The following is a 284,002-nucleotide window of genomic DNA, read 5'->3' on the forward strand; positions in this document are numbered from 1 at the left end:
CTCGTGCTTCTACATGCCCAGGGGGTGCTGGGGCACACTCTCTCAGGCTGCAGAGTAACAGGTTGAATGCTAATAATGTGACCTTAACATCAGAACCGGAATGAATCCACAGCGCTGATTTTTACCACTGCTGTTTAAATTACTAGCTAGTCCTTTCTCTCCTCCTCAGCCAGAGGCAAGGTGAAATCTGTGGAGCCTTGGGCTGATAAAAGATGGCCAGTGGCCTGTTTTCTGGGACCTTGGCTGCTTCATGACTCCCTGAGCACAGGGTGAGTCTCTGGGAAAGATGCTGAATTACGTCACAGGTGGGAGACATCCCAGAGGTGCTCAGCTTTATGAAGTTTTTAATAGCAATTGCGTACTCAAGAAAAATAATAGGTTGTACACTAATAAACATGACCTCAAAACTGTGACCAGAGAGAATTTGTAACATCAATTTTTACTACCATTGTTTAAATCACCCATTGTTTAAATCGGTGTTATCTAAATACTCACTCCAGAATGTCCCATATACAGGATATCCTGCTCACTAAATCAGGAATAAGGTTATTCTTAAACAAGTTGAGCTAAAAATAGCTCATGATAGTTCTGGGGGAGATTTGCAGAGGCAAAATAAAGCAGTGGGTCAGAGCATCCATTGAAGTTTCTCCACAGTTGGCAGTATTTCATACATCTGTGTGATTGATCTGTTCATGCTACAGTCCACTGTCAGAGACGTAGGCAGAGCACACCACCTGAGGAGATAGAAGGAAGTGGTAAAAGGACAGAAGGCACAAACAGGTGGTGATATTTGTCAGATGCTTTTATGATCTAGCTGAGGCACAAGGCTGTGATTTCCTCCCAGCTATCCCAGGTCAGTGTGTGTCCTGCAGACCCAGAGCTGCACTGTCTGCTGCAGGTGCAGGAGGAAGTCTCTGGGGATCCCTTCCTGCACCAGTGCTGTACAGCTGCTTTTCTACAGCAACTGGGTTCTACCTCCATCTTCTCATAATGCACTATTAAACAGTCTACAGCAGAAAAGTACAATAATTGATTGCAAAAAAATACAAGTCTGAGTGGTCAGTCATTTGGCTTCATGTCCCAGTAATTACTCTTCTAATTATTTCCTCTGAAAGCAAAGCTACCAGCATATCTCTCCCACAGCTCACTGGATGGTCCAGCCAAGGAGATGCTATGATCAAAATAAACATTTTTTGCCTGCCATTCCTCTGACTCCCAGACTTGATGGGATACTATTAACTATGATACAAACCAACAGCATCAGACAGACATAAATCCATTTTTTATTGTGGACTAATGAATCTCTGCCAGTCACAGCAGCAGGGGATGAGAAAACAGGAGAAAGTGTCTCACTACCACAAATAGCTGAGGAAGCCAAACCTGCAGAGCAGTACATGGACATGAAGGAGTTTGGGGAGTAGGGGTGTTACTGCACATCTCTCTTAAAATATTTCTGTTTACTAAGTCGGATGTGCTTCCACCTCTGCCAATCTGTTTGCTCACTATCAGCAGGGTGTAGCACTTCTTAATCTGAGAGCCTGTAAACCACACGCAGCCCAATACAGGATTTCCTTTCTGTAGAAGGATGGCTTCCTGAGTAACTCATACAACAATCTCTTGTCCAAGCCTGTCCTTGTCACAAACAGAGATACCCTGGCTCTGTGCTGGTGATCAGTACCAGCATCAGCTGGTTCATTTCCAGCTTATCCCATATCCTTTGAAAACCCTCAAAGACGACTTTTTTGCATAGAAACTTGTTTGAGCAGGGCATTTATACTTACCCATTAGATGCCATTCAGGAAGATATGCCCATGTGTTTCCAGCTAAGCAATGAACCAGGAATGAAACCCCAGCTCATCTGCATCAGTGCCATTGCACGCTGAGTTCTGTCTGACGAGCTGTGAGTGGGGCACTCTGCTGTCCCATGGTCTCCATGAAGCTGAAGGGGCTCATGTTGTGAAGAACTCCAACTACAGCATCACAAAAAGCAGCAAGGAGTGTGCAAGTACACAACCATCATACAGAAGGGTTATCAGCAGTAATGGGGAATGTTTCTTACATTGAAAATGGAAACATGAAAACTGTCCAGGTCAAGACTATAAGCCTTGCACTCGCTCTTTAAGTTCAGTTTTTGATGTAATCCACATTTGCATGACAACAGCCACAGCTTCCAGTGCTGTACCTAAACACTCCAGCCAGCAAGCCCTGCTAACGCTGTGCTGGTGACAAGGCTGCAGTGTGTCACCTTCCATGCATGAGGAGCCTCCTCAGCCTTTTCCTTTCCCTGCCACCCCCAGGACTCAGCAGATGTTGTGGGTCTGAGGATCCCCACTATGGAATCCCCATGTTTAAAAAGCATCAGATAGAGCCAAACCTTGCATGTGCTTGTGTTAAAACAGTTCAACAAAAAAAAAACATTTAATACCGATCTAATTAAACTTGGAGGCATTTGTGTGTGTTCAAATGTAAATTTAACCGACTGAAACAGTTTAGTTTAATTAGTGGTAAGTCACTGAAATGTGTATTTGCACCATAACTTGCTTAACTAATAAAAAGTGATTGCATAGCTGAGCCCTAATTTATTGATTAAAGCAGGGTATTTTAAAGGAGGATCATAGCAGTTTCATTATACCAGTTTGGGGCTGTTGTGCCATTTCTGTTTTTCACAACCAGAGCAAGGGAGCTGGAGAAGAGACAACAGGCTTGTCCCTCAGCTCTGTGCTGGTTTCAGCAGGGCTGTGTCACTGTCACTGGTGGCTTTCAAAGCAGCAGCAGCTGCCTGTCCCCTCCAGTGACTGTCATTGCTGGGTCTTACTGTTTTGGGTTTATGTACCCCTAAGCTTGCCATGAACGTTTTAACAAGGGGTTTTGTGCCTGACAAACACCCTGCAGCAGCCAGCTACAAAGATGGAGTTTAGGCACAAAGTGATGAGATACAGCTCAGAGAATCAAAGCGGAGCACACAACAGGGAGCAAGCTCTGCTATCGGCTTACAGCCCCACATAATGAGATGATCCTGGCTCAGCTGACACTCTCCTGATGAGCCTGAGGTGGATCACCCACCCAGGGAAAAGGAGGGGAAATACAGCGTGGGAGGAAACCTGAGTGAGGATCTGTCTGGGGAAACTGGCTTATCAGCCCTCAGCAATTAGGGTGGCTAAAGCTGATGCTCTGGCTCACAGCACCTGTTCTGCAGGGCTGGGAGACTCTGGCAGCTCTAGGAAGCCCTGTCCTATACCCTCACCTCATTCTGCCAAGGACAGAGAGAGGTAAAACTAGTGGCTTAAAAGGAAAATGACCCGCAGAGAAGGCAAAGCAACCCCAAACTATCAAAGGACCCAAGCCAGCACTGTTTCTCACTGCATTCCCAGAGGGATAGGAGCAGAGCTCCGTGGGCTCAGGGAGGTTTCACACCACACCCAAACCCACACAGGGAGCCTGGCAGGAATCCCCAGCTGGATTATCTCCATCGGGAAACATCACCCCAGTGACACCAGCCCACACAGGGCAGTGTCCTGTGCACTGCTCTGGCCCACCTGGTTTGGGTGGAAAGATGCTGGGGGGAAGCTGTAAGCACTGCCCAGCCTTGGTTGAAATTAAAACCTTGCACAGTGCCTAGGAGATGTCTGCACACGGAGTTGTTGAAATCATGGCTAAAAATCAGCCCAGTCATTTAATATTCCTGGGTCAAAGTAAATTCTTTACCTGCTTGGCTGCACTGTGACAGGATGAGCATTACAGTGATAGAGCCTGAAATCTCATCAGGAGGACTAAATTTGATCTCTTCCCAGTATCTCTCCTCAGCCTGATTTCTCAGGCTGCATCCCTTCAACTAAAATTAAACTTTCCACAGATCGATGCAAAGCAACACAATTACTTCATTTACAAGGCAGCAAGGGCAGCATATTCCTATCTTTAAGGCCATTCAGATGAGCTCATTTAATGACAGCTATTTTTACATCTGGTGTCATAGGTTTCATTATTACAGCCTCAACCACTTGAACAGAGGTGGGAGCATCTTTCATGTTCTACCTAATTCAATTTAAATCTCTTTTTAAAAATTTATTATACAGAAGGCATCATATTTACTCCCTGGAACTGGAAAAGACAAGTTTCTCACATAGATACAAATGCAAAGCGAGCCCACTGAAACAACAGGAACGGCCCAGGCTCCCCTAAGGGAAACTGAGGTCAAGCACAAACTGCATTTCCAACAAGCTGGTTCATGTTTGAATGTCATTTCTTTACTTCCAAAACACATTCTGTCTTCTGTTCCCTTTGCTATCCCTATCTCCTAAGGTAGAGAACAGGGGAGGAGAATGGTGAATGCAAAAGGTTCACTTTGCCCATCTCTGCATTTGTGTGGACACATCCATGACCTGGCTGAGGTCCTACCAGTGCAAGGGAGTGGATCTCTCACTGGGGGCTTTACAAACATCTCATCACCATTGGGTTCATGTTGCAGAGCCCAGAACCAGCCCCTTCCCTAGCCAGAGGGTCACCAGTGCCCATGGGACCTTTACAGCTGAATGGAAAAGAATGTGCTTGCAACTGAAGGAGGACATAAACGTTAACGAGAGCGTAGAGCAGTAAAATCTCTTTAAATGACACAACACTGTCCTCATATTAATGTGTTTTCCCTCCATCTCTCTGCTCTGCCTGCTGCCACAGCATGACAGATGACAGAGGCTTGGGGAGAGCTGCCTCAGGCTGCACGAATTTCAAGCTCTCTCTGAGAGCACTTTGATAATGGAAGTTATACACTTGAAATTTCCATACCTTGTGCTCTGCTGTGGTTACAGCTTTTCTGGGATCTGCTCTGAGGGGAGCTTGAAGAGCTCATCTCTGTGGGAAGATTTTTTGTCATTTAAGAAGTATGAAATACTAAAGGTTGAATCTGAACTTGCTAAAATATTTCAGTTCACACAATTTCAGCACTTTAGCCTTTGGCTCTGGAATAAATAATAAACCCTCTTTCTAGATCAATCTCCTCTGCAAAATTCTTCTCTGAGTTTTATGCAGTTTTCACAACCCATGCAGGTCATGTGTGGAATTTGTTCTATTAGTTTCTCTTGGCTGTGATAATAAGGCTGTTTGGGGTTAGGTTTTTTTAGGAAATCAGAAAGACAAATGTGTTAAGAGTTCTGCTGATTATTTCTAACTCACTGCAGGTCAGTACGAGATGACACATGGAAGGTGTGTCAAAACACATCATCTAAAAACAAAGGCTGTAGCAGTATCACATGTATTTTAGAAAGTGTAGGGAGATAAAAAGAGGGAAGAATATAACCATGAATTTTCTGGTTAGTTGGAAAACTACAAACAGACAAAACAACATACAGAGCTTTCACCACTGGGTTTGGTGAGTTATTTCTGTTTGAATACCAGGTCTATGGAGAATGATGGAAAGAAAGAATGAACTATCAGGTCACTCCAAAGCAGTAGCTTCATGTAAATATTTTTATCCCAGGAGTTTGGAACATCATATCCAAGCAATGTATTGATGCCTTAAATTTTAGCTTCCCTGTATTTCAGATTCTGTGCTGCCTAGGGGGACAGTTCTGAGCCTCACATTGCCAGTAAGCTCTCGTCACAGAGTAGGTAGACAAAACAAATCCTTTTCCAGATGGAGACCAAGGACAACTGTTACAAGTGTTCAGGCCCAAAAGCACAAACAACAGTGGGCTGAAGAGAGAAGACAAGAAGGATGGGACTTCGTAATCTGAAGTTGTAATTAGACAATTAAACCCCAATATGCAAATGAACCAAAACTTATAAAAGTGTGAGAGTTTGTGACTGATCATCCATTTTGTGACCATTCTAAGTCTACTTTGAGTGTAGCCCTGGCCAGGCTCTTGTCCTGCCCAAGGTATATCCTTTAAGGCCTTTTAATAAATATGTAATTTATTCTCCAGCTCTGTCCAGTCTCTGTTCCAGGTCAGCCTTCCCAGGGCATCAGATTCAGATGAGTCCAGGGAGCTGCTTCAGCATCTGTGAACTGCCATTAACACAAGCTGAAAACCAGGCTGGGCTTGTTCTGCCCTATCCATGGAAAAAATCCCAAATGGAGCAGCAATCCACAGGAAAGCTTCAAGAACACTCACACCAGCTTACCAGGATAAATCCTCTTGCTGGTCATCAGCCTGAAACATCCAATGAGCATTGGAATTCATGTCACATCTGCTGGAGAGGACCATATGTTCCAGCTTATGCTGAACTAGTGCTCTGTGCTGTCTCTGCATTTATGACAAACGATAAGCAAACACAGCCAGCTCTAGAGTCTGTATATAAACACATGTATCTGTCATCTTCCTCTGCAAGGCTTGGCTCCCCAAGAAGGCAGAAGTGATTCTCATGCATTATCCCTCTAAGCATATGCCCCATGTCTTACATCTTACAAGATTCTCACATTTTGTGTAAACAATAGCACTTGTGTCACTTAAAACTGAGACATAATTAATTCTCATTAGCAAGTACTGCTGTGATATTTGGGTAGGAGGAATTGAAAAGCGGACAGTTATTAATTTAAAAAATCACATTTCAACCATGTCTAAAGTCTTCTTTCAACCACCTTTGAAGTACTCAAGTAAACAGCATTTTTCCTGCCAAAGTCAGAACAATGAGAGCTGACAAGATGAGATGTGGAAGACAGCTCTTCATCTGTCACTAGCAGTTACCTTTCCAGGCCAGGGCTGGAATCAAGCCATGAAGAACCTGCAGAATAATCTCACCAGTGATTCCAAATCCTGCTGCTGTTCTTTTGCTGGATAAAACCCAACTTAGAAGAAGCAAAGTCAGCACATTTTCACATACCAGGAGTGCTGGATGGTTAGGACAATAATACAGCCAGAAGGGAGATTTAGCTCCTTTCAAACTGTATTTCCTGCCACAGACCTGTTAGGACCATGGCTGCGCCCCACAGGAGGGAGGAAACAATCTATCATCAGCAAGATGGGACACAGCCCTAAATTAGACATAGGCTACTGACTAAAAAGGAAGCTCACTTTAATGCAGAGACAGCAACAAAGATCAACAGGACTGCGTCATCTGCCTTGACACTGCATGTCTGTCTGCACCTATAAGCAAAGGCTTTTCACTCTACTAAATATTTTATCCATTTACATACAGTTAGCAGCCTCTAACAGAACAACACTTTTAGTGCCAGAAATAATATTTTTATTACAGTCCAGGAAAGGTATTGTAAATGTGTTCTCCAACACAAGCTAAGGTTCTGCCACTCTGGAAGCACAACTGCTAAGCTGCTGTCATTCTCCTAAATCCATTCAGATTTTTCATGTCAGATACAATAAAAACTGAAGTAACATAGAAAAATGGTAGTACCTTTAAACAATCTCTTCCCTTGTAACACACATTCCTCCTTTAAATTGGCCAGTATTTCTGCCTTAGCCCTTTAAGCCTGCCAAGCTAAAAAATATGTGCAGAATTCAATGCAAGTGACATGCCACAACTTCAAAGCTAGTGACAAAAAATGACTGCCATTTGAAATTATGTCTTCCCTAAAGTCAAGTTACAAGGCAGATGTGTATAGATTAAATAACTCCTGTAATACCAAGAACAAATAGAGATGTACAATCCATGTCATCCCCAGCACAGGGACTGGATGGCACATCCTCAGCTGATCACAAGCCTAGCTCTGTGTGCTCAAGTAAACCACACAGATTGACTCCAGACAAAAATGAAGCCCAGCCCAGACAATGATTTAGCTCTCAGCTAAACAATCCTATGAGTCTCATAATTACATCATAAATCACACAATCATAGAGTGGTTTGGGTTGGAGAGGAGCTCAAAGCTCACCTCATTCTACAGCCCTCTGCCATGGGCAGGGACACCTTCCACTAGCCCTGTCCAACCTGGCCTTGGACACTCCCAGGGATGGGGCAGCCACAGCTCTGGGGAAACCTGTGCCAGGGCCTCACCACCCTCACAATTTCTTTCTTCTATCTAATCTAAACTTGCCCTCTATGATCATAAAGCCATAAACCCTTGTCCTATCACTACATGCCCTTGACAAAAGTCCATTCAGCTTGTGTCAGCATCACCTCGTTAATCCCAGCCACGGGGATTTGATTTCTGCCTGGCTGCTGCTGAAACGTGTCCTGGCACAGCCAGAGCTGCACGTCTAAGGCATCACACGTGCCTTCTGCAGTGCCCACAGAGATCCTGCTCCAGAAACAGCCCCAGTGCTCAGCACAGGGACTGCACCATCTGACCGTGTCACTGCTCTCCAAGCACCAGCTTACCTTCATCTCTGACTCAGAGCAGCTTTGCACGATAGGGGCCAGGTCACCCCCAGCACTGACTGCAGAAGAAACCAGCAAGAGGTGAGATGCTGTTCAAAGAGCAGGTAACAGCCCTACAGCCCTGCACAAACACAGATGGGTACCTGCTGCTCCTCCTCACTGAGAAATCCAATTGCTTCTGCAGGAGAAAATTTGGATCAAGGCCTGGCTTATCACAAGAGCTACAAAAGACCTATGAGGGGAAGGATTGCATCCCACGGTGTATTATAAAACCCAAATTATGTGTGTATTTTATCATTTACAGGGAAGCCACAAAACTCAAAAGCACAGTGAAGACCCTGTCATCTCCTCTACTCCCTGTTCTGAAAATGCAGCATTTCACAGCCTTTCTCTGATCCAAGCTCCCCTTCCTCTGTCAACATGACCAGAGTTCATTGAGGATCACTATGATAACAAACTTGTATAAGCTACATACTTTGGCTTCTGCCTGCCATTAACCCCTGCTGGGATGGCTCCTATTACTCAGCTTAGTTCTGCCTCAACATAAAAAAGCAACAGCCTTGCAACAGCTGTACAATAGAATTGCTTAGCACTAAGCACCTCTTGTTCTTTTGTAACCTTTTACCACTTTTTTTAGTCTTTCAAAATCTGAAACAGGTTTTTAAACAAAAAAAGAGTCCATTTTCCATGAGAAAAATGAAAAGCAACTCCATTGTCTATGTAAAACAACAACCAAAAAAGAGTAAACTGCCAGTGAGCAGGAAAATGCACAAGCTTTGGAAGTGGCAGAACAGCCCACCCACACTTTAATGGATGGGTAGAAATCTGCTGCTCCCTTACAAAATGAACAAATCCTGCTCAGGAGCACAAAGCAGATTGGATCTCCCAGTTCACATTTCATGCTTGCAGCTGGAGACAGTGTTATTGTCTGACACCATTCTCAAATATGCAGGATGTGTTCAGCTGGTGAGGACAAAGAACTCTCTATGAGCACTTTCAATTACAGCAGATATGACCAAACGCAGGCATCACATGGCAATTTCTTGGTATTTGATGTTCCCAGCCCCTGGCCAAACGAAATACATTTAACATGAGATTTGTCTCTTAAAAGCTGTTGCCCCGAGTGAGAGGTGTGTGATGGTTTCAGGGCCCACTCACATCTTGGACAATCACATGAGCATGTCTGTCTGTCTGTCACTAGCTGAACACCACCACAGACATCTTCAGAGAACCTCTGCAACCACAGCCTGGGAGAATGCAAGGCTTCAGCTGAGTACCAGCTCTCTAGAAAACTCCCCCAGATGCCTTGTCCAGCTTTCAATCCTGATGTAATGGCTAAAAAAGACCAGGAACTGTCTGGCTCAGTTTGCAGTTTATCTCACAAGACCATTGTATGTATGGGCATGCAGTGTGCAGCTCTGAGTCAGAGTACACCACGCCATGCCCTCCCTCCCCTGCAATAATGGGCTTATAAAAGATGCCATCCCATACTGCCCCTGGTATGAAAAACTTCACTATGGACTATCCATCAAGCAATCTTTTTTCCTTCTTTTACTCAATTATTAAAGCCCATGACTTACACAACTGCACTGCACAGGCTTCCAGCACCACTTGTTACCCCTCTAACCACTTCAGTTAATCATTCTTTTGTGCTGATTCCTCTCTCCTCCAAATTACCCATGAATTTTCCACATGCACATTGAATACTTCAGAGAAAAAGGCAAGAAATCTCCTAGATGTAAGTTTTGTTCAGAGAATTGGTCAAATTAGGGAATATATTGCATTAGTGTAATAGGATGGACCTTTAGTAAACTTGAGTTTTCACACACAGTGCTCACAATTGTCTGGGGCTGAGACTCCATTAGAGTTACCTTCTGATTATGCAGTCCCTGAGAATCTGTGATTTAGCTTTGAGTTCCTCGAGTCAAGTTATTCCAGTGGGTGTACAAACCAGTCAGACAGAGAACCAAATGCTAATTTGATTGAAAAAAATAAATAACATCTGTAGTCTGAGTCTAACAAAGTGACACTTGCAACGGTTTGAGAGATAATTTTAAAGAACATACGAAGTGACAGTCATAAAAAAATCACACAGGATAGGAATTTCTCTATATTAAGATTTAACCTTCTGCTTAATCTCCTTCACCAAAAAAAGGGTAAATAATCCACTTTAAGAAGCCTTTAATGTAAAATTACACACCAATCAGCACCTACAAAAACTAACAGAGCTACTAAAAAAGGCAAGCTCAGATGCATCTGGATTAAATGCTGCCTGAAGATAAGCTTGAAAGCTCTAACAGAATATTGAATGCAATTCCACAGTGTTTTAAGTTGTTCTCTCTACCTGCTTTATGGCAGGGATCAATTCCTTACATGCTCAGGTGAAAAAAAAAAAAGCAAACCAAACAAACCCAAGAAAATACCAAACAACACCAAAAAATTCCCACCATAACAAAAAAAACCAAAAAACAAACAAACAAAAAAACCCAAAAAACCACCACAAAACCACCACCACAACCAAAAAAAACCCCAAAAACCACAAACCACCAAAACTATAGTAAGTAAAATTCTACTCAAAGAATTCAGAACTGTACCTGAAAAAAGCCCACCCCAAAACACAGTCTTTAAAAAAACCTGGTCTTATAATACCAATTTTTATTCAAGATGGACTGAAAATAAATATTTACTATTACTTCAGTCACCCTGAAAATACCTTCTTTGTCAGTATCAACTATTTTAAAATGAGCTGCTCCAGCTTATTTCAAGTACACATTAATTTGAAGGCAACAAAGAATGTATTTATCATTTTTATGTGTGTACATCCATACACAAATATTGCATATATAAACCATGTATATACATATTTTGCTGCCACCTTGTGAACAGTCTCTGAATAGGGAGGTTTAGTTCGCTCAGTTCTGCCACCTTTACTCACATTTAGCTCAACTGACTTTAATACAGATACTTTTTAAATGGGGACTCAATGTGGCAAAGGATGGCTGAATCAAGTGCTTAGTGCAGAAAAATTTAAAAGGCTGAATAAAATAGCTGAGTCTTCCACAATTTCCATACACTTTTTTGTCACAGTTTATTGCCACAACTATTATGGAAAATATAACTAAATTCTTTCTGATAAAAATATTGCAGCTTTGCATCCAAGTTGTATGGCTGTCTTCAAAACAGAATAAGCTGGTGTCTGTAAAAAGAATAAAAGATTAAATACATCTACTGAAGTGTATTGCTTGAACCAAATTGTGATAAAGAATAGTAAGCATTATTAAAAAAAAAATCAAAGTAAAAACACACACACGCCAAGAAAACCCCACCTGTATTTGCAATCCAATTTATACTACAGAAAACTAAATTAAAATTTATCAACTTTTCAGAATATTTCCATTTCTCCACAAGTGTAAGTCAAGTGAAAAAATAGGAGAGAATTCACACATTGCCTATAGAGCATCCAAGAGAGCAAAGAATTTCGTTCTGTATTTCACACTTCCTAATAAGATGATGCTTCCAGTTCCCAGCAATATATGGATAGCACTTATTAGCCTTACCTTCAAAAATATTTAATTTAAACTGAAATTAAAAGAAAATCTAAAAATTTGCAGAGGACACCTCTTAGAAAAAAAATTAAAACACTTTAACACTTGACATGAATATCAACAGATTCAGTTCTGTTCTAGAAAAATGGAAGTTATAACATGCAGGACATTCTTATATGTATCTTTGGGAAATAGTATCAAGACTTATTTTCTGCTTTTTAAAGAACCACATCCCAATCTCTAAGGAAGGAAGGCAAGAGCAGCACATCCTCACTGACAGCATGAATTAATCAACATTCTACTCACAGCTTCTGCATCGTGCTCAAGCCCAATGTCGTGGTGCTCCTGCTCTTCATCCCGGAATTGCTTTATTACCTTTAAAAACAGCAGTCACTGAGCCTACTTTGCAGAGAAATCAAGGCAGCCAGTACACAAAACTAGATGCTGTTGTCCATTGTGTGCACCACGGCAAGCCAGGGTCTCTCAAAAACTTCTTAAAGATCTGAACCTCCAATTCAGCAAGAAGGGAATTATTTATAGCATTCCCCTAACCTGAAGTTCTTTTAGTCTCTAAAGGAGTCTTTAAGTTCAAACTGTTGTTTAATTAACATATTAATATCTGTTTAAAAAATACTATAATAGTAACTTTTAACACTTTCACACCCTCACATTATTTTGACAATTTGAATAAAGGAATTAAGGACACAGCTACTGTGCAATCAATATTTCCTCCTTTTGTTTCCCCTCTAGACCCTTCCTTTCAGTTAAAATTAATCATACTTAAAGCATAATTCTCCCACTTGAAAAGGAAACACTGCATTATTGAAAGCATGCTGAAGATAATCCAACATATGTTTTAATTTTGGTGCTTAATCAATTTAGTGCTGCTGAAGGAAAAAGCATCCTTTAATAGTTTCTATTGACTTCAGCATTCTAAGTGGCAGAACAAAAAGATTCACTGTAAATTCTAAAAGCATATTTAAACTACTTTTAAGTCATGGTTCAATACCTGCAATAGTTCTTTGTACTTTTCTGGATCCTCTTCTATCAGAGTTCGGATCTGGTTGTTGTAGTGCTCTGATATACTCTCTTCCACAGCTACTGTGCAAGCCATTGCACCCTTCTTCCCAAGTAAAGCACTTCCAGCCCCTGGGATTGGGGTACCAGACACATGAATACAATGAAATCTGAAGCAAAACAAATAATTTAACACAACCAAAGACTTCACAAAGCAACAATAATAGTAATTATACAAACTCACCCAAAACAAAACCTGCTACGTTCCAGAAAGGCAATAAAACAGTAGGTCGAACTCTATATGCAACCATGAGCTCATTGAACTTTTTCAGGTGGTCTTTTTCTTGATTCCACATTTGCTGCAAAAGAGTCATTTCACAGAGAAGCGTAAAACCACAAGAGAGAAATATTTCCAGTAAAACTAATAAAAATCAAAGCAGCTCAGGCCACACATGCTGTGACAGCTGAGGCAATAACAGTACAGTGAAGAAATGGTGCAGAAAGGCAGGAGCAGAGCGTAATGAAAAGGACAGACGAGGATAGTTACAAGAAGGTAACATTTGCAAAATGGGACAACACTACAGTAACTGTAGCATTGCTGACTCCCTTACCAAGTGTTCCCACCGCTCTATAAACCCGCACGTTTGGAAGTGCATAGAAAAAACTGGGCAATAATCTTGCCATGAAGGCTACGATCTTTGGCCGTCCCCCGGGCGCTGTTAGCCGAACGCAAATGAAGCAAAGCACGGGGCTGGCTCCTGGGCTCACCTGGATGACGGGCCCCACGCTGGACCTGCCCAGCACGGCCATCTGCCCCGCGTAGATGCGGTTCGCGCCGTACTCCCCGGCGTGGTCCACGCGGATGATGCGGTCTATGACGGGCTTGTTGATGCCGTCCTGCGCCACCCGCGCGCTGCACAGCCTGAGGGACGCCCCTCCGCCGGGCACAGGCCGCAGCAGACCTGCCGGAGACACAAAGGTGACGCCAGCTCCGCCGCCGCACGCTCCCCGCCCGGGACGGGCAGCAGGACGCTGCCACCCGCGCAGCCGAGCGGCCCCGAGCGGCGGGCAGGGAGCGGAGCCGAGCCCGTACCCGAGCCCGTACCCGAGCCCGTACCCGAGCCCGTACCCGAGCCCGTACCCGAGCCCGTAGCCGGCCCGCAGAGGAGCGGCCGGCGCCGCAGCAGCGAGCACCGCCCCGCCGGGCCCGCGGCCGCCGCCATGGCCCTGGGCGCGCGTCATCACCCGCGGACGGCGAGGGGCGGTAGCGGCTCCCGGGGAGCAGCGCCCGGCGCTTCTTGGAGTGGGGTTGCTTGGAAATGCAGCGTGGTAAACTCCATCTAAGGGTAAACACTGTTTAGCCTAGACAAGAGAAGACGCAGAGGAGACCTTTTCACTCTCTACAGCTTCCTGAAAGGTGGTTGTAGTCAGGTGGGAGTTGGTCTCTTTCTTCAGGCAGCAACTGACAGAACAAGAGCACACCGTCTTAAGCTGCGCCAAGGGAAATATAGGCTGGATATTAGGAAGAAGTTTTTTACAGAAAGGGTGATAAAGTATTGGAATGCTCTGCCTGGGGAGGTGGTGGCTTCACCATCTTTGGATGTGTTTAAGGAAAGACTGGATGTGGCACTGAGTGTCATGGTTTAGTTGAGGTTACGTTTAGGTTAGACTTGATGATGCTGGAGATCTCTTCCAAACTAAAGATTCTGTGATTCTGGATCACCGCGCCGCCCTCCCGCCCTGTCATGATTCCGATTGACCCCGCGCCGCCGCCGCACTGGGCAGCGCAGCTGTCAATCAAAGCCCGCGTCCTGGTTGCCATGGGAACGAGGGGCCCTGGTGTGAGGGGCGGGGCGCGCTGAGGGCGGGGCCGGGCGCGCTGAGGGCGGGGCCGGGCGCGCTGAGGGCGGGGCCGGGCGCGCTGAGGGCGGGGCCGGGCGCGCTGAGGGCGGGGCCGGGCGCGCTGAGGGCGGGGCCGGGCGCGCTGAGGGCGGGGCCGGGCGCGCTGAGGGCGGGGCCGGGCGCGCTGAGGGCGGGGCCGGGCGCGCTGAGGGCGGGGCCGGGCGCGCTGAGGGCGGGGCCGGGCGCGCTGAGGGCGGGGCCGGGCGCGCTGAGGGCGGGGCCGGGCGCGCTGAGGGCGGGGCCGGGCGCGCTGAGGGCGGGGCCGGGCGCGCTGAGGGCGGGGCCGGGCGCGCTGAGGGCGGGGCCGGGCGCGCTGAGGGCGGGGCCGGGGCGCGCTGAGGGCGGGCGCAGGCGGCGCCAGGCCGGTCCCCACAGCCACAGCGACCGGACAGCGACGGGGCGGTACGGTAAAAAAAATAGCGTTTATTGTATGATCATTTCTTTTCAGTGAGCACAGAAAATATCCCAAAACATTATACAGAAGGAATATTGTCTCACATTAACTAAGAGCGGACGAATACGGATTTCAAACAATAAACGCAGTTTTGTACAGAAAATCCTCAACCACAATCTTTAAATAAAGGACTGGGTTAGCAGCCTACAGCGACACACGGTTCTCTGAGACGCATGGTGCCAGCAGTTCAGGTAAGAGAGGAAATGTGAAATCAAGGGGTACTGACACACAGTACTGCAAACCAATAATTTAACTCTGAAATATTCACATTTTAGAACACACAGAACAGTAGTCAAGCTGTTCATACAAGAATTAAACACAAATAATAATGACTTCAAACATTAAAAAAAAAAAAAAAGAAGAAGAAAAGGAAAAGGGCCCCCCACAGCAGCAAGGCTGGTGTCCCAGCAGTGCTGTGCCTGCCGGATTCTTCCTACCTCGAGTGTTAATTCAGAGCTTTTTTGTCAGCTTGTTTTCTCTGAAATATTTTGTGACCAGTTTTCCAGTGTTCAACTGCTCTTGCTGCTTCAGAGCAGCATAAGTAGCAAGCCCTCACCTCTAAAAATATTTAGATAACTGATTTCAAACCCATGCCGTATTTTCTTTTCCTACGCACTCAAAGTCAAAACACTTTCATACATCTTTTTTAAAACCAAAGCAAATGAAAGGCATTGAAAGCATGTAAAACCATACCTTTCCCCTCTCTCATGATTCTTATAGCATAATTCGTAAAAACAGTACAAAAGAGTGTCAGTTCTGATCATATTTTACCCAAACTCCCTGAAAAAATAGGGATGTAACAAATCCCAACAACCCTGAAGCTGTATCAGCATTAAAGTATCCTTTTTTGAACAGCTCTAACACAGTATAAATCAGCTCAATTCCCAAGTTTTGGAAACCTTAAGCCTCACTGGCTTAATCAAGACTCAGACCACAAGCACTCATTACACAGACCCCAGTCCCAGGGTGCCAGTCAGCTGCTCAGTTTTTAGAAGCTGCAAATGCTTCTGCTGCTATCTTGTTGTTCTGGGGGTTTCAGGAAGTCAAGTTCTTTTGGCTTGTGTGGTTTTCAAGGATACCTCTGAGCTTCTGCTATCTTTCTGATCAGGAACATCTTGTCACGACTCTCCTGGAAAGACAAAATAACAAGTGTGCTCCACACGAACAGTGTTAATGCAAGTCATCTACAACAGCTCATTCCTTCATTGGAAATAGGTGCACACACCACATTGTACTCCCCCAGCACACTCTCAACTGCCTGAACAATTTCAATTTTACAGTGGCCTTGATTTAATTTATCTCACCTCAGGTCACACAGGAACAGTTCTGAATTGAGCCTAGTAAAAGGCTTCAAAATTTAAAACAATTCAAAATTTCAAGCCATGCTTCCAGGAAGTCCAACAAGAGCAGGCAAACAAAAATAAAAAGCACAGAAGAATTTTCAGAATTCCCAGCTGATTTGTGAACCCTGTGAACCCTTCAAAAAGCAGGAAGGCTTTTGTTCCTAAATTCCTCACTCCTCAAAAATCTCCCTGCAGTAATGTTTTTCTGCACAGAGGTGGTTAAATGCCGTATCTAAAAGAAGCACATATCAAGAAATGGATATTTCATAAGAAAGTGAGAAGTCTCACCACTGAGGCTGAGTTGTGACTCCAGCAGTTTGTCAGATCACAGCACACGAATGCTGCCCAACCTGGCAGTGGCTTTTGGTGGCCACAAAGCAGCATTTCTGCTCTGGCACCCTTCTCCAAAGGGCTGATTAGTGGTGACTTATTCCACTTTCAGTACCTGCTCAAGCAGTTCTGGGCCCACACCCAAGAACAAGACCAGAAAAGATGCAGTAGAAATACAGGCCTGGAGGAAAGGTAGGGAGGTGGGTGCCTGTTTGTGAGGGCAGAGAAGGAAACAGAAGCTGAGGTTGTGCAAGATGGTGGAGGAGACAGGAAAGACAGGATTCAGGTTCTTCACTGGCAGAAAAAAAACATGCAGATAAGTGGATTTCAACAAGGCAACAGATGAAAAACAGGGACACAGCTTCTCAGGGGCATTATCTCCTGCATGATATAACCAGACCTTGTCATAGTTGCAACTGGTACCCAAAAAAATCAACCCCACTGAGAAATACCACAATGCTTTGGTTATTTTTCCTGGGCAATTTGTAAAACATTCTTCACTGCCTGTAGCAAATACCAGTTTTCAAGTATCCAGGAGACTGTGAAAACCATTTCTGTACCCTTAAAGTTCTCTTTGTTGTGTCAGTAAAGTGTTGGGTCAGATCTTACCAAAACCAGTTGTTCTCTCAGCTGTTCAACCACTCGTTTGTGTGCTCGAGCCAAGGCAATAACATAGAACATAATGATGCTGTAAACAACAAACAGAAAGGGAGGACTTGAGATTTCCAATGTATGTAATTACAAGTTCAGCTCAGGAGAACACATAAATATGTGCTACAAAGAAAAACCCAGGTGGAGTCCAAAATAAGCCACATGGTTTTTCAGGCACAGAAGTTTTAGAAAGCATCAGGTAATAAGGCTCCAAATTTTGCAGTTTAGTTAAACTGAAATGCAAAAAACTCCATTTAAACTTAAGAAAACAACCCCCTTTTTATTGGAACACTGTCCAGACTCTGGAACAGAGGGTTGTGGAGTCTCCATATCTTCGGAGATACCAAAATCCTAACTGGGTATGGTTCCTGCTCTACTTGGCCCTGTTTTGAATAGGAGAGTTGGGTTAGATTCTCTCTACAGGTGACATCCAACCTTAAAAATTCTATGATTCTACATTGAATTTCATCTTACAGAATGTTTTGGGAGCTTTATTTGGTTTTTCAGACTAGGGGTTGTGGTTAGGAATTGCAATCATAGGGCTTACAGTACTAATTTGCAGAGGATTCACAGTTAACATTTTTGAGGACAGTGTTGAATATGGGACGTGCAAGAGGAAATGGAACAAAGCTGATGAGTGTGAACACATGGGCAAAGACATAAGGGGTGAGGATTCATATGGGTTTTGATGCTTTTGACTGCAAATGGAAAATCTGGTCTAGTAGAACCTTGGTATAAGTTCAGTAAGAAAGGAAATGAAGCTCCGTAAGTGAATGAAGTCTCCACAGTACTCACCAAAGGATCACAAAAAAAGGCACTGCAAAGGCTTCTGATGCCATGCTAAAAAGGACCTTCTGCAGACCTGTTGGAAACTGAAGTATTGTATCTGGAATTACTTCCCATGAAGTGTTAAAATTCCTGAATGGCCCACATGCCTTGGAAGAGGGGATACTGTCAAAGAAGCAGAATAGAAAGATGTTACACCAAAATGTAAAAATAGAATAATCCAGCACAAGCCCAGCCAGTTTGGTGATGCAGTACAAGTGTCCTATGTCTACCAACCTGTAATTTTTGTTTACATGAACTAAGCTATAAGTTTATGTGTTATATCCTATGTATTTTATTAATCATTCTAAAGTTGTGTGTCTGCTTTTACAGAACTGACAACCTTAGAACAAGTGTCAACTTCACAGAACTTAAAATTGTCACTTACCGTGCTATGCTGACTCCCAGGGGGATAAAAGCCAAGAGGAGCCCAATCAACAGCACCACCAGGAAGAAAAAGTTGGAACTTGATGCCCTTATAGGCCTGGCTGCAGGTTTGCGTGTGTGTATCAGAACAATCTGAAGAGGAAGGTGAGCAAAACCAGTACATCTATATAAATATACATCCACATATACTTCCCCCAGCAACTGAATTTTCCATTCTCAAACGTGCCACCAGCTACCACACAACCACCTCCTTTGATTTGCATGGGCTGAGAAGGGCTAAGACAAGATTGCCTCACATCTTGGTATAAGTCAAAATCTCCTAATTTGTGTAAGAATTGGATCCAGAGGACCTCACACACTGGCACAGAGTCAATGGAGACAGCCATTTGCACTGCTGTTGGCTTTGTTCTGCCACATCTTCACTGGATACATCCCCTCTTGCAAGACCTAAAGTATCAGCAAGAACTGGATGCACAGAAGGAGCTGTGTGGTCACTGAGCAAAACTTCTGATAGTCAGAAATCACATGAACATCCAACCCAGCTTGGATTTTCCATTTTGCTCCCAAATTTTTAGCAGTTTTGCAAAATTTTGTCCAAGTTCTAAGCTGTGTTGCTAGTAAATAGATTATAATGTTATAAACTAGCTTTTTTACATAGAAAGGTTTTCTTTTAAAAAAAGACAAATAGTTTGAGAAGTAGTAATTGAAATGTGGCTTTGATTGATTTCAAAACAAAATTCTACCTTCTGTTAAAAGCACAAAACCTTACTGAAAATGGAATATCATTGGCTCGTTCCATCCACAGGTGGTTTTAGGGTTTTTTGTTGGTTTTAGATCACCTGCTTATCTATATGCCTGCATTACAAAAACCACAGAGATGTACTCAGTCCTTTATCAACCACATGCCTTCATTACCTTTTTAACGTAGAAGATGATGAAGTATTTTATAGTTGCTATCGCAGGGAGAAGTGGTGAAAAGAAGGTTCCAATCCAGCAAATAGTCTGCCCATAAATGATTTCCAGGACATTGTCAGAAATTTCAAATTCCTTATGTCCAAACCACTGAACTAGCTTGCAGGAGCAATGAGTAACTAACAGTCTAAAACCAAAGAATATTGTTAGTTCTAAACTGAAGTTGTAGAGTTTAAATGCATTCTAACACATTTGAAACACACAGAACTTAGCATTTAAGCATTAGACTACATAACAGAAAATGTCTGAAGAAAAAAGCTCTCAAATATCAAAACCTATGCAGCCATCTGAGTAGCAAACAGGTGCTCAAGCCACTAGAAATATGTTTATGCTTTATTTTAAAACTAGTAATTTGGTTAGAAATATGGGGAATTTAAAGCAGAAAAAAGAAAATGTGTTTCATATGTCATTTGTAAAAATATGCTTAAAAAGCTGAGATACATACTTTCTGGGGAAGTCCACAAACAGGGCCAGAGCAAGAATTACAATAAAATCAAATATCATCAGTTTGTACATTTCTTGCCCAACATCAGATTCCCAGCACTATAAAAACAAATCAGGAAAAACAAGATTAGCAGTCTAAATAAACAAGTGAAAAATCTTCTATCACTAAAGCAATAACTGTCTCAGTTAACACCATGAAGTTCAAATGCTATTAACTCCAGTTTCCAAAATATTCAAGTGTTTCAAAGTTCCTGTGCCAAGTTTTCCCCTTTTTTTTGTTTGTTTGTTTTGATTTTGGGGTTTTTCTGTGAGGTGGTGTGGGGGGATGGCTGGGTGTGTTTGGTTTGGTGGTTGGGGTTTTTTGGGTTGTTTTGGGGGGGGGCATTTTTGGTTGTTTTTTTTTTCTTCTTTTGAGGAAAATCCATTTGCCTTAATGCCACAAAAGGCAGTAGCACATCTCCAAAATGCTCAGACAATCCTCATCGTGGACAGAAAGTCTGTGCTAATGAATCATCTGCTGCTGGACTAATTCTAATCAGAGTTTTAGACAAACACAGGATTTATCTGTAACAACTGTACTGGTTTGCACTGCGCAGTGGGAATCAACACCAGGTATAGCATGAACAGCAACCCCAGGGCTGATACTGAACACCTCTAGACAAGCAACTCTCATGGAAAACAAATCCCTGTTCACAAGCTCAGATGATTAAAGAGCAAGAGAAATCTGCTTACAGGATAGAGTTTGTAATTGTATCCACAGGGCTTACACTTGTCACTGCCACAGTCCGAGATCTGACTCCACAGTGAGAACAACAGGACTCCAATATTGGCCAACCGCACGAAGACACACCTGGAACGAAGGCAAAACCTAACTCCAAACATGCCAAAAAATAGCCATGTTAACACCTGGCTCACCTTGTACAGGAGTCCAAGGAAGCCTTAAAACACAACGGGGTCATGCTGACCTTAACAGGGCAGCCAGCCAGATAATAAACACATTGCTTTCCTTAGTAGTAAGTTAAAATTGCTTTTGACCTTCCCAGCTTTAGGCTACTTGTTTCTTTTAGCCCTTGTTTCTTTTCTCAGTAGTATTCTTAGATCAGTCATTTCAGCTGTACATCTTGATGCTGCAGTTCCCTCAGGTACAGTTCTGTGTGCAGCATTTCCATTTCATGTAGCTTCAGGCCTTCTGAGGCACTTGGCCAAATCAGAAATACAAAGCATGGACTTGCAGAGTTCAGGTGCTTCAACCCAGATCTTACTGCCAAACACCAGCTCTTACACTGAAGTATCTTTTACCCCAAAACTTTTAACTTTTGCCTTGAGCAAAGCTGTGCTTCAGTCACAGCTGTACACACATATTTCATTCAGGGAACTGCTGCATGCAAAGCAGTGAATCCACAGCTCTGTGCCCACAAGTTCTCCACTGACTATTTATTCAGGTTGAAGTTGTCCAGACCACACAGCTAAATAGGACCAAGAGAAAAATTAGGCCACTGAGATGATTGTACTGCACTGTCATCAAAACACATTGTTCCCAGATATAAAGTTTCCAACTAAACATTGGCCAAATAATGCCTCCTTGGTTTCAGTGCCAGCTTCTCTGCTTCTTGATGTTTCAATGTTTACAATATATATAGCCTACCAAGAACAAGTTGTTGAACCATCCAAGGCCACAGTAAAAACAGCTTTACCTCAAGAGTGTCAGCTTGATTTCAAAGGCTGGCGTATAGTCTTCAAATCCAATCAGAAATGAGAAGATCAGAGGAGCAATGAAGTTGGCCAGAGTGATCACTATGGAAGGCAAATACTGCACTAAGAGATTAACCTGCGAGTTTGCATTGTCAATGTCCTGCAGAAGAAGAGATGAGAGAAACAATGCTTAGTTACATAACACACCTTCCTTAGCATGTGTCTCCAGCTACACACCGGCCTGCCTTGTCCGGGATTCAGGCAGCATCTTTTACTCCTTCTTCATCTTCCACCAACATTTGCACCAGGCAATAGGAATCAACACCAGGTGTAACATGAATGGCAAGTCAGGGCTGATTCTGAATACCTCTAGACAAGCAAGTTTTATGGAAAACAAACTTCTATTCTTTATACAAGCCTGATCACTGCTATCTCTGCAGTTTGCTGATACACACCCTTGCTTTCTCCTGCTCCCTTCACCAGGAACTCCCTCCCCCTCCAGGTAAGAGTATTTCTGTGTTTCCTCAAAGCTTCTGTTTAAAGAGGTTCAACTCACCAAGGTTTGTGTCTGGCTGTTGCTAACCAGCACCAAGGCTACCAGGTTTTACAACTATTCCAAGTGCAGACACTTTTCAATTTACTCTTACTGGTGCCAAGCAGTTCCCCTGACTTTTCTGCCATCCTGGCAAGCTCCTCTAACTGCTCATTAAGACATGGGCAAGACATCAACCCTTCTACTTAAAGCCTACAGTGAGTGCTTGAAGTTGCTCAGTGTTGTATGGTCCTCTTCTCTGCCCTCAAATAATACCTCTGACACATAAACTCATTTAGCCCCCATTTCCTGCTTCTGTCTGCAATACTGGCGTTTACAGAAGTTCAGTTAGGTCCAGCATGAGCACAACTTTCCTTGTGAACAGCTAAGTCCATCCCAACAGCAACTTACACAGGGGAGAGAAAAATTATGGTCCCCGTTTCTACCAGACTAATCAAACCCTGCGGTCCTACAGAGAAGTCAATTACTTTTGTGAAGTTGTCACAACCAGAAGCTTGTCTGCTTTTTTTCTGCTTCTGAAGCACTCCTTCCATCTGCTTGTCCTGCTGGGGGTGAAACCCACCCAACCTGATTCTTTCTGCTAGTGATGCAAGAACCTTGGCTTCTGAAAACTGCTCTGTGTTCAAAGCCTTCCTGTTTCCTCAAGCAGCGGTAACTCAAGCCACAAGACAGATCCCAATCTTCACTCTGCCTTCCCCTGAAGTGCATTTTTGCAGTTGACAGCAAACCAGATCACATGAAACTGATCCTGATGAAGTTTGATTTAACCAGTTCAGTTCTCCCAGCCAGTTCACTGCCCAGACCCAGCAGATCACAGTGAGGTGAGCACAGTTACAAGGGAAGGGTAGTGAGGGCTGCTCTTCTTGTCAGCTCCAAGGCACTCAACACTGAAGCCTCTGCAGCAATGGGGAGGCTTTTTTGGCACATGGTTCTTGATCTTTCCTGCTCCCATCTACTAAAAGTTTTTAAGTCTGTAGAAAGCATTTTCAGATCCCTGCATGAAAGGTGCTATATTAAGATACTTGACTCTTTCACAATAGTTCCTCTTGCTGTAATCACCAGCCTTTACCAAATCTGTCCTAGTGTAATTTCTTATACTCACATTGGAGTTTTCTTGAGAGAAGACAGTTACTCTATAAATAGAGTAAAAACATCCTGATAAAATGGCAATGACAATTATATTTATAAATGTTCTCAGAGAGTAGATGCGTAGCCTTTCTTCCACGCTCCTCTCAGCTATTTTTTGCTTCAGTTTTTCTTCCTGCAAGTCCATCTACAAAGAAAAGGAAAAAGAGATGCAGTTTTTTGGTGCAGCATACAATAACTAACACCATGTCTTCTACCCCTGAGAAGTGCAAATCTGGAGCCTGTTCTAGGAGAGTCACTCCAGTGCTCAGGCACACAGAACTGAGTGTCTTTGACAAAACAGGTCCATGCAGGAATAGAAGCCCCTGTGCCTCCTCAAGCTGAGGGCTCTGTAGCCAAAGGCAAGTGACCTGCAATCCTCTTATCTCTATCATATCAGTAACACATTTCCTTGAGGGCAGACAATTTGCCTGTTTCTTGAGAGGGACTGATCCCAGCTTGATCCTAAACTCTGAAATGGGTAAACCAGTCACTCATCTCATTACTTCTGCAGGTAAGTGACCAGTCCTCACCACTACGGCTCAAAATTCCTTCTGCTCTTTGTGAAGGAAAATTGTGAGATGGCACTGAAAGAAGGAAATACAGTCTTGAGCAGCTTGTCATATAAACTTGGTGTATTTCACCTTAACTGACAAGAAAATACAGTATCTCCCGGGAAGGCAATTTAACCTGGGCAGACCCATGTAACACCCATATGAGTGTATTTTCTGAGGACTTATGTCTATCAAACAGTACTACTGAGGGGCTAGTTCTTCTAAGATGGGTGTTCTGGAGGCAAAAGTCTATCAAGTGATGGAGGTTCTGGTTCTGTGATGGAAAATGATGGCTGTGAACTTCACTAGAGCAGAAAGCAACTCACTGTAATTTGTAATTACCGCATTGTGGTTTGAAGTGGAAGCATCTTCTCAAAGGCAATTTTTTCACTTCAAAAATCTCTGCTTCCAGTGTACAGACAGCAAAAAGAAGGTCTTTGTTTTACCAAAACAGCCTTTCAGACTTTTTTTCAGAGCTTTATGATCTGGGAAATCTATAGCTGCATCAGCATTTTGTATGCACATGTGTGCCAAAGACACCTGGTGAAAAATCTTTCAGTATCTTCTTACTGCAACAACACTCTCAAAGAGTACAAAGAGCACCACCTGAATTTTATTTCTCCCCAAACTACTGCTTACTGCACTTCACACTTAAACCCCAGAACACTCAAACTGATCCCTGCAGGGGTTTGCCTGCAGCTGGGACAGCTTTTCCTGTCGGATTATGCAGAAACTAACACAGGAAACAGGACTGGAGTGTGAGGAAGAGGCAGATAAGACAAGCAGCCAACAGGCTGGGTCGGCCCCCAGTGGATGGGGGAAGGGCCAGCGCCATCCCTGCCAATCCTTCTCACGTTACACCACGACTCCAGCTACCTAGAAAGCTGCAAGAGGATGTGGGCTACACCCCCAAAACAAGCTACTTCAGTCTTCCTTAACTTTATTCCCTTATCTGCAAAATTACACACGTCTCTTTTTATAGCCATCTTTGCTGTCTGAAATCATAACCACAAAAAGACAGAAGTTACTCACCTGGAGCTCATATTGCAAGCTGCGATGTTTCAGCCGGGCTGCATTTGGATCTGTAATGCAGAAGTCCCAGCCTGCAAAGACTTTGTTACAGTAACTCTGAAAGGGATCTGCATCATGCACTAAGTTATGCTTAAAGCCTTCCACAGACCTAGAGAAAAAATCATGAGATGTCTTTTATGCACAGGAGAAACACACAAAAGCAACCTGGCTGATCAAAGACTAAATGACCCCCTCTGTGAGCAAACTGTCACCTTTGCTTAGTACCAGGCAGTGTCTGGGACACTTTCAGTGTGAGATTCTGCAGCAGCTGACCCTGACTGATACGGGTTACTGCCCCCTGCACTTCACCAGTCACCCCTTCTCACTTCACCCAGACACAGCAAAAGAAACTGAGATGGCAAATAAAGCTCAACCAAAACCCCCTAAAGAAAAACCTCCAACAAATTCAGTATAGTTGAGGGGCTTTTACTTATAGGTATGCATACATAGGAGAAACTGATATTTCAAATTGTTTTCTTTTTCCCCAGCACACCAAAGGTTACTGTGGCATTGCATTCTCAGACAAAAGATTCCCCATTTCCACATAAACAGCTCTAGAACACAGTATGTTCCCTTCAAGCAGGAATATAATGTAAACTGTGCAACAAGTAACAGTAAATAAACAACACCAACATCTTTACCTCTTTATTATCCAGAGGAAACTTAGGGCAAGGTAGGCAAATGTAGCCAGCAGGTATGCCAGCGGCAAGTTGTACCTCATGATACTGATCCATACAGCATCTATTGAGTAATAGCCATAAAACAAACTTGTCACTTCAAGGAATCCCTGTGAAAATGAAGTTGAAAAATTGTAACAGCAGCAACAATTGCCTCATTAAATCAACCTGGCATTAAGCAATCATTTTGTAAATTTAAAGTTAGGGCCCCCAGCAAGCTACAAGTCTGTAGCTTCTAAATACTGCCTATACCAAACTGTAATGCAGGCTCTGTGTGCTTAAAATCCCTGCCCTCTCCAATCAAAGAGCTGTGGGACACAGACACTGGGACCTTACACAGAGAGCACAATAGGCAGTGTGCTCGGGAATAATAAGGGGTAGCAGCTGGGGAGGAGAGCACAGGCTGCAGCATGTGGCCAGCCAGGCCTTGTGGTCACTCAGTAAAAGTCACTTTGAAAACTGCCCTTCTCAGAGATAACACACCCCAGTGACACATACGCCTTACCATTTTTCAAAATTATCAAAGCTTCATTCCAAAAGTAATTTTTTTTTACATTTTACATGCTACATGAGACACTTAAAAAAAAAAAACAACAGCAACAACTAATTACTTACAGTGCCACTGAGCAAATCTTTGAGGTAAGTATAGAAGTAAACAAGTCCCTTATTACCACTAGGTTCATAAATTGTGCAGATAGCCTCTGTGAAAAGAAAGGCATGAAAAGTCACTCAAATGGTAATGTCCACTGAACTGCAGATCATGTTGATTCAAACATGCCACACTCTTATAAAAAGGCTTTCCTTTTTTTTCTGGGAGATGGAAAAGAAGCTGATGGAAAGGGGGAATGTTACAACAGCTGTAACAGAGAAGATGTTTACCTATGTTTTTTGGAGAAATGTAAGCAATGGTACTGTTGAATATTCCATATTTAGAAATTATGGTGGGAAGAGTAACAAAACTGAACATCAGGATAAAAATTATAATGTTCAGCAGGACCAGAAAGCGCAGGAAGGAGAAGTAGGACTGGATGCCAGTACCAAATTTCCCTGGGAATAAAAGAAACATGTGCCAATAATTAAAATGTTAAAACCATTAAAAATACAGAGAGAGCAGATTATAAAATCAGTTTCACTGAGCTGAAGAAACATTGTTAAAGCTAGTTTTAAGTACTACAGACTTTTAGCAATATAACTGACATGTAGGTTGGACCTGTTAATTTTTTTCCAATATATTTCCTTCTACCATATTATGGACTTTACATTCAGCAGTAATAAGGGAAGAAAGTAACTTCTTAAGCACATGTAGTTATATCTGAAACTATGCTCACACAGGTAAAACTACTAATAACAGAAGCAACTTTCCAGAGGAGAAATGGACATCAGACAAGAAATACCTTCTATGCTGTGAATATCCTGTCGCCAAAGCACCAGGTAAGATGACAAGCCCTTGACTTCATTGAGTGCTTTTTTCAATGATTTACTGCTAGTTCTTCTCCACTTCTTCCATCTGGATAAACGTTCTGTATCAGCCTGCTGAAAGTCCCTAAGAATCCAGAAATACAGTAACTGAGCACAAGAAGTAATTTTTCACTCCATGTAACAGGGCTTAGCAGGATGGAGCCTGCCCGCAGCCTTCAGGGATAGCTACAGTAACACACACAAGCTCTCCCCATCCTGGTAATGGCAACATCAACTTAATTCAAATAGGGCAAGCTCTCTCATGAAAAATACTCACCTCTCTTGGGGAAGAAAAACCTCCAACAATTGAAAACAAAACGTTTTTGAAAAATTTGCTGTAAAGTGCCAATTCAGCAAATTTGAGAAAATGTTTTTTGCCAATACCTCTAGGGATGCACTGTTCTAATAAATAGCTGCAATCAAACACTGAGAACGTGCCACTGTCTGTAATTTTTAACCACTCACTTACAGATTTTCATATTCTATGAATACATTTACATTTAAAAATTGCTGCCTGGTCAGCAATAGCATCAAAGAGAATTCTGAGTGGCTCAGAGTTTTCATTTTGTTGGGTTTTTTTTTTAAGAGACCTTAAAAGCAGATAAAACTTCACAGAAACATAGCCTGAAAATGGATTTGTAAGCAGCAAATTCCATTCCAGCCTCTGATGCCACTGAAGAAGGACAGCAGTTAAGCAAGGTTTCAGTTTTAAAAGACTTGCTCTCATGTACCCAAGGCATGCACTGCTATGTGTGCTCTGTGTTGCCTGTTTCCTCATCCTTCCAGCATTTTGGCAGGAAGCCAAATTAAACCTATACAAACAATCAAACAGGCAGCAGATGACATCAGCTTTAAGAGCCCATATAGATCCTCTCAAGAGATTTTGTTCTGTGGAAACTACAGGCTGCAGTTTGCAATGTTTCAAACTCTGCAGAACTGTCTGGCCTGTGTACAGTTTGCATTTTAAACAGAAGTGTGGGCTGCATATTCAACTGAGTTACAGAAGTTGAGTGTTCAGCTCTCAGGACGTTTATGCCAAGCACTTTGTGTTGGCAGCTGCTGCACAAATGCAGATCACCGATCTGCAGAAGTGCCAAGAAGCCCCACCAGAATCTCCCAGTGCTAACATGTGTAAACAAGCCTGGGACATTGCAACTCCACTCCTTCCAGTTCCTTTTTCTTGAAGAACTGAACTGTAGATACCCAACTTCAGATAAAAATTCAAGGTATCAAGCACTTTACCATGACCTAGATCTTCTACTGTTTCTGGTCTACAGGCTATAGGGTTAAACTCCAGCGTCACGCTGTTTGCCACTGCTCTTGCAATAGAGTAGCTCTTGTTCTCTCTGGAGTACCAGACATTATTTGTACTTCCACCTCTCTCTTGCTTCATAACTAGAACTTCAATGTACCTGATTTAAAGGTACAGCTGTTCTCTGAGAATGCAAAACCACATCCTGTATGCTCTGTCCTCAAAGCAGCTTGCAACCCAGCAGTGAGACATGAGACAACGAGCACTGAAATTTAGGCGGGGCAAAGTACGGTCCTTGGAATCCTCCCTCCGGGGGGTTACCACCAGGGGGGCAGGAACAGCGCACAGGAAAGAGTCATTCAAAAAGGAATGGGGCGGGAGGAAAAGATAAAAAGAAGCAAAGGTCCTGGGAAGCTTCCTATCAACTGTTCAGAGCCACAGCTGAGAGAGCACATTACACTGTGTAAGAGCAGCTAAGCGGATTCAAGAGCAGCAGCACTCGCATAGCAGCGGGGGTGTTCATGCAGGTAACTCCCAGTGACCCTTGAAAGCACAAAACCCTGCGGGGAAAACAAACAAACAAAAGCCCCAAACAGCGGAAAATAGTGAGGAACACGTTTGTTTGCTACAGGTAATGCCCAGTTTTGACTAATTCCTTCCAATTCAACCTACTTCTGGCCCCAGTCAGCGACTCCCTCGTGCCAGCCAAGAGCACTCGGGCACCTTCTTGTCAGAATCACATGCCACAGGGTGACACAGACACAGCCAAACCCAGTCCTGCTTCAGCCTTCCAGCGCACCTGGCTTGTGTTTAGGAAAGTCATTAAAAAACAACAAACCAAGGAAGAAACGCGTGAAGATTAACCTTGCTCTCCTCTTGTCCGCCATGCACTTCGGGTGCTCTCGGACAGGGCGATCAGCCAGTTCGCCTCCCTCCTGCGGCAGCGCCCGGGCCGCGGCCCCGCGGCCGCCGCCGGTGCCCAGCAGGGCCGGCCGGCGCTCCTGGGTGCCCCCGCGGCGCCTCCGCGCCGACTGGCAGCTGGGCAGCTCCTGCAGGAAATCCACAGGTGCGGCGCCGTGCGGCTCCTCGGCAAGCACAGAGAGCCCTGCGAGGGAGAGACAGGGGCTGCGGGTCGGGGGTCGCCGCGCCGGGGCAGCCGGGAGCTCGCAGCGCCGAGGCGGGGGCAGCTCCGCTCCGCTCCCGTCCCGTCCCTCCATCCCCCCGCCACCTGCGGGGGCCGCCGGTGCTGCCGCCGCCCCGCCGGCCCCGCGCCCTCACCGCCGCTGTCCCGCTGCCAGCCCGGCCCCGCGGCAGCCCCCAGCCCGCTCATGTCTGCGGGGGAAGCCGGAGCCCCGCGCCGGTGCCGCCGTTTCCGGGCGCGGCGGGGCCGTGGGGCGGCGGCTGCCGGGAGCGGGGCTGGCGGGCGGGGTGAGGCTGCCCCGGGGCCGCCTTCCCCCGGCCCACGCCCGCCGGGGGCGCCCGCAGCCAACAAGATCGCGTTTTGGGACACCAGAGTCTTTCTGTTCCTCTTAGCCCGGGCTTGTTTTAAACTTTCCGTGAAGATACACGGCAGGGTGTAAAGCAGCCCGCCCTCTCCGCTAGAAGGGGCTCACGCACCCCAGGTGCGGGGCTGGGGGTGTTCTGGCTGCTGGGCATCTCTCACCGACCTTTGGCTTGGAAATAAGTTTTGTTTCAGTGTTTTCCGTCAATATTAACTGCCCGTGCCCGTGCTGGGTGCTGTAAAAACTTATAAACTCCTTGGTCAACTCTCATTCGGTCACAAGCCCCGACTCCCAGCTTGTTCTGTGACTGGATCCAGTGGCGCAGGCTGCGGTGGAAACCACACGGCTTTACTCTTGAATGAAAACTTGGTGTGAACTTGGTGTGAAGCAAGTAAAGTCAGTAGATGCTGAATCTTTTTTTCCGATCTGAGAGCGAGGGTGGGTTTTGTGTGAACTTGTAGTAAACGTCTCAGAGAGACATATTTCTTGGAACAATTCTTGCCTTTTGGGTCAAAAACCCAGCATGTGTGACAAGTACGGAAATTATACCTCCAGAAGTCTCAAAAGCCTTACGTGGTGGGGGAAAAAAAAAAGTTCTAGCCTTTCTTACTTTATTCTACTGATAGATAAAAGATAGCCAGATTTTTCTGAACATTCTTCATGCACTTTCTGCAGTAGTTTTAAAAGTAAGTCATTCTTAGGCTTCAGAATGCTGAATCAGACACAAATGGGCATGTTTCTTCTGTCACCTGTGTGTCATCAGCTCAGGTATGCGATTTTCAAATTGCTTTGCTAGCAGTATCTATGTGGGTAATCTGTTTTCATAATAAAACCATAAAATGTTATTGATAGAAATAGAAGTTCTCAAAGTAATTTAGATATACATGTTTGTAATCTGTGTTACCAGCAGAGGTGAAAGGTATATCTTAAGGGGAATTGTTGTGAAATAGATAGACATGGAATTAAAGCACAGTAACTTCCTTATTGCACTGAGTGACTTAAAAAAACAAACGAAGGAACACGCTGTGGAGGTGTTCTTGCCTTCATGCTGGCAGGTTTGTCTTTGACAGCTGGACTTGATGATCTCAAAGGTTTCTTCCAGCCTTGATGGTTCTATGATTATACAACTAATATGGATTTTTAGCTATTTTTTGATGAAAACAAGTTATAGCTTGCCCTCATCCTTCTTTAAGTCACTCTGGGTGCCTATTACTTTGTTACCTTCTCCTTTTCACAGATCTCCAGGATGGTTTTTGCCAGGTGGGATTTTTTGTATAACAAAAGCTGATGCTGTGAGAGTTTCGGTAGGATCGGGGTATTGGTAACAGAGCTGGACACCTCAGTGATACACATTTGCACAGGTGATTGTGGTTGTTGTTCCTTGGTTGAGTGCCACATCTCATGGGATCCATTTGATCAACTCCCAGTTGATCATTCTGAATAACTCGAGGGATGGAAAGTAAAATCGCTCAGCAGCATTTCTGAAAAATCATTTAGTGCTGTTGAGCATTCGTGCTGAGCATCTGATTCATGTACTGGAGAAGAATGTGCATTTGTACCCACTCTTACTGGTGCCTTGAAGCCACCCAAGCATGGGCTGTCTTTGTGTGGCCCTAAATAGGAATATTTATGGGGTAAAGCTGCCCTGGGGTGTCATCTGGGGTGGCAGTTTCACTTTTTATTTATGTTTCTTTTTTTTTGCCACGAAGAATACAAAGAGGAAAGGTGAATAATACACTTGAGGTTAATTAGACTCTTTCTGAAACTCTGTGTTCTGGAGAAGGTATTATGTTAATGATCCCTTGAGAACAAATTTAAATAAAGATTGGAGAAATTGAAACAAGATTGACTTCCCCAGGAATTTTGTGAGAACATTCTCTAACATTATTTTTTTTCAGTTGAGAAAGCTTTATGACACTTGGAAATGTTTCAATGAATTTTATGGATCACAGCAGTCCCAGGTGGAAAAAACAGGAAGACAGACACACTGAGGAGGAGAGAATGGATGATTCTACCAGAGCAGAGTAGTCACATGCAGGGAGTGCAGTAAGTTCCACTTGTAGGTCATTTGTGCAGTGTTCCTTATCCACAGAAGCAGCAGCTCTCAGTCTGTGCTGAGCATGGAGCCCAGTGCCATATTCTGTTTCTGGGATGCTGGAGATCTGTCTGTCACTTTTAGCAACACCGTCCCTTTCCAGGACAATTTTTCTTTTGTATGGTTCCTCTTCCTAATGCCAAAGCTCAGAAATTGAGGGAAGTTCTGAGTGATTGCTTTAATTTTGAGAAGTCTCACGTTTGACTGCCCTGGTACCTTGTGCTGTGGTGCAGCCAGCTTGTGCAGTTTGCAGGGAGCTCTGGGTCAGTACAGGAGCTCTGCAGACAGGTTCTCTGCAGCCATGCCAGGAATGTTGCTTTGGGCAAAACGTAATCTTAAAGTAGTGTTAGAAAACTTAAGTCTATGTAGAATGCATCTGGTACAGGATAAACATGTTTTACCAAGTTTAGGAGCTGGAAAAGCACTGGTCATTTGGTAAAAGTGATTGTCAGCAGTTACACCAGGACAGTTTCTGAACACAGAGCAAACTGATTTATTACCAGTTCCCTGCTGGCGTTGATCCAAAGGCTGACAGGGATATTTTTCATTTGTTTGTATTTTTAGTCTTGCTGACCGGAGAGGTTACTTAGAAATAGTTGATAGAAGTTTTTAAGATGGTTTTCTGGGCAGATAAAATATGCCAAAATGGTGTAACAAGCTATGTCAACACTAAAGCAGCTGGAGGTCTATATACAGTATTAGCAAAAAGGAAAAAGGCAGTGGCCAGGCCATGGGTCTGGGACAGGAGAGCCAGTCTTTTCCTTACCCTGTTTCCTCCTTTGTCTGTGCCCACCCCAGTGGCCGATGTTTGGCCCCTCATTCTGTTTGAGGATGCTCCTGCTCCCAGAGGAGAGCCTTGGCCTTTGGGAAGGGCCCTGGGAACACCCCAAGACTGACTGTGGTGTGCTGGGGTATCCCTGAGCCCAACTGCAGTGGAGTGAGTGAAGGTGATGCAGGCATCCCTGCTAAGCTGCTTTGGGATAGAAATTCCTGTAAGAGGCACTACCCCAACACTTCGCTGGCTTCTGTGTGTTGCACCCTGCCTGGTGCTGAGCTGGAGCTTTGTCCAATCTGTAGTTTTTCATACCTCTGCATGAAATGAGAAGAAGAAGGGAAAGGAGAAAGGCAAGAAAAATCAGTATCTCTGTGTCAGACTGAAGGAGTAGTTCCTTCTCGTCCATGCAGAGTATAGGAGGGGCTGGTATTAAACTCCCTGTCCAGGAGCTGTGGATTATGCTCTCTACTGGAGTGAGCTAATTTTTCTACTAATTTTTCACCCTTAGAAATGCCTTTCTTTAATTCTAGTAAAAATTTGTGAGGAAAGATCGTTGCTTATCTCAGCTCAACAAATTATTAATCCAGCGATAAAGGTAATGCATTCTGTGTCTGAAAACTGCTTCTCTCTGTCTTTTTACTGCAGTGCTGTTGCTTTCTCAGGCCACAAGAACAAAAGCATATTTAAATTCATGTGATATGGACAGTGGATGTCTTGGAGCTCAAACAGAAACATAACAACTTGTTCCACGGTAGGTAACAACAAAGAACTTCGCGGGGTTGTTCTTGTGTCTCCTGAGCTGAACGAGCAGGACCTCAGCTCCCCTTTCCGGGGGAGCGTTTCCGTGCATAGCCCGTTCGGGGGAAGGGAAGGAAGGAAAGCCGGCGGCCACAGCGGGTCTCCCGCCGCGGTTATGGAAGGCGGCCCCGGGCGGCGGGAGGGGCGGGGCGGGGCGGCTCCCGGGCACCTGGAGCGGGAGAGCCGGAGCCGGGCAGCCTGTCCCGGCCAGGTGGGGAGCCAGGTAAGCGATGGGCAGCGCCGGGCTCTGCGTGCCGGAGGGGCTGGGCAGGGCCGGGGCTGCAGCGGGCAGCGCTGGCGGCGGGGTCCGAGCGGGGCTGCCCCACGGCGAGGCTGCGGGGAGGATCCTCCGTGCCCCGGGGCAGTGCCTGCCGCTTATAGACGGCTGCTGCTCGTTTAGAATGATGGAACCCTAAGGGTCGGACTGCGGGCACGTCAGGGATGTACTCGGCTTCTGCTCGCTGAAAGGTGGAAAACCACCCAGTGCGGTGCCCTTCCAGAGCTCGGTGTCAGCCGTGCTGCGCGAACGGCGCCTCGCAGCTTTATCGCCCCGTTAGTCACATCCGAGCTTCCACTGCCTTCAGCTGGAAGGGCTGGTCCCGTGGGAGAACAAGCCACGCTCCCCTGGGGTGTTTAGCCAGTGTGTCACTCTTCCCTCTTGCCCTGAGGTGTGGCACCGGCCGGGCTGGGATCACAGCCTAGAGCGAGACATTTCACTTTGGTGCAGGTTGCATGTTGGTGTCTGCTAGCCAGCCAGTGGATGTGGCACTGTGTTTTCCAAGCAGCAGGCCGTGAGTTTTTTGTGTTACAACAGGTAACGGGAATTTGTATTAAATAGGTGGGGAAAATCTTGGGCTTCAGTATTCGTGTTCTTTGTGGTCCTTCACTCTGTCACTCTCTCAAAACACACAGACTTACTATTTAACCCACAAAGGCTGAAACATTTCTGTGCAGAATATTTGATGTACAGCTAAAAGCTAAATCTTCATGTCCTGGATTTTATTGCTAAGCCACTGTCATCAGTAATGCTCTGTTAGTAAAGCAAACCTGCAAGCAGTGGCACTGAAGGGGAGTGTGCTGACTTCTGCTTCCCCTGCCTGTCACCACTGTCTCCTCTGCCAGCCCTGCGACCCTGATCCTGCTCTGTGTGGCAGAAGCAGCGGTCAGTGGCTCCAGAGCCACGGTCAAGGTGAGATCGTTCAGGTGTGGGTGCTTCAGTCCCTGTGCGACACAGCCCTAGTGCAGGATCAGGGTAACAGCAGGCTGCAGCTGCTAGGGAATGGAGTTGAAACGTCACCTCTGCTGGGCTATGTCAGTACTCCATCCAGAGCAACTGATCTCTAATTTTTTTTGAGGTTTGTTTGTTTGTTTGTTTTGGTGGGGTTTTTTTTTTCTTTTTTGTAGTTTTGGGTTTAGTCTTTTGGTTGTTTTTTTCCCACAAAGTAAGTTTGTCAGAAGGACTTTTACCCTGGAAAGTGATAAAGTTCTGAGGTGGTGTGGTATGGTTATACGGGCAGGCATAAGAGGAACTGGAACTTTACAGTGGTGTCCTCCTCACGTGTGGGTGAAAAAGTCTCTAATAGCCACTTATGTCCATAGGTTGTGTATGTTCATGGTAGAATAGACCTTTAACATGCTAATAGCCTACATTGGATTTTAATGGAGCTGCATTTTGTCTGGAAAAAAAAAAAAAAGTATTCAGTTTATGTGAAATTATTTGTCAAACAATTTGAAAACTGTATATAAGGATTTTGACAAAACCAGTTCTCTTCTTTTGACTGGTTCTCCCAGCAATGTTCTGGTTTCTTGGTATTCCCAATATTCTGACAGATAAACATTTTGTTTTCCCTCAGGATCCTGTTAATTGCTGCTAGTGCAAATAGTAACAGGACAACAATATCCTTAACAGGAAGTTAAGGCAGAAATTACCAACAGAACAATGCCCCTTTTCAGTCCAAGATCCTTGAATGTATGTAAACCCCTGTTTATTATCCAAGATGATTATATCTGTAATCTTCATAAGCTTTTCCACATGAACTGGTGAATGATACTCCTGTAACTGATACTGCTCATTAAAGTACAATTTGCAGGTTGTAAGTGGAGAGGTATCCATTGCAAATGCAGAATAAACAGAGCTTTCTTTAAGGCCTTTTTTAAAGTCAGAACTGCTCTAGTAAGTAGTATCTTCTAATAGACCTGGTGTTGGTGGCTGCCTTTCCACTGGAAGCAGAAAATTAATTCCAACCAAATACTCAAAACCCACTTCCTTCTCTTTTTTTGTAAGCAGTTATCTCCTTCAAATACAAGTACCTGGTAATGTTGGTTAATAGACTTAAAAAACTTGTTTTGCAAAGCAAGACCTAGTCCTGCTAAATGCAGAGAATGTCTGTGGTTTGGCAATTTAGTCACAAGACTGACTTGCACTGATATGAAATGATTCTTGCTTCAGCCCTTTTTTCCCCATAAGGGTCAGACTATGAGCTAGGTAATGTTTCTCAAGGGTTAAAGTAATAATGTAGAGTTCTGTTTCTTATTCTTGCTAACCTTGCCTCTCTCTGCTAGGTATACTGTTCTTGCTCTTCAGTTCCCTTTTTCTAATTTTAGTAGTTATATATCCCAGTGCTTATGATTTTCCCAGTGAATTAAGTTTGTCCTTGTGGTCAGAGTCAGAATAAAAGCAACAAAGCAGCAAACACAGAGAGTTGTTCTCAAAGGAGCTTTCAGGGAAAGGATTAGATCATTCAAAGTCATTGTCATATGTAGTTCAGTCCACAGGAATTAGATCTGTGGGGCCTTTTGGGTGGAGAAGCAGGGATGTGTGTGGTAGATTAGGGAGAGTACTATGAATTTCACAGAATTAATGAGGTATCTGAACTTTCACCCACTCCCTCTATACAAAAACTGTGTGGTCCTCCACTTAATAACACTTTACTGGACTCTAAAATTTAACTACATATTGTAATGATTTTTAGATGTTTCTGGGGCAGGTTTATAATGCAGGCTTCTAAACTCAGGTGAAGAAGTAGAAGCCTGTCTGAGACACCGCAAACACAAAGTAGCTGGCAAAAACTTATCTAAGCAACCACAGGTGATACAAAGTATTTAACTTGTAAAAAAAGTGAACACGATGAAAATACTGTACTCTTACTATACTGTGGGGGAATTACAAGAGGAATGATAAATGGAAGGGATAAGGCAAAAAAGTGAGTAGATGCAAAAAAAATGGACAAAGAGTAAATAAGGACCAGAGCCCATGATGCTGAAGAGGAGCTGGAGGCAAACAGACACTTTTCTGCTTCCTTCTGCCTGGCTGCTCTCTGGACACCACTCGGGAACAGCTGAGGGATAGGGAGAGAGGGATCTGGATTCTGGTAGGTGCCATTGCACCACAGGAGTAGGAAGTAAATCCATTTGGGCTCCAGATCCAACAAGCTATTGGGAGAGACAGCAGCACGGTGGCTGTGAGGTGGGGCTGTCACTCTCCCTTCCCAGTTTGTTTATCTCTCCCTATGCAATAGTAACCACATGAGTCTTTGGTGCTGCTGCATGTCATCTGTCACTGGGAAGATCTCTTGTAGCAGAGGCACAATTTAGATTGCTTGAATTGAAGGTCTAAAATAGCCAGAGTTGATGTTGGTTCCTGCAATTGACCCTGCTGACATCAATAAAACCACAATGGGATTTCTGTAAGAGGCATTTGTTGGTGCTGGTTGGGTACTTTGGCACGATGCAGTGAAGATAAGTGGCTTTTGCTTCCGTGTATGATTCACGCTGGTTCCATTGCTAAAACATCAATCAGGGATGGGATTTTCTCCAGTGTAGTGTTTGATTAGTGTCAATTCACAGGCCCTTTAGATTTTCTGAGAGGCTTTCCTGGTCTGTTAGAAAAGTGCTGAAACTGTTAAGACTGAGACAGTGGAAGAGTAGGGATCAGTGCTGGAATCCAGCTGCTGATGCAGAATGTAAAACTCCAGCTTGTCTCTCACACTTACTTTTGGCTTCCAGAAATAAGTCTGGGGTTTGTTTGTTTGTTTGTTTTCATCGTGAAGATGTGTGGAACACATTAAATAGGACAGGGATTAATGAATAAAACTTAGGTAACAGTGAAACCCTGTGTAGCAATACCCTACAAAACTAAACTATCTTTATGGAAATTGAGCACATTCAGCCTTCTGAATCACTTCTTCCATGAGTTCTATTCCCTTCATTCACCATTATTAAGTTGTCTATGATGTAGTTCTGGAATTCCCTGTTTTCATTTCACTTCAGGATGTGTGCAAATAGGGTTTACTTCATGACATCTTTTTTACTGAGGGATTACAGGTAAGGCGCTTGAAGGTCTAAGTGGCTTTCCTGAAACTTGATGCCAGGACAAAGTGCTATTCTGGCAAGACATTCATGTTTGTTTTGTTATATTCTACATGAGGATTAGTGTCTATAGCAGAACATTACCTGCACAGGAAGGGATGAAACTATCCTGCAATATTTTGTCAAGGTTGTTGATCTGTGACTTGAAGGCAGTTATTTTTGTGGGAAATGATCCAGAAGTGTGAGTTTGCACTGCTTGGAGTTTCCTGGTCTGTATCGTTACAGGCTTGAATGTTTTAAGCAGAAAGCACCCACCCTCCACAGATCTTCTAACTTATTTACATATCAGTCATCATTAAATGCACTAATCCCAGACACTTCTCTACTCCAGAGAATGTGCACAGCATTTCTTTGTTTCAGCAAGATAAGTTGCTTGCTGAAATCCAAGTTTGTAACCCACAAGTGAATGCCACTCTAAAGGGAAGATTTGTCAAGGTCCTGCTTTCTGTCTTTCACAAATAACCTCTGTCCTCCGGCTGATTTTTTTCCTTCTAAATATTTTTTTAAAGGGAAAACTAAGTCTAAGTCGAAGTGTCCTATCTTTTCCTGGAGTTATGGTTTGCTGCATTCCATCATAGGCTGAACAGAGGAAAGAGATGGTTTACCAAGTTACTACCTGCTTTAGGTTCTTTCCAGTGAGCTATGACTGGTCAGAAATGTATAAACTGCCAGATTTGAACTTGCCTCAGCATACATGGAAAATTTATTTCAAGTCATTTACACTTTGTGAGTGGAGGGAAAAAAAGGTATTTTCAGTTACTGGATTCAGTGTTGGACTGTAAATGTCTCTGTGGATTTTAATAGTAATCCTGGCATGCAATGCATCATAAGACTCAAAGAAAATAAAGTGGATAATGACAGAGCTAACAGAGAATCTATCTTGGGCTTTTTTGAGTTTCTGAGGAAGCCTTTATGGGTACACCTTGAGGTCTCTGAAATGAGTAAGAGCAAGAAATGCTGGATGTACTTTCCAGCCAGGCTGATCTGTTTCTTCTGACTGGTTGATGTCAGCAAGTTGGTTGATAGGGATGGCTGATGCTTCCTGCCAGTTTGCTTCTGGGTAATGCTGAGTCTGCACAACCCGTGCACTTCCATCAAAATGTCTGTGCTCCCTACAGCTCCAGTGAAGGCCAGGCAAGTTGGCAAAGTGTTTAGATCAGTGCTCAGCTTTCCAGCTGCCTTGCTGGCAAGCTTCCCACCTTTTGGATAGCTGAGTCCAAGAGACTTGGGTTCCTGGGAAACCAGTTAAAAAAAAACCCCAGAATAATGTAATTTTGCATACTCTTCAAAGGGAATTGTCTTAGAATTTTCTTCCCCTGAGAAAATTATTTTTGCCTCTTTAGCTTTTCATTGCACTTTGAAATATAAACCACGTTTATGGGGGATGTTTAGTTTTCCAAGCAAGTCTTTGCGGAAGACCATGATCATATTTTTCAAGAATCATTTCCATGCTTTTTAATAGAGTATAGGGACAGAATGTACTAATTCCTGAAGGGTTAGTGCCAAGTTCAGATGTATTCTGAGCTAGTTCTCAAAAGATCACCAAGAGCTAAGTGGTTCCTGTGAAAGGAAATTTACCTCTTCAAGAGATTTAAGCTTCTCATGAGTTTTAAGTAAGAGCCTTGAATTTCTTTTATGTAAGAGCCTTGGATTCAGGGAGCATTAGTTAGCATTTATTAGTTTTTTTGAGATAGGAAAGAGGGCTCTACTAATTACTCTTCTGCTACAATGAAATTCCCACTCTGTCTCTAGGTGTGAAATTGTTGCCTGAAGAAACACTAGTGTCACTTAGGAGAGGCTGTTTAGGGTTTCTTTTTGGCAGCAACCACACCCCGTTGTTTGCAGAAGCGGGGGTGATGCACTGTGTGCTCCCATGGCCTGGTGTGCTTTTACTGGATGTCTGAATACCTGGGCCTGGTGCTGTAATCAAAGTGTAGTCAGGGCTCTGATTGCAATGTAGGACTTCAAATTCAGTCAATCCCTCATGTTTATAAAGCATAACTCTTCAAGTCAGGCTGCAAAACCTGGGCAATGTTTTACAACTCTGTCACACTGCAAGATTTCAGACAGTGTTCCAAGCTCTTAAGGTGTGACACATAAATAAATGACACAATAGTAATTTAAGAGCTTCTTTTGGCAGAAGAAGATTTTGAAATACCCTCAGAAACTAGACACAGTATAATTATCCATTTTGAAGATACTTTTCATATAATACTTCCTTTGCTGAAGTAAATATCACAAATAAAATCCACTGCAAATGAAAAAGTTTGTTGAGACTCTACTGTTAAATGAGATTCAGCTCTGCTTTTCTAGGAATGGGGCCGAAATAAAAATAGGGTCTGATGGGTTTTGCCAGCTGTGCCCTTTATCGTTTATTTTTCCCTTCCCTGCTGTGGAATAGCTTGCCAGTTTAGGAAACTTGCATAGTGCCTTTAAGAACAAATGCTAAAAATGGTTTCCTTTTTTATTTTGAGTATGGTTTTTGATTAATTGCAAGAACTGCCTGTTTAATTTGAATTCTGTTTTTCTAATGTAACATTCCCTTTTTACTGACTCATGAGGACTCCCATTCAATAAATTCTTACTAAGTCTGGCTTGTTTAATATTAAAATGGAGCACTCTGTGGGAAATCTAAAACCAGGCCTATCTAAAGGATTGAGACATTAAGCCATTAGAAGAGCCCTCATTAAGAATGAGTCTCTAGATATTGTCAGGTCTGTACAAAGCCATGGTCCCACATGTCCCTTATTCACAACTGAGGCTCAGAGATGCACTGCTAGCAAGGGACAGGGCAGGCTTCACCTCCTCCTTAGTTTTGGAAAAGCAGCGATTTTTTTTTTGAGAAAATTATTGCATTTGGCTTTTGCTGTTTAAGGAGGAGAGAGAGAACTTTTTTTTCTTAATGTTTTGACATGCTTCTAAAGCTTGTCCTCATTAGTGCTGGGAAAACTTCTGTGGCACTGCAGTTCCATAGGTTTGGAGAGACCTCACTAGAGAGAAATATGAGTTCCCATCGGTCTTGCAACTTCTGGTGGACCCCAATTTCCCAATGGTGATGAAGTTACAACCACTGCTGATTTATAGTGTTTCATGTTATTTGTTAGTAGAATAGCAGAATCTTCCAAGTTGCTAAAATGGAGTTCCTTCCTTTTATTTTTATGTACCTGCATCTATTTTGTAATCAGGTCTGTAATCAGTCTTCTCCTTAACATATTAATGAGGCAGTAGAGACAAAAATAAGGAAGATTTCATCCTTCAAACCAAGGACTTGTGATGTCTTATCATTACAATGAAGCCTTTGAAAATCCAGACTACCACTTCTCAGAGACATTGGAAATTGATAGAAGGTGAGCTTATTTCATTTTACTGTGACTGTGCCATAAGAAATAAAGTCATTTATATGCAGAAGATACTTCTTCTCTGCAGGTTTAATTTGTGGGTTTATTTTAATCCCTCCTTTATGCTTTCATTCTCAGACAAATTTTTCAAACTCTTACCAGGAAGGCAGCATTCAAGGGAAATAGTGTGTTTACTTTTTACATGTTGGATGAATTTCAGTTAAATGTATTTATGGAATAATGTTGCATATATTTTTAGTTCCAGTAATTTTCACAATGGGCTATGACCTTGGATTTCTTTGTTTTCCAAGCAGATATTCCTGTTTAGTTAGAGTCTAAGCTAACTTCAGGTGGAGAAAATTTTAGCCTTCATTTGATGACCAAATCAGAATTACAGTGTTGAAGTTCTAAATATCAAATACTTCTCAGTATCAGAATTTGTTTTATAACACACTCAAATTTGATGATAATAGCTAGTGAATTATTCAGGATTTAAAGAAAAAGACAACCTATTGAGGGTTTTTATGACAGTCAGGGTTTTCTTTTTTATTGCTTACATAGGGGGAGTTCTCAAAGGAATCCATTCTCTCACCAAACTCCTTATGATTCATCTCTGCACCGTTCCTATGGAGAACACAGAGGGAGGGAGCAGAACTACCCTGTGGCCATCCCAATGGCCTCGCTGGGACCTGGCTCTGAGCACAGCCAGGATTTACCCAGCACAAGTCCATATGGAAATTTCACAGGTATGTAGTTCCTCATGTGACCAGCTTAGAGAATCCCTGGAACAAATAACAATTGGCTTTGTCCCGAGGGAGTCCTGCAGCTCTGCAAAGCTCAACTCTGTAAATACATGTATTTTTTAAGCAGTTCAGGTGTTTTATTAGACAAATCCATGGATTGTCTGTTGTATTATCAAATCAATAAATATTGTCTTGTAGGGACGGAGCAAGCTGTTGAGTGCTAGGATGTATATTGCAGTGGAATATGGGAGTTTTGTTGAGGGAATAGGTTGCTGTGTTGGCAGTAGATCTGGATTTTGTCACAGGATTGGCATTCTGTGTCTGTAAATAGCCCATAGCAGTTTGCAACTTTGTGTAACTCTGATTCCCTTCTACAGACAATCTTTCCTTTGAGCCTGAGCCAGAACTGACTTACACCCCACATTCTACCTTCTATCTGCTGGATTATCCCTATACCCATGGCATTTCCAGTGGATCAGAAGGTAAAGACTGTGGTGCATCACAATATTGCTCTCGCCCTCCATAAAATAATACTAATAAATATTTTAAAACCTCCTTGTTTAGGTATACATATCTTCACATAATAAAAGGAGCTATAAACAGGGTCCTCCCAGAGAGAGCTGAGCTCCACCCTGGGATGTGCCCCTGGGACTGGCCATCAGCTTGCTGGGAAGGCCAGGCAAGGAAGGCTGTGGCTAAACTCATCTGTGTCATGGCTGGAAGGCAGATGCTTTTAAGGAGTGTAGTCACCTGTGTTTGAATGAGTGGATGAAAAGAGGTGGAGAGAGCAGCTGCATTTTGGCCCCAGGGAAATGGGAGTTCAGCACATTTAACATACTCAGCATGATAGAGTGTGATTCTAAAATGATCCCCTGAAGGCAAGGGAAGGATTTTTAAAGAAAGGCCTTGTCTTCTAGGAAGAAAGTTTTGAATAATGAATGTGTGCATTTGTGAATGGGTTAGATGGAGCTCTCCATGACAACTGAAGACTGGGCTCAGTTCCTCTTTTCCAGCGTTTATCTGAAAAAGTGCTTGCAGTTGTCAAAGACAACCAGGAAAGAAGTGAGAGTGGGAGTGTGTTTGCATGAAGTTAGTGAGATTGAAGGGTAGACTTTTAACCTGTTCTTGTGAAAGTGAAATTTGAATTTCTTAAGTTGTCAGGACTATCTTGGCTTCCTAAAGAATGTATGTTGTTTAGACAGTTTCATTCGGAGACGCCACCGAAGACCACCTGATGAGACCTTCCTGACTCCTTCCAGCATGTTTGAAACAGATCCAGTGTGCAGTGAAGGTAGGGTTTAGCTAAGTGGTTCAATATTTGAATGTCTTGTGTGAGGATGGTATGGTTGAGGCTGCTCTTAGTTTCTCACCAGAACTGCGTGTACAACACTGCTGTCGTTATGGGGGCAACTTAGGTTTGTGTTATGGTAGTGATTAATCTTTTATGCTCTCCTAACACACTCAAATCCCATGACAAATGAAATGCCGTGGAGTATGAAGGTGTTAAATTGTGGAAAGAAATGCTAAGCTCTCTATTGGAATTTGTTTGACCAGCTAATAGATTGCTTTCAGCCATTGTGTCTGGAATTAGCATCAAATTCCATCTATGCAGAAGCAGCCTGATTGTCAGGTCATAGAGGTGCATCTGTGGCATGGGTAGTGCTAAGTATGGGCACTAACATCAACTAAAATTACAGAAGAAATAAAGCAAAAGTTTAGCTTTCAAGTCAATATGTAACATCATAGAAGTGTAACTATCAAACAGTGATCAAGCAGTGGACCAGAATCTTGGAGTCTTGTCAGTATTTTATTTTCCTTTCTATTGCAGCTCTTTCTGTGAACATTATTGGACTGCTTACTTGCATCTGATTTAGAGTTCTGAGGGAGCTGAAGATATTCTGGGCAATATTATTAAGTCTCAGCTTGCACACCTTGGTAGCAGTGTAAATAAGGGATGTTGTTATATCCATTTCAAGTTGTGTATAAAAATTACTGAATTCTTATCCCCAAATTTTGTTTTTTGCATGGGTTTGATGCAGAGGAAGATTTAGTTGGAAGTCTTGCATGTATGTCCACCAAAGAAAGGATTAAAGCAATCCAGAAGATGCCAGAGACCATGAGAAAAAAGAGAGAGATCAGGTAAAAAATAAATGTTTATCTGTTTAGTTTTAAAGACATTTACTTCTAGCAACATCTAGCTAGCAATTATGGGGGTTTGCCATTTGCTGAGCTTTGGTTTGTCACTTTACGAAAAAGTACTTTTTAATGCACTTTTTAAAAGTTAATGTCTTGCAAGAGAAAGTAATTTAATGATGGAGATAAGAAGAATCTCTCATGGTAATATGGAACAGAATATCAAGGTCCTGAGATTTGATTATAAATGATGACCTGAGATTTATTTTCAAAGGAAACTTGGATGTTGGTCATTGAAAATGGAGAAGAGACCACATGATCTCAACCATCCTTTTGTCTCCTCACAAAATATATTTCAATTCTGCTGCCAGTGTGAGTTAGTGGTGGGGTTAGAACATGCTATCTTAGCAGGGACAGGAGCCAAGGTATCAGCTAACATAAAATGAGCCAGTAAGAACATCTGTGTTATACTAATTCTGTTCATGTGCACAGGGGTGAAACTGTATTTGCAGCATCTTCTTTGGCTTCTTGATTCATTTACAACTCATACTGTAATGCCTGTCACCCCTGCCCTGCTTTTCCACAGAAATAAAGTCCTTAAAGAAATATCAAAAAAATCAAGGCACCGTGGTGCTCGACCTTCCTGCTGTACCCAGTGTCTGCAGGGAGCAGCAGTGGTAAGTGCCAGAAACTTCTCAATCACAACAGAGCAAACCACTCTAGCTGCAATGTTATCACTGTCTCCAGAGGAATCTGGTGTCTTGCTTCATGTTGCTTACCAAAGATCCATTAATTGCTGCAGTGTTCATTAATAATGACTTGCACTGTGGTAGCACTTAGGAGCTCCAGTTAACCATCTTGTGGTGCATGAGGTGGGGCAAATCCATCTTTAACATCAGAATGACACTGTAGCATTAAAATGTGAAGCTTTGTTATGTGCAATTGAGTTCTGTTTGCTTGCTGAGGTTCATCTCTCTCCTCTCTTTCCCTTCAGTCATTTCGGCGTTTTGGAAATGCCCTTTCAGAATATTTTCACCAACTGCAGGTGTGGCACAAGACTCTGAAGATCATTGGTGCTGAGTTTGGAACAAGTGTTCTCTCTTACTTCGTTTTCTTGAAGTGGCTGCTAAATTTTAACATCTTCTCATTCCTCATAAACTTCAGTTTCATCACAATTCCTCAGTTTCTTGCAGCAGAACCAAATAACCTTTCATTCACGGGCCTGGAGCTGTTGACTGGAGCTGTAAGTATTTAAATTTAATTACACCTATGATTTCATAATAAGGAATAGGACAGCTCCCATCTCCACTAATTGGTCTTCAGATGATGATGCTTTCCACCATGGAGGTGATAGCAAATATTCTGAATGATGTCCTTGTCTTTTCAGGGTTATTTTCAACAAACAGTGCTCTACTATGGCTTTTACACCAATGCTACAATCAGTACAATGGAGAATGGTCCATCTTACAACATGCAGCTGGCCTACATTTTCACTGTTGGAGTATATTTTGTCATCTGTTTTCTTATCTTGTTGTTCAGGTAAACTGACTGTGAATTACTATTTCTCTTATAATAAGTGGAAAATAGACACACAATAAAAACCCCCATCCTGTCAACAGTTAGAAGTAATAATTGCTTAAGTATGTTTCTGTAAATCCTTATTTACAAGTGTAGAGTTTATGTAGAAATTTCTGCTCAAAAGACAGTCTCCAGGAATCAAACCTTTATTATAGAAATTAAAAATAACTGCAAAATAGTAAGGGACATACAGAAAATCCCACTTCAGACTGGGAATACTGTGATCCCCTTTTGTAAGCTGTTGCTCCTAACATTGCTTCTTATTGATGTGGCCTTTCAGAGGTAAAGATTGTCGGCAACAATCTTAAGATGGAAATGCTAGGGTTTCTTACATTAAAGTTTATTTTCCACATTGTTGTATGTGACATGTTCTGACATAGGCCCAATAAACTTGTGATGGGATGGAAAAGCTGACAAATCTCCCTCCTTGCCCTGCTGTACAGACTTGATGAATTTCCGTGTTACACATCTGACCAATTTAACTTTCATTGCAGCATGGCAAAATTCTTCTCCAGGAACTTTGTTAACCCTCAGGCATTCTCTGTGAATGCCAGCAGGCTGCTCTGCACTTGGGACTTCAATATAACTAATGAAAAAGCTGTGAGGCTGAAACAAAAGAATCTCCACACACAAATAAAGGTACAAACCACAGGAGGTACAAAACTAATGTGCGTGAGTCATTCTTTTTAGAGACTTAGTTGTGCATACAAATTTGTGTGTCTCTGGCAGAGTGACACAAGTGTGTTAATCCTGGGCCTGAGATTTAAATCTTCCTGACTTCCTGCATTTCATCTGGTCTGAGCTCCTGGCATTGGCTTAGCTACTTGTTTTACTTTTCTCTTTAAGCTACATATAAATATTTATATGCTCCTGTTCTATTGAGTGAGTCTCTGTGACTATTAAATATTTGCCATACAGAGTATTTCTTCTGTTTTTTTTACTTCCTACTATTTGAATGTTTTATAAACAGAAGGCAGGCTGGAAATATTATCTGTGAAACCTGACTTCTAGAAAAGGAACACAAGGTTGCCCAGTAAATGTTCCTAGGATATTATTCTGCCCATCTTCTAGAGCAATATTCTTTCATTCAGTTTCTCAGATCGTTCATTGAAACAAGTTTTGCCTTATGCTATTGACTAAGAACTTCTTCATCAGGAATTGTTTTTTTACAGGAAGACCTCACTGAAGTAAACAAAGAAGTTCTAAATTTTTCTGTGATGGAGAGAGTCTATCGTGTTGCTGTTCACCTTACTGCTTGGGCTGCTTCCCTGGGAACAGCAGTAGCTGCTTGTGCTGGTGTTTACTTCCTCTCCGTCAATAACCTGGAGGTGAGGCCGGGATCTGCATTTTTCCACACAAATACTTCACACTGAGCACCAGCACTGGTCTCTCACTACGAGGAGCTCAGGGAAGCAGAGCTGTTGTTGCTGCCAGAGCACACACAAATTCTGCTGGACCCAAAGAGCTGCTTTGCAAGGCCTGCCCCACAGGGGACTATGGCAAGAGTGGCGACCTGAGGGGTCTGAGCACATCTCCCTCCTCTCTCCAGCAGCTGCTTGCCCGGGCCCAGGGTCAGCTTAGGGACAGTGCATCTGGTGACCTGGGGAGAAGCAGCCCCAGCAAGACCTGCCCCTTCTTCCCCAGGGCTGCATTTGAGCTGGGGCTGCCACTCTTGGTCCCACTAATTTAGGGGGAGGGAAGAGGGTAACTGTGCTGCTGCTCATGGGCCCATGAAACATGGCAATCTCTAATCTGAGAACATACAGGGAGGTGAGCCAGGGAGCTTCCCTGTGGACACACCTCAAGGCAGCATTTTGGTTAAGGCTCCAAATTTGGGTTGTCTGATTATGGTTTTTTTTTCTCTCTAAGCTGTTTATGAAAGGGCATAGAAATGATCTAGAGAGCCAAGCTGCCATGTTGGTGCTACCTGTGGTTGTATCTCTCCTCAACACATTGATCCCATTCTTCTTCTCCTGGCTTGGGCACCTGGAGAAGTTCCAGACTCCTGGACAGCACATATATGTCACTATTACCAGGTATTTCTTGCTGCCAACTCTTAGTGCTTTTGGCCTGAAGTTGTCTGAGTTCTTCCTGATACAAAGCTGTGTCTGGGTGCTGTGGGGGGAATAGGGAGCCATGGAGGAGAATTCATTTTCTCCAAAGTCTTCTGTAAACTCTTGTCTTTGTGACCTTTTGTCTTCCATGAGCTTCTGGGGTGTTATGTGTCTGCATGAAGATGAGGAGTTCCCTCCCAGCTGGGTGCACTGTGACCCTGGGCTTGTAGCATTCCTTGATGGCCTGTCCCCAGGAAAGGAAGGGAAGCAGAGGGAGGACTGAGGTCCTCTCACTTAAAAACAGATGCCTGGAATTTACACTGCCTAACCCCTGGTGTCCCTCAGCCCTCCCTCCCCTGAGGAGCCCCCACACCCAGCCAGCAGCCTGTTAAGCAGATGTTGTGCCAAGGTTGCCATGCCCAGCTCCCCTCTGGCAGGACAATAGAACAATGCCACACCTGACCTCCAGGAGAGCTCCTGTTAGTCCTGGCACTCTGCGGTGCCAAGAGGAGGTAAAAAAGTGTAACCAGTGGTCAACCTGCCGTCACTCCCTCTGGGTATGGATCAGCTGTTGGTGCAGTTACTGTTACTTCTTCTTTCTAGAAATATCATCCTGAAAATGTCAATTGTTGGAATACTGTGCTACTACTGGCTTAACATTGTGGCTGCCTCAGAATCACAGGTAAAGTTTCAAAAACACAAATCTCTGACTTACATTGCCAAGTTAGGAACCACTTGGATAAGGGACTTGCTGTAGCAAAGAGAAGCTCATGTGGTGTCTTGGGAAGCTGAGTTTCCCTCACAGTTTTTATTAGCAACTTGAAAGAAATCAACCACAGAAAAAAATGAATGGCCCAGCTCAAGTCTCAGCTGGATGGCAGCATTGTTCACTGAGAAGTCAACTATGATTTGCCAGGCTGCTAGAATATATTTGATCAAGATTTCAGATCTTTGATCAAGTTTCAGATGCCCGAGCGTTTGGTAACAATGTTTACATCACATTATTTTTAACTCCTAGTACGATTTTTTTTTTCTTATGTTTCTTAAAGTGCTGGGAAACTTTGATTGGCCAAGATATCTATCGTCTTGTTCTAGTTGACTTCATATTTTGTTTGCTTGGCTCTTTCTTCGGAGAGTTTTTACGAAGGTGAGTACTACTTTTCCAATTTTGTTTTCAAACATTCATTAATCAAAGATATGATCTGTTTTTCCATGTGAGAAAAGTCCAGCAGAAGCATGGCTGTGGCACCACTGAAGGTTCGTTGATTTTCCCTGCCAGGCAGGGTCTATGTACATGCCTTGTGTATATTGCTGTTCACCCTTAGAAGGAGGTCAGTGTGTGCTTTCTCTCTCTGGAGATGGAAACACATGCAGGGAGGAAGCCACATTCTACTCTCATGGATTTCCTGAGAGTGAGGTGACAGCCACTTGTCTCAAGCACAAACCCATCTTTTCTGCATAAGCATGGGCACACTGCTGCCTTTCCTTGGTGTACCCCACTGTGACTTTGTCCCTCTTAGGTATGTCACTATAGTGTCCACAAGTTTTAAATCTGATTTTATCAGTCTTATTAAGCATATAATGAGCCTGTAGCATGATTAATGAGAAAGTATTGTGGACTGGATGTCAATACAGCTCCGTATGTAAGGAAGAAGTCATATACTTCTGACATCTGCTGTGTGAACCTTCCTAGAGCCAAACATTGCTTTTGGCTCAGGCAGTATTTAAGTGCTTTCCAGCTCTACAGAGCATTTAGATCCCTGGCCATATTTTCATGTAAGAGATCCATTGTTTCCTCTCTGCCCATGATTTGAACAAGACTGGTTTACAAAGTAGGGCTTTGTTAACCTGTAGTTAAATTAATACAAAACAATATTGAGAAGCTGTTGAAGACTTTTCCTCCACGGCTCTTGCCAGTATACTTTAATCCTGCTGTTCTCGTTGTGTTCAGTAGGAAACCACCTCCCAGCAAAAGGTCACAGAACTAAAACTGCAATGTCAGCTGTGATGAATGACCTCCCCTAAGCTGGGCAAAGGCACCTGACGTAGGCCTGTGAAAGGTTAAAAGTACAATTGCTTTTATTTAATATTTTGAGCTCAGAGTGATCTCCTGAAAGCCCTGCTCTGTTGATGATGCAGTTGATAAAGTGGTATCAAGATGTGATAGTTACCAAAAGCTTTATTTCTTTTGTTACAACAAGCAAAAATCTGAGTCTTCTCAGCTTAGGAAAAATGAGGTGGCTAAAAGGGATTGTTGGTCCTCAGTAGGAATCCTCTCAGTATTTGCATATCTGTCTGTTTCAGCTCCTTGCAGCCTCAGTTAGTTTGAAGTAAGATGTATTTGAAGGTACATTAGGAGTATCAGTGTACAAATTTTATTCTTTTTTTATTGAGCCTGAAAATTCTCAGGACCCGAAAAGACTGTTACAGTTTTATACCAAGGGCCCTTGACATTTCAGCTGCTTAAGCACAAGGGTACTTGAGCTTAAAATAACAAGTAGTTACTGTAGTATAGATATGTACTGATACAGCAAGAAATCCTTGCTGGTTTTCTGTTTCAGTTGTGTGAAATATATACTAGGTCTTATTTCAACCCTGCTTTGCTTTACAGGATTTTTTTCCCCAAAATAGTTTCATTTTTGCTGTGCTGTCTAATGAATGAGCTGTGGCTGCTTTGCGTGACACTTACACAGCCTCTAAATAATTTGTTACTGATGCTTGTACTTGGAAGGTCATTTACAGGAAATTCTACAGAGGACTTTATCATTTAGCAAATGCTATTGTGCTATAGTTTTTTGTTTTCCCCCCAGAATTATTGGAACTACAGTCTGCGTGAGCCTGGGCCTGCCAGAATTTGATATTGGACGAAATGTTTTAGATTTGATCTATGCACAGACTTTGACCTGGTAAGTGTTAAATTTACAGCCAAAACTTCATTTGCACACAGAACTATCATGGAAAAATTCTTATTCTGAAGTTTGTGGGTGCTTCCCAGAAAGAACAGGATAAATGACCAGGAGATGAGCTGTTCAGTGCCTTTGGTAAGGATTGTGACTTGCCAAAGTAATTATGTGGGCAGTAACAATAACTTCAGTCAGTAGTTTACCCAGTGGCCACCTGGGAGAAACCTGATAAGTTCCTGCAGAAATATCCTGGAGTTTTGTTTACTTCCCCACTGGGATGTTGTTCTTGTTGAAATAGCCTCTGTATTAAATGCTGGAAAAGATGCCTTATTGCCAAGAATGAGTATGTTATTCCAGTTATAAGAGGGTTCTGCAGATCTGTACACAGATAGGTGTGTTTGAAATTGCATATTTTTCAAGGTGGACTTACTGCTAGAGGATCAAGGGTACCAAAATCGCATTTACAAATAAACCCACACTATCTGTATGTGGTATTTTTCTGCTTTCAATGCACTGAGAACTGAATGGTGAATAGTGAAAATGTAACTTTTTTCTCCTATAAATCCTTTCTTGTAGGATTGGTATCCTGTTCTCTCCTCTGTTGCCTGGTATCCAGATGATAGCATTTTTTATAGTATTTTTTGTGAAAAAGGTAACAATCTTTATGTGTTTTCACCATAAATAATAAAGTAGTGAAATTAAAGGCTGGAGAACTAACAGTGGACAAGTGCATATGTCAATATAGACACTCTGCCTGTGACTTTGGCCTCCCAGTCACTCCCCAGCAACTCTCCCCCTGTGAAATTATTTAGGTGTAAGCAGGGTGATTCAGCTAAAGGTCATGGTGGAAATGTCCTCTTTTCAGAATTCCTTGTCTCAGTAGTATGACCAGATGATAAGTTGTTTGTTGGCTCATGAAGCAGTTTGTAGTGTTGAATGTAGAAGAACAAAGCTGTAGGTAGAAAGATGGATTCAAATTTCCCTGAACCATGAGTTTGCATATGCTACAAAAGCAAACTCTACCCAACAGACTTCTGAAGAACCCATCAGAACCTCATTTTGCCTCTTACTGTTTTAAGACTATATTCCTCAAGTTTTTAAAAACTACACTACATCTATCAAATCCACATAACAGTTGTTTTCGGGAACTTCTGATAGATGCTCTTTCAGTAATTTCAATGGAATTGACTTAAACCAAGTTGAAGTGGCAAGTAACAACATTCCAGAGTACCTTCATCTCTTTAAAGGTCAGTCTGATGAGGAATTGCCAGCCCCCTTGCAAAGTCTGGAGAACTGCTCAAATGATGACATCCTTCATTCTCCTGCTGTTTTGTCCTTCCTTCCTTGGAGTCCTGTCTGTCATTGGAGTCACTGTCTGGAGGTATGGAAGATCACTGGCACTCAGGCCTACTAAATGATGCTGTGTAACCTGATACTGGGCAGAAGAGTCTGCATTTCTCTATAAAAGAAATTATATTAATTGCTGGTGGAAGGTTTCAGGTGTTCATGAGATGTTCTGTATTTTGAAAACAAGACTTGCTCCGTGAGCTTGGGAGAATGTGGCTCACTGAGTAACTTGTTTCACGAGAAAGTGGGAGGAGAAACAAGTTGCATTGAAGTTTTGGATTCCTATTTAAATGCATCAAATTCTAATTTTCCTCCTCCTAAAAATGTTTCTGTGACCAAGTCCTAGTTCCTAGCTTACTTATACTATAGGTGATTTTGGGTCTGCAGCAGGGAAACACCTGGGAAAACTCAGTTGAGGTCAGCTTCTGGATTATTTATGAACTCCAGAGGCTCTTTCTGCAGGCAGTGCTGACCCTGTAATAATGTATCTGGGTTGTTACCGGTATTTGAAAGCTGCTTTGGTTTTGTGTGTGTTCCTCTGGTCACAGGAAGGAGGGCAGCATGGATACACCTTTCTCTTGACAATAGTCAGCAACATGATTTCGATATTTAGTGAGACACTTGACTACACATGAAGCCAGATGGGATGAAAGCTATCAGAGCTATCATTTCCAGATGGCAAGTGGGAATTTCAGACTGTCTGGAGTGGTTCAGTTTCAAAGCAAACACTTTCCTATTTCAGCCTACCTGAAAACGTTAATTCTTAAAATGAGCTGTCTCATTTTACCACATTGTGTTGTTACTGAAGTGTCATCTGCAGTGACTTGTAATGCCCTGAAGGCAAGGTGAAATGATGGCTCCTTGTGGTGAAATGTTAAAAAAATCCAGTTTTTCAATTTCCTGTAGCACGTGCTACAGTGATTGACATGTTCTATGTGTGTGAAGACTGTGCTTACAGGGCTTGGTGCTGATCCATTGCAGCAAGGACTGGGAGTCCAAAGACAGGAGACAGCTATAGAAAACTGAGGAGCATCTTGATGTACAAAATCACAATATTAACTAATTCACTGGTTAACTTAGGAAGCTTTAAGTAGCTGTTTTTTCACACTCTCAGGTTAAAACCCTCGGAAGAATGTGGTCCTTTCAGAGGTCTGTCTTCGATGTTTGCTGCAGTTGCTGAGTGGATACAAATACTGGAAGGTTACACTGCCTCGAAATGGGTAGTGTGGATCTACCATAACTTAATTACAAGTGAACTTTTCTTCTTCATCCTCTCTAGTTTTGTACTGTAAGTATCTGCTAAAGAAAAGAACCAGAAAAAGGCCTTAAGTGGAAAACACTGGCAATGACAGAGTCATTCTGTGTTATTTTGTTATCTGAAATGCATCTTTTATTGTTGACTCACTTAAATGTACCTCTCTTCTTGAATACAAGTCCATAAATTTTTTGGGTCTTTTCCAAAAGAATGTTCTAAGCAATTTCATGCATTTGCCATGTTTTAAGCAAATCCATGTGTTGCCATTCCTTGTGTAATTGTATACATCTATTTTATGTGTGGGTGTGTGTGTACAGAGAGATGTGTATATGTCTTTTCATGGGTTAAAATGAACAAGATACATTTCTATCTAGACACTGACTAGAATAAAGAGCTCATGTCGGACTTTTTTTGTTTTGTTTTGTTTAGAATTGTTACTTATCTTTACTGGCAAATAATACAAGGAAGAAAGACCATGACTGAACTCTTACATAAGCAAATTACTAATGTAAGTTTGGCTTTCAGCTATAACTTTTGTATCATTTGGCTTCTATGTTGATTGTCTCATGCAGCTTTGTGGGGCTGTAACCTGTTTTTCCTATAACTGTGCAAAGGAGGGTGGGAGCCCTTCCCCATGGGAGTTGCAGGGAAATTTAACTCACAAATAGAGTTTGTGAGTAGCAAAAGAATTTTATCTTCAAGATGTACTGCTGCAGCTCCCTCTGTAGACAGATTATTTTAGAATAGAAGGAATTATTTTGGTCACTGCTTACTTACAGGCCTTGAGCCTCTCAAGGATAATTAGTGCCTTCCAACTAATGATCAAATGTCTTGACTACAGGCAGGAAAAGATAAGATGCTTCTACTCAAAAAGCTACGGGCACAGCAAAGGGCAAAACAAAGCTCATCCACGCTGGGAGGAAGAGGCCAGCAGGTCAGTGTGACTGCTCAGCTTCTGCTGTTTAATTAAACTTGGTTCAGTTCCACGGGGCTCCTCCAGCTGTGCAAACAGCCTGCTGCTTTGGGAAAGGTCTGTACTTCAGACTTCATCTAAATGTTTACTGCTTCATTCCAGACAGCAAAAGGATGCTGTGAAAGCTCCCTAACTATTTGTTCCAAGCTGAAATTCAACCTGATAAAGATATAGAAAAGTCCTTGCCCTCACCAGACATAATTTATGGTTATGAAACTTCAAGAAAACGTTCCTAATGTTCATGTGCAGTGGTGGTCACCAAAGGGTTTGGTCACACTTGAGCCTTGCCCAGGCTGAGAAGGAGGCTGCCTTCCTCCCTAGCTATGGATTTCCTCAGGGGGTGGTAATTTTCAGCTGAGGTAAAACTGAGAGTTTAATGATTTTCTATCATTAAAATTATTAGATAAATAATAAACCAAACATGGATAGAGATTATATATATATATATATATATATATATAAACATGGATAATAACTGATATTGATCTGTTAACTATAAATATATGTGTGATAGTACAAATAAATATTGACTGTAAAGAGGTAAGCTGAATATGAATGGGCACTTTCTGTGTGCTGGGGAATTTAAAAAGAACTGTGCCCATGTCGAGTGTCACAAGTGGGACTCCTGAGAGGGAGATTTGGTCACCTACCAAGTGTGGATGTTCTTGTAGTTGTTAAGGTCAGCTTTCAGCAGGAGATGCCAGAATGATCTCGTGGATTTAGTTGAAATCCACATCTCCTTGAGACAAAGGGATGAGCAGTGCTGACCATACAGTCACAGCTGGAAGTTAGAACACAGACTGCTGATGGCAAATACTGTTTTTCAGAGAAGCTCCTCTTCACACCACCCATCCAGACAACCTGCCCAGGAGGTGCCAGGCTACCCAGGAAGGGCATCTGACAGAAACCAAAACACATCCTACAATGAGGTGAGATGGTTGAAAGAGGGAAATATAGATTACCCTATATAGAATCTGGGCCATGACATAGGTGATGGCTGTATGTGTAGCAAAGTACTGTATGCACAGAAATAACTTTAAAGATTAACTTGTACAGATATAAAAATGTGATCAGAATAGCTGTTGAACACTCATAATCACAAACCTGCTCAAGACCTGGAGAGTATGGTTTTGTTACAGATAACTGGTATCTTTTCAAATACAAGATAACACACACAGGAAGGAAATCATGACCTAAACCTGCTTGTGAATTTTGTTTTCAGCATCCCTTTTCTGCCGAGATCTCAAGCAGCAGTGACCTTCTACCAGGTAAGCAACTAAGATGAAACACAGAAAGCTCTTAAAAATTCAGCTCAGGTACAGACATAGTGTGTGACACTGCATGTCAGGGACACAGCATTTTAGCATCTTGCGTAAAGAGAGAACAAAATGACTGGGCTTGTGGGGTGAACATTTTCTATAGGTTGTGCTTTTGGTAGCTTGTTCTGGTGTTGGTGGTGGCTTCTAAAGACTGACCACCAGCTTCTGTGTACTAGAGAGCAAAACTCCTGGGTAAAAGAGGTGTTTTGTGTTATGGGAGCACCAACAGACAGGCAAGAACTTTAAATCACGTTAGAAACAGCCTTCGCACCTTGGCGTGAATCTCAGGAGCGGTTACTAATGCTGTAGAGTCCCTAGAACACCATCATGCTCAGAATAAAATAAAGCTATGGGATCTTGCGTGGTAGTTTGAACTCCCATACAACCTCATCCCCAAAACTGGACGGATGGGCTCCCTGAGGAGCGCGGGGCGTTCCTTAGGTGGGGTGGCTGTCCCCGGCAGCGCAGCTGACGCCGTGTGCCTTGTGCCGAGCAGGCGGCGAGCCCGGCCCGCCCAGCCGCAGCCCCGTGGCGCTCGCCCTGCGCGCCCGGGCGGCCGCGCTGGGGGAGGACGGCGGCGAGCGCGGGGGATTCCAGCCCTGAGACCGCACGGCCGGCACCGAGCGAGGGCACTGCCCGCGGAAAGCGCTCCTCCTCGTACCAAGGGCTAAGAGTCACCCAAACGTCTATGTCTAATGTTCTACGGCTAAATGGAAGAAAAATAGAAGCACAGAGGGTTTTTCCCTCTGATGGGGAATTCCCACCCGTTGGGGTTGTTTTGCAGCAGTGGCCTTTGGTGATGGCCTTCCCCCAGGACTGGCATCACCTCCGTGCACTAAGGTCCCTCCATGTGTTGTTGACTAAATATACGGAAACTTGTGCTTAACTGTAAATAAAAGTTCTGTTTTTAAAATACTTTTCTAACAGTTATATTGTTTAAACGGCTTTTATCTGATCTAAACTAAACCTGAAGTATTGGTCAAATAAACAGAAATATATCAAAGTGCAGTTGTTTTTAATGACTGAGACACTGTTATAGCTGTAAAATAACTTGTGTGAGCTTGGTTCATTTTTCTGAGCCATTGTTACAGTTTATTAGTTTATTATTTAAAAGCAACTTTGATTAAGCCATCAGAATTAAGAGTGACTACTTATCAAATTCTCATCTGTGTAAAACTATTGCTTGTAAACTGCGAGTTTATTTATTTTACACCTCTTTTCCTATAATGGATTGGTTGGAAGTTACACAACTAAGATTAATTTTATCATACCTGATGTGAGATTGGATGCAGCTTTTTATTCAAGGCCACAACTTTGCCACCACCATGATAATTTTTAGTTTTGTTTAGCTCATTTTCTACTGGTGCCTGGTTTCTTCCTCCCTTGTTGCTCTGGAAAGAGGCACATCTTTTCCTCTTGCTCATAATTTAAGCTACAGACAACCTAAACCCAGCCACCACAGGCACAGAAAAAAGGACAAACTTTACACACAGTGCAAGAGGAGAGATTCAGTTTTATTGTTTGCCTGCACCTACAGCTGTGGAGCCTGGCTGTGGGCATTGGACATGGACCTGGTGTTTGCACGGAGGATGGTGACTCAGCAGTGCCAGAAACTCAAGCAGCAGCAACAGTTGAACCTTTGGAGCAAGGGCACTTCCAGGAGGAGTCATTTGCCCTCCAGTGGCCACAGGGGGAGCCCTGTCAGGCTCGGCGGTAACAGCAGAGGCCACAGGAATCAGGAAGGGGCAGGACAAGATCTAGACATAAACCTACACAGTCTGTAGGATGTGCACCACGAGGCTGAGATTGCTTCTGCAGTGCAGGGGATCAGTGAACAAATGGAAGAAGCTCTTGTCATTCTGACAGGGAAAAGCACCTCCTCTGTGCTTCTTTGTGCCTGGATGAAGCTCAGGATACAAACAAAAAATCCATTCCCCCACCCAGCAGCTCATAGCACGAATCTGTGGTATTCCAGAAGTTTGGATTTACCCTAATGGGGACAATCTGCACTAATTCTGACATTTTACATCAATGCCCTTCTGCACAGCTGATGAAGAACACTTCCCCATGAATTCTCAGAGACTTGTTTATTGTAACTGCAGACTCTTTGGAGTTCAAGTTAAATCTGGACTACAGTTTCCATATCCCTCTGAGTGCCCTTCAACCATGCAACCAAAGGCAAACTAAAAAGACACTTCATCTCCATTTGATCTATTTCCTTACCAGCACTCAACATACAGCTTTCTCTTAAAGTAAATACATTCATGTGCTGTGTCATTTCTTCATTAGAAGAAACAATTTCCTATCCTCTCTTGGTTCTCTTAAAAGGTTTGGAAGATAAAAAGCTACTCAAGTTTCATTTGTTAATTCTCATAACCTTCACATCACACATGGAAAGCTGGCTTTTTCTTCCTTGTCAGGATTCTGCACAGCCATCTTTCCATGCAGGGCAGGGAAATATACTAATCTTCTATTTTGGCACCATTATTTCCAGTTTCTCTTTTAAGAACAGTGATGGAAGTGATTTTAAGCTGCTATAAATCAACGTCAAATTAGTATACACTTGCAGAATATGCTGTTAAAATTACTAACATCAAGTTATGATTTGAAATTTCGACACCAAAATTGCTGATATTAATTTAGAACCAAAATTTAAATAAAGCCAAGGAACAGCCAGAGAATTCTAAAGCCACCTGCTGAGACAAGGTATGGCCCAACAGGGTTATCAAATCTGATTATTTCACATTTGAATGATTTCCTCAGACCGTGTGTGGCTGCACCACAGCTTTGGCCAGTGCACCAGAGGACTGCTGCATTTGAGATGTGAGCAGAGGCAGAAGGCAGCTGCTGCTGTGCCCTCCCAGAGCTCTCCTCAGCAGCCTGGGTGCCCTCGTGGCTGCAGGCCTGCCCAGGGCAGGGCTCAGTAGTGAGGGTCACAGTCCTCCACCAAGCTGTCGGTGATGTAGCTGCAGTTCAGGACACTTTCGTAGTAGCTTTTCTCTGCAAACGTGTTCACTGTCCAGGCAATCACTGCAACTCCCCTGGAAGACCAGTACCTCACATAGTCCCTGCAAGGAACAGACACAGCCTGAGAGGAGCCCGGCACTGCACAGAGCTGAGGCAGTCAGTGCTGAGGCTACAGCTGAGTTTTGGTCTTGCATCAGCATCACATCAAGGAGCAACAGTGTGTCACCTTCTGCAACATCATCTTTTTGTGTTTTCTTATTGTAAACAGGCAAAAGCAACGAACACTTTTTGAGATTAAATGTAGGGTCTAACAGAAGGTAAAAATTCAGATTAAAAAATAGAAGCTAAAAATCATAAAACAGTGCAGAGTAAAAATAATATCAAGACATTTTATCCAGGACTAAATAAGCACATACTGTGTTAATCCCACCCTATATACTAACGGAAGAGAATATCTCCTGATATATGAGCAAACTAACACTTACTCAGAAATAAAATTTTTCTGTATGAGGAAGGCTGAAACCCCACACAGTCGCCACAAGAAACAGTGTAGGCCCCAGTCCAGAACGACATCCATCACCATGTACAAGAAATGCTTCCAGAAGGAACTGAAGCGGGGTGTCCCATCTCCCAGGTGACTCAGATGCCAGGGCCTGTGTGTCAGTGCTGTCACAACATTTCTGTCAGCTTGTCTCATCTGGGGGACCAAGGAGAAAAGACTGTAATTCATCCAAAAGCCCAGCTGGTTTAAATAGAATTTTTGAGAGATTAGATACAAAGTCCTAGCTTGCATTTACAACTCTACCAGAATCCTCCTGCTCTTCCCCTCCATCTCCTTTTGTAACTCTTTTAGAAAGAAGCTGATGATATTTTATAGGGTTTTTCCTTCAAATTATACTGAATAAATCAGCTCTTATGTTAAAGAAATTAAATAGCAATCATGCAACCTATAGAATGGAAAAAAAAAGTAAGTAGACTTGGCAAGAATGAGGAAAGAGTTTAGAAGAGTAATGTAGAATAAGAGGTTTATTTAGCAGGTACCTTGCACATATCTGGCCAGACACCAATGCACATTTGTCTGCACTGCTTTCAGAAGGGAGGGAATTGCTGTAGATTCCTATTTGCATTTAATGAGTAGAGTGATCTAGTAAGGCTATGCATTATGCTTCACTTGTTTTTAGAAAAAACAAATGGTTTTTTTTGTTTTAGAAGCCTTAGGAATTTGAACAACCCAAAAGTAACCTGGAACTGGGAGTTTAATACCATACAGAAATTCCCAGACAGGACTAAAAAAAACCACAAACAAACTTTTAGGAAACCTCACCTTATAAACAACGTCTGGCATAAAAGAACAGACTATGCTGCTGTTATACAACTGTGGAAATTCCTGGTAGAGTTGTTTCAGGATATCAACTGCCTGCAATTAGAGACACACAGAGATGTTATACATACAATCATATTTAATTTACACTGCAAAGTCGTTTTAGAACAATCTTAAAAACACTTCCCTGTTGTGTTGCAAGATTGAAATAGAAAGGGAAAAGAAGAAAAACAGCATCTTCTTTATAGCATTAACACAGAAATGACATTTTGGTTTTTTGCAAAAGAATTTCTGTTCATTACTCTATTTACAAAAATGAGTAGGATTCTCAGTGTTTGAAATACCCTTAGATATGTTGTGGATATAATTTTTTAGTACTACCTAGGCTTTAGTTCAAGAGGAAAATTATTTATTCCTATATTTTGCTAGGCTAAAGAAAAAAATATTCTAATTTATATAAAATGTTAGTGATGGATCATTTGCATCTGCTTTTAGTAATGCAAATTATAGATCCCTCGGAGGGAGGGATCTATGAAGATGAGGTTGTGACTCCCCTCAGCACAGCAGGGAATTCCCTTTGCTGTGTTTCTCAGCAGTGCTGTGAGCTGAGTGCAAACTTGCACAAGCCTTGTGCCAATTTGAAGCTGCAGCTTCCCAGGACAACTTTGGGTGGCACAGGCAGCAGACCTGGGCTTGCTCAGGTTAAAGAAGGGACTGCACCACAGGGACCAGCTTGGGACCAACACAACAGCAGGTCAGAAACATAAAGAAGGGCTGAGGGGAGGTGTCATGCTGCAGTGAGCAGGACCTGATTTGCATGGCCTTTGACATCAAAGTAGATTGTAAGATTGTGATGCATAGACTCCACAACAGCTTCTTTCAGAGTTGGTACCTTTTCATCTTGGAATTGGCTCCTGTAGAAACAGAGAACTCATTGGAATGCAGTCCACATACATGTGCACACACACGGGCCTGCATATCACCAACCACACAGGGCTGGGTCAGTTTGCTGCTGCACTGGTGCTGGAGGTGGGATCCAGTGCTCACTGGCCGTGTCCCACCCCAAAACACCGAGCCCAGCTCTTCACCTCCTTCCCCAGCTCCCACAGACAAGCTTCAGTCCCACTGCTGCCTTCCTCCTGCTCCTCCTGCACTGCCCAGCCCTGAGCCAGAAATGCAGATCCTGGCAGAACAGGCAACACAAACTGAGGATTCGACACAAGCAGCTTCACCCATCAATAAATCCCTCCTGATGGGGTGACAGTTCATTCACTGGTGACAGTGAGCAGCAGCTGCTCAGCAGTCACTCCTGTGGAAATTCCTGCTGGTGGCCCAGGTGATCGCCTTTCCAGTGAGACAGGGAAGGTACTCCTTGTGCCACACACTCACAGGTGGCACCAAGAGTTCTTCCTCTGAAATGGACCCACTTATGATAGTGCAGAAGTTGCATTGTTATCAAATTCATAGTAATGTATAAAAATACTTTCCCCTGCATACCCCTAAGAAGGACCTAATCAGCCACTAGGGTCACAGTGAGGCCACCCATAATCTGTCTAGCTACTCTTCAACAGTATCAACCTGATGTAGAATCCCCAAAACACAATTAATCAAGAAATACATGTGAATAAAATTAATCTTAGAAGTAATTCCTCTAGCCAATTCTGACATATCATGAAGGTCCCAGCACCTTTAGTGTCTTGCAGTCAATTTAGGACAAGCTTATGTAGACATTGACCTGTTTCACATTAGATGCCTGTGGATTTTGTCCTCGAAAGCTGGTTTATCTTGACTCTGTTTCACTGTTCCTAATGTAGTGATGGGTAAGGAGGTATAGTCTCATAATGGCTCTAAAATCAAATTAGAAGTAGCATAAAAGACTAAGTTTTAAATTTAAAAAAAAAATCATCAGTGACAGATCAAATCAGTAATTTTGTTCAAGAAATATTTTTCCACTATTGAAAGAGAAATTTCAGAATAGTTCATTTACCGTAGCCTGTGTTTTGCAGAGGGATTAAGCTTCCTGATTTCCTCAAAAGTCAGGTCCCGCAGTCTCCCAGCCCCATTAGTTGTCCTTTCAACTGTGTCATCATGCATGAGAATGGGGACACCATCTGCACTAAATTCAAGATCCAGCTCCACACCCGTTGCTCCATTCTCAGCTGCCTTAAAAAAAATTTTAAAAATCACATACACAACAGAAGAGACAGCTTTATAGATTTGATACAGGTACAGCTATAATTAGCTTGTATTTTGGTAAAAAAATAATGAAATATTAATGTACTTTTCACTTGTCTTCATCTGCAGAACAAATCAAGTTTTATCTAAGTCATTACTAGAGCATTCATAGATCAACTGAACCATCTAATCTATTTTACAGCTGAAGCCATAATGATTTCACCTCAGTCTTGGGACTGGAAATATTTGAGGATAAAAGGATCCTGCTCTCTCTTTCTGATGTAATAACGCAGGAGTCCTTAAGTTACATTATTTTCCAAAAGACAAGAGAAGCAAATGCCTACAGTTTACATAACTTACACTTTAACACTTAGTCAACTCTGTTTACCCTGTGTGCACCAAGCAGTAGGATGGATGCAGGCTATCCCTGCTCCTCCCTGAGGAATGGCCTTATCAGAGAGCAAGAAGCAGCCAGGCTGCCTTAGAACATTTCATACCCTCTGTTCCTGCCCTGGATGTGTCCCAAGAACCCTTCAGAAAAACACTTGAGTGAAGTGCTTACAAGACCAATTGCTCTGAAAAACAAATGCCCTCCTGGGAATAGGGACAGTGCACCAGAAAGACAAAACCTGGGTATGCACTAGAGGTTACCTACAGGTGTCTGCTACGTAAGGATTGTGCAGCTTCAGAATTTATCAGGCCTAAGCGTCCTGCCTCATGGAAACGTAAGAGATCCTCAGAGCACCAATGTCTCAACCTCACGGAAACACTAAATTCCAGAGACTAATAATCACTATTTCAAATTCTTAGAAAGAGACTGTGAACCCTGGCTGTGCATTGATGCCTTGCAGATGGGGCAGCAGTAAGTCACGGCAGGGCTGCACACAGTGAAGTTCTGGTACCAGATTTTCCCTCTAACTGTGGATTCTCATCACAGATCCTCAAGGTTTAGAAAAACAAACAACCTGTTACTGAGTTGCTGTCCGCTCTCCGTGTGCTGTGGCTATATCAACGTAATACAGTATTTCATTATCGCTGCACTATTGAAATATCCATCAGCACCAAGGCCATAACAGCTCCCACAAGATTCAGATCTGAGCTGAAGTTTCCTTTGGGATGAAGGCTCAGCCAGCCACACAGCTTCCAGCAGCTACCGGAAGGGCAGCCGGAGTTACTCCCGGTGAGGAGGGCTAGGTGCGGGAAGGATTATCAGACACAACCCAGCGGGCCCTCCCGGCTGGGCCCGTGCCCGCCAGCCCCGGGGCCCGTGCTGACCTGTCGGATGGCCGCCAGCGTGTTCTCGGGCGCGTCGTGCGCCCCGCCGCGGTGCGCCACGCGGGCGGGGGCGCCGTGGGGCCGCAGGACGCGCTGCGCGCTCTGGGGCGCCGCGGGCTCCAGCGACAAGAGCTGCAGCACCAGGTAGATCGCGACCGGCAGCAGGCAGGCCAGCGCCGGGCTGCGGATCAGCGCCAGCAGCAGCAGCACCGTCAGGAAGTTCAGCAGGCACTCCCCGTGGCACAGCATGGCGGGGCCGGGGCCGGGATCGGGATCGGGATCGGGATCGGGATCGGGGTCAGAGCCGATGCCGGGCCCGAACCGCGACCGCGCCTCTCCTCGGCCAAGGGCGACGGCAGCGCCATCAGCCAGCCAATCAGCACTCGACTGTCACCGCAGCAGCCAATCAGCGCCCGCAGCGTCCTCCCGGCCCGGCCGGCCTCTCTGAGGGCGGGCCCGGGCTCTAAGCACGCCCTCAGGTAGCGCCGGGAGGGGCAGTAAGGGAAATAAGGGCTATTCCTGATAGAACATGGGGCACTGAGGGAAATAGGAGCTGTTCCTGATAGAACATGGGGCACTGAGGGGAACAGGGGCTGTTCCTGATAGAACATGGGGCACCGAGGGAAATAGGAGCTGTTCCTGATAGAACATGGGGCACTGAGGGGAACAGGGGCTGTTCCTGATAGAACATGGGGCACTGAGGGAAATAGGGGCTGTTCCTGGTAGAACATGGTGAGGATAAAAATAAAGGGTGAAAATGGAAGGAAAGGTAACGCTGTCCAGGGAGTTGCAGAACACCCGTGTGTATGGAGAGTGTTGAGGGCTTTCCGCAGCTATGCCAGCAAGCTAATTAGAAATGTAACATCCACAGTGATTATTTGCCATTTAATTGCTGGGTTCGTTATATACAACATTATATACTGCACGTTTTGTGTAGCTGACTCTGCAGCCGTGCCTGCCCGCAGGCCGGGCCCAGGGGCCGTGGGAGGAGCAGGCGGTGCCTCCTGCCCGGACAGGGGCGGGGGCTGCTGGACAGGGACCGGCTCTGGGCCCCTGACAGCTGCGTGAAGCACCCGGAGAGACGGGCAACAAACAACCAGTTAAGGGAAGATTGGAGAAACTGGGCATGTCTAGTCTAGAAGTGGAATAGCAAAGCCGAGGAACTAGCAGTTCGTGTTAACGTAAGTGGTGGGTTTGACCCTCTTTTTGGTCTCTGTATCTGTGGGAAGGATGGGAGGCAACTCACTTTCCAGTGAGGAGCTCTGACCGACTAGAAGCAGAACAGGCATGAGGCAATCTTCTAAACTGTTGGGGTGGGTTATTTGGTGTTTTCTTTTTTTTTTTTTTTTTTAATTGCTGAGATGAATATTTGTCACATAGTGTCCTAGCTGGTTCTGAGCATCTCAGATACTCTGTCAGTGGTTTTGTGTTTCTGACAGGTAGCTAAAGAAAAATCAGAGATTTATATGGAGATGCACAACAAATAATGAACTAATTCGATGCTGAACACATTTTAAAAAAATCTTTTGATAAACAACAGCATTTGTTAAGATTAAAGATGAAGATTTTAAAAAAAACCCCTTTAAATATTGTTGAAGAGGTAACAGATGACAAAGTTGTTTTTTGAAACAAGAATGATCTCTTTAACAGCTCTAAGTACTAGGAATTAGATGCTTCCATATATTTAAATTAATTATGCCTGGGCCAAGGGCTGGCAAACAAGTGTGGATTTTCCTTCCACATGAGCTGCCTGCCAGGTGAGTGTTACCTGCTCCTGGACTGGCTGGACGGGCAGTGGCTGCCGCCCGGGGGAGGGATAAGGTGTCTGGGTGCTGCCCTCACGGCTGCTGTCCTTGTGGATGCTGTCCTCACAGAGCATGGGGACAGGTGCTCATATTTATCTTTCTTATCACGGCGCGCTCGCTGAAACTGATACCTGCGGCTGCACATTTGTGGGCCTGACTACACAATGACTGCACAGCCGTGCGGTATGTAATAGGATGAAGCAGAACGGACGATACCCGTGCTAACAGGGGAACTTGTCTGGGAGAGCTGTGGGTGGAAAAGGCTGGAAATCGGAGCACCGGCACGGCGCTCCATTCCCTCTTGCCGAGCTGGGCCTGCCTTTGCTGGGCGCTCGCCTAGACGCGGCAGAGCTGTCCCGCGGTGGCGTGCAGAGATGGTGACAGGCCACCCCCGGAGTCTGTCCGCGGCTCCGGGCGCAGGGGAGGCGGCGGGGGCGGAGCGGCGCGGGGCGGAGCGGGCGGCGCGGGGCGCGCTGGGGGCCGTAGTGCGGCGGCCCGGCCGTTGTGGCGGCGGTTGCCGGGGAGCGCGGGCAGCGCCGAGCCCCGCAGGTACCGAGCTGTTGGACGGGGCCCGGGGCCGTGCCGGGGCCCGGGTACCGAGGGGGGAGCGCCGGGGCCCCGGAGGGAGGCGATGCATCGGCCCCGGCCTGGGGCGGGCTCGGTGCCCCGGAGCAGGCGGGTAGGAATGGGCCGAAGCGGCGTGCCAGGGAACAAAGCGCTGTCAGGCCTTGCCAAGTGGTGCAGGGCTCGCTCCGGTGACGATTGGCAGTGACAGATATTTCAGCTATTTGGGCGCTTTTAAGAAGACAAGCCTGTAAATTTTTTTTTTTTTTTTTTTTTTTTTGTGGTGGTGTAAGTATTGGCGTCTGTTCATACAGGGATGTATCGACACGGAGGCTCACGGGAGTGAGACACGAATTCCTCTCAGTCCCCTAAATATGTAAAGGCTTTTTTTTTTTCTTTTTTTCTTTTTTTTTTCTTTTTTTTTCCCCTTCTTTTTCTTTTTTAAATCCAAGTGGGCTGCAATTTTTCTTTGGGCTGTTTTTTTTTTAATAGTTGATAAGGTCTCGTTGTGGAAGATCTCAAGGGTTTAGTCTGATGGAAATTAAGATTATCTATAGCAGGTGCAGTTTTATAAATTCTGATTATCTCAATGCTTGCTTTCTTCTCTGTGTACTTGTGGTCATCGTGTTTGCTCATATATGCAGATTCTCCTTTCATAGGGGAAAATAAAGAAGAGTTTTACAGGCTTTGTTAATGACAGGAAGAAGAGAAACGTAATTCAGTTTTCTAATGTAGAATTTGCTTCCCAAAACATAGTGACACAGAATTAATGGTGATGTTTTCCCTTCAAGGTCTTGGAAGTACATGGAAGAATAATGTTATTATTCTTTGCAGCTTAGATAACATGAAGATGGAGGACTATGAGGTATTCTGTAGGAAGCATCTTTCTAGAATCCAGGCAGAGGCAATAAAAGGAGAAACCTCTTTGACTGTTCAGAACAAAAGTATCTCCCCCGTTCAATTCTACAGAGTCCCTGTGCTTCCCCCTCTGGTAAGGCCTTTTTTCTCTTTTCCTCCCTGGTGTGCTAACTGTGCTGTTTGCACTGGCTTTGATGTGCACATGTATGATTCTACTGAAGGTGTCTGTGAGCTGTCATCTGACCTGCTGCTTAGTGTATTCAAGCATTCCTAGCCTTAATCTTACTAAGTAAGGGGTAAAATACACTTTTTTCCCTCATCGACTGCATTTCCGTTAATTTTTTAGAAGTTATCTTCCTAAGGGGAGTACAAATGTTGGTGGATTTCAGTAACGTTACTGCTGGGCTTCATGTCAAATCATATTGACATTTCAAATACTGGACATGTGAGTTAGTTTATTGGTGTAAAAAATGTAGATAAGATATACCAAAATAGTTAAAAGCTTTTAAGGAAATTTTTCTGCATGTGTTTGCATCTTTGTCTAATGTATTCCACAGGCTCATCAATTATGTTAAGTCATTCTGTGCTAATGCAAACAGAGCTAAGTGAAGATTGTTTGTAGTTCCTGCAATACGGCAGCTGACTTCCTTGTTTTAGTGATGGGAAGAAATGGGAGTCTCTAATAACAGTGTCCAAAAATAATGATACAGATGCAAATTGCTGTGTTGATATATTGTCATATTCTTCATTTTAAAATGCATAGATACTGTAACAGTTTTTAGAAAAAATGTCTGAATCCTGCATCAGATTGATACTGTACCATGTAATGTTCATGGAAAATTTTATAAACGCTGTTTTAAATTCATGTTCGTCTGCATGTGTGCCAAGAAGGCATTTTGTAGACCTTCCCTTAAAAAATTGGTTGAGAAGAAGCTGGCATTTAACATGCACACAAAATTTCAGGTGATTTCTGTTCTTCTAATTGTTTTGTTCTGTTGTTTTTCTTTTGAATTTATTTCTGTAATTTTGTATTGAAATTTACATTTAGTGATATAAACCGTGTTTCTTACGCTCTGTTTTGCAGCTTAGCCTTGAAAAGAAAAAGGAATTACAGCAGTATAAGGAGAAAGCACTGGACCTAGAGACCAGGAGACGAGAGTCCCGGCAAAAAGCTTTATTGAATCGAGTTCAGGAGATTGTAGAAAATGTCCAGGTAATGTTAGTCCAAAGCTGCCTCATAGATTTACAGAAAGTCACTGCTTATAGGCATTTTGAGAAAGTTTTGAGGTTTAATATAAATTAATTATATATCCCAAATATAAACATGAAATGAATAGCAGCTAACTCTCCAGAACCAGCATTTGCTAGTATTTCATGCTACGTGTCCTGATAAGTGATTATTTACTGATACTTACTGTAGTGTATGGGACTTGCTTTTCACTGCTTCTTTTGCTATATGCAAAAGACAGAGCTCACTGCTTCTTTTGTAAGATTGTTGGAAACAATTAAATTGTTAAAACAGGTGAACAACTCCCCTGTGTTAGAACTGATTTATTTTCAAGCTTATAGCTTAATCATAAAATAATCTACATTCAACTTCATGATTACAATATTAAAATTACCTTCACAACAACTTGAAATTCTCTTGTGTGCTTTAAACTTTTAAACAACTATTTTTTTCTTTACGGCTTCAATGATGAATTTTGTAGAAGTTTTAATTTAAACAACTATTAAATGCATCTAATCAAGGAGTTATTATATGTCTTTGAAGCAGCTGTGATACAGCCTTTAGATTAAACTGTTGCTTAAACAGTTAATACTGAGTTTGTTGAGTTACCAAGGTGGCAAACAACACTTTGTAGTTTGCATTATTTACTGAGTGTGTGTGGCAACAGTCAGCTGGCTTGGGGTTTGGCCAGCAGACCAGGAAAGTACGTTTAATACAAAAATAATGGAAGTTTTCTGTTGTATTTTTTTTCCAAATGTGTCCTTTTAATAACTGAGACGCAGCACGTAGGATAATTCTAGTGTGAAAATCCATTTAAACAAATGCTGGCTGGAAGTAATGTGTAATTCTCACTGAAATAACATTGGTTTTAAAAATTTCTTTTTAAGTTCAAGTGAAGTTTGCAGGAATCTGAGATTCCGATATTTCATTGAAAATATGTAATTTTTTAAAATCTTAATTTGCAGATGAGGAAAGGACCTAGCATGAGCGACATGAGCACATCAGAGGCTGAGAGTTCTTGCCCTGATTTGGATTCAAAGGCTTTGACTGACTTCACAGCTCTATCAGGTATCAATTCAGCATGTTCTCCTGAAAGGCACGGTGCCATGGACCTGGAAAAGACACCAGAACTTAGACCATCAAATGCTGCAGGGCAAATGACATCAAATGTGACAGAAGCAGTTAAAGCAGCAGAAGAAAATGTTTCTTCAAAGCCAAGTGGGAGCCGCAGCTCGGGAGCCGCGCCGTGTGCGAGGGCTGCCTCTCCTGACAAGGTGTGGAACAGGCTCCCGTCTCACGCTCTGCAGAAGCAGGAGGGACGAGTGGGGTCTCCATCAGATGAGGATGTCCAAGATCCCTGTGTAATGAGTCTTCAGAACCTGATAAAGAAATCTAGGGAGTACATAGAGAAAGAGCAAAGCAAGCGTACCTCAAAAAGTAATTCAAAGAGGAGTACGAGTGACAGTCATTCGGATAAAGAAAATGATGGTGTTAAAACAACTGACTCTGGGAAAGAGAGGGCAAAGTTTACAGGCAGAGGTTGCACTGCTCAGGCTCTTGATAAACCCAGTCTTAATAAATCAAATACCCTTCTTCAAGGTGCCCCTGCTCATACAAATAACACAAGTATGTCCACTTTATCCAGTTTTTCTAAAGTAGACATACCTATGAGGGTTGGAACGCCCCCTTTGGTGGATTCAGATTCAGATGAGGAATTGAAAAAGAATTCTATGTTTGAGCGTGACAGTAGCATTGTCAGGAGCCTCTCAGGCTCCTATGCCAAATTGCCAAGCCCAGAGCCAAGCATGAGCCCTAAAATGCACCGACGGCGCCCCAGACCTTTATCCATGGGACACATCATTATAAACAGCCCTGTGAATGCTTATGAGTTAAGTCCTAAAGGTAAGGGTAGAGCAATGGATTTGATCATGCAAGATCTTGCAGATAAAAACAATGTGTCTGAATCGGTGCCAAAGTTCATGGTAGACTTCACTACGGTTTGCCCTGGCAGAGTTCCTGGTGTGAGCAGGAATTCTTCAGGCCCTAGTGATGGGTTGGGGGTTGGCAAAGCAAATCGCCATTCCTTTGGGCTCTTTGAAAGCAGGGGGACAGTGTCTGCTATGGTGGAAGGACAGGTGGTGGTGGACAGCAGAGGCCCCTATAAAGCAGAGAACAGCACTAGCATGGCACCTCCAAAGGTGAATGAGCCCTTTGCCATCAGCCAGTCTGCAGCGACACAGAAGATCCTGGCTGTCAGTGAAGTGAAACCAGCTGCTTTGCCAGAAAACACGAAATGCAGTTCTCCAGTGGAGCTCAACAGATCTTATGATGTGGAAAATCCATCTCTGCTATTAATGCAGAGCAAGAATGTGCAACAGCACATGGATAATACTCCAAGTGTTTCCTCAGCAAATGAGCAGTTCCCAGAGAACCTTGAAAAGGTGAAACGTAGACTTGATTTGGACACTGACACCTTCCAAAAAGAAAACAGTTCCTGTGCTCTAGGAGTTGAAATGGAAGAAATGCAGAAGCAGTGGTTGCAAGAACAGAAATACCCTGTGGGATCAGTTTACATTACCAAGAATGCAGTCCTTGAAAATATGGCAAAAGGTAAAAGATTTTCTATGTTTGAGGGTTACTTCTCAGTTTATAAGTCTTTTAGATGATCTTTAGTTATTAATGTTTCTTTCTAGAAGCCTCATTTCCAATTGAATTTGACTACACAATACTGATTTCCCATTTCAATCTAGAAGTTGAAATTTAGTTTTACTAAGAAAATTGTCTTATGCCACGAGGTCCAAATAAGACTACTAGAAGAAAAGGTAGCCCATGTAAATTAAAAGAAAACCATATAGGTATTTTCTTCAAATTCAGGACTGTATTACTTCTGCATGTGTCTCTACTAAATGAGGCTGAAGTGGCATAAATAACGTTAATTTACTCCAGCAAGTGTAACAATTCTTAGAGCTGTATTTTCCATGTCCCTGTTTTAATACAAGCTTTTGGTGTTACTGCTTTTCCATGCACAAGTTCAGTTCACAATTATGAGCATGCAAATGTTTTGAAGGACTAGTGAATGATGGGGCTCTGTGCAATACTTGATATCAAAGACATCTTTTTTACTTTTTTACTTTTTACTGATGGTGCAAATTACCTCTGATAAAGGATGGGTGTCTCTGGCAAAGATCACATGGAAGGTATTTAATATTTGATTCTCTGTTACATATTTTCTCAGAAGATATTTTAAAAACTAAAATGCTGGCCTTTGAAGAAATGAGAAAGAGACTTGAAGAACAGCATGCACAACAACTGTCAATTCTGATGGCTGAACAAGAGAGAGAACAGGAGAAATTGCAGAAGGTAAGGTCAACAGGAGAAATTCTAAGCAAAGGTTTTGTGTTGTATGGAAGTTTGTCAGGAAGGAAATGGGTTTGAATGTCTATTCTGTTCCTTAGCAGAGTTAGAAAAATAGCCTCATGGTTGAATCTTCCTTTTGTAGGAACTGGAAGAGCGGGACAGAAAGTTGAAAGGAAAGAAGGTTACTACAACGGAAATAGAAATTTCCAAAGTGAATATTAACAGTAGGATGGAGTTGGAGTGGAGGAAAAAAAGTGAAAGTGGCTTGCTGGAAAGTGTGCAGTCTCAGCTGGAGACAGTCCATAACACAAACTCCACCAGCATTGGTAAAACTGGGAGGGAAGAATATAGATGAAGTGTTGTGATGTAATTTGTTCTACAGTGCTCGTCTGGACCATCCTCACTGTGTGGATAAGAGCAGTGTTCTTGCTCAGGGTACACAGAAGGCTGCTGCCCTCAGCTGGGGACAGCGCTTGTGAAAAGAAGTCAGTTCCATCTTTGTGTCACTGCCATTTAGCACAGGTTCAGCCATCCTTCAACTGTTCCGTGTACTGCATTTGTTATGTAACTGTTTTAGGGCACATCCAAGGAAAACAAGCTAAGAATAACCTCCTTTGATCAAGGATGAGGATGTGGATTTGCATCATGTCCCAGAAGGATTATCCTCGTGCCATGTAGCTCACAGCAGTAGGCCAGGTGGTCACATTTGTGTAGAAGGTTTTGAGGAGCTCTGCCAAGGGTTCCCAACAGCAAGACAATACAGCTGTAGCTGATGGAACACCTCTCACCTGTTCCTGCACATTGTGAAATGTTTTGTTGTGTCTTCTGTTTAGCAAATGTTGCATGGAAATCAATCAGAAATATTCAGCTTGCTTCTTGCATATAATTGACCTTGTAGACAAGGCTGTGACCCCGAGCTGAGTGTATCCACTGACACAGGCATTACTTCATTGGCAGAGTGTGCTGAACTGTGTGTTCTGCTTTCTGTGCAGGTTTTGCTCATACAACACCCAACACCTTTTCTTCGACAAGTGAAACTTCATTCTATCTCTGGGGACCATCAGGTAGTGGAGTTATAAAAACCTCAGTGTGCAGGCCAAGTAGTAGGATCAAAACTAGGTGGACTCAGGTAAGGGAAAAAGAATATTCATTTTTATCTTAAAAGGCCCTCTTGTTTTTGTAAGGTGCTGGTAACAGAAAATTTTAGTATCCATTCCTGTTTCAACTTTGATTACATAAGAGAACTGTGTAGGTTATTTTTCTTATTCATATATGCAAAATAATCATATAGCAGTATATTGCTTCTGTTAAATTATGGTGGGTACTTTGAGCCCACCCAGTCAAAGCTTTATCAACAGCTTTTTTCTTACTTGAAAACTTACGTCACTTGATGGATGTTATTTGATAAATAATTCACAATTCTTGCTTTTTTATAAAAAGTTTTGAATTTTTTTGAAGGTTTTCAGTCCAGAGGTACAAATGAAGTTCGACAAGGTCACTGCAGTGGCAAAGGGATTTCTCACTCGTAGACTCCTGCAGACAGAGAAACTGAAACATCTTAAGCAAACTGTAAAAGTAAGATCAGATTTTTTGTAATAGGCAGCTTCTTCTCCTGTTTGTTTTTGTTCCTACCTTCCACTGACAAATGATTATCCTGCATTTCTGCTCTCAGAAGATTGTGGGGCAGCACATGAACATGTTTGAGTGTTGCATTGCTTAGTGTCATAAGGTCCAAGCCAAACAAAGAATCTGTTTACTGTGTGTACTGTTTGTAATGATTGCTCTGTTATGAGGGATTATGCCTGGTGCTTACTCTTACTTTCCCATCTTTCCCAGGATACTCTGGAATTCATAAAAAATTTTCAGTCTGAAGCCCCATTGAAAAGAGGAAGTGTGTCAGCACAAGATGCATGTCTTCATGAAAGAGTACTGGCTCAGGTGACACAATTTAAACCTTCTTTTTTTTGGTCTTTCTTAGCTATTCTGCTTTTGTAGCATAAATACATAAAACCTTGAGAGTGGCTTTGCTTAGAGTAAAACATTTAAAGAAGATTCCATTTTTTTGCTTGACACAAAACTATTTGATTTCAAAAAATGGTTTTCAAAATTATGAAGTGTGTTGTTTAGACTGGAAGCAAAAAAGGCTTGATGTTCAAAACCATGGGCATGTAAACTTGATTGAATATTTAATTTGCATTTTAATGATTGTTTCCAGCTGCGAGCTGCTCTCTATGACATCCATGACATCTTTTTCACCATGGAGGCGTCGGAGAGGATGAATATTCTGCGTCACGACCGTGAAGTTCGTAAAGAGAAGATGCTCAGGCAAATGGTGGGTTATATTCCAGGGAATGAACTGTTTCAGGACTTTAAGTACTGAGTCATTTTGCATTTGAAAGATTCTTCCTCACCCTGTACAATGTTTCTTAAACCAAAGTTTCTAATTATGCTTCTGTAGGTAACTTTCTTCTGTATTCTCTCTTTTTTTAGGATAAAGTAAAGAGCCCAAGAGAGCGAGTGACGCTTTCAACTGCTACACAGAAAACTCTGGACAGGAAAAAGTACATGAAGTATGTGCAGCTCTCGCTTGGGTGGGGAGGGTTGGTGGAAGGGGTTCAAGAGAAGGAGTAGGAGGCACAGGAAATAGAAGTTTATGGAGTAACAGTTTCTTTGCTGGCATCTCTGCTAGGAAGAATGAGTAAAAAGCTTTCCAGGCGTGTGGTGTCTTGCTAATTGTATTTTGCTCTTACTTCTAAGAGACTTCTTGTTCATAAGGAGAAAAATGTTCTAAGTTGTGCATTTACACTTCAATGCAGTGGTGGATGCTTGCTTTATGGTTGATTTTGCAAACTGTAAAGGGTGCCCCAAGTGATTTTATCTGTCTAAAGTGCCTAGCTATAGAGACACTTGATAGAATATCCCTGGCAAAGTTTTTCTGGGAATGGTAGCAGATATTATGTTGCAACACACTGGACAGTTGTTACACTTGCCTGTGAGTAAAGAAGTGATAATCTGTAGCACTGCTCTGGCAGTATTATGTGTAGGTGTAATTCCTCTTGTAGGCTTTCTCTGAGTGTTTTTGTTTTAGATCTGGATGATGATTTGCTAATTGAAATATGTTTCAATACTTTTGTTTCTCTAGGGCTTCAGAAATGGGAATACCAAGTAAAAAAATAATCATCAAACAAAAAGCTCCTGAAAACCGGTGGGTGATGGTTACTTGTATTAAAATGCTTTTAAGAAACTGTCTTACAGTGATGGATTCTGTGATCTGTATTGTTGATTTGCCATCAATCAGCTCAATTCCTGCTACTATTACCGTGAAAATTAATGAAATTTGATTTACCATGGCCCAAGAAAAGGGTTTATTAGCTCATTATAAGTTAGGAAAAAATTTCTGTTGTGAGGAAACTTTTGTTCCCTGACTGTGTGATTGTTTGCTCAGATCACAGAAGTTGCAGTGTTCAATATGTGTTGTTCAGGCAGACAACAGCTGCTCTCTTATGAGGCCTGTCTGCACATTTATCTCGTATTAGAACTCAGACACCTGGCATCCCTGAAATACAGTTTTTATCCCATGTTTACCCAAAAGCTTTGAAGACATGCTGTCTACTCATACAGTGCAGCCTTCAAGGACTGCTGTAAGCAATTCAGCCCTTTTTTCTCTGTGTTCTCCTCAATGACTGGGAGCCCAAGGCACTGTTGAGGGATATCCATCTATGGGCTTTTTTTTTCTTTGTTTTAAATAGTGGAAGTAGTAATCCTGTTCTGGAATTTGAATTCCAGCCACTTTGCCTACATGTCATTTGCATTACAAAACCTGTTAGCCTTTCTGAAATTTGTTCTATGAAAGATGATGCATAATTTGGTATTTCTTGAGAGACTTCTATTTTTAGAAGAAAAAGCACTAATAAAAGTTTGTCTTTTAACAGCATTCTTCAACCAAACCAAGGACAGAATGCCCCGGTTCATAGACTGCTTTGCAGACAGGGGTAAGAGCACAGCATGTTTCTAGCCTAAAGGTGAAACTAAATGCAAAGTGCAACAACAGTGATTGATGAATGTTTACACACAACAGTACAACTGTTGTTCAGAGTAAAAATAATTACTTCTTTCACTATTTTGAGAGAGTGATGAAGCTTTGTTTTACCTTACACTACAGGAAAATATTTATTGTTGTCATCCTCTTGTGTATTGTCTTCATTTACACTGTTCCAACATTTCTATTTGTAACATTCATTCCATGAAGCTTTGCTTCCACTTAATGAAATATGTGTATTTTGATATGTAGACTGTAATGCCATGGTATCTAAACTAAATCAGTTTCTTGAATAGAGTTTTTCAATCTGTTCATCAGGAGATGTTCTCCTAATTAATGTATCTATGTAAGCCATAATAATCAATGGGAACTACACAGGTGCTCAGGAGGAGGCTCTGTGGGACATTGTAAAAATGTTTTCATGCCAAACACATTTTGATAGTTTCTATATTTTTGTATACAGCCTTTCAACTTCCTTGCAAGTGACTTATTAACTCTTTTATATTTAATTAGAACCCCTAAGACCACAGTGAATGGGGTTGAGCAAAATAGAAGGAAGTCCTCAGGGAGCAGAGTGTCTAACAAGCCTGTTCCAGGTGTGTAGAAAACTGGTGCTTGGATCCTACAATAAATAAGTTAATAGTATCTAGAAAAAATAAATTGGCAATATATTGTTTTCCTTTCCTTGTGCACCTGCTTTGCTATGCCTTTAGTCTAACCTATCTCTTCAAACAAACCTGCGCTGGTAACTGAACCATCCACTTTCAGATTCTATAAACACAGTATATAGAATGTGCTGCACAGCTCATTTGCTTTCACTCACCAGATGCCCAGTCATAAAAAAGATTGCCAGATATTCACTGGAACTGTTGAGAAATCGATAGTGGTCAAAAGAGACTTGGATTAGAATCTTCAATTCATTTAATTCTTAGTTCTCTACACACATCTTCAGCATGGAGCGTGTTGAAAGCACAGGAGGGACAGTTTCAGACTCCTCAGTGGGTGTTCATTCATCATACAGTCCCAATTTATATATATATATGTATATATATATATATATATATATATATTCCTCTACTGTCTTACAACATGTTTGAGTCTTAATGACCCAAGTTTTAAAAGTGGAGTATTTCTGTTCTGCCATACTGATTGAGAGATTACTGATTGGTTACTTTTTATATGAAAGGTTTGATTATAGTGCTGAACCTCTAGTAAATCACTATGAATGATCTTACACAATTTATATTTTTTAATTGGATTTTAAATTACTTGTGATAAACCTAGATTTATCCAAAGGTAAAGTGGTTAATAGGTTTTAAAACTATTTAAGATCTGAATTACACTTCATTCTCAAAGGCGAGTTCCACAAGTTAAGTATAAAAATTGGGAATTTGGGGGCTTAATAAGGGAAATGTGTAATGTGGTAGCATTTCAAGTGTTTTCCATAATGTTTTAAATAATCTGTATGTATTAAGGATAAAACCCTTCCTCTAAGGGAAATGCTTATTTGTTGCTGACCCAGAGCAGTGCTGGCAGGGAGTATCTGGGTGTTTGAAGGCAGTGTGTTTTACACTGTTTAAGTGGGATATTTTCCCAGATTCTACCTCATGAAGTCAAGGAAAGTGGCCACAGAAGGATGTATAGTGAGGCAATTTGCATAGATAACGTTGCAGTATCAGAGGGGGAAATAAAAGGCAGCTGATGAGATCACAACCAGAGTGTGTTCGTTTATTTTTCTGTTGTTAGTTCTCTTGACAGTGCTGTCATCACCAAAGCAGAGCAAGGCAATTGTTTGTTGGACTCAGTGGCACTACAGAAAAATTAACAAAGACAACAAATAATCTTCCTGAAATATAAAGCAGAAAATAAAGTAAATAATATAATTTTAGCAAGGTAGCCATTAAGGCAAGTGTTCATCTGCAGGTTTGCTACTGACTAATAAATGAGTGTGCTGAAGAACAGGGGCAACAAAACAATCAAAACCACTACGAGTTACAGAGTTAAAGGGGTTGTAAAAGAGTAGTAGTGTTAGGGTGGTGTCAGGGTCAGGTTTGGCACTGATTCCAGGTTTGGATGCCATTCCCAAACTCCTGTGATTCATACTGAGCTCATAATGAACCACAGTGGTGTTTACCTTGTGTCTGGTACCAGACATGCAATTAAGCATTCAGCACTCTTCTGTGTTGGCAGTGTGTGCTGCTCTCCTAAGGCAGTCGCCCTGTTTATCTTAGTCATAATTAGCAGAGTTGTGACAGCTCACACTTGGCAATGAAAAAAATCCTTTGGGACAGATGTTCAGATTTCTCTTTGCCTTGTTGCTGTTTGTCAAATATCTGGAAAGTCACTGACTGCATTCTGCAGTGGCCTCCTTGGAACTTCAGGCAGATGTGGCTAACCAGTTGTGTGCTGGTTGGTTCTGGTTGCTCAGTGTAACCTCGTGTAGAGCTTGGACACCACACATGTTCCTGTGGTGCAACACTTCCATGTGCTCCTTCAGAAATAGGCTAGACCTCTACTAAATGAATAGAAATGCATTCTGAAATGATTACGTGGGCATGAAAGAAACAATCTGCATAATTTTGCAATAATGAAAAAACTTAATTTGAATACATTTAAATAGAATATAGTTTTCTTTATATGGATGAAATGTGAATAGTGAAAAGTCTGGCAGTATGTTAAACAGGGTCTTGATTTAATTTCTTGTCTTCGTCCATTCCTGACTACCAATTAAATTGTGCTTATTAGAGGGGCAAAAAGGGAAGGAGGGCTAGTAAAATACAGCTATTACAAATATATTCATATAAAAACATTATAAATACATATGAGACAAACCCTCAGAAGTAAATGATAACATACTTCTCCAACATTTTTTTCTTTTGTTCTCCTGAATGTTGTTTTAAATTCTGTCTGCAAAGTAGCTTTAATGCTACTCAGACTGTTTGTTGTCTTTTTCTGGCAAGAAGACATTTTGTTTAGGGACCAAGTGTCAATCCTAAACTTAGTTTTTGTTGGTTTTTACTCCTTCAATTCAATGTTCTGTGCTTAAGAGAAAAGTACAGACTCATAAATCAGTATATTTTTTTTAAGTTCAATTGGTTTAAATCAGACCGAGATGTTTGTCGGTAGCCTGCAAGTGGGGCCAGGCAGGGCAGTGGGATTTTTGAACCCTCGTGCTATTACAGTAATATCCTGTTACTTGTGTGTGATTTTTATGTCACTTGGAGGACCCTTGAGGTGAGTTAAGGGGTAGTGTTAATCACTAAAAAAGCACGAGGTCTGTCAGCCTGGTTGTCTGTCCTGCGAGACCCCAGGTGATCTGAGGAGCCCAGCACTGAGGTGGGCTGGGCCGGGGAGAACGCCTTTTGTGTAGTGGGAGCCTGTTGAGATGTGGGGGCTCTGGGCAATCCAAAGCTGCTTTGGCTTGTACTGATCATAGCCCCAGATGCCTGTAAGCACTGCAGCCCTGACCAAGAGTAACTAAGAGCCTAAAAAGGACTGGCACTTCCTCTGTCACATTCATTTACTGCCTGGTAGTCATTCCTTTTCCATGGCTGTCTTCCATTCCCACTGCTCTGCACCCTGTGATATGTTTTTCACTGCTTTGTGGAAATGTTTGCTCACACTGCTGCACTTTCTTGGTAACTGCTTGAACCTAAAGAATTCTGAGTTGTGCTACTTCTTAGCAGCCTGCAGTGCTGAACCCTCATTACTGGAAGATACTTGTGCTATGCATAGTATAATACAGATTTTTAAATGTATGTGTGTATGTATATACTTGCTCCCTCTGAAAGACTTTGTTTGTATATTTATTTATTTTTACTTAAGCATCCTTCGTTTTATAAGGGCTCTGCCTGATAATTTTAATACTACACTTCTAATTCTGATTGTCTTATTGACATATGGGAGCCTAGAGCTGTCTCTTGTTTTAATTAATCTGACAGAAGGAAAGAGTTGTCTAAGTATTCAACTTGTATAATATTTTTAAATTGATAATTTGTTTAAAAGTAATACATGGCATAGTTAAACTTATCAGCCATTTCATTTATCTTGGTTATGCAATAGTTCTTTTAAAATTTTGTGAATTGTGGCTGTAGTTGTTTTAGAGTACCAGAAAAGAAGATAGAATAGTTATCAAGTAGGGCAATAAAATGTCATTACTTCTAAACCTACAGGTAGTTTTCATAAGGCTTTTGAGGTGTAGCATTATGAAAACTGTCATTTTAAAAGTAGTCACTGAATGCATAATACTACTTTAAAAAAATTGTCCTCATTTTTTTCAGCTATTTTTGTTGGATAATCCTGTTTCAAAACACATTACTATTAATTGTAAAACTGTAATGTTTCTACTTATTTTTAGGAGCATATGCAGGAAGAACCCAAAGAAAGAAGCCAAATGTTGTGACAATTTGAGGAGACAGCATTCACTGGGATAAAATGGCTGTGTTTTAATGATGGCATTCTCAGCACTGTTTTTTAATATTGCATCTTCTTTACATATGTGTATATTTAGACATTATAAACTTACTTTGTCATTTTCAGATGACACATTAACACAATCAAATTGAAGCTGCTTTGAAGCTCTGATGCTTGTGGGAAAATTGCATGTTAGAACTTGTGTACAGACTAGTATTAATATATAAAAGTATCATAATTTTGTTTATTTAAAGACTACCACAGGGCAACATGAAGGTTATTTGCAACTTTTTCACATTTTCTAATTCTGCTGTCTGACATAGCTTTTTGCATTACTTATATTTTAATTTCTGTGTATGAGTGCCACCACAAGTAAGTCATGGGTATATATTTAGTTTCGTATCATAAAGTTAAAGCAGCTAAATGTGAAAAAACCCCCCAAACTTAATTTAAACAAAAGTGAGTTTTCAAGTCAGTGAATTTGTCAGCAGCGGTTTTGAATGTACTTCTGCAGGAATGAGATTAGCTCGATTTCAGTACTAAAGACCTTGTACCAAATGTTTTGTGTTTCTGCTGAGCTGGATAGACGAGGTCCAGATCCACTGCTGGGCTGGTGGACATATTTATACTGACCAAATCAAAAATGTGCATTTATATGTGTGGTAGATCAAACCACTCTACTGAAAGAGCCCTGGGTTTTTATTGCCCTGCTGTCTACTGCATTTTCTTATGGTAACAGCATCTGCCCAATATGGAGATGTGTATGTTCTACAAAAACTTCAGAAGATTAACTGTGTTACCATTTCAGACTTAAATAGTTATTTCAGTCTGTAATAGTAATTCAGATATGCTGCATTTAATTGACGACAGTTGCAGTTTTTCTGAGCAGTTTATCTTCTGCTGTGATCTGACAGACCCTTGTACTGAAGTCATGATTTCTGCAGGTGGGAATTCCTACCAAATCCCAACACTTCCATATTCATGAATATCTAACATTAAAAGATCATGGTTCTATTTTACCTTAGTCTTCCAACTGATGGATATTGTCCATCCACTTGAGGACAGCATAATTCTCCACCTTTTAATGAACTTGAGACATGATATTAGCAAAGTTCTAGAGAGAAAGCCTTGGCTGTGTGATCTTTGCAGTAGAGAACTGATTACCAGAATGTAAATTAGGTTATATTTTGTTATTTTCCCAGTGTCAATACAATACAACACATTAAACTTTTGAGGCTTCATAATGTGTTGACATGAATGTAAGAGAACAATGGCTAACTGAAAATTTCATTGTGGTAAATCACATAAAAGAGGAACATTAATAATGGATGAGGACAGTACCTTCATGGGCAGTGATGAGTGGATTGGCTTGACTGGCACCAGCTTGTGGCTTTTATCTGCCACCAAGTCTGTCCCCTGCAGCTCATGATGCTGTTCCAAACAGGTGTTACACCAGGCACTAGCTTACCCAAATACATGCTTGGAAAATGGAAAAACACTGCCCAAGCACCTGGAAGAATGACACTGCTCGGTTTGTTTGAAAGCCTGGGGCCAGGGGGCTCTGCTAATGGTGTAAACGTAAGAGTTAACACCAGTGGAAGGCCTGCCTCTTTCATACAAATGCTGTGGTGCTTTAAACTTTCAGTTGTCACACAGAAAATGCCTGAGGCAAGTTTCCCGCTCACCCAGTGGGCATCAAAGTTTTAGTTCCCAGCTTTCCTTAGGAGTGGAAAACATCCCAAGAGGGGAAGAATTTACAGTGACAGGAGTAACCCGTGTCACAGACGACAAAAGGTGCTGTTGATATAGCAGCACTAAAGATGGATGTTTTTATTGGATGTTTTATGTGCTGTACTTATTATTAGCATAGGCAATATGTTGATGCACAGATAGGTTTAGTGTGTTAGCAGAAATGAATGTTTCTCTTCTCTTAGGGTTTCACATCTAAACCTCTTGTTCTTCAAGCATGTTTCCAGTGTGTAATAAAGCATTATAGCACAAGGTTATTTTTTTTTTTTAACTTTCATGAGGCCTTTCTCTTGACAAGTGCCAGAATTTGATTTTGTACTTGCTGTTTTGTATTTATACATATTTATCTTTTTATTTTGTGTGGAATTGTGATACCATTGCAAAAGTCTATTTATTTTTGTACTTTATTTCATTTTCACCGGTCTCGCTTTTTACTTGGAGCATTCTGCACAATAAACTCCAACCCTTTGCCAAGCGCTGCGTGTCTGCTTTGTGCGGGCCCTGCCCGCCCTCAGGCGTTTCCCGCGCTACGGCGGGGGGCGGGGCTGCCGGCGGGGGGCGGGGCTGAGGGCGGGGCTGCCGACAGGGGGCGTGGCTTCAAATGGGGGCGGGGCTGCCGACAGGGCGCGGGGCCGGCGCGCGCTGTCATGTGACGGGGCGCAAGATGGCCGCGTTTCCCTGGTGAGGCGGCGGGCACCGGGAGCTGCCGGTTCTCCCCGGCCGGCTCTGGGGGGCTGTGGGCTCCCGCGGCTGGGCGGGGGCTGCCCTCATGCTCGGCCACCCTCACACCCGGGGGGCTAAGGGGTGGCGGCCACAGGGGAAAGTGCGGGGCCTCTCCGCCCGCGGGGTTCGGGGCAGTCCGGCCTGGGCGGACTGGGACCCCCGCGAGTGGCGGGGGCAGCGGGGGCGCCGCGGCTTCGCTGCCGTGGGACCGCAGCCCGGCGCTGCTGTCTGAGAAACGCGAGGGTACAGATCGTGTTCTTAACACCCTGGCGTTACACCGCGCTCCGCGGGTGCCGGGCCGGCGCACAGCTCTGCGGAGGGCCGGAGCCGCAGCTGTGAGCCGGGTGCTCCCGTTATTTCCCCTCAAACAGGCGGGAGCTCCCCGAGCGCCGCCGGCTGTCCCCGGGGTGCTGCCATGGAGCGTGTCCTGCTCGGAGCGAAGGGCCGGGCGGGTCCCTGCTGCCCCGCCCGCCTCGCCGCTCCCCGGGCGGATGGAGCTCTCATTCTCTGTTACCAGCACGGTTTAACCTCTGTTAGTTGTCTTTCACAGGCTCTTTAGGAGTAGACAGGGGCTACAGAGAGGGGCAGAGTCAGCTTCTAGCAACGTGCATTTACAGGAAAATGGGTACATCTGCGTAGGACATGGAATTAATCTAGTATTTGGTAAAGGGAGGATAAAATAGGCACTCCTTTAACAAAAGCAGTTGTGAAATAGAGCGAAACAAAGCAGAGCAGCAGAGATGCTAAAATATTGATTTTTACATAGTGCAGCAATGAGGTAACAGCCTAATAAATAAGTCTAGTAACACTGAGATAGAAGTTGCCATGGGGAATAACCAGACCTTTACCACAGTAAGATGTTTCCATCGTGCTGTTCTCTAATACTGAAGATATTTTCATGCTATGGGGTTTAGCAGAACCCTAGCTATTTTTAAGCAGTATTAATGCTAAAAAGCTGTTTTGCAGATTTATTGTCTGCATAGTCATCAGTCTGCATATGAGGGGAAAAATAGCACCTGTTGGTGCTGAAGAGTTGTATTAATGTAATGTTCAAATTAAGCAAATTTTTAAAAATTACATATGTTAAAATAGTATATAAAACAATTTAAAACATAGGGCTACAATGCATTTTTATAATTCATTCAGCTGAGATAGTAGTGTGTGCTATAAACATTCCCAGGATCTTGAATGAAACAGAAAAGAACAATTAGCACCTCTGCATGTTTCAAAGATTATAAAAGAGTACAACTAAATGGCTGAAAGTAAAATTCCTCCAGTTTTAGTTTTATGTTATCTCAGTAGAGAGAAATTTGGATCTTCATGTATACTTATTTTTCAATATGCTTTTTTTTTGTAAATAAGCATCTGTATAGATATAGGATATGCTTCTCTCTTAGTATGTGGTTATTTATGTGCATGTATACTTTCACTCTTTAAGGCATGCAAGATCAAGGAACTATGTGTCAGAATCTGAAGTGTGCAAACTGGAATCTGTACCCTTGGATTTTGGCGATTACCATCCACTGAAACCCATTACAGTGAGTTTTTTTGTGCTTTTGGAAAATGAATCTGAATTCAGACTGATTGTGTTCCTCTTTTTATGGCTGTTCCTTTATAATTAAAAGGCTTTGAGGTTGGTGGTGGTACTTGTGAAGTTGCTTTCTTTGTTATTGGCCTGTTTTAGAGACATCAAGGTTTATTCTGTTTGCCCTTTCCAGAAGTTTGCTGGTGCTGTTAAGTGTCAGAAACAGTCTCCTGGCAAACAGAGCACCTCCAGCTTGTAGGTTTTCTTGGTTGCATTAAGTGCCAAATAATGGATAAATTTAAAATCAAATTGTTGCATTACAAATGACCTGCATAATTGCTTGATGTAAGGTTTGGTTTTGGGTTAGCTTCCAGGCAGCTGCGTACTTTAAAACATTTATAATTTCTTTGATGTGTAAGTGGCTTTTAAAGCTGTACAGAAAAAGCCCAGCTTCAAAGAGGTGAGTTATCCACTAATGAATGATAAATGGGCAGCACCTTCTGCTCAGGAAGGTCAGTAGGGAGAGAAGACAGTGGCCTGAGGAATGGATTTGATGTTCCAGGCTTGAGTGTCATAGAAGAAAAGATGAAACTGGCAGAGGGAATTAAAGAGCAAGGAAGAGTTTGGAGGACAGGCACAAACCTAATAAAATAGAGGAAGGGTGCTAGAAGGATATTCAGAGTGCTTGTTCTTACAATTTTGTACACCTGGAATTGTAAGCAAAAAAAAAGCAGCAGTGGAAATGCTACTGAAGAGTGAATGCCTCCAGATTCAGGGAAAAGGGAGCCCTCAATTTAAATGCTGGCGCTCACTCTGGAGCGTTTGTTTGATGTCTCCTTGCTTTCATTGCAACAGCACAATTTATGGAGCATGTATTTCAATGGTTTATAAAAGAAAAGTGAGGGAAGAGAAAGCCCTTTTGTTGAATAGTTCTGAACCTTTTCTTCAGGTTACTGAATCCAAGACGAAGAAGATGAACCGCAAGGGAAGCACTTCCTCCACCTCCTCCTCCTCCTCCAGTTCCCTGCTGGACCCTCTGAGCAGCGTCCTGGACGGCACCGATCCCCTGTCCCTGTTTGCAGCAGCTGCAGATCCTGGGGCTCCTGCTCCTCCCACGGTAACTCTGGGGCAGTTATCTCACCAAGTAAAATAAAACCGAAAAGCCAACCCTGGATAAAATGTATTGTCTCACCAGTGAAGAGGTTAATATAGGAAATACACCAGGTTAATAGAATATGCTTTTTTATCTGCCCGCATTTATCTGGTGTGTGTTGACATTTTTATTTAAATATGGAATTTTTTTAATATTGTAACTTTTGAAAGGATCAGCTAGCACGCGGAACATTAAGTTGACCTTTATCAGCCTTCCCTTCTGTTTCCAGATCTGTCTTTAACTCTGCACTTGTACCCCTGTCATAGGATGGTGCACGAAGGAAACGGGATAAGGATGAGAGCTCAGCAGTGGGAAGTGACTTTGAGCCATGGTCAAGCAAACGTGGTGAAATCCTTGCTAGATACACAACAACAGAGAAGCTTTCTATTGTAAGTGGTGGCTGCCATGGTTTTTTATTTGTACTAGACCTTTCATGGATTTTAGATGTTGCTGTTTTACAATTCTTTCATGGGTAAATACTAGTCCTCTAGATTTCAGTTTTAATTTTGTAGAAAGCTGAATCACAAGCTCTCACTTGTCAAGATTGTTTTAAAGCTGAGTCCAAGTCTTTTGTTATTTAGAAGCCATCACTTTGTCTTTTTGTAACAATGCAAATAACTTCTGGTCTTGTGTCTACTTCTAGATGATTAGAGGGTTAATTAGCAGTGTAATTACCCAAGGCATTCTTGGAATGCTAATGAGTACATGTTTTCTAACAGTCTGCTTTTTCTGCTTGCTTGCAGAATCTGTACATGGGATCTGAAAAAGGTGAGCACGTTCTTTACCAATAACAGGGTTGGCTTGAGGCAGGGTGCAGCGACAGGTTGTGGTCAAGAATAGTTGAAATGTGTTTTCCTGCCTCCCCTATTCTGACATCATGTGCCTTGCTTTTTGTGTGGATAAGATGTCTGGATGTTGGTTTAAAATAATTAGTGAAAATAAGTCACTCAACCACCTTGTCTTTTACTCCTGTGGGCTAAAGAATTTGTGATTATTTCACTGCACTGCCTTCCACTGTCTTCCTTCCATTTAAAATGAGCAATGATGTTTTGAGGATCATGTTTATCAACTCTTCTGCTAGCTGGAAGGAAAGCAAACAAGTCCTTTGGGAACTTGTTCAGTTATTCTCTTTACAAGAAAGTGAAGTGATTTCAGTTGTGTGCTGGGTGTTTAAAAAAGAACCAAATATTAAATATTTTATCATGTTTTCTAGCAAAGAGAATCTGGGCTAAGTAATCATAGCATAGTAAATCAAGATTTTTATATATGAATAAACATGCAGCATTTCAGCATCTCCAAAAATACAAAATATTTTTTCGTAATAAGAATGGTCAAACACTGAAACTGGATGTTCAGGTAGACATATATATCCTTAGGTATTGTTAAATTGACTGGATATAACCCTGTGCAACTGTTACAGCTTCTGTTACAGAATAGTTATAGAACTGTTACAAGAGTTGGACCTGCTTTGAGGGGGAGAGTTGGACACAGACTTCCACAGAGCTTTTCTATCCTTAATTATCCTATGATTTATGTGGTGATTCTTTTCTTCCCAGTAAACTTGCAGGAAAATCCACTTGTATTCTGTTCTGCTTAGTTGTCATTGCCCTTGTTCAAAGTGAGTGCACTGTAGGTACGTTTAGATTTGTGTCTTCAGGAGTAGTCACTGAATGAATCAAACCTTCTGTCACAACTGACTGGTCCATGTCAGGCTCCTTCAGGTTTGTTTCTCTTTAGATGTGCCAGTGTTGAGATGTTAAAGAAACTTAAATCTGTAATTCTTTGCAGGAAAAGCCACAACTACTGGTTCAGCAGTTTCTGAAAAAGTGAGGACAAGGTTAGAAGAACTGGATGATCTGGAAGAGGTCAGAAAGTTTTCTGATTAAATTAGAGCATCATTATAAAAGTGAAAGGAATTTGTGAAATAAAAACCTTTTGTGAAACCTTTTAAAAGGTCTTGATTCTGCAAGTGCAGTATTTCAATAACTATGTACTTTCAGTGGGAAATCTCTAGTAATTTTAACACTTGTTGTTACAGAATCTGGGCAGAATCATATTTTTGTATCATTAGAAATTGTGATTTGAAAATTTACCTGATCTATTGCTGTTGATTTAGTTTCTTAGTGCTGTAAAACTCTGTGGAGCCCCATTGTCTAAACATCTCATAATTCTGGTTGCCCTGTTGCAGAAGCTGCATGTGTCTACCTGAGTTTAATTAAAGTTACAACTAGGAGCTTGATAGAAATACTGAGTACTTATTTCTCAGGCTGCAGTATTTTACTGTGCAAAGGTGAGATGTTTCATAATCTACTTTCCTAAGACCTGAAGGAAAGTTGTAATAAATGTTGTAGGATTCTCCCCCACAACGTGGTGATTTGAGTCTATAACAACAGCACTCTCCTTCCTTCCCTCCTGCTCTTATTGAGTTTGTGTTTTCTTGCCAGGGATCACAGAAGGAGCTGTTAAATTTGACTCAGCAGGATTACATGAACCGAATTGAAGAACTGAACCAGTCTTTAAAGGATGCATGGTCCTCTGATCAGAAAGTAAAAGCTCTGAAAATAGTCATCCAGGTCAGTTATGTTTTTGTTCTATGCAGTACCAGGGAGTTTGCTGATGTAACTTGTCCAGTTTCCTTCTTGGGAAAAGAAAGATTTCTACTGTTTTTCTATTATTTTCTTTTGTTCTTCTCTGAAACAGATTTCTTCCAGAGTTTTATGACTTCTGACAATAGCTGGATTTTCAGTTTTGTTGTTACATATTGATTTTGACTAGGTTATGTGGGATGGAATTCTCAATGAGTCACCAAATAAGGGTAGTTAGAACAAGTGGCATGTAGAGATAATCAGCTTTTTGTAGGACATGTAATTTCCTTTCCTGTCCTCTTCCCCTTCAGCCCCTTGCTCCCTGCAAACAATACCAGAATGCCTTTTTGAACATCAGCATTTTATCCAAACTTAGTAGGGCAATTAAATAAAGGGATTTAGGACCTTAGCAAGATACCAAAACCAGCTCCAGATTTGTAAAATTGTGTGTATGGGGTTTGTTTTTGTTTGTTTGTTTGAGAACTTGTCCACAGCCTTCCTTTGGGTCATTTGGTTTGATGTGCTTTGAGGAGGGCATGGGGAAATAGGACAGTTAAATGCTCTTTTGTTTGGCTTGGCCTTTAGAAAAGGCCAGAGGCAGAGTGCAGCAGAGGACAGATGAGATAATGACATCCTTAAAAGCTGTAAAACTGATGTAATGCTCAGAGTCACCCAGAAGGGTTATGTAAAGTCAGGATTTTTTTTTTTTTGGTCATTCTGGATACTCTTGTGAAAACTGCTTGAAGTAATTTCATCTTAAATTGTGGTAAGGACAAAAAAGGAAATGAAACATTAATGAAGTGAGATCAAACAATTATATGTGACCTAGGGTGACTAATGCACTATTGTAATACTATGAAATCAGCACTGTTATTGCTATTTAAAAAAAAATCCATATATAGGATTGTGAAGTGTGAATATTGTCTTTGGATGGGAAGAAAAGCAGCAGGGATGTACTGTACTTACAGTGCTCTGTGTGTAAATATATAAATACATATATATATGTGTGTGTGTGATAATGCAGCAATAATCTATGCATTGGTATTTCCATATGTTCTTTTGCACCTAGTTCACAAACAAGTTTGAAATAATACAGTTTCTAACCTGGGATCCAGTGCTTCCTTTGTGTTTATCTCTGCTAAAGTGTTGTTCACTTAGCACTTAGTGCTGCAGATGCTCATCACTAACTGCAAGAGTGGCTAAGAATGAAATAGGTACTGGTGTAATTCATGAATTTAAAAGTTTCACAAAGGTTAATAATGCCATAGTTATAAAGCAGGATAGGGTAGAACCCTCACTGAACTTGTGCTTGTTCCTGCAGAGTTCTGTATCCTCTGGAAGAGCTGGGCAGTTCTCCTGGCATCAGACTGTGGTTATATACACAGTCTGGCAGTATTGTTACAGAGTAATAATAGAGTATCACAGTAGCAGGAGTGAGTTTGGCTTCTGGTTAGGAACATTTCTGCACCAAAAGGTTCTCAGTCACTGGGCTGGTCTGCCCAGGGCAGTGGTGGCATCACCATCCTTGGAGGTATTTAAAAGATGTGTGGATGTGGCTCTTGGGGATAGTTTCTATTGATGATCTTGGCAGTGAAGGATTAAAGGTTGGACTCAACAGTCTTGAAGGTCTTTTCCAGCCTAAGCAATTCTGTGATTCTGTGATTCCTCAAGTGCCTTTTTGCAAGATGCTTTACTTGGCAAGATGGAGTATGCTAAGCTGCTTAGAGTAAGCTGAAGTAAGTTGATTATGTGTGTGAGCTCCAAGAAAAGTGGTAATGGTGAAGGAGAGAGAAAGGATGGAGCTCACAGAAAATATTGTCAGTCTTAGAGACCAGAGAAGACTCAGGGCCAGAGGTCACATTTGGCTTAAGCAAGGAAGAGGTGGAAATCTCTCCCCAGTCAGTCATTCACCTCTTTTCTTTTGGTAGAAGCTGCCTTTTTTTTTTGTGAGTAACCTTCTGCCAAAGTTTTTGACTCCAGTTTGATCTTGGAAAACAAAATATAGCTTAATTAAATGCCTTAGAAATATCTTAATTCCTCAGTGTGTATTTTGAATTCATACAATCAATGGACTTGTTCCTTCCTGGCCTGAACATCCAATGAGAGTAGAACTAAGTGGGTAATACATTTTCAAATGTGACTTTGTACCAGCCATCATTCCAGTCCAAATGCCACGATCAGGTTGTGTCCCAGTGGGTGGTGATGGATTCCAGAGTCCTCCCTGGAGCTGGCTGTGGCTCAGTCTGTTTCCAGAACATTTGAACCAGTTATGTGAACTGCAAAAATGCGTTGGGAAGCTCATTAACTACACTTCTAAAATGGTTTCTTAATTTAATCTATACCATGTTTTGTGTTTGATATGGATGCTTAGAGAGATGGTGAAAAACTGAACAGCATCCTTAAAAAGTGTGATTTTAGAGAAGAAGGGGCTTTTAATGCTTTGTCTGGGAGAGAGTTTGTCTTGTCTGAACAAATGCACAGATCTTCATGGTCAGCAGAAACTCTGCATTGTAGATTACCCTGCATAGAGGAAAACCAGCTCTGTGTAGCTCTGGAAATGAAGAATAACCTGAAAATTCCAGCAAACACCATGGTCTGTTATGTTAGATGTCCTTGTTCTTTTGGCTTCATAGTTCATATTGGCCCTTTCCATCTGTGAATATTCATCCATTCCAGTTTTTCTGGAGTAAAAACAAAAACCCGTGTTGGCTTCTAAAAATGTTTCTTTGTTTTTTCTTCTCTCATTCTAGTGTTCTAAGCTTCTTTCAGACACAACAGTAATCCAGTTTTATCCAAGTAAATTTGTTTTAATTACAGATATTCTTGATACTTTTGGTAAGTATCTACTATGCCAGACTTACTACACAATTGTTAATAAGATAACTTTTTTATAATGTTAACTTGGAAAGCATCAAAGTTATCAAAAAAGGGCTGAAATGACTTTTAGTTTTAACATGGAATATTTCCAACATAAACATTTGGACACCGGTGGTAAACATGGTATGTAATTGTAAAAAATCTCCAAAAAACAGAGTCCTTAAGATAAAAATATTTCATTTTGTGGCTCTGTGCTTTATGTATCAGTACAAAATGTTAGGAAAAATCATGATCTCTGCATTTTGAAATTTAAAACACAATGTCATTATAAAAATATTTTGGATTTTGGCAGCCTTTTGACTCAAATATTTAATTATTTTTGTAGCTGAAGAATAGAAGTCAGAAAGTTTTCTTTGGTTGAATAGAGACTATGAAATGATCAGAATATAGTTACTGATTTTTAAAATATATTTATAAACTTGTAAGTGAAATTGTCATCCACTTGAAGTGACTCTTATTTTTCTGCCATGTTATGGAAAAGATTTACAATAGTATTCAAAGTTGAAGGATATTTTGGTGCCAGCAGGATATGCTACGACAGAGATCCAATTGTTTTTTCAGGTTGTGCTTCCTCTTTGTGCTCCTTCCTTGCTGAAAGCTGCTGGAGATAACACAATATCCAAACTCAGCAGAGTCAGGACACCAGCTGTCCTTTCCTGGCCTGGGGGAAATCTGACCTGTGTGTTACCTCTGCACTTAAGGGAGCCAGAGAATGTTTGTGTAGAGTGAGAAATGCTAAATCACACTGAACATTTCAGCCTCACTAGAGGGCAGCAAAATGTCAGTGTTCAGGAAGCTTTTTCCATCTAATTTCATTGAGTGTTGGAAAGGGAACCTTTGTACCAATATTTTGTGTTTTATAGTTTGTTAATTTTTTAGATTTTTTTTAATATTTTTTTTTTTAACCAGGGAAACTGGTGTATGAAAGAATTCTGTCAATGTGCATGGATAACCGAGTCTCTCTGCCAGGTAACTTTGTGTTTGTTTCCGTTGTGCTCCAGAAAAAAGTCATGTCCAGCCTTGAGGAGGGTGAAACAGGACCATTGCTACTCTATCTGCAATAGAAAAGGTTCTGATTTGAATCTAGTAGCTTTTAGTTTTTAACAAAGTAAAATCCATTTCAGCTTCCACTAATCACTGTTCATGCAAGATTACATTTTAATGATGAAGGATATACCTTAGATACAATAAAGTGTGCTTGTGGCTCTGCTGTTACTAAATGTAAACCGGATCTTCCTGAGACTTGAAATCACAAAGAATTGTGTAAGTTCTCTAATACAGAGTTTATTAGGGGGAGGGAGACTTAAACAGCAATAGCCAAATTAGATGAAGACTTTTTTTTTCCTTTTTTTTGTCTTAGCATATGCTCTCTTCTGAAAGTACAACAGTTTAGTAGCTTAAAGTTAATGGTAGAAATGTAATAAAGAGAGTTTCACTTTTGGTAAATAGATGTTTTGTTGCTACACTGGAAGCTTGATAGCTTTGCTGTAATAAAAGAAGACTTTTGGAAGTTGCAGCAGCCTGCTTCTAGCATAATCTTTCTAACTTGGGCCCTTTTTTGTTTTTCAGTTTAAATTCCAACACAATGTAAAAATCTAATTTGACATTTCAGGTGAAAGGACCTCTTTAGCAAGCCATTGAAACATTCCATGGAAAATACAGGCATTTCCTTGCAGTTTGGAGTGCATTAAGTGCACATCATTGCAAGATTAGCCTTTTAAAATAAAGAATTTGAGTTCTTAAATCTCTTTTGTATGTTCTCTAATCATTGTAGATTTATATACAAGTGTTTGTTTCAGATTGTCTATATATTTTCTTTTTTTTACAATTTCTGATTTTGGAAGAGCAGAGGCAGAGATTGGATTGCTCAGTAGCACCTCTGAGATGAGCTCCAAGTGCTTGAATTCAGGTTCTGAAATGTTATTTACTATAAGATTGTTACCTTTTCTTGTTATGTACTGAGCTCTGACTGCTGCTCAAGAGAGCTGAGAAGCAAATGTAATGCACATTTATATTGTGCATTCATTTCTTGAGGAATGGCAAGAGAATACAGTTTTAAACCTAACATGAAAAGTAACTTGTTTCCAGAAAGAATGTAACTATTTCTAGGTTGTTTTTTTTCCCAGATAACTTTTCTCCAGAGAGTGTTAATGATACTGCTAAAGAAACTTGCTTAAACTGGTTTTTCAAGATTGCTTCAATCAGAGAACTCATTCCCAGATTGTATCCTTGTCAAATGAAGCCCTCAGAGTGTGTCTGCAGGTTTTCTGTAGATTTTCCAGACGTGAACATGTTTGTTTCAATAAAACCCACAGGATCTGATGTTTATACTGGCTTTGTTTTGTTTGTTTCAGGCTGTATGTTTTGAATGTACTTTTGAGTCATGTTGTGTAGTAAACCGAATGCTGAATTATTGGCTCTGAGCAGTTTGGCAGTGACAAAGTAGAGATGATGTATGAAAAATTCTGAAACAAAATCTTGTAGATAAATTGTAAAAATCAGCAAAGTGTAGTGACATTAATTACAGAAGGCCTTAAAATAGTTTGGACAATATCCATTTGGTGTGTGTTTGCTTCAGGTTTTTCAGTGCTGTGAATCTGAGTTCTGGTCCTTAACTTGGCTTCAATTTAGCTACGTGGAAGCAGCAATACTGAAGTGCAATAAGTTCCTGTCCAAAACGTAAGAATAATGTAAAGTATGGGAAGGAAGTGAGTGGGCAGACTTAGGAACTAATTCAGTGAATTAAGCCTGAGGGGTCTGTGATTAATGGTGGGTAGGGTTTTAGTAGAACTGAGAAGAAGCAGAGATGTTTTGGAATTTTTAATGAGAATACCATGAAAAAATTAAAGGTGAACTGGCATACACTTTGAAATACAATAGTGCTCTCAATTTTCAAATTTGTGTGCAAATGTGCTATCAGGTGTCACAAATCCCAGTGCAAACTGAAGACCAGTGGCTTCTGATGGTGGAGGGGGGGAAGGGAGGTTGTTGACATGAGAAATGTGGGGAAAAGGATAGAAAACTGAAAGGAAAATATTGATGTCATACTGGGAAAGACAGAGTAGGAGAAATAATTTAGGAGCAATGAACGACTATCTATTGAAAACTTTGGTGTAAATTTAATGTGTTGCCAAACAGTGCCAGCTGCTTAGCAGAAAATGTTCCTTCCCTTGTAATTGTCCTTCTTCCTTTATATATTGAAATGAGTGTTGGAAGCCAAATTGCTGCTATGCTGACAACTTTATTATCCCTAAAAAGCAGTTCTTTTACTGGAATTAGTGGGCCTCATATCCAGGCAGTAGTACACCTCTGTCAAAAAGGACCTGTGGGAAAATGAGACATGGAAGGAGTTCTGCTTTAAGCATCTGCTTTCCTTACACTGAGTTACAGCTTTTCCATAGCTCTGCTGTTCTCCAGGCTAGAGGAGTTCTTTGATTTTATTTGTCTTGCTCTGAATAGCAAATACTGCAGTTTGAATATAGGCTGTGTATTACTGTACACATAAAATTTTACTTATGACATTTTTGTGCTGATATCCTTTGATAGATATTTCTATAAGTCATGCTCAGTTGTTAGTCTACAAGGCAGCTACAGAAGTTATCTGTAGGTGATATAATTCTGTTATTGACTGTTGAAGCTCATTTTCATTTCTGATAACAACAGGGGCATTTCGGAATGTCTGCCACGGTTGACAGCAATGATTAGAGGGATTGGAGACCCGCTGGTTGCAGTCTATGCCAGAGCATACCTTTGCAGGGTAGGCTGTCATTCACCTCCTCTGATCTGTATCAAACCTTTACTGCAGCCAGTGCTGCCACTGCTTCAAGGAACTACTGCTATTATCTCAAGTAGTCAGCAGCCTGTCTCTTCCTTTCAACAAACAAACAAAAAATCATTTCACTTCTGTTTTACCAACAGCAAATCTCTCTTTAAGTCTTTGTATTAAGTAAGAATAATTTTATGTGCTGCTGTAGGCTGTTGCAGTGCACTGGAGTAGACACTGGTTTCCTCAGTGCTTACAGATACTTGGATGTTAGGATGGTGTTTAAAAACAGCTGTAATTGCCTCAGGGTAGTTGTAAGTGGACATGGCTATAATAGTAAGCAAGGAAATAATCAGTCAAAAGCATGTGATTCAATGCTGTTGGTTGATTTGATATGTGTGGCTTGGGTGTATTCCTTCAGCAAATGCATTTTTATCTCACTCTGAAGGAGAATTGATAGATGCCAATAAAATCTTTTTCTTTCAATGCAGGTTGGGATGGAAGTGGCACCACAACTCAAAGAAAGCCTGAACAAAAATTTTTTTGACTTTCTCCTAACATTTAAACAAGTAAGCAAATAAGTGTTTTATTTGTAAAATCAGATAAATACACTCCTTAATCAAACTGCCACATACTTTAAAAAAATCTTAGAAGTTCTCCATTCTAGATTTAGAGGTGTTCCTGTATCCAGATACAGTATGGGAAATTTTACATACTTTCTGATAAGTTGAACCTGCTCTATTCAGGATGTTTCCAGACTTGAATAATATATGTTAGGAGCTTGATTTTTTTTCCCCAGCTTGCAAGGAATGCTTCAGAATATCTGTACCTTTGTGCTGCAGTCTGTTGTTGTTTCCATTCATATACAAACTTTGACCAGTTTATCATATCTCCCATTAAATACCTTTTCACAGCAACATATTTTTGTCTCTTATTTCAACAGATACATGGAGATACAGTTCAGAACCAGCTGGTGGTGCAATGTGTGGAGATCCCTTTGTACTTGACCCTATATTCTCCTGCTATAGACTGGATTTTACAGTGTATTGCATACCATGCTCCAGATGTAAGTGACTGTGATAATGCTCAATACCAAAGGAAGTGTTGTGGGGAAGAGTTAGTTTTGCTACTTAAGAAAAACCCTCTCAGTCAATTCTTTCATGAGTGTGAAGGCAAATAAAAAGAGCCTACACAGGACTGATGCTTTCTTCTGTACAGGAAGAATGTTTGCATCCACAAAGCTCAAGTGTGACCTCTTCCAAAGATGTGTTTTATGTTGTGCTACACCATTGTTTTCTTGTGCTGTAAATATAGGGTAAAATAGGACTACTGGAATGTATTGGAGAGGTAATTAAAACAGGGTTTAGTAGATTTCAGTACAGTAATTACAGCTGAATATATTTGCAGAGTCTCTATTCACTAATTTTAATAAGTAATTTTTCCAGGTTCTGCTAACTGAGATGATGGAAAGATGCAAGAAGTTGGGGAACAAGTAAGTGTTGCAGAGTGTGGAAGACAGGAGTCTGTAATGAGTACCCCTGAGTCCCTGGAATAATGTTCTCTCTCTCTTTTGGAAACAGTTATGCATAGTGCAGCTTTCATTCTCCCAGCAGCTTAGTAAATCATGATTATGAACATCTGTTTTCCAGAGATGAATTCTAAAATATGGTAGATTACTTGTCAAGCCAAAGTTAATTAGATTTACTTGGTTGCTGCATTCTGGCTCCTGAGCCAAAATTTAGGACATATAGTGTGTTCCCCCTTAGCCATGTCTCAGATTCCCGGTTTTGCTTCACTTTTCTGGGTTTTCCTCCCTTTCCTTTCCCCTGTCCTCCACTGGCTACTGTCAGGTCATACTTGCATTCAGCAAGGGAAGTTGTAAAGCTGCTGGCAACCTTTGGAAGATGGTAATACTTAGGGATTTACTTTTTTCAACATCCTCTGATGTACACATTATTTTCTATAGGTGTCAATTGGTTTTGTGGAACTTACTTTCAAATCAAATTCAAGCATTTTCCACTGTAGTGATGGGCTAGGTTCCTCTTCTTTGCTCCTGTTTGCTCTTTGAAGGAAGGATAAAATGTTGAGTATAATGAGGTTTTTTTCTGAAAGAAATGGGTTTAGGACATGTCTTTTTTATTGGGAAGTTGAGTAATCCAATTAAAACAGTAGTCTTCTTTCAAAGTGGAGTGCTGTGTTCTGTGCTTTCTCATGACTGGCAAGATACTACAAAGCAAGAGGCATCAGTGTATAAATCTTTAAATAATCTCAGTATGTTCCATGAGCTACTTTGCAGCCATCTAAGTGAAAAGTGGCAGCCTGCTCTCTGTATTGCAAGCACAGACCTAGTGAACTGGAAGTGCTTGTCTAAGGATAAAATGCAAAAATTCCAGTCAAATTGTGATGGGACCACTAAAGCTCAGGCAGAAACACAGACACTGCTGGGTTATCTTAAGCACTGCACAGAATTTTCCTCAAGGTAAACTGCCCTGTATTCAAACTGTGTGTTTGAGACTAGTGAAGACCACAGTGTTTTATGAGGCAGCTTGTTGAGCTAACTCATGGCTGAGTAAACTGGATGTTACAGTGATGCAGGGAGTTCAATCTTCCATTGTGGTTTGTCGTGATAGTAACACAAACACCTGTCTGAATGGTTAATCAGAAATGGCTAAATATGGCATTGCCAGTTATCACATGACCATGACTTGGATTTATGTTAATCCTAACAATGCAGCTATTAGAAATGTGGCTTTTTATGATGCATATATAATTAGTTAGGAAAAATTTCAATAGGGATTTGCCCACCCAAAGAATTCTTCTGAACTGTAGTTAAACAGAGAGTGAGTTTCTAAATGTCAGCTCCTCCTGGTTTGCTTGATATTTCTAGTAAACCCCTGCTAAATGATGGCTTCAAAAACAGCTGTGGGGAAGAAGTATTTTACAGGCTGGGTTACCTTTTCCTTATCTGGTACCTTAATGCTTTCTTGTTTTGCTTATGCATTATTAATCCTCATCAAAGCAAGCTCAATTTGCATGAGAGCTTTTTCTGTCTTTATTCTCATTCTTTTTTAATTTATGATAGATGCTGGACAGTTGTTAGTCTAAGAAGTTCAGATTAATGTCAATGCAGGTACACTGAATGTGAGTTGTTGCTGAGCTGTATTGATCTGTGTGGTGTCCACTGCAGTGCTTTGCTGCTGAATTCAGTGATGTCGGCGTTCAGAGCGGAGTTCATCGCTGCGAGATCGATGGACTTCATTGGCATGATTAAAGAGTGTGATGAGTCTGGGTTCCCAAAGGTAACAGTTCCTTTTCTATGACAAAGGTCTTTATGCTTTTAGCTGCCTCCATAACTTGTGTGTCACTTGAATAAAATTATTCAAGTGGTTTGATGTGAAAATCTTTCTGCACGCTGTACCTGCCAGGCCAGTCTTGGATGGACATGCATTATCTGCTTTTAATTAAAAATTTCTCATTAACTTTCAGCATCTCCTCTTTCGCTCCCTGGGATTAAATTTGGCATTGGCTGATCCTCCTGAAAATGATCGCCTTCAAATCTTAAATGAGGCCTGGAAGGTTATAACAAAGCTGAAGAACCCACAGGTGAGTGAGTCACTGTCCATTCTGTTTCACTGCTGAGTCTGTGTCTGGAGCAGAGTTGTAGCCAGTTGTTCAGTAAGCATGTGCTGAGCATGGCATTGTTTACCTTTTCTAAATACACACAGCTGCAAAAAAAAAGTGATGGCTGTAATATCTTTGGATCATCCCTGCTTTTCTTAGCTCTGCTGAAGCTTAATTAATAATTAAGTAATTAAATTAATAATTACATAATTGAACAACCTAATTTTACATCACATTATTACACAAATGCAGCTTCTGAGTTCTAGGTGTTTAGGTCTGCATGAACCATACCTCAGGAGTTAATTCTTTGAAGTGTAATTTTTGCAAGTGTATTTCTCACAGCCTCCTGCAAATACTGGTAATCATAAGACACGTGTATTTCTAGGATTATATCAACTGTGCTGAAGTGTGGGTGGAGTATACGTGCAGACATTTTACGGTAGGTGAAAATTACTTTGTTTCCTTTGAATTTTTCTGATACAGACTAAGTGGCTGTTTTAGCAGTCTGGAATTAAAGATGGAAAAGCCTTGAATATTCTGTATAAATGTATAGGAATGAAAAAATGCGTTTTCTTTCATGAAAGGTGAATGGGGACAAAAGATGCAGCTTTGAAGCTTTACTACCCCACAGCACTGAAGGTTTCTTTTGTTTTAATGGCAGAGGGACCAGTTTAAGTAAGGATTTACTGGAGCTATGGTTAAAGTTCCTGGCTTAGCTGGAGCTCTGTAAAAAGCTGATGCTTTGGCAAATGGAAATAAATCATCCTACTCAACTGGTGTTCAGTCACTTGATTTATGTGCCAATTTCATTTTGTAACCTTGTTTTTTGCTACACAGAAGCGGGAGGTCAATACAGTTCTGGCTGATGTTATCAAACACATGACTCCTGATCGAGCATTTGAAGATGCTTACCCACAGGTAAAGAGTTTATTTTGCCAAATCTGCAAAAATCTGATATGCATTTTCTTAAATGGATTTAATGATTAAATGTTACTGATAACTCTTATAACAAAATAATTATTTTTAAACACTAGCTATAATTTGGGAAGCCTGTTGGAACATTGTAATGTGTGATTTATTTCACCTTTTTTTCCATGCACATCAGTCTTTTAATTCTGAGAAATGCTAAACCTGAATGTATTTAGAAGTAGTAAGCTTATGTATTTAGAAGTAGCAATAGTGAACTCCTGCATCAACAGTGGTGTTTGCTGAAGGAAATTAGCAATCATGGGAGGCTGTTTAAAAAGAAGTAAACCATAAAACATTCTATCCCTACTTGGCATTGTTAAGGCTTCAGTGAATTATTGTGTCCAGTTCTTGAGACTAAATGCTAAATGAGATATGGATTAGTTAAGAAGGTTTTTGTGGTTACTTGGAGGGCAGAAAAAGTGCCTACAAAAGAATATTTTAAAAAATGGTTTGGGTTTTTTTCATTGTTTATTTGGCTGAGTTTTTTAGTGCAGAGAGCTGGAGGATATGGAGATTCTAGATTGAAAACAATGTGCCTAACTGGAATTGAAGAGCAGATAAAGCCTGGGCAGGCTGGTCAGCTTCAATTCAATCTGGGTTCTGAAGGGGATGTTGGAAATGTGTCAGAACAGCATAGCTATAGTTTGTCCTGCTTTGGGGAAAGAAATTATATTGAAGAATGCTTGAAGCATCTTTCAAAAGAGTTTTCTATGAATAACTAGGGAAGAACAATCTCTGGTGTGGACAGTCTTAATTTAACTCATATTACAATAATTTTCCCTTTTTTTTGACTTTTACTTTTCCTCCCCTTTAGCTGCAGTCAATTATTCAGAAAGTTATTACCTATATCTATGACTTTGCTCTGCTTTTTTCAGTGGTAAGTGATATTCTGTTTAATAAATTTTTTAGAAGAACTGTCTGGCAGTTTTTCCTCAAGAGAATTTACCTTGACTGAGATATTTAGATTGTTTACAAGTTCACAGAATGCAAGGACTTTTTGTCAAGCAGCTAAGTGCAGGAATATTTTCTGAGCTTTCTGCTGCTTACTACTTAAATACTTATTATTCCAATTCCAGTTTTCTATACTTTTTTCATTAGGCTGTTAAATTCCCTAAGTTTGTTTGTTACTGTGGTGTAAATGACAATCAATGGAAGATGAAATACCATTTATTTGTGTGTGTGTTAATGTAGTTGCTGGTAGCTGTTTCTGTGTTAAGATACATCATATAACCCTCACAGCACTTACACTTGGCATTGAAACAAAGTGGAACTCAGAGAGGTCAGAGACTGCATATGAGGTAGAAAAATAGAAACAAAGGCTGAAAATTCTGAAAACCTTACCCTCACTGTATTCTTGAGATGATACAGAAACTTAAGTATTTTCGTATGTTAAACAACCTAGACCTTTGTTTTTTGAAGGAAATTTTAATGCCTTAGACCTTAACTTGCTCTGGATAGATGTGAAGTTGTTCATGACGTGTAGACTATTTTAATTGTTTATAATATCTTACCTTTTTTCCCAGAGACGTCTGAATTTGTCATGATTTTAAGCTGTTTGAAGCATATGATTGCTTTTAAAAATAAAGTGCAACATTTGATTTAAACAGTTCTGCATTTTGTGTTCCCTTCTGGATCTCTGCAATCAATAAATTGATACATCTTTCAGCCATCAGTCCTTTTCCATTAGTTCCACTTATTCATCCTTTGAGATGAATTATTGGTTTCATAAAAGATGAAAATAGTTTTACCTAAATAGCTGTGCTTATGAAACGTATCCAAAATATTTATTGTTTTAGTGTGTTGTTTGTAACATACCTAATTTTACTTGTTGATGTCTTTGTACTTTCAGGAGAAATTCTTGCCATTTTTGGACATGTTCCAGAAGGAAAGTGTGAGAGTCGAGGTTTGCAAGTGCATTATGGAATCTTTTATTAAGTAAGTGGAGACTGTCAAAGTGAAATGCACTCTGAAGGCTCTGAGAAACTTACTGAAAGATGGCCAGGCAAGAGGAGTCAGTACATTGGCTATTTAATTTTTGAAGGTGTTCCAGACTATGGGAAAGAAAAAAGAAAATGTGTCAGTTTTGTTAATCTATTGATGGACTGTTTGTTCACAAACAGAGTTGAAGTTATTATAATGATGCTGACTTGCTGTGGGTTAACAGAATAGTTGATCTCTCAGAATATTTTTTGTGCTGCCTTTTTTGGTTTATGAAATTTATTTCACATTCCAGTTGCTGTGACAGCATAGAATAGAGAGTACTGCTACAGTGGAAAATTAACTTAGAAAACAAAAATATACTCGACTGTTGTAAAAATCCAGTAGTCCTTTTCTTTTCAAATAATTAACAGGTTTCTTGAAACATTATTTCATTTTCACGTTCACTTCAGGTATTTAAATTCACTGCTGAGCCCTCCAAGCCTTCTCTCCCCTAGGGCACACAGGGCCAGCTCTCCTGGCTTTGCTCCTATGAGAGAGGCTGTGGCCCCTTAATCCTTAGTGGAGCTGCACTGCACATGTGCCTCTGTGCCTAAACCTGACACTGATCCTTCCTGTCTGTCCCTGAGTAGCTGAGAAATTATATTATATCTTGGTAAATCCAGGATTGTTCTGATGTTCTTAGATTGCCTCAATGTATCACATGTCCACCTTGCTGTGTCCCTTAAGGAGTCACAGTCTGGCTTGGCAATGCAGCTGTTATTAAGAATATTAAGAAATATTAAGATAATATTTCTTGGCTGGCATTTGTTGGAATTGTACACATATTAACCATGTGATCATTGGTGTTCCTGTGGTTCACAAATGAACTTGAACTTGTGCATTAACAGGGTGTTATTCTAATCATTGATTTCCATTTTGTCAGAGCAGGATTTTTCATCACTTTTTCTAAAACTCTTTCTAGGCATCAGCAGGAGTCGACAAAGGATCCTGTTATACTCAATGCTCTCCTGCACATCTGTAAGACGATGCACGATTCTGTGAAGTAAGATGGACTTCTAAGAGCTCTCCTTTCTGCAAAGTTGGGCTGCCTGATGTTGGTTTCGTGTTTCTGAGGCTGTTTGTTTCAAGGTGGATTAAGACATGAATCCAATTAGTGCTGAGGGAAGAGCTGTGCACTGAAGTGGCAGCACGTACCATTTGCTCTTTAATTACTGCTGTATTTTGAATACTGAAGCAGAATTTTAAAAGGGAAGTAGCAGTGGTTTTGTAGTTTTCCAGTGAAGCAGAGACACTGTACAATCCAGTCTTCAGAACACTTTGAGAGTGAAACCAATGTAATCTTTGAGTTATAGTGAATAATGAGCTATTTCTGAGATTCGAGTGAACGTGTAGCTACTAAAACACAGATTGCCATATTCACTTATACCTCTTTGTGGGTCACTGTTTTCAGCCATTACAAAAGGGTGTGACATCTTAAAAAGGATATCTGGAAGATCTCTAGGAACTTCAATAGGGGAAGCTAGAACTGAGAAGCTGATGAACCATTTATATCTTTCCCCTAATTCATCCTCTTCTATTTTACCCTTGACTTTGAGGGCTGAGTTGTTTGGGATCCCCTGTGCCCTGTTGCACCCTCCCATTGTTTCAATAGCAGTTGTGCAGTGTAGAAAGCATTGTGGTTTGTAGGGAACTTGCAAAAATCACACTGAAATCTGTGTCTGGTTGAAAACAGAGCCAGGATCACAATGCTGCAAATTCGAGCTCTCAGGAGGACAAACTTTCTTTCTTTTCTTCTGGTTTGGGTTGAATTGTAAGGGCACAATCTCTTTTGCCACTCTGAACCCAGAATCTCTTAGTATGACAGAAGCTGCAAAGGAACTTAAAACTTTCTCATCCTTGATAGGCCATGAATGCAAGATTTATTGTCAGTAAGGAGCTCAGATTTAGCATGTAATTCAAATTTATACCAGCTACAGTGCTTTATTTTGGGTTAGAGTACCTTATTTGGCTGTATGTTACACTAAAAGCCACTTCAGCCTTTAAATAGAACAATATATTGTACCTAAACCAGCTTCTTTAAAAAAGTGAAGCAGTTTATAGCAATCTGTATTTGGTGCTTGCTCTGACACCTTGCCAAGACAATTTGCCAGTTTACTGGGGCCTTTAAAATCCCTTAAACCAGCAGTTCCCTGAGCTAAGTTGGTTGTACATCTCTTGGTAAATCATCATAAATTTCAGTTATTTTTAAGTAACTCCTGCATCTGTTTTTGCATCCTGGTTCAGGAAGCTCCCAGCCCCTGTAACAGCTGGTGGGGGATAACAGCCTTTAGACTGGTAGGGGTCTGATTCACAATTGAACTGGAAACCCATTACTGACCTGGAGATCTCATTACAAGCCTTCTGAGCCTTGCAGAGGCCATCAGTTGACTCTTTTGATTGGCAATGCACTAATGAGCTAATCATGCTGAGGTTTTCTTTCCTCCCTTGCTGAATTTGTATAGTAAAACTATTGTTCTCTTCCCATCTGGTGTCTGAGTTGGAAATTGGTAACTGATACACCAAAGGTCAAAGCTGGAGCCAAGCATATAATAGTAAAGGGATTAAATTGTATTAGTTAATTGTAATTTAACTTTCTGTTCATCCATTTTTACTGAAACAGGTTTGACTGACTGGGTTTTTATGTGATGTAAATTTGTTTCAAATCGGATTTTGGACTCTTGGTGTAGAATAGGTATCTGTGATAGTTTGCAAAAGAAACTCCTTTTTCCATATCAGTTTAGTTCAGTTCTTAGTAAAACACAAAGAAAACCAGCACTGAAGCAAGGTGAAGCTAATTATTTTTTAAATTCTGAGTCAAGATTAGTTAAAACAAAAAACCTTAAACAAAACAAGCCACAAACTAAACAAGAAACTAATGTTATACATTGTATAATTTTAAAGGGTATTTAAGCTTTACTCCTTAAATAGGATAACTTCCTTCTAAGAATAGACTTAATAATTTCTTTATTTTTTTAGACTTAGTTCCTTCTCAAGTTCTCATGTTGCAACAAAAGACTAAAGCCATGTGTTTGCTACAGTAAAAAACATTACTGTAGCTTCCTTCTCATGCCAAAGTCTGAGTTTTCTAGAGAATCTAAAGACATTGAGCAATTTTTATTTTTTTAATCTATAATTTACTTTGGTTCATAGCTGACTTGCTGATATTCACATTAAAATTTGTTTTATATAGAAAAAATTATAAAATATTATGTATTATTTGAACTTTTATAGGTAAATGGGATAAACAATATTCTAAAATTTACCAAATAATTTTTTTGTAGTGCACTAACGCTTGAGGATGAGAAAAGAATGCTAGCAGCTCTGATAAATGGATTCATAAAAATGGTGAGTGACAATTCACAGGCAGTGAAATAAGTGTGTCTGTGTTCAGAGAAATGTCACACAGTGCTGGAGCTGATACGGTGCAAGATGAGAGTTTAAGGTACACATGTTGTTTATTTAATCGTATTTTCTGCTAGTTTTGTAAATCTCCTGTAAAACAGAGCACATATTTAAATGTTAAACAGCAGCTAAAGCATCAGAGAGGTCACTGGTTTATGTGAAGCAAGTTCCACTATTTAGCTCTTACTGGAACCAATACCAGCTTTCAAAAATACAAAATAACTGTAACTTTATTGTTATTCTATCTCTGTTTATCCTTATTTAGAAATAAGATAATTTGTATCATTAAATTAATAGTCCCAGGAGAACCTCAGGTGCTTTGTCTTGAAATGAGTTTTTAACCCATCTGTCACTCTTATTCCAATAAATCTTTTGTTGATCTCTGTTGGTTTTGAGGTGCCAGGGTGTTTTAGGGAGACTCTCTCAAGCTTTTTATATTCTCTAACCATGTACTCTCTCAATGCCTGATTTTTCTTTCACACAGACCTGACAGGCTCTGTGTCTACTTGTCCTCTTTGTTCTTTGTTGCAGTTCTATGGATTTATTCTGTTTTTTCTTCAGCTATAATAATTTGCTAATTAATGTTCTAATATAGTTTTGCTTTGTTAAGTTTTACACACAGTAGAATATAGTATAATTTCCTTTAGGAGGATTTCTTGCATTGAACAAAATTTGATGTGTCTTGATAGTCCTGGTTTAGGGGGAAAAAATCCCAGAGCAGCAAAATGACTAGTTATGAATTTAAACAAGTACACATTAAAATGTGGAGGGAAAAGCAATTGTAACAGTCGTCCTTACAATCAGTCTTTTTGGGGGAAAAAATTATATTTTTGGGTAAGTTTTCTTGAGACTAGGACTCAAGAATCAGCAGTTGTGCAAATAGAGGAAAAGCAAAGACAGTTGTCTGTAATGTGAGAAGAAATCCTTTGTTTTCTGGTGCAGTTCCTTTGATCTTCATGGTATGCATTAAATGTAAATTTTATTCTAATTTTGTAAAAAATTCTTTTGCATGTGTCTTGAGAAATAATAAATAATACAACCTTTACTTCTATTAGAAAAAAAAAATTGCAATAGAATACATAAACCAGACTGCCTGGAGACTGTTCCTAATGCTCTGCTTTTAATTGACAGCTGAGACCACTCCAGCTGACAGCACTTGGGTTTTTTTAAATCTACAGGGTTGGAAAAGGGTTGTTCTCACACAAAGGTTGTTTTTTGACTTCTTTCCTGCCAGAATGCAAGGTTACAGGTTTTTACTGTATTGTATAAGCCTTTATTTATTAACCAAACTCAAGGAAAACCCGCTTTTCTTACTGGTATATCTAAACAGGAAAAATCCTATTTTCTATTGGAGTCCCTTTATCAACTAGAAATTAGAGGAATCTGAATACAGATTCACAGATCTATTTCTGTTTTTCTGAGGCTTTTCTTGCTTTCTAAGTATGATCAAAACCAAGCCTTTGTCTCTCCCATAAAGAATCAAGAGTTCTGCTAGTTTTGAAAACACTTCCCAAACCTGGGATTTCAATTTTGTTTTCTTGAAAAATTCCTGATCTCTAAAGTAGACCATCATGTGGAGTATAGACAAAAAAACCCAACAAAACAACACAAAACCAAAACAGTAAAACTTTCATGTTTCCCTGAAGCTCAAGTATTGCAGACAGTTAAAAGGACAGAGATTCTCTGTTCTCACTGCTGGGTTTTCTCCTTAGCAATATATAGGGATTTTGACTTTTGAGTATCTGTGGTTTATCTGCATGCAGTTTTACATATATTTAAGGCCTATAGTGGTAAAGTCTAGGAGCCTTTTTTCTTTTATAGGTTTCATTTGGCCGTGACTTTGAACAGCAGCTGAGTTTCTATGTTGAAGCCAGGTCAATGTTTTGCAATCTGGAGCCTGTTCTAGTCCAGCTGATTCATGTAAGCCACAATTTATCTACATTTCCTTAATAAATGGAGATATATTTGCAGTTCTCCCATTCCCTGCACAGATTATTGATGTGTGGCAAAATAAGTCTGAAGTATTTTAATCAGGTGTTTATAAAGTGAACTTTGATCTCATCTCTGGTTTTATCCCCTAAACACTCTGAAGTTCTTGCTTGACCAGCATGCATGGTGTCATTGCAACAAAGAAAACGAGCTATCTTGCAAGAGATTTCATGTAAAATAAAATAAATGGCACTTCTGTGCATTCAGAATTTGGGTTGCCTCTTCTGTAATCCTCCATCTAGGAAAGATTAGACTGTGTCTGGCTGCAGCTCCAGGCACAGTCCTGCTGTGATTGGGAAGGTTAATCTCTTTTCTGTATTGAGTCACAGGTGAGCATTAACTGCATCTGATTCCTTAACAACATTGTATCTTCCCTTAAATCCTTTTGTTATTTTGGTTTATGGTTTTTTAATCTGTGTTAGCTAGAAATCATGATTGTTATGGTAGCAAGGAGGTGACAGCACTGTAGCTGGGGAGGAAAGGACAAGCTAAAGGCTTGAATAAAACAAGTCTAGTTTTACAAATTGAGTCATATTTGCTTTAAGGAACAGTCACTAAAATTCTCCCAGTAAAAAATAAATAGTAAGTGGGGACACACTGTGTCAGGGTTCCTTTGGACACTGGCTCTTCTCTAAATGCATGCAGTAAAACGTGCAGGTTGTTATTTTGTGCATTTTTCTTAATGGTTTGCTTTTGTTTTGTGTGTGTAGTCTGTGAACCAGCTAGCAATGGAAACCAGAAGGGTGATGAAAGGAAATCATTCCAGAAAGACTGCTGCTTTTGTCAGGGTAGGTCTGCCTAATAAACTCTGAGCCTGCTTTCTTTGCAGGTAATACTGCCTGCTGCCACCTAAGTTCATAATTTTGCAAAACCAGTCTTAGTATTTTTGACATTGTTTGTAGTCCCATTTTCTCTTGTTATGAGCAGTCTTTCCTCTCTAAAGCCAAGTGTTGCTGTTTAAGAAAAAAAAAAAAGACACAAACCATCTAATAGCAGCTTTGTGTTGAAAAAGAGGAGCAAGATTTGGCTTCCTCTCCAAAGGAAAGTTTGCCAGAGAGGTGTTTGTGTGAATTCTGGAAAGCTCAGCTTTTCAAATTATATTTGAAATAAAATACCAAATTTCTATGTAACTCAGTCACAGAGAGAATGGGAGATGGGATATAAAATATATTCCAACTTCTGTCTCGTAGTATCAGTGCTGATCTGCTGAAGTCAGGATTTGAATTTCAAATAAGGTGCTCCTTTCAGCTTTAGTGCCTCTGAGTCTGTACAGAAACGGTCAAATGTGCTTTGAACTGTGCACAGGCCATCCCAGGATATCCAGGTTGCTCATGTTCCCTTCTCCTACCCTGAAATGTGGCAGCCCAGAGGTGTGGGAAGCTGTTTGTGTGTGCAGGGCACCCCGGCCATGGCACCTTTGTCATGTCCTGGGCAGAGGTGGCTGGGCTGCCCCTGCCCCTCCTCCCAGCCTGGGGCTCCTTGCAGGGCCTGGGGCTGTGCCCAGGGTGTGCAGCCCTGGGCTGCCTCTGCTCCCCCCAGGGCACACAGGGCACCTGCTCTCACCACTCTGGCACAGGGTTTCTCCCCGAGGACACTAAGCTGCTTTTCTAGTTAGCTTCTGGTGTTGAGCAGGGTGGTTACCTGAGGAGAGAGGAACTCTTTAAGCTACAGACATACAGAGTCAGTTTTGAGCTTATCTAGTCATATTAACAATTTAAAAAAATATATAATTATTTAAATACTCATTAGAAATTTAAAATTGCTGATTTTGTGCTTCACCTAATACTTGCTTTGTATTGAAAATCTTCCCCAAAACTGATTTACAGATTTTGATTCCTAATTGTGTATTAAATCAGTAAAGATTGTTACTCATTTTTTTTACATTTACTTTAGGCTTGTGTTGCCTTCTGCTTCATTACAATTCCATCTCTGAGCAGTATCTTCACACGTCTTAATCTCTATCTACACTCTGGACAGGTTGCTCTGGCAAATCAGTGCCTTTCACAAGGTAAGGCATGAATTTGTCTACTTATGGCTCACTTATTTCTGAAATATTTCTAACTGTGAATAATAACTTGGCTGATATCCTAAGTCATATGTATATTTAGGATGCAATTAAAATACAGCTGTGTTTCAAACACTTTTAAAACAAAACCGTGTCATATTAAAGCAGCTCTTCAATGTGATCTCAAGAGCCAAGACAGCTGACTGTAGTTGACATAGTCCTGGTTAGGAATTATGGAAAGCATGGAAAGTTTTCCTCCTTCATAATTATGCAAGCACTCTAATCACAAATTATGTACTTTATTATCATTCAAAAAAAATATGAAAGCATCCATGTAGTATTTCACAGACTGACAAAATTCACTAACGAGCTGGAAAAGAATTCCAGGCTAGGTCAGGGACAGCAGAAACTTGCTATCAGAGCACCTGCATGATAAATGCTTAGCCAAGAAAATGTGCCACTATATCAGAGTGAAACAACAGCATAATATCAGATCATATGAAGACTGAAAAATATTTTTTCTTTTTTTGGAGCTAAATTATTGATTGAAATGTGCCTGAGCACATTTGCAGTCATCCTGTTAGTTCAGTGTTAAGTAATAGGAGATTCTGACAAAAAGTGATTTGGGGAAAATAACGGGAACTATTCTGGCATCAGAATGACCATTAAGTCTGTATCACCATTTCATAAGATCTCATTCACCTTACAAATGGAAATCAGTCCAGTCCAGATGTCTTCATATACTTTTAACTTGCAGTATTTTTCTTTTCCTTTTTCAAGTGATGTCATTCTACTTTGTTCTGCAATTTTAATCCTGAGTTTAAATGTCTGCTCTCCAACAGTAAATGCTTTTCCTCTACATGTTTTCAGAGTAATAAATTGGATTACTTTGCACCATCTTTTGTGGTGGCTATTAATTCTTTGTGTTAGCTCTGCTTCTTCGTGAGAGCTTGTTTTTCAAGCTCTGCATTTACCAGCAAGTTCCAGCTGCACAAACAAGCTGACTTAGGATGCTGATTTAGACTTTTTGTGCACAGTGACTGTTGTATTTCTTTGTTTTGAATCTGATGTTGCCCATACAGCAAAGCAGAGGATTTAGAGTAAAGCTGACTGTTGTGTCCAAGTTTGTTGTGTAGATAAAGGATGTGCAAAATCTGTTGTTGTGCAGTTAGCATTGTGCAGTTTCTTTCAGAGTTTACATAAAATGGAATCACTTTTTCTCCCTATGGTGTTTTATTTAATTGACCAGCTTACCTTGTCCTGTGTGTCAATTTTTGTTATTGTTGCTGTGTTGCAGAGCTTCTCTTATTGGAAGCAAATCCAAAGCAGTTTTTAGAATTATTCCCTGACCATGTTGGGACCCACTCTATGATTTAATATCTTTCAACTTATAAACTGCCTTTCCTATTTTTGTGATCCAGTTCTTCTCTGAGTGAGACTCCTGAGCCCCAACAATTGTCCAGATTTTTCAGTGTGAGGGTTTACAAATGTGCACAGCTGTTGTTTGACACATGAATACAGTGCACTCACTAAACAATTACCAGAATCCCCATCCTGAAATCTTTTAAGGTAGCAGATATATGCAAAGTATTATGAACTCAGTCTCTGAAATGTGTTTCTTAACCACACTCTCCTGAATTTTAGACTCACAAGCTAGAGAGAGGAGCATTTAGTCCATCTCTGCTTTTGTTAAAATGAAGCAAGAGCAAAACTGATGTTCAGTAACTCACTTCATTTACCAAGGTTTTATAGTTATTCACTTTTTTGCTCCCCTAGCAGAGCTATTTTGGGTATAATTTGTACTCAGAGACATGTTGTCACTTGCATGAGTAATTTAGCATGTGTTAAACAGTTAGGCACTGTCTTGGGACATTTTTTGTGAACTATCTTTCCATATGTTGATGCACTGAAGTCTCATAATGTGTCCTTGAAAGTTACTTTTCACACAGTTTAATCTATATCTCAACTGAATGAGTAAGAAGTAAGAAGTACTGATTAATTCATAGCAGCAAATTTCACTCCAGTCAGTTAACTGAGTTAACTGGTGCCAATTAGACACTGATCTACTAAAACCAATGCAGCATGAAGATTTAAGAGTGTGCCATTAATGATAGCATTAGGCCAGGAAGGGAAACTGTGCCTCTTCTGTAACTTTTATTTCATGCTGATTTGAATTAGCTTAATTGGTTTAAAATTGTGAAGAGAAATAAAGCTGAAAGGTAATGTACCTGATCCAATAGCTCAGTCAGCAGTGCTGCGTGCATCAGTTTTGTGCATGCACTTCCTCCTGGAAGGTTCCAGCAAGATAAAGCCGTGGATTTTTCTGAATTTTAAGTTTCTATGGGGAGCCCAGCTGTTTCAGTGATGAAACTTGACTTTTCACTTAAACACGTAACAAAATGGAGTTCCACTACTTCTGTTGGCAATAGGAAGATTTCTCTAAATTGCCAATGTATCTATCTTGAAAAAGGAAGATGTGCAGGTCATAACAATAAATGAATTTATGAGTCTGAGGATTGCACTGATAAATTATCAGCAACTGGAGAGCTACAGCTTATCTGCTTACAGCTGGGAAAGTTTGGGGTTTGCCTCATTCCCAGTTTCAAGGGGCAGCACTGGTAACCATCAGTCCTTGTGTCTTGCTGCTCCCATTTCCTCTATCCCAGCCTTGTTTGCTTGGATTTGCCACACTTTTAATCAAATCTAGTGTTTAAATTCATCCAAATACTTCAGTATTAGAACATTGTAATTTTTTATGGAATAGATTTTCTTTCAGACAATGAAGTTGGGTCAGAACTGTGAATTTATAGGCTTATGAAACTCCAGCATTAATACTCTGATGGATGTCTGTCTGGGAACGTTCAGAATGTATTAAAAATGACTGCTGTCTCTTTTGTCTCCAGATCCCAAGACCTGTTTTAAATGAAATGAATCTGTAATTATGTTTAAAATGTTTTAGGTGAATTTGGATGCATATTGGATGCATTTGTATCTCTGGAGAGCCTATTAATATCCCACCTTTGAAAGGAAGAGGTTGTATTTTGCAGAGATGAGCTTTTCATTTTTCTTAACTGAGCCACTGAGCACTGCATGCTGCCAGCAGAGAATAATAAATTCTCATTGGTCATGCTTTCTGTCATGGGGGTGTTGGACTAAATTGAGATTAAATGCGTGCTCCATTGTGTCACCTATCTGGACTTCTGAGGTGTAGGTATGATTTTCATTGCACACATTTCCTCCCTGTGGAAATGCTACTTTTGTCTGTCAAAAAAGAGACAGCAGGAGTTTCTAATGTTTGGTCACAGCATTCAGCAGGAGGGTAGAGATGACATAACTTTCTGCTAACATGTGTTAAGCAGCATTTTTGTTTTAAAGGCTCTGAAATCTTTGCCTCACTTGAAATAACATGCTGAGTAATAAGGTAATTCAGCTGATTCTGTCTGACTAATTTCACTGGGATATTGTCAAACATTAAATTTTATAAAAATGGAGAGCCTGTCCCCCAGATCAGGAACTGCTGCAGATCTTTTTGATTAGGATATGCAGATTTTAATTCTGAAGCATACAGTGCTGAATGCACTTCTAGGTATTTGTTTTGTTTTCCGGTTGTGGCTGAAACACATTTACACCAGATTGCAAAGAAAATTTCTTTTCTACTGTAGAAAGTGTTATTTTTTCATGAGTGTTCTCTAAAGGCTTCAGTCACGATCTGGAGAAAGTATGGTATGGAATATCTAATAAGTAATTTTAAATCATAGTCTCAACATGGTTCAGAGTATTTTCTCAGTATCATGAGATAACAATTCTTACTATTTCCTCTTAATCTCCTGAAATCTTTATAGATCTGAAGAATATAAATAGAGAGAATTTGAGATAAAGAATTTAGAGAAATAGGAACATGAAGAGATTTTCCTAATTACAGGTACTAGGACTTCTTTTGGCTCATGTTTCTCTGCTGAGAATGGTATATGGTGACTGTTATCTTTTTGAATTCTGTTTTCCTTGAAGGCAGTAAAAGAGCTTTGGGAAAAGGATGATGTCATACTGCTCTCCTTACTGCAATGCTAAATGTTGCTTCATTTGGACAGAACTGTGACCTCTTCTGTTACCTGAGATTTCCAGAGCTGGAGACTTCTCCCATTCCCTGAGCTTTTTCTTGTTCCTCTCTTTATCCCAGCCAATCACTTTTATGATGTGAGAGAGGTGACATCTCTGTCTCTGTAAGCTTTTCAGACTAGTACTTTATATCACTTTGTCAGTTCTTCAAGTCTGTCTAGCCCATGACCTGTTTTTGAAAGTGTCTTGTAGCATCTACTAAGGAAACAATAATGTAGAATGATGCTTCTTGGCTTTCAGGTGCAGGTCATTTAGTACATCCTTCAACAAAGCTTTTGTATGGACCAGACCATGGTATTTAATAAAATAGATGGACCAGTTCTCGGGAATTTAATATTTTTAATCGATTTTTACATTTTGGCCTTTGTGACTTCATATGATAGTGAGTTCCACAGTTATCTGCTACTTGGAAGTCTAATGTTTAGGGATTAATATATGTTAAATGTTAGGTGAGTGGCTCAGAGCTTGCAGCTGATCTGCTGGAGCAGAATTCAATCATTCCAGATTAATTTTCTTTTTGCTGTCTAGGAGATATTGTAGTCTGTAAGTTCCTGAAGACTCTGCTGTCAGTATTGACTTTCCTAATAAGGAAACAGTTCCATGCCCTAGCATCTTTTTTATCTTTTTGTGCTTTTGGAAATGGGAAGATTAGGAGTAGAATAGATTATTCCAGGTATAAATGGCCAACAGCAATATAAATGATAGAAGGACACCTCAGTTTTCCATTACTCTCCTCGTGATTCTAATAATTGCCTCGCCTTTTCAACAGCTGTTTAGGATGTAGTTTTCAGGAAACCATCTATAATGATTCCAAACTCTTTCATGAATGTAAATAGCCTATTTAGAGCCTCTCTTTCTATAGTTATAGCAGGGGCTGTTTCTTTCCCCACATGCCATACTAATATTAGAGTTCATCTGCTGCTTTATTGCTCAGAATAAGGAGCTCCATGTGCGATGCTCTGCAGTCACGTTCCAGACCAGTCTGCAGACATTGTCACCTCCCAGCTCCTCCTAAGGACATGTCTCTGCAAAACCTTAAGGAATGCACTTGTTATTTCACTCCACTTCAAAACATTTTATTCCCTCTCCTCTCTCCATCCACTCCATCCTTTTTTAAGTTATGTACTCTCATGAGGACCTTTTTCCTTATCTTCTTTCAGCTTAGTTGTTTGAAAAGCCATAAGCCTATAAAGATGAATATTAAAAGGGTTTTTTTTAAGTCTGAGTAATTATTAGCAGAATTACTTTTAAACACAATCTCAGCGGTTCTTTGAAAGACTTGAGAGATTTCTCTCTGTAGAAAACATATAAACTTTCCAGCCTTGTATCATTTTTTTTGTATGTCTGCTCATTTGATTTTTTTTCTGCCTCTTAGTAACAGTAGAAACTACAATATTTAACTGCAGCATTTATTATTTCAAAATTTTCAGTATTACTGGTGGAGCTTTCTTTAGAGACTGCTGCTGATGTGGTACCTCACAGTCTTTAGGGACTATGTAGAATTTAGAGAGGCAGGCTGTAATTTGTATTTGGTTTTTGGGGTTGTTTTTTTTCTGTGTGGAAGGGGAGGCAGAGGGTGGGGTGTGTGTTGCATTTACTGATTACACCTTAAGAATAAAATCTCTTGTGTCCAGTGTCCTTGCTGATACTGACTGATGACCCTGTATGAACCTTCCACTTACTCCTCTGTATGCCTTTGTCTTGAAGTACTAATGCCTTTAACAATCTTCAATCAAGCTGTGCCTAAAATTGGCTCTACTGAGCTCATCCACATAATTACCTTTTTATCTGAAGCTAATTCATAATATGAAATAGTATGAATTAACATAGTACATTGCAGCTCACCAAGCTGCAGTGCATTCATTTCCTAATTTCAAGTTTCTTCCTTCAAAGAATTCTTGGTTGTTTCTGGATTGGAAGTGATGTGTAGAGATCTTTAAGATGGAGAACAATTTACCGTAGTTCAAGGGAAAACCACATTTCAACAATGTGGCAGAACTCTCACAGTGACCTCACCAATGTGAGAAGGAGGAGATTCAAATGTTTACAATACTTGGTTGTCAAAACAGTAATGGATTAATTTATTTACCAGAAAAAATAGGGTAACAAAACCCCCAAGCTTGCTTCCCAATAGTTTTTTGCACTGGAGTACAAGCTTCATTAAATTTCCAACATCTGTTGGATGTGGAAGCAAAATCTTCAGAGTATTAAATTAGGTTTGACAGTGTTGTAAGACAGGAAGGTGGTGTGGAATGCAGAAGATGTGCTTGGTCCCTGGTTTTGTCCTTTGGGTGGACTTAGCCTGGTGTAATCGTAGCCGTGACTAAAAATACTTTGGGTAGGTATGTTAAACTCGCTCCCTTTTGCTCTTTGAAGGTGGACTTAAGGAGTTTAATTGTTTTCTCATCTCTGACTTTGTTCCTGCCTGAAATTTTGAATTCATACAGTTTAATTGGCTGTCAGAAACACAGAAAACACAGTGCAAGCTGAATTTTTATATATAGAGAGATTGATACATAAAAATATATGGAGATACATGTAGTTGTGTGTAGGTGTAATTAAATGTGAACATTGTCAATAGCAGAACATTCAACACCAATTTCACTTGTTTTTTCTCCAGCTATTTCTGGAAGTGCTGACTTGGATATCCAAGACTGTTAGTTTTTGTAGCCTGAAGGTCAACATGTATGCTTGGGGGAAAGATTTCTGGGATTATGGTCAACCAAAATGAAGGAGCTGCTGTGAAAGGATGAACTTAGTGAAGCATGAAGTGTGTTAGGTTCAGAGCACTGCACAAGATATTAACAGCAGTCGGGGAAGCTTCATCATGGTGATTTGTTGTAATGTACAGGCTGCTCTCCCCTTATCCAGTTTAACAGTGGTTCACTTCAGAAGCAGTATTGTACTTTAGGCAGATAAGAAAACAGCATCCTTCATCAAAAGAAGCCTTTTTTAATCTTCTTTTTGGTTTTTTAGTCAAGAACATAAGATTGTTGTGGCTTTCAGTGCTTTTTAAGTGGTTCCTTATATCTTTTGGAAGCCAGAAAAAGCAATGTATGGTTTTGGTTTAAAACATCTCTACAGTAATAGTATTAAAAATTGACTTTTAAAGATACAGAGAAACCATCATTGCATAACCTCATAATTAATGTAATTCAGAATTAAACAGTGATGCTCATTTCATACTTGAAAAAACAGCATGTCTGTGACAACCTTTTTAGTGAGCCTTCTCTCCAAACTCAGAGCATGTAATGCATACTCTGACACCTCCCTGCCAGGATGGTAGTGTTTAGAGGACAGGTCATTTTCTGCAGTCTGTAATAAAAACCTTTACATTGATATGCATTTATTTGTGCTTCTTATGGAGCACATATATCTTGGATAAATGTGCTTTTAGTGTTCCAGCACAAAACCATTTCACAGTTAGCACAGATTGACAGGACTTACTGCAAAATGAACATATTCTCCTTTGCCAGTTCTTCTGGATGTACCAAAGTGAAATACAACTGTTGTGTGCTGTGTTGCTTTTTTGGCTTGCCTTGCTGCACTGAGCAGGGGAAGCAGGGAGAAAAAGGCAAGGAACGAGGATGAAAAGTGTGGGGCAAGAGCCTGAGTGTCCCCACTGTGCTGGGACAGTGACAGTGTGGGGTCTGCAGGGTGACCCTGTGGTGGCAGCAGCCACACGGGACAGCGCAGGAGCAGCAGCTGTGTGGGTGCCGTGGGTAGGGGAGGCACAGATGGGGGCTCAGGAGTTTGTGGCAGCAGGGGCAGGTCCATGGTGTGGGCAGGACCTGTGGGGCAGCCGGGCAGGGCTCTCAGCAGCCCAGGAACGACAGAGCCCGGGGCTCTGAAGCTGCTCTGCCAGATGGAGGCAGCTCGTGTTCACAGCAACGGCAAGAAGATAAATTGAATCAAATTCAGGTTTTCAAATTGGAGAGAAGAGGCTTTGGGTTTGCACTGTGGCAGAAGTTTAGAGGAGAACGTGAAGGATTGTGATTGCTGAGAGAGCAGGCAGTAAATTTGGGTGAGGGACTTTGCAGCTCTTTTTCACCATGGATGCCGATTGCTGCACAGGTCATTCTTGTCCTGTTATGAAATAACTTCACAAGGCAGGAGCATTCCCTGCACAGACATGGCTACTTTGGTATGCAGACTATTCTCTAAGGCAGATTTTTTCATTTGTCTGGTCACATGTTTTCATTGTATGGTGATGTGGGACATGCACTTTTATTTTTTTTCTGAGGAGACAACTGTGGAAGTGACAGCGATTCATTTACTTGTGCTAGAATGAACATCTGCTGCTGCCTTCCTTCCTCAAATAAAGCTCACAGAAAGATTACTTACCTTCCATTGGGCTGGCTGTCTAAACTCATAAGTTGGAAATAAACATTCTTTCACCTCAAAACAAATGTGCAGAATAAAAGGAAGGACAAAGTTTGATGGAAGGTGTCTGCGTTCTAAGCACTCAAAAGTCCAGAAGTGCTTGAGCACTTACGTGCTGAAAAAACAAGAGTGAGAAGAACTACAGTTTTTCCAAAGCACATGTTTCTCTGGTATTCCTCCTAAGCTTAAATTAGATATCAGTTGGTACTATATTTAGCAAATTTGCTTGGAGTCTCAAATGAATTTTTCCAGAGCAAGCTGTGCTCCTGGAAATGCCCATGCCTGCCTGTCAGTGGTATCTCCATCCCAGCCATGTTACACCTCTTGGCTCTCATCAACAATTCCCCTTTTGCCTTTGATAAAAGCTGATTACATGGCCTGGGTCTCTGTTCCTGTAAAATAAAGATATGGTATTAATTCTGAAGGATGCTTTGGAGTATATGGCTCAACAACTTGAGTGGGATACTTGGATATTCTGAAATGTTGCCAAGAAAGTGCAAAACAATGTTGCTGTCAGAAGTTTTTTTGTGAACTCAGCCTATATGGGAGGTCTTCCAGTGTGAGAGGGAAAATATTATTACTTTTAATTTGTGAATATCAATAAACCGAGGAATAGATGTTCTGTGTTTGGAATTTATGTTTTTGTAAGGTTAGGGACATCATAAATAGTTATGAAAAACCTCTTAATGGCTATTTTGCCAAGGCTGTAATGGTGGATGGTTTCTCTAATTCCTGTACTGTGATTCTTGGAAAAAGTCCTTTAATCTAGGTAACCAGCAATAGGCCAGGTTTGTGTACTATATTAATATTTTACTTTTAGGGATTATAAATAATTAGAAATATGGAATTGTTGGTACTTTCTTAGAACTTTAACAGCCTTTTGTGAATGAATTGCTGAACAAGACAGCATGAACCTTTTCTCCCCCTTGGATTCTCCATTCTCCTGTCATAAGCATTTCTTTGATAAGTCAATTTTGAATCGTGTGCTAATTTCTTATTGTATATGCAATGCATACGAATGATGGTGTCTCCTTGTTATGCAAAGGAGGAGACTTACAACTTCAGAAGTTTTGAGTTATGTGGGAAATTCCTTTGCATAAACAGCATAATTTGAGTTAACACAGATTTCTCAAGAATCAGACCATTGCTGAGTCTTGGGTTTCTCTGCAGTTAAGCACATTCATTTTCTGTAATCTATTTGAAACAAATTCAAAGCAACCACTGGGTCACAGGCGTGGCTGCCATCACAGCTGGAGTGATATAACAGCAACTCTATTTTTATTTTGTAGCTGATGCTTTTTTCAAAGCTGCAGTGAGCCTTGTTCCTGAAGTGCCAAAAATGATCAGCGTAGATGGAAAGATGCGACCTTCTGATGCCTTCCTCCTGGAATTCCTTTGTAATTTCTTTTCCACATTGTTAGTTGTTCCGGTAAGTTGGGTGTGTATCAATAGCACATAAGTTAGTATAGACTATTTTGACTTTCCTGTTTAAAAATTTAGGGACATTGGTCTTCTGGAGTGGGAGGTGCAAGGATTAGTTTTGTGTGAAAAGATAAACTGTTCTGCTCATTGGCTGCAAAATCACTCATCCCAGTGCAAAATGGGGAGGCAGAACAATTGTGGGCAGGTGGAGGTACAGCATTGCCACTCTCAGTAACACCTTTCATAGAGGTGGATTTGGGTAGAGTGAAATCTCATCATCCTTTAATTGTGTAAACATAATTTACTGGTTTATTAGCTAAGTATTCAAAAAACTCTAATACATGAGGAGGGGAAAAATATAGAGCTCTAGTTCCTATTAGTTTCAGTTACTTTGGTATAGGTTGCCTAATCATTTGAATGAAAACAATAATTAGAAGATATGTTTTGGCATGATCTTCCTCTTCTGATGAATATTTCACAAAGTACTACCATTCTACGCCCTTCCAGTTTTTAACTAACTGTCAAGTTTAGAGAGAGATGTAATTTTCCCTCTGAAATATTTTCAGTTATATCTAAAAGATGAGGGGAAATTGTAAATTAAGAAGTTTGAAGAATATTCATTTGTTCTTGGAGAGAGTGAGTTTTTCCTGCTCACTGAAACCTCCCTGATGGTTTTCTCCTTCCTTTGTCCTTTGCCTGTTTGGTGAAGCAGCACAGTGTGGTGTTGTTCAGTCCTTGGCAGAGCTGTGGATTCCCCCTGTTCCAGGGGCAGGGTCTCCCAAGCTGTGCATGTTCAGAAATTCAGGAGGTGCTGTGTTGTTGGAAGGGAAGGGGAGCTGCCCCCTGGGATGTCACTGCTGCCCCCTGGGATGTCACTGCTGGCCCCTGGGATGTCACTGCTGGCCCCCGGGATGTCACTGCTGCCCCCCGGGATGTCACTGCTGCCCCCCGGGATGTCACTGCTGCCCCCCGGGATGTCACTGCTGCCCCCCGGGATGTCACTGCTGCCCCCTGGGATGTCACTGCTGCCCCCTGGGATGTCACTGCTGCCCCTGGGATGTCATTGCTGTGAGGGGAGGCTGTGCAGTGACTGGGGCCTTGAACAGGTCACTGAAGGGAGATTCAACCTCTCAGATTCAGTCATGAAAAATAACTTGCAACCAGATGCCAGGATTCAGAGACTTCCTTAACTTTGTTCCCTGTTTACAGAAGATCAAAAGGAGGTGTCCCCAGTGGACTGTGATTTGTCCTGTGTGTCTTGGTGCTGCTGATCCAATTGCCAGCTGGAATTAGCTGGGTGCAGAATTAAAGCTGCTTGTAAAAACTCCCAGCTTATGTAAAGCAGAGTCTTCCTTTTCATTTCATGTGAAAAGATTGTTGATTGTCTAACTGACTTCCCAGTGTAGGTGTTCTTCTGAAAGTCATAATTATATGAGTAATACACTACAGCTTACTGATATGATTTTAATAACAAAATCTACCCAGTGTTTAATTTTAGAGGCTTAGCTGTTGAGAAGCTGACAATTAATTTTGTACTGCTCCCCCATGACTACAAAACAAAGCATTCCAAAGTTTGTCTGTGGAGGCTGCCTGGATCATGTTCTGATTATGGGTCAAATGGGCATTTTAGATGGAAACTGGAAAAAATTTTCAAAGGATTTGTAGGAAGCACACTTAAGTAGCTGTCAGCTTTAATTATATTGTAGTTCTGCTTTTATGGAGCTCAAACTGTGACTCTACACCACTGAATGACTGCAAATAATCCTATTTTTGCTCCAGGGTTGTGGTGTAGTTTTGACCTATCTGTTTTCCTCTCTGTAGGACCATCCAGAACAAGGAGTGTTGTTCCTGGTGCGAGGATTACTGAATGTGATCCAGGATTATACTTGGGAGGATAACAGCGATGACAAAGTCAGGATTTATACTAATGTTTTGCATCTGCTGTCTGCAATGACTCAAGAAGCATTTATCTACCATGTAGATAAAGGTAATATCTAGGGGGGCTCTGGCTCCTTGCACTCCACCAGGACATTTGTAGTACTGTCTTATCATCATAGCCAGTTCATGAAGACTGGTGCTAATCAGTCCTACAGAATGGATTATTTTTATATCCAGTTCCAGGTATTGTAATTTAGAGTAATCCTAAATATTTAGGAGTTGGCTTCTGAACATGTGCAGTCTGTTCTTTAAAAGTGAATCTGTGCAGAGTGGGTTACTTAGTTTGCTTCTGGTGGTATTGGTGCAGATGCTTATAAATGTGAACTTTTCAAGTAAAGATTATGCATATGAAGGGCTTAAAGCATCAACTTGATTTATACATACCATTGGTATTTCATCCACATTTATTATCAACTCCAGCTTTCAGAATGTAAAGCCTAGTCTTCATTATTTAAATTATGTATTTGCTGCTTTGAAGGCAGGCCTTCAGTTTTGGAAATTGCAGTAGCTTACAAAAATATTCAGACTAGCTAGAAAATTCTAAAGATTTTAATTTTGTAAAATAGCTGCTATCTTTTTTGTAATAATTTTTGGAATATTTTGATATGCTCTAAAATTTGAATATTTGTCTTCTGATTATAGATTACTAAATTAGGGTAGGGAATAAAAAAATCTTTTAAAGCATCCTAGAAGATTAATCAGTTAGAGAGGCCAAGATGGTTTGATTTTTTTTCTTTCAGTTGCACAGGACTTTCACAGAGGGGCAGGCTGGAGTGTGTTCTGCAGTTCTTCTGGTGAATAGTCTGTCAGATTTACCACCCATGACAAGATAGCTCTTGCAGTTAGCAGCACAGAAAATAGCTGTCAGTGGAAGTGCTGCTCTGTAGTAAATCTGCTGTTCAAATTCTATAAGGAAGTGTGCTTTAGATTTTTCTTTCACTCAGTTTATTTGACCAAAATAGCTCATCTCAAGATGAGAAATCTAAATTAATTAAATTTTAATGGAGACAGGCATGGAAATATAAATTAGTAATTTTTTCCCCGTAGTAGGGCAATGGGGTTTTTTTTGTAGGTGGACCTTGTACCTTAGCTTCTTAAAATGAAGTTTACTTGAAAACAGAGTATTATCTTTTATCTTTTGTGCTTTCTGATTTACCTAGAATACATTTAAACCTAAAAATTTATTTACCCTACTTCTTAATAGAAAATAAATAAATTAGGGCAAAAGACATGTTTAAAATCACAATTATATAAGCTGTAAAAACTTGAAGAGATCTCTCCCTCCCAAAGATCCTTTAAGGTCTTTGAAATTGAAAATACACTTTTTGAATTTCTATCCATGACTTTGCGGTAATCATGGGTTTATTTTAAGGAAAAAAAAAACCAGTTTCTTTTGAAAATCTGTTTGTTTTCACTAAATAAAACACAAATTGTTTGGCCCAGTGCTGCTGCCACTGAAGATGATGGCCATACTCTGCTGAAGTGATGGGAGCAGGGAGTCTGTCTCTGTGGAACACCTGAAAATTGCCATGATATGTTGCCTAACATTAGGTCTGGGAGATACTTGTGAGCCTGGCTGCATCCAGGAATAGAGGACTGGCCTTAAGCTAAAAGATTCTTCTCAGTATTTTGTTCCTAAAATCAAAAGGACATAGTAGGCAAGCAAGGGGTAGGCACTTAAAAAACACAGTTTTGTTTGTGTTTCATGGAGGAGGGTTATTTTTTGACTTCCAAAGGTGCTCTGCTATCAATATATGAAGTTTTCAGTAGCACATAAATGTATAGCTCTTTGGCCAGACCTAAGCTTGAATTCCTCTCTGCAGTTGATTCCAATGATGCTCTGTATGGTGGAGACTCCAAGTTCCTGGCTGAAATTAATAAACTGAGTGAAACAGTGGTATCACAGATCCTGGATCATCTGAAAACCCTGGGAAAGGAGGAGGTATGTTCTTACTCAGCTTGATGCAATACAAAACCAAAAGTAATTTGGAGTTGAAGAAACAGACCACCTTTGAGCAGGACTTGGTATTTTCAAAAGCTTCAGGAACCTCAGAAGAAAAGGAACTTGGGTATTTTTACTTGTTTAGAAAGTGAGACCATCACATAGGCAGGCTTGTGGTGGAGACACCTAGAGATGTCCAATTCTGTAGTGAGCAAAGTGAGCTCACAGTTAGTCTGTTACTGGGGAAAATACAATGAAAGCCACCTATAATTATAAAAGTTTAAGATCCCAGGCACTAAGATGATGTCAGGAAAGAGGTACTGAGGGAGGAAATAGTTGTTTTGTCTTTACTCTGACTTTAGTATATTTGTTCAATATAAACTAAAGAAAACTCTAGGCAGCTTATTGGATTTCTTGATTGGAATTCAGAGGCTCTGAGGGATCAAATCTAGCTTAATGGATGGGATGTGAAAGGCAGGTGACTGATGTTTGCTGAAATAATGAGAACTCACTGTTCTGTTAATGTGCCTGTTTCTGAGAGTGGACCCTTCCACAGCTTCCACTCAGCCCTTACTGGATGGCTTCTATTGATAGAAATCTTGTGGCTCCTGGCCTGGTGTGATGGATTTGATGGAATTTTTTAGATGGGCTGTTTGCACAGCAGCCCAGAGTGTTTGCCAATGCAGAATGTGTTAAGTGATACATATTGGGAGCACACTGTGCTAAGTTTAGCCTTTTCTCTGCTTTTGCCATCCTGTTTGTCCTTCCTTGAGCAGAGATGGAAGATGAAAATATCCTTTGCTCAAATCCTCTACATCACTGTACACATCAGCAGAGGGAACAGCAGGTCTTTTTCAGAACAGAAACAACCATTCTAGCACAGCTAAGAATGTCCAACCAGCTCTTGGAAGGAAATATAAACAGAGTTTTCAGGACTCTGGGTTGTATATTAGGGATTCTTTTGCATCTGACTCCTGTATAGATTTTGTGGGTAGGAATGTTTGTAGAGCTTGAAATCCATGGTTTCTGAAAGGCTTTTTTTTGTTTGTTTTCTCTTTTCAAGCACGCTTTCCATAAGGAGATGCTGTGTTAGTTCACTGAGGCTGTTGTTGCATGGAAAACTGGATTTAAGGCTAAGCAGCACAGATATAGGTGCTTGGCCTGCCTTTACCTCTGCAGCCTTGGATTTGCTCCTCTGTCCATCATTATTTACAAAGAGGCACCATTTGTTTTGCTTTTTGAGTGAAAGTCATTGAGAAATTTAGATAAAAATTGCTTTGTAAGAATGAATAGTTGTTTGAGGAAGCTGTTGTTGCTGAGGAAATAGAAGTGATGAGAATATTATCAGAGATCTCTTATTGTGCTAAAGTAAAGCTGCTCATAAAATCACTGTGTTATTTGGATTACTTCAGTGTTGGTGACCTTTTATTATTCAGCTTCTTGGCTGCTCATTTAAATGAACAAGGCTCTAATGATTTTGTGTTTTTATTGGTTCATTTCCTTTAAAAGCTATAAAGGAAAATAAATTTTTCTCACAATAAAATCCTTTCATCAGAATGGGAACTTGGAAGAGAACAATGCATCTTATTGTTAACACAGTGTGATCTTTTCACAGTATTAGAGAATGCTTCATTTATGTGACAGTGCTGGAATGGAAATTCTTCATTCTGGACAGTTCTGTAAAGTTCAAGCTGTTTCTGGTCAAGAGAAGATGCAGCAGTGAATCCTCTCTGCTTTGTGTGGGGGGAAGGCTGCTCTTAATGCTCCTTAAGGTCCCTCCTCAGCCATTTCAGGGGAAGTAGCTACAAATATGGTGATAATTTGTTCATATCACCAATTTCAGTGAAAGAATAGCAGGGAAAACCATCTTTGGTTAAATAAATAAATGAAAGCAGAATAGCCTGGTGCGGGGGGAAGCCTTAAGTTGCATTAATTTAGATTGATGATAGTGGTGTTTCTAAAAATTTACAGCTAGGGTGCTCAAAGTGCAAGGTTGGTTGGTGGGAGGGTGATTTCTCTGCAGTTGCAGGAAGTCTGGAGTTGTAAATGTGTCAGACCTACATACTGAGCTGTGCCAAAGTGGTGTGAGACGTGGGAGTCTTGTGTAATTATTTTATTTACAGCTTATGTTGATTTACAACTACTGCTGTTTGTTGCATTTTGAATGGATTATGAAAACTATGATTGCATTCTTATGTCTGTAACTATTGCTGTGTGTTACAAAACGAGTGCCCTTTGAACCTCTGAGAGTTCAGAGAAGCTGCTGAGGTTAAGCTGGGTATTTTGGGATGAGTGTGCAGTAACATGGGAATACTTTTGTTTTCATTCCAGACCCTGAAGCGGCAGAGCCAGCTGGCACTCTATTTCTTTAACACCATTCTGGCCCACGGGGACCTACGAAACAACAGACTGAACCAGCTTTCAGTCAACCTCTGGAATCTTGCTCAGAAGCATGGCTTTGCTGACACCAAGACTATGGTAAGGGAGGGAGACAGATAATGCTCAGAGGTTTTAGTTCTTAGTATCTTTTTCCACTCTTTATTTGAGAAAAGGTAACATTTTCTTGATCTGAAATACTTCATCTCTTTACAAGCTACTATCTTAAAAGAAATCAAATTATCTTAAACCCTCAACTTATTTTTTGAAATCCTTCCTAATAAACAAGCAGCTTCTCTTATTTCAAGTGGACTGCATCTTTCTAGCATTTTAATATTAGTATGACAAGCATTAAGGAACCTGAAAGTGTTGGTTGTTATTAACGTTTTGTTCAGTACAGAAAAGTAGCTTTAAGAGAAATACTGTATTTTTATTTTGTGGAGGAACTGCCTGGTGAAAGCTTGCAAAGTGGCATTTGAGAGCCTTTAAGAAACATATACAGGATAATGAGCTCTGGAATAAGCAATGCCAAGTGCTCCCAAAGCCAGTGAAGTTTAGGGAAAATGCTGAGACTGGTTAAAACCTCTTCACAAAGATGGCTATGAAATGAGAAGAGACACTGAAAATCCCCAAATACCTTTCTTTTCAAACCTAGGTGAAAACCCTAGAATACATCAAGAGGCGGAGCAAACAGCCTGAAATGAGTCATTTCACAGACCTGGCCCTTCGGCTTCCTCTGCAGTCCAGGACCTGACGAGAGCCTCTTCCAGGGGGCCACCTGCACAAGGGAGCATGGAACCAAGGCCACAAATCACTGATCCACATTCTGACTGCAAGGAGCTCAGTGTATTTACTTTCCTTAGTAAACATTTACTAAGAGACACATTTGCTTGGGCACAGTAAAGGTAAAACTGTTCTGAGTGCAATAATTTAACCTGAGTTTCCAGTTTTACCATAGTATTGTTATTTTAAATGCTGATTTACATTCAGTAAACAGTATTTTGAACTTCTATGGTAGCAAAAGCCTTTTTTGAGATCTAACCTGTTGTAATTTTAACAAAAAAGGAAGATGATCTGTACAAATGAGTTTGCAGCCTCAAAACTTCATCCCTCTTGCAGAACAATCTTTCTCCTCTGCAGAAAGCAGCATTTCAATATATTAGTCAGACTAAGTTGTCTCTCTGCTTTGGGATGCTGCCAGCATTTCTCTGGCTGGTTCCAGTAGCAGAGAAAAATGGCTGAGGTGTTAACTGTTCTAATTTCTACAATACATTTTCACAGACATGTTTATGTTTTCATTTTAGTCCAGTGGTGTTTTGTAAAATGGAAGGAATCTTTAAGTGCTGCAAAGGAAAATGGAAATTATGCAAAGTCCTCTATATTTGCAAAGTATACTAACTATCACTGAATAAAACAATTAGCAGTTCATCTGTGTGTTCTGGGGGAGTTTCTTTGTGTATACAAATCTATCACCTTACCCTTGTGGAATTTAGTTACCTGTACTGTTTTATTTCTAATAAAATTTCCCTCTCACCACTTCTGCCCTATGGTAAGGAACCATGTTGAGACCTTGTATCTATTGCTACTTTTGCTTAGTGTTTTTTTTGTCTTGCCAGGCAGGTAGCTGAGGGCTTGGATTCAGCATTTGTTTCAAACCAGATGAGAAAATGGAACCTCAACTCTGAATTTTAGTAGAATGAGCCAAAACTGAGAAGGGGTAGTGGTAGCTGGTGCTGAACACTGAGAGCAAAACAGCCTCACACTGAGGTAGTGGTGGTTTTAAATGACATTTAAAAGGGGATGGTTTTCTCAAAGTTTACACCCTGCAGGGAAGAGCATCTCCCTCTTCCCAGATATGGGAATGGATTCATGGCAGCCCCTTAAGATGGATAATTTTCAGTTCCTCTCAGGAGTTGCCCAAAATGCATCAGAACCAAGTGCTGTTTTAAGTGCGTTTCCTGCTGGAGGCAGATGCTTTCAGGTAGAGCAATCCATTGTAGAAGTCTGTTGTGGAAAGTGAGGCTCTCTTAAATGTAAAAGTTCTGTGGTGCTACACTCCAAAATGCTTATAACTTTCATTTTTAGGTAACAGCTGCTGATTGAAAATCCAACTGCCAAGGCACAGTTCAAATATAGAGGATGTTCGATGCTATCCATTATTATAAAGATGATGTTAGATTTTTAAGAACTCCTTTCTGAGTTAGAAGTCTGCCCTCATCCAATTTGAGGGCACACCACTAGTGTGTCTACAATTAAAGCACCATCATTTTGTACCACTGAGTGTAAAAAAAGTGAAGATTTTACAGAAGAATAAAATCCTTTTGAATCACTTAAGATACAAATAAAATCAAGTTTATTAAATCAGCATTTAAAAAAAAATTACTGAATTTTAACTAATTGCAAGCATGGCACATATCTTCAGTCTTTGAAGGAGGCTGGCTCTTGCCTTGCAGAACAAACATGATAAAGGTTTCAGAAACTTACTGTTTGGATGAAGGGAGGACCCAGCTCCACTGGTATATGTAGCTGAAAACTTGTACTTCAAGTACCTCATAAATGAAATTTCTTCAGCATTTTGTTATTTTATTTCACGTAAAAAGAAATTTCACTCTTTTTATTACTTCCGAGTTTTAATCTTCAAATTTTATGGATCTAGATGCATATTTGTCTATGTATACTTTTTTGTTGGCAGTAGGCTGAAATCCAAGACCAATTCCTCTATGTTGCTTCAAGTCCATTGCTTTATCAAACTCCATCTTCAGTGCCTGCTGTAACTTCTCCTCCCCTTCCTTGTTCAGAGCCATGTTTGGTTTGTTTGTAGTTGCTGAGGGAGTTTGGATAGGCACAGAACCCTTTTTAAAGCCACCCATCAGTCTAAAAAACTTCATTTGTTCCGCAGAACTTCCAAAAGCAGCTGTACTCCACTGTCCAAGCTTCATATCCTGTGAGGCAAAACAAAGTTAACACTAAAATTAAGAAACACCAAGACTAAGGAAGACAATTTCTGGCTGTGACCATGAGAACAGAACCAGCTACGAAAGCCTGACAGGGTGACAGAGGTGGAAGCTGTTATTCCATGGGCAGCACCTCTCGAGGGATGTGGTAAAAGACTGACCTAACTCTGCCTGAGTGCACCTTCATTAGCATTTCTGGCCATTTAACCTGGAGACAGGGGTTAATGTGCTTTGAGAATCTCCTTTCCCTCTGTCCTTAGCAATCTTGGCTTTCTGCTCTCTCTTTACCCAGCCCCAAGAGCCAGACAGCATCTCTTATTCTAAGAAAACTGTCAGACCTAATCCTCTTTCACTGTCACTTGGTAAGGTTATCTTTTCTGCCTGGTTTGGGAGCTGCTGTTTTCAGCAGTGTCTCATTAGTTGTGGGCACTGCTCAATCTGGCTTACAAACTTTAAGTCATATTTGCATTCTCATCCCACTAATTACCACTAATATTGCAAGGGTGCAAAACCAGAGGGCCTCCTCTATCCAACAGGACCAAGTCTAATTCTCTTAAAGCCTCCCCTCCCTTGCAGTTTGCTGTGTTCTTTGTATTTACTGCATTTGCATTTTAACTGTACCCTGAACTAGTTCACCCCTTCAGGATTCTTCTTCTGTCCGCAGATTCTGGCTCCTTTCTGTGGAGGCAATGTCCAGCTAAAATGAGATTTCAGCTGTTTGTGGAAAACCCCAGATACACCATAGGATTTACCAAGTTCATGAACTTTTGGCTTACCTAAGAACAGGCTTCATTATTAAAGGGTGTATTTGACTCCTGAGTTAGAGCTATGTAGTAATTTATAAATATTTTTTTGGAGAATTTCTACTCAGAATTTTTTTCTTTAAAATTGGGCATGATACTAAATGGCAGAATGTATGATTATTAATTAAATAGACTAAGCTGGCTACATCAAAGGAAAAAAAAAGTGAATTCAGTGGTAAATTTATGTCAGCCTGAAATCCTTCCAACAGAACAGTCTGCATGAAGCAGTCATTCTCCAGCAGACAGCCAACATGACACACAGCACCCTGCACAATTGCAGGCAAGCTGCAGCAGGGGTTTTTAAGGTAAAAAAATGCAAGGCTGGAGTATCATTCACTGTCACAGGAGAATACCTGGTATTGGAAGAAAGCCACCCACAACACTTCAGCCTTTTGACCTTGCACAAAGGGAAGTTGCTGTACAAGCCCAGTGTGTGACACAGATACTTGCACACATGCAGATACACACAAGACACAGATAAATAAATTTAAGTCCTCCCTTTGCAATGGGAGACATCTGCACAGATGCAAATATAATTATGGCTTGTCAAAACTCTGTTTGTAAGTGAGCTCCTGGCAGGCACTACACACAGATTTGCTGAAGCATTTCCAGCTCACTCTTTGTGGAGCTGATGAATTAGTTTTCACAGCTTCCACTCTTCTGCATACAACTAAACAGAGACAGATCAGTGCCAGAGAACTGAGATCTCCTGCCAAGGATGTCATTTTTCTCAATGGTTTCAGAGAATATTAGACAGTTGCAGTTCCAGAGCTCCACAGACTCCCTCCCACTATGTTAGATCTACAGAAGTTGTTTCTGGCATTTGTTTGAGGCATATTCCAGCTTTCTAGGCATTCTGGCAGTCCTGCAAAACAACAAAAGCCTGAATTTCTAGCAAAGCTCTCTCTCCACCTCAATCTTCTTACCCCTGGCTAAGCACTGCTGCAGGTTTCCACTGCCTTCCTGTGAATCTGTCAGGAGCCAGGCTGAGCAGGATGCAAAAGTAAAGAATCAGGAATCACCTTCCAAAGAGGAGGAGGAAAGATGCAGAAGCCATGAGAGGACTGACTCTAAATATCACACACGTATTGCCATCCCCTTTAGCTTTCCACGTGTGTCCCTGTTGCTGAGTGTATGCTAAGTCTTGCAGGTCAGAAACTGGACACACTTCAGTGACTGCTGCACCCACAGCCCAAACATTTCTGGTATTTCACAGTGAGCAGAAAATGCTTCTGTAGCAATTTTTGATGGCTCATTCTCCAGAGGAACCAGAGAAAATGTTGCTTTTGAGGACTGATGATGGGAATTAGAGGAGTGCACAATGCCAAGGAGTTCACTGCTCAGCTCTCACACTCCTGGCATTGTACCAACCTGTTCTAAAGCGTGACCTGAAATCTGCACTCAGAGGGACACTGCTGTACCTGAGCCACATACAAAAAAGAGCACAGTGTTTTTGACAGGAACTTGCCCTGGGACACAGTATTTCCATCAGGCTGAGGTCTAAACTCACACATTACCTGTCCCACTTTGGAACTGAAAGCCTTCTTGGTTTTGCCAGATACTCTATCGATTTCCTCTTGCAGGGCCTGCCGCCTCACCTAGCGTGCAGAAAAATGACACATGCAGCATAAGACTCTGTCCTGTGTGTTAAATGACAATTAACTCACAATGAAATAATAAGAGAAAAATAAAATCATTAGTTATCTTCACAATTTTGCAAGGATAATTGAAAGTTGCATGGGATCCTTTTACACACTCAACATGAGGACTGTAATTTTTTCATATATGTTAAGTGAGTGTTTTGCTATATCAGGTAAGTTCTCATTTTCTGACTGCAGGCAACAGCTACACCTGAAATACCAACACTGATGAGAGGCAAAGAAATGTGCATTTAACTGAATAAGTTACTTTGTTCTGACATTGACTGGAGCTGTACATTTTGGACTTAACCCACCTGTAAAGCACATTTTAGGGAAATCCAGACATAGATAAGCAAAAAAGTATCAATTCCTACATTAATTGCTGACTTGCTTTAGGTCTTACCCAGTCAAAGCATACCTTGTCTATGCTAATTTCATCACAGTTTCCTTTCTTCTCCTGCACAATAATTACACCATCTAGAGGTTCCTGTAAAACAGGAAAAATCATTTTATCATTATTTTTATGCATTCTGGTTAAATGGAATTTACACAGCTCTTACCACAAAAGTAGTTAAAACACCAAGCAATCATTAGTACTTTTCTAGGGCAAGACAAAATAGTCAGATCTAAGATGAAAATGCCAATTAAATCTGTGTATTCCTATGAAAAAAACCTCACAGAGATCTTTTTCTTTTAATCAAGATAAATGATTTTTAGATTTATTAAAAGGGACCTGCCAACAACACTGGCACACATGGTAATGTTTGCAGGCAGAGTAATTTCAAATTAAATCATTCTGTAAAAGCTTAAATTTATACTTGAAGAAAGGCACAGAGAGAGTGAAAGTTAAATTAGAAACTGGAGGTAAAATAAATCAAGGTGTCTCTGAAACAAATAGACAAAAGCCATCAAGAGGCAGCTGCACTGTGCTCCCTTGTGGGTGATGGTCCCAGGGAGCTCCAGTCTGGAGGGAGCACAGGATACACACATGAACTGTCCCCTACAATGGCAGCAAAGAGCACAAAATTCCACATTAGAGAGCAAGGAACAGGGAGCTGATGGAAGAGACAGAGCAGCTCCAGAAGGAATGGACGGGCTGGATGGCAGGAGGTAAATCTGGGCAGTCCACGTGAACCAGACCTGACCACACTTCCACTGAGTGCAGCCCTTCTGCAGCTTCTGCTCCCAGTGACTGACGTGCCTAAACCACTGCCCCCAGCCCTTCTCTTCCAATTTTGTAATTAGGAGAAGCTTTTTGGACATCCAGAATAACAGGGTAAGTAATAAGGCTGGGATAGTGGTAAATGAGAGCCATAAGCTTTAGACCAGCCTGGAAAAAGTGGCCAAAGGGAAGATCTATTGATACAGCTAACATAATAAACCAAGCATGAAACAGCCAGGGAAATGACAAGGAAAAGATTTGTAACATACTTCTGTCAGCAGAACCTGCTGTTACCTTTTTGAGGCTTTAGTTATATTAAAAGCCATCAATGATTTACCTCATTTTCCAAAGCTACCTTTTATACCCTGCTTTCACACACACACAAGTACATGCACGATTAAAAATGCGAGAACACTGCAGGAAGGAGAGCTCCTGCTCTTGGATGAAATGAAGAAACCAAAAACAACCCCCAATTTGCTTCTGGATGGCCTGGTACTGTCTTTTCAGATCTATTACAACAAGCAGGAAAACTGTCCTGACAGGATTTTGCAAACAACTGCAGCATATTTTTTTTCTTTTTAGCCAGAAGGAGGGAGCACCCCCATCCCTGCTAATTCCCAGCACAGTGCTGACCTGCTGAGGGCTCCTGAGTGGAAAAAACTACCCCGTGGAGGTGTGCCAAACTTCCTCCAACTTCATGGAAAAGGAGCACATTCACAGGTGGTAGGGTTATGCTGCTGCTGGCAAACAACATCAAAGCAGTAAACTGAGTCCTCACTCCTCCTCACTCTGCTGATGACTGCAGTGGCATCCAATGGGAAAAACACCAGTCACTGATATTAAGTGGCTATCACTCCACATTGTCTTTAAAATTTGCTCTTTCACTTGCTGGGCAAGCCCAATAGAGGATTTTCCAAAGGCATCCAGAGCATTTGACATGCTGTAGAACAAAGTTTCAGGACTATGGCACAGTTAAATGCACAGTATAAGCCATTTATTAGTGCAGTGTCTTTTGGCCTGGCAGGAACTGGAACTTGATAGAACTGATTAACTCAGACTTCTCAATCTTCAGATTTTCTTTTGAGTAGTTTATCATTAAAGGAGCTGCCTATGGGAAAGAGGAATGAAACAAGCATCACCCTATTCCCTTTTTAACAGTTTGCAAGGTATTTGCTGTGGTTCCCATATTAACTGGTCATGAAAGTTTACATGGCATTGCAGGGCTTATCTTGCCTCTACACAATGTAAGCAGCTGCAAAATACAAATAATGTCCAACAATCTCAAAAAGGCAATGTCAATTTAATTAGAAAATATATCCAGCAATAAAACCACCTTGTCCTTTTGAAAGGTCAAAAGGAGAAATCCAACTTGAAAGCCCCAACCATCTGCTCCCCCCAAGACTGATAAGCATACACAGTGCCCTCACAAACCCCTGGGAAAAAAGCCTGTATCTGTGTCTCCACATTAATCTGTATTTCATTATCAGCACTACACACCAGACAGCTGCCAGGTTTCCACAGAACTTGAGGAAACTGCATTTGAGTGCATGACAAAGCAAAGCACACCAAAGCACACAAAGTCTGCTCTACCCTTAGCTTACACAAGTCTTCCATGATACCTTCTAAACTAGTGCTGGAGGTTTAAATAAGCCAAGCATTCAAAATTCACAGAAAGGAACTGGAGTGCAGCTTCCCATTACCTACAGAAACAAAAACAACCTCCTAGTGACTTGCAATGTGCTGTTTTCAAAGTTAAGTTTAAACAGCAAAAAATACAGATAGATACCTATTGATTTTCTGAGCATCTCACAGCTTATTTCCCAATGATATCAACAGAAGTTGGGAATGTAGGTACTAAATTTTGGCACCTTAGCTTGAAAACATGACTTTGATCAGATAAAGAAAAAACATCTGTATTTCAAATATTTCATCAGTTCCTCCTCATGTTCATTTTACCTCAGAAATGGTAAGTACTGCAAGACTCTGGGATGGGATTTCCTTTACCAGTCAGGACACAATCCCAGTTACCCTCAGTTACAATTTACACAGTTCTTACATCTATTTATTTTCTTGCATAGATTTATTGTTTTAATTAAAACTGTGTGTTTAGGTTTTTCTATCAGAATTTATATTTCAATGCTCTTGGTCCAGTCTACACTTGGGACTTTGAAGTTTTGCTGGAATTAGTCAACAGGTTTTGGTTTTCCCCTTTGTTTCTAACATTACACAACTCCAGCACTGACAGCAGCAAAGCTTGAGGGAAGTCTAATAAACAGAAGAACTCCTGCTGCCACAGTTACCACCTGCCCAGGGTAAATGACAAAGTATTAAACTCTTGTTTTACGAAGAGTGTTGCCACACTGCTAAGAGCATCAGGACATTTATGACTGCACAAACCCACTTTTTGGGCCAACAGCTGCTGCTAGGTGTAATATTTACATTTTCCCAACTGAGACACGAGGTGATTCCAGCAGCAGGCACCAATGCTTCCCCACTGTCACAGCTCAGCTGCAGCACGGTGTGACACAGCTCAGGCTGTGTCTGATCCCTGTGTGGGCCCTTCACTCAGAGCTGCACTGGATGATGCTCGTGGGTCCCTTCCAGCCCAGGATGTTCTGAGCCCTGTGAGCTGTGACACGCTCAAACACATCAACTGATCCTGTCTCCAGCACCCCGAGAGGCCCTCACTCACCTCAGTGGTACAGACAGGCACAGCAGCCTGCAAAGCAGAGAATGCCCAAAAGGCTTTCCATTCCTTCAGGTCTTTCCATTCCTTCACCCTCCAGCAGGAGGGTGCAAAGCTGCCCTCCTCTCTACAACTTACCAGTGACCCATTCCATGGGGATTCTGTCTTGATCTTTTCTGCATCTGCTTTTGAACCTGGTGCTTCAGCAAAGTCCTGTGGTGGCACTTTTCCCCCTTTTTTCCTTTTTCTGTCACACTGCACAGGATTACTATTGCATAATGTCCCATCTACAGTGTCCCCTCTAACACACTGAGCTCGCTCCATTTCACTCTTTCTCTTCTTTTTGTTGTTTTCTAGTAGTATTTTTTTGCTTTTAGCGGCACCGTCATGGTTTAAAGAAACTTTGGAATATGTTGTTTCCTTCTCCCTTTTCTTCTTTTTCTTCTTACTGACTTCATTATTATCCTTGAAATTCTTCCTGTGTTTCTTTCCACTCAGCTCTTCTTCCTCAAGCTCAACCTCTTGCTGTGCTGGGCGATACATATCAAGAAAGCTGTAACTGTAGTCTGGGTTATCTTCTTCACAGGCTGAAGAAGAAATATCTTTTCTTTTCTTCTTCTTCTCTTTGATAGTCCCAAATTTTTTAATTTTGTCCTCTTTCTCTCTGCTTGTCAATGAATGTTCCCAGGAATTATGCTTCTTCCTTTTTCTGGAATCACTTAAAGCAGTGAGGCTACCAGGATCATGATGCATGTTGTACTGATAGAAGTCAGACTTATCATTCTTTTTCTTCTTCTTTCTTCTCACATAACTCTCCTCATCATTCCAGGCATTATCTGTGTCACTGTTTTTACCCATGAAAACTGTTTCTTGGGACAGGTATTTGTGGGTGTTTTTATAAACTTTTGAAGATTGCTTTTGTTCACTGTCGTGGATGTCCTCTAATGAATAACTGCCTTTCCTCTTCCTTTTCTTTTTTACCTCACCATCTAATTCCAAATCCAAAGCAGTTTTCTTGCTCTTTTTTTTAAAAGGCAATTCATTTTTCTTAGTACCATCTTCATGATGATTTGAAAGCTCCATGTCACTACTCTCACTATTCTCCAAGGAGAAATGACACTGGACTTTTTTTTTCTTCTTTTTGAGTATTTTAATTTGTTCCTCTGACTCTTCTTGAAGTCGTAAATCCACAGGACCTTTTATATTCACAAAGCTTTCTAAATGAGCTGCTCTGAGAAATTCAGAGCTGACTTTCTTCTTCTCTTTCTTGTTATTCTTTGGTTGCAATTTGTGTGAACATTTATCTTTTAAATTTTCCTTTTTCTTTTTCTTTTTTTTCTTGAGATGGTCATTGTCCTCAGTTCTAATGACAGTCTGAACATCTTCCTCAATTTCAATTATAGTCTTCACCTTTTTCTTTTTCTGCACAGGATCCTCATGAAATTCTTTTCTCTTTTTCTTTCTTATCATTCTAAAAAAGGAAATGAAGATGTTAGTGAACTGCTTCAAAGAGATGATGCAAGTCCTAATCTACTTGGTCTTCCTTTATTCTGGAACCATTCCTTCTCTCCCATTGTCCCTGACACTCTTTTCTAATTATGGTCTGCTTTCCATGATGGGGAACCAGAACAAGCTAACAGAAAATACAGAAAATATAGTTTACTGGGGTGATTCTTTTCATCATGTTGTCTGGTGTACCTTGTCCTACTTAGATTGCAAGGTTCTGTTTGTTTCACAGCAACAGAGCATAATGTCTTCACAGAAACACCTAAAAAATCTCCCCAATACCATATCCTTGTGTATATATAAATACAATTAGAGTGGTTTTCCAGAAACCTGTGACTTTCCACTTAACCCTGAACTTCACTTTGGTGCCCACTCAGCATTACAAGATCCTTCCAAAGCATCTTAATTATTACCTTGAATTTGCTTCTACCTGCGATTTCTTATCTTTCCTCTCCGTTTCTTTTCTCAGGACACTTACGCCAATGAGCTGCTGACAACAGAGAAGCCTTTAGCACCCACTTGCCGAGAAACTCAATTATTCCTACTTGCTTTGCAGTAACCAACACACAAGATGCCAACAGGGCACCCTGTTAAATGCCCGTAAAGACCATCCGGTCCAGCAGAGCCCCTCAGCCCGGGCCTGCCGCCCCTCAGCCCGTCCCCGCCGGGGCTGTGGCGGCCCCGGGCTCCCCGCGCCCACCCACGGGCAGCGCACCGCGGGCAGGGGGCGTCAGCTCCGCACCCCGGCAGCGCCCGCCTCGGCCCCGCCGCCACCGCATCCCGTGCGGGCCGTGCCGAGGGGAGGAGAGGCTGAGGGGAGGCTGTGCTGGGGCCATGCTGAGGGGAGGCCGTGCCGGGCCGGGGCCGTGCCACACTGAGGGGAGGCCGGGCCGTGCTGAGGCCGGGCCGTGCTGAGGGGAGGCCGTGCCGGGCCGTGCTGAGGGGAAGACGTGCCGAGCCGTGCTGAGGGGAGGAGAGGCTGAGGGGAGGCCGTGCCGGGCCGTGCTGAGGGGAGGAGAGGCTGAGGGGAGGCCGTGCCGCGGCCGTGCCGGGGCCGTTCCGCGCTCACCTCACGCGCCCACGTGCAGCGCCCGCCGCCCCGGAAGGGCTCGCGCCGCCCCGCCCCGCCCCGCGCGGGCGCTGCCGGAGCCGTTGCCGGGGCAACGCGCGGGCGCGGCCATGGCGGCGGGCGGGCGGCGGCGCGGGCACCGCGCAGGTGGGAGCGCCGGGCCCGCTCCGCTCCGAGCCCGCTCCGCTCCGAGCTCCCGAGCAGGGCTCCCGCTCCGAGCCCCCGGGCAGGGCTCCCGCGCTGTCCTCGGGCCCTCGGGGTCCCTCCGGCCGACCCTGAGGCCGCCCCTCCCCGCTGGGCGCCCGCTGCTCTCAGCGCGCCCACAGCCGCCCCACAGCGCGCCCACAGCCGCCCCTCTCCCCACCAGGGCCACGAGCGTTTGTGCTCGTGGGCGTTTTGCTGCTTTTATTGCCATAACCCCCGCCAGACACGCACCGTGTGTGTGTTTGTGCTGCACCCAGCGTGTTGGAGAGTTCAGGGTCTCTGGTTTGCCTGGCTGTGCCCTGTGCCTTGTGCTTGGGGCTGTCCTGTAACGCGGTTCGATATTACCTTGGGAAAGCAGAGAGGCGGCTGTGGCACTGCTGGTACAAAAGCTAAATGAATACAAAACATCCCTCACAGCACCACTCTTAAGAGCAAAGCCCCCTGGGTTCTCCCAAACTCTGAGAACACTGAGGTTGGGAGGCTGGGAGACCAGCACTACATGGGGTTCTCTTAGTTCAGTACTTCCTAATGCCTAAAGTTGGCATTTTGCATTAAAATGGCCATTTTCACCGTACGAGTAAGGTTGATTTTTCGAACTCAAGACACTTGTAGTGCTTGTAGATTTGGTGATGCCATTAAACCTGGCTGTAATGGTGGAGCTGAGCCTGCTGGGTTTGGCTCTGAGTGCCTGTACTGTGGAATCTGTAGGTTTTCTCATTCAAGTTCATTGTCTCGGTCCTTTATTTTTCCCATCCTGAGTCACTCAGTCATCTTTGAGGGTCATGTACTGCCTTTAGTTTGTTGGGTTTTTTGTTTGTTCCTGTAGGTTTATTTGTTGCCTTTTTTTTTTTTTTTTTAAGTGGAGACAGTAATAATTAGCAACCTCCGTGGGATTTAATTTCTTATAGAAGAATCCACTATGAAAAGTAGTCTTGTCTACTAGTAAAAACGATAGTTAATTCTATGCCAGCATGTGCATTTTATTTATGTTGAAATATTTTCAGTGATTATTTTGGTTAAAAACCTTTTTCCCAAAAAAAAGTTCTTTTGTCAGTGAGAACCTTGCATGTGACTTAAAGCTTGAGAGAGGCATGACAAGTCTCCAAAGTTCTTGCTTGTTTTAAAATGTTAGATTTCATGTTAAACAAATATTTGTTGCATATTAACTTCTGTTCTTCCAAGCCTAAATAAATCCCTTTAAAAATAATGTTGGTTTAGGAGGAAAATAAATATTTTTTTAGGGTCTCCTGGTAAATGTTGAGTATTTTTTTACTTTTAGGGCATGAAGCAGGACACACTAAACTTTTGGATGTTCATAAGACAAAAGAAGATCCTGAGTCAAAACATGAATCAGTGAGTGCAGTTCAAGTAAAAAATCTGCATAGAGATGGATTTTAAGTATTTTAAACAACTAAATGTGCAAATTTGGTACTCACAGGGTAGCCTCATTCATAAAATGAAAACAAAACTTATTTTTCAGGCAAGTTCTTTGAACCAATAAATGTAATATTTCAAATAATTGCTTGTATTTAGAGCAACTTGGGTAATGCTAACAAGAAAAGTTTATTTTCTTTAAAAGGCGAATGTCAGTACTTCTGAACAATATGAAAGAGATACTTAAACTTCTGACTGGAAAATACTGATTCAGAAAATGCTACCAGTATTAGTTTCCAAATAATTACTATTTCTTACAATGGATAAAATATTTTAAAAATTGTGATATCTCACCATGTTCTGCAAAAAGGAATCCTATACCTCCTGTTAGGTTTGGATGATTTTACTGTGCTGGAAACTGCAGAAGTTTTTAAAGAGCATTTACATATTGTCAAGTGTTCAGAAAATACATAAATAATATAATATTTGAATTAGAAGTTATAATGCCATAATTTTAATTGACCTTACAATTTTTTTCAGTTGGATTGGTTTCTGTGTTTTTGTCTAGTCTGTTGGGGTATTTAGACAGGATACATTTTTTTTGAACAGGTGCTTTTGGAAGATGAAATTCCTACACAGAAATTGCACAAAATTCCTCTGGATCAACTTTTTTCTGACCCTTCAGCCCTGTATCTGCTTCCTGTGCTCGGGGAAGTCCCCTCTGGAGAGCCCCCTGATCCAAAGAATTGTAAGTAGGAGTACATTGTCTTGAACCCTGCTGGGATTTTTTCTTGCATATGGCAAGGGTTTGTAATTTATTTAATTTAGAGTGTTAACAACAACACTTTTGCGTGTGTGCAATTTGCATGGTTAGGCCTCTGGTCTGAAAACAGAGCCAGCTTGGCCAGTTGGTCAATGGAAAAAATACCAAATTGTGCTTTACAAGCCAATAGCATTGACTAGCTACAGTAGTTCTGTGCTCTTCTAAATAAGTGACTTTTTATTTAGCCACTTAAATCAGAAATGGCAGGCATTTCTACCTCTGATCTAATAATGCAGAACTAGGATCAATAGACTAAGTAGACAATTGAATTTGAAAATTGCTGTCAAAATACTCTCTACTCATCTGATTACAGATTAAAATGGAAACAGCTCTGAAGTTTTGCTCTTCCACTTTTATCAATTCCTGTACTTTATAATAAATTTACCAAGCAGCCATGTGTTTTTATTAAGCATTTTAGCCCTTCATTTTGCCTTCTCTTCAATTAATTCTTGCTCATTAGGAATTCTTGTGCAAGTCAGAAGTAGTGTTACCCTTGGCTTTTATATAAATAATGTTCTCCCAGTAAAGAGCATTTTCTGGTAGTATATGAACCAGTTAAACGTATACAGCTGAGAATAAATTCAGTGTTTGAGCTGTGTTGCCAGAAGAGAACACTCCTATGACTTAATCTTTGCTGATCACACCAAAACCTGAATAATTCCTGAGTGGGGAGAGGTGCCAGCCCAGACAGGCTGAGAGGGGATGGGTTGGGTGTATGGAGTCATCTTAAAATCGCTGAAGATCTGGCAAGTATGAAGCAATTACCACAAAGAAATCACAGCACCACTAAAATATAACCTATGGCTTTTGCTCTGTCTAGAAATTCAGTTTTATGACTAACTCTGATGATGCAGATTGTAAAGGGCATGAGATACCAGAGTGGTCTAACTGCACCATCACTGAGTCCAGGACAGGCTCATTTTTTCCTGTCAGGGTAAATTAATTCACAGAGCTTTTCACTTCTGTGACTAAACTGCTTCACTTAAAGGTAAATCTGACATCTCTGAGGCACACTGAGTTTGCAGTGTTGGTGCACCTTTAGTTTGAAGTTTAAAGTTTGTGTTGTGTTGGCTGAGAAGTGAAGACAGACCAGTGCTGTATCTGAAGGGAAGGAATCTGCTCTGTCCAAGCATTGACAAAATGACTGGCATTGACTTTATGATATCTAATGGCTGTGATTTTGTGAAATCCAAGTGCTCAACAGTATGTGCAGGCTGTCCTGTTTTGCTCAGGTTCTCCTCAGGAATATTTGGAGTTTTACATATTCCCAGTGCTCTTACCCGGACTGGCTGCGCTTCTGCAGGAGGCAGAGAAGGAGAATTGTTTTGAGGTTAGTTTGCAGTTTTCATTTCAAATCACTGGCAGGAAGTTACAGCCTTTTATTTCAGAGGCAGTGCTTTTTTAAATTTGGTCTTTTGCAAGAAAACCAACCACAATAATATGATATATCATGAGTTGTTTTGGATCTGGTTTTAAATGTTATTTTCTCCAGTAATTCAGAACAGATTACATTCTATACAAACCTTGTCATCATGACAATCTCTAGCTCCCTCCAAATCCTCCTTGAATATCTGATTGTATCTACCCTAAATGTGTTGTGTTTTAGAGGAAAAAATCTTCCTTTCAGATTAATCCATTTCACTCATTTGATGGTGCTGTACAGAACTTGAATTTTACTTTGTGACTCAATTATTTTTTGCTGATTCTGGCATTGTATTAGAGATAAATTCTCTATTTTAGTTTGTGTTTCTCTGTGAATTCTATTTGACTGGAACACAGGGTATCCAGCATGAATAACCTTTTAAAAATGCAGATGTAAAAATAATTGTTCGCTGCATGTATGTTTATACATTTATTTTCAGTGTATATCTAGAGAGACATTCCACATTGTCTGTAGGGAATGCTTGAAAACCCCCTAGAACTGGTGCAAAATAAAGCATAAATACATTCCTCAGTGCATCACTGCAACCTAGGAGAGCCCCAGCAATAGCTTAGGTACTGGGGGCTGGGGGGATTCCCATCATTTCTGCTCTTTTCTCAAACCATGGCAGTTTGAATTTCAGATCCAAACCTGTACATTTAATACCAGTTATTTCAAGTTTTTCTCAGTCTTCACAAAACCTGTGTGTCTATAAACTGATGGATTTACATGTGTGTATATGTATCTATGAACTGTGATGAATACAGGTGAAATAGGAAAATGGTTCATTTACATGACATCTGTCATTCCTGTCATCACATTTATATTACCTAGACAAGAACAAATTGAACATATATATTATCCATCACACTTTTAATAAATTCTATATTGATTTTTTTTTTTGGAAGCATGTATCCTTTAGGAGAAAGGCATGTCCTACAAGTGGTTTAAAATACAGGCTTTGATAGATGTTACCTATTTCTGAAGGCAATAAAACATAAATACAAAGATATTTTAAAAGTACTAAAGTTCTTAGAAATATTTCAGTTTCAAACTCAGAACAAATCTAAGGTTACTTTGTCTATTTTTAATCTGAAAAATTTTGCAGATCTTCGGTGGTGTATATATATTAGAAAGTGTGTGTGCTGAAAATGGATTTTGTATGGGTCTGTGTGCTACTTTGTAGAAAACTACTAAAAGCAATTATTTTCTAATGTATGGAATCTTGATAAAAATAAATGCAGCTTATAAAAAACACACTTATGTGGGAAGATGCCCTGCTACTGAGGAGCCAAGCTTAGGAAAGCAAGCTGATGTCAGGTGATAGTTTTCCACTGTGACTCATTTCTTCCTCCTTTTGAACAATCACTAGGAAAACAATAGCTCTTTATGCTTGCCATATAATTGAATATTTGTGTTCTTTTCCATTGCTGTCCAGGTGCTTGTACTTGCACATTGTTTCCTTATCTGACATAAATTTGTTTCGTTTTTAGTTTAGATTTAGATTTTTAGTTTAGTTTAATTTGGTAAGAAATGTGTTGTTCAGTGTGGATTTGGAGGGAAAAAACCCCAACTTGCTATAATTTGTGTTAAAATAGCTAAAGAATTAACTTGAACTGAATTTTAGGATCAAAAGCAGAGTCCCTAGAAGCCCAAAGCAGGAACAGGGAGAAAGGATCTTGTGATAAACACATTGGAATACAGCTTCCACAAATAAGAGGACAACAAAGATTCAAAAGATTCATGGAATTCATGAGACAACAGGACATGAAGAAGATTGATTGTGATTAAACTAACTGAAATCATGAAGGATGAGAAAAGAATACTGGTTTTGAATTCTGGCTAGACATGAGTGATTAAAGCCTGTAAAGGGCAGTTGTACAGAATAATGCAGTGGAAGATAAATGGAAGAAGGAAAGGAGGAATACTCAGAGTGACTGCAATCAATGTTGGATGAGCCTGGGAGAAGAGAGAGGGAATGGTGAGAGAGGATGAAGAGTGGGATTTTGATGAGAGGGACTAAAGGTTTTTATGTTTTGAAAGGAAATTAAGATAAATGAGAAGAGAAGGAAAAGTTAAATAGGAGAGGTTTTGAGCAATTGAAATTGTGTTAAGGAAGATCAGATGCTGGGGTCAACAGAGGAACTCAAGGAAGAGACCAGAGCAGCTGCATCCATGTGTGGAAAGGAAGAATTGTACAATCACATGGGAAAGTCAGGCAAGGGAAATGGTTGTGCTGGAAGCAGGGATTTGTGTAGGAAAGAGCTTTTTTGAAAGGTGATAAAGAAACATAACAATTTACACATTTAATTTAAAATAAGCTCTCTTGCATTATGTGATGCATACAAAAAATCTGAAAAGCTAAAGCCTGGAAAAACCATCAGCTGATAGATATATGTGTAATCTTCAAACTGACATAAATATGAGAACAGTCTGCAGAAGCTTCATTTTAAAATTAGAGATGAAAGAAACCTATTAGGTTGCCCAGTGTATTCCCTCACTGATTTTTTTTCCTACCATAAGTTCTCCTGTGTTTTATCCCATCTGCTGTCAAATGCCTACGGGGAAAGACTATTTTCTTACATCTTTTCTCTCATGAGAACTGACTAATGCACTCATTTTTTCAGCATTAAACTGAACAATGTATAAATGTTTTTATTAGAATAACTCTGACTTTTCTTTCTAGTTAGCTATCACAGAAGGAGGGAGCTGTATCAGGCTCTATAATGGAATATATTATATTTAAAATTATGATAGCTCAGGGAAAGGGAATGGAAGAAGGTTTCCTAATGACTTTGCCATCTTCTGATCACCAGTATATTTTCATGATTATTACCAAGCACATCACATTTAAAACGAAAAATGGAAAATGAATTCTGAATATAAACAGTTTATAAACACATCTGCAGGTTAACAATGTACATTGTACAGATATTTCCTGTTTTTTATCCGGATTCATGCAGCATAGGAGGAATGTGTCAAAGACAGGTCAATTTATGTAATTTTTTCCCTTCATAAATGTTGACTGCTGTGCAACTAATGATTTAATTCACTAGCAAAATAAACTGTTTCCTGGCAAAGAAAATAAAATAAAAAAATATTCAGCTTGATTGAATTCCTCTCTGCTAAGTTCACTGCCTCTAACAAGGATAAAACAAGATGAATTTGATTCCTTTGGTGATGACTGTTTTGACAACCCTCTTCTGATCGTTTTTTCCCATTGTAAAGGAAAAGCAATTTACTTAAAACAGATTAAATTACAACTTCTAGATTAAATTGAATTTTGTTGTCAGAGTGTAGAATTTATTCTCTGAAACAATTCCCTAAGTAATGGGACCCATTTTTATCCTGTGATTGAGAATAGCTTGCTTACAGATTCTGTGCAAGTCAAGATTTGTCCATTTAACATCTGAAGTGACTGATAGAAAGCTCTGCAGTGAAGGTGTTGGTCTCTTAAAAGTTTAGGTGTTTGGCTTCTTGGAGTAGCATTTGGTATTAGCATAAGTGTGAAAATTGCACAAGGAGCTTTGTTTCTTCCCAGCCAAGCACTTTATGGAGCCCCACCTGAACCCCAAAGCTTTGGTTGTCACAAAACAGATCATAAAGGCACATATGGCTCAGGATTAATATTTGTTTTATGATGATCTTATCCTCTGTTCTCCTGCTTCTTTTTTTTTTTTTTTTTTTTTTTTTTTTTTTTTTTTTTTTTTTGCTTTTTTTTTTTGCTTTTTTTTTCCCTCCCTGTTGGAGTCTTACGATTTCTGCCAAGGGTAAGAAGATTCTCTTAGAAAATTAAAAGCTTTCCTGGGTATCCTCTAGGAGTGCCCTGCAGTCCAGCACTGAAGTTCACCCTTGTCATCCTCCAGCTACATGACAGCCCTGTGTTCTTCCCTGGGCAGTCAGCACCTCACACAATGTTCCTCTTCCACCTCACCTGTGGCTGACCCCCAAATTATGACATATACCATGAACTGAAAGAATTGTGCTATGTAGAGTATTTTTCCTGCCTCTCAGTTCACATCTGAGGATAATGCATAGAACAAAGTCATTTTCATGCATTTGATTTTCAATTACATGTTTCTTGTGTTTTCCTTAGCAAGTGGTAGTAGTAACTTCTTACATCTTAATCAAGACTTAGCCTCTTTTGTGACATTAAGCAGTTTCAAAATAAGCATTTGGCCAGTGTGAATTGTTTTCCTAAGAAGCAATTAATACATCTGAATCTCCTGTTTGACAGGGTAAGTGTTGGGATGGGAGCTCAGCTTGCTTTAGCTCAGTGGCTGCTGTTGTGATGAAGTACTTGGTGGCTCAGTTTCTTTTAGGGTTCACTCTGGCTGTGTGCATCCAAACACATCTCATGTCACAGGGGTTCTGGAGGTACTGATCAAGCTCTTCCAAGATCTCTCTGGTTCCAACCAGAACTCCATGTTCTATTCTCCACATTATGGTTACTGTGATATGGTTACTGTGATGTGGTTTGTGATAAGCAGAATTAGCACCTTTACATTCAATCTGTTAAAATGGAATGTGGAGAGGAAATCCTTTTAAAAAAAAGGATTTCCTAATCCATTCTGGCTTTATCAAAATTCAGCTGGCTGTGGTACTGGCTGCATGAATCCCTGAGGATAACCTGCTGCAAAACATTTTGCAGAATTCTCTTTGTTGGTTAAGATTGAGAGCTGGGAGCAAAGGGCACAAATGTTTTGCTGTGAAGGTGAAGGTTTTGAACTTTTTACCTGGTTCTCTGTAATGTCCCTGGTTTCTGTGGCTGTGGACAGACAAAAGCCTTCCTTTGGTTTTGCCTTCCCTCTGGACCACCCAGCAGATGATTTGGTCAGAGCAGCCATACAATACTTGCCTGTGTGTATTCACATCTCCAAGCTGCTTCCATGCAGGAGAAAACAATATCCAATCAATGTTCCTTCTGTGTTGTGGAAGAAATGAAGTATTTTGAGTATGGTAATAGAGCTTCAAACAAAATGGCAAGGAACTTGCAACATATTTTCATGTATGAATGAGTTCTGTTAATTTCTTCACAATGACATTGCCACTTAGAGCACCATTCAGAGATCTTTGTTCTAGATATTGCAGCAAATATCAAGATAATATATGTAGAATTTTCTCACTCATCATTTGTTTTGAAATAATTACACAAAATTTCAAAAATTTTGGCTGAGCTATTGACTGTTGGCAGTAGCAATAAAGAGTAGACAGAGTAATGTACTGTATATTTTATTTAATAAAAGCAATCAATTTAACTTAAACATATGATCAGTCCAAAGATAATAAATAATTTGAAATTATCTTTTATCTTTAGGGAAAAAGAACCAAATTTATTCCCTCTGATTTCCTAACTGAGTGGTTATACAAGTAAGTTCATCATGTTTTTTGCTACTAAGTATGTTCAGTGATTCCAAGGCGCTAATTTGCAAATTGAATATCTGAAATTTAAATTAATATGAGTTGTTTTCTTTTTTCTTTAGCAACAATCCAAAGAAGAAAGATGAGTCATTCACAGAATTGTTTTCCATTCCTTTTGTTAAGGACTGGCTAAAGGACCAGTAAGTTATTGCAGTACTCAAAATAATCTTTTCTCCTTTATTCTTTTGCCCCTGCTACCCCAAAAAAGTAATTGAGCCTCAATGTGTTACATGTGCCCTCAAAAATGCCCTTTACTGTGTGCAACAAAGAACTATGTGATAGTTTCTAACTTCCTAGTGTATTACTTACAAGGTATTTTGTACCAGAATTGTTCACAAATAAATTAGTTTTGAATTCCTAAACATTTTAATTGTAGAATGCAGGACATTTGAATAGTCTGGTAGTATTATGAACATATTTGTACTGAGTAAAGCAATATTTTCAGTGCTGCTTCCTCCTGTGGAAATCTTCAAGAGTATAGTCAAGAAATTCTTCTCTGTGTGGAAGCAGCTGCTTTGAAAATACCTGTAACAATCCTTGGTGTCAGGATGCATTTCTGCAGACTTAATGAGAATTTAATGACTTCATGAGAAATGAACATTAGTTTTTGGCAGCCTCAATCATATTTTCCTTGTTATCTTTGTAGAACCAAGCAGCACAATATTTTTGAAAGAAATGCTACTGTCCTTGAGACTGCATTTACTTTAAAATATGGCTGCTGTGTGAGAAAAGCAAAGGTTTAGTCCATAGTGAGGGAATAAGAAACTAACAGAGGTCAGATTTTAAAGAAAATGTTCAATTTGAAAATTTAACTGGAATCTGGATTGGTAATTGGTGAAAACATGGATAGTATAATACCTTTGTAGATATATTTACTTTGTTACATGATGTAAGTGAAATTGAGCTTTTTTGAATTGTTGACCTGTGACACTTGGAACCTTGAGACACCAAAGGAGCAAGAGGAAAGCTCCTTATCACAGGGCTTTGTGGATGAGCTGACACTTGTGTCAGAGGGGTTAACACTGATTCCCTGAGAGGTGGTCAGAGCGTGCAGGACATTTCTGCAGAGCCCTTTGGAGAATGATCCATTTCATCTCACCTCTGATGCCTTCAGCCATCCTGCTGTCCTGCCACTGCTGTGCAGCCTCTGGTGGGACACATCTGTTCCGTTCTGTCAAACACAGCTCTTGCCAACAAAATGCCCCTTTAATGCTGTGGTTTGGTGCTTTGTAAAGTGAGCATGAATTTCTTAAGCACACAGGAGAGCCCCGACCCAATCACTTCCATGGGTGGCCTTTCCCTCACCAAATATCAATCAGTGCAAAACCAGCACATCCAGTAAGGCAGTTTTGATAGCATGGGTTTGTGAGGATGAATGTTTGTGCCAAAGATAAAATCTCTTAAGATCAGAGTTTTACAAATGTTTCTTTTGGAGGTAAAGCTGAACAAAAGGTTCCCTGCTCTCTCCTGTTTTTCACCCCAGCCTGATTGTAGGCACCTAATACCCCCTTGTCTGTTTGGTTGGGTGCTTGATTATTCTGATCAGGGCCCTACTCTGAGTTAGGAATCTCTCTGCCAAAATGTGTGAGGAGGGTTTGTACAGCTATTTAAAACATCATTTCTCTGGTCTGCTTCACCTTGGAGAGTGGCAAACCTGTGTATTGGCACCAACAAAGGATTTAAATGAAGGGCTCAGGGCAAGGTGAATACAACAAATGAGCTGCTAAGACAGAGAGGTGGTGGCAGGAACTGCTTAACTCAGCTTTGCCAACAGGAGAAATACACTGTGGAATCACAGCCTGAATGACTCATAGCTTCTGTTAGCAGTGGTGCTCCTAAATAACGACGTGACAGCTCCACAAGGACACTGGAGTGTCAGAGTCCTGCTTAAGTTGATACACTTCATCTTCAATCCTCTAAACAAGCAGGCCCTTAAAATAATAATTATTGAAATTATTACTAAATAACTACTTTTAGTGAGCTTATCCTAAAATTCCAGTTTTAAAAAGTGCTGCTTCTGAAGTAAATATTATTAGAGCAAAGTGAAATGCTGCAATATTAAATAAGAATAAAAAGAAGAGAATTTATTATTATGTCCTGGATATGTCATAAATATTTTATGATTATATCCTTCCAGCTATCACACTTAAAATGTAATTGATTCTATGCTTTTTATTGTCATTTCCATTTCTATTTTTAAAGGAGTTTTCATTTTTTTAACAGGATTAAGAATATATGAGACAATATACTAAAAAGTGCTGGTCAAATTTTGATGGGAAACATCCTTATGCCAACTGTTTAGATGGGTTTATCAGTGCCAAGCAGTCTTAACACTTAAAAAAAAAAACCCAACAAAAAACACCAAAACAAGAAAACCCCAGAGGAATATTGTTCTATGTTTTGTTCTATCAGAAATACAGCTTTATTTTAATATATTCCATACTTGAGTATGACTTTTTTGGCTCTCCTCCAGTGCCTCCAGTTTCTTCTTTGAAGCTCATTTTTTTTAAGAATAGTCAAAGCCACAGTCTTATGAGCTTCACTTTCTGTGCAATGCGTTTCTAAATGAGATCTTGCAGCCTACTTTTCCCTAATAAGGAGACCTAAATGCTGCACTGGATTTCAGAATTTTAAATGCAAACCTTGTACCTTCAAAACCTGCTGAAGGAGCTTGTAAAATTCAGATTTGTTACCAGCTTTAGTGTAATAATTGCTGTGACATCTTAGCAGAGGTACCTTGTTTTCCACTGAGTTCTGTGTGTTACCAATAGCGCTGACAAAATATTCCATCCCTTGGGAACCTTCAATTCCCCAAGCAGATTTCAAAAGCAATAAAAGGAGCAGCTCCAGTGCTGACTGGTAATCTCCATATCCCATGCCAGGCATTTCTGTGGCCTTGAAGGACACACAGGGCAGGAAGGTGGGGTTGGAACACAAAACCAGCACAGTTTGTGGGGCACTTGCTGAGACACAAACTGATGGAGCTGTTCCCCCACTCGAGGCTGCTGATAGAACCAAGGAAAGGAAACAGAGCTATGAATGTTTTGTAATCCTGTAAATGTGCTAATGAGCACCACATTGCCTTTTGTCAGCATTTTCCAGAGGTGTTTCTGGTTGAACAGCACTGAAGCTGGCTTGCAAGTAACCAAGCTCTGTGTACTGAATCGGGGCCAGGGGAAGTCAGGGAGCTCTGATTATGCTCTGATCCCTCTGAAATTTTACTTTTCTGGCATAGACTGTCTGAGCAACATGGCAGCATCATTTCCTAGCCTTCTTTAGCATATTAATAAAAGAAATATGAAGAACCCCATAAAACACTGTTCCCCTGCTTTGAAAAAGTGATATCATAAAAGTCTGTCATGTAAATTTAATATTATGACAGCACTGTTCAATGTAACCCTCAACCTTACATCCAGAGTGGTATATGGTGTATGCACCTATGTTAGGAACAAGCATAAGTATTTCCTGGCTTTTGAAGTTCAGATAAAAAATAATTCACAAATTTTTTTTTCATCTGCATTTCTTCCTTTTTTATTAGAGATATTTACTTCCTACCCAGTTCAGAAGGACACATTTCCTGGTTTAATCCATCTGTGTATACCAAAACAAGTGTACAGACACAGAGAAAATAACTTTATCATGGCTTTACTGAAGTGGGCAGCTAAGATATAAACAACTACTAAATTTGGAGCAGTGGCTTTTTGCCAGATGTCTATATACACATAAATACCCATTGATTATTTTTTTCTCCCTCCCACAGATATTTTAATTGGGTGAAGCCTGCTGGTCTCAGCTGCCTTTACAGTTGACTTCATTGTCAGCTCTCAGATGGCCAATAGGGGTAATTTTGCATGGGTGACTGATTTTTTTTCTTTCCATAATATGCCCAGTTCCTACAGGCTGTGCTTTCTGCACACTGCCATATTTCATTGGTTTGTGTCTAAACCAGCCATGTTTGGAATATGCTTGATTTGCCTTATATTTTCTTCTTTAATTTTCTTTAATAATTTGAGCTTTAAGTAACATTTTATTGTAATAATGAAAAGTACATCTCCTTGGATATTATTCTGTGTGTTTCCATGTAAAAATTGCCATTCAACTAATGTGGCAGAATACAAGTTAACAAAGGAGAATTTTTTTACTTAAAAACTGTGTGTTGAAAGACTGCAGAAATTTTCTGTGTAAAATATTTATATTTTGTAATGGTGCTCTGTGGGGTTGAAGGTTTTATGTCTGTAATATCTGATGCATTAAAAAATGCTTTAATTTATGTAAAGGTTGTCAAAATGGCAATGAGAAAACTGTAAACTTATAAGTGCTTTGTGACATCTTCCTGATGTTGCTGATGGAGCACTGAAGGGAGTTTTTCATGTTTTCAGCATGCAAAGTCTGACCCGAAGTACACAAACATAGATGGAAATTTTCCCGTTTCCATGCGTGGCCTTTGGAATCGTTCCATGTTTGGTTTCCTTCAGTCCAGGCCCACAAACACTCTCAGAGACTGCATAAATATTGGTCCTACCCGAGAGAAAGCTGAGGCAATGCTTTGTGACTTCCAAAATATGTAGCAAGTATGCAAACACAGGAGAGCTGAGCTGGAGCATTGAAATGGGCACGTCCTCCCAAGGAGAGCGTGTGGAGGCAAGAAATCCACTTTAATTTTCAGACAGAACTGAAGACAAAAGATTCTTGCTCTGCTGTTTTTTGGCATGTTCTCATTACAAAGACTTCTTGCTGTGCTTCCTCTAATTCCTCTGACATTCTTGTTACCATCACCTGTTCTGCTTCAGTCTCCTGTTGGTTACATGACTCTGCCTCCCCACATAACAACTTTCTTATGTTAGTTCCACACTGTCTTGTCTTTTTATCTTGCCTTTTCTTCATTATAAATAGATAAGCAAGTATATAAATAGTTGCTATGTGTTTAACAGTTGAATGCATATTATCACTATGGTCACTTTGCTAACACTCTCAAATGTATTTATAATATTTTTTTAAATTCAATTCACTATTGACAGTATAAAAGAACTTTTATTTGGACAAGATGATAGAGAAGCAGAGTTGTAGTTAGCAGGAGTCTCACTTCAGGATGTCTACTTGGTTGCAGTTCCTCTTTTAAGAAGTTGAAATTTGGTTATTCCCACATTTACAATCCTTCAAAAATGTACTCTCCATATAATGCACTAAAATGTTTTCTTGTATATTGTAAGGGGTTTTTTCTCAAATACTAATAATCTTGTTCTAGTGTATTTAGATTGTTGCAAAAGAAAACTAGTGATTAGGAATTTATTTCAGACTATGGAATAGTTGTATTAATACTGAAAATGTCACGAAGAAAGGTCTCAGTTCACACTCTGTTTGACCTGTGAAAATGTTCCAGGGTATTTTTGTCAAGTGGCTGTGGGAATAATTCCCTGGAAAGCTGAGAGGCTCATACAGTGCCTGTGTAATATTTGATCAATATGTGTAATTGATTTTAAATACCAGGTCAGATGAATCAGTCCTTCAGTGTCTGATTGCTTATGAACCATCATTTTCCTGCTTTTTGGGTAAATGACCTTAGTATTATTTATAAGCAGAGACTTTTGAGGTATTTATTTTGAATCAAAACAATACTTTATTGCACACTTTTGGAGATCTGGATAGGCATGTAAAAAAGATCCAAAGAAGGCAGCAGTTGCTGTAGTGTTTCTAGATTCTAAGAAATAATGCAAATATGAAAGATAAATACTTGGAGATATTTCCAGCAGAGTTTTTTGGTTGTGCAGACCAGCATGTGATTTTTTGAGTATTTCCCAAAACAAAGACTTTCTCAATCTTTTTTAAAGAGCTATGCAGATCACCACAGTCATTTATTCGTGTATCTTATATTTACGGCTGTTCTGTGGTCTGTTCTTCTAGATTATGAATTTTTCAGTGACTCTGTCATTGCCTGTGTTCATACATGATCTAAATACTCAAGAACAATAACCATCACAGTCAAACAAAAGGTGAAGTGAGTGTGGCTGTTGTATTGAAACATAGGAGGCCTCATCCTTTTCATGGGAGTTGCTTTAATATTTCTAGAGAAGAGCTTTGTGAAAGCAGAGAGGAATCCAGGCCATTCCGTGACTGCACCTGGAGATTCCACTCTCACCTGCACCCCACGAGCCCCAGGCACTGCTGCTCTCTGCAGGCTCCTGGCTCCAAGGCTGCTGCTTAAATGTGAGGGTTGTCTGCTCTTGTTAGGGAACAGATTGGAACTGGAGGAGCCATTACAAAACCCTGAATTATATATACTGAACATTTTCTTGATTAAATTTTTTCTTATATTTTATTTCCGAGGAAGGAATCAGGCCTATTTGTAAGACAGATTGGGAATGTGAAGGCAGTCAGAGTTTCTGGGCATTACTGTGTGGAAATACTGCCTGAATTCAGTGCCCATCACTGTGACTATGAACCCCCAGGGATTATTTTGTCTGTTTTGGAGACAAGATAATGGAGGGACTTTTTTCCTCCCTTTTGAGAATTCATTGAGAATCCCATCTTCTGTCCATGAGGAAATCAGATGCAAGTCTTCATTAAGACCCTTTTTCAATGCCTCCTACATTTATTTCTTGCAAATCTGTTTTGTATCTTCTGGGTGCAAAATTCCACTTGCAAAATGTCATGTAAGTAGTGAATATCTCACAGGATCAAGATCTGTACAGGTTTGCTCAGAAAGCAAGAAACCTATTTCTGGAATTTGACTTTGGTCAGTGTCTGCTTTATGCAGATTTGGTAAAATAAGAAAAAATGCTCTTCTGATGCTCTTTTACAGGTGCAACTTATGTTAAACAGTATATGTATATCTAAATAGATATCACTGTTTTGTATGTGGGCTTTTAAGATCATGCATAGTCAAGGACTAAACAAGCAGAATGTAGTGAGTGTACATTGTACTGTCACTTTGCATCTTGGAGGCATCCAGCTGTCTGCTGCCACAAATGACAGACTCCTCTTGCCCTCACTCACTGCTCAGGGGTGTTTGCCTCTGCTCAGATTCTATTTTTATTTGACCTGCAGACAATTGTGGATATTCTCCATTTGATCTCTCAGACCAAACTGGACCGGGCATGACTTCTGGTCTTTAAAGCTGTGCCATTGAAAGGATTGATGTCTGCCAGTGACTGTCACACTAAAAATTAAATCTTGTTCTTGCTTGATGTTTTATATTGCTTTCTCAGTTTTAGTGTTGGATTATAATCTAGACATTTTTATAATTTGAAAATGAAAGCAAAGAAATGCTAGGGTTGACCTTGCAGGCTAGGAAAAATCTCAAGTTGTTCTTTGGAGATGCACTTATTCTTAGAGCAAGTTCAGTGTCTTTGATATAACTGCTGTAAAATATGTAGGTCTTTCTGTGATTTTTCCCTAAGTTTTGGTTTTCAAAAAGATCTAAAATAGAACAGAGGATGAAAGCCTATCAGGGAAACCAGCACAGTCCAACTTCAGATTTTTAGGTCTGATTATGACAAGCCTTGCTTGTCCAGCACTTCTGATTTCCCCTGAGCGGGAGAAATGCTAATTACTGTTCACAGAGCTAAGACGGTTTAGCTCAATGGAGAGACTCCTTTTTATTTTTGCCTTATTTTGACTTTTCCAAACACACCAAGGTTTTACTTCACATTAAAATAAATGTAGGCCAAAACCCAGCTGACATGATGATGAGACCAATTTAGCTGAGTACACAGACTAAAATGGTAGAGTCAGTGTAGCATTAGATAAGAGGTAAGGCTGTGCTCCAAGTTGAAATGCTCCTGCAGTGAAGACAAGCCCTGAGAGAAAGACATCAGAGAGCATAAGAAGCTTACTAGGGCAGAGACTAATATGAATGAAATTAAGTGAAAGGAAAATGGAAGCTGTCAAGCCTCCTAGCTTGGGCTGTAATATGCCATAAATAAATTTCCAAAAGATATTGCAGCATTTTAGCCAGAAACTGTAAGGCTGCATAAATAAATACCTTGTTATTGATGGGCTTACACTGTATAATATAAATACTGTAGACCATGTTCCTGCATGGGCTTTGTGTGTCTGTAGGTGGGTGCTGCATCCAAATTCCTCCTGTTGTGTTCTTCCAAGTCAAGGCAGTGTTCAGTCTGTTCCCCATGCAGGGAGAGTGGCTCTTGGCTGCCATTCCAGTGCTGTGCCAAGGCTTCTTCTCTCTAGAACTGCTATTTTCATGAGTTACAGGGTTATTACCCTGTAATTCATTGGCTGCAAATTACATTTCTTATAAAAGACAGTATAGAAACAAATTTTGTTTTGTCCTTTCCAATGAATGATTTTTTATTATTGTGTCTGAGAAATAAATCAACTCTCCATAGCAAATGGCTTTTCAGGAGCAAGATTTGATATAGTCATTTGAGATTTTGCTAGTGATGGCTGAATTTAATTACTGGCTTGTTCCCATTAAAATTGGTAGCAACAGAATCACCAAATGTGCTTTCAAACTACCATATATTTTGGCTGAAAATGGTTGAGTTCACAAATGTATTACATTCTTTTATCACCAAAAGAAAGTGTATGTGGTATCAAAAGTAAAATTTCAGCATTTTAAGAACTTGTTTAGACTTTTCTAAACATGGATTCATGCTATGCAGATATGATAATCATTATTTTTCAGCATGTTTTAATTTAAAGTTACAATTCATGTAAATGAATTTACTAAGATATGTTCATATTCTGTGTATTTCATGTAATAAACATTTACATCACAAGTCTTTCATTGTTGCACACACAGTAAAACCTTCCCTGCTTCCCTTGCCCACCTCCCACTCAAACCTTACCATAATGGGGGAGTTTGAAATACATGCTGAAGGGTAAGAAAGATGACTGTGCTTGATGTGCCATTAGTATGTTATTGTTTAAGAAGGAATTATTGTAGTGTATATTACAATATATCTGTAAAACAAATATTCTTTGTGCATTTTTTCAGAGCAATAAGAAATTGTGTCTTTCAGGCTCCTGAACATTTCTCTTTTGGTAAAATAGACTGTTAGGGAAGAAAGTGTTTTACATTTATAAGCTGTCTGTTTAATTTATTTTTTTTTAAGTCCTAGACCACCAGTTCCTCTATCTCTGCTTCTATCTGAAGAAGAAGCAAGCATACTAATTCAGTCCTTCTGGAGAGGTTATCGGGTAAGAGTAATCTATAATTATTTTGCTTGATGTTGAAAACTGTAGGACTGTGAAGGCCCCGGGGAAAATCCTTACATAAATTTTAAGTAGGGGATACTATAAATAGCTGCTGAGACCCCTATGGTTCATTGGCTTTGGATGTTGCTCTGCCTTATGCCTAGTGACTACAATTTTTTCACAGGCATTTATGCTGATGTAATCTCACTGTTTTCCTCAACAACAAAAAATCCACAGAAATTTGATTTTCCAAAGTACAATTAGCACTGAACAATTTTCTTTCTTTAACTGAAAGTTGCTTTGGGTGGTTCTCAAGGAGGGAGTGTTATTTTGCTTCATGCAGGGATATGTGAGTGAGTGTGGAGATGCATAAGGAGGATTGGTGAGGTCTGTTGAGAAATAAAAGCATTCAGAGAGAAAGGACAAGGAACTGAGACCAAGAATGAGACAGGAGATTTATGAGAGGCATGAAGGCTGTTATTCAAGGAAAGAGAAACAAAATGACAAGCAGGTGTTGTAAGGCATATTAGTAACACAGCACTAGTGCCATTGCCAGTTTAAGGGGGAAAAGCGAGGTGCATAAAATAAAGAAAATTGTCCAATGCTATTATTTTGGAGGGTAACAGCCATGCTAACCCTAGGACACTAAATAAGTTATTTTGAAAATCCTGAGCAAGTTCTGTCAAATATACTTTTTTAAAGCTCTAATACCTTCACACCTCAGGAAGAATGGACTTGAAATTCAGGTGACTTTGGTGATGAAGAAATGTCTTTGACTTCCTTTATCAAAACTTAAGCTTCTAAGTAGCCTCCAGATATAGCAGCAGTTTTGTTGTGATGGACAGGGAGACATCTCTGGATGTCAGGTGTTCTTTAAATAACAATCAGTATAAAACACTCTCTGTTAAATTCTCTACTATTTTTAACAAGTATGAATATATAAGTGGCTCCTATAATGTGCTGTGCAGCCAAAGACAATGAAATACCTTGAAATGTTCTTCTTGAGTGATGGATTTTTGCGGCTCTTTCTGCTTGTTTGTTTTCCTTTATTTTTCTTTTCTAAAATAGAGACAGCATTGACACTAACATTAATTAGCACTGACAGTATCCCTGCAGGCAGCCTTACAGTGGAAGCAACCATTATCCAATAACAGTTATGTTTGCTGAACACTGCAAGGTTGCTCAGATATCTTCTGCTTCTCTGAAAGCTTGTGAAGGGCACAATCCTTCCTTGTATAGATGAACTTCAGGATTTTCACATTGGTATTTATCATTCTAAACCAATTCCCAGAAATGAGAGAGAAAATCTAGCTATAAAAGGTGGGAGACATAAAAAATAATTCAGGCTATAAAATTAGCTATTAATGTTTTACCTTATTCGAGGTGAAAGAACATGGGGTTTTAAAAATTAAAAATTGCGATCAGAATATAAAATAAAAACCATTAGTAACAAATTACTACATAGGGCAATGTGTTATCCTTGGGCTTGCAGATTAAGAGAACACTAAGCTGAAATGGGATTTCATCACGTTAATGATACGTATGTTATGAAAAAATTACCAAAGAATTCAGATTATTTGCTTTTAAAATAAATAGCTCAGTCAGTTAACACTGATTTAATGCTGATAATAACAGAATACTTACAAAGAATGCCATTTTGCATTCTAAAGATATTACTGTGTCAAAATTTTAAACTAATTTCTGAAGTTTTTCATTAAACCTTGCTTTAGAACTTCGAAATACTGCTTGTGAAATAAAAATTTACAGTGTGATAACGAGCACACATAATGTGACACTGTGATGGAGAGACAGGGTGCTTCATCCTTGGTCTTCTAAGACACATCTTCTATGGACTCAGACCATTTTTGAGGTATTTTGTTGACCATATTGATTTAGGCAGTAGAGTTTTTCTGGTTGTGTAACTGACTGAGCATCATGTTCTTCTCTTGATCCTTCACTTGTTTCTGCTACCTCCAGCTGTCTGAGCATGCCAGTATCAAAAACACACAGCAAAAAATGCAAAATATCAGGCAGTAAAGGTTTTTCTATGTAAAGGGGGAAAAGAAGCTGTGGGTACAGGATCTTGAGAACTCTGATAATAAAGCACGATCAAAACAGTGAATTCATCCTTATCTGCAGCACATTTCAGAAAAACACTTGTTTAATTGTAGTAATAATTAATGACTGCCATCAACCAAGTCCTTGCTACAATCTTTCATACAAAGACGTTGATGGGCACTGTGACAATTATTTCATGTTTAATCAAGAACTGAATTCCAGAACAAACAGCAGAGGAAAATACAACTGCTGAGTCCTCAGGGGAGATCACAGACAGGAAGACTGCATCCTGAGAGGGCTCTTTGAGGGCCAGGAGGAGCACTCAAGTGAGACTTGAGACAGCTCTGTCATCAGAATTCTTCCTTTTCACTTTCCACCATCCTTTTTTATTGAGGTTCCATTCATCAGTCACGGGCCAAGGCAGTATTCAGCTAGGTGTCAATTTTCCAGGCACTTTTCCAACAAAAGATGATATATTCCTTCATCCCTCTACTGCAGAATCTTTGCTTAGTGCCATCTTTTTTAATAGGATCTTTTTAATCTTTAAAATTTGCATAACTATTCTAGACTAACAGAAATTTTTCATTAGTAGAATTTCCTCTGATGTCTGTGGGTGAACCTTTTGTGTTATCCTTATCTGTTGTGCTACATGTTCTCACCTAGCACCAAAAGTTTGGGGTTTTAAACTAAATCTTGTAATATCTTAGAGTTGAAATTGGGCAGCATTATGTAAATATTCAGTGCACTTTTATGCACTCACGTCCTTTGAGCAAAAGTTGAAGATAAAAATGCTTCAGTTTTGCTTTGTATCTTGCAAAGTGCAGTTGTGCTTTTGCTATCACAGTTTATATTGCTTTCCAGCATGCTGTGGCTACCAGCAAAGGCTTAAACCCAGAAGGTCACACAAATATTCACTGTTATTTACAGCAAGTGTAGGAGTGAACTCTCCCTTCAAAGCTGAGACTCCTCCAGGGCTTCAGGCAGTGCTGGTCTGCAGGACAGGCATGTCAATTGTTTAGAGAAGATCTTTGACTCTCTCTTTATTTGCCTGGAGATTTTGCTGCTAAGTCATGGCTTTTTCATCATGCTAGAATTGCACTCTGGTTTCAGAACAGAAGAACTTTCTAAGGAATTATCAGTATGCACATTATAACTAGGCTAAACTATGAAGCATATTTGGAACTTTTTAATGTATTTTGTTACATTCCTGTCACCTGTTTTACTGGTGGTGGCATATCTGTGTTCTTTTTTCCTTTATTTGGTCACTTTTCTACAAAGACACTTTGTTCTGGGAGCTCATTTTACTGCTTGGATTTAATGCTGACTTTGGAGTATTTGAGTATCTGACTCTGCCTTTATCTCAGAACTCTGTATTTCACTGCACTGTCACTGTGTTATTTACTTAGGGAGACTATACAGAATCTACTATCTTGCCTTCTGTCTTTTAACTGCTAAGAATTATTGCCTTTATTTTCAATATACAGAGACAACTGTGGCCCTGTCATGGGCCAAAATACAGGTCTGACACAGCTGAAGTTGTAAATGGACATATCATGTTTTCAGAAATTTTATATTTATATACAGAGGTAGTAATTTCTCTGTCTCCCTGCCTCTTGCACTTTTGTCATTTATATGCTTGTGTCCCATAAGCATTTCCTCAGCCCTTTCCTGTGCAAACAAACTGACTCCATGTAATAAGGAATTATTTGGCTTATAAAAGCTTACATGGCAGCATAAAAGAAAAACTGTCTCTTGCAAGCCTAAAGAAATTATCCTGTGTTTGGATTATGTTTTATTTTTGCAAATAGTATTTGATGGATTTAAAATTGCTTCTTTTTTTTTGTATAGCTGAAGATGTCACTAGTAGCTGTATCTTCTTTAATTTTTAAAATTTCATGGCAACCTTGTAAGAAGTCCTTATCACTTTTATAGAAGATACTACAGAACTACATCAATATAATGGAATATTATTGGAGGTCTAAGATGTATCTGGTCTCAAGTCACTGAGCAAAAGCCGTGGCTGTTTTTATTGATCAAGTAACCTTGTATTGTATTTCTCTCTGCCAGTGCACTGTCTGAAACATAGCAAGTTATCTTCTCCTAAGTGGATTGAAAAGTGCTATGGGAGTTCAGCCACTGTTTACTGCATTCTTAGTTGCAGCACAGAGAAATCCTGGGAGGAAAGAATACTTTTGATAAATAATTTATTGTTTTCTTTAAGGTTCTGGGGTTTTTTATAACTAGTGGAAAACTAAGTCATGCTCTTTTGCTCTGTATGTGTCCCAGCAAAGTGGGAGAAAAGCAGAGTGTAATGGAGAAGAGCATATAATAGAGTCCAAGTCACAGAGCAAACTCTTCACATATCCTGTGATAATAAACACAGTTTTATTTAGAAATTTTCTAGGGAACTAAGTGGATATCTTCCTGCAAATAAAAATGTGTCCAGGAGAAACTGAGCTTATTGCTGCTTGTTTCTACCATGTTGTTCCATTTTAGACTGAATTATTAGGAATTTCAGACTGAATCTTAGAACCATGGAATGGTTTGGGTTGGAAGGGACCTTAAAGATCATCCAGTGCCACCCTGCTGCCATGGCAGGGACACCTTCCCCCAGACCAGGCTGGCCTGGAACTGCCAGGGATGGGGCAGCCACAGCTTCTCTAAATGCAGTCCTGAAACATAATGACATTTTTATATGTAACATTTAGGAAAAAAAAACCCCAAAGCCCAGAAACGACATTTTAAAATAATTCTATTACAATTTGAGTATGACTCTGAGAGAATAATCACCACTGTAAGGTAATGCTGGCATGTCCCTTTCCACTGCTGTTCAGGACTGTATGTTGAGCACGGGAGGCAGTAATTGTGTGAATGCCAACAATGGGCAACACACTGCTAATTAATCAAATCCTGCTTACAAGTGTGAGTAGTAGAGTGGTAAAAGCTGTTGATGCAGAGCTAGTTCAGTTGTATGTTAGTAGGAACTACACCAGTACAAAAACAATACTAGAAAAATTCAACTTAGATCTAAATGAAATCAAGGCCTTTGTTGTAATTTTTTTTGTGGAAGCAGAATTATGCCTTTCACAGGGTGATTGACAAAGAATAGATATCATGTAATGCAGTCCAATTACTTTAAATAACAGATTAATGGCTCTCCTGTTGGTGAAAATTGTGTGGGTGGGATTGCCAGTCAGCCTATTTGGCAGGTGTGAATCAGGTTGATGGAATAAATTTTCTTCTGTGTGACCCTTCATGCTCCCCTTCTGCTCTATTGTCATGGTCAGTGGGTTGGTTTTATAGTGTTATGCTTTTCTAAAGGCACTAATACCCTTCAGCATAAGGCTTTAGATTTTAATTAACTCAAAGAATTAGCATCTCACTGCAATCTCATTTGTAATCAAAGTGATCTCCTAATAGACATATTTATATTTTCAACTGGATTTGTCAATTATGTAGATTTTATTTCTATGTAAGCTGAAAACTGTAAACCTCTGGGGTTTTGCTTTTACCTCAGGCAAAAAGGATGGCTGTCACATATTTGCCCAGCCACAGTCTTGTGAAAAAAATGGTATCCTCATCCTGGGTAACACAAAGGTATAATTACAGTTTTCTTTTCTGATTCCACTTTCACAGGTTCGTTGTGACAGTGAAATACAAGAGCTACGTCAGTGGCAAAAGAAGCTCAGGGAGGAGAAGCACATTACTGAGGTAGTGAGAAAATTCTGGGCTAAACAGGAAGCCAAAGGTAAGTGAATTAAATAATGGGGGGTTTTGGCTGGTTGGTTGGTTTGTTCATTTGTTTGTTTTTACATTGTGTTGAATTTTTATACTTTGAGTTGTATTAAAAAATAGGCCACACAGTAGGACACTAATCCTGAGAGAGGAGGTAATGTCTGGTGGAAATGCTTGGCTGTTTCTTTACAGTCAATACTTACTCTACTTGAGTCTCATGTGCAGCTGAAAGTAATGAAAAATACAATATAGGGCCTAAATTCAATAGTTTCAGAAAACTATGACAATTTGCTGGCACAGTATTTTCTAGGGCAGGATTAGACACCTAGCAGCTACTCATCATGTAAAGCTGATTTTTACCAGATTGGTCGTAGTACAATTTTTCTGAACTGTGAGATTTCTATCTGGTAAATATTCTATTGGCACTTTCCTGTAGTTATTTACAGCAGAACTTGGCCTGTACAGTTCTGAAAAAAAAAAAAAAACCAAAAAACAAACCCAAACAAGCTAAAAAATTGCCAAGGGAAATAAGGCCAGATTGCCTCAAGAACTGGCACTGTAATGTGTTGTTTTTTTTGTACTGTTTGTGGACAAGGCTTTACTGACAGGGCCAAGTTACCATTCACTTAGGCACACAAATCATCATCATCATCAAATTATGATTATTTGCCCAGCCTCTTTGTTTTCCCAGCCTCTGTGAGCTGACTCAACCCTGACCCATGCAGGGAAGTGACCTCCAGAGCCTGAGAAGGTGATAGGAGCTTGTTGTAAGGGCTGTGTAGATTCTCCAAACATTTATTTGTATTTGCTTTGCAGTTCTAATCTATGAAATATCAGGCTTTATTTACCAGCCCTTGAAATCACCAAAGGGATGTTTTATAGCTGAAAATAATTAATTCTGAGGAATAAAATCATGCATCACAACAGGGGTAATCTGTGTTTATATGTGTGTGTATGTATGGGGTATTCATATGCAGTAAGGGAAGTAGAATTCTTGGTTTTAGTAGCTCACACCTAGAAGATTAAATCATGTAGTAACAGTGCACAAAAATGATGAAAAGATAAAATCAGTGAGACATTGTCTTCCAGCAGACTTGACTGACATATAAAGAAAATTTTGGCAGAGCAACCAAAGTATTCTTCAAGTGGGATTTCATAGCCTCTCTACTACAGTTTATTATGAATTGACTTGGTAAGAAAATATAGGCATCTTTTCTTTTTAAAGAAAACAGAGATATATCTGGGTTTAAGTATCTGAAAACAGTGAATTCAAATTTCCTATCATAAAATTATTCTCATTATAAATTTAAAACATAAAAGATGAATTTTTCTCTTTGTAATACATGCTTAATTCTGTCAGTGTTAATTGTTAGAAAATTGCATTCCTGGAGATAATGATAGAGGTTGACCTTGCAGGCTTGCTAATGCCTTTTAAGTGACTGCAATTTAATGTTTGTGGCTTAGCCTCTGTTTTCAATTTGTTAATAATTTTATCGTCTCATCAAGGCATGTTTTTTCACACATTCCATTGTTCATGATACCAGTAAAAGTTAGAGATGCAGGTTTCCCACTTCTAAGAAACAAACCTATATGTTCACAACACACCAATGTGAAAAAGGATAAATATATTAGAAGATTACAGAGTCATAGTTTGCAGTCTTCATGCATGTAAAATCTTAAAGGTGAAAATTACAAGTTCATTTTCAGAAAACTATGTGAACTCATTCTCAAAATGCTGCAATAAAGAAAAATAGGGGCTAAAAGTGGACTGTGTCATTTGACAGTTGAATTGATTTAAAAACTCCAGTGTCTGAAGAAATTTAATCTTTCTATAAACTATACTTAAGTTGTTTTGGAGCCTTATGTAGTGATAAGGCTTCCTTTGCCAATTGTTTCAAAAGGAAAGAAAAACTTCCTTTTAATCACTCTCACAGAGCTTTCCTGTCATCAAATCATTTATTTTAGGACTCTAGGACACATAGCTGTTTCACCACTTCAAAGAAAATGGCAAAATTGCCCCTTTTCATTTGTTGTTTCCTTAAACCAGTATAAGTTTATATTGCTTATATCAGCTTTCAGTATTATCACAGTGTTTCTGTAATTTCTCAACTGAGCTCTGCTAAGTTAATTTAAGAGTATCCCCACATCAAATAGCCTTGGGGCCCAAACAGATGGCGATTTGGAAACAGCTGTACTAGTTTGAGAAGTTACTGTCCAGGGGTTTTCATTATCAGTCTCAGCTGTGATGCCATCATTCATTTTGTTAGTGCTCCAGCTGCTCTTTTTTCTGCTGTTATTATCCTGCTGTTTATTAGTGTTGTTAATCCCTGTTTCATTGTGAAGTCAGCAAGGTAAATTTAACTGCTTTTACCAGTGAATCCATCCAGCCCAGCTGACTTTGTGCTGAAGTGGATTGTGAACACTCACACAGTAATGAATAGCATAACACAACTACTTTTTAATCTTGTCTTTCTAAGCATTTGGTTTAGATGAATTCATTAATTCTGTTAATTCAATTAATCCCTTTTAATTAAACCACTGAAGTCTTTGCATCAAGCAGACAAAGCATTTATTGTTATTAAAAATTCAGATCTCACAAACAAAGCATTAAGATTCATGGTCAAAGGAAAAAAGTAACATTTTTAAGTAGATACAGCATTTTATTATGAAATTAACCACATTAGGAAAAATAATGAAGGATCTCTTTAATTTGTATATAACTAACTCTGTTTGTTAGATGCTGTAAACAGTGTTGAATCTAACTGTAGGGGATGAATGGTGAGCTGCCAAATAGCTCTTAGAAAATGATGACTCGAGCAGTAATGTGATTCTATTGACACTACTAGAAAGATCAGCATACCTTCCATGGAAATATCAGCCAAAGACTCAGTTAATGTGAGCTAACAGGCAGACTCTGCTTTGTTGGGATTTTCAGCACAATGAAACCTTATTGCAAGGGTATGTTCTAGGTAAAAACGTAATTTTATGAGAAGTTGTTTGTGTGTGATACTTCAAAAAAAGATAGTAAGAAGACATTAGAAATGTGAACTGATTGTAATTAACAAATCCAAAGTAATTCTTCATTTATTTTGGGGGGTTCAGAAAGTGTGTTAAAACATGTCCATTAATTTTGAAACAAGCAGTTGAGTTTTCATTAGAACTACAGCCAAATGAAATACTTTGGAGGGTCTTTTCTTTTTCCAGTAGAGACCAAAAGTCTCATTTTTATGGGATGATCCAGCCCATTAAAAAGGCAGCCCTGTGCTTCCATGCCAAGGCTGCTGCCACCCTCCCCTGCCCTGGCAGGAGCACTGGTGGCTTCGACGAGGAGCGGCTCAGAGCCTGTTCTGCTGGGTCAGCCTGATAAACTCACCAGGGGTGACACAGTCCTTCCATCCACAATCAGGGACCAGCAGTGACACAGTCCTTCCACCCACAATTAGGAAATGGTGCACCAGGATCCAGGGAAGGAGGAGTGCCCACCTGTGCTGGGCACTCGGGTCAGCCCAGCTGCAGTGCCCTGGGCAGGCACGGCCCCACAGGCAGGGCTGGGATGGTGCCAGTGCAAACCCCTGCTTCATTCAGCCCCTGCTTCACAGCAGGGCAAACTTCTCTATGTGTTCCTGTGAAATCCTTTAGTCTTCTCTCAGTCCATCTTTACACTCTTTATTATTAGTTTTGCAAAGTGCTCTAGGATAGAAAGTGTGAAAACTGCATGAAGATTACTTTATGCATTAATAGCACCTTGCAGGACTGTTGACCTCTTTTAATGCACATGCTGGCAAAATTTCTTTTTGAGTGCAAAGAAAAAAGTGTGTTTCTTTCAGCATATATCCAAGATCATAAAGCTACAGCATTCTTGGCTGACATTTTAGTTGCTGTACTGCTCCACTGCTGTGCAAAATTACATTCCACAAAATGATCTATATTTAAGGTATGACAGTCCTTACTCTGAACAATTTCAGACTGAAAATGTAGAGATAAGCACAACACTTAAGACTCAGTTTAGTGGCTCACAGCTTTAGACTTGAAGGGAGAGTTTTCTCTAATATAGCACAGCTGATGGGATAAATTTGTTCCAGAATTTTTTACAGAATTAAAAATTGTTTGCTTTCTACAGAAAATACAGTTATTTAAAACTCCAAACTTCAACCTCCAAAGAATGTGAGTGAATAGCAGATTGTGCTTCTGAGAACTGTTTTGTGCAGAGTTAGTACTGATGGGACAGCACTGGAAATGAAAAAGTGTCTGTCCTACAGTGAAAGGAATTTGAAAAATATTTAAACTTTTTAATGAAAATACAAAAATCTTCATTCATCTCTTATGTGCCCAAACACTCTGTTGCAATGGTTACTTCTCTGCTGTTGGATAGACCATTGTTGCTGTTACACAAACAATACTTACAGCTATGTTATGCCCTAAGGGAATTTTTTCTTGTTGTTCTTCTTATCCGCATAAAATTTGTAAAGTTTTAGTTTTAAAAATCAGTATTCTTAGGGAAAATACTAAAAGAAATAAATACTCCTGAGTTTATGGCAATACTAGTTGTAACCCTATTAGCTGGCAAAAAAAAAAAATCAACAACAGCCTGGGCTTTGCAAGGCACTTGTGTAACAGAGGAGTAACAGTGTGTGGAGAATGTAGTTAAATCAAAATAAGACAGAAAGTAATCTTTACAGCAGGTGAGAGGGTGATTTCCAGATACAGGAGGGAATATTCTTTTACATTCCAATTTTCAAGCTGTGTTTTTCCTTTGGCAGTAGAAATTATTACTTACCTATCTGGAGAGATTTTCAAAGTACCTCTTTCATGGCAATAATCTTCTCCCTTGGGAAGATGCATCCGAAGAACTCAAAATGGAGATATTCTGGAAAATCCTTGCAAATCTGAGTGAGATACAAGGGAGAACAGGCTGCATATTTATGGTGCTAGAGCAGGAACAGATGCACAGTGTCAAGAGGCAAAGCCATGCAGTAACTCACTCCTTGTACAGCTGTGATGTCTCCACCTGAACGATGAGGAAGGCTTCAAAAGCTTAATCTCAAATTAAGATGAACAGGGGAAGCCTAGCCTGCATACTTTTGAAGGGTGCCTGTTTGCAATCATATCACATCAAAGCAAAATTAACTGGAGAAAAATGTTAAATTCAGAACCCAGAAAAAAATGGCTACACTGTGAAACTCCTTTAAATTCATTCCATAAACATCCTTATTACTGGGGCCATAAATGAAGTTACAACCACATGCATGCTTGTAGGACTGAGTGGTTTCCCAAAGAAAATATTGAAAAGAGGAAACATTTATAAATGGGAAATCTTACACTAGGCTTAAGAAAATATTTTAAATTACTGCAGGTAATAATATTACATTAGGAAAAGCATAGGCTGAAAAGCTAACAGATTTCTTAAAGGCTGCATCTCTGTGGTTTATTTAGGAAAACTCAACCCTGTAAAATATAAGAAATTAATTAGTTTCATGTGAGAGTTTCTTTTTCCCCCCACCACTTCCACCAAGGGTGGTTGAAATAATTGAGGAAGATTTTAAAGAAAATAATTTATTTCTAATTTCATCTGCCCTCCTTTTACTGCAGCTGTAATTCTTTAATTAATCTCATAATGGAATTCTTGTAAGTAATGACCTCCTCAGATTCTGTGGTTTTACACTTTTAGTCTTTTATATTATAAAACAGATTTATATACACACACATAATATATTAAGATCTTGTATGTTTAATGTATTTTTTTAATAGTTTGGTTTCAAACTAAACTTTAGAAACAGGTTAAAAGTGGAAGATTGTTGCTGTCACTAGGACACTGCACTTAAAAGATTTTCACTCTCTGTTTTTTTTTTTAAACATGACTGTATTTGGTTTTTATTGATTTTTAAACATGTATTTATTTGGCTTTTTCTTTCTGAAACCAAAAGTGCTGCAGTCAAAATGGTTTAAAATGGGGACATATATGTGATTAGTTTTGATTTAAAAGCACTGGTATAAAATTCAACTTACATAGAAGAAGATCTTAAAACTTTTTTTTAAGGAAACCAAAAAAGAAAATCAAAGAACAAAGCAGTACCGAAGGCCGAGTATGTGCCGGTGGTTTTCATCAAGCCTAATTCAAAATGCTTGAGATGTTTCTGAAAGTTTAATCTTGGCACTAACAGCTGAGAATGTAGTGATAAAAGTCATAAGACTCATGATACAGAATCCAATTTATTGGTCCACACCCTGGACTCAGACATCTTTGAAAATTTATAAAGATTACAGTAACATTTAATTTCTGAAACTACGCTGGGAATGTTTGAAAAAATAAAAAAGGAAGATGATCATTTAGATAAACTGCAGCACATGAACTGTGCTTACACAGGCACAGCAGTGGGCCTGTGAGCACAAGTCTGAACTAATCCTCCAGTACCAAAGCTGTATTTTCACTCATCACTCTGCAGTTGTTAATAATCATTTGTAATTGAAAAAAAGATTATTGCAATTTGGTGATTTTTCTGTGTTTATATAAGCACCTTTTTTGGTTGTTTGTTTGTTTGTTTGTTTTTTCTTTTTATTTTTAGGAGAGGAGAAATTCTTCAAGGGTTCTGCAATCTAGGGTTTTTTATAATTTTAACCGTAAAAGTAAGAAACATTGGAGCATTTTTACTGAAATTCTGCTGGTGTTTTTTGTAAGCCATTGAGATAAGCAAACCCCAAATTTCTGTTTATAACTACAGGATGTGTTAGAAGCTTGGAGAAAAGGCTGTCACCAGCTGAACAATAAAGCCTCCAAAGAGTCCTGCAGCAAAACTAGATTTGAGACTGGGTTAAAAAGAAAAGGAGGGGAAGTGGGGCAAGGAAAGAAAGACCACGAGCTGTTAGTGAAGTATTAAAATATGACTTGGAGAGTTCAAAGGAGGGAGTGACAGATTGCAGAACACAGGAGCTGCTTGCCCTGACTCCCTTGAAGCCCTCCTGTGGCATCAATCACCTGGGTATTTCTGATTTAACAATCTGCTTTCTTACCTGATGCTTTGTTTCAGTCTGCACAAGAGTTCAAGTGTGGTAACTTCACAGAATCTATCACATTTTGCAAGCTGGAATCATGTCAGAAATAAGAGGGGCTAATGGGTATAAATGCACTTTTCATGAAGCTGCCCAGCAAATCTGCAATTCTGGGTTTCTGCCTGTGTTGGTTTCTGCCTGTAAATCCCTAAATGCTTTTAGTTGAGGACCTGCCACTCTGGAATGATTTATATTCCTGGTCAGTCCTTTCTGTTTTCATCGTTCTCTTTTTCTATCTTGACTATTTACATTGAAAAATTCTGCATTAATCAGATACTCTGGAAATTCTCTGGTTGCCTTCATTCTGGATCTTCTTCTCAGTCCAGGGTTGTGTTCCATAAATTGTTGTGCTTCTGTGGCTGTCTCTTCATAGATCTTAGGTCACTGAATGACTTGGAGGACACTTGGATAATTGTAAGCAATAGTATGCAGTACATCTAATTCTCTGTAGTTTTTTCTCTCCTAACTGAGGTGTTCGTGTCAGGTGTTCAGATACTCTATACTTGTATCTTCCCATATTTCTCTTCTTTTTGTACACCTTGAATTGTAAAAATGCCATTCAAATATATTCTAATGAATTCTGAGTCTTCCTGTCAAAATATGAAGCAAGAAATGGTGCATTGCACAAACAAATTCTGCTAGAGATCTTTCAGCCCTTATTTCCCACATGCATCGCTGAATGTTGGTGTTTGAAAGTCTCCTGTATTTCAGCTCTGGCTTTGCTAATCTGATCCTAAGTGAATTTAAAAATGCCCTGAAACTTTTTGTCCTCTACAGTCATGAAAGCAAGACTAAGCATTTGACAGACTCTGCTCCTGATTTGGACAATTGGGTTTGTCCTGTCACTTTTAAAAATCTGTTTTGCAGAAGCCTCTTCTGTTGAATGATCCTCTAACAGTTCCATTTCAAATTCATGATTTGCAGGAGTGTCCGTGGGTGTAATCTCCATTTTATCATTTGTTTGGTTAATATATCTGTATTCAATAGATCATTTTCCTATCACTAGTGACAGAGTATTTCCTGGAGTAAAAGGTTTCACTAATAATTACATACAGGCAGATTTCCAATAGTAAGAGGCTAAAATTATAAACACTTTATAAAAAAACTGTCTCTTTAAAAGTCAGGTCTTATTTCAGCAAGATTGCTGGTGGCTCCAATTTCATGTTCAGGCTTCTTTGGCATTTCATTGGGAGGCTAGGGTGAAACTCCTTTCTATATATATTTTTTACTCTAAGCCCCTGCTAATAAGTTATTCCAATAGATTTTCTTTAGTGGATTTTCATCTTCTTATAGTCCGAATCTATAGTATTTTTCATTACTGTTTTTAACTGTTTAAGTTACTAAATGTAGTTCTTAGAGCTCTATGAAGAGTGTGGGAGCAAAAACCTTTCCTAAGCTACTGTCACAAGCAGTTGAGTTATACAGCAGTTGGTCATAGTTTATTCACTGTTATGCTGAAACAACCAAGTATCAAACCAGAACAGTATCAGTATCAAATCAGTCCTGTACATTAAGAAGAGGGAAAATGATGCCTACCATCCAAATTAGATGATAAGGATGTTTGAAGTTAACGCTTATATAAATGGGACAAAAGCTCCAAGTTTTGCAGATTTTTGAATTTCCCCTTCCTGGGAGCTAATGAACAGTAAATCCAGATACATTCCAGTGCTTCCTTTAGCCATCATCTGTGCCTCAGCATTGCAGCACAGACATGATAAATGTCAAATTTATCACGTCAAGTGAGCTGCATTCCCAAGGAATAAGGCACACCAAGTAGTAGATGATTTTATTATAGTAGGAGTCAAAAATATGGCAGGTCAAAAATAGCAGTTAACAGTTGTGCTCCTCAAGAACACCCCCACCTCACCTCCAAAGAAATTAATCACAGTCCCCACAAGTGCTTATTATTGCAGTGGTGGCTCTAGTGTCCTGTGATTTAGAACCTGCATGTGACTAAAGCATAGTTTAATCAGGTTTTCTCACTATGAAAGAATAAGAGTAAGGAGCAAGAAGACTGAAAAATACAGTAAAGAGATGAAACATAGTGCTAAAAAATTAAACTGTTCTGATAGGAGAAACCATATGACCTATTCAGATTGAAATGCCAGTACTAGAAAAAACAAGTGAGATGTGAGATTTTATTTTTTCTTAACTTACACTGTTACAGCACCTAAGGGCCTCAGTTCCTTTATGTCTCAGGACTTTGAACAGGAGCTGATGTTTTAAAAGTATACAAAATACTGATCATGCTGCCAGTGAGCAGGATTGTGTTATTTAATTCTTATATTGCGCCTCCTTTAATTAGGCACTCTCTGTAGATAATTTTCATACATTCAGTTACACATCTTGGGATTTAAAGTGCTTGTTCTGAATCCATTTTCCTGACCCCAGCTTTCTGTGAGAACAGTTTTCTGGACATTGCCCGAGACTGGCAGCGGCGCAGAGCCGCAATCCCCGCTGTGTAAATGGCATCCTGGGGCAGTCTGTCCTGCCCAGCAATGTCCCTGTGCCTTTCCCCAGCATGCAGGAAACCTCAGCAGAGACAAGGGAGTGCTTTCCATTGCAGCAGAACCACAGCTGTGATCCCACCGTGGTGGGAGCCTGCAGAACTGCACACAGGGACCGCAGGCACGGGGAGATGGAACGGGAACAGGGCTGCTCACGTTCAGATTTTAATACTTCTTTACATTCAGCTGAAAACTGAAATGGGTTTCTCACTCTGTTAAAAGAATGATAGGACTTCTAGGACTGAAATGGCTAAAATTCAGCATAAGGAATGGCACAGCTGTAAGCCAGGTTGTTGCTGTTGACATTTACACTGTTCATTGCTTTAGATACATGTTGTCTGAAAGAAAAGGGCTGGATTATCAGGTGGTAGAAGTTGTTCTAAACATCTTCCATAGGCATTTCAAAATATTTTAAGCAAGCTAGTTCAGTTTGAAGTGTCACAGCCTGAAAAATATATTTCTCCAATGGAAATTTCTAGCAAAAAAATGTAGCCAGGCATCTTCTTTCTCCATCTTTCCAGCTTATCTAAATCCTGAGGACATCTTACTTTTCTATCTGCATAGGAAGCAAGTCTGTGTCAAAAACTATTTAAATAACTGCCTGAAATCCAGATTTATGCTGACAGCCTGTGCTTCCTGCTTGGTGTGATGTGATTGGAAATTGTTATGCTTAAGTAACACAGGTTATGATAAGACAAGGACTCTACTGACTAAAAGTACTGCTAGTAGATACCTAAAACACCTGCTCATTTTAATATGAAAGTCTGTGAGCCTTGAGGTTTCTGAATGTTGCAATTTTTATTAAATATTTGTAAATGTCAGCCTCATCACATCAAGGAATATTAGATAAAATTCAATGCAATAGAAAGTATTTTATTTACAGGACATTGATAGTCATATGGGATATTAAATCTACTCTGGATTTTTCTTCTTAACAGCTGTACAAACAGAAGCCCTGAAATCTAGAAAGGTCTTGTGCCATCGAGGCACTGGGCATGTATTGCCTTGACCATTGTAAAACAGGGTTTACCCTGCCTCTGCTGCAGTCTCATTTTGGGTTTCTAAGGGACTGCTGTGTCCCTCCTCCTTCAGCACTTTTCCTGTATTCCTGCTATGAGCTGAGATTCTCCAGGTTGGGAGCACATGGGCCTGGTGCAGCCCAGTGTTCCTGGTATGCACCCAGAGGATTTTGTTTGCTGGTTTTCAGTTGCATGCCTTGGAAGGGAAACTAAGCTCTCCTGAAACTGGACGTTCAAAAGGGGATTTTTGGGCTTATTTGGCTTTCTTTGCCTCTAGCATAGCTTTTATATATAAATCTCCCAACAAAGTTGCTTGATGTAAAAGGTGTATAGTACAGACACATCTTCTGAAGTACAGGAAATAGAAAAGCAGATTTTTTTTAAAGTTGAAAGGCAGTTTGTACAATTTTAAAATACCAAAACCAGAATAAGATAGCTGAAATCACACAAGTAGAATGAGAAACCAGACTGTTGTATCAGCAAAAGAAAAACATTAGGTTAATCTGTATTAACAGATGTAACATTCTGAAAGAATACAGAGCTTTGAAAACAGCTTTCACTAGGGGGTGGAACGTTTTACTTTTATGTAGAGCTTTTGTTCATTTAGAATTGTTTACTCCAGCAAGCAACCCTGTGCTCTTTGTTTGACTGATTTTTCCCATTTGGCAGACTCTTTGCAATCACATGGATAACATTCTTCTTTCCACTGAGACATAGAAAAACTATTCTTCATTGACCTTGCTTGTTGTCCTAAATGACAAAAATATATTTATATGCTAGGTGAACTGCATGACTTCATCACTGAGTTTTAATTGAAAATTCTTCAAAGCAGAAACCTCAAAGAGCTGCTTTCAATTTTTTTTTTAACAATCCAGTGACTTCTTACTAGCAAAAAGCTCTGCCCTCAGCTACACATGCACAACTCCCACAGCTGGCACAGAGAACTGTGTGCAAGGATCTGAGTGCTGAAGCTGTGTCAAAAGATGAAAAAAAAAAGGGCATACAAAGAAGAAATACACTTTTTGGGTTGGGCAGGGGATTTTTATTTATTTATTGAACAACAGAGTATTTGCTGTCGAAATATGGTTTTAGTTTTTGTTTCTGTGCCTGTTAATTTTTTTTTTAATGGTTGCAGTGGGAAGCAAATGAGAAGAGCTGGACTAACCCAAAATCCTTCAACATCACAATTTCAGTTTGCTCACCAAAACTGCAGAGCACAGAGCTCATGGACTTTGTGATACTGATTTAGAAACGCTCTTAGCATTAAAGTTTTACATGTGAGGTGTTGTAAATCAAAGGCAGGTTATATAAGGATCCAGCATGCCAAGACAAAATTCAGTCTTAGTCGAAGGGAGCACAATTCTGTTAAAACAGATGGAATGGTGCACATCTAGCCAAAAATGTTGAATCTGTGTTGATCTTGTGTTCCTGAATGCTCACTTAAAACCTTTTCTGACAGGAACAAAACTGGATAAAATTAAATAGGGTTCTACCCACGTGTAGGCCAGTGTTAAATCTTCATTTATCATAAACTGGACTTCTCTGACTCGTGCAGAGCTGTGACAATTTACACAAATCCAGGCTCTGTTCAGAATGCTCGAAGTTGCAGAAATGCTGTGCCCCTCCAATTCCAGAGGAAGGCAATGGGAGCTGGGGTTGCTCTGCATTTCTGCAGGGGAGAAAAGTCAAAGGCCCTTTTGTTAGCCCTTAGCACATGTGCTGAGAAAATGTAGAATTAAGATCCCACTGTCAGCTTTTCCAGCAATCTTATACAGGCTACTTACTTATATCAGGTCCAAGCACAGCAAAAATCAGATTGGGTCCCTTGCTAAGGAACCTTGTTATTTTTTTTAACTTAGCCCTGTCAAGTACAGTCCTATTTATGCCTTTATAATTTCACAATTAGAGAAGATAGTAGCTGAACTACAAATAATTCCATGTAAGTCAAAGGTGTAGTTGTTTTGACTGAACACCTAATAAAACACAGGTGGTTTCTAGCACTTGGTTCCACATGGATTTCTCCCATCACTTGCACAGACTTTGTCTTCATTGTTACACCAGTACCCTCCCCTTGGGTTTTTTCCTGGTTGGTGATGATGGTTCTCACACCAGATCTGGGAAATCAAACCATTTGAAGAAAAACCTCTCATCCTGCACTCTTCAAGTTTGGCTGTATTCTCCTGTCTCCTCCTGTTCACAGGCACGAGCAATTGAACCAGAACAGGAAACTGCTGAGCCAACAGGGGGAAAAAAATCCCTTTTGTGTTAAAAGTTTGGCTGCTGAGCTCCTTGACGGGCTCACCGTGGGTTTGATAGGTGCCAGAGCTAAGGGTAAGTGTGGGAATGTGGCCAAAGGTGGAGGAATGTGCTTTAGGAGCCCTTTCCTTCAGTTTAACTTTCCTTATTTTGAGGAACTGCACCAAGGGGCAATTCTGTCTGTAGCACTGCTCTCTGCAATGGAAAAAAAAAATCTGTGTGGATTTTAAAACCAAGTGGACGCAAACATTGTAAGTAAATAGTAAAGCCTTTATTCTCATTAAGAACAGCATTTTGAAAATAAAACATTTGCCCATGCTTTACAACCTTTGTAGTTTTGTATACTTATGTACAGTCATCATGGTACACATTGATTGTCTTGAAAATCTTTTAAAGATGTACTTTAATAAGATACCAGTATGCAACAATCAGCGGAAAAAAAGGGTACGTTATAAAACACACGTTAATACATTTAATAAATATATATTATCTATCAAAAATGAGCTTTAGCTCTCATCAATTAATAAAAAGCACCTGCTTTGTAATCCTGTAAATTGGTAGAATAATCCAATTGTTTTATTATAAAAGCTACAATGCTCCCTTTTGTATGGCCTTTGGTTAGACCCAAGGCATCGAGCTCAAACAAAGCCAAGATGCCTGTGTTTAGGCTAAAAGCAGAAACAGCTAATTGTGTAGTATTTCATGTACCTTGTTTATAGAAACAGCTGGACATATTGAGAGTGTTCCTCTGAAAATGCTACATATTTTCTGGCAAGTGTCAAACACCCTCAACCCATCTGAAAGCAGGACAGGATCTGTATGACCTTGAACTCTTTTCCTGTCATTGATCAAAAGCCAGTCACTATAAATCTTGTTTGGGTAATAGAAGCTTTTGTCAGATGCTTTTTGATTTCATTTTTTCTGCATGGAAACACCATGACCACATAACCATCAAGGGACAACACAGTAGCTTTTATAGTATAAAAGCTAATTATAATTAGGAGAACTGTGAAAGGCTTGTGCTTACTTACTTATTCATGTTGTTCACAGATGCTCTACATTCTAGAAAACTTTCAAAAAAGGCAAAAGTAAACACTGTAACAAAAATATAAGTTAACATAAAGGTGCCTTTCTTCAATTACAGTTTTATTTTGGAGCATTTTACATCACGGACTAGTGACTTAAAAAAAAAAAAAAAAAAGTTGCTCATTACTAATTGTATAAAGTTGGAAAATAAAGACCCTCCTAAATCTACTGCCACACTTTCACCACCACATATTAAACCCAATCCTGCTAATTTTTTATTCAGTGAATAGTCCACATGACTAACCCAGGGAGATTAGTCACGTGAACAGCAGTTGGTAAAACCTTTGCATAAGCCCTGAAATTCCAAACAACTTCATCAGAAGCAGGGTTGGGAACTCTATTTATCAATTCAGTCACATCTAGAAAAAGAAAAAGGAAGTTTCTTAAGGTAACTATGTCTTGTATAGATTTTGTCAAAGGTCTGTAAAATGTGTATTATAATTCATAAGTCTTGGTTGTAGCATGATAAACTTTTTAAAAGAAAGCTGTCCTACCATTTATGCCATGGTCATCTTATATGTTTTTATGATAAGAGTTTTATGAGGGATTTTTTTAAACTGGTTTTTAAAAGCAAAATTCCGCCGGCAAGTGATGGTGTTTTTACTGTTCCAAATTATGTGTCTCCTGGGTGGCTAGCATTATCTTAAATATTATCTTATTTGATCAAAGCTCTGCTCATAACAAGCAAAATGTATTTCTAAGTCACTGGATAGCATGCAATATCCACCCCTACCCTACTTGGTTTCTAAGGCCATCTAGTTACATACAAAATGAAATAAAGGATCCCTAAAACAAGCACATGCTTCCTTTGCCTCGAGGAGCAGAGGGCAGGGGGGAGCTGACATACTCCTTCACTCATGCATGACAGAAAAACATTGCTTCTGGAGGAGAAGGGCTTTGAAATAAAACCCCATAAGATGATCATGGCAAGAATGGCAATATATATTTTTCCATATATATATACATATATCTGTGTGCAACACTTAGGGACTGGTCTTGCAGCCTCTGTACCTGTACGTAGACCTACTGGTGTCGATGGGACTACTGGTGGGAGTACAAGCCTGCAGGACTAGGTTCCTAATTCAGTAGAAACAGAGGTACATGAGGAATCAGGAAGACTCTTGAAAAATAAAAAGCTTGTCTTTCTTCTGCAGTATACAGCAAGTAACTTCTCTCTGTGAAGCTACTAAGCTATTCAGTTATTTGTACATTTTATTTTTTTTTAGTTTGAAAATATATATTTTTATTACAGCATATGCAAAGTTTAATTGTTATATGTTTCCTATGCCTTCAAGTAAAAACAATTAGCTTTTAGTATTGAGGAAAGCTAAGATTAACATTGGCCAAACAGTGAGGATACGGTGATGTTTTCAATGTCCGATATGTATTAAATGTTAAAGAAAGGAATGATTGCTTGAACATAATGGAAAACCATGGCACAACAAATGGGCAATGGGAACCGTTTAAATAACCCGGAGAAAACAAAGATGAAAAGCTTTGAGAAGTCTGCCTTATATCAACTCAAGAAAATGGATGGGGAGGAGTAGGGAAGAAACCACCTTAAATAAACAAAAACAACAACAAACCACCTCCAGCACAGAGATTCTATTCTCTAGGCACTAAAATGCACAACCACATTGAAATGCACAAACACCTGCAGTCGAGGGGACTGGAGTACTCGCACGGCCAGGGCTCAGGGGGGCTCCCCTCTCTGCTGCCCACTGTCCCTCCCAAGGGTCAGCCCTGCCCAGCTGCCCCCGGCTCCTGCCCGGCCCCCAGGCCAGCCCAGCCGGCTCGGGAGCGCCTTCCTTCCCTCCACCAGCACCAACTGCTGTGCCAAGGCCAGCCTCACCTCTGCCAGCCAAGCCCTTGCACCAACTCATCACTCCAAGGAACAGCTTCACCCATGGGAGCGCGGGCTCATCGCTCATGCCCGGGCTGGGGGCTGGAAATGAGGGAACGGACCCCGCCAGGCCGAGGAGAGCTGCCCGTGCCACACCTACGCCTCTCCTCTCTGCCTGAGAAGCTCCAGAACGCACATGAAACGTGCACAGACCTTTCATCCCTCCAGAAGTGCACCTCCTCGGCCAGCTTTGGAGAGCAGAGTGTCAGCCTACAGAGCAGGGGACTGAGTTGCCACAGGGTGAGGATGTCTGACTACACGATGCTGCGTGACTGTACAGTACAGCTAGGGAAGGAGCAAACAAGGGGCTTCCATGAGGCTGGAAATGACAGGAAAAGGAGCAAAATGGAAAGAAACCCTGCGTGTTTTCACACTCTAGTGGCAATCTCTTGTGGCAACATGAATTAAGTTTAGGTGAGAGGAGGTTGTTTTGCAAGCAACTGGCAACCACCAAAACCAGGCTTGCCTGGCACACAAGTTATAGACAAGAGAGTATCTTACACTTCAGAATACAATACCCCTCTGCCAATTTAAGGTGTGCCTACTTCTGTTTTAAATTAGATTCGGCTTCAGTTTTACAATTTTGTTTTTGCAATTCTCCATTCAATGGTGTTCACATTTAGGCAAAATCCTCGGCAGGATTTAGAAAGATCCTGGATGTTTTGTTGCTTTGTTCTGGTACTGTTATGGATTCCTTCCCTCAAAGACACACTGCCAGGGAACAACATCTGCAACAAGGATTCTTATTCTCTACAGCCTACAGCCTTTCACCAGAGGTGTCGTCCAGTGTAACTTGGCGGAGCAGTTGGTATCTGGAAATAAGGATAATAAACCCGTAACTGAGAGATCTAGACTGTTCAAAAATCAGTGTTATCACACTACATGTACATGACAGCTTTCCAGATGGTAGTTCTAGAGCAAAGTGATACAAAGAAACTCATCTTCCACCCATACAGTGCATTTATCTCTCTGTAAAACCATGACTATATACACATATGAGCTTTGTATCCAACTCAGAATAAAGCAAAACAAACAAAAAACCCCCAAATTCTCAAGCTTCTCATCCCTTAACTGCCTTCTCCCTGAACTGCACATTCTGGTATCAGCAAATGGGCAGAGATGAATTAAAACATCAGAAGGATGCAATCCATTACTGACAGCAAACCCAAGCCTTTTCATTTTACTCAAATTGACGTTTCACAGTCTTACCCACGCAGGAGAATTCTTGTATCTAGTTTTGTATCTAAAATCAGCCAAAACTTTACTTACAAACAAAACCAGACCTGCAATCAGTTCGTGTTACTTGGTTTTAAATGTAGAGGTTGAGTTATGGAATCAGCTCATGATTCAAAAGAAAGAAAACCCAACTCACATGAGTACAAACTGGCTCATGAGTAGATTTTTAAGAAGCATGTAGATATGCATGGAAAATGTGGGGATGGAAATTCTTCTTTTTCAACAGTATGCCTGTTATATGAAATGTCTTAAGTGAAAATTAGACATAATGTGAAAAACATTTGTAAAGTCCGTTTGGCATCACTAAACCAATCTTACAACAACCAGGCTGAAAAAATACAGGTCTGTCAAAGAATGACATGCCAAACCAGTGTCTAAGGAAGAAAAATTGATGCTAATAACATTAAAATATGCTATATTCCTGTTTTATGAATCCCTTTTCAAAATACGTACAAATCTGTAAGTTACAAAGAATTACATGTATTTTACAAGAAAATGGAATATATGTGAGAGACCACCATTATCTGCAACAATTATTTAAAGTAATGTGCTGCCTGAAAACATCTGTGTGACTCACACCATCTTGAAAAAATCAGGTTAGAAATGGTGTCACTTAATAGTTATGTTAAATACTTTAACACAAATTTAATTTGAAAGGGCCATTGAATATGTTGTCTCACAAAAAAACATTGCTTCACTGAAGCTGCACAGCAAGATGTGAATAGCCAAGTAAACAAATGCAAAATACTTGTTAATTACGTATTTTCTAGAGGGAAGGGAAGCATTACATGCATACTGCTGCCTTAAATTTTCATTTATAGCTTTCCCCCTGCTGTGAGTAAGCTAAAGCAGGTTTTTCAATTAGTAATGGTTGTATGTATCAGTGCATTTCAAAGATTTCTTAAATCATCACATTTTGATACTTACAGTCCCACCATTTAGCACAACTGCCATCTCAGTTGGCTGATAAACATTGCTTCTAAAAGGAGCGCTAGGCCGGCTGCCCAGGCTGCCGTTCCGAAATCCCGCCGTTCTTAGCGCTGTGTTTGGAAAAGAGAGACCACTCTTAGAACACAATTAAAGCTGTGCAATCACAGAGCATCTTCCTTCCAGTCCAGTTAGCGGGAACTTTGCCACTGTTTAACTTCCACGTTGCTTTTGAACAGCTGTTTCTCTTACATGTTGGGAAAGGATCTCAGAAGAATCAGATTTACATTAAATGGACTGTTTGCTAAGGAAGGGGAAAAAGGAACCAAATTCCTGAAGCTTGCTTAATCTCATTTCAGTAGGAGCTCAATGTCTTTAGTCAGCAAACCTCTGATGGATCTTGGACAACGTGTTTTGCAAAGTGCTCCCTGTGTTGGTCTGGATACTGTGGGGTTAAGTAAAATGTGTTACATTTTGCTTTTTATCAAACTCAGTGGACAGGGATCCAAAGCCTTGCTCAAGCCAGTGAGCAATGCTCACAACCCCCTGAGCATTACTTCAGCATGACTAGCATATAAGGATTTTCCAGATGTTTCAGATTATATTTACTCTGAGAAACTAGAAAGATGGAGTAAATATTGCTTTCGAATAGCTTAAACATGGCAAACCACTGAAGGCAAAGAGAAGATCCTGATTGTCCTTTTGGATGTTTATACCAGGAATAAATCAGTCTCCCCATTAATTTTAGTACAAGTTTGGGTTCAAGATGTAAATTCTGAATGAGATATGCATAGTGAAGGATATGCTGCTCTCTCCAAAGCAGTCTGGGGATTGGCACATACCAACTCCCTCTTTAATTTTGAGGGTAAATAATGACTTCACTGAACTCAGACGTGGCCAGGGAACAGAGCTCATTTATCCACACGACGTGCGTGGTCACAACGGGCAATGCTCATCTGTCAGCTGCTAAACAGAAACATGCCCAGTTCAGGCACCTGGGGCAAGAACTTCTCTGAGGTTTAATTCAAATTACAATCCTACAGTCTCTGCCTGAAATCGTGAATGAGCTGAAGTTTATGAGAATTACAGCACAGACTGTAATGAAGCCAGGATTTATCTCCAATGTAGTTGCTCTGTGCAGAAGAAAATTTAAAAGGATCCTGCTGCCATATGCTGTCCTCTAGCCACTGCTACTCCTCTCTCTGGGAGCTGTGCACCAAGATGAAGAACAGTATTGATTTAGCATGGAAATTTAGAAATTCCACCCTGCAAATGCTCAGCTGTTCACTGCAGATAGATATAGCCCTCACTTGCTCTTTATTTGAAAATTACATATTTTTGCAGAACTCTGGGAGAAAAAAGAATGAAAATGCCTAAACTGGAACTAAGTATTTTTTATTAGCTATTTAACAGTCTCAAGGTCAGTAACTTTTTCTTTTTTTTTTTTTTTTTGCTATTTGACTACTTCTTGTGTGATAAACACACATGATTGTACTGGTATTTGCTAGTACACACAGACACAAAAAATCTTTATCATGAGCACAATCATTAAAATATTTATACAGACTATTTACACAAAATATAAAAAGTAATTTAGTCATTTCAAAGCTATCTTAAAGAGCCAGTAAATTCAATTTCACATTGCTAATTTTTTTCCATATTATTGCAAACAGCTACACTTTTTTTGATGTGAGAATCTGTGACAAAGCTTGTAGACAAAATATGCATTTTGGATTTTTTCTCACACCACTTTTACCATTTTTCTTTGTACTTTTACATTATTATTAAATCTACTTGCATAGGGTATGTATAGGTAAGAAACAAGCGGTACTAAGGATATTTGAGCAAATGTGCTAAAGCCTCTTTTTAACACGTTTTAAATTTTGTTTACTTTGCTTTTAGGCATTGGCTGTGACGGTGACTGGTAGTACTAGAAGTTATTAAATGAAATTTAATGATACCAGAGCTGCTTGGGCTTGGGTTTCCTGACAGCATTCTACATTTCACATCCAGATTTCTCTTGTTTAAGGCAAATTCTCTCTGCCTACAGAGGCTGCCCTGCTAGAGTGCACTGCACTTCCAGAGAGCTCTCAGTCAACTGCTCTTTGTTCAGATTTTCTAAATACTTTAATATAATTTTAGAGGGCACACCTATGAAAATAACTCTTCTAAAGAGATACTTCAGCCTATCATATAAATATGAAAATCCCAGATTAGTACGCTGTTTAAATGATGTTTAAGTTACTGACTTTAAAATAGGTTTGCTTTATTAATGCTTCATGTTGTTCCTGGAATAGAGCAGCTCTTGTTGCAGTGCATAACTTGAAGCTACATTTTCACTAAGAAAGAAGGAACCGAGGAGAACGTGCTTGTTTGAACCTGAACACTGTTTAGATTCTTAAAATGCTGCTTAAAATCTTTAAAAGAGCAAAGTTATGAAATTGTTTTACACAAGTATTAGTGGAAATAACAAGAATAATGGAAAATATGTTTGTCCAGGCATGTTTTCTATTTAAAGCTAACCATTTACTGAAACAAGTACTACAGTCAGGGAACTGCTTTCTGCTTATCATGTCTTCCAAACTTTGCAACTAGAAGATCTTCTATTCTAAAGTATGAAGTAATTGAAGAAAGTACCCTTCTGATAATTTCTGAACTCTTGATGATGAATTCTCAAATTGAGTCTGATTAAATGGATGAAAGAAGAGAACATTCTCTACCTGCAGAGCCAAGTGCTCAGACTCCAGGTGCTTTGCCACTAACAACCATCAGCACTGGGATCTGACATAGTGACTTGGTTATTATTGCCTGTATTTACTTTAAGTCTTGCTAAGTTTTGTCTCCAAACCCTGCTGTCCCAAGCTAGTCCTTAAAGAACTGCTGCACAGGAATATTTAAACTGTTTTGATGTATTAAAAATTCCTGTATGCCATGGGAATGGGAATGACAGGAATTTATTATGGTATACATTAATAAGGGCATCAGATAAGGAAATCTATTTTGTATTGCACTATAATTCACATAGGATAAAACAGAACATAAAATGCACTATAATAGACAGTATAATGATTTTATAGCTATCATACATCTATCCATTTCACAAAAAAACTTAATTACTAAATGATTAGATCAAAAAGGAGCTTCCAATTCTTTTTTTTCAAATGCATCCATGAATGCCAATGATACAGAGTGAAACATCCAATTTTGTTCTTAGATCTGCCTTAGCCAGAAATAGCTTCAGTGAAGCCACTGCAGCTACTTTACTATGAAATGAATTTAATGGGGGCTAGAGCACAGTAAAAAAAAACCAAACCACCACACAAAAAAAAAGAAGTGCTTTTAACAGTCCATAGTGCAACTGTCTCTTGCTTTGGAACATTAGTAATAACAACCATTCTTTTATTCATGGGATTTTTTTTTTTTGGTTTTGTTTTAACACTGCCTTTATGGTATCCACTCACAGAACAAACTTCCCTACTAGAAGGAGATCTTTAAAGTTCCTGCTCAGAAACTTAGAGGAAGAAGTGCCTTCCTGACCCAACACTGTGCCAAACAAAAGTGCTATTTTCCTCCGTGTCTGGTCAGTACCCAGGGAAACATCAAACCCAGAGGAAATCAAAGACACACAGAGATGAATAGGAAGGTGAAGTGCCTGGACCACGTGCCCTAAGCCTTCTTTCAGGGGCTGCCAGAGCAATGTGGTAACTACTGCCTGAGAGAGCAGGCCAGTATTCTTCTCAGAGTGAATAAAAATCAGTGTGACTTGGAACAAAATCCTTTATCCGGGTGTGGGGCAGCACCAGACCACAACCCCCCAAAGAACACCACAGGGCTGCTGCTTCCCACTGCTGGTCACAGAGGCATCCCTGGGATTTCTGACAGGGGTTAAACGTTCAGCAAGGATTTGGATCTCTGAAGTACCCAGTTGTTGCTGGTCCTTTCAGCAATCACTCCAAAGCATTTCCAGTGCAGATTTTAATGATGTGTCATCACACATCCTTCTATGACAAGGAAGGCAAATTACCTCGAAACCTCTATGAAACCTCAGGCATTCAAGCCTTCAGAACAAAGGCTGTCTTTGAACTGTCCATAAGCCACTTGGCATTTTTCCCCCTACAGGGACACAAAGTGGCACTAAATCCATTTTAATGGGAATATAAGTAATAATAATTATTTTGTTGCTCAAATGGCTGAGAAAGTTGTAACACAAACCACTTTTTTTTTTTTTCCTGAGGTTTTGGGAAAATATTTTGTATTAAATGTTGATAACTGCTAATTACAAAAAATGTCATTTAAATTATTTAAAATAAAGGCTATTTTTCCCACAATGAATTTTTTTTATTCTTTTGGTGTTGGCTTTGCATGTGAAATTGTTCAGTTTTTCAAAGAAAAATCAACATGCAGAAGAATCATTTTAACCTAACATATGTATTGTCTGCATTTTTTTCAGACAATAAAATGCATCCCTCATTAGAGGATATGTTAGTGAAAATTGCAAAAGGTGTAGGGTGAAAATTATTGTACTTATCATGACGCTCATTTTCAACACCTGAAAAATATCTCATACAGAGAGTTTCTTTGACACTACAGAAAATTACAGTCCTTTATAGCCAACCCTTACCTGCATTATGTTCATCCATTGAAAAGGCTTTATTTTCCATGTAGCTCCTGGGAAGCTGTATATCTTCCTCAAAAGCGGTTTCACGCATCCTTGGCTGTGAAGTATCAAAATAATTGGGTGTGTTTTCCTGCTGTGATGGAAGGATGGTACAGTGGACCTCTGGGATGGCGTGGAAAATAACAAACACCCAACCACTGGACACCAGTGCAATAGCCAGAGTGGGGTCACTCCATTTGTCTCTTCTCTGGAGCTCAGCGTTCCCGAAGAGGTACATAGTCATCCAGGCCACCCAAATCAGAATGGAAAAAAAAAGGGTTATAATGAGGCATACTCCGTTTTTCTTCCATTTCTTGAACTTCCCACAGAGCGTGAAAAACGAAAACCCCATGGTGAAAACCATCAGGAACATAACGTAAATGGAAGCCATGGCAAAATCCATCGGTTGGTAGCTGCAGGCCAGCTTGTTCTCCCTGACCACGGTCAGGATCAGCCACTCGGCCGCGATGATGACCTGCACCAGCATCAGGCAGATGGCCACCCCCGCCAGATGCCAGCCAGACGGGCTCTTCCCGTGGCGAACGAGCCTGCGAAGCCTCCAGGCTTGGGCGAGCAAGCACGAGAAGCACAGAGCAAAGATAACTCCCCACAGAAAGCGTCGGGTGGAGCACACCATCTCATCTTCCTGGATGATGAACGCGAACGTCAGCCCGAACAGTCCCAGAGTCCCGAAGAGGAAGAGGAAGTGCATCCCCAGGGGGCTCTTCTTCTCTTTGTCCTTGATGAAGGGCAGCCTCACCAGCAAAATCAGCATCAGCAGTAACGTGGTCAGCACACCTGCCCCCGCCACCGCCTCCAGAACGATGCCCCAGATGGCATCCAGGTCACACAGGTGAACGTACTGAGGGAGGAGATCCAGTCCACACCCTCGAGGAGTACTGGAGTTCTCTGAAGAGCCATAGCTGATCACCAAGAGGAGGAAGAAACCAATGGCTGGGTAGGCTTTCATTTTTCTGTCTGAGACAACAAAATATTTGTTTAGCTAGAGCTGAGTTGGGAGGATTTCACAGCCACTAAAGCCCAGCTTGTTTCAGTGGCCCATGTTTACAGTTTTTGCACTGGGTTTGCAGCTGGCACAGCCTCCCTCCAGCCCCCTTCACTGCCCTCCCAAAAGCTGCTCTTGACTGTTGTACTCAGAATGCAAAATGACTCATTGCTCTCTCTGTTTGCACTGATTGAAAACAACATTTCCCAACTCTGACCCTGCAAATGGCCTTAAACACAGCCTGAAAAAATTATGTATCCTGTTGCAAATATTACACTATGCGCAATGCTTAGACACTTACTACCTGTTTAAATCAAGGTGTTTAAAGCACATTTAAGTTATACTGGGCCTGATGCAGGACGCAATTAGACTGTCCCACAGCCTTGCTCCTTTTACTGGAACAAAGGCAGAGTCAAAACTACTTTTTAAATTATTACTTTTTAAAGGATAAAGCAATCCAAGGAAAATAAACATTGTACATTCTTAAAAAAAGAAAAATCTTGTTTTCATGCTCAGTCAATAGGCAGTTATCATATTCACTTCTTTCATCCTCTTCCAAAGCCCAAATATTAGATTGTATTTGGAAATGGGAATGGCAGTCTAGAAAAATCCCATATTCTGTGACAATGGTGCACACATGCAGTGTCATCAATCAACTAATCAAAAATGAATGCCTCATTGTGCTTCTTAGCCAGTCCAAAGCCATTCAAAGGACACAATTAACAAAAACCAGAGCATCACTTTCTTGGATCCAGAGAGTGGACAATGGAAAACTCTCCAGGAACACAACACATCCCACATGACCACCAGGACCAAAAGCCTAGACAAATCCCAACTTTAAGGAAGAACATGGGTTAGGTGCTTTGAAAGTACACATTATGGCATTTGCTTTTCTTAAGCAGAGCAGAGCCAAGGACATTGTTAAAAATGTAACCTTTAACTCTCAATCTGCCTCAGCCTCTGCCCTGTAAGGGCAGTCTGGAGTAAACACTGAGTGGAGCAGATATGAAACCTGACTCTGTTAACCTTCACTAGCAGTTAGTGCTGCAGGTTCCAGCAGGATTCTCCTCACTGATGTGAGGAACCTTTCAGACTCCCACTTGCGCTGTGTGACCATGAGGAGGAAAAGCAGGCAGTAATGTTAGTCAATGTGAGTCACACAGCTCATGGGACACGTTTAGGATGCAAAATGAAAAGCAGAGAAACTATCAGGAGCTCTTTTGTAAGCCATTTATGGTTACCTGTCCAAAGAGATTTCGAAGATTAGAACTGCCTTTAATGAAAACTTTGAAAACTTTAACGAGAGCTGAAAATGATTTAAAGTAGTAGTGCAATGTTGCATTGAGCACAATCAGTCATAACCAACACAAGAACTGTTTACATTGACTGTCTGAAACTGTTCTGTGCCTCTTAGAGCTGAGAACTATGGATTTCCTCATGCATTACAATCCTGTGCTTTACAGTCCTGTAATGACCCAAGTTAAATCTTGAGGATCTGAATCTTCAGCGTTTCACTGTGTAAGGATCAATGGCCATTTTCAGCCTCTATCAGGAGACACATGATGAAACTTGTGATGTTTCCTGTTAGGGGCACCAAGACAACAAACATGCCAATATAAACGTGTAGTGACTCTATGGTCTTCACTCACACAGGATACAAAACATCCTACTACAAACCTTCATCTCAGAAGTGGAAGCTGTGACAAATAATGTGATCTGGGCTTGGACAAACAGGAAATGGGTAATGGAAGATCTCTGCCAGCCCACAGAAATTAATCTTTGCACTATTGGAAGGGCTGCAATGTTCCAACGATGCAATGACCTGCTAAGGACAAATGATTTGTTTTCCCCTCCATATCTGTAATTTACTTTATGGTGGATTGGTAGAGTATACACTTGTTTATATCTGATTTGTGTAACAGGTTTTTCAATAACTCTGTTGCAACACCCACGTTACAAACACTGGCTTTACAGACAGAAAACTAATCATCAGTGAAATATATTCAGTTTTGTATTGAATATACGCTCAATAAATCTCCTTGCCCTTTGAGTACATAATTAACTAGAAGAAAACATTCCAAAGATAGTTCTCCAATTCCTTTTATGCACAGTCAATTCCTACTGCAACTAGTGAATTTCCTCTTTAGAGTGTTTGAAATGTCCTAAAAAGTGTGAAATGCTCAGTGCCTGCTGACACAAAGGGGGGAAATCCACTGGCATCTACTAAGGCAATGCTCCAAACCAGTGGTACCATTTCAAAAAGTAGGAGGTCATGTGGAAAATTATTCAAAACTCATTCTAAATGTCACCCAAACTAAAAACTATCAACAGCCCTGAAGTGAGGGTCATGTTAATTTTCCCCTATCCCATCACTTACAAATGATGATAAACAAGAACTAATTGCTTTCAATACTAGCTTTGTTTATTAGCTGCTCTCCAAAGACCTGGGGGGTAATGAATTAAGTGCCAGTATCCCCAGTTCTAAGATATTTTCCAGTTTTCTGGTTACTTTATTCATGTCATGTAACCCTCATGTGATTGAGCTATTCTAGGACAGTCTGTTTCCATGGAGATTGTGCTGCATGGGTAAGCAGTCATATTGTCAGGCCATCATTTGTTTCCTCTTCCTATTTGGAAGTGTTGGGGAGGGGGAAGGGAGGGTTAATGAATTAAAGTATTTCCCCCTCCGGGAAGAAGTGGTTAGTTTTGGAAAGGGGGAATTAAGCTGTGACAAAATATATTCCGAATTCAAAGTATGTGTTCTGAAATATAGAGGTGTTCTACTCAAAAGGAATTTTCCCAAGTTACTTCCTACTTTTGGGAAAGCTGATGGGACATAATCAGTGTCCTCTTAGGGAGGTCTTAGACAGCCACAGTACTGACCAGGAAATCTCTAGGGCTGCTGACAGTTATTCCTGGTGTGAAATAATTTCCCAGCCAATGTCAGTGAAACACTCAATCCTGCCCAGACCAAAGCTGGCAAGCAGGGCTGGAAGTCTCCAAAGGAGGAATCTTTTCCTCCTAACTGCTATCAACTAAGCAGTTTGTTTCTAACCTGTTTACTATCAATTTCTGCCTGATGGGTAAAAACAGGCAACATTAATAATCTACCCCCTGAGACATTACCAGCTAAAAAAATCCTCTTTCTAGTGCTGATCCTCAGCACTGAACAGTTGTAAAAATCAAGGGAAAACACTGCATTAAAACACACAAGTTTGGTGATTACCACAACTTTAGCTAAAACCACAGATTCAATCATTTTAGATAAAACTCTGAAGTTTCTTTTCCCAGAAAAGTTGTTTTTGAAAAAAAAACAAAAAACCATCATTATGGGAGTTTTATTAAAATAGCATCTTCCTCAAGCCTGTGCAGTGGGTAGGATGGCAGAGTTCCCTCACAATGCCTCTTGAGATTTTATAGTAAAATTTTACTGCACATTCTTGCTGGTTGTTACTTAAATCAGTAACTGTAGAGAAGAGTATTTTTACCTCTTTATGTCTAGATTAGCTCTGACTAAAGTTATGCAACCTCACAGGAGTAACAATAGCGCTCTATTCGGCGGGCACCTCACTTCTGCTGCCAGAGAACTACAGAAACACAGGAATGCCACAGAAACATTCCAGCACTGATACAGTCAGTGGCACCAGTACATCCCCCTCACACTCGTGAACTGTTCACAGGGACGAAAAGCAACTTGAGATAATTTTTTTTCCCCCAGATTCCTCTCCAAAATTTTATTTCGGTAAAGCCATTAAGGCAATATACCTGAAACCAGAGCAATCAGGAACACTTATAATCAATATTCTAATCAATAAGCCTTACACATTTTAGGCAAAAGCAGCAAACAATTAGCAGGACAGTTTCAAATCCAATTCAATTTTTGGCTCAAAATCTGCTCTTAATGACAGCTGTAATAACTCCACTGCCTTCTACAGAGTGAGGTCCCCTTCATTACATTATCTGGCATAGAGTCACTACAGAAATTGCAGCACAAAGCTGCCCCAGCGGGTACAAACTACAATTACAAGCAACTAAGCAGAAACAGAAAATCTCACAGTTCTCATCAAAAAGTTGTCACGGTTAAAAATCAATGAGGCTTTCTGTAGCTAAAGTCTTCTGACCAAAGCTTGCAAAGGGATCAAAAAGACACAGCTGTATGGTGCTACAGAATATATACACAGAATAAATCTGTGTTGTGCAAAGATTCGAGGTTAGGCTATTCATGCTTAGATGCATCCTCTGCTCCTGGACCTCGAGTTCAAATGTTAGTCAGCTGACACAGGGAGATGCATTCAATGGCAGAGGAGAAAAACAACCTAGTAAATATAAGCAATAGTAGCACAAATAGTAACCTGCTCTTCACACAGGCAGAAGACTGGTTCACTGTGCAATTTCCAAAAGAAAACCACCCCCACCACGAAGTGTTGTGGGAGAGATGCGAGTGAGTGAGGAATTAATCACAACACAGGATCTCTGCCAGCTGCTTTTGATCAGAACTGAAGAATGAGCTCCAGGACTGATAACAGAGCAGCAACAGCCAAGCTGAGATCAGACTACTCAAGAGATGTGTGTATTTCCAGAATAATAATTAACAGTGCAATTGTGCTTTGTAGGCAAAAACACAGCAGTGATTTTGACAGCCCCTGCATTAGATACACATCACGCTCTGTTACAGCCTCGGTTACAGAAGGCAAGACCCCACTCCAAAAGGGACATGTAGGAAAAGTATTGCTTTCATTCAGAAATACCTTGTGATGCTGAATACTCTATGAAATTATCTTTCTCATTTTCTAGGAGCTCAACTCCCTTTGGTCACAATCTGTGTATCACGTGTGCCTAGGTACTTCTGACCATAGTGCCTGGCATTGAATTCACAACTGATAGCAATCAATTAAAATTTTTACAAACACAATTTTAGCAATTTTTATTTTCCTTGCTAATTCTCAGACTGTTTCTATTCATGTCATAGCCTTCTAGCAGACGGGTTCTATCACCTGATCTCTCCTGATGCAGCCAGGCATCAACCCTGATATTCCCTGCTGGTGAGCAGCAAGGGTATCCCCGTTAAACAGCACTCGGTGCTAGCGCTGATCGCCAAGCTGGGTGTTTGGGTTCAGCACGCAGGAAATCCTGTTAGCCTTGGGATAAACATTAGGGCAGGTGTAAACAAAGGGTTCACGTAAGTGCTAAATCCACTCTGCGTGGCTTTGCCGAGAGGTAACACAGACACGGGGCTTTTATTGACTCGAGGGAAAACTGCTGCGCACCGCACCCGGCCGGAGCTCCCGCCAGCCCCGGGACCGGCCCGCGGCGGCCAGGAGCCAACAAAAGGCTCTTTCCCTCGGCCTCTCCCCGACACTGCCCTTGAGGTCCCGCTGGGGAATGCGAGGAGGTGCCGGGCTCGGCTGCGGCTGCCCCGCGTAGGAGCGGTGCGGAGCCAAGCGGCCCCTCCGTGCGGCCGGTGCGCGGCTGCCTCCGCTCCGGGCTCGCTTTAATCCCCCCGCAACCTCCTCCTCCTGGACGATACCTATCCCGCTTCAGCCTCCGCTCTTTTGTCCCTTCGCTCATTTCTCTCTTCGGTTGCTTTTCTCCGTCTCTTCCTCCCCCGCCTGTCCCCGCTCTTCTTCCCCATCCTCTCCGAACTCCGCTGCCTTCCTCCCCAGCCTCCCGCCCCGCTCCCCGCAGCGCAGCCCCCTGCTCCGAGCCCCCCCCGTCCTGCCCTATATCCCCTCTAATCCCCCCCAGGATTCCTATATCCAGCCTGTTGTCCGCTGGCGGCCACCGAGCTAATTCCGCGGGCAGCGCAGGGCGCAGAGCCGGGTGAGCGGCTCCGCTGCGTCCCCCCTGGCCCGCAGCCTTCCCCCGGCCGTACCGGGGCCGGTCCGGGCCCGCCGCTCCCCCCGCCCTCCGCCGGCTCACCCGCTGTCCGCTGCGGCCGAGGGCGGCGGGGCAGCTCTGTCCGCCAGCCCTCCGCAAGTCACATCCCGGCTCCGGCGGCGCGGCGGCTCCGCGGCGGGGAGCGAGGGCAGCGCCGACCGCCCCCGCGGCGGCTCATGGAGCGCCTGGCCCCGCTGCGCGCCCTGCGAGCGGAGCGAGTCCCGAGAGCCGCGCTGTCCGAGCGGTGTCCGCCGCGCTCTGTGCCCGCCGCTCCGCCGCGCTCCGGCCCCGCCGCCAGCCCCCTCCCACCGCCCCGCCCCGCCCGGGCACGGCTCGGCTCGGCACGGCCCGGCGGGGCACGGGTACCCCGGGGACGGGGACAGCGCACCCCGCAGCGCTCTGACCCGCCGAGCTGCCGGCGGAGAGGTGGGAGAGGTCGCCACGGTGAGGGAGCGGGAGCACACGCACACACACACTCACACTGCTCACGCACACACTGCTCACACAGAGCTCACACTCACACACTGCTGACACTCACACTGCCCACACTCACACACTGCCCCACTCACACACACAGAGCTCACACTGCTCACACACCCACACACTGCTCACACTCACACTGCCCACACACTCACACACTGCTCACACTCACACTGCTCACACACTCACACACTGCTCACACTCACACTGCTCACACACTCACACACTGCTCACACTCACACTGCTCACACACTCACTCACACTGCTCACACACTCACCAGCACAAACACACTGCTCACACATACACACACTGCTCACACTCTCACACTGCTCACTCACTCACACACACACTCTGCTCACTCACACACTGCTCGCACTCACACTGTTTGCACACACACTGCTCACGCTCTTACCCTGCTCACACATTCACACACACACACTGCTCACGCTCTCACACTCACCCTCAAACACACATCCCCACATTCCCGCGCTGCCTCCCCGCGGCCGGGCCCGTGTGGCCGCTGTGAGCGCGGCGAGCACAGGGCACACGGGCCCGGCCCTGCGCGCTCGGGTGACACCAGGGCAGGGCACGGAGCGGGCACACGGAGCGGGCACACGGAGCGGGCACACGGAGCGGGCACACGGAGCGGGCACACGGAGCGGGCACACGGACCGCGGCCCTGCCCGCTGCTGCTCCCGCAAACGAGTGCGAGACCCAGGGTCGGGAGCACCCTGCCGGGCAGGCTGGCAGGACATGCACACACCCAGGCCAGGTGTGGGACTGCAGGGATGAGGGGGCTTTCTAACAACGGGGGATTTTGAGACGTTCAAACCTTCTCCACATGCAGTTTCCGACCTGCCACAGCCCGAGACAACAGCTAAACAAACACTTGGAAGGGAAAACGCTGGGAGCCTGTGTCCGGAGCAAGTGACACTTCACACGCAGGATCAGCCCTGCGAGCCCGGGAGGCGCTGCAGAGGCCGTGTCGGGCACTGCTCCCTGTCTGCCCCTACCCCCAGTGGGCAGCTGCTGTCCTGCTTTTCAGCTTCTCCACAGTTCAACCCTTAGACAGGGCTTTCTACAAACTCCAGAAGGAGTTATTTGTAGGAGGAAAAGACAGTTTCTGTGGATGATGTTCACGAGCAGCAGAAACTCATGAGCCTTTTCAACAGCTTGGCGTTCATCTGCCCGACATGTCCATGGCCAGCAGCCTCAGCATGTCGTGCATCCCTGGGTTCTGCACCCCTGCATCCCTGGGTTCTGCACCCCTGCATCCCTGGGTTCTGCACCCCTGCATACCAGGGTTATATTCCCCTGCATCCCTGGGTTATCCTTCCACTTAAACCATCGAGGGCAGGCACAGCTGACATGGCATCAGCAGCAGGGAGTGCCCAGAATGTGTCCTTCCTGAACACCTGCCCTTCTTGCCAGGTTTCCTTATCCAGAGCCTTCCAAAGGGAAATATCTGCCCTGAAACATGCATTCTTCAGCACAGCAGAACTGTAACCTTTAAAGAGACTCTTCCTGACATGCATGGGCTTATTTACCTGTCATTTATGATGCCCTGGGGGGTAACCTGAACTTCTCAGCGTGGCTGACATGGAGTAAATTGGATGGTGGGGTGGACTGTAATTGTCTGTGTTTAGGAAGGGCAACAGGCAGAGAAAAGCTGAGGCAGAGGAACAATTTCACATTTCTGCTCCTTTTTTGTCTCAATTTCTCTATCTTGCTGCTTTCAAGTTTTAGGCACTGGTCTTATTTGAGTCACATGTAAACAACATACCCTGCCCTTGCATCAGTTGGCAGCTATGCTCCATTCAAAGTTAAGCAGGATAATTTTACAGAAATTGAGGTGGTGAGAGGTGAAGTTGCTGTAAACTGCCCGAGGTCACCCAGCAGTCTGGCAGAAAAGTAGAAAATACAGATTCAACAGAGCAGTCTGTACCCCTGCTCCATCTTGGGAGCCTGAGCCAAGCACCCAAATACTACAGTAGCAAGTAAAGCCCTTTTTGTGTATAAATAAACACACAGAGTTCTCTGTGCCGTGCTGGATACAGAGAGGTAGACCAGGGGGGAGGATGAATCACAAGGATTCATGTGCTGTCGGTCTTGGCCGGCTCACAAGGGAGCAATGTACTGAGCCCTTCAGCAAATGCAAATCTTGGGCATTGTTCCCTTCTTCCTGTGTCTCTAACGCAGCCCTGGTTCCCTGAAGGAAACAGCCTCCCCCATTTGCCTTGTACTGATGGAACAGGGAAGATAATGCCCCTCTCAACCATTGCTAGTGGATCAGTACTGAATAGGGCTAATTTGTCTCCTGCTGAAGCAGTTTTTAGTATTAGCTACCATGAAGAAGTGTAGGACAGGACTCCAAATCATTCAGGAAATTATAGGACTTGGTAGAGTAACTGGACTAAATCACAGTTCCTGTTGCATTACTTTCCACCTAGTTAACTTTGAAAAACATGCTCTTAAAATAGGCTTTTATTTAGGGAAAAAGTATTTCTATCAGTCTACCACAACCTTGTCAGCACCTTCAGCATTTCCTCACTGTGAGAGAGCAGGTAGAAGGATGGAGTGGGTGCTGTGCCCCAGGCAGACTGTGTGAATTCCCTGATTTCAGGTGGTGCTCTCTACTCCTGCCTCAGTTCCTGGGAGCCTGCAGTGCCTGTAGCCAGTGGCTGCTTGCATGTGATCAGTGCTCAGAGGGGGCTGGGGAGGGGGTGAGGTGTGCAAGGCCAAAGTAGAGGCAAAATTTAGAGACCTCCACTTATGCCATGCAATTCTGCAAGAGCTGATGGCCTAAAAGGTGAGCCCAATGCTTTTGTTCATCTCTGAAATAGTGAAGAACAAGTATGGTATGTATCTGTCTTTATTTTAGAATGAGTGTACAGTATAGTCAACTTTTAAAAATCCCACTGCTTTTCAGTTATTTTACTCCTCCTATTTTTCTACAACACATTTGGTCATTGAACAGATTTTTAGCTCTCCCCCCACCAGTATTTGGTTTACTGCTTGTGACAATAGGTAAACAAAGAGTCTGTGTGGTGCTGCATGTTCCCAATGTTTCCCTTCTGCAGCAGTGCTCCCAGCAGGGTTTGACAGGAGGGAGCAAGGCTGTTACAGCAGACACCACTCCCCATCCATGGATGCCAAGTCCATATCCCCACAGACTCTCATCCCCTTTTCAGATGGTTTCCCTGTGTCCCAACCTGAGATAAAGGCAATTTCCATCCTCCCTTCTCTTCTTACCCCTCAGAAAGCCTGGCAGGTGTTGTGTTTATTGCAGGAGCAGGCACAAAAACAGTCGGGCAGTGTTTCACTACCAGCTCTCTTTTGTTCTGCAGAACCTTTTCACTGGGCACTCCGGTTCTACAGCTCCTGCCAGTGTGAAACTGTGCTTGTGCCAGTGCAATTTAAGTGGAATATTTCATTAAGAGATCAGCAGTGCTCATAGAAATGACAGCGATCATTAAGTCTGCATTACTTTGTTTGCATTAGGGAGCTGCAGAGGCCCCAGGCACAGGCAGGGCTGCAGGGCACAGGGGGCCAGCCCTCTGTAAATCACTTTAGACTGCCTGAGACAGCCTGTGTGCCTTCATCACACGCTCTGGTATCTGTTCCTAGATCTTGGAATGCCACAATAATGAATGTGACAGAGGAGAATAAGGAGATGCCAGGTGAATTTGGCCCTGGCAATGGTGTGTGGTTGGTTCACATTTCTGACCCCCGAGCAGAGGTGCTTTTCATTACACAAATCCCTGCAGCGTGATTCGTTTGCCTGATACTTGCCCTGCTTTTTCTCAGTTCTGGTGCTTCTGTTGGTTGGCAGCATCAAGGAGAGAGAGAGATCTGTGTGACCACTGTGAGGTGGTTTCTCTGTAAATGCAGAAGGTTTCACACTCTGCCCAGGGCAAAGTCTGCTCTCCACAGTGTTCTGTGAAACGGGTCTGAGTCACCAAGTGGAGTTAGTGAGGAGAAGGGGAAATGAAAGGAGAATTTTGAAATCACTATGACGAAAAAGATGAGTGTCAGGAAGGAGATGGATGCATAGAGGACAGAGAAAGAAAGAATTATTGAAACATTATGGAGAAATATAATCTGGAAAAACCTCTATCCATGGCACAAAAGAAAGGTATTCTCAGGACAGAAAGTGTGGGTAAATGGCCATAGTGTTGGATGTCACATGCACAATCAAATCTAAATTATACCTGTTTTTTCAGCTTGCATTAAACAAACCAAGGTAAGGATGCACTTTTACAGCATTGCACCTACTGATAATTCCTTTTCTGTTTGATAATAAATAAAGCCTGTCCTGTGGCTCTCCCCATCACTTGCTTGGACATACAGGGAAGGCAGTGAGTCTCCTCCACTTACCAGTCACAGCTCTGAACACCAGGACAAGGCAGCAGCAGTGCAGGTGAGATTTACAGTGCAGTCAATATGATATTGTTTGTTTTCTCAACACAATCCTTTATCACACAATTAATGCATAAATGTTTTCTTTAAACTGTAGAGAAACAGGGACAAGTTTTATGATTTAATGCAGCTGGTAGAATTCAGATAAAACAATTTGAATCAAGATGGTCTGTGACACCAGGCACGTGATTAAAATCCTTGTGACTGGGAATTTGCACATCTTCAAATCTTCATTTCCCAAGGAAAACCATCAGAGATGGGTATTTAAGTCAGCATATCTCTGGTATATTGAGTTATTGCTGTAGCCCCTCTGAAGCTTTGACCAGATAAATCTCAAACTGGCCAAACCATTTAGATTTAAAAATTTTATGCTTGACCTTTGCACAGACAAAATCCCAGCTGTATTAAAATGAATTTGATCAAGCAAATGATTTGTGGCTTTCTGTTCTGAGCCTGAGAAAACTTCCTTAAAACTGATTGTGTTGGGGAGATGTGACCCTGGCCAAGAACAGCTTCTGCTGGAGAATGCTGATCTTCCTCCTGGTGTGTAGCTGTGGATGGTGCTGGGAGGTTTCTTAGGGTGACTGCTGCAGGGAATTGTCACCTACAGTGCACATAGAGATTCTCTACATCCTGTTCACTCCTCAACACATTAAAGATATCAGTCCATGTAACAATGGCACCCTTGAATGCATTTAGCTTCAAATGGGCTTGATTTATAGGTGCTTATATTTGCATCTGCTGGTTTCACACCCATGCTGAGGTGTAAAGGGTTTTTTCTGAATGGTGCTAGTGTCTCTTGAATGCAGTGTCATTAATGCCCTTATCTGTAATATCTCCTCAGGGAAGTGAGAAGTCACACCTGGAATTTTTTTGGCCTTCCTCTTTACTGGCAAGTTTGGTGAAAAATATTGCCCCCCGTTGTGGACTGTCTGTGTATCTAAAACCAAAAAGATAACGTTTGTATCCTGGCAGATTGAGCAATCCCCTCTCGGTGATGTGCTCAGGGTTTCTGTTGCTGAGACTGTCACCTGCTGGCCACGGAGAAGCTCGCCAGGATCTCGGGAACAGCCTCAGAAAGTGATGGATTAAACACCCTTTAGAAAGGGTGTTGCCTTTAGAGATTGCACATTGAGATGTTCCTGGTTTATCTAACTCTAAACAGGATGGTAGTTCTGTAAATGGAGGTAGATCAGGAGAACTTCCTCATTTATAAAACATCTACATTTCATGGAATATTAATGCAAAGGAAACCAGGTTCTCATCACAGTGAGCATGGGGGGTGAAATGCTGGTTCCAGTAAATTTAACTAAGCTTAACTATGGCAAACTAAGCCATAACCCAAAAGCAAGGGAAAGGGAAAAAAAATTTAAAAGGAAACAGAAACCTGGTTATCCTACCTCTGGCAGATTTTTGTCACATTAGGCCATGGATACAAGATGACCTTAAGAAAGGGTCACATCTTTGCATTGACCAGCAGAGCTCAACAGGAATCAAAGGATCTTTACTGAAGATCTACACTACAGCTTTTACAGGAAAGGAAAATAATTGCTCTGAAAAGCTCTTTCAGCCCTGCCCTTGTCCTGCCCCTCCATCTGTTGTCACTGATAACTCATTTTCCACCAGTCTTTGGACCAGAATCTCAGCTGGTGTAAATCTGAGCAAGGCTGAATTCACAGCTGGAATAGGGGTTTGCAGGGTGGTTTATTCTCCTCATTTCAGGAAGTGCTTCCCTGTTCCCCCCAACCCTGAGAGCAGGTTACTCCAGCCTGAAATGCGTGGTTCAGTTGTGATTTTTCTGCTTCAAACACAGGAATGAGTTCTGAGCTGTGCAACACCTGTTATTCCAGTAGAGCAGCACTCTCCAGAGTTCTTCCCAAAACTCTGTGGTTTTTTCTTACATAATTGAGCTGTGTTACCAGCATCCTGCAGCATTGCTGATAGGAAAGGAAAGCTGGTGCCATAGAGGCTGTTTCATTACAATTATCCTCAGCTCACTTGGTGTCACACAAGGGTATTGCTGCCTGAAAGCATGTCTGAAGCAACCCGTAAGTTGTGCTGCATGTCATGCTGAAACTTTAAAGAAGAGATTTTTAAATGGATGTTTTTCCATAAGCCTCTTAGTTCACATCTGTAAAAAATAGATTTCATGCACTTGAAGATACTTTTTGACTGTCTGGAGTCAATCCCTAGAAGTGAATTTATGCAAAGTGGCAAAATTTCTTATTAGAAATTAGAATTTTTTTGGTGTTTTTTTTTCGTTGGTTGGTTTTTGGGGTTTATAATTTCCCTTTATTTCCCTTCACTCTGTCCTTCTGCTTGGACACTTGCAATCTTTATTGTTGTTAGAGAACACTGGGTGCCTGGATGTCTGTCTTATACAGCAAGTGGCTGCTTAAAAAGAGAGATTAGAGACTATGTGAAATCCCACTAAATTCAGTGAAAAGCATAACTTCAATTTAGGATCAGATTTGAAATGCATATCATGAGAGCCTTTTGAAAGTGGTGGATTAATACAGGCTGCTGAGTGTCAGTCTCCACCCTGTGCAGGACTGAGAATGCCATTTACCTGCCCCAGAGCTGCCTCCCCATCCCTCCTCGTGCACCTCAGGGCCCTTCTGTGCCAGGAGAACCTGCAGAGCTCTGCCTCACGCCAGGCAGACCCTGGGGCCAGTTCTCAACCAGCAACGGGGGAAACCACAGCCTCTCCATCTTCACTGAGAATGAACGAGGCTTTTGCCTGAAATGCTCTTTTCAGATTTGTGAATGCTAAACTAGAAAAAATCCCCGTGGCTTCCTTCTCTGCTTTCCACCCACGCTCCTCAGCAAGTGCTTTCCTCGGAGCTGGTGGGATCTCTGTTCAGGCAGAGGATGGCTGGGGAGCACTGCTGCTGCAAGTCCTGTACAGGCGTGGGAGCTGGGCTCTCCAGGGCTATCACAGCTCTGCAGTCCCATCTATCACTTTATTTATCACACGGAGATAGAGTCCCTTTAAAACTTCTCTTGCTGGTAGATTTACTTTGCACTGAGACCTAGTGGGAGTTAATGTTCATTTTGAGGGGAAATAAAGGTCAGGGGAGATTCTAGCCTAAAGAAAGTAGCCTGTGAATTTTATCCCTGCATTGCATATACATTTTGATGGTGCTTGCTATGTGTTTTATTGAGGCTGAGTCATTAGCAAATCTTAGTGCTTTGGAAGGAAGGAAATGGAGTTTGGGCAAAATCATTACACGTCAAGAATGGATCTAGCAAAGCAACTGCTCAAGCTGTGAGAATACAGTGATATATCTCAGCAAAAGGGAGAATTGAAGGTCAAAAAGAAAGTCCTTGTGCTGCACTACAGTTTCCATCTTCCCCTGAAGCTTGTCTGGACCCGGTGCTGTTCCTGGTGACAGGGCCATCACAGTGAGAGGAGCCAATCCTGCTCGTGTGCCCTCCCTCAGAAACAGCCCCAGAGTGAGCAGGGGCTCTTCACTGGCCTTGTCTTTCAGTGTTAGGATGGTGAGCGTTTCCCATGGCTTGGGGCTGACACAGTTGCTGGGGCTTGGTCAAGGCACAGCATTTTTGACCGAGGTGGTTGGGGAAGGAGAGTGAAGCTCTTGTGTCAGGGATGGAGGATGTTTCCTTGGCAGCTGCCTCTGCCTGGGGAGGAGAGGGGGAACCACGGCAGCTGAGCTGGGCAGCCTGGGGGAGGGTGCTGTTTTTGGGGAGGCTCAGCCATGACCTGCAGTGTGCAGCACAGCATCCCCCGTGTCTGGCAGAGATGAGGGCACTGCAGAGGCGTGGGCAGGAGCTGCCAGGCTGGGGCTCCCCAGGGAGCTGCTTGGACAGGCACAGCTGGCTGCAGCTCAAGCGCCACTGACTCGCAGCCAAGCCTTGAAACAGGGAAGGCAGAGAGCTGCATGTTCTGCCACCAGTAGTTTGACTTTGAATTTGTTTAGAAAGTTAAGTGTCTTTTTTTTTCCCTTTCAGGTGATGCCTGGCTGTTTGAGGTCAGAAGCATTTTGATCTTCTTCATGGAGCTCCCCACAAGGGAGAGATTCTGGTGTACCTGATTCAAAGGTCTGCACCTTTCTCCCCCTCTCTTTGGTGCAGGATGGCTCTGCTGTCACCCTTTGAGAGGCAATGAAAGGCCAGAGACACTCATTTGTCAGGAAGCTTTTGTAGGAGCCCTTGCCCTGCTGACAAGAGGCAGCCCAGGCGTGCTCCCTCCTGCCTCTTGGGCAGGACTTTGGGCTCTTGCTCTGCCTCCCTGCAGCTATGGAAGGGCAGGTTGTCCTCACTGCAGCCAGCTGGAGAGCTGGGGAGTCTGAGGCCTGCAATGAGACAGCAGCTTTTGAAGGGACACTCAGTGCCACCAGACACAGCCAGACCACTGGGGCTATGGATTAAATTATCATTTGCAAAGCTACCGAGCAAACACAGCTGAAGCAATGTGTCCCTTTTCCTCCCCCTCTCTTTGGCCAGCTGATGTTCCTCCTACATGGTACAGAGGGATTTAATTTTGTTCAAGTTCAGGCTGCAAATCTGGCTGATATTGAAAGGGGCTTTGGAGGACATTTGGTGTTTCTGAGGGTCACGTTCCTCCAGGCTCCTTCTGGTTTCTGCTTTTTCTTGGGGCTAATATTGAAGCAGGGAGGAATAAAAGCATAAAAGGCCCATTCTATCTTCAGGATCAAAAATGAAGGAACTGAACAGACAGAAAATTATAAACTTCATTTTAGAAATAATAATGGTTGAATTTCATTAACTTTGGGCCTTAAGGAATGGGATCCAAACAGGTGCTGCCCAGGCAGAAACTCAGTGTTTAATGGGATGTGTGCACACAGACTGTCTCTGCAGCATCCCTGGAAGGGCAGCATTTGTTGGCTGTGCACCCCAGCCTGGAGTGCTCCCAGCTGGCAGGCAGGACCCCGTGCTCCAGGGCAGGAGCTGGGCTGCCACAGCCAGGGATTGAAGCCTGAAAATGCATTTCAGGTGTTTGGTTTTGCAAACACGGATGCAAGCAGCACTGTGTTTGTTAGCCAGTCCCTCAGGGGTCGTGGAACTGCAGGTATTTTCCAGCTCTGACCTGGCTAGTTGAGAGGTCCCACTGCTGGGGTGTGTGAGCTCCAGCTTCCTGCAAACACAGCTCCAGGTGCTGCACACAGCCAGGTACCCACATCATATTTATACTTGCCTAATCTGGCAGGGTAATTTGTACACTCATGCAGAAAAACAAAACAAACCCAGCTGGGTTGAATCATTGTTTTGTTTATATTTGGGAGAGAATTCACTTGCCTGTTGTTTGCTGTTGCATCCTCAGAAGATGGAGGCCTCTGGCCAGCAGGATGAAGTGTGTCTTTGTTTTACTATTTGCAGTGGCTGGAAAGCACGATGGTGAAGAGTGAAAAAGCATGCAAATAACTTGTTTATCCGTAGAGATGGATGCTTTGTGCTGTCACAAGCTGTGCTGTTGACTCAACCCAGCTTTGCTTTCCTGGAACTGGGGGAGCTGACAAAGCTTGCTGAGGAAGACTCCTAAGCCAGGGAGCTTTTGGTTTCACGACAGCTCCATGGAGCATGACGATGCTTTGATCTGTGGTATTGATTACATGAGAAAGGAAAGGAAAGGAAGGTGGGAAATAAAGATGGTAAAATAAAATTTCCAAGTGCAGATTTAAAATCCCACAGCAAAAGTTAAGAGCAGGGTTGAGTAGATGGGGGGTGTCTGGGGTAAATGGGGAGGCTGGTGACTGACCACAAAAGATGGGTTGGTTATTAAAACATTATTTTTTGTTCAATCAGGACTGTCTGAATTTTTCCACCAGGAATGCAACAGTTTTGCCTAAATGTGGTGACTTTTCTAGTGTGGACAATCTAAATTCAACATTGTAACTTAAGTTATACTCAAATTTGCATCCATTTCACTGGAAACAAAGAAAAGTAAAAATAACAGAATTAAGCATCTCAGTGCAAATAGTACAGAGGAGTGCATCTGCTGTCCCCAGATTCCTTGCTCTCCTGCCTCTCTCTGAGTGCTGAGTATCTCCAGTGTGACCTGCTGGGCACTGCAGCCTCGCTGCTGGGAATCTCAGAGAGGCAGCTCTGCCCAGGGGCTGACAGTAAGCTGATGTCCAGGTCTGGACAAAGCCCAGCTCAACCCAAATCCAAGCAGGAGAAAGCCACTGTCACTTCTGTGCCAGCGGAATTGCTGGGCTGGAAAAGTCATTCATGTAAGTAAAAGGTTAATGACTGATTGGGCTCTGTGTGGTGACTCCACCACCATCAATAACCCTAACACAATCTGTGATCCTTCCAAAAAGACCATCATTAGATGGACTGATGTCAGCACAGCCTCCCAAGTCCGGGCTTTGATATCATCTCATAAATTAGGAAGATTTTTCAGGCCACACAACACTTTAGTAGTCCATGTGGGCACTGAAGCCTGCAATGGACCTTTTAAAATGAAATGCTGAATATAAAAAGGAACAAACAACTGTTTGCCTTCAGCATTCTGGAAGTTGTATGTGGCCGAAATAACTTTAACAGATGTGATCAGATCCCATCTCCTTTTGGCATAGGGGTAACAGCTTTGCAGTCACTGATGGCAGGGCTGAGAGGAGCCACCTGCTATGACACAGGGGACGTGGTAGCAGAGCAAGGGGGTGAACAGAAAAAGAAACTGCAGGGTCTTGCTGTCAGAGAGAAGTGAGGCTGCAGTGCCTGCTCAGGTGGAGTGAGCGTCTCTTGCCTTTGCAAACAAACCATGCCCGTGGTTATCTAGACCCTGATCTGGCTTTCCCTGCAGTGGGTGCCAAAGTGCCCCTTGGGTTCACCACAGCACAACAGACTCCAGCTTGTTTCATCTGGAAGTGATATTCTGCCCCTGTAAATGATCTGTGTGAGCAGTGAATGTGATTCTCTGTGCCAGTGATAAAGCTGATCTCATTGGGAGTTGTGCCAATGCTTTTAGACATTAAACTTTTGGGCAGAAGTTATGCAAATGTTCAGATTAATTTAGATATGCAAGTAGCCCGGAAAATCAATGGAATCACTTAGATGATTAAAATAACTTTGTCCAAAGTGTTTTTAGCCTCTGTAGAGGTCCCTGGTCTATATGAATGGCTTACACACAGATCTGTTCACTTGCAAAGATTAAAAAAGGACATTTTCATTAAGAAATTTGGCTCTGTTTGAATGCAGAGAGGGTGACTCTACTGAGCAAGCTATTCTTTTCCCACTGGCATGTGTTGTGCCCTGGTCTTTATGTTCCAGTGTACAGACACTGTCTGTGAGAGACACGAAAAACTGTTATGCCAAGCTCTGTGAGTCCCTGATGTTTGCCAGTGTGCTTTCTTTATTTTTAGAAGTTCCTGGGTAAGGGCTGAATCCATCCATGTGCAAAAGATCACAACTGACAGAGAGGGGAGGCATGCATGTGTTTCGAGACATGTGCCTGGGGTGGCTGTGGTTATGTAAGGGCTCTTTTGACATGGCCAATTACATAAAGTGGAAATTCAGGGGAGGAAGGCAGTGCAGGAATGCAGAGAAGGAATCTGGCTGCAGCAGTGGGTCCTGTGTCACTGCAGGTGCTGGGAATGAAGCAGAAGAGGGTCACAGGTTGGTACATTTAGGGCTGCCCAGGGAGCCCCAGGTGCTGCTGGCCTGGAGCAGGAGTCTCTGTGCTGGGTGGCCACGGGCAGGCACATGGCAATGCCTCTGCAGTGCTGGGCACAGCCAGGCCCTGCAGCAGCACACTCCATCAGATGCAGGCTTTGGAAATGCAGTTCCTTCCGTGGCATTTGAAACTGAAATGTGTTTAGGGAGCTGCAGCACGGGGAGCAGGGTCAGCTCTGCCAGGACAGCAGTGGGAGGGGGCAGTGCTGGTGCTGCTTTAAGGACGTGTGTGGGCACAGACCCCAGAGGACACGGTAGGAGTGCCTAGCAGAGCCAATGCTCCAGCTGGGGGAGCTCAGCCCCCAGGGCAGGATTCACTGCTCTGAAATCCCTGAAGCTGGCACAGGGCGTTGAGAAGGGCTTTTCTCAGTGAAAATGAAGTTTAGATCGTTTGGGCAGGCAGTAGGGGGTCAGCCCAAATCCAAACATGGGCTCTTCTCAGTGTACAAGGACCACTGCAGGGTGCTCACCTTTTCTAGAGGCAACACTCTTGCTCTGGCATCACAGAGGTTTGTGCCACCTGGCCTGCCCTACTGAATTTCAGGCAAGAAATCAGATATCTCTCATGAGAAAGCCATAATGTATATGTACTTCTTTGTTTCAACCTGTGTCAACCTTTCCAAATGTAAAGATCAGCACTGTGTCCAACCAAAGGGTCACAAAGGGCTAAATTTTGTCCCTGGAGCAAATATATGATCCCCTGCCGAGCAATTTCCGATGAGCCATGCTGTGTGTGCAGCTTGTGGCATGGGCTCAGGATGTAGTGAGCCCTCTCTGTGATCTCTTCTTCATGAGGCTCCCGCATTTCACATTTCACTGCAGAGCTCTGTGTCCCCCTGTTGGTGCAGTCACCAGGTCCAGCAGCAGGGAGGAGCACCCTGGGCTGGGGTGAGTGTCAGATCTGACAGATCTAAGAGCTTGTCTCCTGAGGGGGTGGCACACATTTAGGAGCTCCTGGTTGATAACCAGAGGGGCGATCGGGGCGCTGGGGCTGCTGTGGGCACGCTGCCCGTCCGTGTGAGCAGGGCACGGTGCCTGCCGCAGCATCCTCGGGATGTGCAGCCTGCCCGGTTCCGTGCGCTCCCAACAGATGGTGCTGCCGCGCCACCGAAAGCTGAAGGCGTGCGTGGAGCAGAGGTTTCGGGGAGATTCCCTGCTCCCCGCACTTTCCCCCGCGGTGTCCCCGTTGGACTGGAGCGGGTTTTGTTTTCCCCACAGCAGCGGCAGACTTTACCTGGCTTCAGCCATCATCGCTCCCGTTCAGCGGCTGGCACATCCATCCTGCCCCCACAGCAGCGGCAGCGGGCCACGGCTCTGCTCCTCCCGAGGCTGCAGTTCCACTCTGCCTCTGCCTCTGCACTCTGCCTCTCGCTTTGGGGGATTTTGGCCTCTGCACCCCAGCAGGGAGGGCAGGGGGTGCCACCTGTGCCACCCGGCCGCAGTGCACAATGTCTCTTCAAGAGTGTAACTAAACTGCAGTACCCTCGGGAATGCACAATGTGTTTAACACAGCTTGGCTGTGCCTGCAGCCAGTAAGGCTGGCTCTGGTCTAGTACAGGCTGCGTGGACCCTCTGTCCTTGCTCCCTTCAGCCTACCCTGCAGTGAGGTGTGCCTTTGCCCTGGCTTGGAGAGAGGAAGATTCCTTTTTCTCTGCACACTGAAGTCATGCTGCTTTTGGTACAGCCCCTCTCAGGAGTATCTGCGGCCTGAGGATCCCTCAGGAAGGTGGAGAGGACAGTGTCTGCCTGGGGAGGGCTCTGGATGTGCAGTGTGTCATTTGGGTGAAGCCTGTGCAGGGTTAGGAGCTGATGGCACGAGGAGCTGGGGTGATCTGGGCCCTTACACCCACTCGTCTCTAGAAGAACTCTGGGTCCTTTCACAGGTGGGACTGACAGGTCTGTTCCTTCCTCTCTATCCCCAAACAGGTGTTGGGAGGGTCCTGGTGTTGGGTGTGGCCGTGGTGTGGTGTGAGTTACGGTGGCATTAACACTGGAGAGGGGGCAAGGCAGAGCCAGCAGCGGTGGCAGGGTGTCCAGAGGTGGTGCTGGGAGCAGCAGCACAGGGATGTTTTCTCCTTGCTCAGGATGATGTTTGTGCAGACCTGCACAAACACTCAAACCTGCTCACTCACCTCCCTCGTGCTCCCTGCGTGCCAGCTTCTCCTGGCCCCACGTCCTTGCAGTCTGCCTCCATTTGATGAATTTACTGCTGTTGAGCAATAATAGGGCTTAAAGAAGACAACAGGGAAAATGGGAGCATACATTCAAAGAGCTGAACATTCAAATTCACTTTACAGGAGTTCATTATGTCACTACCAAGTCCCTTGCAGAGCCTGCAACGCTCCCATCACCAGGAAGCACTGCTAAGGTGGGGTGAGCCATGAGCAGCCTCTCAAAGCATCGATCAAATCCAATTATTGAGAGACTCCAGAAGCAGCTTGGGCATTGGTCTGTGAGCTGGCAGCACTGTGCTGGCTGGCCAGGACTTTGATCTAAATGAGCACCCCATCTTTCAGACTCAACTTCATTCTCTTGCCAAAAACTGAAATTGCCCTTTTGTATTTCGAGGCCATGAAATTAAGAGATTCCTTTTCAGGTCATGTGCACCCTTGAAAAGCACAGACTGGGCTGATTTTCCAGAAACCCAGGGGAACCCTTGAATAAATGCACAATCAAGTGACTAGTTCCCCTAATTAATGCTGACAGTAAAATTTGATCCCCACCTCCGTGTAGAGGAAATTATGCTGATATAAATTCACCCTAATTTAGTTGAAATTACCTTTGGTGTATGCATGACTGTGCTTTGGAATAGTTACAAAATTTTGGCTCTATTGTCACAGAAATATTTTTCCAGTGGATACAGTCTTATTGATTTTAGGAAAAAAGAAAATATTTTTAATACTATATCCCTTTAAACAAATTTCTGTTAATCTTAATTTCTTGTGCTGAGATACTGTCCTGGAGGAAGAGCCCTGGTAGTGTTGATGGGTTTATTGTACTCATGTGTGGCAGGTGAAAAACTCAGCAAGTCTTCTTTCTTCTTCTGCCTTCAGTCTGTGAGCTCCAGCTTGTGGCACAGAGAGATGACAGGAAAATATTTACTAAGTGGGGTATTGAGCAGTCTGGTGTCTAAGCCAGGCTTTGTCACACACCACTGCTTTGAGGAGAAGCAGGCTGCCCCAAGTGAACGTGCTTCTTCCATCCTGCCCTTACAGCAGGGTGGTCTGCTCTGGTCTAGGTGAGGCTGAAGTTCCATTCTGCCTCCCAGTTTTGGGGATTTGGCCTCTGCCTGCACTGTGGCACCCAGGAACTGGGTGGGTCTCTGCACAGGGTCTTGCTCCTGCAGAACACCAAATCTTTTGGGAGTTGTTTGCCTGCCTGGTGCTCTGTGCAGGCTTTGTTGTTGGGATCTTGGCTAATGACCAGGATTGGTGCTGATGCAATCCTGGAGCAGCTGCACCCCTGTTTATGTCTCTACTGCTGCTGTCCTCAGAGCCAGTGGCTGTTTGTCACACATGGACCTCCACGGATGAGCCCCCTGGAGATTCTCATCTCTGCTGGAGTCACCACAAACTCCTGTCCTTTTGGCCCAGCACTTCTGCACTGGCATTCCAGCCAGGCATCCTCACTTAGAGATGATAAATCCCCAGTTCAGGGAGGTCTGACGGCTAAATGACCCTCTGCAGGTTTTCCGGGCCCATAAAGTGAGATTTTAACCTGCTCCTTGTGTGCAGTGTGATTTCTGGCTACTCACAGTTTGCAGTGCCCTGGAGGCCAGAACAGTGCCCAGCCCTGCTGGGAACGTGGTGGGGTCTGTGAGGAGGAAACCTGGCTGTGGCAGTGACAGGTGACAGTGGCAGTGACAGGTGACAGTGGCAGTGAGCGGACAGGGTCCCCTCTTCCCTGGAAGGAGCCCAGTGAAGGCAGGCCATGGAAGGTCGGGTCAGAGTCAGCTGTGGCAGGGAGCAGGAGCAGCTTCACACTGCCCTCTCCAGAGGTGTCCCCGAGACCCCGGCTCCCAAAGCTCGGGAGTTTTGCTCCGACGGTCTCTCCCTTGCCCCTTTCCCTTCACCGGTGTGATGGAGGGTGGTGCCCCGGCCCCACCGGGGCTGTCTGCGGGAGATCCGCCCAGGGGGCTGCGGGTGAAGCATCCCTGGGCAGGGAGAGCCGGGCTGTCCGTGCCCGGGCTGGTGGCACTAGGTGGCACCATAGAATTAGGAGCGAGGGTTGGACGTGCAGGGCTGGGGAGCAGCAGGGACTGGCGGAGAGCTTCCCCGGGGTGTCCTCACTGGGGTGTCTGCCGCAGCTTTAGCCCTTTCCTGGTGCTGGGGGTACGGGCATCCCTCATGCTCAGAATGTCTGAAGGCCAGAGCCGCCTGTGACCCTGGCCTCATGCTTTTGTCCTTTGGAGCCTCTCCCGTGTCCCGGCCAGCGGGGACAGGTCCTGGCAGGGCAGCCGGAGCCGGGAGCCCAGCGGAGCGGGGGCGCAGCGGGGCTGCTGCGGCTTCCCCATCCCTCGCAGGCTCTCCGCAGCCTGGCTGGGTAATTAGCCCTCCTGGCTGGGTAATTAGCCCTTCTGGCTGGGTAATTAGCCCTCCTGGCAGCACCTTGTGGCCGTGGGAAGATGATTTTCCTTTTCCATCTTTCGCTTTACCATCTCTCCGTTTCTGGCCTTTTATCTCGTTCTTGTCCCTCATTAGAAGGCGTGTGCCATGAGCTCCTGCTTTGCTCACAGCCAGCCTGTGCTGGCAGAACTTGCTGTGGGCACTGCTGACAGGGGCATGAGTAAGAACTGCAGCAAGAGCTACTCAAAAAGATTTTTTTTCTCTACAAGATTTTTATTAAAATATAATATTAATCAAAGCCTTCAGTGAAACTAGTGGATCTGGTTTTTGAATTTGGAAAGCAACACTTTCTGGGGGTATTATGGTTGTAAATATTTCATGTCCCGCTTCTGCAATTCCACCCAAGTGTAAAGTAAAGGAAAAATAGTGCTGGGATAGAAAGGGATAATAGACTACATGCAGAAAAAATGAGACTAATATCATAAATAAAATAAGTTGCTATAACTGTATAATGACTGATCAAAATTTGCTATGTTGTTATGAGAAACATATGTAAAACACCCTTTTGTTGCAGGAAAAATGACAGCTGCCCAATTGTTCCCGTCTCCACTCCCTGATGATCAGGAGCAAACCCAGTGAGTGGGGCTGTGCTGGCCTGCTGCTGGAATTGTGTTCCTTGTGCTGGTGCAGGGGGTGGGATTGGCTGTGGTTCTTTGGGAATAGCACACAGCCTGCAGGGGGTCCTGGGATGGGCAGCAGCAGCCTGTGGGGCACCTGGAGCTCTCTGCATTCAAGGGACATCCTTATTTTGGAGCAGGAGCAGCCCAGAGCTGCCCAGGGAGGACCTTGGGCAGAGTGAAATTCCTATAGTTGCTGCTAATGTATTACTTAAAGCTCAGGTGGTTATTATATTTCTTCCATAAATACATTAGCCTATTACCCACTGCAATACTGTAACTATATATTAGTTATATGTCATTATATTAGTTATATGTCATTATATGCTTAGGTAAGTTTTTCAACCTTTGGTTTGAACTTGTCCCTCTATGGAAAGTCTCTTTGAGCTCTTTCTTCACAATCTGCCTGCTGTGTCTGCTCCTGCCTGCCCAGCACTGACCCCAGCCCTGCCTGACTCCCATCCTGCTTCCTCTCCCTGGGAAGGGCAGTAGCTGAAATACAATGCAAGAAACTCATTTCCCCTTAAAATATAAAACATGGCAGTGATGTATAGCTCTTGCTGCTGTTGATGTCAGTGAATGCTTACTTAGGTTCAAATGGGTTCAGCTTTTTGACTTCCCATTCAGAAAACATGGGACAGGGAATAACAATGGATGAGTAAGCACAAGTTTTGGCAGTCAGAGTTAAAGATGTCATGGGAGATTAGGCAGCAGAAGCTTTTTAAAAAAGTTATGTTATCTCTCTAATGCCATAAAGTATCAGTTAATGCATTGCATTGACTGTCACACAGGGTATCAGGACCATGATTAGGCAGTTTCTCAGACTTTGCCTGTCAGCACAAAGATAGGCTCTTGGCATCTCTTCCAAAATAGTTCCCTGAGACTTTGTTTTGGGGAGAGACAGATAAAGTTTTCACTGATTAGATGAGGCAGACTTAAGAAACCAAATGGCAGAAGTGATAAAAGTGATGCATGATGTTGGAGGGGAAAAAGCTAGAGGCTGCAAGGGATGGAGACTCAGGTGGGGGTGGAGAGACTCTGAAACAAGAATAAAGAAATAATTGGCACTGTATGTTCATCCTTTCTTCCCATTTTGCTCTTCGCCTAACCTCTGGTTGATTAGACAGACTGACCCATCCTTATACCAAGAGGTTATTTCTTTTAGAAGTGCTGAAGAGACACTGAATCACTGCTTGTACATGCTGCTGGCAGTGTTTAGCACTGCCTGGTGTCAGTGACACTGGCTGCACAGGCTGTAGCTGCTACTTTCCAAGGGAATTTCAGCCTGCTGGGTGTTGCCTCCCTGTTCCAGCTGTCCTGAGCTCTGCTGTCTGCTGTGCAGTTCCTCTCTTTACAAATTCATTGCTGGGTTGGAACCTTAGCTTTAGGGAAAACAGTCTTCAGATGAGACCCAAGACAAGGGAAAAATTCCTTGTTTCTGTGTTTTCTGAGAAGCAGGGTGAGCTTACCAGAGGCTGATCCTGTAGCTTGTCTTCTTGTGTGCCATGGGCTGCATATCTTTGATTTCTGAGCCTTCCAGACATGCACCAGTTTCTCTTCATCTGCTCATCAGCAGAAGCATGGACAGTGAATGTTTTGTGATATTAAGTTTCAATTGGTTCTTAATGTATAATCTTTTATTAGCAGAGTCCAGGAAAGCCTGGAGTCTTTGAAAGAAAAGCTTTATCCCAATTCTGTTGGCCAAGGAAACTCATCTCCCTATCTCAACCTCCAGCAAGCAGCGGAAGGAGATTTTTAATTTTTTTTTTTTAGCTTGGTGAGGCACAGAGAAGGGTACTGTTCTTGAACATCTCTTTAAAACCCAGGATGCAGTGAGGACACTGGTTCGTGTTGCTGCAAAGGTGCCCTGCAGTGGTCTGTGCAAAAGAGGCTTGAGTTAAATGAGCTGGTCCTGAGTCCCTGGGGACTTGCTTGAGGGTGGCAGGTTTGGCAGCAGGTGGGACTTTGCCAAAACCATGCAGAGCACAAGCTGCTTGTCCAGGTGAGGCAGTGGAAGCTCCAAGGAGGACACAAATGACTCAGCTTCCCCACAGAGTGCTGGTGTTGGTGTCTGGCAGCTGCATTGGCCTCAGCAGGATGTTGCACAGCAGGTATGAAACTTCAGAGCAAAGGAAAAAGAAACAGTGGTTGTGTCAAGGCCACTGTCTCAAAAACATACAGAGTTGCTCCACTTAGATTCTGAAGTACTGAAATTCATAGTTCAGCAGCCACCCTGATCTACCCAAAAACTGTTGCTGAAAACCTCTCCAATCTCATTTTATGTACATGTTCTCCATTCTCCAGATTTTTACCTCTTTCCTTTTAAAAAATATCTGTTTTCACACCAGGAAGATGGGAAATGGGTGAGAAGACCTTGCCAAGTGTGAATGCCTGCACTGAGGGCCTGATCTGAAGAAGGATGAATGCTCCATGCTTGCCATGGGAGATGGGCTGTCTGTTTTGGGAGGATGGTACCTCCCTGAGAGGCTGCACACAATTCTGCTCCCATCATTGGCATCAGCCCCATCCCCTTCTAACCTGACATGGCAAGGTTTTTCATTGTTACTCTGACCACCAGCTTGCTACATGTTTTTGTGTCGTACAGTCCATTGCAGCATTGTCCTCTCCCCTCTGCAGGGGTGTCTGGAGGGGTTCAGCAGCTCTTGCAGGTTATCTCCTGGTCTCCACCTCCCTCTGCAGCCCACGAGCTGCCCTTTAGAGAGCTGTCAGTCCTTTGTGTGTGCCAGGCTTTGGCAGTGGTGCTCTCTGCCCTCCCCTCTGTGGGTGGTGGCACACCCCCATCAGCTCTGCCTCTCGCTCTATTCTCTCTTTATGCCATTAAATCACAGAAGAACAAGGGATGCAGAGTCCTTTGTGCAAGTGGCCCACAAAGCCAGGCCACCTGAAGTGTTTACTGTGGTTTAGAAAGGCTCTAACCTTTAGACAGCAGGTTTGAGCTTTATTAAACAGCTGGAGCTATTCTGAGAGTCGGCTCCCCCGGGCACTGGAGAGGCATGAAACCAGCCTGTGCTGCTAATTGCAGATGCTCATCCTTCTCTGAGAGCAAATATCTTTTAAGGGATCAGGGCCACCCCACTGCCTCCAGTCTGGGCAGGACATGGCAGGTCATTACAGCATGCAGATGTAGTTAAGCAGCAGGCTTCTGCCTCCCGATTCTTGCCTGGCAAAATGTGCTGGGAGGACTTTGGCTGTTGCTAGTTAGTGTGCCTTGCTTAATTGTTATTCTAGGAAGAGTTCAGTGTGAGTGCAGAGAGGGCTTGGAGGCCTGCTGCTGCCACTGGGAAGTGGGACACAGGGACACCCCCAGGCAGAGGTTCAGCCCCGTGTCCTGGTGGTCCTTCTGGAGCCCAGGGAGGTGTGGAGCATGTGGGTTCTGATGCTGCATCAGAGAGGTCTGGGCTACAGTACAGGGAAAAAGGGGAAAACAGGGAGTGCAAAAACTGCCGGAGCATGGGTGAACTCTGGGGTTTCCTTTGTATTTTCTGGGTGTGCTTTGCAATGCTGAGCCCAAGTGTAAACCTAAATACAATTTAAATACCTATTTACTACTAGTACTGTGTTTTCTCTAGCCAAAATAACCCCACTGTAAACTCAATCAAGTTATTAATTAGGGATGGACTAGTGAATCTCTGTTATTGAAATTCTTCCTACCTCTTGTCTTTTAACAAACTACAGCATCTTTGAGCTTGTGCCAGCTTCAGTTTTAAACCTTTGAAAAATCTTTCATCTTCTCAGCTAATGTGGGGGTTTTTTACTATTTTAAAACATTAAATATCCATTGAACATAGATATTGATGCTGATTAGGATGCCTCTTAAAAAGAGATCTATTTTTCCCTACATATCTTACGTAGAGTCAGGAATGCTTAGGAGATGTTCTTTCATCAGCCTGGTACTGAGGGGGAGTAAAGGTGGTGGAATAGCAGCTGGTTTAGACAGTTTAGGGTGAATGCAGCCATGTAGGAGGTTTCTAGTACATTCACATGAGAATAATATATCTGGAAAGGTCAGGTGCTGAGCTTTATTTCCTGTTAATGCATATTGGAAATAGAGGGCAGAGTTGTGACTTTTTAGGATGGGTGTTTCCAGAGCCTGACCCTGGGCTCAGGGGTCAGACACTGCATGGCACAACATCTACTGAAAACAGAACTCAGTGAGGTTACCAGTTACTTGATTTATTGAGTCAGGTTTTGGTTGATTGCAGTTTTACAAGAGTAGAGTCATTTCTGGTGAAATTTTCTATGTCACCTTTGCATTTTGGGAAATGTATTACTTTTCTGCATGGAGGAGAAAGACCTGAGACTGAAGTAAAGTTGTGCTTGTCCTGGGTGAACCCAACCAGCTGATGGTATCTCACATGCCCTTAGGCATTAAAGCCCAATGGGTATTTAAACAAACTTATAAACAGACCCTAAACTTCAGTTCCAGACACAGTCTTATTTCTTAGCCAAAATGTCAAGTTTTGTTTTCTTGCATTTTCTTATGTAGGCAGGTCTGCCCTCATTACTGCAGACTTGTTTTTATTCTTGGGGGTTTTGTGCCATAGCCAAACAGTATTTGTGGAGTAGATTCATAGAGACAAAACCCAGGAAAGTTCCTAGCCAGGGAAGGACCAATGCTGACCTGTGTATTTTTAAGCCATTCATGTCTGTTTTTGCTTTGTAATGTGTATGACTGAGAAGCAAGGACCTAACAAAGCTGCTGAGGCTGGAGTTAGAGAAGTTTCACTGACACTTCTAAATGGATGCTGGGGCCCTTTATAAAAATGTGAAAATGCATCTTTCTCCCAAGATTTGCTGGGCTTTGTTCTTCCCTCTCCAGATGTAGCATTGTGTTAAGAAACAGCAGCCAGCACTGTCTGACCCACTTAAGATAAAGCTAAACTCAAGAAAATGCTTTGTCATCTCTTAAATAAGAGTTATAAAGGGGAAGCCAAAGGAGGAGTAACATCCCTGCTCTTCTCTACCTGCCTCAAAACTAATGGCTCTCTGTGCTTGTCTCCAGTTCTGCCACAGGACAGTAGCTCTGCCCTCTCACAGGGATGTCAATCAAAGGGCTTTGCTGAGATAAATAATAACTCTAATTACCTTGACAGCTGGTGGCAAGAGTCAGGAGGCTCAAAACTTTCCCAGAGGAGGAGGTAAGATGAGAGCAAGCAAAGTTCCTTCAGCCTCCCGTTGACTGCAGGGGTGACAGGGTGGGTCAGGGCGGTGGGTCTGAGGGCAAAGAAGAAACAGTGTGGATGTGGTTTGTGCTGCCCTCCCTGAGTGGGCTCTGCTGGAGGCAGCTGATTCACTGCCAACAGCGTGGCTGCAGCCACACCACCACCAGACGTGACCTGCCAGGTCCAGGCTCTTCTCCCCAGCTGGGCTGGGCCAGCCAGGCTCTCTCCTGTGTTTCTGTTAATTCCAGTTTGAGGTAGTTTAACATTAGCTCAGGTGCTTTGCCTGTCTCCTACTCCTGAGTCATGCACAGCACTCCCCTGCCTGTTGGGCAGGACAGTGGGGGGTTAGGGCACCATGTTTGCAGCATCCCCTTGAGCTGTGCTCTTTGACATTCCTTATCAACACCAAAGCCTGACCCCAAAATACAGCCTAGCTGGTGTTAACACCCGTGTGACAGAACATCAGCAACCAGCTCAGATGTTTGTTCTGCTAAAGTTTGTGCTGTGTGGATATCCACATAAACAGTCAAATTCCTCCCTAAAATGAAGTCACCCTTGGCAGTGGTCAGCTGAGGAAGTTGAGAAGACACAATTAACAAGGTGACTTTACCAGGCTTAAAAATAAATCTGTGGGAATGCTTTTAAGGACCTGGAAGGACTTATGTCATCTTGCTAGGGGCTGTGTAGAGGAGAAAGCTCTATGGAAAGGTAAAATAGGAAAGTATAATGGAGCACAGTTCTTATATAGCTGTTCCTGATGGTTTTAAGTGTTTTGGGGTCAGCAAAGATCCGGGATTTTCATTTGATTATAGCACTGAGCAGGTTGTTAATCACACAAATGAGAGCCTTGTGATGTTTTTAAATAAACAATACATACAATTTAATGTTTGTGGCTTGTAAGCACTACTAGCTTTGTTGCTGTCTTTAGAGCATGGCTGTGTGGTTTATAGATTGGTGGTCCGTGGTGCTCTTAAGTGCTCAGGAGCTGAGCTAATTAAACCTGGATGCTCTATGGTGTCAGGGCTGGACTCCCCAAGAACAAATCTTTTGGGTGACTTTCAGGCTCTTCAGAAGCCTGTTGGGTGTGACGTCCAGGTTTGTATTTAAAGGTGTGTGTGGGTACTCATGTAGTTTCAAAATTAGACTCTTCAGGTTGTTTCTGAGCAGGTGCATCTGAGGAAGAGACCCCATTTTTATAGCCTTGACATCCAAGAGATCACAGTGGGTGTGTGGCTCAGGGTGACACCCCTGACATTCTTCCTGAGCTCTCTGAGAGGCACTGAGTAGGAGAAATGTCACTGACTGGTGGAGAGCTGGGCCCCATGACGGTCATTTCCCAAGCCAGCTGTATTTAGGCAGCTGTGGTGGAGGTCTAAAATATGAGATGAGTCTCTGCTTCTCTGTCCCTCCCCCTACAGGCCCTTTTACAGTAGTTTGGAAGTTATGGTAAAGCCCAGAGCCATTCAGCTCATGCCTTGTGATGGTGTCTGTTCCCCCAGCACTATGTGGAGTCCTGCTGTGGCTGCTGCCCTGGGATAGCAGGACTTTATCCAGAGGCCTATTCTTGGTCCCACAGGACCACCCAAACCCCTGTTCTTCACCTTTCCCTGGGGGTTAAACACAGCAACAGGAAACAGATTTGCAGTCCTAGTGCCAAGGTCCTTTCCCACTCTCTGGATTTTATCCTTTCATGTTTGTTATCCTTGCTTTAGCCACTTGCTGCTGCCAGTAATGTGTGCTGTCCATGCCCAGCTGTGCCAGGCAAAGCATTTTATTTTCAGCAAAATGATTCTAAAACCTAGTTTGGTTTCTTCTCCATTAAATAAAATTTTCCTTGGTAAGGGGAACACAATAAATTATGATCTGGGGATAAAGAAGTCACACGAAGGAAGGCAAGAGCTTTGTTTTCCTGGTGAGTAACATCAAGCAGGAGCCAGTCTGAATGTGTGAGTCACCCTGACAGATAGCCAAAGATCTTGTGCACTGCTGGGAAACATCACTGTGGAGGGGGGAACCTGAGCATTGCACCCCAGGAACACCATGACAAAAAACTTTCAGGTTTTTGTTTTTGTTTGGTTTTGGTGTTTTTTTTCCAAAAAACTGCAAACATGTGACTGCTTTGCATAGTTGAGAAACAGGCAGAACATGTGAGTTAATCTGAAGCAACCACTAGAGTGTTAATCTAGCTTTGAGGAGGTTTCCCCCTCTTTCTCAGTAAAATCTTCTATCAAAGTGGTCCTGTCTTACTCAATTAAACCTCTAAGGAATTTGACTGTGCATTTCATCTCCCCGGGACAGAACTGTAAATTAGGAGCATATAGCTGAATTTACTTCCTGAGCTGAAGCATGGAAGAATTTTCCATTGGAAAGTGTGGCTTTGGTTCCTCTTTTTGATTCTTTTATTTTTACAAAGCAAACCCAAGTGCTAGTGTGAAACTGCCTTGCAGATGAAAACTAATGTGTGAAATTACTGCCTTAATGAAGAAAATGCCACTAGCAAGTTGTGAAAAGTACTTTAATCATAATTAATAGAATAAAATTAATACTGAACTTTAACTCTTCTCAGGTGTTTTAATTAATAATTAAGTTTAATATTGGTTATGACACATCTTTGCATGCTCTCAAATGCCTGTGACAGGGCAGCTGGGAGAGCATTGCAATTCTAGAAGCTTCTCTGATGACAAATTCATAAACATTGGGCTGGAGAGACCTTTGTGATTTGCTTGTGCTATCCTGTGTAAATAAGCAGGGTGATAAGATCAGTGCATTTGGGCCCAGGGTGATGTTACAGGAGGGGTTGTTCCCTGTCTGATGGGGCAGATGTTACAGCGTGTGAGCCCTCTCTACTCTTTGGTCAGTCTGCTTTGTACTGAAAGTGCAAGTTTTTCACATAAGTTTCATGTACCAGCCTTTTAGAGTACTTCACACCCCTGCAAAATATCAGCCAGGGAATGTTTTCTGAATAGTTATTGTTATTATTTTTTTAATCCAGCGTGTGCTGTAGGATATTTCCAGAAATACTCGAGTGCAGGAATGGTATCAGTGCCTGTGGAGGCTGGGTGGGAGCAGGTCTGGCCCCTGTGGTTTGCAGTGGCTGTGCTCTTTCTCAGTGCTCAGCTCCCCAGCCCCAGGCACTTATTTGTCCCAGCATTCAGCTCCATGTGGGTAGGTTGGAAATACTTCTCCTGGGGGTACCTGCTTTGTGTTCAAGCTTCCTTCAGAATTGCACAGGGCTGAATGGAAGCTGGGAGAGTTCCTGAGCTGCTCTGGAAGGGGCTTACAGAGGAGGGGATGTGTTGTCTGCAGTGTGGTAACACCCCTCCCAAAATGTAGGCTTGGATCTGAGCAGCTGGGGAGACTGCAGGAATACTCCTGCTGTGTGAGAAGGGCCTTGCTCAGTTATGTTGTGCTTTCAAATATGTCCAGCTTCAAATTGAAATGGATGCATGTCCTGGAGGTTAAAAGCTGGGAAATGAGAGGAAGCAGAAGCCTTCACTCAGTGAGCAGTGTGTGACTTCTTCCAGGATTACAGCCCTGCCTGGTGAGGCCACTCTTACCTGTGCAGGAGGACGCCTGGGACATGGACAGTTGTTTTCACAAGGTCATTGCCTTTGCCTGCAGGTGCTTGTGAAGCCTCCTGTTAATTGATCCAGTGGTGAACATATTTGGAAGTATTGTTTGGAACAGCTGATTCTACTGCTATTTTTGAAGCTAATCTTGTAAAACCAGAAAACCTCAGGCAATTCCTTACATCTTCCTTTCCTCAAGCTTCCTTAATATTTTCACTGTTGCTGCATTCCTAGAATGTTCTATGAAGGTGCAGAAAACTGTAAGGAGCCACTACTCATTGGTAAAAACTGAGTTTTGAGACCTCATATGCAAAACGTCACCCTGGGAGGATGACTGGGTTGTTATCTAGTCAGGGAGTAAACCACGATTGAATTACATGTCAAATCTAAATTACACCAAATTTTGAATTTCAAATCTCAAACACTTGCAACACAGTTCTCATAAACAAGTTACAGAGCAGAAATTACTCACACAAACCATTGTGACTAACTTTAAATAACAAGATAGATATGGGGAGGGGTGGGGGGAGAAAAAATCTGCTCAGAGATAATTTGCAAGCTGAATAAAATAATATTAAAATTATTCATCAAGCTTATCAAGCTTGATTCTTGAGTAATGTTGTGTCATTGCTAGCAGGTGGTGGGAGAAATGGCACAGCATACCATAATTAGTAATGGCCGTGTATTTTTGATGCTACTTCATCTGTGTGGTTTACGTCCAGATGGTTTTGAAAATGGAATCAAGATAAAATACAACTTCCTGGATCAGAATTTGCATTCTAGCTAATGATATCATTCAAAGCTCATTATTGCTTTTTTTAAAAAAAATCTAAATTGCTAAGGAAGATTATTAGGTGTTGGGATTATTCCAACTTTATTGCTGGATTTCTTTTTTAGCTCAGTATTGCACAAGAGCACCACCACAGGTATGAGTTAAAAACCCATCTTAGAGGGTGCTTGCATACACAGTTTTTTCTTCTTGGTGCAGATGACCGCGTAACTTAGCCAAACTTTGAGTCCTGACCCTCAAAAGGCTTATCATGGAGAAGTTTGGCTGACCTGTGATAGCAAGCACTGTCAGCCTTGGTCCAAAGGACACTTAAATGGCTGTTTTCCCATGACAGGCTGTTGGGTAGCACAAAATTGGACTGGATGGAGCAGGAGCTCCCTTAGATGGTCCCAGCCATCACTTGGAGCAGCAATGTTTATTCATTAATTGTGCTTGCTGGGTTACAGTGTTCTCATTTACATTTCTGTAGCTTTTGCTAATACAATCCTGCTTTCAAGTAGCCTGCAGTTCCAGCAAACATCCTTTCAAGCTGGCTAAATCTTTTCACCTGGGTTAGATTTCTAGCAAATCTCCAAGTAATTTCTTCTTTCCCATGAATAAGACTATAATCTTGCATTCATACATCAGCAGTGCTGTTTTTTACAACTGCAGACCTAAAGCACAGAATTTTAGTCCCTCCTCTAGCTGAAGAACACTGGGTTTTCTATCATCCTAGGTTTAGACATCTGCCAAGTTTAGGGTAGCTGTCTACATTGCTGTATCTCATGTAGGGAGAAACAGCTCCAGATCCATCACATTCCAAGAGAAGTACCTGAACTGCAGCTGCTTGTGTGATAACTATTTACCACTTATGAAGGGAGATGATTTTCACTGTAGGATTCCAGGTGAGCACAGTTGGTCACTATTTGGTATTTACAGGTAGAAAAGCCCCTGTGCTGTGTTTGGAGCCCTGGGGGTTATTCTGTTGCCCTGAGCTCCCAGAAAAGAGAGCAAGCAATGAACGTGTGCCCTTTTCCAAGTAAAGTTTGTTCACAGGAATTCAAGCCTCTGGTGAATAACTCGTTGCTGGGCAGAGCAAGAACAAAGCAAAATAACCTGTGGTGAGTGTCCCCTCGGGATGCAGGGGAGGCAGGGATGCCTCCCTGAACAGCTGCTGTGAGGCAGAGGAGGGAGGGATGGCTGGTACTGAGCTGGGTGAGCAAATGGCAGCTCACAGCCCGTGGTGGGCAGGGGACAAATACCTCCCTCAGGCTGAACGGAGGGGCTGTGGGCTTGTTTATCCCAGCCAATGTTCTATTTCCAGAGGTTTTGATGCAAGAAATGTTGTAGCTCCTAGCAGAAGGAGGAGTGGATGTGTTAAACTTGAGTGAGACAGAGAGGCTGGAGACAGGAAACCAGGGAGAAGTAAATGAACAAAACTTCTTTCTCAGAAAGGGTGGAGGGGTTTGTGGGAAATTCCCTTATTGCTGAAACTGAAATTTGAAAGCCACAACCCTCATATGCTCCTAAAACTATTTCAGTACCTGTTGTTTTCACTGAGCTGTGAAAAGGGGTGTCTTTGGCAACAGATTAAAATAGATAATTTTACTTTACAACGAGTTAAAATAGATATGGCATGAGTCTCTGTAAAACATCTGCCTTATCTTTATATAATGAATTAACAAAGATGAACTTGAAAGAAATGTAATAAATTATTCAAAAACCTCCTATGCTTTTGAAATGCTAACAAGTTAAATCCTTTGAGACTGCTTGATCAGATTAGGGTGTATCATACAGTAAATCTAATTGGTTATATTCAGTCCTGAATTATCAGATTTACTAGTTTGGCCACAATAATTTAAACAGTGCTGAAATAATGCCAAATTATTTTAATTAAAATAAATTCACAATTACAAAATAAGGAACTCTACCCAAATTCTTTACAGTTTGGGAGCTGAGAATAATTTCCTCTTTTACCAGACCAGTGCTCAGCAGCAGTGCTCATGGCTTCCCTTTTTTTTGGATGCCCAGCTTGAGACTACAAATGCCTCAATTTACTCATTTGCCTGGGACTTTCTGAGAACCAGTCTTCTTTTAAGGCAAACCACAATAAAGACTGAAAATTAAAATGGAATTTGAATTTGTTTAATTCAATTGCGTCTGACCTTAATGTTAGCATGAAACATACACTGAAGTAATTGGCTTCAGGCCCAGATATACTTTATGGGGGAGAAATAAACTTGCTGTAGGACTCACACCTTGGTATCTTCTTTGTGTGTGGGTTAGGACAGATTCTTGCACAAAATTCACTTGCATTGAGGTCTGTGAATCACATTCCTCATCATGACCGAAACTGGAAAAGGACATACTTCCTGACCCTTCCAGACACTGCTGTGAGTGGAAACACCTCTAAAACCACAGGATTTCATCTCCACAGATGGGAAATGCTCTCCTGCCCTGCCCAAGCTGAGGGACACCTGCTTCTGCTCCAAAAGAGAACCCTGAAGGGGAAGGTGAGGAAGGATTTTAGGCATGATCAAGCTGGTCTCTGTGGAGATGATTGAAGTTTCAGCTGCAGCAGTTCTGAATGCAGCTCTGGAGGTGGTTTTTCTCTGGAGCCCCATGAGATGTGAGAAGCAGACATTAGTGGTGATTTGCTGCTGTGTGGGCTGTTAACTAATCAAAAGGAGCTGCTGCAGATCTGCCCATTGCAAACGTTACCAGGCCTTGCTTTATAGGTGATGTGAAAAGGCATCAAAACTTCTTTAGGCTCCTACAGTGTAATGATGCTGGCCTAAATCACCAGCTAGTGCAGATCAGTGCAGCTCCACTGAAATCCATAAAGATTGATCAGCTGAGATGGTGGAGGATCTGCACTGCTGGCCTTCACTGGAATTCTGCTGAAGTTACTGGGCACTTCACATGGGCTTTTGATCTGGGGGAGGACGACTGAGTGGTTTGAGAGCAGTGAAATATTGATTTGGAGAGACACCACTACGCAGTTTGCCAATTCCAGAACAACTTTAGCATAAGTCAGGATTAGGAAGAAACATGTCACTGTAAAACTGTGCTGGCTGAGAAACTCCCAAGATGGGTAGGAGAAGAATTAAGGCTTTTGGCTTTAGTATTTGGACAGGGGTTGAGACAAACAAAAAGTTTTGGTTAAAATTCCATCCATGTCCACCAAAGACAATGCAGTAACTCCCAAGTTTGTCCCTGCATCTCCCTCCCACTCTGTATGGGGTGGGAAGCAGGCTCTGATTCTGGTTCAGAAGTCTTGATTTGGGCACTTCCCACCTCCCCTGAAATGATGAACTCAGCAAGTGACTCTGGCCAAAGCCAGGCAGCACTGCTGATGTTGGAATGGCTTTGGGGGGTGTGTCTGGAGCAGGACTCTTGTCTCTGCACTGACACTGCTGCTGATGGCAAACAGGCCTTGCAGGACACCTGCTGAACACGTGCCTTGTGCAGGGAAGTCCTGTTAGGTGTGGGGAAACATCCATCAATCCTGTGGCCTCAGTGACTTTACACAAGAAGTAGGAGAGCACTGTAAGCAGTGCAGGCTGTGCCAGCTGATAGCTGTTGCCTTTTAGTCTGTGCTCCCATGTGAACAAGACTGCAAAGACTTGGATTTGGCAGAAGGGTGAAATGGAATTGTCTAAATAGGATGAGATTGTTCACAGGATTTCTGGAAGCTGGTATCACTAGAAATCTGGCTATAGGAAATAGCAAGATTAGTCTGGTGACTTACAAATTATGGGGTCCCTGGCAATCTAAACCTCATAGAGAAATTAACTTTAGCAGCTGACTAATTCATGAACAGAAAAAACTTCTCATTTTAGTTACTGGTAAAACATTAATATTTCAAACCATATTGCAATATTTCAAATACTCCATTGCTTTTGTAAGTTTAGCTGAAGTACACAGAGCAAATGATGTCTTTTGTCTGTTGCTGTGACTGGAAAAGCAGGTCTTTCCCAGATGATACCTATAGAAAAAATTCTGACTCCACTGCAATAAGCCATAAAATGCATAATTAATTATTTTGCAGTCTAAACTGAACAATGGTCAAAATGGAATTCCTTCCTCCTTCTCATCTGGTGTCCAAGATAGGTCATCATTAGTTGGTTTGAAAGGCAAAATGCTGAAACTTTATCCTGTAGACTCAAGCCCATGACAATAGATACCACCTTAAGTGCTGTAAATCATAACTGGGTGATTAAGAGGATTATCTTAAATGTGTGTCTGTGTGTATATCCCTGAAAATCTGCCTGGCTTCATTGTGGAGTTGCAATTTTTATTCATAGCCATTGTAGGGGTTACTGTATTGAACCATACCAAAAGTCCATCTTTTGGCAGCCTGTTTCTGTCACTGGCTGCCAGGTGGTTAAGAGTACTTAGCTGCTGCTTTTGTTACCTGTTACCTGTATGTTTTTGCAAGGAATGAGTTATCAAATGCTGTATTTAGCATTCAAAGTAGACTCAGCAAATGGATGTAATGTTTCTCTTCAAAGCCTCGTGGGGGGTTGCTCAGGCATTACTCATTCTGTGCTCTTTGGAAAGGTGCATCTGCAGGAGCTACCCTTCCCATCTTTTCTCATGGTTTTCACTGTTTTCTCTTGGAATCCAGTGCATGTGCTCTCTCTACACTTGCGTGCAGCTGTGGAAGGAGCTGTGTGAACATCGGGTGGGAGTTGTCCTCTGTGTGTAAAAGGTAAATATGCTTTTTGCCCCATATCTACTCAATTCACACATACACATAGAAATGCCATTTTCCTATTCCACATTCTATTTCATTTTTCTCCAGATCTTGGCAATAACTGAATTGGGATTTTTCTCTCATTTGTTTCCTTCTTCAGACACAGTAATGTTTCCTTGTCCCAGGATCTATATTATTGATCTTCTGTGGTTTCCTTCACTCTGGGAAATGTTCCTATTCCTATTCCAATTGGATTGGCTTAGGCTTGCTGGCCAATCTGAGAACTGGCAAGCTCCTGAGTGGCTCCTGTTGTCTGATTTTCTAGCCCTCAGGCAAATTAAATTGTTGAATGTTGTCAGTATCCCATAGCTTCCTCTGGCTGGGCTTGGTCTTGGGGACTATTTAAATTACACAACTTGCCTTGTGTCCTTAGGGCAACGGCTTACCCAGAAAATCAGGAAAGCTTTCTTATGTTAACTATGTGAAAATATTACAAAATTCTTGCATAAGACCTGTTTGTGCCAATAAAAGACTTTTTACACAAAATATATGTCCTTTTCTATTAAAAAGGCTACTGCTCTTGGTGCAGCTGTAGTGATAAATCTAGTTGGTCCCTTCCTAAGTCAGCCAGCACTTCAGAGCAGCAATGGGATGAAGCAGTAAAAGCAGCCCTGAGGTTTGGATGAGGCACTGGGTGGCTGCTTCTTTAACTTCTGTGCCTAAGCTGCTGTTCTGGGGTTTGCACCCTGAACTTCCTCAGCTTTTCAGTTTAATTTATGGGTATATTCCCCTCACAAATTGGAAAAACTGACTGTTTCCACAACCTGAAGGTGTGCAGCTCTGCTAGGGGGCAATGAATCCAATCAACATCATACCTAAAAAGTTGCAGCTAGGGTCCATTGAAGTTGTCTGTGTGTTTTTTCAAGGAGAAACATCAAGATCAAAGTCTGAGAAAACCATTTGATCTCCCAGCTGTAAACAAGTACTAAAAGAGAACATATGCTATATTTAATTACCCTCCATTGAGGTGCTTGCATCCAAACTCTGACAGCTTGTAGAGTCTCTTTCCCCCTTGTTTGAAGCCAGGGGTAGTTACCAGAGATGGGCATTGTGAGAAAAGATGAGTGAAGAAGTAGAAGAGTTGAACAAGTTTCAGTCCTTGAACCCTTTCTGTTTCCTGCTGGAGCTGCTGGAATCCAGCTGGAATGTTGGTCTTGCCTTGGGTGTGTATCCACAGCTGCCCCCTCTCCCATTCCTGTGCTCACCAGCTCTTCTCAGAAACATCCTCCAGAAAGCTCTTGTCTGAGTCCTTGTTCTCAGAAGTCTTCTTTTGTATGTATCCTCCCCACAGTAAAACTGACAGATGTCTAAATCTGAACAGTTGGTCCCAATTTTATAACTAATTATCAGAAAGACCTTACATTGCTCCCCAAATACTTGAACAAGATGAAGTGGTGACCTAATCACACCAGAACTGCAGAGTTTGTGGTGAAGATGGAGTCAGGCTGGTCTAGTAGAGCATTTGTGTGTGGAACTATCAGAACATCAATCCCTGACTCTAATTGAATTGTCTCTATTCTGAAGTTCATGTCTGCTTTTGCATTTTAGAGCACCACTCAGATGTCAAAATTCAGAAGATGGCAGTGAATTTCCTTGTCACTTATGTGAATTATTGAGTCATTACTGTAATGAGAAGTAATTATCTGTTACCTTGGAAGGTCAATTGATTGGATAACTGATCAAACTGGACTATTTCCAATGGCTAGGAGCATTTAAAAAGAGTAGGCAAGCACGTAAAAATCTGACACAACAAATGTCCTTATCTTTTTCATGAGGAGACCTGCTGGATTATTCACAGGGTGTATATCAACCAAATTTACAAGATTTAAGGTTTGACAAATTCTGCCTCAGTGTTTGATACTTCTGAGAAGTAATAACAGGTAGTTGGGCTAAATTACATCCCTGGAAACAGATTTTTCTTCTTCATTCCCCCCTTTCCCAATCTTCTTAGCTATGATTTTGTTCCAAAACAATGATGCATAGCCATGAAATGGCTTTGCCCTTTATCACTCCAGCATAGGAGAAGATAAACTGAACAGACCTGTTTATTCATTTTGGAGGAAAAACAAAATTAAAAGGCTTCTGTGTATTGTGGTAATGTAATTCCTAATCAATGACAGTGGGTTTAACAGAGATTTATGGGTTTTTAATTTGTAAGATTAATGACTACATACATTGATTCTGTCAAAATGACAGTATCGTGGTCACGTACTTCATGGAGCAGATAGCGACCTCCTGCCAGACACGTCCTTAAGGAAATGCAATTATCGCTGCCCATTTTACAGTGCTTAACTTTTTTTCTCTCAGTAAGTGACAACAGAAAGGGTTTTGGGCATAAATTAATCTTTCTAGATGAACTGTTAACCCTTCATGCCTAGCAGCTAGTTTCACTAACTCAATGCCTGCATACTGTTTTCTGAGGAGTCCCTGACAAACACAACAAAGCAGTGCCAGAAGTTTCACCTGGAGGTTCTCTGGAGCACTCTGCTCCAGCAGCGTGTGCAGGGTCAGATCTGCAGCGTGCCTGTCTCACACTTGGCAACAGGACTTTTCCAAATGTACACAAAGCACAGTGGTGAGCCCCACAGCCTGCTGTGGGCAGGTAGGAAATGCAGGTGTGGGGTTATCTGCTCACGCTGTGGCTGTTCCCAGGACAGTGGAGTTATCACAATGTCTGGTTAAGTGTCATTACACGATTATCTGGTGGCCTGTGTCCCAAGAGCTGAGTGAGGTGCCAGGTCTGGGACACGGTCCAGGCTGGGAGCTGCCATCAGTGTCCCTGCTCTGCTCTGGGTGGCTGAGATGTCCCATGCCAGCTTGTAGATCTCTCACCTTGTGCTGAGCTGCAGGACATGCCAGCACTGTCTCTTCTCTGCAATTGAATGTTATGCTTGTTCAGGACTTGCGAGGTGGTTCTTCCCCACCATCCCCCCAGGGATTTCAAGAGGGTAGAAATGGGCTAAAATGCATTAACAGCCATTGTGGAAAAGTACACCCTGGCCTGGTCTGGATTTCCCAGCCAGGGCTTTGTTTCCACAGTATGTAGCCTTCTGTCCATTTGTGACTTCTCTTAGTGTTTCATATTAGTCTTTCATGTGCATTTGGTGCAAAAAGTGTAGCATGGAGCTCTTAGCCTCTCCCTGTTAATGACTTGGTTTCCTGTGTTAGGGCCCTGACCTCTGGAGCTGGCTGCTTGTCTCACAGCAGAAGTCCTCAGCAGAACAAGGCCAGCATGACCTAAATTGCTGGCCTGGATGTTGGTACATGTTCCCTGGAAATATGCAGAGTTCTTATTCCTAATGTTTAAACCATTGAAAAAATCTTCAGCTTCTCCCTCTACAGTCAAGCTATGAACTGAAGTGTCTTTGCAACAGAAACTTGTCCCAAGTGACCAGATGTGGCACTGGCAGCATTTGGTGTTGTTGATGGGGCCACCTTCAGCTTGTTACAGCTTTTTCAGGTGACACTGGCTGTAGTACAGCTGTCCCTGCACGCAGGGTCTACATTGTGGTTTCCTCAGGGAGGCAGAGGACTTCTGGAATTCATGCATTGGATTTTAAGTGGCTCTTTAATGTAGTTTCATCCATTTGCAGTAATCCTTCCAGCAGATTTCTGCATCAATGAAGTTCTCAAAACAAAATATTTATTAAGAAAAAAAACCATCCAGGCAGTGATCCTGAGGAGTATCCCCACATCCTGGAGAGCAGCTGTTTATCTTACCCCCAGGTCAGGAAGCAAATCTCTGTACCTGCTGAGAGGCCAGCCTGGCCAGCCAAACCTTAACAGTGTGCCCAGTTCATTATAAACTGATTCACAAAGTGCTTGTGTGCCTGCAGGTATTGGCATGTCCTTTGTCTGACTCTGCACTAACTCAGCCTTCAGCTCTTGCTTGTTTATTTACATCAACTGAGATGTCTTGGTGAGGACAATGTGATCTAAAAGGCTTATCCAGATGAGCTGCCTCTGAAATATCATTTCTCCTGATCTCCCAGTGTTTAGCTGGGAGCTCACCGGACGTGAGCAGCTGATATTTCCTATCCCCTGCCTGTCTCAGCTGTGTCACAGACCTCACCAATGAGCATCCTGTGGCCACTGGGAATGTGCTAGTGCTGCCTGAGGATGTGGGGCTTTGCAGGTGCAGGAAATGGCTTTGCCAGGAGGCCAGGTGGGGGTGGTGGCACTCCCACCCATCAGGAGGCTGGTATATACCAGTCTGAGAATCCACAGCAACACTCATTTCTCCACCTGCTTCCCCATAATGCGAGAGCTGTGGCAGAGGCTGCCAAGCTCTCAGGGCCCACTGGAGCCATGTGGAGTCAGCAGAGCTGTTTGCTGCAGAAAGCTGGTGTGGCTCCAGGTAAAGGTGGGAGCTCTGGTTGCACAAACCTGCTCTGAAGGACAAGGTCAGAACAACAGTAAGAATTTAAAAGCTTGATTTTCCCTATCTGATACCAACTGCCACAAACTATTTACTAACATGAAGGGATCAGTGTTCCTCTTTGGGACCCATTGGTCATTTGAGAAATGGATGGGGAGGGAACACACTGTGGTCCCAGTGTGGACATGTAGGTGTGTGGCTTGTGAGCCAAGAAGGATGTCTGGTGGCCTCCTGGAGACAGGAGGACTATTGGGTCAAAACTAGCCTGAGTTTTCTCTTTTAGAAAACTAAACAAAGAAAAGTACAGCACAGTCTTTTAACCTGTAATGTAATAGTTTGTTTTCCAGAAAATCACTAGAAAATGTGTGCAATGTAGATTTTAAATGCTCAGTCCCTTGTGAGTATGAGGATGAGTTTTGTTGAATCCATTTAGTAGCCAATACTTTCATCTCCTGGAACATTTAAATCTTTTAAACCTGGTGGTTCCAAAACCATGTGGAGCTGCTTGAGCTGTATCTTCCCTCTCTTGGAATTTAACCCCAGCTCCAATGGGAGCAGAGCCCTGCAATTTCTTGATGCTCATGAGTCTGATCCTGGGTCTCTGCAGGCCAGTCCTGTGCTGCTGAAGGGGCACAGTGGGCATGCTGGTAAGGCAGCTTGTTCTTCCATCTGGGGCTTCCTCACCCTGATATCAATCAAACACCTCTCTAAGTGGGCAAGGCCAGAGATGACTCATCACTAAGAAGAATAACTTGTCCTCATACATCTCCCTAAGATTTTATGGAGTGGGGAAAAATTATGACAAACTCAACTGTTAAAAACCCCACGAAGATACTGCTGATTGTCCTTTGTTGCTTTATGGGGGTGTAAGAGGATAACTGGTGCAGAGGGGCCTGAGTGGAGAATGGTTTGGTTTTGTTTAATGTACTTTAGCAGCACTGCCAGATTGTCATCTCTGGCATTGCCTTTAGCTGCTGGATTGTGGTTGCATCCATGCTTAGGGGTACCTTGCAGTGTGTCTGCTGGCTGCAGTGCAGTAACTGGTGCAGGCTGGCAGGTATGGGATGGTTACTGAACAAGTGTGGGGTTCTATTAAGTGCTGCTGTTAATGTCTGTGATTGGACAAAGCCTTAAAACTGATGTGCTCTTCTCACAAGGCAATGTCCTGCTGGGGCAGCCCCCTCTGCTTTGGGACAGGGCAGGGGAGGCTGTGCTGCAGGAGGGTCCTCCCTGCTGCCAAAATGTTGCCACTCAAAACCAGTATAACTTGGAAGCAGCACTTTCCTCCAGTGTTGTCTTACTCACTCTGGCCCTAATTAAGACAAGACTGAGGGTTATGGGGGCAGGCCTTGAAGGAGAGGTCCTCCTGTGTGGTCAGCAGCACCCGCAGTCTCTACAGGGACCTCGTACAACCCCTCTGAGGTTCTGTCAGAGGAACTCTGGCCTTTCTGCTGCTTTGTACTAGGGCTGCACTTCAGGATATTAGGGTCTTTTCCAACCTAAATTATTCTGTGGCTCTGTGACTCTATAGTGCCCTAACCCTTGTCTTGGTGCCTCCTGGATTCCTCCCTCCACAGACCCACTGATGCTCTTGATTTGGATTCCTTTTATTTACTAATGTGCTCCTGTATGAGGTGACAGCCAGTGCCCTCTGCCCCTGGATTGCCCTGTGCTGCTCCTCTGTTTCCCCCACTTTGATAATTCGGAGCAGTTTAATTAAACTGCACATTTCCTCCGTTCCCTGTTCCTTCTCCCCTGTGAGTCACCGCTGCAGCAGCTCACATTCCGTGTGCTGGCTTTGCATGTTAAGCAGCCTCTCCAGCCAGCCTGCAGATGTGTAGCCTTATCTTCCCCCTCGAGTGCTGCTCTCCCCAGTGCTCCCAGACACAAACACCACGTGCTGTTCTCCTCCTGACTGCACCCCGGGCTGGGCTCCCAGGGCTGCATTGTCGGAGCCTCCCCTCCTGCAGCTGCCGAGCTTTGGTGCTGCTGATTGCTGGAACTCACCCAAATGCACTCCTGGAAAAGGTCACACCAGTGCAAGATTGGCTTAAATGAAAATTGGTTTATTATGCATGTGGCGCTTCCTGCAGGCAGCTGATTAAGCAGCCAGCTGTGGCCAGATGTCTGCTGGAGATCCTTGGGGATGCAGCTTCAGAAGATGCTTTGGATAACTTGCAGTTGTCCCTGTTGGTTGGCTCAGCCAGACTGGGGGTACTTTTTGTCACAGTTGGGCTCATTACACCCCATCAGGGCTGCTCCTTGTCCTCACCACTGGTGTGTGGAGCTTTGCAGGGGGAGGATGCACCTCTGGCCCACTTGGAGCTGTGCTGGCACTGAGGGAGACTCTTTTCAAGTGTTTTTATATATCAAGGTAGTTCTTGGTTCTCTTTACTTTGTGCTTTTCTAATCTGAGTCAGCTTTAATCTATAAAGCAGCTTTGAGCTAATTTTCCCTACACAACCTCTATTAACACTGGTGATAAATAACAACAGATGCTCTTTTAAAGTGACTATTTGATCAGATTGGGGAGATGTAGACAATATGATTCATTTGACATCTAAATTTAAAATCAAAATAGTAGCATTGTCTGGTCTTGGCTTCTCTACCCCTGGGCTCTCTATAATGCCCTCTAGTCTAGGGATAAGGGGTTGCTTATAGCAACACCCCCCCAAACTTCTCCCTTTTCCTCTCTATGCAAACTTGCCTTGTAGAGAGCTGTGCAGTGTCCCTGCCAGGCAGTGCTGGACAAAGGGACAGGGTGTGGGGAAGCCCTGCAGCCCTGCCCGTCAGTGAGCAGGGGACAGGGTGAGAAGGGAAAGGGGCTGTGGGTGGGGGTGCTGGGCTGTGTGGGTGGCAGGGGGAGGACAGCAGGACAGGTGACCATTTGTGGGCCTGGAGCTGGGCTGATAGCTCAGAGAGCAGAAGCTCCTGGAGGAGCTGGGGCATGGTTGAACCTCGTGGTTCACCATCACCAACATGAACTTCTTGTCTTAAATATAAGCAAAGCAATTATCTGACATCATCTGCCTTGTTCAGGATACACAGCAAGAGACAGGGAGTTGGGTTGTTTCTGCCTGAATTAGCCCCAGCAATAAAGCTTAAAAGAGGAGGTAATACAAATAATTCCTCTGCTCCTGTGTTACTGGGCACAGTTATCCCTTCCTTAAAACTGCCCACAGTTCAATTAGTTGTTTTTCTGAAATTTATAAGTAGATAAAAGAAAAAAAAGGAGGAAAAACTCCACAGTATGTAATCTATTTTTCTTCATTAAAGGATATGGGGGAGAGGTGAGACCTATAGAAAAACACCCACAGAAGAAATTCAGGAAAATGGATCTCTGCTAAAGATCATTCTAAGTAATGTTTGCTAAAATACACAATTTTGTTTGGCTGCAGCCCTGTGTGATTTTAGGCCAATACCTGAGATGTGCACTAGTCACAGGCTGATGGATTTCCTGTTGAACATGACATCTCAGATTTGGGCTTTTACTCAGGCTTTTATTCTAGAAATGTAGCAACGCTGAAGGTCTGTACCTGCAGGACAGAAACCTGTGGGAGCTCAGTCCAGCAGAATCAGTTACATTTACAAAGATGACTGTGACAAATGACTGGGAAGGTACTGCTGGAAGCCACTGCCCGTCACCAGCCTCACAATGATATTTAATTCCCAAGGCTGAATGTCTCCAATCCTGTTGTTGGCAAGTCTGGTTGTCCTGAGGCTGGGCTGAAAACTCTGTTCTAAAATCCAGGAGGGAAAAGTCTTGATGGTTTAAATTCCTCACTCTTTTCCAAGTGGGCAGAGTGGCTGGTGGAGGCAGGGCTCATTGTCCTCATTTATATGATGTACAACTTGGGACCATGGCATGTGTCCCCTCTGCTGCATTTTGGGCATTTTCAATGGCTGAGATGGATTTCTCTCTGCTGGCTGGGATGAGTGGCTGGTGGGGACTTTCTACCTGACAGTCATCTTCATGTCATGAGGGGAATCCCACCTGCAAGGCAGCTCTGCAGGGACAGCAAGGGGCCTGGGAACTTCTCCTGGGGATGGGCTGCCTCACTGTGCTGTGACACTGAAGGGTGGGAGAAATGATGTTTTAGAACACCAGAAGCTGATCTCTCCTGTGACACTGACCCTCTGCTGCTTTTTCTTTGGGATTATCAAGGCCATTGTCTATCTGCAGGGCTCGCCCATCCCTGGGGGTCACTGCCCCCTTTGGAGCCAGGTGGCAGCAGCAGAACCCATCCCAGGGTCTCTCTCCTTGCCATGGCAAGGACAGGATCAGTGTGCCTCTTTCTGTTCCACATTATTGCCTTTCCCACAACCCCTTTCCACAGCTAACCTGCACCTGATGGACCTGCTGGAGCACAAGGCTCTGCCTGGACACCACATGTCCCTGCAAAATCCTCAGAACAGGGGCTGTTTCATTATGCTGCTGTACAGCACGAGCCAATGCTGAGCCATGCTCAGCTGAAGGTCTTCAGTACATTCTGTTGCAGCAAATAATGCTGTAGGACTGTAATATTCAGTATCATACTTTTGCCTGCAGTTCATCTTGTCCATTTAGTCTGCTAGAAGAAGGTGCAGATTGGGAGAACTAGGTGGAGCAGCATTTCTAGCCTGTTAGTAAGGCAGGAAAACACGAGCCCTTGATATTTCTGACACAATTTTGTAATTTTAATAACTATTTCTGTGTATTTGCTTCCCTGTAGGAAGCTACTAGTAAATTAATTTTTGATGCCTATTTATTACAAAAGGCTGGAGCCTTTCAACCCCCTTGGTGTGTCTGGCAGCTCCCAGGAATTAATTGTATGCTATCAGAAATGCAGATCCTGCAAATCCAGCCCCAGCCTGCTAAGAGTGGGATTATTGTTTAATGGGGCTGCTTTTAAAAATTCTGCTCTTCTTGGTGGGCTTAAAGAGGTGTTTAAAGAACTGAAAGCTGAGGCAGAAGTTGGTGCAAGTTCAGTGGGGGTGTGCTGGAGTGGTCCCACCTGCAGCACTCACAGTGAGAGCTGCTGAGGGAATTGTGGTTTACTGCAGGGATTGCTCTGAGTGGCTGCTGGCTCTCATGGTTCTCATGCTGCCCTCAGCATGAGGTGGGATGGATGGACACCTCTGCTGTCCTTTGAGCTGGTCCCAATGTGTTTTGCCATCTCATCTCATAATTGTTTGTGTGAACCCATCAGGCTCCACTTTAAACCAGCAGGGAGATCTGGGCTGCTGGCAAAGCTTTTGCCGAGCCTCCCTGCTTTGGTAGTTAGAATGTCTTCTAACTTCCAGCACAAATTTACCTGAGGAAAATTCATAACTGCTTATTTTTGTTCCAGCTCACTTTCATTAAGTCTTTCTGCACTGCTATCTATCCCTTTATATACACGTGCATATAGCACAAGAAGTTTTATAGGAGGCAATTAATACCATGCTGTATCGTTAGAAGTGTCTGTGATTACATTCTGGGATTCTTCTCAGCTGCTTTCTGTTGGTGACTCATTGTCATTCAAGCCCAGCTGGCACAACTGGGTTCTTGGTTGTTTCTGACTGCTCAAGTTTTATAGCAAATGTATTGTTACAGGCAGACAAGTAGAAAACCTTGTGTTTATTACTATTGAACTAATCCCATTTTTATCACTGCAATCTGCAAGGTCATCTGATTCTTACACGAAATACCTGTCCTTCAGTCCTCTGCCAGCAGTATAATTCCATTTTTACAACCTGTACATTTCACCAGTACTTCTCATGCCACAGCTGTTAATGAAAGTAATAAGACAGGCGGACTCCAGGCTCCTTCCTTAAGGAACAACTCTGATAAGCTCTATCAAGTCTGACACTGCCCCTTTCTGCAGTGCCCCTTTCCCCTCATTTGTCTTTTTGAAGCTGTATTTTAAAACCTGTTCCTTTTACAGCAGGGAAATCTGACAAGCAGGTTGGGCATTGCCTGGATGGTCCTCTCCTCTCAGTGTGCTTAGCCCCAAGGTGTTTGATCTCTAAGACATTGAACATTTCTGGTCAGATTCTTTCCTAGGCTCTGCTTAGTTTTAGTATTTTTTGTCCTCTTCATGTCCTTTTACTTCTCCAGAGGAATTTGATCCCAGATAGTTTTACATTTGCCTGCAGTGTTAGTAATTTTCATTTCAAGAAATGTTGGGCTTCTTCCACGAGCAGTATCCTGAGGTTCTGCATCCACTTTCTGTCTCTTATTTGTAGTGCATCATAAGTACCTATAAATCAGAAATAGATCATAAGAATCCATAAATCAAAAAATAGCTCCAAACACAGTAGTAAGTTATGCACCATAATTTATTATAATACAAACAAGTTTGTCAAACACAATATATTGTCTACTTATGAAAATATCAATATTCACAATTTAAATAGGTGATAGGTCCCATAATTTTATATACCAGCAACTCATCTAAAAAGTATTTTGTTCCTAGCTGTGGTCTTCAAGAACATATACCTATAAGTAATTGTAAAACGGTCCATTCACAGCTTATTTTTTCTAATTGTAGATATTTGAAATAAAAATTAGAGTACAAAATACCATCTCTGTAACAAAGATGGTTTTGTCTCCAGGATACTTTTTCCCTAAATAATGACACTATATGTGCTTGGTTTTTGCTATTGGCAAATTAGGAGGTACAAATGATACAGCAAGACAACGGCTAGTTAGCAACAGTCATTGCAAGATGCTTCACACAACCAAAAATAAGGCAAGTATTATCAACAGCAGCTCCCATATGGCAGACTAAAAGTCAAGGCTTTATTATCCAAACTAGACTCTAAGAAGGCTTTGAATGTCTGCTAACAAGACACGGCTTGATCCAAAGCCCTCCTAAAATGATGGGGATTGGAAAAACCAACCACAAAACCCACTAGCAACCTTCCCTTTGACTTCAAAGGGCTTTGGAAGCAAGCTTTTAAAGCCCCAAACATTCAGAAGTGAAATGATCAATCTACTGTACACAAAAATTGCACCTTGTCATTTCTAAAATGATATGGAAAACAATTGTGAGGTTTTCCAAATAAGTTACAAGAATTTAATGCATTATTTTTCATAGGGAAAGAAAAGATTTTTGTTTTTAAATATGATAATTTACAAAAATACATTATCAGGACAGAAAAAATCAGATGACACTGAGAGTTTGAGGATAAACATTATGTTACAAAAATTAATAAGTCACAGCATGTGAATGGCAGCATATGCCATGCACTTAATTGAATTTTTTAATAAATAAAAGCCCTAAGCATTCACTATTTTCTTTAAGGTTGCTATTATATTAAGTAGAATAGTGAACTTCTTGTATAAATAGGTATTTTTTCAATAGGTACATTCTCAAAAATGAACCACTTATCTATGTAGATATTGCACTTCAGACTCATTCACATTTAACTCGGACAAGCATTCCTCATAACAAATGTAGAATAAAAATAAGTTATAAATACAGTGTTTTTCCGGAATGAAACATACACTACCTTTTCCATAAGGTAACTTTGGTTACTATCAACTGACAAAGACTAGAGGGAGGTTTCTGAGAGAAGGGCAGGGACGATGGCCACAAAACTGATTTTCTGTAAAACACTATCAAGGGAACAATAATTTTAACCTTGTCATGACAAATAAAGCAAGGCTGAGCATCCCTTTTACACTTTATTATTGCAAGGGTGAAGCTTTGAGATCACGAGGATGAAAAACCAACAGACTGAGAAGCTCCTCATTTCTCTTTGAGGACATTTAAATGGATCCCATCCCTTTGGTGGGTGAGGGTGGAAAGGGTCAGCTTTTGCTCTCAGCCCCCATTTCCCAGGAGATGCCCCTCTCCTTGCTTGGGTCTGTGTGGTCCCTGGGGAGCCTCAGCACCTCGCAGAGAATTGCTGAGCAGTTCTGCCCCTGGGAGGGCCCTGGGCAGGGAGAGCTCCTGAGCATCCCCTGCCATCTCCTGAGTGAGCGTGTGTGTCTCTGGAGAACTGCCCTGCATGGCTCTGCCTGAGGGCCTGGCTGTCATGGCCTCTCTCTGAGGGCCTGGCTGTCATGGCCTCTCTCTGAGGGCCTGGTTCTCATGGCCTCTGCCTGGGGGCTCTCATGGCCTCTGCCTCCTGCCACCCTTCCCTTCTGGGGGAGGTGAGCTCAGGTTTGCTGGGTTTGGCTCTTGCAGGACGTGGGTACCAGGCATTGTGCAAACATGACCTTTGTGGCAGAAGGGAACCAAGCTCTCGTCCTCAGCAGGACTTCACTTGGCATTTCTGAGGGGATTTGCACCAAAGCTGAGCCATCCATGTGTTTTAGAGAGATGTTTTCAGCCCTGTGATCCCACCACAGCGGGACTGACTGGATCCCTCCTCAGAGGGAGTTCGTTCCTGATGCACCACGAGCTCCCTGCTGCACTGGAGATGGGCACAGGCACAAACACAGCGTTAGCACCAGGCTGCCACTGATGTGCAGCTCCCGAGGAGCTGCTGTGTGCACTGACCACGCTGGGCTTGTGCTCACACACACCTTCACCGCCCTCACACCAGGGAGGCTCTAGAAAGTGCCCAGTGTAGAATAAAGAGGTGGCTCCAAGAGACCACGTGCTAAGATCTGAAAGGGAAAGAAATTATAAGAAATGGATTTTCAACCTTCCTGTAAATCTCTTATTTTCTACACTCAGCATTGATGAGATGCTGGTTTTTGAGTGTGGAGGAAGAGAAGCTAACCTCCTTTAAATAAGTGGAATACTTAGATCAGCTTAAACTAAGGCTTTAATGTTTTTACTGCTGTTGGGTATTTAATGAATTTCTTCCATAGTTTGGTTTTTGTTTGGTTTTTTGTTGGTTTTTTTTACCAACTAAATGGCAAATCTTCAATAGGATGGCATCATCCATGAGGCAAAAATCTTAAATTGAGGTTTTTATATGTTAATCCCTAAAGGCCTGAACATGGGGGATAGCTGAGAATCTGCATTGATTAAGAAGAAACTTGAAAGCTCTGATCACTGCTCACAGGAGCAGCTTCGGTGAGAGCTCTGCCTTAGACAGGACTTAGTTTCACCCTTGAAAGTCCTTAGACACCATAACTGAAATAGCTGGGGAAAGATGCTGCTTTTGTTCTTGGCTCTAGAAACATCCCTCCTTCCCTCGAGCTCCCCTGTCTCAGTCACATTCTTAAATATCAACTTCAAACACGCAAATAGTGGCAGCTTGCAGGATTGCTTTCCATGCCAAGGCTGCAACAGGTACTGGATCGGTCCTTGAGCCTTGTTCAAATGAGCCAAAACCAGGCTTGTCACCATTTGTGTCTCACAGGCTCCCTCCTGCAAGGAGGTCTTGACAGCACAACTGTGTGTGATGGCATTCCATGCCAGAATCAACACATAATTTTTGGCAAGTGCACACTCCAAGAAATGGCACCTTCCACGGTACAGAAAAGCATCCATTTACTTTCTCGATAGCAAACTGATGGTCAAGTAAGGTTTTGTTGTGTTTTAGAAGGTTGTAATTAAACACTGCTTGGCTTCGCCCTTCTGACGACTTTGGATTGCACTGGTGTTGGGATGCAAAACATTTGAGTGTGACTGAACACTAAGATTTGAACTCTGAAGCATATTCAAAATGCTATATAAGAGATGGAGGTGTTTGCCTTCTCACTTCTGCTCCTAAAATCAAGTGCTCCTGTTTCCTCCCGACAGTCTGATCTGCCCCTGGCCACCCAGGGAAATGAAATCAAATGACCTCTCTTCAAAACAGCCATTTCAGAAAATACATCCTGAAGATGTAACCACTTGAAAAGACCTTGCACCTGGAAACTCCAACTATTGGCCTTTTCATGGTGATATTTTTATAGGCTTTCCATTCTTATCATACTGGTAAACAAGCATTTTGATGCAGTGAGAGTTGGCTGGGGAAATCCAAGGGCTGCTTGTTATGGAAAAGTTATGGTTTGTATAGAATTGCACAGGTTGCTTCTGACACTTAAAGAAGGCTTTCAAGGTGGCAGCTGCCATTGTGCGAAATCTTTTGCTAATAAAACAGTAGAGGAAGAAATTAATTGCAGTGTTCAGCAGCGCCAGCATATTGGCGATGTCCGACACAATATGGACCACCCAGCTGTTGTTTATAGGAGACACGTAGAGGTGATACAGTATCATGATTATTCTTGGCGCCCACAGAATGGCAAAAATAGAAGTTATAGTAAACAAAATGGCTGTTGTTTTCCCTGTGGAGTACCCGCGCAGGCGGAAATTGCTCTTCCGCCGCAGCTTGTACACGATGATGGAATTGAGGATGAAGAAGATGGAGCAGGGCACCAAGTACACGGTGAAGCAGTGGACCCAGATGAGGACGTGGTGCATGGACGTGCTGATGTAGTCTTCAATCCAGATGTTGGGCCACCAGTAGTAGGGGATGCTGGTCAGAAAGCAGGTGATGTAGACACTGACAATGACCTTGCGCGTACGGGCAGGGTAGGAGACCGTGTGGTACTTGAGGGGGTGGCACACGGCGATGTACCTGTCTATGGTCAACGGGACCGTGATCCAAATCGACGTGTGGATGGAAGAAAATTCCAACACCTCAATTATTTTGTCCAGTACCTGAGGCATCTGTTTGTTTAAGATGAAGTCTTCCATGAGGAAGTCAACAAAGACGATGAAGAAGAGAACCAGGATGTCAGCAGCAGCTAGAGCTAGAAGGTAATTATAGGAGGACTTCTGCCTGCGAGCTACAAGCTGAGAGAGGATGATGACTGTCAAGATGTTTGCTGTGGAGAAAGAAACACAGAGTTAGGCTATTAAGAGGTAATATTAGCTTTTCTGAGCACTTGCTTGGAGTTGTTCAAGCAGTTGGCAACATGACCACCTTATTAAATTCAAGAAACCAAAAGGAAAACATCCCATTCCGTGTCCTTCAGAGAAGTTGTTGCAATGACAGGAGCACGTGGCCCTGCTCTCAGCTGTGGAATCCACCCCCTGAGCAGGGGGTGCTGGCACTCCTGTCTGTGCCCACAAAGGGAGTGGTAGCAGGAGACAAAAAGCTCTCACATACACTTGCTCTTATTTCCCACCTTGCTTTTTTCACTTTTTCATATAACAAGGGATAAATGAGAAGGGCAGTGAATATAAACAGCCCTTGCAGTACTTGAGAGATTTGCTGGAGCACTAAGGTGTAGCCAAATTTTAACTACTTCCTCTTGTTTACTAGAACTTACTGTGAAGTCTTGAATCGGAAAAAAAATAAATTCCTATTACTCCTAGTCTCAGTTTGGCTAGAATGAGACAGACAAGATTGCTCCCATCAGAGGCTGGTATCACTTGGCTAAAATACCTGAAGAACTGCTTGAAAATCAGAGATCTGGTTTACTGTACAAGTGACTGCCAAATGTTTGTAGTTGATACTTGCCTAAGTGTTCTGTAAATCACCTCTTCTGTGCATTCAGTGCTTTAAACATTTCTGCCAGCTTTGATGGATTTCCCAAAACAAATCAACAATAATTGTAAAGATTCTTTTAGACCAGAAAAAAATGGAAGTTGGTAACATAAAGGTAATGACGGCCTAGTACACATCCTACAACTGAAAATGCTTGTTTTTTTAAAAAACTGTTCTACTTGGCACTGAAAAAACTTCCTCCTTCAAGAATGCCTTCAAAGCTTGCTGTCTGGGAGCAGATTTCTGCCACCAGGGAAATGAACTGCAGCAGAGTGAATGATCTTGACTAACAGCCCTCACCTATTTTTGTGCTAACTGAACGTATTAATTTTGTATCTTGGAAAAAAACCGAAACCAAACATGACAATCAACTGACACTTTCTCTATATTAAAAAAAAAAAAAAAAAAGAAAAGAAAAGAAAAGAAAAGAAAAGAAAAGAAAAGAAAAGAAAAGAAAAGAAAAGAAAAGAAAAGAAAAGAAAAGAAAAGAAAAGAAAAGAAAAGAAAAGAAAAGAAAAGAAAAGAAAAGAAAAGAAAAGAAAAGAAAAGAAAAGAAAAGAAGCACGATTTTTCCAATGGTGCCGTCTCAAATTGCCTTCATGGGAATATTCCCAATTCTGTCCTCCATTAATGTGAATGCAACTGCATTGATTTCAGCTCAGCGCAGACATGGGAGACAAGAGATGATACAGTCTGAACTGCTGTGTCATTTTTCACTTACTTGCTTAGAAATGCCTCTGCTGTGCCTGCTGATGAGCCCTGGAGGTGCAGTGAGTGATGTACTGTCAAGGAAATCCTCGAGCTGGAGTGTTTATCATGGCTCTGCAGCCACTGCTGGTTTTGGCCAGCCCGGCTGACTGGCTCAGCTTTACAGATATTGGATGTGACCCACGGGGTGCATCTTCTCTTTAAATCCTCTGGATTTGATTCCAGTAGCAGCAGCTGGAGCCAGTGAGCAGCAGGGGGGATGTCTGAAGGCATTGGTCCCTGCTGGTAACTCTGGCCTGGCTGTCAGAGCAGCTCCTGCAGGGATGCTGAAGCCATGCTGTGTTCAGGTACAGCAGCCCTGCTCCTCACACATCCTATCTATTGCAGGGTCCTGCTGCTTGGTTCTAACCCCACTCGGTTTTGCTAGAGGAGCAGACTTATGAGCAGTCCCTTGTACCCTTTGCCCCTGCCTCTCTCAGGGTTCCCAGCCACAGCAGTAACAGCATGTGCTGAAATGCAACTTAATTTATCTAAGGCCAGCAAGCCTTGCTTGGTGAGCCAGATTAGAAATCTGATCTGACAAAGTACACACGAGCTCTACCCTATTTTTTTCTGCAAGGGTTACTGTATCTTGTATTGGAAATGCTTTCCCTGGGATCACACTAGAGTTTTTTTCTTGCTGGATGATATGAAATACAGTAACACCATTTACTTTGTGAAAACAGACCCATACTGGGTGCAGCAGAAAGCTGCCAGTGCACCAGTGTCTTAGCACAGGGTCTGTGAGTATGTCCTGCTACACACTGTTTAGGGAAAGTGAATGAGGAGCTATGGATGCCTCAGTCCTTCACCCATTTCCTAGCCAGTGGTAAGTTGGTGTTTGGTCTGTCCTCAAACAGTATCTAAAGCTCAGTAAAATGGGAAGTGGGTGGGCACACCACTCTGTGACCAACTGCGTCCTTGTGCCAGTCTCTCAGTGACTCCTGGGTGCCTTCCGAGTGTTCTGCTCTCCTGTGGGCAAAAATCACCCACTGGGGGTGAAAGGTGACAGAAGAGTATCTGTGACCATATTTTAACTTGCTGACACTAACTCTTGCACTAGCATGGTAGTCTGTGATGAGAACTGTGACAGAGATGATGATGATGATGGAGATATAAAAATATCTGTCTCTGCAGTAATTTAGGTGGAGCGACATAGAACTGCTGGATAGGTCAGCACCCCTAAATTGTCCTGGATGGTACACTGACCATTTATTGCAGTGTATTTTCTAGATACTAAGTGGTTAAGATCATTTGAATTTGAAAGAGATTGATCACTGTGCTGGGAGATGATTAGGGGATGACAGATGGGAATTTATGCCAGCGTCGCTTGCTGCAGTGCAGTATTTTGAATTTATAAATATCTGTTTGAGAACCAGGGCTTGATTGGGGACTAGCTGGCTGAAGCCCTGAGGTGCTGCTGGCAGATGATTAGAAGCAACTGTACAAAATGGCAGTCTCAATCCTTTTCCTCCAGGCATGAGGACATGAGATACTTGAGACACAGCATCCAAAGGTCTCTGATACTCAAGCACCTTAGTTCCTTTGTTTGCTCAAAATAAGGCAACCTTCTAACACAGCCAGGCTTCATCACAGGACACTTACATCCCTCCTTTGACATCTCTTCTGACTTCATCAGCTTCTGAGTACAAACTGCAGCACCAAAATTCATGCCATTGGAGACCTTTGTGTCTGAGAGGGATCTTCCTTTAGGAGTTACTTTGGTTCCTGTGTAGATTTGGGTTTACTTCCCATATCAAAGCTGTGCTGCCTTGGCTGCAGAGCCTGGGCAGTCTCCTGTGCCTCAAGGCAGTGCCTGTGCCCTAGGAGCACAGTTTTGCCCTCAGCTTCTCATTTCATGGATTACAATCATCACTCCAACAGTGTCTAACAACAGCCTTTACAGGGGATGTGAAGAGCCCCTTTCAGTGACCATTTTCACTGCATGTGAGCTTAAGCAAGAGCGATTGTATCTTTCTAAAGAAGAAATAGGCATAGTTCTGGGCTTTATTTGTGGGGGTTTTTTTTCTTTTTTAATTGAGAGTACTTTGCACATACACAGCAGCCTGCGCAGTCAAATGGCCTTTACAACACAAGCTGCAGCTCTCTGCATTGGGAACAAGGCTGGCTCTGTAGTTCAGCAGTTCAGCTTTATAAACTACCTAAATGAAGTGTTGCTCACTGAGCGTGATAAACATTAGGTCATGGAATATAATGGACACCTTTTACCCAACACAGTTGTTGCTAGGATCCCTACAAATTATTGTGTAATGTGTGAAACTTCTCTGCTGGCTTAGCAGTAGTCACCCGACTGGCAGAGAGAAATAGCTTACAAATGGGAAATCTTAAGTTGCCTCAGAAAAAATGTTAGTAACACCTCCTGAGATTTAAGAACTCTGAGAATGTAGGCACAATATGCTAAAAATAAGAGGTGTGAAAAAGGGATGTTCTGGCTTGATGGGAATCGATGATTTCCTCTGAGCTAGGAGGCAATATTCAAATGTAAACAGGTACTGTGTCCAGCAGGCAGATCTGACCACGGCTCCTCACACAGCTGCTCACCAACAGTTACCAGACTGGAGATTAGGGTGGCATTCAGCCCTTATTCTGTGTGGGAGCTCTCTGGGGAAGCTGATGGCAATGGGTGATTTCTGACAAAGCTGCTACACAACAGAAGTTATTAACAACAACAACAAAAAAAACCCCAACCAAGAATACTGTGTCAATGTAAATACACTATAGTTACTTATGTTGGCTATAGCTGGTTATGTGATCTTTTAAAGTGACCTCTAAATGCTGTTTGTCCTTAAAGAAGATAGGGTAGGTCCACATTTTCCTCTTACAACCAATATAGATCAAACTCAGCACTAGAGCAGATGAGGACAGACTGAATGGTGCTTCAGTTTGTTCCTCTCTTTTATTATCATATCCTGAGTTCCTTCCTTAAACTGTTGTGAAGCATAAAGAGATACTTTATAGAATATAATTAGTGCAATACAAGTTTTGTCTTCCCAGGGAGTTCCTGTGAGGATTGGTTTTTGAAAATAAATGGATTTATTTGTTGTTCAGCTGTCTGAGTGCTGTCAAACAGCACACAGCGAGGCACCCCCACGAGGGAAGAGCTGTCAGCCCCTTCTGCTAGTGCCTGCATCATCTCCCAGGGAATAGAGAAGGATATATTAAAAAAAAAGAGAGCATCATAAAACTATGGCAGGCACAGATGCAGGATTGCTACTAGAGGAGATTTCACATCCTCAAGGAAGGCCCTCGTGTGGCTTGTGCTTAGAAAATGCCATGTGCAGGGGCAGACCATGCCAGTTCTGAGGGTGAAAGAGAGCCTGGAGGTAGGGGATGCCCAAGCTCCTGCCCAGGACAACCCAAACTCCCTCCTATGTGCAGGAGCCTGGGTTAGTTACTGCCAGGGAAAACACAGCAGGGCCTTGGGCTTACAAGTCACAAGTGAATGAGAGAGTCAGTGCCAGAGGCCAGATTCTGACAATGAAATCTGGCCTCTGGGGCCATTTTTCTCACTGACAGCATTTATTAGCTGAGATGGCTCTGGGGAAGGATGCAGTGAATGAGGCACTCTGCTCTGCAGCTGGCATCAGCCATCAGTGGGTCACAGAGGCCAGAGAAGGGTTTTAATCCAGCACAGGCACTTCCTCACAGCTGGAGGGCACAGACACAGCAATGGCATGGAGGTGCCAATGGCTGATGCTCCCTTTGAGCCTGGCCAGGCACCGAGGCTGGAGTGCAGCAGCTTGTCTGGCAGAAAGGTGTAATTACACTGTGCTGCTTTTGGCTTTCCTAGACCACTGGAGTTTTTCTGGAGTAGTCTGTATAAAATAGGGCTATTTCTGCAGTATGAGAATGGCCCAGAAAGAACACTGGGCTAGGATGTGGGGAGGTGTGGGCTCACACGTGTGTAAATGTGACAGGGATCTGGTTCTCTTCTTGCCATCTTCACCCTCCTTGTCCACCTTTCCTGAGATGAACCTACAGAGCAGAAAAGTCTCTAACAAATCTCAGACATTCCTCCTGCCTCTCCAAAGTCTTATTTTGAGGTAGTCACACAAGGACAAAAATGTCTAAAATGCACATCTCAAAGTCTAGCCTTGCATCTTGCTGCTAGAGCAGCACAGCTTTCTAATGGAAACGTGCTGGGAACAGAAAAGGTGATCTTCAAAATGATGGAGAAATCACAAAAGGAATTTGGTTATCCATGCAACGTATCTGGACAGACAGGGATTTTCAGGGCAGTTTGGGTGGCTCATTTGGCAGATGTCTCATTTGGCTTCTAAATGTGGGCTGTCAGTGCAGTGTAAGGGGTCTCCAGCTGAGTAACTCGAGCTCCAGGGTGACAAAACCATTCTACGCTTTTGATACCAAATGCCAAAGTACAAGGCAGGTGCCAAAGGTGTTTCATGGGATGACTGGGATGGAGAGAGAATGTGACTTCATAAGGGCACTGCCATGAATTCTTTGTTCAACTGAACATGAATAATTAAGAGGATTTTACCTTTGATTGTGGTTTTGCTAAAATAAACCAGTCTTTATGTCTTCCTAAAGCATTAGGTAATGCAATAGGAGCTCATGCTTGCAAACCCCATGGCCAAGCTTTCTCAGAGACTATGCCAATTTTACACAGTAGGCAGGAAATTACAGACTTTGTAAAACCATTGCAGTTTGGCTTTATTCCCCCACGGAGAATATACTGCATCCCCACTAGATATATCACTCTTCGGTGTGCTAGTCAGGACATTGAAGAAAACACACTTGGAATGAACAAATATGTGAGAAATATCCTAGTCTGATGTAACTGACTGACAGCTGATTTGTCTTGAGACCAAAAGCAACCTCTAGAGCACCTGTCCTTGCAGGCAATACTCCATATGATAGAAAAGATGGAGAGGATTAGTAACTGTACATTGCAGGGACTCTGTTTCAGGTGCTAGAAGGGAAGAATTTCAGGGTTACAAGAGGCAAGCTTCTCTTTTCTTCCATGGGTAAAGGGATAAAATTCTCTTTGGTCATCTTCTGTACTGCTAATTCTGGTCCTGCTTGGCTGCCTGCACTTCATTCTCTCTGCACAACCACACTGGGGTCCTGAGGGGCAACCCAATACCATCTTCTCCCATGAAGCCACCCCAAGAACAGCTCCAAGGGCACTCCAGACCATTGGGTTTTAGTATCTGTAAGTACATATCCATATTCTGCAAAATGAAAACTGATTTGTGTGTACAGCCTCTTGTACTCAAGGAGTTAACTTTGGCTTTGTTTCCTTTTGTAGGAGACTTTTCCTAGTCTCAAAGCTAATGAGAAAAGAGATTATAGGCTCAAAAGACCACCTGAAATAGAAGGTGGAAGCTTTTGTGGACAGGGATTGCTTTGCCCTTGGTGTGTGAGGGCAGAGCACACACCCATGATGTCCCATCAGGACATCTCTGTGTTGATTGTTTGCCTACACCAAATTGTGACCTGTGTGGTTAAAGACCTTCTGCTGGCTTGTTTCTGCTGATTCACCCCCATTTTATAGAAGGGAGCAGAAAGAGGATGAGGAGAGAACTAAGTAACGGGGTGGATGAAGAACAGCAGGATATTAGACTGCCTAGTGCTTCTGAATGTTTTGACTTCTTAACAACTGGGGGCTCTGCATTACCCACCTACCGTGAAAACTGGCTGTGCTCTCTCTTTTGTGTCACTGTCATTTGAAGGAAAAATGTACTTTGGAGTTTTTCCTTTCCAATCCATTTTAGCAGCCTGCCATGCAAGGTTATGCACTTCATAGTCTGCTGAGCCTCCCAAATATGGCACCTCATTATCATTACAGCCCTGACAGTGTTGTTTCCTACTGACGTGGCAGAAGAAATCCAAAGTTAGCAATTGCACTCTGTCTAGTGGCATCCAGAAATGTACAATCAGCTTCTCCACAATCCATGCATTAGCATGGATTCAGCCACATGCTGTCTTTCAGGCTGCAAGATTTTAGCAGCTTACAGGCTCCACATGTACTGACCAAACAAAATCACTCCCATCTGCACACCTTGCTGTCACCAGTTCTGTGCAGGAACAGAATGAATCTATTATTTGTCATAATGGTTCTTCTCTCCTAAAGAACAAGCATTCATTTTGCAATTGGAAATGACTCATTTTAAGCATGTTAGCAGCAGTTTTGTTCCCCTCTGTCCAGTACTGCTACTGTAAATGAGCTGTAGTGCCCTTCAGTTGCTCCAATAGCCAAGCTAAAGTTCTGGCAATCTATTTGTCCCCTTTTTAGTAGGATGCAATGTACTGGCCTTGTGTCCAATTCAGATTTTAAGTCAGAGAATATATGGCCTTTAAGTAAAAAGGGGTGGTTGAATCAGGTCTCAGGAGGATTTGGTTCTTATTCACTAATGAGCACAGCAGAAGAGTGCTGTTTTTTCAAGGTCATAATTCTACACTGTAACAACTCTCCCACTCATATTTTCGGATCTTCCTTTAGCACTTCTATTTTTCAGGTATGCTGCTATGAGAAAGGCTATTTATTCAGGTGTTGGAAATGATCTCTTTAATCAGAAGCCTGTACTGTGATTGCAGAAGAATATACTAGGCAGTAGATGGCAGGAATCCAAGACGAGTCAGACACTTCTACAGTTCTGTGTGCTCTGTGTACACCTACCTCTGCCTGCTTTGGTATTTGCTGCTACTACACAGCACGTGAGTCACCAACAAACACTGCTACCTGTCCCCCTCACTGCTCGTGGTACCAGCTGGGTCACAGTGTGGGCACAGGGACAGCAACACTGCAGGTCCTGTTCCCACACAGCTGAGGAGGGGAGGGAATGGAGCTGGGCTGCTGCATGGTGGTGGTCTCTTGATCAGGGGTGCTCAGCCCACCAACAGCACCACCAATGCCAGGATGATGACCCAGGCATGCACATCTCCCAGAGAGCCTCCTTATTCCAAACTTTATAGAGGGAGCAGGCTCCAGAAGGATCAAGTCTCCATTTTTCACCTCACCCGTGACTAAACCACAGTTTGCACGGGCACAGTGCATCCATGTGTCAATCCAACACCCTGGGAAGCATCTGCCTTGCTGTGCAAGGACAGCCAATCTGTCATCTGTTAGGGCAAGGTCCATAACCTGTAGTTGTCTCTTCACAGAGTGTTAAACCAGTTAGGCATCCCTGCTGAGCTGACACGTTCCTGCAGGTCAGGACTGCAGCTTCTCTCCCTCCCCATGGAGCCCTGTGAGCGCACTCTGTGCTTGGCTGGGCTTTGAGTGACCCAGGTTGTCCCCATCTCCACGTCACCTTGTTCAGCAGCAGGTCTGACAAGAACACTACCTGTTTGCACCTTCCAGCTGGGAACATCCAAGCATGTCCAGGCTGCTTTCCCAAGCTTGTGAAGTCTTGAATCTACATTTAGATCAATGTGACTGGTTTAATGCAAAAGCCTAAAGCACTAATAAAAGAAACAATCGTGGACAAGGCTCCTGAAATTTGGAGTGGCACTTCCCTGGGGTATTGCTGTGAGTCTGTTGCCTTCTGGAGATGCTGTAATGGTGCTGTGCTTTGTGTCACTGGGATGTAATGATCTCTGAAGCCAAGGAGCATCCCAGGCAGGGAACTGACTGGGGAGCAAAATGGAACCCCACTGGGACTGGCTAAAAAGGCCAGATTTCACTCTGCCTCTCACACTGTTGGGAGGAGATGAGCCCTGGGAACTTGAATCAGACCAAACCTTCATCTAGGAAATGCTGGTGCTCTGTCCTTTCAGCAACAACAAACTCTATTCCTGATGGAAAAAGTGACTGCACACAAGGCAACTCCGCTGCTGCTGCTCCTTCTAATGAAGCAGGAATCAGGGTCAGAGCCAGGTGTCTGCAGCAAGCAGTGCTGCTTCTGTGCCTGACCTTCTTGGCTGTGCTCAGTGGCCCCACCACAGAAGGAGCTCCTTGGTGCAGCTGCTTTGTGCAGCTCCCACAGACAAAGAGACAGTCTGACAGTGGTACCTGTTGCTCTTTGCTTTCTCACCTTTACCAGCCCCCTCTTGGACTGAATCAGAGCAATTATTCCCTCCCCCACACCCAACACCATCCCTTCTCTAGCATTTTCTCTCACTAAAGCAAGAAACACTTCCATTAAGACTTTCTTCAGCCCTTCTTTCGCCTCCCAGCTAACTGCAGGTGCTTCAGAGGCTCTCTCTGACAGACAAGGGGAGTATAGAATTAACAGAGTGGAGGCTACAGAACAGTGGGAGACAACCCCACTTGCAGTGCCTCTGCCTCGTGCTTGCACTGACATTTTCTCCTTGTTCCCTGCAGCCTGATCCTGAGACACCCCACTCCTGGTAGTAGGACCGTGAACTTGCAGGACACCTTCGCACGCCTGCACTCAAAACAAGTTTCAAAAAACTGTCTCTGTCTCACCAGCCTCTGCTTAGAGGGAGAAGCAGCAGCCTCCTGGCCCAGCTGCCTGAAGGCACGATGACCCCTGGCAGAGCTGCAGCCACCTCGGGTGCGGTGCCAGCCCTGCAGGGTCAGTGTGCAGTGGTGGCTCTGCGGGTGCCTCTCTTTGCAGGGCACAGCCTGGCCCTTGCCTCTGTGTGCTACTGCCAGAGCAGGGCTGAAGGGAGTTCACTTTGCTCTCCCTCCTCTCTGCTTTTTACAGGCTTTCTGGTGCCTGGTTGAACAGAGAGGGACAAGGAGCCACTGCTGAGAACAGAGTCTGCTGAGGTGCCTGGGCTATATGGGGGCAGGAGGCAGAGGATGCTTCTACTGCTCACACAGCAAGGCCTGGCATCACTTGGCCTCAACGTGGAGTTGTTGAGTTAGTGAAATTTCCTTCAGACAGTACAGCAGGAAATCTAGAAACAGTTAACTGGCTTCTCTTCTCATCAGTCTTTCTCTAAGGTTTGTGGCAAGGAGTTAACTCTTTCCATTTCAGCAAAACACTGCACTAGTGCTGCATTTGAGCAGAGATCCTAGACAAGGTTTCTCTTAAATTCTTGGCATCACACAGAGTTAATCACGATCCCATGTAGTTCAGGACTCTTTTTCTAACAGCCAACAAAGTCTGCTACCTTTACAAATTTCTAATGTTAAAGAAACTAAAGAGCAGCTTCAAATTAAAACATGAAAAGCTCTTTTTAACACTGCTGTCACCCTGTACCCATCTTCAATGAAGCCTGGCTGTGTGACTCTTCCCCTAATCATAATCAATCCTCAGCTTGTTCTCATCTCTGTGCAGCCTCATGAATTCCTCATGCACTCAGCAGGCTGTGCATTTACTCAGCATACTGTACATGTGCAGTGAGCCCAGGTGTCAGTGCCCAAGCTATCCTCAGACAATGTGCTCTGCACACATCCACACCTGATGTAAGCCCACTGAATTCAGCAGTGCTGCACCACCACATGCTTTGGCTAGTTCTGTTAATCACTGGCATTGGTGCCACTGCTCTAATCAACTGATGTCTGATCCCTTGAGAAATGCACGAGACCATTGCTAATTTGGACTGTGTCTGATTTTAACCACGTTCTTAGAATGACAGCCTTGGGTCTGTAATTACAATGCACTATCCCCAGGGAGCTGGTGCAAGTATGTGCAGAATGTTCATTAAATGATTTTTCTTGTCTGTGCAGGCAAGACTTTCCCCTGTTTCAGAGACATACAAAGGCAAGCTTAGCCACAGAGTGCTTCATGACAACTTCTTCACCGGGTAATCCAGAGAGGGTCTTGCTCAGTTCCTAGGGGACTGGTGTTGAAATCAGAGCCTGTCATTACTATGGACATCTAAGCAGCCCCTAAGGAATTAATGAAGAGGAAACTACCTCCTATCCCTGCTGGCTGGGTCTCTTCAGGTCAGGGCTGAGACTCATCAATGTTTTGGAGCACAGATACTTGCCTGTGCTCTGCATCCTCTGTGGGTAAATACAGGACTTAACTTTCCAGTTCTCTGAACTATTAGCCAATTGGCAAATTTTAATTATAAGCCAGAAATGGGGAAAAAAACTCCAAACCAAAACCAACACAAACCACATAGATTCATACGGAGAGTGGTAATCGCATGTATGCTGCTCAGAGGCAGGCTTCTCTTTGTGTCTGATTAAAAATTTTTCTATGAAATCATTCCTGTAAGAATGAATGAGCTAAAAAAACATTTAGAAACTGTAGACTATTACCTATCATTGCTGCTTGCCATTGTACACGGTGCTTAAAATATGTAGCTCTACACAGACACAATCAAACTATCTTTTATCACACCCTTAAAATACCGATTCACCTTGGTGCATCAGAACTTTCCCCAACTCATTCTACATGTCCTTGGGATCACTCTAAGTCTCTCTCAGGCTGGCGGTGTCAAGCCAGTGAGCAAGCCATGCTGTTTGCCCACCCAGGCTGTGCTGGGATAGCAGCTCTGTAACTACAGCAGCTCCCCTGCGTGCCGAGGCATCTCAGGGGCAGCCACAGCCTCCCCTCCAGGAGGGAGTACCTGCTCCGTTCCTGTCTCGGCTGAGACAGAACTGCCGATGTGATGCTCATGTGGCATCTGCACGCTTGGAGCTCTGTGCTGGCAGTGCAGCCTCACAGGTGTTCCCATCCAAGCTTGGGACACCCTTTCCTTCCTTATTTGTACTGTCTCTAGCTTTTCTTGTTCCAAGCATCTCTATAATGTCTTTGTCCCCCTTTTAAGTAGGAAATTTCGCTCAGGATTATACACTCTGGAGACTGGTGCCTGTCAGCTGGGACTTTCTTCCGAGACCTGTACCTGCATTCAGGGGTCTCAGTGTCAGCATTGCCATTGCCTTTGCAGTGCACTGACCTCAAGACTGGACTTTCTACCTCTCCTGTTCCACCAGCCACAGGGACAGGCTCATCTGTCTGCTAAGCTCCTGACAGCGTGCTCCTTCCCCAGTCAAGTTCCATAGTGCCGTGTCGCTTCCTAAGCCAGCCCTGCCCCACGGAGTCGGGTGGGGATTTGCAGCAGAAAAACTCGGCAGCTACCCCTGTGCTCACTGCCGGCCGTCTGCTACCGCTCGGGTACGCACATGGCCAAAACGGCAATGGCAGAAACTTCACCACCGGCTGACTCTGTATGTCAAGTTCAAAGTCAGGGTGCCCGAAGCCGAGTGGGAGGGCGACAGCAGGCAGGGACAAACCCCGGCGAGGGAGGCAGCGCCGGGACGGCAGCGCTCAGGGCGGGGAGATGCTGCCGTCCGGGGGATGCTGCCGTCCGGGGGATGCTGCTGTCCGGGGGATGCTGCTGTCCGGGGGATGCTGCCGTCCGGGGGATGCTGCCGTCCGGGGATGCTGCTGTCCGGGGGATGCTGCCGTCCGGGGGATGCTGCTGTCCGGGGATGCTGCTGTCCGGGGGATGCTGTCCGACCCGCCCGCGCTCATCCCGCCCGACACGCGGAGCCCGGGGCACCCCGAGGACACGGCGGGCGCTGCCCCCGCCCCGCACAGCGGGCAGGAGCCGCTCCGGCGGGGCCCCGCAGGCTCGCCCGTCCCGCGGCACTCACCCGGCAGCCCGAGGCACAGCAGCAGGCTGTAGTAGACGACAGGTGCGTACCCCAAGCCGCAGCCATAGCGGTGGTGCGCCAGGAGCGAGCCGTTGTGGAGGTGGAGGTGGTTGTGCTCCATGGACCCGCCGTGGCCGCTGCCGGCGCTCGCTGCGCCGCTCGGGCCGCCCCTCGCACGCTCGGCGGCGGCGGGAGCGCGGCGCGGCCCCGCGGCGGGCGGCGGCACATGGCGCGGCCCCGGGCAGCCGGCGGGGCCGGGCCGGGCCGGGCCGGGCGGGGCGGGACTGGGCGGGACCGGCCCCCGCCTCGGGCCGCCCCCGCCAGCCCGGTGCGAGCGGGGACTGCCGGCGGGGAGCCGCTGCCGTGCCGGGGACAGCGGGCTCGCCCCACAGCAGGAAAAGGGGATTTTCCTCCCAGCTGGCACACGAGTCAATAGGAGAAGAGCAGGGGCGAGGGCTGACAGCGGCGCGCCTGGCTGCAGCCCCGGGCTGTGCTTCAGAGCGGCCGGGGAAGCTCGTCCGGCCATGGGCGTTTGTATCTGCGGCATCAAAACGCAGAGCCCGGTTAATATTGCACTGTCCCCTCTTGTCCCCGCAAGTGCTGCGGGTGAGGGACACTGCCGTGCTCCAGCAGGGGACACTGGGGACACTGCCGTGCTTCAGCGGGGACCCTGGGGACACTGCCGTGCTCCAGCGGGGACACTGGGGACACTGCCCTGCTCCAGCGGGGACACTGCCGTGCTTCAGCGGGGACCCTGGGGACACTGCCGTGCTCCAGCGGGGACACTGCCGTGCTTCAGCGGGGACCCTGGGGACACTGCCGTGCTCCAGCGGGGACACTGCCGTGTTCCAGCGGGGACACTGCCGTGCTCCAGCGGGACCCTGGGGACACTGCCGTGCTCCAGCGGGGACACTGCCGTGCTCCAGCGGGACCCTGGGGACACTGCCCTGCTCTAGCGGGGACACTGGGGACACTGCCGTGCTCCAGCGGGACCCTGGGGACACTGCCGTGCTTCAGCGGGGACCCTGGGGACACTGCCGTGCTCCAGCAATGACACACAGCGTGCTCCAGCAGGGACACCCCCGTGAACGGCTCCCGCAGGACAGTGCTGAAGGGAAATCACAATTTCTAAAACCTTCTTCCTTAAGGCTTGTGTACGTCAGTACATAGTTCCAGATGTAACTAATGGAAAGATGTAGAGTTAGGTTTGTTACGTTGGGGTGATGGAGCCCTGTCCTTTGTACTGCTGACTGGGCTGCTCAGGTGTGAGTACACTGATATGTCCCAGAGGTCATGGTTTAGTGATAAAATAGATGTTTCATTACAGTGCTATGGGTACTAAGCAGAAAACAAGAGGTCTTTTCACCCAAAGTGCTGAGTGTTGAGCCCCACAGACCAGCACTGTGTGTTGGAAGAACTCCCTGGGTTTCTGACACTGCCAGGGAAGGCCAAGAGGGATGTACATGTGCAATGCACGTGAGGTGTGTCTGATGGGATCCACAGAAGATACAGCAGATGGCTTACAGGAGTAAATAAAGATGTGATCCTTCCTCTCTGAAAACATCTGACTGTTATGGTGCATAATGGTGGACCATCAGGTGACTAAGTAAGGACTTCTGCACTTTTGGATTTCCATGGTCTTGTTTGAGAAGTAGTTTAGCTTCTGTTTGGAAAACACAACCAGGAGTAAGTAAGGCTCTGGTCTTCCAAGGACTTGAATAAGTTACTTTGCTCAAAGAGTCAGTGAGATTACTCACATGCTTAAAAGCTTAAAAAGTCTTTTTGACTGATACTGAAACTGCTGTCCACCTTCCCAGGTTAAACATGCTGGGAAAAAAAAATTCCTCTGATTTTTCAGTGGATGTCTTCATGAAGGTAAGTTAGAGTCTGCTGGTACAGCTTTTTTTTGAAAAGAATTTTTTCCAAACCATTCATTCAAATACCCAGCAGAAGTGTATAAAGTAGAGTATGTGGAGGTGATTATATGGTACGAAGTCCTGTGAATTCAGCTTTGTCTGTTTTTCCCCCCAGCTATTTAACCTACAGGGTTTTTTTCTTTCAAGTTCTTCTCATGTTTCTGCAACAGACCTGAGGAGCAAAGAAATCTTTTATTGCCGCTCGAAAGACAAGTGATTTTTCCTGGAGCCTTTTCTTGGGGGGAGTAAGTACACCAGCAGGGCTGGAAGCACGATTCACAGTTTCGAAGCTATGTGAAGCTCATCAGCAAAACAAAACGCAAAAGAAGGGGATGGCAGTGGAGCAAGTGATGGTTTAAAAGTGCCACGTGCAGTTTGCAGCACTAGGAGTCTCACAACTTTCCAGTTAACAGCAGTGAAATGCCACAAGAAGCTGGAGGCTAAGGAAGAACTTCTGCCCTCTATTTTCTGTTGTGCTGCTGCCACTTTTAAGTCTGGCCTAGTTTTGAACATCCTGAGCAATAGGGCTTCCCTGGAGAGGGCTGTTTCTATAACAGAAGCATATGTTTCCTCAGAGCTAGAGTTGTCCCCAGGGCACAGTTCAGGTAGCTGCTCATGTGCTGAGGAGAGCTGACTGTAGTAAGAATCTTTTCCTATCTTCCCATCTGGAACTCTCAGTAGAGCCTCATAGGAGGCTCTGATGCCCGTGACATATTCCTGTTGTAAGAGGAGGAAAACTGGGAAATTTGTTCACATTAATTACTAAGAGTTCCCTCTCTCCTGCCCTGCAAATGGAGAGGCCACAGAAGGTAAATCTGCTCCTCGTACCTCAGTTGGTTTAACTGAAGTTTCTTGAGGAATTTTCTGCCTCACTGCACCAAGAGCTTCTAAGGCAGATTGAACTGGGTTTCCACATCTGATTGGCTTTTACTTCACTGAAGTAAAATTAGTGAAATGCTTTGTAATACGTCAGAATTGAGGACCCAAAGTAAAAGTGAAGATTGCTTTTGTATTCTGTGTGTAAGTGGTATTTGGAGGGGCTTTTGTCCTTCAAACAACTTCAAACTACTTTTGGCCTAAATGAAATGAACTTGGTTGTTCTGCTCTCTGAACTGTGCAGTGACAGAACCCCAGACAGAAAAAAAGCCAATTCAAAACTAACCACAATGCTTGCTTCCACTTATAGCTATTTATTTTTAAGCCTCTCGCTGTTTTCTAAAGGGATGACATTTACGTGTAACATCAGGGCCACAGTGAGGAGAGCACTGCTTGCTGCTGAATTAACAGGCAGATTCCTCTGGAGCCTTGAGGAGGGCAGTTCCTGAAGCTCATCTCCCAAACAGTCACATGCTTAGACAGTGAATGATGTTTATTCTTTTCCTAAGAGCAGTTTGTTGTTTTCATGGCATGCTACATAACAATAACAGGTGCATGTACTTCACTTTAAAATTCCGCAGGCACTTGAACTTGCTTAGCTTTCTTTTTTTTTTTTTTTCAGAGAAAATGAGCCTTCCCAGAAACAGCTGGACAGTGATCCTGGGGGCAGGAGGATGGAGTGACACGTTGGTCACACACACCTCCATCCATCCAGGCTGTGGAACTGGTGACTGCAAGAGACAGGAACCATTTACTCCTGTAAAGGAAGAACTAAATGCTGTGTTGTTGCAGCACACGGCTGTGAGGAACATGCCTGGAATATTGCAAAGGTGAAACTGGAAGGGCAGTGCATGGAGGGTGTAAGGAGTTGGGAGAGGGTCTGTGAGGGTAGAGAAGTCTCTCAAAGGAAGAGGTGTCATTTGGCCAAAAATATGTTTGCTAACAGCTACAAGAGACCAGGGACATTGGCAAGAGAACTGGTGTAGGGCCTGATCAAGGCTGTCTTACCTGTGTAGTAGTGCTGCAGGAATTAAACTCAGAGCTGTTACAGAGAAAATGATACCTATAGGAATGACAAGTCTTAGATGATACCTTATTAGATGCTTGTATGTAATTTTGCTGCATGGAAACCCTTTTCTTCAAAGCAATATTTTTATCTTTCCATACTGTTAGGTTGCAGGATAATTGAGTCAAATTCTACTCCTTTTGAGTTAAAAAACTGTCTTTATCAATAGCATTCTGCAGGTCTTTCCAGCCTGGGAAGGTGAGGGAGACCTTTCTATGTTCTCATAAAAGCCGTTAAGGAAAAAAATGGTGATTATGGAAGTTCTTTACTAGAGCCTCTCAGTGCCTATGCATTGGCAGGCTCCAGTTTTACAAGTGAATAGTGAAGATTTATTCATTTTTAAGGTCAGAAGTGTTTCTTGTGGCCAGGGAAGGCTGTGGGTGCATCATGGCTCCTGCAGCTTGTGCTGCAGGTCCACAGCCCTGTAGACTCCTCTTCACCTCTTCTTGCTCTGCCCTCGGATCTCCTTGGAGACCCCATGAAGGTTACAACAGGTCTCAAACACTGTCTGTAATGGAGCTTTGCCTGTGTGAACCTAGAAAACAAGTTTAAAGCTATTACACACCAATTATTTCCTTCTAGAATTAAATGTTTATTCCCTGAACTCCATTTTAGGTTTCAACTGACAAATCTCATTGTAATTAATTTGAGCTCTATTGTGAGTACATTTTCCAAGGGAACAGAAAGCAGATGTGATAAATGCCTGAACATGAGATTAAACTAACATCTGTTGTTTTAAAGAAGAGTTACAAAACAAACTGTGTTTTGTTTGTGTTTAATCGGTAGAAGACATACCTGATTTTCCATTGTAATCCTTTCAGGTTACACTGAAAATATCTGATAGAAGTATGCACTGAGATAAACTCATTTGACCTGTCCAGTTTGCAGTGGTTATGACAAATTACTGCAATTTTTGCAATAGTCAACACATAAGTGGTGATTCAGATAAAATGAATGTTACACACAACAGGAGTTAAACTCCTTCTGAAAGACAAGAAAGTGAAAATGGTGCATAACTATGGAATTACTGGGCTAATTCATATTTCTAGCATAAGCATATGCTTAAATCCTTTGGATTTAGAAACAAGTAAATTAGGATTAAAATTTGACAAATACTTCTGGAGATGGAGGCTAATTTATCCTCTCCCCAAGGTGAAAAAAAAAGCACATGAGATTCATGTCACAGACTGCATTTCCTCTACTGTGATTTTAAAAAGTTGGATAAGAATGTGCTTGGGTGTTCAAGTTTGCTTGGGCTGGAAATTCCAAGTGCTTTAACTGTAGAAAAGGTGTGGCATGCACAGACCTGGCAGTGGAATGCTGACAAATGGAGGTGACACTTCCTTACCCCATCACTGAGCAGAAATCAACTCCAGCCTGTGAACACCAAGAAGGGTGAAAACAGTTTAGATTATCCCTTATTTTAAAATAATTGTACCAGTCATTTTTACCATTTATTGAAAGAAAATAAGGTATTATTACAAAGTTACAGTGCATTATTATTTGCCGTGCTAAACCTGATTAGGCCTCACTTCAGGATCAAAGTTAAGTTCTCTGTTCTGTAGTTTAGGGTTTCCTATGCAAATACCATGTTTGGCTGGGGTGGTTAATCCTCCCTGCACGTCTCAGAACAAGCAACATGGTTTGGATTTGGAGCTTTTCTTTAAGAAAATACATAATCCCCTCCGTGTTTCCTCGTTGCTGCTTTTGTGTTCTGGAGCGCGGCGAGCGCCAGGCGCGTCAATGCTCCCGTTCATGGGGCTGCGGCGGCTCCTGCGTGGCACAGCCGTCACTGCCTGGTGACAGGGCTCCTACAGAGAGAGTCTTGTCAGCACGGGTGGCTCTGGCACGGCCGTGCCTGCCACGGGCATGCACAGCAGCACCCCTGCAGCCCCTGCAGCGCTGCAGCTGCGCGGGTGCCGAGCGCACTGGGCAGCGCCGAGCGCCGCCAGCCTTGGTGGGGATGAGGGAGGGTCCTGCAGCATCACCCCCATCCCCTGTGGGAAGGGACTGGAGGCACTCAGGAGTGAGGCTCCATGGAAAAGAGGCTGATGCAGGCTCTGGTTTTGTGGCCAATTAAATAGATTGCAAGGCCCCTTGTTAACTTCTGCCTGTCCGCCAAATGAGCAGCCAGCCTGAGCAGAATGAGATTACTTTCTGGTTTTATATAAAGCTTTCACGTTCTATCCTCCCTATTAATTAAGAAGATTAAAGGTTCTGGCTTCCTTGAATTTCCCTTTCCTTGAACTTCTCTTTTAAGATGTAGCCATTATAACACAATCAGAAGAAAAGACTGAGTTTTTTCTCACTTTCTAGGTATTGTGGGTATTTTTAGGTACCACACTTAGCAGATATAGCAAAAATCCCTGCAGGTAGATGATTTAAGTGGTTATAAAAGCCACTATTAATTTGGTTTTATTTCCTTGATATTAAAAAAAAAATTATTTTGAATTTTTAGGAAGAGTAATTTGTCTGTCAGTGGACACATATTCTCCTCTTTCAGGGCTGAATTTTTGTTGCTCTTATTGTTCTAGGTAAAAAGAGTAGCTGCGTAATCAAAAAGTAGTGCCATTAAAAATGTTAATGAGCTTTGTGTCCAGTCTTACTCTCATGTAGTTCCACGGACTGTGCCAGGATTTCTCTTGATTTACTTTGGCATAAGTGAGGCATAAGCAGAATCCATCTCAGGTTAGCCACAGCTTTACTGTAATCCATGAGTTCAATGAGAGCACAAAAGAAAGGAAGCTCTACATAATCAGAAATCAAATAATACAATCCCCCTACAGCTCTGCTTAGTGCTTGCTGCTGATGTCAAACATATGTCCAAGCCTACACTAGAGGCACCACCAGCAGTTGCCCAGGGGAAGAGCAGCAAGACCAGTCGTGTACATGACCCCTGAGACTGGAAATGGTTTTGATTAAATTCATGTCATTTTTCAGGCAGGTGCAGTGCTCTGATATCTTTATGTTTATTCTGCAGTTCATCTGCCTCTGTCTACGGCAGGAGGAAAAAATGTTGGAACACATCATTGAAGAAAGGAAGGGGGGAAAAAAAAGGAGGAAAACAAACTGAAAAAATTGAACTTGTCAGTATGAGCAGGGAGAGGGATGTAACTGCAAACAACCTGATGTGGCTCAACTCAACTGAGACCATGGAGCAATTCTGTGTGCAGCAGCAGAGCTGCAGCGAGCCTGGCTTCTAGGTGGGGACTGGTTTCATTACTTTCAGTAAGATTGCTTCACTGAGTGGGATGAGCAGGATTTGGGGTTTAGAAAACTGCAGAGAATATTATTGCAGGATTCTCAGATATTTTTCCCTGTTCAAATCGGCTGCAAAAATCTCGGTGGGTTTGAACAAAAAATTATTTGCAGTTTCCTAGAGGCCAACAACTGTTTCTCCTCTAATCAGATATTGCCCTGAAGGGAGTTTTGGTCTCCCTGTGGATCAGGTATCAGTAATCTAAAGTTACTTAAATGGGGCCAAATCCTGCTTGCTGGCATGTTTTAAAGAGGGTTAGTAGTTTATTTTACATCCAAGTCCACAAAGGCTCTGGATGATATACAGTGTGTGGTAAGATTACATGGTAAAAGTTTCTGTCCTTGATGATATTAGTGCTTGGGCACACTTTTGACAAAGACAAACAGCTGTGATTTTCCTACCTTGAACTTGAAAGAGAAGTCAGGATTTAATTTTATGTCAGCACCCGGAGGCTCTTTATTTCTTGCCTTTGCTCTTTATTGCTCCCACACTGCAAACACAGAAGTCTCCAATAATACAGCCTATGGAATCAGAAATGCAGGGTCATGCAGTGCTTGCTATTGGCCCCTGATGTCCAACTTGGGCACTGCTATAAAAGCAGAGACTCCTCTGCCATTGACTCTTCCCTTCCACTGCTGTTGGCCTGGGAACACGAGAGCACTTACTGACCACAGAGCTTTTCTTGCAGACACCAAGGGAACAGTGTTTTCCAAAGGGGCCACTGATCTTTGCCTGTGGAAGCTCTCAGGGCCAACAGTTCCAGTCTGAGGCCCCAGGCTGATCCTCGTGTGCCTGTTCCTCGTGGTTGATATGCAAGGGCTTTGTCAGATCAATGGCAAAATTAAATTCCAGAGTCAGGCTTGGCTTCAATATTTTTTAATAGATTTGAGTTTATGTGAGAAGGGAAAAGCAAATAATTCGGAGGATTTCAACCCGTTCCTTTTTTTCCCTTTGTACCAGCCAGTGTCCTGGGCCATCTGAAGCCAGTGACTCCCTGTTAATTTTATTAAGTTCCTGAGCAGGCAAACACTGATGGGGTTCTGTGCTAGCAAGGAGTTGCCTGCAGCTGTGGCTTGGATGCTCTTCTTTTAGGCTTTGTATGAGCCCACATATTTTTGAACTTCTCTTGCATGATATTGGTGGTAGATCTTAAAATACATTTTGGATCAGAGAGCTGAGTGTTTCCCCATTTTCAGGGATTTGTAGTGTTTTGTGATGGTTGTACAATGACCAATTCAATTACACTTGTTTTGCAGTTTGGTACCTAATGGATTTCAAAGCTATTTGCTATTGTAATTTTTCTGCCTAATTGTTTTCTGTCTGTAACTGTATGCCTTCGCTTCCAGGACTGATTTGTACTTTGCCATGTGGTGAGATTGATGCAGATTCTGTCCACAAAATGACACTTTGTTCAATAGCAATCAGGGATGCAAACCGAGGAGACAGAGACTGCAAGATTACTTTCATCTGCCACTCGAAATGCAATTTCTAACCTGCTTTTGGAAAAAATGACACCCCAGTTTGAGAAAGTGGGTAACCTATCATTTTATGAGGCAATCATTTAAAACTGTTGGGCAGCTGACTAATGAAAGATACAAGCAGGCTGTACATGAGTCAAATTTCTGAGCTGGTTTTACGAAAGTGGTTTTTGCACAGGCTCCAATTTATAACCAATGTGCTTTTTGAGATCCGTGATTTGGTGTGGCATGTGGGAAGGGACTTGTAGGTCAGCACCATGTCTAACATTAGGGTGGTATCTAGTTTCTGTAAATATTGATTTCTCTTTGGACAGGTTGACTTTAATTCGTTTTTAATTAGTAATGGCAGATGTTCAGCTGGGAGAACATCTAGGGATCATTATTCTAATAATGTCCTATTAGCTTTTAAACCTTCCTCTTAATGTAAATCTGTAATTAGAGTGCTGTCTCTATCTGCTGCATCCTACTACCAATTCTATCTGTAAGCCAATACAGTGGGATGCCAAAAAGCTGCAGGGATTGTAAATTGTGTCTCATGACTCTGTGTTTTGGGTAATTGCACACTGAGGACAAAGCAGAATAAAGCAGCAGAACTGCAGCAGCTGCCCCCACCTCCTCCCAGTCCATGGGAAGGATGTTCCCTTGGGTGGAGGATGGTTTGACAGCCAGGTGGAGGTGGAGCAGTGGTTGGGAACAGAAACAGAACCGGGGGCACAGCAGCTCTTGGGGAGGGTGGTGCTGTGCCCCACAGCCTGTGCCCCACAGCCCTGCCTGCCTGTGTGCCCGAGCTGATGTGTGCTGGGGCTCTGAGGAGGCTTTCTCTCTGCTGGGAGTTTTTGGCTCTGTGTGTTTAGAGGAAGGTTCCTCCCGCAGGTCGTTGTTTCCCTGCCTCACCCGTGTGCAGTTCCCAGCACAGCAGCACTGCCTGGACACTTCCTTCAAGAGATTTTGTATCCACGCAACTCCTCTGGTTCCCACCAAGCCATTCCAGCACCAAACTGACAGTGAATCACCAAACATCAGCAAATCAGGCCAGGAGGTGTCTGTAAGTGTAGAATTTAGCTGGTTTGGTGGTTTTATCCATGTACCTTGTCTCTTACAAACAAAACCCAGCGCATTTCATTCACTCTCCTTTGGGGACATGTTCACTTTTACCCATATTGATCCTTCCTCACAGATCCATTGCATCTGGGGATCCCAAAGGAGCAGTTAATGTCCTTTTTTGCACATATTGCAAACCAGCTGTGCAGTTAACAAGTTTAACCTTGTTAACTGCTTACAGAAACATTGGCCTTTTGATGGCCTCCAGGGATTCAGGAGTAAATCCAGAGTCCCCCACTCCCACCCCAGTGTATTACTCATAAACCCCCAATTCCATTCATATTTTCTATTGCAATAGAGAATGCCAGTCCTTGACAGCAGATAGAAGGCATATGTGACCATGTCTATATATATTTTATGTTTCCCTTGAGAATGTAGTGTCATTAAACTTCTTCAGTGTTGAGTTTTTGTCTGGTACCCACATTGAAATAAAATGACACTCTGAAAAGCTCACTCCAACTTTCCAGCCTCCTGGAGTCAAGCTTAGAGTGGTATAAATCTGCCATGCTGTCTGTGAGAGATTTATTTCTAGTCCTGCAGTGACGTGGTAATTTTGACTTACCTGCAGAAGTTTCCTGCCCTCCTCTCTTCCATTCCTCTCACTGTATCTTTCTCTTTTCTTCCTGCAAGGCACAGTGCTTAGCTACTACTTCAGTTTAAAATAAATAAATAGTGATCTGAGGAATCCATCAGACTCTCTTCTGGATCACTCTTGAAAGGTCACTGCAGACCCACCTGGCATGCTGAAGTTACCAGAGCCTGCTGACCTGTTTCTCTTATTTATTCTACTGCCCTCACACTACAGAACCTGCCTTTAGTGATTAGACAATGTGCACAAATGGAGTCAACAGGCAGCAGATGTAGGACAAGAACCAGATTTCATATCTTCCTTTGCATTTCTTTTACAAGACAAACATACCTGATACACTTGAAAGCCAGAAGACCTGTAGTGATACTAATAAACTGCTGTCCTGATATACCTGCTGATAAGCCCAGCTTATTTCCTTTAAATCCATGCCCTGCTGCCTCACAGGGTGCTGTGCAGTCTGGCTTGAAGATTCTCCTGCATGTGCTGGTTTAGGGAAGAAACTATTAGGGTTCTTTTTCTAATTACCTTGTATTTCTCAGTGTTTAACTTCATTCTTTCATTCAGGCTGTGCTTGAAGCATATCCTGCCTGATGTGACTAAGCTGTTGACTCACTTCTTTTATGGCTGCAATAAAACTAGATCTAATGACCAATGTCTGGATATCAACCACCAACAGCATTTGCAAAAAATAAATCCAGATTGTTCCTTCTCAGTATTGTGTGTCCTGGTATAACTTCCATGTAATTTATAATATCAGGTGAGCATGGCACTGGTGTAATCACAGTTTTGTTTTCTTCTTTTATAAAGATTATCTGCTTGGATTTAGCATTATCCCGAACCCTCCAGTTCTGAGTTTTGAATAGTACTTGCTTGGAATCTGTCCCTGTAACCATTAGTGCTGGTAAGTGCACTCAAAGACCTAAAGTAGACAATTAGTCTTGCACTGGGCCCCAGGGGTTTCATAATTCTGTGAATTTGGAGCTCCCCTCAGTTTTGCCATCCATCTGGGGTAATTTGGTGGTCTCTCAGCCTCTGCTGTCATCTCAGGTGGGCTGTTCCCTGTGATTCCAGTGTGTCTGTGCCACAAAGAGGTGGGGAAGGGAAAATATCTGATTTTGCTTGCAGGTTGACCCCAGAAAATTTCTGCAATGCCAGGAAGGCTGGGGTGAGATCTGCAGGAGAACGTGGCCCTTGCACTTCTGTGGTGTCCTCTATGAATATAAGGTGAGCACCATGCATGAGAATGGGGCATTTTCCTTGCCAGTGGCAAAATAATGGACTATTTGATGTAGAATAGAGCATGGATGGGAAGGAGAATCAGGGACCTGGAACTGATTCCCTGGAGCCACCACCATCTGCTGTACTGAGGAAAGCCCACAGTAATTCCACACAATCAGTCCAGCCTCAGAGAAATGATAGGTTTTAGCCCTAAGACATCTGCAGTTGCAAGTCTCCCAAATTGAGATTGTATCACAATATTTGATGCCGGAGTCATTCAATTACATAAGATTCTCAGTTTCATTTAAAAGAAAAAATAAGTTTCTGTACTGCAGAGCAGCAGAGATTAGCTTGCACAGATGAGCTGAGGGACTAGGCAAGGCTTACAGGCCAGAGGACCAAAGAGTCTCACTTTTGTTACTTAACAACTCCTGATTTTAGAATCCATCTCACAGTAGAGCCAATCTCATAGTGGGAAGTTGTTTTCAGTGAATGCAAAGTTTTATTTTTTTAAAAAAAGTCCCAAACCCAACAACAGCATTTTCAGCAGATCTGAATTCAGATGATATTCAGCAAAGACTTTGGGAGAAATACTGGAGACATTGCTTTGGATAAGCTGAATCATTTTCTCAAGCATTCTAGCTTTTGCTTTGACACAGTGTTTACATTCCAAAATTGAGTTGTTATTAAAAAAGTAAATTAAACAAAGAAAATAAACAAAACTATAGGGGATGATTTTAAAAATTTGGAAGGTACAGACTTTAGATTTGACAAATTATACACCCATTATATGTACAACTCTTATTCTGGAGGTTGGGCTTTTTGGGCATGAATGCTGCAGGGAAAGCTGCCCTTGAAAAATAAACTGAGGCTGGATTTTAAATGTGCTGCACTGGTTTGTGCCTTTAGTACTAATGGAGAAAACCCAGCACTCCTGAGAATGTGGCCTCTTTCCTAAAGACAGCAGAAGTTTTTTTGACGTATGTGCAAAAATTATGGGCTTCCTTTCCTTTGGCTTTCTCATCTTGCCACAAACTGAGATCACCTGACAGTCTCATCTTCATAGGTGTACTCAGCAGGACTTGAAAATACAACCTAAGCCTTAGTTCAAATAAAATTTTGAGGTTATATTGGATCATTTTGTGAAGCTCTAGGATGCTGACCCTGCCCTGAATCTGGCTCTTTTTCTGACTGTTGCTTCTTGCTGCCTCTCAGGGGCTTTTCCCTCTGAGCTCTGGCTCTGAGCCCCTGCCAGCTTTGCCAGGGTTACACACAGCACTGGGGCTGCAGTGGGAGCAGGGCTGTGCCTCCCTTCCTGCAGCACACCCAGAGCTCTCTGAATGTGGCAAGGAAGAGATCACTGTGCTGCTCTGCCAGCACCACGGTGACAAGGAATTCTTCTCTCTTTTTTGCCACAGTTTTATAGGATGGAAGCTCTTTAAGGCAGAGATGGTCAATTTGTTTTCTGTACAGTGTCCAGTATGAGCTGAGAACTTCAGACCTCATGGGTGTCAGCTGATGGCACCTTTTGTATTAATTAAGTGCTACATTTCCAGTGCCAGCACTGGTCCATGTTGCTTTAACAATTGCTCCAGACTTTCTGGAAACATCTGACCCTACAGATAAAGATCCATATACTGAAGCTGTTTGGAGAAAGACACCAATCCTTTATCTGCATTATTTCATGTGAAGCTCAGCTTCTGAGATTCCTTAAATAAACAAAAAGCTGGAGAGGAAACAGCCTCTTGACAGTTCTGGGGAGGAAATAGCACCCAGCTTTCCTCTGATAAAAGCAAGCAACAGTTCCAAGGAGATGTCTGAGGATCAGGTCCCACATTTGAAATTCTGCCTGAGAAACCCCATGGCCTGGATTTATGCAGCTCTCACAGGGTCCAGGATTCCTGAAAAAAAAAAGGACATTTGAGTGGAGCTGAGCAAGAAATCTTTATTCCCAACTCTAGGAGCAGAACTGGCTTTTGATAAGTGGTTGAGTGGTTTTAAACAATGAAAAATTAAAACAATCATTCAATTAAATGTGAGCAGATGCCCTGGAGTGAACTGGTGTGGCCAGATTTACAGTCTTATTGATGATAACACATGGAAGTATTTGATCATTCTTATTTCATGGCTCTCCTGTTTAATATTATCCTTTTTTATAGATGAGGTGGTTTAAAAACCTGAGTTAAATTTTTGCAGCAGCCTCTCTGGTGGGAGATGAGCTCCCTGTGCCCCCCTCTTGTCCATGTCCTGCAAATGCCCACGTCAAGCTCAGCACACAGGGTGCCTCAGGGACACTGGAGGACCACAGGGCAGCAGACTGGTCTCTTCCCTGCCAAAGCTGGACATGACATGTCTTAAAAGCCCTTTGTCTCAAGGCTGGCTTTGTCCTTTTGCTTAGCTCTGGTCCGTTGTGTCATTGTCAGGAGTTTTCCCTTGTCACTTCTGTGTATATGTACTGGTCCTGCTGAATTTCTGATAAATCAGGCAGTAGCTTCACCCCACTGCAAATGAAGAAGGTGGTGCAAGTACTGAAAAGCAAGAGGAGTGCAAATAATTACTTCCTTGGAAAGGTGAAATGTGGTTTACCTCATTACAGTAAACTAATTAAAGCTGGGCTCAAATCCTGTCCTTTGGGCTACACATTAGTACCAGGTGATAATATGGCTAAGTACACATAAGTCAATGGGAAATAAAAGTCCCTATTTGTATTAATTTAGCAGAATGAGCTTTGTGCCTTCCTTGGGGTTTCTAAGGCTGAGTATTAACAACTTGTGTGAAAACAATGCTCTGATGCTTCTATCTGACCTTTCAGAGCAGCACATGGCAGCATGCACTTGGGAGGGAAACATGGTCCTGCATGAGCAGTAATTTTCTGGAGGCAGAGCCTGTAAAAGTACTGCCAGCTGGGGGCCTGTTCAGGCTTGACCTTTCTTTAAGATACACCTCACAGCCCAAAATGTTTCTCTCTCAGTTCAGGTTGTCCTCAAGAGGTTCATGTTTTCCTTCACCATCAAGGTGAGGTGATGACTGTAGAGCTCCTGGTTGAGAGCTGGATGGATTTCCCAATCTCTTCCTTATTTTTCTGCCTTCTTTTCCCGAATCCAACTCCAAAAATACTTCAGAGATACTTCAACAGGTGCCCTGCAAATTGCACTGGGGTTTTGGGCAGTGATTACGCAGTACACCTCCTCCTTTCTTGTGTCTTGATTTCAGTGGATTTTGCATTGAACTGGCCTCTAATTATCTGTCCATACTGCAGCATTTGTGGCTTTGCATCCCAAAGGGATTTTCTAAGCAGGAATGCAATTGCTCGTTATTCACCAGCAATAAACTGGAAATACCTGACCTGTCAGCAAGTGTAGGAAAATAAAGGCAGTGAGGAATGCCCACAAAATCAGACAGCAGGCTGCATTTTTGAGGATTGCAGGGAGCATGGAACTCAGTTCTGGTCTGAGCAAAAGGACCAGCGTGAGCAGCCCTTACCTGTGCAGAAATGGCATTTTGGAGGTACTGCTGATGTTGCTGACTTCTCAGCCATGCCTCTGCTTAGCAACTGCACATTAAAATGCCAGAAACCTCTGTGTTGAGCTGAAAGAGGAGAAACAGAGATGATAACTTCAAGGTGGGAGGCATCAGTGCCTTAGGCATCCATTTGAAAGTCCCTCAGTCACCTAGGGCAAACCAGCAGCCACCTCTCACACTTCAGCTGCGTTCTTAGCAGGTGGAAGAGACAGATCCACCTTCTCATCAGGCTGTAACACATTTGCAGGATGAGTCCATGGCAGCTGAGGTGGTGTCCCTGGTGTGGTGGCAGCTGGGACTGCGATTTTGGAGGTGGCAGACCCTGAGCAGCTCCAATCCAGGCCAAGCCAGCAGAAAATGAACCCAGGAGAAGGAGAAGCAAAGTGTGGGTGTAACAGGGCTGGCTGCTGCAGACCTTCAGGAGGAGCTGCCTGGGCTTTGTGCCTCTCCTCTGGGGGCTAATGAGTCACAGCAGAACTGGAAATCCCTTGCTCTCTTTCCTAGATGTCCCAAGAGATCTGCTCTGCAGAGGTGATTACTTGGTTACCATTTGTGAAGGAAACACATAATAGTGTCACAGAGGACGTGAAGAGTGTCATGCTGAGTGTCTGTATTGGGGCACTATGGGGCAACAGCCTTAACATCACTTGGGATCCCTGAAACACTCCTCTGAGGAAAAATGAAGTCAAATTGAAGTGTGGAGTCTGAAATTAACTGTTTTGATTTGGTTTTAAACTCTTAAATCCTTTGAGAACATTGATCAGAATCTTTATTTTGACAGAGCCTTATTCAATATAAAACTGTTGAAAAAATTCAAGTAGGAGGTTTTTATTTAAAGAATTCCTTTCAGAGATGCCTGAAGTGAAGGAATACCTATGATCTCTTCTAAATGGTACACTGTGGTGTTCTCAATAGGATCAAAAGATTATGTGTTATTTTCTCAAAGGCTTTTAACATGAAGGACTGTATATTGAAGAAGAAAAGTCTGTGGACCTTGTTCAATGAAAAAGTGACATCTGTAAAGTGGAAAGTGTGCCTTCCCCACAGCAAAGGTTAATTGTCAAAAAGAGTGGTAGTTATGAATTACATCTTGGTAAATTGGAAACATCTGAAAACACTGTGAGGGATTGGGTGGTAAAAAACCTCCAAATGGCAGACAGGGAAATTAAAGGTGAGGAGAAGGTGAGTGGCACACAGTGCACAAAGTCTAAACCAACACTTTTCTTTGATTAGAAATACTCCAGCTTAATATAATTTCAAAAAATCACTTGTCTGAGTCAGAATCTGAAAAAGGTTACAGGGAGACATCTTTTCAAAATGTTTATGAACCACAGGGGAATGTAAATCCCACTTCAGTTTTACAAGCCCAGAGACACTGCTTTGGACTCATATTTTCGTGAGTCTCTTTGTACATATTTAAATAGTGTCCCATCATTTTTTCCCCTTTTTTGGAATGGTAGTGCAGAATTCTTTGCTCAGCAGAACAGATTTTAAAGAATCTTTCAGTGAATAAGAAGCTATAAAAGTCTGCTGGTTGCCACAAAGTTTTTGCTTACTAAAAATTAATCCACATGGGAAGACATTCTCTGAATTATGGGTGAACAGAGTTTTTTAGATCAAACTGGACCATGCTGAAGATCAGTGTGTGCCTGTAAGTTGTGGCAGCTGTTCTGAAAAAAGTTATATAAATAAAAGACACACTACCCAGAAGGGAACACTGTGGATGCTTGTGAGGAGTCAGAGGACAGAATAAGTCCCAAACTGTTCCCATCTTTATGATGCATTGCATATAATTAAGAGGAATGATGAAGAGTGTGAAGGCAGAGCCCTCTTGAGCAGAATGTAAGGTGAAATGGTCTCTGTGTACTTATTGAATCTAATAATTTACATCTCATTGAATCCAATCAAGTTAGCAGTTTATCACATTAAGATTGCATTAAGTTGGTTGTCTCCAGTGAGGCTGAATTATTGCTGGAGGGAATCCTACAGCTCTGTGCTCAGGGCTCTTCTATTCCCCAAATTAAAGGTCCAGCTTTGGCTGGGACGTGCAGCAAGAAGTAAAAAACCTTTTGCAGGGGCCTCCTTGCCTGGTGTGGTTCCACGTTGTGTGTGCTGGGGGTGGGAGGCAGCTGTGGGCCAGCAAAAAGAGACAGCCCCACACTCAGATCTTGCTTACAGCCAGTCAGTGAAATGTCACTGAAATCAGCAGGTTTGCTTTGAATTTTCCTTCTTGCACCTGAGGGCTGCTCAAGTCCTTTGAACGTGGCTTTATGGCAGGAGGCAGCTGTTAGCCAGGTGTGTTGGTGGATGGCAGCAGAGTGGGGGCATAACCCTGCTTTATCCTCCCCTACTGAGACCAAGGAGTGATGTGTTTCTTACAGGAATATTTGGACATTCAGAACTTTGAGTTGAGCAGGTGTGATCAGAAAGAAGAAACCAAAGTGTCCAGTTTGCAGTTGTTTCAGGGACAGCCCACAGGCTGCAGAAATGGAGAGCAAGAGGGACAGGGTTAATCTCGATGCTGAGAAACAGAAGTTAGAAAATGAGATATTTTATGTAGCCCAGTTACAATATCCCAGATTGTACTAAAAATACGAAGTATTTTTGTAACTAACTCTTGCTTATGAGGCAAAACCCAAATAACTGTGCTTTTCTCTTTTATCTGTAAGTACCCAGCTTGTTAATTGGAATGAACTTGAAGTGAGCAGAGCTCTGTGGAGACTGCTTGAATGCCATATAGATTTCTACAGAGAATTTTGTCTCTGTGGTGGAACTTTGTTGGGCAGCTTTACAGTCCTGGGGGGAGATGTGTTCTGACCCAAAATGTGAACATCTCAACCAGAAGACAAAAAATACAAAGGAAGAAAATAGTGGGAGAAAGTGAGCTACTCTGTATTGCTTACAGGTGTGAAGACAAATGTTTTCATTGGAAGTGAACTTTTAAATACCATTTTCTCCCAGATTGCAGCTGCTGGTTGCACAATGTCACAGAGCCTATTGGTCTGATTCTCCATTCTCTCCCTGCTCTGCAGCTTTCCCACTTTGCAGCCTGCTCACATTCTGCTGAAGAGTGTGCAGAGAAAGGGTTTTAATATTTTTTTTTAACAGCTTGTGGGCAATTGATCTAAGATTACCAGTATCCTGCAAATTGGTTGTCATTATTTAAACATCAGATAGAGAATTTTTGCCCTAGAGCCTGGGCCAAATAAATATGGCTTTGCTGGAAATGGTTTTATAATAATAATTTGAACACAAGCTGAGCAGAGGGGAAGGCCTTCATCTCACTGCCCATATTTCATTCCAGTTCACCCCAGTGCAGTAAAATAGGAATCATCAGGAAGGGCAGCTCAATTTCTATCAAAGATCCCACATTATTTTTCTTGGGGCTTGCAGTAGCTGGAAATGGATTAGGTTTGTGTTGGAAGAGGCTGGATAAAGCGGAATTCCACAGAGGCTGGGTGAAAATCCAGGTATTCCTAAATTATAATTCTGGGATTGCTGCAAAGGCATTTAAATATGTACTGCATTTTCAGAAAGAAATGCAGCGTTTTAGTAATTTGCTATTTAATTTCTGCATCCATTGAGAGTCAGTGGAGCTGGTTTTCAATAGTGACTCCACGTTCATGTCCACATTTAGCCCAGGGGGAATAATTAGGCAGGTGCTGTACCTGACCTCACTTGCCAGAGCCCTCTGGACAACTGGCCTGCCTTTCAGGTCCTGCAGTCCTTAAATTAGCTGTGTTTTCCCCTCAGCTGACACCTTACTTGTAATCAAGTAACACTTTTAGTCCTTGCAAAGACCTTTCAGCTTTTGGGAAGGGTTCACACCTATTTTAATTCAGCCAGACATTGGTGCAGAGCTGGGGCTGCAGGGACAGGCATGGAGTGAAGCTTGGCTGGTTTAACAAAGGTGACTTTGAGCCACCACTGTGCTCCAGTAATTGTGAGATTGGTGAGTTCCAAAGGAAAACTGCAAGGGAAACTAGATTATATCTGGCCATGATCTCTTTTCTTTGCCATCATTTACATGTTTCTGAGACAGGAATGCCATTAACACTTCCAGCTGATTTTATAGAAAGTCTCATCGAGTCACTGTGTTAGTCCTGCTATTTTTAAGTCTGACTTTTACCATCACAAAAGAGATTAAATACAGTAATTAATGGAGTCACTATATTGAAGATTTGGCCAATGAGCAACTGAGCAGAAAGGACTTGAAGTTGTCCCATAGGTAAAGATGTTCTTTGCTGCTTTTGCTCTTTCACTGGGTTTATACAACAGTGGACACAATCAGTTTAGGGACTATATTCCAAATAATCTATATGTTACTCACAGTGAAATAACACAAAATATTCAGAAGTGTTGTTTCAGTGATTTCTCCTGGTGAATAGTTTAAAACAGCTGTTGTGTTTTGACAGCATGGAAAATCAAATTTCCAAGGCTGGGAAAACAGTTTATTTTTTAAAATTGGGCATGTTTATTAAACTCTTAAAAGTTAATGGAAACAACAAAAAGCCAATAAGGTACATGAAAAAAATAACAAGGTTTCTCTCCTGGTAAAACACCCTCTGCCTGGGATGGCATCTGCTGCTCCTCCCTGCAGGGAGGCACAGGGTGAGGTAGGCTGAGTCAGTGGCAGAACTCACAGGTATCCATCAGGACAGAACAACCCTAAAAAACCTCTCAGAAGCTGTGAGCAGCTGCTCACCCTCAAAGCCAGGAATTTGCAGATGAGCTGGTGAAAGCAGCACCTTCCAGGAGAGGCTGTGAGCCCACCCTGTACCAAGCATGTCCCGAGCCTGGGCTCGCCAGGGGGATTTTCACAGGGAAGAGCTGCTGTGACTCTGCTCCCAGCCAGAAACCTCTCTGGGCTTTCAAAGGGAGCACAGCCAGGCTGGTGTGTCCCTGGCCAGGTGGTGTGGAGGAGCAGGAACTGGAATCATAATTTATTCAAGAAGGCTCTGTGATCCTGCTGAAGCACTTGGCCTTAGGGAAAAATTATCAAGCACAACTCCCACTTATTTTTTAACACGGAGAAGAGAGAACAGTTTGTTGTTTATTTACTCAGTTCTACTTGGGTTTCAGGTTTTCTTTCTAGCAGTCAGTGCCTACCACAAGCTTGGCAAATGACCCAGAGGAGAAAACACATGGAGTGTCTCTCTGGTAGTGATGGAAATGGCAGTGGGAAGGCTCAAACCACCGACCAGAGCCGGGTTATGTGATGGAAACAAGGACTGCTGTAAAGCAGGGGAAGGGCTCTCTTACTTCTCTGCAGAGTAAACGACAAGGAGGATTCCCATCTCCTCTTAGGCATATAAGGAAGACCTCACAAACCATTTAGGTTACAAGAAGCAAGGGAAGAGATGCACTGAAAGAGATGCATCAAGATTAGAGCTGTAGAAGATGAACAGATTCCTTGGAAGTAGCTGGCATTTGGTTAAAGCATCCTCCAGCCCAGCCCAGCTGTGACCCTGCTTCTCTGTAGGGCTATTCTCAGTGCCAGGTGCCTGACCCTGACGAGAGCAGTGGCTGCTGGGCTCCTGTCAGAGATGCTGAGCGAGCCCCAGTTGTTTGGAGAATGCCTCTCTTTATTCCCTCCCAACAAACGTCACCATAAATCTGCTGTGGGACTCCAGTGATAAAGAAAACTGATGTGCACCACTCCAGTGCAATAAATCTTGGACTCTGGCTGTGAGGATGCCAAATCCACTCATCAGCTTGTTATTCTTGAGCTCATCAATTGTGTGGCAGTTGTTACTGCTTCTGAACACCATTGTTTGTGCAGAGACAAAGCTCTGCTTGGGCAACTGAAAAAATCCTGGAAGTGAGAAGCTCAGGTTTTGCTTTTCTACACATTCTCTATAGTTTTCCATAAAGGAATCTGTCCCCATAATAACTTTAAGAGCCTATAGCTCGCTTTCCTGCCCCATTTCAGTACTGACAACTTTAGATTTTGGTTTTTAACTCATGCTTTTGTGCACAGTGTGTGGGGAACTCTACGGATGCAACCAGATAATTCCCAGCCTAAATTACTATTTTCTACTGGAATGGTTCTGCACCATTCCTGGTTCTGGAGTGAATCCAGGTAGAACAGACCTCTTTGCTCTCTCTGTATTTCTGTAGGACATGTTGTAGGAAGGATTTGTTCATGGCTGGGGCTCCTGAGTGTGTCCAGGTTCAGGTAAGAACATTTTGAATTAACCCACTCACAGAGAAGGTAGCTCTTGGTGGTGAAATCTCTCAGCCTTAGGTTCAAAGAGGTCCTCTGCTGTGGAGTTTTCTGACACTAGAGAAGTTGAACATTACCTTTCTTCCAATAAATCACATTATTTTTCTCAAGACTTCAGTATCTTATCCAACCTGGTGCCAAGTATAATGAGACTGGCTGACTGAAGTATTTGCAAAAGCCATGCAGTTCCTAGTGATGGACCATTTGGGGCTTGTCCTCATCACAAGCTTTTTTATCATTATTCTCAAAGTAGAAGCCTGCCACAAATAATGTATGTAGTGTCTGGCATGAGCTAGCTAATGGCCTGCTGGCAGCATGGCTATTTTGCTACCTACAGTACTTCTTACTTGAATATTCTAGTGAGATGGGAACTGTGTAATGCTAACTGGGGTAATGATGGGCTACCTGCACAAGCCTATATATATGTCCCAGAAAACAGCTCCCTTTGGTCCTCATTTGTTCTTCAAGCAGCTTATATTACACAGGCAATAGTTAAACCACAATTTAATATTAGAAAATATGGGTGATGTGCAAAAAAACCCACCCCAAAACAAATGAATAACATTGTACATAAATCATAATAGCCTATTTTTTTTTCAGAACCACCCTTATTTCTTGAAGAGAAAGTGAGGGACTGTGAGAGTTGAAATTTCTTTTCTGAACAATCCTTATAATTATTTATGTCACACCATGACAGCAGTCCCACTATGGGCTCCTGTCTTTATGGTGGCTGTATTGTGGCATGAAAGATGATGTTCCACCACAGGAGAGCTCTGAAAATGTATTACAGTACCTGGAGAGCTTGAGAAGTGACTTGGGTTTGGGGAAGCTTGTTAAAATCATGTGGAAGGGAAAAAATCAGAAAAAAATATTTTAAGAGGAGATTTTTTTTTTTTTTTTGCATTTCTTAACTGGCTATTTAGATTTTTTGCAAATAAGTTAATTGCTCAGAATTTCAACCAGCTCCAAGGCTGAGCAAGGGACTCCAAAATGTTCAGTATTTGTCCTTCCAATTTGTCCTTAAAGTGTTGGCTCTGCACCTTTCCCTCCCTCACTTCCTCATTATCTGCAACAGTGAAAACCCCCTGTAGATTCTCCCTTAAAATCGGACAAAATGTGAGCAGCTGCAGGAAAAGTGTTTTGTTGAAATCACCCATTGCTATTTCTCCATGAGTGTCATTAGGTTTCAGAAAACATTTCCTTGTGCAAAAGGGAAAAGGTAAGTGATTTTTGAGCAAGGGTATATGGTTATAACATAATCATATGTTTATGTGCCTGCGTTATTATTCACATACTTAAATTTTTTTTTGTGCTGATGAGACAACAACCAAACCACTGAATAGCAAGTTGTTGGTGCTGGTTATGCCTTCCTCCTCCCTATCAGGGAGTAATGTTTCTTTTTTCCATCTATACATCCAAAGTAAATGTGATTGAACAATTCATAAAATAGATTAGCACATAGGATTGGATCTGCTGAAGCTCATGATGCACAACACTGCAGGATCAGGCTCATAAACTTTGTGAAATTTTCTGCTGCTTTCTGCCTGCATTTAGCCCACTTAACTTGGAATCCACATTAAAAGCTAAATGCTTCAGGAGCCACCATCACTGTGTAATGTGTCAGAAGACTGGGGCTGTTAACATTCTTGCTGTATTAAGATAAAATTGAACAAACACAGAATTTTCCAATTTTTGCTTAATTACCCGAGTCACTTTTTAATAAATTAGGAAGTTGTTTCACTTTTTGTAAACAAGTCTATTTGTATGAAGTTCCATTCAACACAACCCTTGCTTGAATTTTGGGTGTCACTTTACATCACTGTCAGGATGATGAAATTCAAATTGGTGATTAGAAACAACACCCTGAAGGATTTAGTTTGCTTTTAAGAACCTTGAAAATGCAAGTGGTTCAATTCAGACCTGCCAGCTAAGACAAAGTCATTATTACAGTTTCTGGAAATGTGAGAGACACTGCTAATAAGAATTATCCATCCCCACCCATGGAGGTGGGTTTAGCTCTTTGGAAGTTCCCTGAAAATGCTCTTTCTTTTAGATACTTGGTGGACAGGAGAGGGGCAGAGAGAGCAGATGCTATTTCAGACACATTTTGTTTCCAGTCTTATTTTTGCTTCTTTTCAGTTGCTATTTATTCTCGGCTATTATAATAATTTTGTACTTAATAAGCGCCTAGATAACCAAACAGACAGAAACAGAGATAAATAAAATATTGATGTTATCTGGACATACTGTGCTCCTGCAGCAATAGAGTAAACTATTTATACTGCTCTGAATAGCAGCGTAAATTATAGATCAGATAATTATACCATGTGATTGTGGGAAATAATAGGATGAAACTGAACCAAAACAAACCAGATGTGTAAGGGAGCAACCTTGCACTCTGCAAGGCTTTATAAGGATTAGTTGTGAGCCAGAAGAAAAGGTTCAGGTTTTGTTGATGCCAACTATATAAATAATACTTGTATTATTTGTACAATGGCTGCATCTAATGATAGCCAGTGATGAGACCCTGTGTTCTGAATCCTACACAGAATAACAGATTTGAAGAGAGATTTTGGTCCAGAAATTTTAAATCAACCTCCTCCAAGTTTCTGGAAAATTTGAAAAAGACATATTAGTTTTATGTTTAAGATGTAAAGGTTTGACTAACAATTCTGCATCAGTTTTCTTTTTAACATAGACGCGGTATTCTAAAAGAATGAATTGTGTTTTGGCAATATTTTAATGAAAACTGTTGTGTATTTGGTGGAGCTATTGGCAGGTTTTAAATGAAGGCAAGCTTCAGAGCCTTGCCAAAGTAGCACATTACTGATTTTTCCTTCTTGTCCTTAAATGACCAACTCTCCAAAATGCCTGAGAGAAAAGAGATACAGCATGCCATGAAAATCTGGCAGAAGAAGGGGGAAGGTATTCTTCTCAGGTGAAGTGTTTTCACTGCTAATTCCTTATCACTGAATATTCTCTTACACCAAAGCAGCTCCGGTAAGGGGTGATGTCAGCGTGCTCCGGTGGTTCCTGAAAACTGAATCCTTCTCCTGGCTTTGCTGGGTCACAGCTGAGCTGTGCCAGAGGCAGGGCCAGCTCTTGGCTGCCCAGGTCCTGAACCATCAGGGTTCAGAGTGTGGGCTGGCTCTTACCTGCAGAGGGGAAGGACCCAGCTGCTCTCAGCCCCTCTGACCCAACACTTACACACATTTGTACTTCACACTTACAACCAGCTTTTGGCAACTGGCAACAGTGACCCTGTGCCGAGGGACAGGGAAGCCTGGAAGAATGAAACTCTTTGAAGAGCTAACCCAGACACTCATTAAACACCCTGGCTGGGCTTTCATCCCTCCTCTGGATCTCTGCCTGCAGCTGCTCAGTGTTTGCGTCTCTCCCAGACGCGCTATTTCATCATGATGCCTCCTGGTTTAGATAGAAGGGCAATAATGAGTTTTATCGTTTAATCATTGATGAGGTTGGGCTAAATTACACATGAATTTGGTTTTGTAACTCTAAATATAATATTTTGAGGTGGACCCAGGAAGAGAACCTGTCCAAAGCTTGGGCACAGGAGGCTGGAGCCAGGTCTGCCAGGCTGCAGGGGACACCTCTGCTCCCCCAGGGCTACCAGAAATGGGGAGGTCATGGGGAGGGATGAGAAGAGCCCTGCACTGCTCCCAGATCCCCCAGCCCTCTGCCAGGGGAGGAGGGAGAAGCAGAAAGCTCTCACTGGTTCTTCCAGTGCTGCCTTCATACTTTTCTCCATTCTCCCTGACAGCAGAAGCAGAAATCTCTGGGGTTTTGTCCCCTCCTGGCTGTGTCCTTTCCACAGCCTCACTGCAGAGGATGCTGGTGCTCAGCTGAGGGTTGGACCATGATGACATGAAATGTCCCATGCCTGGGACAGCAGGAAAGGAAGAGAGGATTGGGAAACACTCATTTCCAAACCCTTCCACAGCCCCAAATCAAAAACCCCACTCAGTCCTCCCAGCCTTCCTCTCCCAACAGCTCCCCAGTCTCCAGGTGTCTCCCCACCTCTCTTGTCACCATCATTTGTTTGCCTTGCTTATCCCCACTGCCATATCCTGACTTCTATGCATACAGGCTTTGAAAACCATGGATCTCCCAGAGAGACCCCTCACCCACTCCTTGCCCTTCTCTCCCTGGCACCAACACAAAACTGAATTTTGCATTTGTTGCCGAGATGTTTGGGAGGTGGCTCCAGTCATGATGTGCTACAGGTGGGTGCTGTGGTGATGAGAGACTGTCAGGAAAGGGGTTCAAAACAAGCAGTGATTGTGTCTGTGCTCTGCAGTAACTCCCTGGGAGCATCACTGCAGCTGCCTGAGTTTGGATTGCAACTCACCCAAGCAAACCACTAACGCCTGGTGGGGGATGATACCCTGGTGTGGGAACCAGTGAGGAACCCAAGGGCACTGTACATGAACCAAAAAATCTGCATACATCAGCATGGGTTGGTTAATGTAAACATTAATTTATTAATTTGATTCATAAGAGCCTCCTATATTCCCTTCCCCATTTTTATTGCCCCTTGTATATATTCATATGCTCCAGTTTGCTTTGCTATGAAAGAAAAATAATAAAATATGATCCTGCAGGAATTATCATTGTTTCTAGCTGTCATATATCTTTGCAAAGGGAAACTATTAGGAAGCCTAGCTACAGAGCAACATTATCTGCAGCAATATAAGATGCTTTTCCTATCAGTAGTAAATACACAGAGCAGTCACACCCCAGTTGTTCCCTGCATTAATAAACCAACACAAAGCTAAAGATCAGCTCAGCCTAAAACCCAATGTAGATATTCTTGCTCATTTACAGTGCTACTTTTGAAATAGTTGAGGAATGTGCTGGGACATTTTTCTCTGGAGCTTTTATTTAGCAGTTTCACAGCCATAATTAACTGCAGTGAGCTGATGCATCAGCTGGTGCAGCTCAGGACAGACAGATCCTCTGAAGTTACCAAATAATTCCTTCATTAGAGTTGCCCAGTTGTTCGTAGGAATTAATTCTTGATTTATTCTTTGGAGATCTAAGTGTATGTTAAGGATCTTCATGTACCATGAAAATACTCTATAGCTGTAGGCTAGCACTGTTCTAATAATAGAGATTTTAATAACAGAGAATTTATAGGTATGTTTATGTGTCTATGTCTTGATTTATTTAGCTTTTTCGTTGGATGGCTGGTGTTCGTTGGATGCTAAATATTATTCCAGGAGATCAGGAGGCAAATTGTGTCATCAAATGTTCATGAGAATGGGTAAACCAGCCTGAAAAATATAAATCCATTCTTCTAAAACCTGCTAGGAATGGAGTCTAATTTCAGGCAGAAAACCTATCTAGATGGCAACCCCAGTGTGCAATGAAGTGAACTGTGATGATTTGGTGGATTAAGGTAGCACCAGAAATCAAATTCAAAATCACTTTGTGCTATTCAACAAAGCTGTCTGTGTTTTTGGGAGTTACCTATATTTGTACTCTCAGGCTGTATCTACAGTATTGACACAGTGAGAATCACTCATTAAGAAAAATAGAGATAGAGATAGAGATAGAGATAGAGATAGAGATAGAGATAGAGATAGAGATAGAGATAGATAGAGATAGAGATAGAGATAGAGATAGAGATAGAGATAGAGATAGAGATAGAGATAGAGATAGAGATAGAGATAGATAGAGAGAGATAGAGATATAGATATAGATGTTGATATAAATTGATATAGGTTGATATATAGAGATATAGATTGACATATTCCTTGGTGGGGTTTGCAGGATGTGACCTATACCCCTGGCACAGAGCACTGGATGTGTTGCTGCAGGGAAAGCTGTCCTGGGCAGGGTCACAGCTATATCTGAGTTATTCCTATTCCCATCAGTTCCCATCAGGAACAGTTATGGAGACCTTTGCAAATTGCAATTCACTTGTCCTTGCATCACCCCTGAGTAATATCATATCCATTTTCCAAATGGGAAGCTGGAGCACAGAGAAATAGATGGCTGTCTCTAGCCTCATCCTCAGTCAATGAGTATCAAATTAGCCTAATGCTCATTTGAGGGCTCAGATTTGTCTAGAAGAAGGTGTGATCAGCACCAGATAATGTCATTCACTTGTCATTATGGTCAAAACGACTGCACAGCATAAAGATATGTTCCTGCTTGTCCTGGGAGCCAAGTCACACAAGTTGTGTGTTCCAGTCATGAAGTTTCACACTACAGATGGTCAGGTTGCAGTCAGGCTCAGCTCAGCTGGGGAGAATATCTGCTCTCTCTATTCCCCCATTAGGTTAATTAACATAGTTTAATATTAAGTATGAGACTCTCTTTTGAATAATAAATTCAAATTTTCTGGCTCCCCAGTTCCTACTACCTGTAAAACAGGTAAAGAAGCTGTCACTTCCAGAAGGGCATCTCTGGTGAATCCAAATCTTTGTGTGTTGAGACAAGGAGTACTGTGTGTCCTAATAAAATGAATGATTAAAAGAGAAGAAGAAATCATTTTTAAATCAGAGATTCTGGCTACAATGCAATTATTCTACATGCTTATGGAGAAGTAACTCCCTACAGATGATGTTTTGCAGGACTTCAGACCATAGGAGCACTGCATGTTTCTGTGGCCCTATGCTTGTAAAGAAAGTACATGTTAGCTAATCTCCTTCTATACTAGTTAATTAGTTAATCTTATGCTGTGATTTATAACACATTGGCCCCACATACATTTCCAGAGACTCACCAAAAAGCCCCTGAAAATACCTACAGCTGCTTTCAACACCAAAAAACTGCCTTTGGAAATACTTGGGTGGGCAGTGATTTCCTTTCAGCTTTTATTATCCTCCAAGGGCTATCCCAAAGACAACATTTTGAACACTGGGCATCAAGAACAGTGAGTCAGGGCTGTATTTGTGTTAGACTATAAGCTTCTAGAGATGTTATAAAGCTTGTAGAGTCTTCTCTAATACTGTGTGTTTTTCCTGTAGATTTGCTACCAGGCTACCAGGGAAGGGTATTACTATTCTTAAAATGTACACTGTGAGTGTCTTCTAGAGAGTATTTTAGGAGATTTCCTAGTTGAGGGCCCTGTTCTTTGATAAGTGTGTGTGTTACCATCTCTTGTTACCTTGAGCTGGATGCTCAAGGATCCCTCTGTCAGCATCAAGGCAGGCTCTGCACTTGGTTTGCTCCAGTGAAAAGAAAGGAAAGCAGCATAACCTACTCACCTCTCAGCATGGCTCATTTTATGTTAAATTGTGGTAAGGCCCCTTCTCAGTGTTACCTGGTGGCTCTGCAATCCTTGCTCAGAATAAATTCAGGTCTAGAAGTCTGCATCTACTCACAGCCTGTTATGATTTACCACGTTTAGATTCTTCCCAGCATCCACCTAGGGCAGACAGGTCTGGGTTTACCTTGTTCAGGAATATTTTTTGTTAATTAAAGTCTTGGTGTGATGAAGAGTTTGTATCCTGTTTTGGAGCACTGAGCAGACTGTGCAGCTGTCTATGGAAGGAAGAGGAATTTGTGTTTTTCATGTTACCTTCAGTACTTGCTGCCAGATCCAGGGAATTTCCTGGGGTGTCACAGCTCAGGGGTGTCACAGCTCAGGGGTGTCACAGCTGTCCCCTGGCTCCACAGCAGGGCCCTGTGCATGGCTTGGTGATTTTACCCAAAGGATTGCTCTGATGGTGTTCTGGGAGTATGAATGAGATCCAGCTCTACAAAGGGAGTTTGAGTATGTGCTGGAGGAGTCCCTCTCTCCTGGGAAAAGCCCAAGTGAGGAGCAGAAGGAGAAGAAACTTCACTGTCAGCTTTCTCCTCGGGAGGAGCATTTTGTGCTTCTCAGGTGTCTGACACATATAGCAGGCATGAGGAGACTCCTGCTGAGATTCCAAAATCCCTTGACCCTGGGATTCCTGAACAAGGACAGATGAAATAAAGATTAATACTAAGGCATGATGTACAAAATTTGAATGAACACGGCAAACACTAACACAGAAATGAAATCCAGTGAAGCAATATATACTTTCAAAGAAATAAAAGACAGTGCATTCCAACAGAGTGTTGTTCCGATCTCTGATTGTAATTATTTTGCCAAATCATGTTCAAGGAACATGAAGAAACCCAAGACAGAACAGCTGAAGAATTTTCAAGTGGAATAAGGAGTGCTGCAGATGTCTCTTGTAACTGCTGTTACATATTCAGCCTGAGTTTCTCTGCTTTGAGACATATGTATAGAGATCTGAAAGGGCTGCAATAACATCTGGATGATGTTTTGGTGTCATAATGGGCTGGTAAATAACATTACTGAAAGTGAGGAATGTTGCTCTGCATCATCCTTTTTCTGTTTCCACTCTAGCACTAGTTTCCAGTGTTAAAATGAAGATGCTTGATAATGATTCATCCAGGCACTTGTATCAGATTTGCAGTGGAGTTCTCAAGGGTAAAACTCATTAATAACTAATATTTGTTCTATTAAGCTTCTTAAACTGAAGTCTGACCGACCTGGTGGACTCCTAATTCCCAAGCAAGAGTGCTGCTACTCTTCAAAGAAGTTTGGTAGCCTTGATGATAAGTTACTGGCCCTAAGGGAGACTTTCAAAGCTAGAAAAACGTGAGCAGCACAAAACTGAAAGCATGCATTTTACACAAAGCTGTCTGGTGCTGATGAGAAGATGACAAGATCAGTCATCACTACCCCAGTGTTTGGAAATAAAAAGTGGGGATTCTGACAAGCACCTACCCTGATGTTTATAGCCAGTGCTCCAGTTGTATAAACCATTTTTTTTCCAGTGCATTGTGATGTGCCAGTTTAGAGAGATGGGAGCTGTCCCCTGTACTTCAGCAGACTGTAAATGTCAGCTCTTAGCTGCAGAAATTGAAAAAATGGAGCCCTGTTTTGGTGCCCTGCATGATCATCAGGTCTTAATCTACTTAATCAAGCAGAACTAATAGAAACTGGCTAATCCTGGCACCTCCATTTTCCCTTTCTTGGGGACAGTGTTGACTTTTTCAGCAATCCCCATACTAATGAATTTTCAGTGAGATGAGGAAAAGGAGAAAAAGAAAATGACAGTGAATTTGTTATTTGCATGCATTTTCCTATCACATAACTCGAGGCTAATCCCAGCTGTTCATGTCAAGGTACATTCTTGTCTCCAAATATTTTACTGCATCATTTTCTTAACATTCTGCTGAGATAATTTTCCTATTTTTTCAGGACTGACAGTGGAAGGGGTTTTTTTCCTAATTTAACCAAAACTAGATACAAGAGGAGTAGCATAGTATATTTAGAAAGCAGAGAGTTAAATAAATTCTTGAATAAAATAAAGGAAACTCCACAAGCTCAAGTTAATTTCTTCTGTATGTATTTTCTTCTATTCATTATAGCACTGCAATACAAAGGCCAAATATATAAATAAAGGTCAATGTTCCTCTGTCTTATCTCTAAGTTAGAGCTTGGCTCTGGTATACTTTTTTTCTTTACTATCTCAACCACTGAAAGCAAAACACCGTAGATGAAATCCTCCAAATTCAGCTTTGGAGAATTTTTTTGTCTAAATTTTTATTTAGTGTCCTTGAAGACAGTGACATGGAAGCAGAGAGAAGATGTAAAGTGTGGGTATAGCCAGTGCAGTGAACACACCAGGCTTTCCAGGACATGTCTTTGATCTGCAGAGGAGGCTGTGCCTGCACTATTCACAGAGACCTTTGGTTAAGAAAAAACTACAAATCCCATCCTAGCTGATGGTGCTGTGACTCACAGGGCAGGGGTGAAGAGCTTCCCAGGAAGAAGGAACAGGAGCATCCCTACATTTCTTTTGACCCAGGCAGTTCCACAGGAGATTCACGTTTTTAACACATTTTAATCCTTTCCTAGAGGTCCAGTCAAAATGCTCCTGAGCATGGGTGTGGAGGCTGCACATTTTATTGGAATGCAGGAGCAGCTACAAGCAGTGGCAACTCGAGGTGCACATCATTAGGGAGCCAATCAGGCAGATTTTATGCAAACACCATTAGGGCTGGCATGACTCAGTCTCTGGTGCTTGCCATCTCCTTCCCACATTTATTTCAAGCCCACTTCCAGTGCAGCTGGGCACATAGCAGATACTGAGGCACACAAACATTGGCTCTGTTTGTGTCAAGTCACTTTTTGGCAAATTGGCTCCATAAGTCGTGATCATGCATTGATAGTGTTGATGAGTGAAGTCAATTTAATCCCAGAATATAGAGACAGACAATCTGTTTTGAGTTAAAGGATTGCTGAGAGAACTGACACTGTTACAAGTGAACATTGGGACATTTCATTAAGAAGGGTTCAATTCTGTTGGAGTTTTAAAGTTCTCATGTGGCTGCCCTGGAACTGGTAATAAAGAATGATTTCTAGTTTCAGTTTTAGGACTACAGCATGTTATGGAGAGAGAAACTTTTTTGGCATGTTCTCTGGCAGTATTTAAGAGCTGAGACTTTTTGGAAATGCAAACGGCTGAAGAGAAAGGTCAAGATTGGCTCTAATTTGGTAACTAATTTCTGTGCCTCAAGATGTCTTGCACTTTATTGTTGATCATGGTACATTTCTGACCATGCTACAATTGCTGTACCAGTCCTGTGCAAAATGAAGACTCCAGTTCCTTCAGGAACCACTGATGAAGACGACCAAGTCTTCATGGTTTCAATATATATCATCCATGGCTCTTGCAGACACTGATCCTCCTTGTCAATAAAACCCCCTGAGCAGGGTACTGGAGGAGGCAGTGGATCAGGAAGCAGGATTTGCATATTTTTGTCAGGTATTTTGCAAGGCACAGGTCAGACTGCAAAAAGCCTGGAGTAACCCCCATCAGGCTGTGGAACTGGGCAGCCAGGAGGCTTTTGCTGAACTGAGCACAGCAGCCTTAAATCATCCTGTGGGAACTTTCAGTGCAGGATGATGTAAATAGATTGAGCTAGGTATAAATTAGGTTTTAAGAATGTGAAATACAGTACCTTTTTAAACTAATGCTTTGAAATATGTGATTCCCTGTAAATTCTATGTACCTAGCAGATACACATTGAAACTATTAATTTTTGCATTTTTTTCTGCAAGTATCATTGGTATAGTATGATATTGTTTGTATAAAGCATGCCTGGACTTAGTGCTTTCCCATTTCCAAGCTCTTAGTTTTATTTTCCGTAGCAGGGAAGCTGCATCAAACGTATTTACAGCCCATACAATGTGAGCCTTAAAGTTGTAATGTTGCAGGAAGATAAAAGATAAGTGACATAATGTGTGATGGCTGAATGAATGAATGAGTGCAGCTAGAATGGTTAAACAGCTCCACAGCCATAGGTTTTTACAGAGAGACACAGGAACCATGTCTGAGGTAAAGCATTCATTTTTGCTGGCATTTAGATGGCCAGACTGAGAAGAGAAAATAAGGTCATGGAATGGACTTTTTTACAGTTGGTTTCTCTGACCCTATTTAAGGTCAAAGAGGCTTTTTGTGTCTTGGCACTGGCACTGGCTGGTGATCCCTGCTGAAATGGCTTTTGACACTGGTGCTGGCAGTGGCAGGGGAGGGATGGAGAGAAATGAGGGATGAAGGAAAACAACTGAGGTCCTTTCCAGAGCAGCCTTGGGGTTGTGCTCCAGCATCTGAGTCACACAAGAGGGACACAGACTCAGAGGCTGCAGGAATTTATGCTACAAACTTCAGACTCAGCAACTGGACATCATAAACTTAACAGCTTTGGTCAATTGTAAAATAATGATGAGCTGCCACAGTGTGCAGTCTGGAAAGACCTGCTGTAAAATTCTTAATTGCATCAATTAAAATATCCTTGCTGAGGGTGGGGAGTGCTTATACAACAGCACAAGACATTGGCACATTTTCTTTTAGAATAATTACAGATACAGGAAAAACTATAAAACAGCTCAAATTTTAAAGCATCAGTGCTTTAAATAAATGAAGAAATGTCAAGAGTGTTAGGCTCTTCAAGGACAAGGTCCATTCACAGTCAGAGGGAGTCTGTCCAAAAATCCACAATTCTCAATTATTTCCAAGCTCCAGTGAATCAGTCTCTAATCAGAGGTCAAGGTTTTATAAACTAAGTATATTTGGAAAACAAAAAAAGCAACTTACAGTAAGTCATCTTGAAAGACAAACTTGGAGGAAAAAATAAATGTTGCCATATGTGCAGAAAATATTACAACAGTTTATCTTTTTGTGTCATGGTGAACCTCTAGAAAAGATGTAAAGTAAGGAAAAATAATGGTGATGACAGATATTAAGTTTAGAATTGTAGCACTTCATTTATTAGACAGCAGAAATCAAAGTGCTCTAAAATATCTGTTTTATCTGGAGGCAAACCACTCAAAACAATCCATGTAATGGTTTATTGCACCAGCAAACATTTTGGGACACTCTATATGGAGAATTTCATAAAGAAATTAGTTAAAATTTGTGTGAAGTGCACTTAATTACTCTTTAGAGAGATTAAACACCGTTGGATTTTACAGACATCAAAACCCAGATTTTTTGATTTCTGTTTAACACTCAGGGCCTGACCATGCCCTTTTTAGCAAGGAAAAGCCATGAGAATGGGATGCCCTCTCAGATAAAAGAGAGTAGGCCCTAGAGCCCACTTTTTCTAAGGTTTATTACCAGGGAGTACCACAGGACAGCAGGACCCTGCATCCCTCACTGTGTGTTAACACCTCTGCACACTTTGGCACCAGGACATTCACCAGCCTCCAGTCAAGGAAGTGTAATAAATAAGGTTTCTCTTTCTCAAGTCTATTCATCTACTAGAGCAGATGCAATGAAAATATCATTTAAAAGACATTTTATATCCAGAACTGTAAAAGAAATATATTTACAGGCAATTATACAACTACTTT

The 284,002-nt window shown here is 42.2% G+C and overlaps 10 protein-coding genes and 1 long non-coding RNA gene across 29 annotated transcripts; 5 read left to right on the forward strand and 6 right to left on the reverse strand.

Annotated features, from left to right (window-relative positions):
- Positions 1-11,331: 11,331 nt before the first annotated feature.
- Positions 11,332-14,106, reverse strand: COQ7 (coenzyme Q7, hydroxylase). Of its 5 annotated transcripts, none has more exons than XM_063414465.1 (6): positions 13,966-14,106; positions 13,593-13,786; positions 13,069-13,183; positions 12,817-12,956; positions 12,114-12,182; positions 11,332-11,458 (listed from the first exon to the last, which is right to left on the reverse strand). In XM_063414465.1, exons 1-6 carry the CDS (start codon positions 14,045-14,047, stop codon positions 11,381-11,383), a joined length of 678 nt encoding a protein of 225 aa, XP_063270535.1. In that variant the 5' UTR covers positions 14,048-14,106; the 3' UTR covers positions 11,332-11,380. The 5 variants fall into 5 exon arrangements, with proteins under 5 accessions (XP_063270535.1, XP_063270534.1, XP_063270533.1 ...); XM_063414464.1 differs by having other exon boundaries at positions 13,954-14,090; XM_063414463.1 differs by having other exon boundaries at positions 13,942-14,088.
- Positions 14,107-15,129: 1,023 nt separating this feature from the next.
- TMC7 (transmembrane channel like 7) lies at positions 15,130-30,016 on the reverse strand. 2 transcript variants are annotated; one of them, XM_063414689.1, is made up of 16 exons: positions 29,793-30,016; positions 29,379-29,619; positions 27,199-27,347; positions 26,684-26,851; positions 26,420-26,505; positions 25,769-25,914; positions 25,089-25,236; positions 23,480-23,650; positions 21,827-21,984; positions 20,865-20,982; positions 20,134-20,231; positions 19,632-19,815; positions 18,718-18,848; positions 18,300-18,455; positions 17,463-17,541; positions 15,130-16,309 (listed from the first exon to the last, which is right to left on the reverse strand). In XM_063414689.1, the coding sequence occupies exons 1-16, from the start codon at positions 29,842-29,844 to the stop codon at positions 16,250-16,252; spliced, it is 2,145 nt and encodes a 714-aa protein (XP_063270759.1). In that variant the 5' UTR covers positions 29,845-30,016; the 3' UTR covers positions 15,130-16,249. The 2 variants fall into 2 exon arrangements, with proteins under 2 accessions (XP_063270759.1, XP_063270758.1); XM_063414688.1 differs by lacking the exon at positions 29,793-30,016 and having other exon boundaries at positions 29,379-29,780.
- Positions 30,017-33,756: 3,740 nt separating this feature from the next.
- Positions 33,757-56,698, forward strand: TMC5 (transmembrane channel like 5). Of its 7 annotated transcripts, none has more exons than XM_063414682.1 (23): positions 33,757-33,907; positions 41,238-41,399; positions 41,952-42,136; positions 42,511-42,615; positions 43,332-43,424; positions 44,173-44,272; positions 44,853-44,943; positions 45,261-45,509; positions 45,654-45,805; positions 46,339-46,483; positions 47,017-47,172; positions 47,714-47,880; positions 48,502-48,580; positions 48,948-49,045; positions 50,709-50,804; positions 51,378-51,453; positions 52,049-52,182; positions 53,263-53,436; positions 53,833-53,911; positions 54,245-54,337; positions 55,204-55,305; positions 55,599-55,644; positions 56,192-56,698. In XM_063414682.1, the coding sequence occupies exons 2-23, from the start codon at positions 41,326-41,328 to the stop codon at positions 56,296-56,298; spliced, it is 2,601 nt and encodes an 866-aa protein (XP_063270752.1). In that variant the 5' UTR covers positions 33,757-33,907; positions 41,238-41,325; the 3' UTR covers positions 56,299-56,698. The 7 variants fall into 7 exon arrangements, with proteins under 7 accessions (XP_063270752.1, XP_063270756.1, XP_063270757.1 ...); XM_063414686.1 differs by having other exon boundaries at positions 33,772-33,907; positions 41,278-41,399; XM_063414687.1 differs by having other exon boundaries at positions 33,890-33,907; positions 41,274-41,399.
- Positions 56,699-57,191: 493 nt separating this feature from the next.
- GDE1 (glycerophosphodiester phosphodiesterase 1) lies at positions 57,192-63,812 on the reverse strand. 2 transcript variants are annotated; one of them, XM_063414696.1, is made up of 6 exons: positions 63,434-63,812; positions 61,971-62,146; positions 60,792-60,897; positions 59,987-60,079; positions 59,148-59,359; positions 57,192-58,763 (listed from the first exon to the last, which is right to left on the reverse strand). In XM_063414696.1, the coding sequence occupies exons 1-6, from the start codon at positions 63,680-63,682 to the stop codon at positions 58,616-58,618; spliced, it is 984 nt and encodes a 327-aa protein (XP_063270766.1). In that variant the 5' UTR covers positions 63,683-63,812; the 3' UTR covers positions 57,192-58,615. The 2 variants fall into 2 exon arrangements, with proteins under 2 accessions (XP_063270766.1, XP_063270765.1); XM_063414695.1 differs by having other exon boundaries at positions 61,971-62,142; positions 63,434-63,565.
- Positions 63,813-64,468: 656 nt separating this feature from the next.
- CCP110 (centriolar coiled-coil protein 110) lies at positions 64,469-81,920 on the forward strand. 5 transcript variants are annotated; one of them, XM_063414677.1, is made up of 15 exons: positions 64,469-64,614; positions 66,637-66,793; positions 67,745-67,873; positions 68,854-70,498; positions 71,124-71,248; positions 71,388-71,571; positions 72,238-72,374; positions 72,704-72,820; positions 73,082-73,183; positions 73,461-73,577; positions 73,736-73,815; positions 74,388-74,450; positions 75,178-75,237; positions 75,798-75,880; positions 79,642-81,920. In XM_063414677.1, exons 2-15 carry the CDS (start codon positions 66,647-66,649, stop codon positions 79,692-79,694), a joined length of 3,042 nt encoding a protein of 1,013 aa, XP_063270747.1. In that variant the 5' UTR covers positions 64,469-64,614; positions 66,637-66,646; the 3' UTR covers positions 79,695-81,920. The 5 variants fall into 5 exon arrangements, with proteins under 5 accessions (XP_063270747.1, XP_063270743.1, XP_063270744.1 ...); XM_063414673.1 differs by lacking the exon at positions 64,469-64,614 and adding an exon at positions 64,615-64,746; XM_063414674.1 differs by lacking the exon at positions 64,469-64,614 and adding an exon at positions 64,615-64,746 and having other exon boundaries at positions 71,127-71,248.
- Positions 81,921-82,070: 150 nt separating this feature from the next.
- VPS35L (VPS35 endosomal protein sorting factor like) lies at positions 82,071-125,643 on the forward strand. Its single transcript, XM_063414679.1, has 31 exons — positions 82,071-82,127; positions 83,608-83,707; positions 84,644-84,811; positions 85,114-85,236; positions 85,591-85,615; positions 86,636-86,712; positions 87,292-87,420; positions 90,183-90,267; positions 91,219-91,278; positions 92,436-92,532; positions 92,941-92,988; positions 93,973-94,066; positions 94,564-94,641; positions 95,016-95,138; positions 95,518-95,564; positions 97,260-97,371; positions 97,559-97,675; positions 98,079-98,132; positions 98,531-98,611; positions 99,477-99,539; positions 100,512-100,597; positions 101,565-101,645; positions 103,924-103,987; positions 105,866-105,964; positions 106,744-106,821; positions 107,927-108,041; positions 117,827-117,966; positions 119,781-119,946; positions 121,721-121,839; positions 124,171-124,317; positions 124,871-125,643. The coding sequence occupies exons 1-31, from the start codon at positions 82,111-82,113 to the stop codon at positions 124,967-124,969; spliced, it is 2,892 nt and encodes a 963-aa protein (XP_063270749.1). The 5' UTR covers positions 82,071-82,110; the 3' UTR covers positions 124,970-125,643.
- A 902-nt stretch (positions 125,644-126,545) lies between these two features.
- On the reverse strand, positions 126,546-136,090 carry KNOP1 (lysine rich nucleolar protein 1). Of its 2 annotated transcripts, none has more exons than XM_063414692.1 (5): positions 136,036-136,090; positions 133,599-134,931; positions 130,031-130,099; positions 129,490-129,570; positions 126,546-127,157 (listed from the first exon to the last, which is right to left on the reverse strand). In XM_063414692.1, the coding sequence occupies exons 2-5, from the start codon at positions 134,928-134,930 to the stop codon at positions 126,846-126,848; spliced, it is 1,794 nt and encodes a 597-aa protein (XP_063270762.1). In that variant the 5' UTR covers position 134,931; positions 136,036-136,090; the 3' UTR covers positions 126,546-126,845. The 2 variants fall into 2 exon arrangements, with proteins under 2 accessions (XP_063270762.1, XP_063270761.1); XM_063414691.1 differs by lacking the exon at positions 136,036-136,090 and adding an exon at positions 135,380-136,008.
- IQCK (IQ motif containing K) lies at positions 135,992-172,594 on the forward strand (the record flags this gene model as incomplete). Its single annotated transcript, XM_063414780.1, has 9 exons — positions 135,992-136,619; positions 137,519-137,592; positions 138,223-138,361; positions 139,669-139,766; positions 145,174-145,226; positions 145,340-145,417; positions 154,352-154,436; positions 160,128-160,239; positions 171,935-172,594. Coding segments are annotated over 9 exons (1,281 nt in total), but the record flags the coding sequence as incomplete, so codon positions are not given.
- Positions 172,595-176,704: 4,110 nt separating this feature from the next.
- GPRC5B (G protein-coupled receptor class C group 5 member B) lies at positions 176,705-190,069 on the reverse strand. Of its 2 annotated transcripts, none has more exons than XM_063414694.1 (4): positions 189,790-190,069; positions 182,829-183,838; positions 178,208-178,320; positions 176,705-176,856 (listed from the first exon to the last, which is right to left on the reverse strand). In XM_063414694.1, the coding sequence occupies exons 2-4, from the start codon at positions 183,832-183,834 to the stop codon at positions 176,812-176,814; spliced, it is 1,164 nt and encodes a 387-aa protein (XP_063270764.1). In that variant the 5' UTR covers positions 183,835-183,838; positions 189,790-190,069; the 3' UTR covers positions 176,705-176,811. The 2 variants fall into 2 exon arrangements, with proteins under 2 accessions (XP_063270764.1, XP_063270763.1); XM_063414693.1 differs by having other exon boundaries at positions 182,829-183,842; positions 189,790-190,067.
- Positions 190,070-197,842: 7,773 nt separating this feature from the next.
- LOC134559775 (uncharacterized) lies at positions 197,843-200,325 on the forward strand. The gene is made up of 3 exons (XR_010082579.1): positions 197,843-198,148; positions 198,620-198,709; positions 200,009-200,325. It is a non-coding gene; the product is annotated as an uncharacterized LOC134559775 (long non-coding RNA).
- Positions 200,326-232,550: 32,225 nt separating this feature from the next.
- On the reverse strand, positions 232,551-250,046 carry GPR139 (G protein-coupled receptor 139). The gene is made up of 2 exons (XM_063414178.1): positions 249,863-250,046; positions 232,551-236,944 (listed from the first exon to the last, which is right to left on the reverse strand). Exons 1-2 carry the CDS (start codon positions 249,981-249,983, stop codon positions 236,010-236,012), a joined length of 1,056 nt encoding a protein of 351 aa, XP_063270248.1. The 5' UTR covers positions 249,984-250,046; the 3' UTR covers positions 232,551-236,009.
- Between the last annotated feature and the right edge of the window lie 33,956 nt (positions 250,047-284,002).

Source organism: Prinia subflava, chromosome 17 (genome assembly GCF_021018805.1).
Source record: "Prinia subflava isolate CZ2003 ecotype Zambia chromosome 17, Cam_Psub_1.2, whole genome shotgun sequence".
In the NCBI taxonomy this organism is placed as follows: domain Eukaryota; kingdom Metazoa; phylum Chordata; class Aves; order Passeriformes; family Cisticolidae; genus Prinia; species Prinia subflava.

What these genes read in the sequence shown, in the direction of transcription:
- COQ7 (XM_063414461.1), bottom strand. Translation starts at nt 14,047, where the DNA reads ATGGCGGCGGCCGCGGGCCCGGCGGGGCGGTGCTCGCTGCTGCGGCGC. An exon ending in AGTACAAAGAACTATTGCAG is followed by an intron (nt 12,183 to 12,816) that starts GTATTGAACCAT and finishes CTGTTTTTAAAG; the next exon opens with GTAATAAAGCAATTCCGGGA. An exon ending in TTGAGCACGATGCAGAAGCT is followed by an intron (nt 11,459 to 12,113) that starts GTGAGTAGAATG and finishes TTCTTTTTACAG; the next exon opens with ACACCAGCTTATTCTGTTTT.
- TMC7 (XM_063414688.1), bottom strand. Translation starts at nt 29,731, where the DNA reads ATGGAGGGACGGGACGGGAGCGGAGCGGAGCTGCCCCCGCCTCGGCGC. An exon ending in GCTTGCAATATGAGCTCCAG is followed by an intron (nt 23,651 to 25,088) that starts GTGAGTAACTTC and finishes TTTTCTTTGTAG; the next exon opens with ATGGACTTGCAGGAAGAAAA. An exon ending in CCTTTTTTTGTGATCCTTTG is followed by an intron (nt 17,542 to 18,299) that starts GTGAGTACTGTG and finishes TGTTGTTTACAG; the next exon opens with CATCATTATGTTCTATGTTA.
- TMC5 (XM_063414682.1), top strand. Translation starts at nt 41,326, where the DNA reads ATGTCTTATCATTACAATGAAGCCTTTGAAAATCCAGACTACCACTTC. An exon ending in ACATTGGAAATTGATAGAAG is followed by an intron (nt 41,400 to 41,951) that starts GTGAGCTTATTT and finishes TTGCTTACATAG; the next exon opens with GGGGAGTTCTCAAAGGAATC. An exon ending in CAGCAGTGACCTTCTACCAG is followed by an intron (nt 55,645 to 56,191) that starts GTAAGCAACTAA and finishes TGTGCCGAGCAG; the next exon opens with GCGGCGAGCCCGGCCCGCCC.
- GDE1 (XM_063414696.1), bottom strand. Translation starts at nt 63,682, where the DNA reads ATGCTGTGCCACGGGGAGTGCCTGCTGAACTTCCTGACGGTGCTGCTG. An exon ending in TGCCAGACGTTGTTTATAAG is followed by an intron (nt 59,360 to 59,986) that starts GTGAGGTTTCCT and finishes TTGGTCCCCCAG; the next exon opens with ATGAGACAAGCTGACAGAAA. An exon ending in CAGAAAAATTTTATTTCTGA is followed by an intron (nt 58,764 to 59,147) that starts GTAAGTGTTAGT and finishes TGTTCCTTGCAG; the next exon opens with GGACTATGTGAGGTACTGGT.
- CCP110 (XM_063414673.1), top strand. Translation starts at nt 64,721, where the DNA reads ATGAGGCAATCTTCTAAACTGTTGGG. An exon ending in AGATTGTAGAAAATGTCCAG is followed by an intron (nt 67,874 to 68,853) that starts GTAATGTTAGTC and finishes CTTAATTTGCAG; the next exon opens with ATGAGGAAAGGACCTAGCAT. An exon ending in GTCTAACAAGCCTGTTCCAG is followed by an intron (nt 75,881 to 79,641) that starts GTGTGTAGAAAA and finishes ACTTATTTTTAG; the next exon opens with GAGCATATGCAGGAAGAACC.
- VPS35L (XM_063414679.1), top strand. An exon ending in TGCAAGAAGTTGGGGAACAA is followed by an intron (nt 95,565 to 97,259) that starts GTAAGTGTTGCA and finishes TGTCCACTGCAG; the next exon opens with TGCTTTGCTGCTGAATTCAG. An exon ending in CAAAGCTGAAGAACCCACAG is followed by an intron (nt 97,676 to 98,078) that starts GTGAGTGAGTCA and finishes GTGTATTTCTAG; the next exon opens with GATTATATCAACTGTGCTGA.
- KNOP1 (XM_063414692.1), bottom strand. Translation starts at nt 134,930, where the DNA reads ATGATAAGAAAGAAAAAGAGAAAAGAATTTCATGAGGATCCTGTGCAG. An exon ending in CCCCATGGAATGGGTCACTG is followed by an intron (nt 130,100 to 133,598) that starts GTAAGTTGTAGA and finishes CCTGTTTTACAG; the next exon opens with GAACCTCTAGATGGTGTAAT. An exon ending in ATGAAATTAGCATAGACAAG is followed by an intron (nt 129,571 to 130,030) that starts GTATGCTTTGAC and finishes TCTGCACGCTAG; the next exon opens with GTGAGGCGGCAGGCCCTGCA.
- GPRC5B (XM_063414694.1), bottom strand. Translation starts at nt 183,834, where the DNA reads ATGAAAGCCTACCCAGCCATTGGTTTCTTCCTCCTCTTGGTGATCAGC. An exon ending in AATGGATGAACATAATGCAG is followed by an intron (nt 178,321 to 182,828) that starts GTAAGGGTTGGC and finishes TTCCAAACACAG; the next exon opens with CGCTAAGAACGGCGGGATTT. An exon ending in TTGTGCTAAATGGTGGGACT is followed by an intron (nt 176,857 to 178,207) that starts GTAAGTATCAAA and finishes CCTTATTTCCAG; the next exon opens with ATACCAACTGCTCCGCCAAG.
- GPR139 (XM_063414178.1), bottom strand. Translation starts at nt 249,983, where the DNA reads ATGGAGCACAACCACCTCCACCTCCACAACGGCTCGCTCCTGGCGCAC. An exon ending in GCTGTGCCTCGGGCTGCCGG is followed by an intron (nt 236,945 to 249,862) that starts GTGAGTGCCGCG and finishes CTTTCTCCACAG; the next exon opens with CAAACATCTTGACAGTCATC.